We start from the raw sequence: 288,358 nt of genomic DNA on the forward strand, positions 1-288,358 counted from the left end.
TTAGTGCCCCCAGTGCTTCCTTCCCATGTCTTTAGTGCCCCCAGTGCCTCCTTCCCATGTCCTTAGTGCCCCTTCCTGTCTTTAGTGCCCCCAGTGCCTCCTTCCCATGTCCTTAGTGCCCCTTCCTGTCTTTAGTGCCCCCAGTGCCTCCTTCCCATGTCTTTAGTGCCCCCAGTGCCACAGATCCTGTAGTGTATTCCCATTTATCAATCAATTTTGATTCCAATATATTTATGTCTTGTTCCAAATTGGAAAATTGTTTTTTAATTTTTTCTTTAATATATGCCGAAAAAGAAATACAGTGGTGCCTCGCATAACGGACGCCTCGCACAGCGAACGCTGCGCACAACGAACTTTATGTCTTGATTCGTACAACGAACTTCGTTTCACACAACGAAGTCGCCCGAGCTGCATCCTTCCGCGCAGGCACTGCGCTTAACTGCCCTCTCTCCGCCTGGCTCCCTCTTGCCCCCCCGACTCCCCGACACGATCGGGGCAAGAGGGAGCCCAAGCCCTCTTGCCCCCCCGACTCCCCGACACGATCGGGGCAAGAGGGAGCTCAAGCCCTCTTGCCCCCCCCCGACTCCCCGACACGATCGGGGCAAGAGGGAGCCCAAGCCCTCTTGCCCCCCCGACTCCCCGACACGATCGGGCCAGGAGGGAGCCCAAGTCCTCCTGGCCACGGCGACCCCCTAACCCCACCCTGCACTACATTACGGGCAGGAGGGATCCCAGGCCCTCCTGCCCTCGACGCAAACCCCCCCTCCCCCCAACGACCGCCCCCCCCAAGAACCTCCGACCGCCCCCCAGCCGACCCGCGCCCCCCCTGGCCGACCCCCACGACACCCCCAACCCCCTTCCCCGTACCTTTCTGTAGTTGGCCGGACAGACAGGAGCCAAACCCGCCTGTCCGGCAGGCAGCCAACGACGGAATGAGGCCGGATTGGCCCATCCGTCCCAAAGCTCCGCCTACTGGTGGGGCCTAAGGCGCCTGGGCCAATCAGAATAGGCCCGGGAGCCTTAGGTCCCTCCTGGGGGCGGGGCCTGAGGCACATGGGCCCAACCCGACCATGTGCCTCAGGCCCTGCCCCCAGGAGGGACCTAAGGCTCCCGGGCCTATTCTGATTGGCCCAGGCGCCTTAGGCCCCACCAGTAGGCGGAGCTTTGGGACGGATGGGCCAATCCGGCCTCATTCCGTCGTTGGCTGCCTGCCGGACAGGCGGGTTTGGCTCCCGTCTGTCCGGCCAACTACAGAAAGGTACGGGGAAGGGGGTTGGGGGTGTCGTGGGGGTCGGCCAGGGGGGTCGCGGGTCGGCTGGGGGGGCGGTCGGAGGTTCTTGGGGGGGGGCGGTCGTTGGGGGGAGGGGGGGTTTGCGTCGAGGGCAGGAGGGCCTGGGATCCCTCCTGCCCGTAATGTAGTGCAGGGTGGGGTTAGGGGGTCGCCGTGGCCAGGAGGACTTGGGCTCCCTCCTGGCCCGATCGTGTCGGGGAGTTGGGGAATCGGCGGGGCAAGAGGGCTTGGGCTCCCTCTTGCCCCGATCGTGTCGGGGAGTCGGGGGGGGCAAGAGGGCTTGGGCTCCCTCTTGCCCCGATCGTGTCGGGGAGTCGGGGGGGCAAGAGGGCTTGGGCTCCCTCTTGCCCCGATCGTGTCGGGGAGTCGGGGGGGCAAGAGGGCTTGGGCTCCCTCTTGCCCCGATCGTGTCAGGGAGTCGGGGGGCAAGAGGGCTTGGGCTCCCTCTTGCCCCGATCGTGTCGGGGAGTCGGGGGGCAAGAGGGCTTGGGCTCCCTCTTGCCCCGATCGTGTCGGGGAGTCGGGGGGAGCAAGAGGGCTTGAGCTCCCTCTTGCCCCGATCGTGTCGGGGGTGCCAGGGACCACACGGAGTCACCCACCGTACCACCCGATTCGGGTAAGCGCAGGTATCGGTGGGTGGCTTATTTGCGGGGGGTGCCTTCTTTTACATTTTTTTCTAAAAAGGGGGGGCTGTCTTATTTGATGGCCCTGCCTTATCATCGGGGAAACACGGTAGAAAAAAAAAAAAAAATGAACAGTTAAGTCCCAGTTTTTGCCGCTGAGACTCTGCCCTCTCTCACTGTAAAATTAGACTCTACTTAGTCTGTCTTTAAATTTAAAAAATGTGTGTTGTTTTAAAAAACAATTATGTTTTTAGATGTATCTAAATAAAAATAATAACCAAAAATTTATCTTTTTTTATGTCATCTTAGCATATTTTATGCTGCAGAACGAATTATTTTTTTTTACATGTATTCTTATGGGAAAACGCGTTTCACATAACGAACGTTTCGCATAACAAACTTGCTCCTGGAACCAATTAAGTTCGTTGTGTGAGGCACCACTGTAATTTGACATCTCATGGTTGCCTTAAAAGCATCCCACAATGTTTCCATGGAGATATCTTCCGTATTATTAATTTGAAAATAATCATTTATTTTTAACTGAACTTCCTCAATGAAATTTGGTTCTATAAGCAATGTATTATCAAATCTCCATACAGATCTACTATCATCTTGGTCAATTATTTTAATTTTAATCCAAACCCTACTATGATCAGACAAAATAATTGGATCTATGGAGGCTTGTGTAACTTGAACTAATGTATTTGAAACAAATATATAGTCTATTCTTGAAAACGATTTGTGAACATGGGAGCAAAACAAAAATTCCCGATCATTAAAATGAAATATTTGCCATATATCTTTCAAATCACAATTTTGTATCAAATTATCTAATCGTAATGATTTCATAATTCTGCTAGGTTTTTTATCCATTAAAGGATCTATAACAGCATTAAAATCCCCTGCCACAACTAAATTAGAAGCAGCCAGTTGTAGAGATTTAAAAAAATTTAATTTGATTTGAATTAGGTGCATATACATTGAAAAGCGTCATTGCAGTATTTCCCAGGTTCATGTCTATATGTAACCTTCCTGAAGGATCGGCAGCTATCAATTTGAACATAGCAGTGCATCTTTTATTCACTAAAATTGCTACACGCAGGGAGTAGTATATTGTATAGTGTGCCCTTGTGGGATGTATTACATAGGTCATACTAGACGAGTGGTCAAAGTACGTATAGCGGAACATTTGAGCAATATTTGTTGCAGATGGGAATCTGCTCCCCTTGTCAGTCACTGGCTTGAAAAGCACAAGGCTGAAGATATTAGATAGACTGTGCTGCTTCATGCCTATAAAGACACAGGGAATGTTTCCCAGTACCTGTTGTGTCGTGAACTTTGGTTTATATTTCAGTGGCACACTTTGGCTCCAGTCGGATTAAACAGTGAAATTGACTGGTTTCAAATTTAGCTGTCAGCTGTGTGAGCTTATATGGAATGACATTATGTAGAACGTTTGTAACAGGGAGAGTATTTAGGGGGTGTGGCCTGCTGGGGTGCAACACGATGCCAGAGTGCTCTGTGTGCTGGATGAAGGAAGTTGTTCTTCCCGGTAAGCCTGCAGTGAGATTTGTAATAAGTATAAATTGAAGTTGAGTGTGCTTTTCTACTATATTGTATGATTTAGTGCGTTTGGTAAACTTTGTTTGGTGTGGTGAGATGAGTGAGTGACTGGATGTAATTTTATTTTATAGTATCCCTCCTGATGAAGCCAACTGGTGAAACCTGGGTTGGGGGGTCGGTGAACATGCATTTTGTGCAACTGTAGTAATGAAGGATGTACCCGGAGTAGCTGTTAAGACCACAGTACCATCTTACTAAGATAAGTAGTCTTTGTTCCTACTTTAGGAGCTGTGGATGTTGTTAAGCATTAATTTTATTTAGAAATGGTGGGAGAGACTGTGAACTAGCAATGATGGTTTCTTTACACAGCTTCTCCGTGATATTTCACTGGGATATAGTTGTAGGTGTGAGCGTTCACTATTAAGCACATATACTGTGTGGTCATTTTTTTATATATAAAGAGATTTGTAGATTGTGGATGGGTGACTAAGTAAAGCAGTGTTATCATTATCACCCCTTTTGCTAGTATAATTCCCTTTCATAAGTTTAATAAAAATATTAAAGTAATTCTGTAATTCTCAAAAATTTTCCAGATCAATGTAAATAAAAAGTAGTAAAAATGAAATATCTTTTCCATCAATATAATAATCTTTAGTTCGTAGGTGTTTCCCGATATAAATTCCTTAAGTTTATCTGGATTTTCAAACTGATGAAACTTTTCTTTGTATGTGACTCTCATTAGCGCTGGGTAGTATAATCCATACTTAGCTCTGATGTCTTTCAGAGGTTGTCTGAGTTGTAAAAATTTCTTTTAATATGTTATGATCTTCTTTGTAGTTTTGTTGTATATGTTCAATTTCTTCAATTCTGTTTTCCAACTTGTCCATTCTGTTATTTAATATATCAAACTAAACTAAATTAAACCTTAGGTTTGTATACCGCATCATCTCTACATTTACAAAGCTCAAATGTAGAGATGATGCTGTTCATAAGATTCATCTCTTTCTTCATTTCAATTAAATTGAAATTAATGTTCCTTAATTCTTCCATTACTTCTATTATATCTAAGGCATCCATAGGCAAAGGAAACCCGATGGGAGTCTGTGAATCTTCTTTTAATCTTTTAGTCTTTCCTGCAGATTTAGCAGGAGTTTCTTGTAGCTTCTGTTTAGTTGATGTCATTTCTAAGGATTTCAAATTGAAATACAGTGGAACCTTGATTTACGAGTATAATTCGTTCCAGAAGCATGCTCGTAAACCAAAATACCCGTATATCAAATCGAGTTTCCCCATAGGAAATAATGGAAACTCGCTTTGATACTTTCCCCCCCACCCGAGGCCAGCAGCGCTGCTCCCCCCGCTCGCAAAGGCCCCCCTACGCGCAAACCACCAAGCACCAGCATGAGAACCGGCATCACTCCCTCCGCTTGCAAAGGGCCCCCCAGCTCGAATCGGCACCCCCCCATGAAAACAGGCACCCCCACCCGACCAACTTTAACTCACCTTCCCATCTGGCACCGGCACGCAGCCCACAGGATGAGCTGGTGCCGCTTGAAGATCTTCTTCCTGCCTCTGCCGGCTTTGAGCATGAATCTGCACATGCTCAAGCCCTTCTAATTCTCCCTCTCGATGAGAATCCCCAATCCCATCACATGGAGATTTGCCATGGCTAGTGTCAAAGAAGTTCCACTGAGCAGTAATTTGAAAGTCAGTATCATGGCTGCAGAGGTTAATGAAATTCTTGTTTTTATATTGCGCAGCAGAACCATCACTAAAGTAGTGAATATGGCTTAAGACAGGCAAGACTTCCTTCAGATGCAGAATAAGCTTCCTCAAAAATGCATGAACAGCAATAATATCGTGATGCAAGTAGTCACTGATCATGCATATGCATAGGCTTTGGATATCAGGATTACAGAAGTAGACAACCAAGAGGTGTAATGTTGCTTGGCTATTTTCCCAGTGAAACCCCTGTACTGCATCCTGAATGATAAAGGAATAATTTTCAGCGAAGTCCATCAAAACAATAGCATGCCCCTCCTTTATATTTGCTTTCAGTTCCTTCAGATAAGCACTGTGGTACTTGGAAATAAAATGGTGGCTGGCCAAATTAGAAATTTTTCCAATTAATTCGGAAGTGAAGTCCTCTATGGATAACTATCGAATTTCCAGTGTATCCCGATCAGTGTGCTTAAAATCAATGATATTATCTGGATCATATTCACCAAAGAACTCAGTAAAATATTCCTCCAGAGGGATCTACCCATAACATATTTCACACCGTGCAAAATACAGGTTTTTTTAAGTTCATATAACAGACAGTTTTATTCAGAAGCACCTTGTAGTGATCTGGAACTGCAATTGCTGAAAGCATAAGTTTCACATTCTGGTGGATTGTGCAGACACAGACTGAGTCCCTGATGAACTGACTGTGACACACCACTTTGGCCAAAGCACACACAACTTTGAGAACCCAGCCCGTGCTGACTGCGAAAGTTGGTGTACAGTTCCTTCAGATTGCATAATAGCAATCTTTTCTGCTTTTGTACTTTTTCACCACTGATCCGAACAGAGACATAATCTTTTTTGCCTGGGTATATTCTAGAGATTTCATTGTCTTCATATAAATCCAGGACTTTCTGTGTAATCTGCTGAGCAAGCACTTTTCCTCTCTTTGTTGCTGGAACAGCAAGAATGTCACCCTGCTGTTTCAGCTTCCTGGCAGTTTTCTCAATAGTGCAGCATGAGTGAGAATTTGTATTTTCTCCTTATTACTATCGTTCCAACTTCTGCTTCAGTTCAGTCAATAGAAGGTCATAGTCAGAACACCTTTTACATTGGCCACTTTCTGGTTCTGCATTGATATCAGCTGGAGTTAATTCACCAATAACTGCAATTTGGGCTTCAGAGAGTGCGTTTAGCATAACTTAGAAATTTTGCTTGCTAAACCGTTGAATCTTTAGAGGAGAGATTCCTAGTGGTGAAAAGCTGGCATTGAGGTTTTCAGATGCATTGGTAGGGTCATCACTGTCAGAATCAGACTTAATAATAATAATATAACAGTTTATATTCTGCAGGACCGTGAAGTTATATGCAGTTTACAATAATTAAAAGATGTTACAAATTGAATGGATTTAACAATGTTCTGCTGGTTAACATTGATTGAAAGATGCTACAAATTGAGTGGATTTAACAAAGGTAGGTTCAAACAATTTTTATCGATGCAAACACAGCAAATACAAGATGCACAGTACAAATAATAATGCATCATATACAATAATAGAACAAGCATATACAATAAAAGAGTAACATCAACCAAACTCCCTCCCCTTCCTTCTCCACATAGTGAGATTAATGAGGGTGGAAAGGTACTCCAAAGCCCTCTCTTATGAACCCCAAAAAATGTCACACCACCCCTTTCCCCGCACCTGAACCACTTATCCTATCTTTGACTAATTGCCAGAACCTTCAATACACCTCATTTCCCCTCCTCAACCCCCCTCTCCTTCCCCCCAATGATACTCTCCACCCCGCCCCACCAGTACTCACCATTACTCTCCCAACCCAACTGCTCCCCATCATCCCCCAAAATATGTTCTAAACTTGTAACTCCTTTTGCTCTCCAGGACAGATATTCTCTCGATTCCTTTCCCGGAGGACAAGAGGGCAAGAGATCAGTAACCATCGGATCTTCTCCCAAGACATGCACAAGCCAACACCAAGCCGCTTGCAATGCATTAAATAATACACTGGATCTGATAGAAGGGGGCAGCACCCTCCGAGAACTATGCAGTAATGCAAACACATCATAGGGAGCAAAAAACTCACGTTCCATCAGAAGAGGGGTATAATTGCTAGTCATATTCACCCAATCTCCCAAATGACGAAGCGGACACGCATAATTATAAATCCGCACATCTGGTAATCCTAATCCTCCCCTAAGCCAATTCCCCAACAACTGAGACACCTTCAATTTAGGTTTCTTAGCCGCCCAACAAAAACAAGTAACCCCTTTATACGGAATGCGTAAATCTTTCTTTAGCAAGCACAACGGCAGAATCTGCAAAACATACAGCCATTTGGGAAAGATGAACATCTTAACCAAACAAATGCGCCCCATCAGAGAAAGGGGCAATGCCTTCCATGTCTCCAGCAAAAGCTCCGTCTATTGCTGAAGCTTATCCACATTAAGATGATACAAACGTGGAACCTGCATAGTCATCAATGTCCCCAAATACACAAACTGCCCAGGCGCCCATGTCAATGGAAATCCATTCCCCCATAGGGCCTGAACCGCCGCAGAGGATGCTAACGCCTCCGAATTATCCACATTTAAACGAAACCCTGCATATTCACCATATTCTTTTATCAAGTCCAGTAAGGCTGTCAAAGAAGGCAAAGGATCTGTAAGATGTACTAAAATATCATCTGCAAAGGCGGATAACTTAAAAAAGAGGTAGCTCCAATGTCAATTCCCTTTATAGATGGCATCGCATAAATATCCTGAATTAGGAGGTCCAATGTAAGCTCAAACAACAATGGCGATAAGCGGCAACCCTGTCTCGTCCCCCTAGAAATCAGGAACCTGTCCGTTTTGAAATCTTTCAACACTATTCTAGCCTGTGGAAAAGCATACAATGTTTGCACCGCCGATACAAAAACAAAACATCAAAAAAAACAAAACATCAAAACCATAGGTCGCTAAAGTATCATAAAGAAAATCCCACCTCACCCTGTCAAATGCCTTTTCGGCATCAAAACTAACCAGCACAGATGAGAAATTGCTCGCCGCCCGCTGTTCCAAAGACAGCAACAATTTTCTTACATTTTTAGCTATAGTTCGTCCTTTCACAAATCCCACCTGAGCTTCGTGTATAAGGGAGGGAAGCACAGCAGCCATCCACTTTGCCATGATTTTCGCTAACAATTTAACTTCCATATTCAATAAGGAAATAGGTTAATAGGAACCTGCTTGTTTAGAGTCTTTATGCGGTTTAGGCAACAGCAAGATGCGTGCTGTGTTCATACCCTCCGGTAAAGCCTCTGCCCCAACCCTGACAGTAAACATCTGAGCAAGTGGCTGAATGATCTCTTCACCTAAGAGCTTATAAAATTCAATGCGCATGCCATCTTCGCCCGGTGCCTTCAACAAAGGACTATTCCCTATTGCCCAATACACTTCCTCTGGCATTATTGGTGCATTCAAACGCTCCCTGTCTCAGAGATACAAGGCAACTCTATCCCATCCAAATAGGGCCCCGCCATTACACCTGCCTCCGACGGGGAGGCATAAAGATTCTTAAAATAGCGAAAAAATATATCTCTGATCTCCGGGTCAGTTGTAACTCTCTTCCCCTGCTCATTCCCCTGCTGAACCCTACGTGTACCCGTCCTGGTAGAAACCAGTCCGGCCAGTAGTTTCCCCCCCTTATTCCCGTATCTATAAAGCTTGTACTTATAATAAGCAAGAGATTTACTCGCCCGCTGATGTAGTAGGGAATTAAGGACCACTTGATATTCCAACAACTCTTGTTTGTGCATGAGATCACCAGTCTGGCCATACCGTCTCCAGGCCTTAGCAACATCTTTCTCCTTCGCCGCTTCCCAAAATAAGATGGGGTCCCCTTCTGCGTGAGCAGTATGTCATTTGTATTCATTCCATGTTTTCAACAACCGTTCCCTAGAGTTTGAATCTCTATACAATGCAAGCGGAAATACCCAGCTTTCTTGAACCCAGACATGATCAGAAATTGTATAAGGACCTATCTCAGCCTGTTTCAGCTTTCGAAACACCTGTTCCGTCACCCAAATATAATCTATGCGAGACTGTGTACCATGCGCCCGGGACATATGAGTATAATCCCTCTCAGTGCCATGCAATACCCTCCAGGAGTCAATTAATTCCAGGTTATCACAAAATTTTTGGAGCTCCCTTTCCCCTGCTCGACGCAGGGCACCCCCCGGTCCTGTGCAATCCAAACTAGAATTACAAACAGCATTTAAGTCTCCCCCTACGATCAGGGAGACCTGGACATAGGGCAACAACAAACTGGTCAATTTAGCATAAAATGCCAAATCATTTTCATTAGGAGTATAGACACAGCAAAATACCATATCCTCCTGCGCGATTACCCCTCGAAATAGCACATATCTGCCCTCCTCATATTTAGCCAAAATTTGTAAGTTATCTAGGATACCCTTAAGGAATAGAATCGCTACCCCCCCTTTGTTTCCCCAATGCAGAAGCCGCAACACACTCCTCCACCCACCATTGCTTCAATTTCATATGTTCAAGATCAGACAAATGAGTCTCCTGGAGAAAGGCCACATCCACCTTATGACACTGTAAGTGTTGTAAAATTTTTGAACGCTTAATGGGAGAATTTATACCCCCCCCACATTCCAAGTTGCAAAGTTAACCAGTATCCACTATTACTAACCACTCCACATATTTCACCATCAATATCCACAGGACCCAGTCACCCCAGCCCCTGACCAGGCCCCACCAGAGCATCAGTCAACCATCCATTACCAAAGCAGGGCAGAGAGTACCATATCCCCTTCCCCTCATCCCAGCTCCCAACCCATCCCCCACCCCCATCTTACTCCTACCCCCTCCAACACCCCCTCCCCCATCCCCAATCCAAAACTACATCTCAAGACCATTCAAACAGATCTCAAGATCCCTTGAGGAAGAAGCAACTCCACCACCCCAATGCACACCCCACCATCCCAATATGGACACCAAATATATGCCATACACTCCACCCGGAAACCCCACAAACAACCCTCTCCAACAGAATCTCCGTCCCTCCCCTCAGCACTTACCCAGCCACATCACAGCACAGCCCCCCATAATAGAACCTCCAACCAAACAGCAACAGACCAACCAGACCACCTGACCCTCCTCCCAAATCCCCTCAGTACACAAACTCCCCGACCAATCCTCCTACCCTCCCAAAACACATTCACCCAACACACACACACCGCCCACTTCCCATTAAAAACCCTACAGCCTCCGAATAACAAAAGCATCCAATCCAACAGATTAGTCCAGTGGAGTCAGCAACCCACTCACATGGATTATCTCTGAGGCTCATAGTTCACAGCACTCCGCACTGTCACTCCTCTGGTCTGTCTCCGCCATCCGGAAGGTCTAGCTCTCTCCTCTCTCTCTTCAGCAGATCCCCTCTCAAGAAGGTTAGGAGCACCTAGTTCTTGTAGCATCGACCAAGCCTCCACCACTGTACGAACTCGTCTTGTCACGCTCCCCACTGTCAGCGCCAAGGAAAAAGCCATCGATATCAAAATCCTCTCAGCGTAAATAGGCGGTCACTGCTTGCAAACCCCTGGAAAGGGGGTCAGTGTTGGACCGCTGCTGTTCATAAATGACCTGGAAACAGGGACGAAGTGCGAAGTTATAAAATTTGCGGATGACACAAAACTCTCCAGTAGGGTCAGAACTGTTGAGAAATGCAAAGATCTACAAAGAGACCTGAACAAACTGAGCGAGTGGGCAGAAAGATGGCAGATGAGCTTCAATGTAGAGAAATGTAAAGTCTTGCATTTAGGGAAAGGGAACCCGATGTACAGCTATACAATGGGAGGGAGGGTACTGGGGGAAGACAACCTAGAAAAAGACTTGGGGGTACTGGTGGATAAAACAATGAAGCCGGCGGCGCAATGTGCAGTGGCCTCAAAGAAAGCGAACAGAATGTTGGGCATTATCAAAAAGGGTATCACTACTAGAACGAAGGAAGTCATCCTACCACTGTATCGAGTGATGGTGCGCCCGCATCTGGAGTACTGCGTCCAATACTGGTCGCCGTACCTTAAGAAGGATATGGCGATACTCGAGAGGGTCCAGAGAAGAGCGACTAGGATGATAAAGGGTATGGAAAACCTTTCGTATGCTGAAAGGCTGGAGAAGCTGAGGCTCTTTACCCTGGAAAAGCGGAGACTTGGAGGGGACATGATAGAGACTTATAAAATCATGAAAGGTATAGAGAAGGTGGAGAGGGACAGATTCTTCAGACTAATGGGGACAACAAAAACAAGAGGGCATTCAGAAAAATTGAAAGGAGACAGCTTCAAAACGAATGCTAGGAAGTTCTTCTTCACTCAGAGGGTGGTGGACACCTGGAATGCGCTCCCAGAAGAGGTGATAGGACAGAGTACAATATTGGGTTTCAAAAAGGGATTGGATGACTTCCTGAAGGTGAAGGGGATTGAAGGATACAGATAGAGGGTAACTATACAGGACACTAAATGAATAAGGATTACACGATTTAGGTAAAGGATCACTTACAGGTCATGGACCTGGGGGGCTGCCGCGGGAGCGGACTGCTGGGCACGATGGACCTCTGGTCTGACCCAGCGGAGGCAATGCTTATGTTCTTATAGCCGCCACATCTTGATAAATGTCCACCCGCAAATTATTCCATTTATAATCCTTCTGCTTCCGCGCTGCATGAAATATTTTCTCCTTCACCCGAAAGCTGCTCAGATACAAAACAATGTAACGGGACAAGTTAGATTTAGGGCGCCCCAAAGCCCGATGCACTCGTTCTATTTCTATTTCCGGCACCCGTCCCCCACCCGCTACAGCACCAGCGAGAATGTCCGCACAGATGTCCAAAGCTGTCTTGCGAGCATCCTGATAAGCACTTTCTTCCGGCAATCCCTGGATCCAAAGATTACACCTCTGGGATCTGTTCTCCAGATCTTCCAACTTGTCCAACAACGCTAACTCCTCCGCACGCAGTCCAGCCACTGCCTGCTGCACTTCTATAATGTCCTCAGTTATGGTGTTAACATGTGCTTCCACTTCATCCTGTCTTTTCATAAGCTCCTCCAGGTCTTGTTTTAAATCTGTTACTACCTTGGTAACATCATGGCATAAGGACTGCATTTCTTTACGAATGTCCAGCAGCAAATCTCTTAGGGAGTCCGGGGCCTCTATGGTGCTCCCCTGCCCACCACCACCTGACCGATCCTGGAGATCCACGCCGCCCCCCAAAGTGGCCTCCAACACCACCATCTTGGCCACCTGCGGCGAGCTTGCTCCCAGTTCTTTCGAAACCCCTGCTTCTTTCCTACAAACCCATAGCTGTCCAACTTTCTTCTCGTAGATATCCTTTGCATCCGTCAGCCAAGCACGGCAATGGCCTCAAGTGCCTCTATTGAGGAGGAAAAGGCAAAGAATTTCTCAGCCCGCCGGTTCTCCCGTCAGGATCCTCCGTAGCAGCAATGGAACGCTCCAGCAACAGAGGAAGTCAATCAGGCCACCACAAAGCAAAGTATCTCGACAAATACGAATTAAAGCAAACATCGTGTTGTAATCCATTTGAAAAGAAAAATCACATTTTTCAAAGTTGATTGTTAAAAGTCGATCTTGCCATGTCTAATGATTTTAGAAAAGTGGCAAAAATAAATATCAAGCCAGGTCAGAAACTTTGCAGTAGGTGCAAAGTTTCAATGAGTGAAGCTACAGCAGCATCTTCATCTTCAGACGATTTTGATATCAGCATCTCCGATGCAGTTGATCAAAGCTTGACTGCTTTAGGAACCTCTCCATTGAAAATTCGAAGGTTAGCTAGTAGAGATAAAGCCGGCTATGTGATACGAAAAATTGAACGTGTGCAGAATGTGATAGCCAAGAAGATTACATCTGCTGCTGGAGTTTCAGCTGAAGAAGTTGGGCCGTCTCGTCAGTCTGTAGAATGCAAGTTATGTGAAGATTACACTGACCTCATTGAAGAAATGAAAACGAAAATTGCAATATCCAACAGGTCAATGAAAGTTCAATTATTGACGATGGCCCCAAAAAGTTGGTCAATAAAGGAAACAGCAATGAAGTTTGGCGTTTCAGAGCGCATGGTCAGAACAGCCCAAAAAGTAAAGAAAGAGAAAGGCATTTGTTCTATACCTGATGCAAAAATTGGCAAGTCCCTTCCAAAAGAAATTGCAAATAGAGTTCAAGATTTTTACGAAGACGATGAATTCAGCAGAATATGTCCTGTCAAAAAAGATTGCATTTCAGTCCGCCTCAATGGTTTAAAAGTACAAAAGCAAAAGCGGCTGCTGTTGTGTAATTTAAAAGAGCTGTACGTGGCGTACTGTAACAAATACGGAACTGAAATTGGTTTTTCCAAATTCTGTGAGCTCAGGCCAAAGTGGTGTGTAACCGTTGGTGCATCAGGTGCACACTCCGTGTGTGTCTACACGATACATCAAAATGTAAAGCTCATGCTACAAGGCGCCAATGTCAAAGAGAACTACAAAGTTCTTATGGAAAAAACTGTGTGCTACAACGATGTCAAAACTGCCCTGGTGAAGAAGCACTAACAACATACCTGGAAGAAATATTCAAGGATTTAGATCCAGAAGAATCAATAGAATTTAAGCAATGGGTTCACGCTGACCGTGAAACATTAGAAACAAGCGTACTAACCATGGACAACTTTATTGAAAGACTTGTAAGTAAGATTTGAAAGTTGACAAGCCACCATTTCATTTCAAAACATCAAAGTGAATATTTGAAGATGTTGAAGACAGGCTTAAAAGAAACGGAAATGATCGTTTTGATGGATTTCGCTGAAAATTACTCATTTGTTGTACAGGATGCCGCCCAAGGCTTTCACTGGGAAAATTCACATCCTTTTGTTGCATATTACCTCAATGAAGTGGGCACATTGCAAGTTGTAAACTGTTGCATTATTTCTGATCATATGCAACATGATACGATATCTGTACACGTGTTTATTCAAAAGTTGATCGAATTTTTGGTAACTCAAACAAACATTACCAAAATATACTACTTCAGTGACGGCTCAGCTGCACAATATAAAAACTACAAGAACTTTGTGAATTTGTGCAATCACAGAAATGATTTCAACATTGAGGCTGAATGGAATTTTTTTGGAACTAGACACGGAAAATCACCCTGCGATGGAGTTGGTGGAACAACTAAACGACTGGCTGCCCGGGCTAGCCTCCAAAGACCATCAACAGATCAAATATTGACGCCAAAGGATCTATTTAACTTTTGTGACCAAAATATACACGGAGTTAAATACATTTATGTTCCAAAAGAAGAAATTGAAGAAAGCAAAAAGTTTCAAGAAGAAAGATGGCATGAAAGCAGCACAGTAGCCGGTACCAGAGAGCACCACCAATTTATGCCAGTCGACTCAAACTCGGTTCGTGTCAGCAAAGTTTCAAATGACACAATAAATTTTGTTGCCAAAATTTCTGATACTGCCATTCCAAATTTTAAAGTGTCCGAAATCTTTCCTGGTTGCTACATTGCCTGTACTTACGATAATCAATGGTGGATAGGCAACGTTGTTGAAGTCTCAATTGAACAAAATGATGCATTGATAAAATTTATGCATCCTCACGGTCCAGCTCTTTCGTTTTATTGGCCAGAAAGGCAAGACGTTTGCTGGGTTCCAGAGCAACACCTCATCTGCATGCTTTGTGCCCCTTCAGTTACATCATCCGGCCGCCAATATCAATTTCCAGAAACTGCATTGAAGAAAGTGGCTCAAAAATTTAACAGAATGTTATAAAGATTGCTGGCAGTTAAAATCAAAGTGGACTTCACTTCAGCTTGGGAACCATATAAGATACCCAATTTAGGCTTGGGAACTTAGGATAAGACACCCTAATCATTGGCTTTGGAACCAGAAAGATACCAACAAAAGGCTTTGGAACCTTGACAAAGAAACCAAATGCGAGGCTTAGGAACCTGGACGAAGTGGCCCACCCGTGGCTGGTATTGCACAGCTATCGGGCATGACCCCTATGGCGATGGGGTTGCCAGTTCAAACTCTTGAACTGGTAGTGACAATGTCACCATGGACCAACGCAATAGAGTAGTAGTAATACTACGTCAATACAAAACTGTAACTTTAAAAAATGACAGAACTATGTTGAAATAGAGGTTGTTGCCGTGGCAACGTCTCCCAACTTTGTCCCCCTTTTTCAGCCATTGTTAACCTGTGTTGAAAAATGAAGTCCACTTTTCTAGGGGGTTTGAAATATGCTCTTTCTAATGAGACTGATTTGAAAGAGTTTCTAAAAGGTATTTTTCTGTAAAAGCAGGCTGAAAATACCCTATTTTTGGCCTTTTTACACAAATTAGCAACTTTACACTTAATTTGTAAACTAATGGAAAGAGCTTGGAGGTTGAAATTGTACTTTTGAAAACAACGTTGTACTGAGACATTATGCGCCAAATTTCGCATTTATTACTCAATTATTGTGGGAGCTAAGTAATGTCAAACTTTGACTTTTTTTGGAGCACTAATTTTTTCGGCCAAGTTTACTGTAATTCAGGCATTTAATCAGTGCTCGGCAAAAATTGTTATTGGTAGCAATGAACAGAGCTCAAAAAGTTGTGCAGGGTAGCTAAGTTTCAGTTTTTTGGGAAACACAGCTCGGGAGATATTGTGTCTCAAAGTTGTCAGAATGTCATTGTCATACTGTATTTCATTGTGGTATGGGGTCAAACAAATGGCTATATCTCCACAAATATTCCACAGGCGAAACTAAAACTTTACCAAAGTTCATTTGAGACATGGTGGACTCTGCATATGAAGTTTCATCAAAATCCGTGATGGTCATGCAGGGCACTTTCCAAGAATCTGATCACTTGACATGAAATGACCCAAAGCACAAAAGAAGACATGAATGGTGAAAACAATAGGAATGGGGAATAAATAAATTAAAGGCGTCTTTAAAAAGGAAGCTCTTCAGATTGCCTTTAAAATGGTTTAGGTCATTTTTTTTCTCTTACATGCTGCGGTAAGATGTTCCATAATTGTGGGGCCATTACAGAGAAGATATCATGACGACGAGTTCCGATAACTTGAAAGTTATCAGTGATGGAATTGTTAAGAGTTTTTGATTAATGGATCTTAAAGAACGTGATATACTATGGGGAATAAGTAGCTATTAATGAATTGGGGTTCGTTCAAAGATAGTGTTTTAAAAACTAAAAGTAGGATTTTAAAGGTAATGCGATGAGCAACAGGAATCCTAACCACTACGCAACACTCTCCTACGCTTTGAGATCTCTAAGCCTTGGGAAATCCTGCATTATCAGGGCCAGCTACCCACCTGGGGACCGCATCTGTCCACTTCTCATGGAAGAAGGGGTCGTGGGTTTCATAGGGGGCAGGCCCCTGCCTCCGATCGAGGTGGTAATAATCCATTCAGAAGTACTGGATGTTTTAATTGCAGAGACCCTGGTCACTGGCTTAATCAATGCCCATCTGGCCGGTGCCCAAAGTCGCCCTTCGGACAGACTTTGGTGCAAAGAAGGGAAACCCTGTATACCAGCTGCCCTTGTTATTGTTGACATGTTCTTCCGATAACCTGAAGTTTTTTCCCCACTACAAATGAAACTATGGTGAACATTTTACTTCGTGAAATCATCCCTAGGTGGGGATGTCCCACACACATCAACTCAGATAATGGTCCTGCTTTCACTGCCAAAGTATGCAAAGATTTAGCTATCGCACTCCGCGTTGAGTGGAAATTTCATCTCCCATATCACCCACAGAGTTCCGGTATTGTCGAACACATGAACAGGACTATTAAAGACAAAATCTGGAAAGCCACAGCTGGCACATTTGTGAATTGGAAAAAATTCCTTCCTATTGTTTTAGCTGAAATTAGGATGTTGCAAAATTAAAATGTGTTTTTCTTTTCTTTTTCTTAGCAGCAGTTTGGATATATACATAGCCATCCCAGTTTTGGCACAAGGATATTTCTGGTGTTTTCCAGGGATCCTCTTTGTCACTGTAGAGATAAAGACGATCCAAAGAGACATTAGCGTTTCTAAATATGAGATGGTTATGCTATGCATTATTTGCATATAGTAATGTAGCTTAGTTAGGGATTATATTTTAAGAAAAGGTTTTACTCTATATCTATACAGTGTTTATTCTATGGTGCTCACTTGATATGAACCATTCAGTACACATTTCTGACATCATTTTTTTATATACATTCAGTACAGAATTATGGTCTCTCTGAATTGCCATAATGGTTATATGCAGCACACAAAAACATATCTTTTTGGAATGTCTGATTAAGAACCTTAAGTACCTAAATGTTGTCTCTCTTTTGCCATAACTATAACAAATAAATGCATTAATATTGTCACATGTTGCCACATTCAGTACAGGCAACCTGATGTCTCTCTCTCTCTACATTCAGTACAGGCAACATGGTTTCTCTCCCGTTTTCTATCTCTTATTTGGATCACACTGGAGTACAGCTGCTGAATGTCAAGCCGGTGTATCCATCCCTGTATACAGACATCATTTCATCCCAAGCGTGCATCTCACCAGTTTAAAGAGACTGTAATTCATCTTCCTGAACCCTGACTGCAAAGACACTTATCTATGGAATCATGATAGCCTCTTTCCTAAGAACACTTTGCTGTACATTTCAAATTATTTACTGCTATGGACATTCCAGACTTTATTTCATATGCTGAATGTCTACTACCTTTTGGTATGGGCAATGAGACATTTCATAAGCTGCTGAACTTTATTGAACAACTTAAGAAAACCTCCAAAGAAGTGAATCATACTATCACTTTTGAAAATGGACAGATTGCACAAAATTTGCTCCGAGATGCTCATGTCTCAAGTTTGGGAACTTTTCTTTGCGTATTCGCCCACTGCAAACCACGTATTTAATGTTTTAATTCACCCTTTTATCTTAATTATTGTACAAATTTTGCTATGTATTATTATGATTTTCCTTTGCTGTAAAGTGAAACACGTGTACATTTCTTTACAACGCATATCATACAAAGTTCCTTCTAGCTTTTAAGGCAGTTATACATGAATTTCCAGTATCTTCTCTGGCATTTGGCTAATTTGGTTCTAATTTGGCATGGCTTATTGCATTACCATTACCAGGGTCAGAGATAATATTATCCCATACTTGCATGCTCTCTCATGACATCTTTGTACCTTTTTGCCTGGGCCTCCTGAGAAAGTTTCCTGCATCCCTTATGCACCGTTCATTCGCTCAACGACGGGTAAGATATAAGCATACTGGGATCCCTGCCCAGATGATGGCCTATACCACCTAAGACAGAGGTTTGAACTCATAATGGGAACTGTTTATCTTCATAGCTTGGAGATTCTGCAGGACAGGGGACATGCTGATATACTGTTAGAGATTGGCAAGGCATATGCGAAATGCAGACTGGCTAAGGGTACCACAAGCTTGCTTTCATTTCAAAGAATATGGGAGATGTCAGCATAGCTGTTGCAGGCGTTCAGCATTTTCGGTTTGCATAGCTGGTGTCAGCCAAGGCCTATGGGAAATTATATCAATCTGACTCTGGCATGGGAATGCAGATAGACCCTGAGGGCAGGAAGACGGTTTCAAGTAGTCCTGATTAAATCATGATTAGCTAAAAGGTGTTAATGTCTCATTAAGAGGGTGCTTAGGACAATGGGTCCAGGTGCACAGATAACTTAAGATTAATCAGAAACTATTGTCAGAGGCATACTGGAAATTACATAAAGATCTTGTTGCAGATATCCATACACTAGATAAGAAAGCAGAGGTGCTGTTGCTTGGTGATTTGCATCCTAACTTCAGCCACTCTCGTCTCCAGGGATTTATTGAAGAAATCTTTTAAGTGGAGCCACCAGAACCTCTCTGAGTTGCAGCATCAGATTTTGCTTTAGGTGATATTTACTGGCTCTGTGGAGACCTTCGGCTCCGTGTTAAACTACCCAGCCAGTAGATAGGCCAGTGCGCTTTAGCTATACATAGATGAGATAGGGGTCCCAAGAGGGGTCCCAGATGAATTCAAGGCCCGAGACCAGGTTAAGGCTAGGTTTGAGTCCCTTATTCCCCTTATTACTATCAATAAGAATGTTGATTGGATTAATTACATTTATTATAATCAGCAACGCTTTGTGAATTACTCTTGGGACGCCTTGCAAGGTATTGGAGAGGCAGCAGAGGAGAGGCAGCGTGGGAGCCCTGCTCCGCCCCTCTCCCCGACCTGCGAGGGACCCGACTTCACTTCCCAGCAGCGCGGACTTCTGTTTTAGAGCCCCTCACCTCTACTGACGGCCCGCAGAGCCCAGAGCCCAGCAGAGGAGAGGCAGCGTGGGAGCCCTGCTCCGCCCCTCTCCCCAACCGCGAGGGACCAGACTCCTCTTACGCCACCACAAGCCAGAGTCTAAACACATAGGCGATTACCTTCATCGGAGAGGAGAGCGAACAGAAACTCTCTCCATCCTCCTCCGTGTCAGATTACTATTAAATAAAAACAAAAACAAACAAAATAAAATCCTCTCAAAACCACCAACACCACTGCCACAACTCTAACCAAAGAGATACTAGATCCAAAGAATCTTCCACCCCACAAACAAAATGGAAAATCATGCATACAAAATCATACTTGCCCTCCTAATACTCTCATTTCAAACTGGCAAACCACAGGATATCACCTATCACCCATCCCAATTCTGACAGCAACCTACAGACAACCACATCCACCCAGAAAAATCCACACCACCAGAACCCTATTATCCTGCCCACTGACCAGCCAAGACCACATTCCCACCGTCTGGGGAAAACGACATCCATCAAAGCACAAGACCACCACACAAAAACAACAAACACCACCAAAAAATATCCTCTACCTCAATTGCAACCTTAACTCCAACACAAAACACACCTTGTTAGCCTGTGCCTACATGAATATAAGATCAATTAGCCCAAAAGCAAATCTAATCAAAGACTGGATAATCAAAGAACAACTAAGCTGTCTCTTCCTAGCCGAAACCTGGCTAACATCCAACTCGGACCCATGCATAACCAAATTCTGCCCCAAAGGTTACAAATTAGAGCTGGTATGTCGAGAAAACAAACGAGGGGGAGGACTAGCGATTCTAGTAAAAAACAACCTCAACCTAAAAGTGCTACACAAACAATCAACCCCTCACTTAGACCTTCTTGCATGCCAACTCTCCGACAACACACTCACAGGCACCTTGAACTGTCTACTATGCTACATCACTCCAGGAAAATGGAACACCTCAAAACTTGAACTCGAAGAATTCTTATTCCAGAACTCTCTAACCTCCACATACAGCTTGCTCCTAGGAGACATCAATCTCCACCTCGAAGACCACACATCCAAACAAGCAAATGAAATACTCTCATACCTCGACGCCCTATCCTACCAGATCCTCAATCCTGAACCCACGCATGAAAAAGGCCACCAACTTGATATAGCAGCATTCACGTCTCACAACCTCCACACCCCAAATATTCACATCACCAATGGTACCTGGCATCCCTCTCTTTTGTCAGACCACCACAAATACACTTTCACAATCAACTGGCCTCAAAATAACATAAAACCTAAGCCCCAAAAAACAACCTTCAAATCTAGACAGAAAATTGAACCAGCCATATTCTGGGACAAAGTGGACCCTGCAATCGTCCTCACTGACCCTACAGACTTCGTAAAACACTGGCACACCCTAAGTGAAACAACCTTGAACGAGCTAGCCCCAGAAAAAAACAAACACAGAACCTGCAGACCCTCAGACAAGTGGTTCGACTCCGAACTCCTCCTACTAAAAAGGCATTGCAGACAACTTGAAAAATCTTGGAGAAAAAAGAGAAATGACCAAACCAAATTCGCTTGGAGAACCCAAATCAAACTATATAACATCAAACTTAAGGAAAAGCGCAAAACATACTACACTAAACTAATTGGCACAAACACCTCTGACACAAAAACACTCTTCAACTTAGTAAAAAAACTTATGGACACAAACCCATTCCTTGCCTCTCAAGGCAATCAAACACCAACAGCTTCCCAACTAGCAGACCATTTCAAACACAAGATCATCAAAATCAGAACTACCTTCAACAACTCAACTATCACGCTCGAGGAGTTAATAACAACCCCCACAACGGAAGAAGCCATAACTGCAGACAGAACATGGACCACCTTCCCAACTCTACAATGGCCTGATTTGAACCGACTATACAAAAAATACAGCCACACTTCATGCGACTTGAACTACTGCCCATCGTATCTACTTACAAATGCCTCCCCTAAATTCAAAACCAGCCTCACGCAATGGATACAAAGCACTCTCATAGAAGGCCAATTCCCACAAGATCTTGGAGAGATTATAATCACACCCCTACTGAAAGACCAAAAAGGTCCTATAGACACACCTACCAACTATAGACCTATCGCTTCGATCCCATTATATGTCAAGCTGATTGAAGGACTTGTGGCTCAATACCTCACCAACTACCTAGCTGATCACAATATCACTCATCTCAATCAGGATTTAGATCTTACCACAGCACGGAAACACTACTAGCAACACTGCTGGACATAGCCCGACAATACCTCAGTAAAGGACACAGGATCCTAATTATCCAACTAGATCTTTCCGCCGCCTTCGATCTAGTTGATCATACCATACTACTCCAGATACTCGATGCAATAGGGATCTCAGGGGTGGTTTACAACTGGTTCCAAGGATTTCTTAAAACAAGAATGTACAGAGTTTAGATAAATGATACGAAATCTAACCCATGGTCAAATCCATGCGGAGTCCCGCAGGGATCTCCACTTTCACCCATCCTATTCAATCTCTACATCTCCTCCCTTGGTACCACTCTAGACAACCTAAATGTAACATCATTCAGCTGCGCAGACGACATAACTATTCTCCTCCCCTTCAAAACCCAAGACCACACCTCAACAGGACACCTGGAAACAATACTGGATGAAGTAGAAAAATGGATGACAAACCACAAATTAAAATTAAACTCGGACAAAACCAAATTCTTAATACTTGAAACGGACAAAAACCCATCTATAACAGACCTGGAAATTAAAACAATCAAATACCCAATCCAAACCTCCCTCAAAATCCTGGGAGTGTTGATAGACAGATGCTGCACTATGCAGACTCAAATCAACAAAACTACCCAAAAAGCATTCTTCACAATGCGCAACTTAAGAAAAATAAGGAAATTCTTTGACAAAGAACACTACAGGATCATTGTACAATCCCTGGTACTAGGTCTTGTGGACTACTGCAATATCCTATATCTACCATGCCCTACAAACATGATCAAAAAACTACAGACCGTTCAGAACACAGCTCTCAGACTAATCTACTCCCTCGGAAAATTTGACCACATCACCAATGCCTACCTAGACTCACATTGGCTACCGATTCGAGCCAGAATTCAATTCAAACTATACTGTCTAATCTTCAAAGTAATCAACGGTACAGCACCTAAACGATCGCCTAAACCGTAACCTTCCACCCAAAACAAGAACACTGACACCATTCTCATACCCACCACTCAATGGCACTCATCGTAAAAAGCTTTATGATAACCTCATAGCAACGCATGCAGCAAAACTCGAACCCTCCATCACCAGATTGTTAACCTCAACATCTGACTTCAAAGCATTCCATAAAGAAATCAAAACGCTGCTATTCAAAAAGTATATACAATCTATCTAATCTCCCTCTCCTCTTCCCCTAGAAATCAAAACACTACTGTTCAATACCATTACAATCTTCCTATTCTCCCTCTCCTCTTCCACTTACACCGACCAGGTTCTGCACACTCCCTGGCACCATACCCTCAATCGACCAAAAAAAAAAAAAAAAGACAACAAAGCCACCTGGAACCTAAATCATCCTACCGAAACCGATTACCTACCAATGTATGGAAACAGACAATTTGCTATGTAATGTAATGTAACCTGATTTATCTTCCAATGTTATTATGTCTATACACTCATTCTGTTATTAAGTCTATACCCTCAATCTGTATTCTCCAATGTCATGTACCCTCCTGGAAATGTCCAGTTCTCTTCTTATGTAATCCGCTTTGAACCGCAAGGTACAAGTGGAATAAAAATCACTATATTGCTGATCAGTTAAGCCCACTTCTCAGATGGCTTTCCAAAATCGCATGACCCTGGATATGATCCTTGCAGAGAAGGGGGGTGTCTGTAAAATTCTCCCCAGTACTTTATCTTGTTGCACCTTTATTCCTGACAATGCAGGTCCCATGGGTAAGGTTACTATGGCCATTAAAAAATTAGAAGACCTCTCTGCTGAACTTAAACGTAATTCTGGTTTATCTAATCCTTGGGATCTGTATTTTAGTTGGATGCAGGGGTGGGTGAAAGACCTTCTTATTGTTATAATCTTTATTATTATCTGCACTCTTGTTGCTTATGTAATTTTTAGACTGTTCCTGCGCTGTTTGACTCATATTACAGCCCCTAAAACCCCTCCTCAAGAGACATATCTAGAATATCTCTCCCTCCATGCTCATGCTATGCATTTATGATGTCATTTTCATGACGTAAGAGGGGATTGAAAGGACACATTTGAAAGGATAAGTTTTCTGTCTCTGTCTATGCTGGAGGTAATCAAAAACTTGATGTTTGGGAAGAGGTCATTTAATCATGTTAACGAAGTTAGCAGTCTGAGACAATGAAGGCTCAACCCCCCACTGCCATGTACCGGTTGAGAGTGATAAGGGAAGCTTTTTACACCTTTTGATTTAAACAATGAAGTACATATCCTGCTCATTCACCCACCCCCCTTTTTTAGTGTTGATTACTTCTTTGAAGCCTATGTATCCTGTCACCAGATACGGTTTGTACTTACGTCATCTGCTAATACCACTGACCCATGTAAAAGATATATAAATGAATGTACACTGATAATAAAACAGGCAATCTCTTTGGAACACTGTCTACGTGTTCTCTCTAAGGAGAATGCCTCCGGATATCCGTACCCAGATGGCAGGACGATTTTGGGACCAAGAAACGGATCTTGTTCGCTTCAATACTCTTGGCAGAATTCTGCGCTACTGCGCAATGCAGAATTTACACAGAATTCTCCAGGGACATATAATTACCTGCTGTGCAGAATTTTGTGTCAGGTTGGCCAGCACTCCCTCGCTGTAGTCCAAATCGCTGCCGGAAACATCTTCAAGCAGCCTGCAGGGGGCTCTGTATGCTTCCCTCAACCGTGGTTCCACCCTTGTGATGATGTCACTTCCTCTTTCTTCGGCGGGACTGCGGCAGAAGAAGCTTGCAGAGATGGCAGCAGGCTGCCATTAACTAGAATCGGCATTACAGAGGTAGTGGAGGAATGCTGGATTGGGGACAATGGGGAGACAGTGAGAGATGTTGGCTGTGGGGGACAGGGGTGATAGAGATCTTGCTGGGAGAGTCAGATGTCAGAGAGATGCTTTGCCTCCAACCTGTCAAGGGTCTTCATCAGTCTCACCTTGTGCTTTTCTAAGAGAGTCATAACTCTGTCTTCTCCATGGTTCTTCCACCTCAGCCCAGCTCTGTTCCGCTGCCAGCCTCACCCTATTCTGCTCCTGCCCCCGCCCCATCCTGCCCCCAGTCTCACTTCCACATGGACCTCGTGTTTCCTTCCCTGAGCTCCAGCCCGTGTTTAGAGGGCCTCTGCAGGTGAGTGGACATCAAAGCAATGCCATCACACACATACGCGTATGTGTGATGTCATCACATCAACATCTGCATGTGCGCAGAGATCCTTCAGATAAAGGCCCTTAGCTCAGGGCCTTCCAAAAACTGAACAAACTGTTGAAAAATAACTTTGTAATTGAGGCCATGACACCAATTAATGCTTCATGACATTCATTCCTACCAGAACATCTGGCCTTGGTCACATGTGCAGAACACAGAAAAACCCTATGCAAATACAGAACCACAAACTAAAAATCCTAATACACACAAACAAAACTCTAACATCCCAGATTCTGCATGAACAGAAAACCATTTCTTCCTGAACAGTGCAAAATATAAACAGCAGATGTAAATTCTGAAAACAGACACATTTCAATCACTAAATTGAAAATAAAATCACTTTTTCTACCTTTCTTGTCCAGTGATTTTATTTTTCTACTTATCTTTTTCCCAGTCTCTGGTTGAACTTCCCTCTGTCTGTGCTTTTAGCTCTGTTTCCTAGGCCTTCTTATCCATTTGCTATTTTTCTCCTTCACTTTCTGCCCTACATCCATCTTTGGCATTAACTTTTAATATTCAACTTTCTTCCATTTTTCCGCTTCCTCCTCAGATCTATCTACTTTTCCATGTTTTTCCTTCCTATTTACCCATGTGCAATATCTCCTCCCTCTCTCTGCCCTTCCCACCGTCAGTGTATGCCATTTCCTCCCTGTTTCGTCTCCCCTATTCCCATCTAAACATAAATAGCATTTCTTCCATCTCTTCCCTTCCCTACCCGTTTCATCCCTGTGCACCATGTCTTTCCTCTCTAACCCTGTGTACCATCTCCTCCCTCCCTCTGCTATGGTCTGGGATTTTTATCTTCTCCTTCCCACAATCTGGCCTCTTTCTCTCTCTCCTCTTCCGCCCTTTGTGGTCTGTCTTTCCCTTCCCCTTTCTTAGTCTGGCATCCCTCCCTTCTCCTTCCTTTCCCTGGTCTGACATCTTTCTCATCTTTCCCCCCCCTTCCCCATCCGGTGATTTAACATCTTTCTCTTTTCCTTTCCTCCCTCCCATGGTCAAGTATCTTTATCTTGTGACAAATCTAGCTTTCTCCCTAGCTTTGACACAGGGTTGGAGAAGATTGGTAGTCCCCGAGGCAGGAGAGCTGACTAGGTTGGTCCTGCAGAGTATGAAATGCTGACTTCCCTTGGGCTATTTCTGCTGAGCCAGATAGTATCTGCCAAAGAGCTGTTAGGGGTTAAGAAACTACAGCTCTAAGAAGGCCAGGCTCAGAGCAGGAAGTGGTCACAGAAGCAAGCTTAGCTGCAGAGATTTTCCTCCTTTCCCCCTCAGGGCAAGGAGGGGCGAGTCAGAGGGAGTTAAAACAGAGCAGCTGAGACAGAGGAGGGGGAGGAGGAGCGAGGAGGCTTCAGGGTGAGCTGGAGAGGCAGCACACTCCTCCTGAACTAAAGCCTGAGGAAATAAGCCAAGATTGGGACATGGTGGACATGTCAAAGGGGCTGGAGACTGAAGCTGAGACACAGCTACAAAGCTGTGAACCCATGGACATTGGAGTATCTAGTCTGCCTAGTGAATGCTTGGAAGCAATGGATACAAACTAAGCAGAGGTTTGAAAGTGTTTTGCTGTTTGTTTCTTACCTTTGTTTTTTTTTTTTCTGCTTGATAGTTTTGAGATTGAAGTGGCTTGTGTGTCAATCTCTGTAAGCTTGTCAGCTAATCTTCAAAGCACTGCTATAAGTGAACTGTGACATTTAACTATGCTACCGTTTGTCTGTTCCCTCTCAGCCCAGCTGGAGGCCAATTAAGGGAGATAAGGCTCCGCTGAACGGCAAGCATAGGGAAGCTCCTCTTAGAGGAATTCTCTATCTACATTCACTCTGAAGCAGGGCTGCATCGGCAGCAGCTTGGTGTTCTGTTTTTTTTTTTTTGTAAACTTTATTTTGCCTGGACTTCAGGAGTATAATTTTTGTTTAACCTTCTGCCTTTGCCTGGAGAGGGAATTTTGCTGAGGCCATCCTTGACACACCAAAGGCTGGTGAAGAGGACTATGATACAAAGACTAGAGTCCAGTCTAAAAATGTTTATTTTTGAGTTGGTATTTTGGATGGTTTTTCTACAACTTGTATGGAAAATGTTGCAATGTGCTAGGAATACCTGGACAAAGTAAACCAGGAGTATAAAAATAAAATACAGCTTTATTTTTCTGACATTCTGGGAAGTGTGTGGTTTTCTTTTTCCTTTTGCCTAATTTACCTGAGAACCTTGAATCTACTGTTTTACCTTAGGCGGTTGCCTAAGAAGGCCTGAAGGATACCCTGGTTAAAGGGTACACATTTGGACAGTTACGGTCACGGGGTCCACAGCTCGCTGCCGTGAACAGGAGCTTGTGGGGTGTGACAATCTACACCTTCCATTCCCTCCCCTGGAGGTCTGGCATCTTTCCTTTTCTCCCAATCCCCACGGTTTAGCATCTCTCTCACCCTCCTCATGCTATTTCCCTCCTCCCACCCCGGGATCCGGTGCTTGCTCACCCGGCGCTGCTGTAAGTCTTCGGGCTGATGGCAGCATGACTGAAGTAATCATGCTAGCAGAGAAGGAACTTCCAGTTCGCCGAAGGCAGCGTGTCTACTCAGTCATGCTGCTAACGGCCCAAAGAGTTATAGCAGCGGATCCTGCGGTTTGGGGGGGGAGGGGGGGAGGAAGACTCCAGATAGGTGTGGTGTGTGAGCTGCTTAGGGGGGGTACCAGATGTCCGGTTTCGTCAGACAAAAGTTATAAAATTAAAAAGCCTTGGTAGCAATACCATTACTAAGCAATAATATATCGATTATAGAGGAGGTCTGTCGATCGTTTATGTATCTGTGTGACAACTCATCTTGATGTTACCAAACACTTTAAAATAAAAGCAAGGAATGAAGGTAACATTAACTCTTTGATATCACAGTTCTGGCAGGAAGATAGTATGAATTGTGTCTTATTTGTGCAGCTGGTGAGTGATACGTCCTGAAGATGTTTAAGGATATAAAGTGACGGTTCAATATAAATATACTTTAACAATGAAATACTAAACAAATAAATACCGAAGATTTTGGATGTCTGGTATGAGATTTTGCTATATTTGATGATATGGCAGTGTTTTCCTTCGAAGTTCAACTACTGGCTGTTGCACATTGGAGCTCTGAGGATTTTGATTGACTTGCTTTTGACAGCGATATATAATTGCGTAGTGTTTCTGCAGGACTAGTGTGTGAAGCATCCCTTGGAAACAGTTCTATTGAATGACAGTGGGATATGGTTTGAAAAAGGGGGGCTGCCGAGCGGCTCATCTTGATGTTATTTTATGAATTTCGATATGCGCTTTATAGAGAATGGAGGATTAAATATAGCATTGGATCCTGGTTGTCTCACAATCTGCAGAAGGATAATAATAATTGCTTCTCATCTCATGCAGCTGATGAATAACACATCCCGAATAAGTATAAGGACACAAAATGCTGGTTTAATATGAATATCCGTTAACAATGTAATACAACTTCATAGAAAAATGAGCATATTTATAAGTTTACGATGAATATTGCTTATTTGTTTAAAATGGATTTTAGCAATATTTATTATTTTAGACTAAGTTCTAGTAATAGGTTAAGATGAAGGTTTCTAATAGTACCGAGACCCATAGCAAATTATAAAGTAACTAGTCTTTAAGCCCGTTACATTAACGGGTGCTAGAATAGATGTGTCTGTCTGTCTATGTTTCTTTATCTCTCTCTCCTTGGCAGCTGTCTGTATCCTTCTGTCTCCCCCTCCCCCCAGAGCAAAGCTGTCTGCCCCCAGCACACCTCCCCCCAAAGCAGCCCCCTTTCCCTATCTCTCCATGGCCCCTTCTGTCTCCCCCCAGCACACCCCTCCCCCCAAAGCAGCCCCCTTTCCCTCTCCCTGTCTCTCCATGGCCCCTTCTGTCTTCCCCTCCAGAGCAAAGCTGTTTGCCCCAAGCAAACCCCTCCCCCCAAAGCAGCCCCCTTTCCCTCTCCCGCTGACTCTCTCTCTGGCCCCCTTTCTCTGTCTGTGTTTCTGTCCCTCTCCCTGCCCTGTGTCTTTCTTTCTTTCTTTCTGTCTCCCTCCCTCCCGCTGTCTGTCATTTTTCCCCATTTCCCTGTGCAGCAGCATTTCTATCTCACTTCCCTATGCAGCAGCAACAGCATTTCCCTCCTATCCCCCCCTTTCCTGTGCAGAAGCAGTAGCATTTTTTCCCCATCCCCCTTTCCCTTCTCTTCCCTGCTCCGTTCGGCCCCTCCCTCTTCTTTTACTGCCGTTGTCCTGCTCGATCTGGCCTGCTCCTGACCCTCCCACCACCGACAAACCTCAGGGCTCCAGCTGCGTAGGCAGCACTTTAAACACGCTGCTTCACGGCCTTCTACTGCCGATTTCCTCTGCCGCATCTGTCTCCGATGATGTCATCAGAGACGAGGCAGAGGAAATCGGCAGAAGGGCGCGAAGCAGCGTGTTTATAGTGCTGCCTACGCCGCTGGAGCCGGGAGGTTTGTGAGGGGTCAACGGCCGGAGCGGGGCTGCTGTCCACTACTCGGTTGCTGCCACTGGTGCTGCCTACGCCGCTGGAGCCGGGAGGTTTGGAGAGAGCACAGTCGCACGCACGCACCTCCAGCCCCTGCAAGCGCCGTGAGGTGTCAATTAGAATGTTGCCACAGAAGCACACCTCACAGCGCCAGACCTCACGAATTTTTGAGAGCGCATGTGCGCTCTAGCGTTTTATTATTATTGATGAGGTTGTTAACGAAAATTGGATGATGAAGCAAATTGTATTAAGGATATATAATAGTTTCAAATATACTTAGTCTTATAAATTGGTCATTAGATATTTTGGGACAATGAAAATTAGTTTGAACTACTAAGAAAGGTTGTAATTTAGAGACTTCAGTGGATTAATTTCATATTTAAGTAAGCACATAAATGAAACAAATTATAAAAAAGCATTCAATTAATTCATTTTAAATTTTGATTTTAGGCTGCATTGAAAATATGGTGTTATATAGGGATTCTACATTGTGTTTTAATATTATGATAAGTTACTTTTATTTAAACAATAAGTCTGGTGGGGGCCTCTATAAATACAGATGTAATGATTTTTTCTTGAGGATTTAGTAAATGAATTTTCCATAATACTATAAATTGAATAATTAGTCATTGTAATTTAGTTTTAAATACTTAAATAGTCACAATGTCTGGATTCAGAGTTACAATGGAAAGAAGGGTGTTTTTTTTCTAAACAAGTATATAATTTCTTTATGTCACTTGATTCAATTTTTATTATAAATAACTATAGTTTATTGATGTTGATGCAATTCACTTTATGGATATTCCTTTAAACGATTAATTAGAATAGTTGAATAATTTGAATTGAGTGACATATTTTGAGTTAAGGGGGTTTTACAGTAATAATATAGGAATCTTTGAATACAAATGTTTCATATAATATTGCTGTCCTTCTGTAGATTACAAAAATCTGAACATTCTTCGAAAAGAAGCAATTCCTACTATTGGTACAATCTCTTATTCTTGGGATGTTAGACTACTGCAACATACTATACCTACCATGTCCCGCGACCATGATGAAGCAATTGCAGACAGTACAGAATACAGCCCTAAGACTTGTCTATTCACTAAAAAAATATGACCATATCACAGAGGCATACCATGACTTGCACTGGCTTCCAATAGAAGTGAGAGTGCACTTCAAATTCTACTGCTTACTTTACAAGGCTATCAACGGTGAAAGCCCAACTTACTGGAATAACCGACTAAATCAATCCTCCTCAACCAGACACAGAAGAACCCACTCACTATTCTCCAACCCATCATCCAAAAATGTCAAACGAAAAAAACTTTATAACAACCTTATAGCCTCCAAAGCAGCTAAACTGGACAGACAAATCACCACTCTGTTATCTTCAACTACAAACTACAAAACCTTCAAGAGAGATACCAAAACCATACTCTTCACAAAATACATAAAACCTATCCAGCACAACCAATCCCATTCCAACATCTAACACTCTCTATACCCTTAATACTCTATAATTCTCTTCTATTTACCAAACGTTATCTAAAACACTTAATTCACCCTATTCCTATCTCCTAAAAACTTCTACTTCCAGTTGATAACTATTTTTACCCGACATTGTTATTACCTTAAAATTTTATCTCATCGCTTATTCTATTCCTTCAAATTTTGAAGGTAATTCTTGTTTTAGTTTGGATGTAATCTGCCTTGAACCGCAAGGTAATGGCGGAATAGAAATCACTAATGTAATGTAATTAGTTAAACAATTTTGGTTAAAGTCACAATGAACATATAGAGGGGCATAATTGAAAGGGATGTCTAAGTCCGTTTATGTCCATCTCGCAAGTCTTCCAAAGTTAAAAAGAGCCTAAGAAACATTTTCGAAAGATACGTCTAACTTTTTTTTACTTTCGAAAATCGTCTAATTATACGTCCTGCCGATCTGATCGTCCATCTTTATACCATATTTCCGTCCAACTTTCTGTCTAAGTCCAAAATGCCTAGTACGCCCTGTTGGACGTGGGAGGGGTCTGCAAAGTGATGGACTGCACACCTAGACATGCCACCTAAATAGTGGGGTACCTTACAGGGCACTGCTGTGAACATCACAAAAAGGGTGCCATGGCTTCTCCTCCCTACAGCTCCCTTATAGGTGACAGTGAGCCTCCCAAACCACCTCCAGAATCCCCTAGACCCACTTATCTACCATCCCAATAGTCCTTATGACTGCAGGAGCCACTTATATGTCAGTACAAAAGGGTTTTGGGGGTGTTTAGGGGAGTGTACATGTTTAAGTATCAATGCAGTGATTACAGGGGCTTATGGGCATGGGTCCTCCTCTCTATGGGTCCCTAACCTACCCCCAAGACGACTTAAGCTGCCTCTGTGTTAGACGACTAGGCTTTCCTATGTTAGGTGGCCAGGTGATGATGGTCTGGAGGCTGAAGTTTAAAGTTGTGAACATAAGAACATAAGAAGTTGCCCCCGCTGAGGCAGACCAGAGGTCCATCTCGCCCAGCGGTCCGCTCCCGCGGCGGCCCTTCAGGCCCATTGCCTGATCAGTGGTCCCTGGTTATTCCTATACTTGCCTCTCACTCCTATCCCTGTACCTAACTCTACTCTTATCTGTACCCCTCAATCCCTTTGTCCTCTAGGAACCTATCTAAACCTTCTTTGAAGCCCTGCAACGTGCTCCTGCCTATCACAGCCTCCGGAAGCGCGTTCCATGTATCCACCACTCTCTGAGTGAAAAAGAACTTCCTAGCGTTTGTTCTAAACCTGTCCTCTTTCAACTTCTCCGAGTGCCCCCTTGTACTTGTAGTTCCCCATAATTTGAAAAATCTGTCCCTGTCTACGTTTTCTATGCCCTTCATGATCTTGAAGGTTTCTATCATGTCTCCTCTAAGTCTCCGCTTCTCCAGGGAGAACAGCCCCAGCTCTTTCAGCCTGTCAGTGAATAAAATCTTTATGGGGTGGTGAGGTTGGTGATCACTGGGGTAGTGTGTGGTGGTCTGTTTTATGTGTATTCAGTGCTTATCTGGTGAGTTTAGGTGGTTTTTTGTGACTTAGACCATGTTTTACATGGTCTAAGTCACAACGTCCAAGTTCCGTTTAGGTTCTGTTGTTAAATATTCAGTTATACATGATGTACGACTAAGTCTAAGCCGGCCTACGTCTCGCCCAACTCCCACCCTCAACACGCCTCCCGAAACGCCTTGTTTAGCTTTAGATATTGAGCGGCACTATGAAGGTCTAGGTCGTTTATAAATACGTCCAAAACCCGGTTTTATTATCGGCAGTTGGACGTTTTTGAGAAATGTTCATCCAAGTGCCGACTTAGGCCGGTTTTTGGACGTTTTTCTCTTTCGATTATGAGCCCCATATTGTATTAGAATAAGATACAACTTATTAAATTAAGCTAATTTGTTCGGGATGATATATTTTATTTATATTATATATATATATATATATATATATATAATATTTGGTTAGTATATTTTAATCTAATTGAATATAGAATTATTTAAGAGGATATATTATACTATAATATATTCAATTGATATAGTATATTTAAGTTAATTAATATAAGTTATTATAATATATCTGTTTTAATATGAAGAAGATATTTAATGAATAAAATTAAATTTATCAATTGATCTAACAGGCTTTCTGATAGAATATAACATCGATGCTTATATTGTTATATTATTGATATGATTACTATTAATTTTATTAAGGGAAATCAAATAGAGATTAAAATGATAAGTTGCCTGGGTGAGTTTTTGATTACTAATCTTAATTGCGTTATCAAGCAATCATATATGTAGGTGGTGGGAAGGTGGGTGGGGGTTAGAGTTTATAAATGGGGGGAAATAGATGTGTATTAGGTATAATAATTTAGGCTGGATGTGGTTTATTTTAGGTTTCTTATGTTGGTACCTTATTAAAAATATATTGTAATGTCTTTGAAAATAAATTCACTAAATGTCAATGTGCTCAATCACCCTATAAAGAGAAAATAAACATTATCTTTCCTGAAACGGCAGGGGGGCGGATATATATTTTATTCAAGAGACCCATTTATCTGCAGTAGAATCAAAAAAATTAGAAGGGGATTGGGTTAAACAATGTTTTTATGCCCCTGCTGTAGGGAAAAAAGCTGGAGTTGCTATCTTAGTGCATAAAGTGTTTAGCAACATTTAACATGATATCTATGGATCTGTTGGGAAGGTGGATTCAAGTGGAAATGAGCTCAGGGAATGAAACCTTGTTGCTGTTTAATATATATGCACCTAATACGAACCAGGTTGAATTTTTAAAGAATCTTCAAAAATTGATTTTTATCATCATCAGCCTCCAATATAATACTGGCAGGGGACTTTAATGTAGTAATAGATCTGATATTGGATTAAAAAAAAAAACTAGTAAAATATTAAAATCGTTAGGATTAGATAATTTGGTGAATTCTTGTGGTTTAAAAGATATATGGCAGATTCTTCATTTCAATGATCGGAAATTTTCATTTTGCTCTCATGTACATAAATCATTTTCAAGAATTGATTATATATTTGTATCAGATAATTTAGTTCAATAGACAAAAAGGGCAACCATAGATCCAATTATTCTGTCGGATCATGGGGGTGTCTGGATTGAATGTGATATGGATGGACAAAAAAATAATAGACCTGTATGGAGATTCAATAATGCATTGCTAGCAGATACCAACTTTAAAGAAGATCTTCAGTCAAAAATAAATGAATTTTTTCAGATCAATGCATCGGAAGAAATATCTATAGAAACATTATGGGATGCCTTTAAGGCTACCATGATAGGATATATAGTTTCGTATTCATCATATATCAGAAAACAATTAAAGATTTTATTCTCTTAGAGCAAAATATTAAAGATTTAGAGAGGCAATTGAAATTAAGATGGGAGCCTAATACTTATCAGGCCCTTTTAAAAGCAAAATATAGGCAGTGTTCTCTCTCGAGCCTTTTAGCCGGGCGCTCCGCCCAGCTAATTTAGATGACCGCCTGGCTGTCATCTCAGTCGCAAATCCTGCTGCTCAAATACCGTATTTGCCGGCGTATAAGACGACTGGGCGTATATAAGACGACCCCCCAACTTTTACAGTTAAAATATAGAGTTTGTTATATACTCGCCATATAAGACTACCCCTTCTTCCGCACACCTTCTGCACAACAAATAAAACTTAAAAGAACATCAGAATTTATTTCAACAATTTTAATTAATTCACTAAAGCTGAATAGAACAATAAACCCATGGGAGCTGCCATGCTATTTGTTTTCTAAACTGTTAACCAAACTGAAACTGTCAATGATAGAAGGAAGATAACACATAGAGGGAGAGAGCAAGTGCCGGGCAAGTCCCTAGCAAGTTTGCTGGCATGACAGTTTCCCTTTAAAAGCCTTCAAAAGCCTCCTGTTCGCCCCCGCAACTTCCTTAAGGGCTAGACTCCACACACGGCCGCATGTGCGAGAGACGTAGTAAAGAGAAAAGGGGTGGGGCCAGAGCGCCGCTGCTTCCCGCTGCGCAGGATGAAGGAGCTGGCACCCTTGTCACACTGATGTCCCGGCAGGTTTACTAGTACCGTAAGCACCGTAAGGAGGTAAGGAAGGAGATGTTAGGGCATGTAAAGTAGAGAGTTGCGCGGGGACAGAAATCCCACCCGTCCCCACCCGTCCCTGCCAAAGTCCCACCCGTCCCCGTGAGGAATCCCTCCGTCCCCACGAGGAATCCCCTCCGTCCCCACCCGTCCCCGCAAGGAATCCCCTCCGTCCCCGCCCGTCCCTATAAACTTCAGAAATAGTTATTTCATTTAATTATGCTACTGAATTAAAGGCTCTGGTAGAAACCCATTTACAAATAAGCAAAAAGACTTTATTAATTTGAAAATATTAATTGGGAAGAATACATACTTTGTAAACGGGTTTCTACCAAAGCCTCTAATGTTTATAAATTTTTATCAACACAACTAATATACTACTTTATCCTGAAGCAAAAAAAAAAAAAAAAGAAATAGAATTCTTTTCCTACCTTTGTTGCCTGGTTTCTGCTTTCCTCATGTTCTCATTCAATTCCTTCCATCCACTATCTCTCTTCCTTCTGCATCTTCCATTTGCTCTGTTACTGTGCCTCTCCCTTTCTTCCCCCTTCCAAATTGGTCTGGCACCCATCTTCTTCTCTCCGCTCCCCCCATAGTCTGGCATCTGTCTTCTTCCCTGCCAGCGTCTTCTCCCTACTCTCTCTTCCTCATTTCCTTTGTGTCCTTCTCCCCCCATCTTCCCCATGGCCTTTCAGCGTCCTTCTCCACCCCTTTGTCTTCCCCATGTGCTTTCAGCATCCTTCTCCCCCCTCTGTCTTCCACAAGTGCTTTCAGAGTCCTTCCCCCCCCGCCCTTCCCATGGCCTTTCAGCGTCCTTCTCCACCCCTTTGTATTCCCCCATGTGCTTTCAGCGTCCTTCTCCCTCCTCTGTCTTCAAGTGCTTTCAGAGTCCTTCCCCCCCCTCCTGTCTTCACCATGGCCTTTCAGCGTCCTTCTCCCCCCCTCCTTCTCTACCGCCCCGGGTGCAGCACAGCCGGCCAGGTCCCCTTACTTTTGTGGCACTTCCCCGACCGACCGACAACAGCCCCGGTCCGACAAACCTCCCTGCCCTTAACCGCGAATCTAAATTACCTTCTTACAGCTGCTGTAAGAAGGTAATTTAGATTCGCGGCTACAGGGCAGGGAGGATTGTCGGACCCGGGCTGTTATCGGTCGGTCGGGGAAGTGCCACAAAAGTAAGGGAACCTGGCCGGCTGTGCTGCAACCGGGGCGGGGCGGGCCGCCCCTCTCCCTTGGTAGCCACTCGAACCGCGAGGCTACTCTCCTTCTCCTTATCTGCCCTGCCTGCAGCACAGAGCCGAACGGAAGTCTTCCCGACGTCAGCGCTGACGTCGGAGGGAGGGAGGGCTTTGTTTAAGCCCTCCCTCCCCTCCGACGTCAGCGCTGACGTCGGGAAGACTTCCGTTCGGCTCTGTGCTGCAAGCAGAGAAGGTAGGGAGAAGAAGAGCCGCGTACATCCAGAAGACTGAGTACATCCAGCCCCGCAGGAGCCCCGCGACCCTCGGAGGCGTCCCCATGGGATCCCCGCGACCCTAGGGGGCGTCCCCACGGGATCCCCGTGACCCTAGGGGCGTCCCCGTGCAGCTCTCTAATGTAAAGTAAGGGCATGTAAACAGTACCCGGCGTATAAGACGACCCCCGACTTTGGGGAGGATTTTAAGGTACTGAAAAGTCGTCTTATACGCCGGCAAATACGGTATTTTTTTTTTTTAAACACCCTCTCACCGGCTTGGGGATTCCCCAGGCACAGTCTGAAGAGCCGGAAGTTCAACATTTGACTCCCGCCTCAACCTGACTTTTTTTCTACTGCAGAGCAGCGCACAGACAGTGTACTGTGGTTTTGAACCCACAGCTGCCTCCTTACACGTGGGCCACTTGCCAGCTAACTAGCGTTCCTGTACTTTCAGCGCCATAACCCTATAGGAAGGCTATTCTTTATGTTATGTTCTGCTGAACCAAACTCCCCTGCAGATTTACTTTGTAAAGTTCCCATTGCTGAAGCCCAGTCTGTCTACCTGTAATTACTTCTCCCCCTCTCATAAATATTAAGAAGTGAATGGGCGCTTCCATTAACACTCTCTCCCCGGGTCTGCCTGGCAAGAAAGTCCGAGACTTAGCGGCTTGACTAGGCCCAAGCCCACTCTGTACCGTTAGCGATGAGCTTGGCCGAAAGCTGCTTGACGAGCTCGGAGATCCGTTCCCACTGGCACTCAGAGAGGCAGCGCTTGATCTCTGTCTCCAGCCGGGATTCTGACCTCTTGGTGGCCATGGTGGCCGCGATCTGCGCCGGGCCGGTGAGCCGCCGGGCTCTGGAGCCACTACGGCAGTGCAGCTCAACGCAGGGAGGGCGCGGCGGGGGTCAGAGACCGTCGACCAGGTAGCAGCCTTTAGGCTCTCTTAGAAGAGAGTCCAAGAGGGGCGAGTCGGGGGATCGAAAGAAGCAGCGAGCCATGTACAAAGCCAAGCTGCGAATCTAAATGTAATTACGTTGAAAAACTGCTACTATGATTAACTATGTCTTTAGCGCTACCAGACATACGCAGCGCTGTACAGAGTCACAAACACAGTACCTTCTCAAAGAACTTACAATCTAGACACAAACAGGATATCGTGGATATGTAGGGATATTTCCGTATTCACACCTGAGGTTAGGCCTCCATGATGTCATCAAGCCTGAACCATTGTTTCAAGAATCTCTCTGCAAGCAACTTTCCAGCATGAATTTTGCAAGAAGTAAGAAGAATGATGCATTATGGGGATGTACCCGAATGTTGCTATTCAAGGGCATTCATCTGTGCTTTAATAATGGGACAGTGTGAATCTTGAAGAAATTATTCTGTTCTTATCTGTCTAACGGCCCTGGGTCTTCCAGCATATATGATACTTTATACAGAAAGGCTATTCATCAAGTTCTGTTTCTGGATTGGTCCGAGGAAGTCATCTGATGAGATTCAAGAAAAGAAAGGTGCTAATTAATTAATAATTAGTTAGTCTGTGATAAGGTCCGGGGAAGCTCAGATCTGCTCACAGATGTTCTAATTGTAAACTTTTTCTTTCAATAATTAGACCTGTAAGTTACCTCGTGTGATTCTCTGCCTAAGAGATAGAAATTCGGACATTTAAAAACTGTTCTGAACTTAGCACAGATAAACGGAACTTATTGCTGATGATTTATAGCCTCATCAAGGATTTTCAACACGTGTAACTTTTACAACGGTATTCCTGACGTCTTCCAGCTGACACAAAGTTTTCTTCCACCTACTTGTGCCGGAGAGGCTAATTAAGGGTGAGCATACGGAAATTACTTTTATTAGCTTGGGAATTAGATAGGAATCAATTATAAAGGTAAAGGGTTGAAAAGTTACCTGGGTGATAATATAATCATTTGCTAATCAGGGATTATTATTATAAGGAATAGTGTGTGTTTAACAAGAAGTTTTACTTATTGTCTAACCATTAGATTGTGATAATCATGTACTGAGTTTCATTTGTGTAATTAGATATTTTGAACAATATTTAGATTCTGCAGCTGGCTTGTGAATTATATTTTTCTATTTTCATAATAAAGATATTTCTCATTAGCCTGGGTTTGTGTCGTATAATTAGACCATGATATTTGAACTTGAATAAAAGGTTATGGTTTTCTCTAGACCACTTAACAGAAACGTAACGTGTTTATAATACTGCTAAGTGAACCATAAATCCTTCTACAGATTTTGGGGGCTCGTTTGCCGGGATATCTAGGTTTCTAATTTACGACCTTAGCCATGTCTGTTGACACTGAAACTCAGATTTCGTGGCATGCTCTTGAAAAGGATGTTTTTCAGAAATTAGCTGTGCAAGTTTTAAAACAGACAGATTCTGATGTGTATTTTTCTGACCTTGTACGTTTATTACATGCAGATATAGAGGACTCTAATCAGGCGTACTGTTCAGTATTGCAGCGTCTCCTACATGCTCGTACTAAACCTACAGGAGAAAATTATTCAGAGCTTATCTGTGCGTTGTTTGCTTTTAAAACTTCTGTTTCTGGTTTATCTCACCAACGTCAGCTTCAGAGTGATTTATATGAGCAATTAGAGGATTGTAAAAATTCTTTGCAAGCAGAACGGACTCGTAATGATTCTCTTGAATTGTTAGCTTCTAATTGTGAAGATCAACATTCCGACTTTGATCAGAGGATGTCGGAGTTACGACATCAATGTTCTGAGTTGAATGCTGAACTTGAAAGTCAGAAAAAAAGTACAGTGGATATTTCTTGTGTTAAGTGTACATCTTTAGTGACGCAACTTAATACTGTCCGGGCTCAGAAGGCAGATTTACAGCTTTCTTTAACTAATTGTCATAAAGATCATGATAAGAGTGAAAGCAAACATGCTGAGATTTTGTCCAGGTTGCAGATGGAACTAGCGGACGTAACTTCTGCTTATGTTTGTCTGGGTGAAAAGTTAGATGCTACCGAACGTCTGTCTAATGAAAAGGCTGCCCGTGCTGACAGGCAACTATGTGCTTTACAAGCGGACTTTGTGGAGTCTCAGAAACAACTTTCAGAAAGTAAGTTACTTGTCAATCAGCTAACTGACTTGTTATGTCAGGCAGATGCCGATAATTTGGCTCTGCGCCAGAATGTTCAAGATATATCTTTCCAAAGAACTGCGTTAGCTTCTGATGTGAAAGTTTTGCAAGACAAGGTTGCTACTTTTTGTAGTGAGAGGGATATTCCAGCTCCCTTACTCCCTGTGTCACCTCCTCATTCTCCTAAACCGGCTCCTAGGACCGTCTTTCGTTCTTTTTACAGCTAGGGAGGAAGGTGGGTACAGGAATTCGCAGGAGTGTTCTGATTCTACTGCAGATGACTTGTTGCCTAGTAACAAACCCTGCCCTGAGAAATTAGTGACACTAGCTGACCGCCCAGTGCAGCAACCACGCCCTGTAAGGTCTATCTCAAATTCCTGTGACATCACTGAACCTTCTGACTCTAAACCACGCCCAGTAAGGTCAGTTTACAGTGAGCCTAAACAACCACCAGATGGCACCAAAGCACCAGACATTTCACAACATACTCCACAAAGGTCACAGCACAATAATGAAACAGGGAAAGAAACTCAAAAGAAAGGAGGTAGTTATACTATACCACCCTATCACGTACAGATAATGAAGATGTTTAAACAAATGATAGAACCTTTTAGAGAGGGAACTAAGCTAACTATTGAAGCACATTTGGCCTCAATACATGAGTTCTTTGAGACTTATGCAGTGACAGAGGACAGTGATAAGCTTCGTTTACTCCGTTGGTCCTTTGCTTCTGAGTGTTCTGAGACGTTGCGATCCATCATCACTGGTACTTCGGATGTGTTAGAGGTGGAACAACAACTCAAAAGACGTTATGGTACATACGCTGATTCCATTGAATCTCGCAAAGCTGCATTCCATTTGCGTTGTGGACTCCAAGAAAATCCCCGTGAATTTGCTTTCCGTCTGAAACGACATTTCTTTCCAGACAGGACTCCTTCTGAGGACGAACTGGAGTATGGAGAATTCCGATCTCTCTTTGCAAAAGCCTTGCCTGAATATATGAGTGTGGTTGTGGCTGGTATGAAAAAGGCCTCTTACTCATCAATCTTAGCCGTAGCCGAGGATTTCTATGATCATAAAGTCAGGGTTCCTGCAGGCCCATCTGAGAAACCGGTGCCCAAAGCACGATCTAAGGAACCTAAGCTGAGTGTATGCGCAGTTCAGAATTCACTTGCTTTGGAACCTAGTAGCTCTGTAGTTTCCACTCCAGGACCTGTTTCATCTCGTCCAGCAGACCAGACTTCCTCTTCTGATGCACCACCCAATAGGGATGGACCCAAGACACAGAAGAAGAGACGGCCCAATAAGCAACAGAAGCAGAGTGACCTCAGTGTGATAATGGAACAATTGGCTCAGGTGGTAAATCGTATTTCTACCCTGGAATTGACTTCTAAACAATTGGCAGCATCTGTCCCCGCGAGAAAGGAACAGACCTCAAGGAGAATGGATAACAATATCAGTTACAGGCCTTCCGGAACTCGAGTGGTCAAGTCTGTAATAACTGATACCCATGCTTCCTCAGTAGACGACCTGGATGACACACCCGAATTGTTAGAGAATGATAACGCATGACTAGTCCGAGAACCAATTTCTCCACCCACTATTGTATCTTCTGTCCAAACAACATCTCCTGATGCTACACAAGACATAGATCTGGTACAATCCAATGAATTATCTGAGAACACAGAGTGGCTTCCTTCATGGGATTCCATTAAGTCACACAAGTATTTCTTGGGTAGGTTAACGCCTATGGGTCAACGGTACACTTTACCTTTGTTTCTACAACAGGTTTTGTCTTGTCCCGGTTTACTTGATACGGCTTCCGAAGTGACTTTGATCACTCAGGGACTATTCCAACGTTTGCAGACTACCCTGGGTACCCAGAATACACTGTTGATTATTCCCAGTGATTTGTCTTTGGTTGCATATGGACATCAGAACATTGAGACAGTTGGTCAAACTTGGCTGACCTTGCAGTTAGGCAAAATGAATGTTAAACACCCAGTGATTATTACCACTAGTCCAGGAGAGGAGTTTTTGATTGGAAACGATCTTTTGAAGAGATTGCGGCCTATTTTGGATTACGTCCAAGAAGTGGTCTGGGCTCAGGTGACTCGTCCCCTTCCTTTTGGAAAGGTACCGACTACACGCCTTCCCCAGGTTACCAGTACTGTGGAACGAAACGATACTTCAATTCGAATAAATTTCCTGCGTTCAGCGGATCCACACATTTTGGAGCTACGGTATGCCAATGTTCCAGAAGGGGGTCCCACAGACCGTGAGATTGTCAGCGTTCCCAAGGAACAAATATCTGACATTGTTCTCCAGGCTGACCATTTGGAGATTGTTCTGAAGTCTACGTTCCCCGTGCCAGATCCACCTCAAGAGACTGTCCAAGACCCGACCTCATCTGTTTCCAGTTCTTTGACCTCTCATCCTCGTCTACTGGCTGTACTTCACCAGGATGATACTGACTTGTCTGTTGATGTTCACCTGCACGGTTCTGTCCCAGTTCAAGCTCAATTGATACTCCAGAGTGACATCTCCATGATTAGTGAATCTTTTTACTGTCAACTTCAGCGAACCACATCAGTTCCGTTTGTTCGGCGCCACTCTACTCACCTACCTATACCAGGTCAGGGGGTCAAGCCTCTTGTTGGGGTTTGTAGCCTTTCGCTGACCCTGGGTTCTAAGACTTTCACTCATCACTTTTCTGTGGTGAAAGGCCTATACACATCCTTGTGTTTAGGATCAGAATGTCTTGTTCGTCTAGGAGTCTACGTTGATTTGGTGAACGGTGTGCTTTGGAGCAGATTGCAAGGTACCCCGGTAGAAAATGTGGACCTGATGGATGGTCTGAAGGCTGGACAACTTCTTCCTCAAGTTTGTGAAGTGGTTTGTGCTGAAGACGTCAAGATTCCTGGCCTTGTGCATGATTTTGCTCTGCCTCTTCGTTTGGCCCATGGTCAACGCATGCTCGATGATATTGGCTTTTTCAACCCGAATTCCTCTTTTCTCGAGCATGGTCTTTCTCTAGGTGCTTTACCATGTCTTGAAGTACCTACCTCTTCTTTCCATGTATTGCTTGTCAATGCTCAACCTACGGAAGTCTTTCTCTCCGCTGGAGAACATTTGGGTTTTCTAGTGGGTGAATCTTTTCCTGATGTTGAGGTAACATTGCCTATCATTGGCAGCTTGTCTTCCATTGTTGACCCCTGCCAAGGGGGGGATATACTGGACCATATTTTTACCTCACCTAAAGGACTCATTTCACTGGACTTCCTTTGGCCATATGATGCAACGACTTCCCATGTAACAGTGGAGAATGATTTTTTGATTTTATCCAGGAAGTTAGCTCTGTCTGACCAATCTAAAGCGGTGAATGCCATTGAGTCTTCATCTTTGCAAGAACAGATTGAAGACCAAGTGGAAATCTCTTCCAACCAACCTTTTTCTAAGTTTGATGCTATGGTAAAGGAACAAGTGGACCTAGCTGATGCGTGCTCTTCTGATGAAGAAAAGGCTCAGTTCACACAGTTGTTGTACAAGTATCGAGACCTTTTTGCAGTGGATTCTTATGACACTGGACTGACCGATCTACATGTGACCAAGATTCCTACGGATCTCCACAGTAAGCCCGTCTTCGTACGTCAGTATAAGATTCCTTTGGCCTCGTATGAGTCCGTGCAAGAGATACTTGATACCCTGGAAACTAGGGGTATCATTAGGCTTTGCAACAGTACATACAACTCACCCTTGTGGCCAATCCTGAAGAAGAATAACAGTTGGAGAATTGCCTTGGACTACCGACAGCTAAACAAGCGGGTACCCTTGTCTAGGTGGCCTATGGCCCATCTTGACCAGAGCTTGACTACCATCAAAGGAGCTAAGTATTTTACCAGTTTGGATTTAGCTTCTGGATTTTGGACAGTTCCTGTACATCCACCGGATCAATACAAACTAGCATTTACCTTTGGGAAGAAACAGTACACATGGAATAGAACACCTTTTGGTTTTCTGAACTCTCCAGCTGAGTTCAACATATTTCTCCATAAAGCCCTTCCAGATGCGGAAGCTCGAGGAACTCTAGTCTATGTGGATGACATCCTGATCAAGAGTCCCACCTTTCAGAAACACCTGGAAGAGGTAGAACATGTGTTCCAACAATTGCAAAATGCAGGAGCTAAATTGACCCTTGCCAAAGGTCAATGGTGCCGAACATCTCTGAATTATTTAGGGTATGACATTTCCTCTGAAGGTCTTCGACCACAGAAGAAAAGGATACAGGCCCTACAACAGTTAAGGAAACCTACCAATTTGACGGAACTTCGTTCATTTTTGGGGATATGCAATTATTCTCGACAGTTCATAGATCAGTATGCAGAGATCTCTAGACCCTTGGTTGCCTTACTAAAGAAGGATGTACCTTGGACGTGGGGTCCTGAACAGGAAGATGCTATGCAAGAGATGAAAGATCAGCTTAGTAGCTTTCCTTGCTTGGCCTACCCTGAGAGTGGTCGTGAATTCTTCATCGACCTAGGATTCTTCAAACACTCTATGAGTGCTGTCCTGTACCAGAAATACGACTCTGACAAGCGTGTGGTGGCCTATGCAAGCAAAGGCTTCACCGATGTAGAGAAGAAGTATTCTGAATGTGAGAAAGCTCTACTGTCAACTGTTTGGGCTCTTCAACATTTTCGGAGTTACATCCAAGGAGAAAAACTCATTGTAGAGACTTGTCATCAACCCATTAGTTTCTTGGGCAGTGACAAGATCAAAACTGGTCGTGTCTCCAATAGCCGAATAGTCTCATGGACTTTGGCTCTCCAAGGATGGCCTTTACAGGTAAAGTATGCACTGAAACATCGTAACACAGTAGCCCAAGGGATAGCAGAATTGCATGATTGTACAGAACAAGATTCTCTTACAGGTATACCGGAACCTGATGTTCCACCAGAAGAGGAGGAACCCCATCGTCATCATCTTTACGATGAACACCTATGTGCCAATATACCTCAAGTCTACGTAGATGGCTGTGCCTTCCACCAGACCTCGACCCATACTCTGGTCGCAGGAGTAGGTGTAGTGTGGAATGCCGACACACCTATGGAAACCTTGAAGTATAGATTTGGTGCTAAAACCAACCAATACGCAGAGATTGTAGCAGCCTTGGTCGCTGTACAGTCTGCGGTACAGAAGGGGATCCCAGAACTGATTATCTGTACAGATTCTGATTATGTGCGTCAAAACTTTGTGTCTCACTTACCCGTGTGGAAAAAGAAGGACATGTTAAATTCCAAAGGAAAGCCTGTCCATCATGGCGACTTGATTCTAGCCTTAGATCAATTGGTACGAGACAATGACATGACCATCTACTGGAAGAAAGTGAAAGGTCATGCTAAGGTTAATAGTTCTGACAAGATCGGAAATGACCTTGCGGATCAACTGGCCAAAGAAGGTGCTTTGTCAGGTGAACTATGGCAATGCCCTGAAGAGTTGTTTTCAATGGTACATGCTATTACTCGACGCCAAGCTAAACAGGTAGCTGAAACACCTGTAGTGCAGTGGGGTAATGATATTCCTTCCTTTGATCTTGTAACCGCTCAGAAGACCGATCTTATCCTGGGAAAGTTCTATAACTTCATACAGAATCCACAGGATCATCCATTGTCTGAAGACGATCAGAAGGATGAAGAACTGAGGATACTCTACACCTCCAGAGAGAAATTTTCGATTCATCAGAACCTGCTCACTCGGACGAGTAAGCATGGTATTGTGCAGTGGGTTGTACCCCGTGCATATCGAGGAATCATGTTGCAACATGCCCATGATGAACCTTGTGCAGGACATAGAGGTGAAGAAGTTACCTATGAGACACTGAAGCAAGTGGCCTACTGGCCTCATATGCGGCAAGATGTACAGTTATATACGAGAGGTTGCTTGACTTGTTGTCAATTTCAACCCTCTACACCACTTCACCGAGCACCCTTGAGAAAGAAGGGTTTGGTCATGCCCTGGTCCGACATCCAGATTGATTGGATTGGCCCAGTGGTCCGTTCCTCCCGAGGTAATAAGTATATGTTGACTGTCACTTGTTTGTTTACAAAGTGGATTGAGTGCTTGCCTGCACCCAATTGTACGGCAGAGACTACCGCTACCTTGTTACTGAATCATGTGTTCAGTAGGTGGGGTTTGCCCATGAGAGTGGACTCAGACCAAGGATCACATTTCACTGCGGAGGTGATGCGACATATGTGGAAGATACTCGGAGTGAAAAGTAAATTGCACATAGCTTACCACCCTCAATCATCGGGACAAGTGGAAAGAGCGAATCGTACCATCATCACGATCCTGAAGAAGTACGTGTCTACCTCTGGTAAGAATTGGGACATGAAGTTACCTTTGGTACTGATGGCTATTCGTGCCACGCCTCACCGTTCTACGGGGGTGACGCCTTTTGAAATGATGACAGGTAGAGAAATGACATTACCAATTCATTTGTTGTATAGAACTAATGATGTAAATCTTTCTAGTGCTACTACTGCTCATGAATATGTCACCCATTTACGTAACCATTTACAGGGTGCATTTTCTTTTGCCCAGAAATATCTGGAAATTGCTGCTAAAGGTAGAAAAGCCTATTATGATCATAGGACTACCACAAAGGAATACCAAATTGGCGACAAGGTATTCTATTACAATTTTGGCAAAACCAAGGCCAAAGAAAGTAAATTTTTGCCAAGTTGGCATGGTCCATTCCCTATAGTGGAAAAAGCTTCACCTGTGGCCTATCAAATTCGCATCAAATCAAATTCTCCAGGTGCAGATGTCCTTAAATGGGTCCACATTAATCAACTGAGACCATGTCATCCCAGTAAATTTGCCCAGGATGAAACCATTGTTGTGATGAAGACATTAACCTAGCAACAGCCTAGGCTGTTCTCTCTCTTTTCTGTTTTTCAGATGGCGAAACGAGTTCTGCCGATGCTGTTCCTGGTTGTCCTGCTGATTGGCGTTGGTACCAAAGTAATCGATCCTGGTCCGCAGTCCCGTGTTGTCCTTCAAGATTCTCCTGGTTTCTTCTTCTTTCCGTTCCAGATCATCTTATTTCGATGTTTCTCTTTTCCATTTGGACTCTACTCCTACTGAAACTGAATTGGAAATCCTGGATGTTTTCCGTGGACATCCCATCAACTTTACCCTTGAAGTGGAACAATATTTGATGACAAAGCCTTCCCACACCATTGAACTGAAAGTTGATAATGATAAGCTTCATATTGAGGACTTTCATATTGGCTCCTCCAATGTACATGAAGTTGTTGATACCCGCAGTATTGATTTTTTTTATCACTGTTGTTATTCCAATTTTTGCCATCCTGTGGGTTCTCTTATTTGGGTTCTCTGTTTTTGCACTCTATGAGACCATCCGTATTAGACGTCTTATTCAACAGAAACCATCACATACAGACTTAAGAATGCATGATTTCATTGCGGCTATGAAAGAGTAATTTTGCTAGCCGTATTTTTGATTATGATCTTTCTGTCTTAACTTTTGCTTTGGCATACCTTTTGTGCCTTGCTAAGTAGTTATGATTTTTGATTTTATCATATATTGCCATTATTCAGTGATTTTATTATCATTTATTTGGCTGGGTTCATATATTTTACCCTTGCCTTTATGATTATTATCCATTGATTATTGATATCTTTGATTTATTGCTGATTTATATGGTATTGCTTATGTTTATGCATTTTTATATCACCTTGGGTCTTGTCGATCCTTTCCTACTTAGTTAGGTTGAAGGTGAAATAGACTCCATTGAAGTTATTTCTCCTCCAAAAGGGGGGACTGTAGGGATATTTCCGTATTCACACCTGAGGTTAGGCCTCCATGATGTCATCAAGCCTGAACCATTGTTTCAAGAATCTCTCTGCAAGCAACTTTCCAGCATGAATTTTGCAAGAAGTAAGAAGAATGATGCATTATGGGGATGTACCCGAATGTTGCTATTCAAGGGCATTCATCTGTGCTTTAATAATGGGACAGTGTGAATCTTGAAGAAATTATTCTGTTCTTATCTGTCTAACGGCCCTGGGTCTTCCAGCATATATGATACTTTATACAGAAAGGCTATTCATCAAGTTCTGTTTCTGGATTGGTCCGAGGAAGTCATCTGATGAGATTCAAGAAAAGAAAGGTGCTAATTAATTAATAATTAGTTAGTCTGTGATAAGGTCCGGGGAAGCTCAGATCTGCTCACAGATGTTCTAATTGTAAACTTTTTCTTTCAATAATTAGACCTGTAAGTTACCTCGTGTGATTCTCTGCCTAAGAGATAGAAATTCGGACATTTAAAAACTGTTCTGAACTTAGCACAGATAAACGGAACTTATTGCTGATGATTTATAGCCTCATCAAGGATTTTCAACACGTGTAACTTTTACAACGGTATTCCTGACGTCTTCCAGCTGACACAAAGTTTTCTTCCACCTACTTGTGCCGGAGAGGCTAATTAAGGGTGAGCATACGGAAATTACTTTTATTAGCTTGGGAATTAGATAGGAATCAATTATAAAGGTAAAGGGTTGAAAAGTTACCTGGGTGATAATATAATCATTTGCTAATCAGGGATTATTATTATAAGGAATAGTGTGTGTTTAACAAGAAGTTTTACTTATTGTCTAACCATTAGATTGTGATAATCATGTACTGAGTTTCATTTGTGTAATTAGATATTTTGAACAATATTTAGATTCTGCAGCTGGCTTGTGAATTATATTTTTCTATTTTCATAATAAAGATATTTCTCATTAGCCTGGGTTTGTGTCGTATAATTAGACCATGATATTTGAACTTGAATAAAAGGTTATGGTTTTCTCTAGACCACTTAACAGAAACGTAACGTGTTTATAATACTGCTAAGTGAACCATAAATCCTTCTACAGATACTGTTAAGGGGAACTATTGCTGGCTGGGTTGGAGGGCAGAGGGAAAAGGTGTGAGGCAGCCTGAGTATCCTGAACTCCACCTGGTATGAGGAACGTAGAGCCGTTGAGTTTCTGGCCTTGATGGGTTGCCATTTTCGCATGGGCACGCTGCTGAGCTGGCATAGTGTGCAGTCTCACCTACAGAGCCCAGAGGGCATGAGCCTAGTTGAATTTGTCTATCAGATGTTCCAGGCCTATGACTTCTACTTCTTGCATCAGCACTATGACTGCCGGATCCAGATTGGTGGCTCCGACTAGCTGGGCAACATAATAACAGGCTATGAGTTCATCCAGAGGGTAACAAGACAAGATGTCTACGAGTTCTTTGTCCGACAACAGGACTCCTGTGTAGAAAAACTTTTGAAACTTTTCACTTTTTTGCCTTTTCCGGAGATTGTGCACATCCTGGACATACACAAGAAAGAGCCAGAGAAGCTAGGGCCTCAGAAACACCTTGCAGCAGATGTAACCAAGCTTGTTCATGGCAAAGAGGGGCTGGCATATGCCAAGAAATGCACAACTGCACTCTACCACAGCAGTATGGATAAACTGGAGGCCATGAGTGATCAGGAGCTGCAGGAGCTCTTCAGAGAAGCTCCATTCATAGAATTAATGCTTGAACCTGGAATGATAGTACTGCAGTGTTCTCCCAAGCGTGTTTTAGCCAGGCGCTCTGCATCGAAGCCACATGCCAATCCTCTTCCCTGCCCCTACTCCAGGGGTGTCCAACCCACAGCCGAACAAGGAGTTTTGTGCGGCCCAGCTTCTTCCACCCGTGGGTAGTTTTCTGGCCGGCTCCCTTGCTACAGTTGTCCGCGGGTGTCGTCGGCTCCTCGTGCGTGATCTGTAGCTGTGTCAGAAGCGTTCCCTCTGATATCACAACGTCAGAGAGAAGGCTTCCGAATCAGCCATGAATCGTGCGCGAGGAGCCAACGACACCCGCAAACAACTGCAGCAAGGGAGCCAGCCAGAAAAATACCCGCCAGAGGGTGGCACAGAAGGGAGGGAATGTTTCCAGCACAGGCGCGGATCGCCAATGGCCATAAAATAAATGCTTCCAGCACAGCCACGGATCGTGTGAGGAGCCAGCCATCACCGCCCGCAGCTTTCACCAGAAAAACGATTGCAGCATGGGAGCCGACCAGAAGATAAATACCTGCCGGAGGGAGGCAGAAGGTCATGTTGGGACTCTAGAGGGAGGGAGCACTTTGGACAAATGATGAAGGAGAGGGAGGGCACATGAACCAGAGGATTGAAGAATGGAGGGAGGGAGGGAGGGAACAGTGTTGGGAGAATTGGGTGTCAGAGAGGGAAAGATGGTTCACATGGAGAGATGAAGAAAGAGGAGAACTAGAGAGAGAGAGAATTATTGGACACGGTGGTGGGAGAGGAGTGAGGTAGAGATGCATGGGCTTGGAGAGAAGGGGAAGAACATGCTGGGCCAAGGAAGCCTCCTGGACTGGGTTTTTTTAAAAGTACAGAGGGGGAGGGTATTAAAAGAAGTGCCAGATTGGGCGTGGGGAGGGGGGAGACCTTATGGGGCCAGAAACAGAGGACAGAGAGAGAGAGATGGTGGGCAATGGTCTGAAGGGAGAGAAATTGGACCTGGGGTGGTGTGGAGGAAGAAGGAAAGAGATACTTGAAGGGAGAACTGTTGGGAAGAGAGAGGGAGAAATGGTGGACCAGGGGGATGGAGGCAGGCAAGCATGGGGAGCGATGGGTGGGGGGCAGTTGGGAAGAGAAAGGGAGAGAAGTTGGATCTGGAGATGGAGAAATTTTAGGCCTGTGGATGGAAGGCAGAGTTACAGCATTCTCTTTTTTTCCCTCCATTTCACTGTTCAGCATCAAAAGAGGAGCGAAGAAGAAAAACAGAAAAGAGAGGGATCAAAATGTTGGACCATGGGGATAGAGGAGGAGAGATGGACCCATAGGAGGGCAGGAGGGATGAGATCTGGGATAAGAAAGGGGATGAAAAGAAAGGGACAGAGAGTTATAGCCTGACCAGAGGAAAGAAGGAGGGGATTCTAAAAGTGGTGAGCCATGTGGATGATGTCAAAATGGAGATGACAAGATGAGTGAGGAGTAGATAGAAAGAAATAGAAGGCTGGGAAAGGAGTGAGATGGGAAATGGGAGAGCTAGGGACTGAGAGAAGATGGAAAACAGCAGGCACTGGAAAGAGAATTAGTTGAAGAGACAAAAAGCAGAAAGAGAAACCGGGACCAAAATGATGGAAAAACAAAATATCCAGACAACAAGGTAAAAAAAATTGTTTTATTCTGAATTTATTAACTGGAATATGTTAGCTTTGGGATATGTGCATCACAATTATTTTTGCATTCAGTAGCGTAGTCATATACAGCTGATTTAAGGGAGGGACTGGAGCCCAAAATTAGTGGATGGGCACCAAAGTTTCTCCCCGCCTGAGTACAATTTACAAATACTAGAGCTATTGGGGAACCCCAAGCCCTGCCACCTGAAGACATCTTCCTCCAGTCTGACAACCCAAAATCTCCAAGCTTTGCAGCCAATGGCAATATCCTCAAGCTGCCACTGCTTTCATGAAAGCCAAGATGGGAGGGGGGCAGGGAGGAGGGAAGGACTCTGTAATATTGCTGCCAGCTCCAGAACTTGAGAAGTTGGAGGGGAGGAGGTGGCCGTCAGTTGGTGAAACTTGGGTATCCCTACTAGCTACAGCAGGGGAGATGTTCATTTTGAAGGAGCCTAAGTTCAAAGTGAGAGGCCCAAAAAAGCAGTAATATTTACCCTGATTGAACGATCCTCCACGTGCGCTGCTGATAGCTGATTCAGCATCCCCACTCTGATGAGGCTCACCTCTGAAGAGGCTCACTATAGCTGTAATAGATGTGAATGGGAAAACCAGGAGTGCGCATCCCTGCTCATCAGAATGGGGATGCGGAAGCCTGTGGGTGCTCCCACTGTCAGCAGTGTACGTAGAGGATCACTCAGTCACGGTAAGCATTACTGCTTTTTTTGTTCCTCTCCAGTGTCCCTTTAATGAAGGTTTACTAGACTCTAAGACGGTAGTAAATCTCTTCATTCACGTCTGCCCTCTTCAAAGCAGCCTGCTGAGGATCGCCAGCTGGCTGTAGCGAACCTCGCAGGCCGCTCTCCACCTCGGTAGCACGTTCCCTCTGACGTGATCAGAGGAGGGGCGGGATTGTATCAGAGGGAATGTGTTACCGAGTTGGAGAGCGGCTTGCGAGGTTCGCTACAGCCGGCTGGCAATCCTCAGCAGGCTGCTTTGAAGAGAAGGGCAGATGTGAATGAATAGATTTATTACCGTGTTAGAGTGAGTGAGGGTGGGAGGGGGGAGTTGCCGGCGTGTTCTCTGCCTCCTTGCGTCTGTGGTCACAAACTCCGACGCCACAGGCTCGTTCTATTGGCATGGATCTATGGATCACGGATGCAGGGATCACGAAGTTTGAAGTGCTTAGGGTTTTATTATAGTAGATAAGTACATCTTCTATATTAGTGATTGCAAATTTGGGACCTGCTCATCCTTTTTTTTTTTTTTGCTCATCAACTAGTGTTAGTGTTTGGGTGGCCCCAGAAATTTTTTTCATCTAATGCGGCCCAGGGAAACCAAAAGGTTGGACAACCCTGCCCTACTCCTTCACCGTGAGCAGGGAGGGGTAATTTTCATAGAGTTCCAGGCTGTGTGCCAACCCTCTTCCCAGTCCCTACTTCTTCACCATAAGCAGGGAGAGGTAATTTGCATAGCACCAAATTTGCACCACCAAATTTCCCCATCCCGCCCCTCCCGGCTATTTTTTTGTGCCACCCTGGCTAGAAAACAGTTGTTATCCCATAAGGCTTTGTATTATGGAACTTCGAATAAAGCAGGAAGATTACTGGCTAATTATCTTAAAAAAAAAAAAAAAAAAAGAGAAAAGTAAACATTATGGCTATTATAGATGAAAAAAAGTTATTCATTCTCAAACTGATAACATATTAAAACAGTTTTTGAAATTTTATACAAGCTGAGGAAGAAGGGTTAGAATTTTTAAAGTTGATTGAGGGACCTAAAATTCCCGATCATGTGAAAGGAAATCTTGAGGCTCCTATTTCACAAAAAGAAATACATTCTGCACTGAAGTCCCTTAGAGTAGGATCCGCTCCAGGTGGTGATGAATATACGGTAGAATTTTATGCATCATTTCAAAATATACTGTTACCTCATCTACTAAATTTATATCAGGATCAACTGAATAATGGTTGTATAACACAGTGTTTTTCAACCTTTTTACACCCGTGGACCAGCAGAAATAAAAGAATTATTTTATGGACCAGCAAACTATTAAGATTGAAATTAAAAAAACACAATTCCGCCCCGTCTTCACAAGCTCGGTCCCCGCAAACCATCTGATCCCATCCGCACAAGCCTCAGTTATGATTTTATATTGACCAGTACCTAATCTAATCCTTAGTTTTGTATACCGCATCATCTCCACGTTCGTAGAGCTCGACGCGGTTTAGAGTAGGAGAAATAGGAAGAAACTACAACAGAGGGTGAAGAAAATTTAGAGGACTTGGGATGCCAAGATATAAGAGTTTCCTTGATTGCTAAGTTGGAGGGAGACTTACATTTTTTGAGAAAAGCCAGGTTTTCAGATGTTTGCGGAAAACTTGGAGAGAGCTCAAGTTCCGAAGAGGGGAGGTAAGGTTGTTCCAGAGCTCAGTGATTTTGAAGTGGAGGGAGGTCCCTAGCTTTCCTGTGTGGGAAATGCCTTTTAGCGAGGGGAAGGATAGTTTCAATTTGTGGGAGGATCTGGTGGTATTAGGGTTTGAGGAATTCCAAGAAAGAGGGATAAAGGGAGGGAGGATACCATATAGGATTTTGAAAGTTAAACAGGCGCATTTATAGTGGACCCTGGCGATTATCGGAAGCCAGTGGAGCTTGGCCAGGAGCGGGGAGACATGGTCAAATTTACTTTTAGCGAAGATGAGCTTGGCTGCGGCATTCTGAATCCGTTGGAGTCTGTGGAGGTTTTTCTTAGTTAGGCTTAAGTAGATAGAGTTGCAATAGTCCAATCTGGAGAGGATGATGGATTGGACAAGGAGGGTAAAATGTTTTTGACGGAAGCAGGATCTAACTTTCCTCAGTATGTGAAGGCTGAAAAAGCATTTTTTTACCAAGGATTAGAGGTGGTCATTTTCCCCATCTTAATCCAGCAGATACCTTCCATCACTCCACTCCTTCCATTCCTTATTCAGCATCTTCTCCTTGTCTCCCTATTCCCCCTTCACCATGTCCAGCATATGCCCTCTGTCTCCCTACTCCTTCTACCCATGTCCAACATCTTACTTCTGTCTTCATACTCCACCCTCCTGTTCAGCATTTTCCATGTCTCTCTACCCCCTGCAAGGTCTAGCATCTGTCTTTGTGTCCCTATTCTTCCAACTTCCACCTAGTTCCAATAACTATCCTCCCCCAAGGGGATCCACCATCTCCCTTCTGTCACACCAATCCCCCCTCCTGGGTCTACCATCCCCTTCCCACAATACCTATATCAAATTTTTCCCTCTCCTCATAATCCAGCATCTCTTATTTCCTCCCTTGGTTGCTGGCCCCGATCCACTCTTCCAGCAATCGATTGCTATCAGCCCTGCCTTCGACTCTGATCCTGCTAAACTTGGCAGCAATAACAAAGACAAAATCTACCCTACCTTCAATTGTGGTCCCGCTAAATCAGATGGCTAGAATGAAGACAGAAGCCGCGGGACCTTTCCTCTTGCCTGCATTGTTATTCGCTACAAGTTCTGCCGGTCTCAATCCTGCCCCTCAAAAATAGGAAGTCACTTCAGAGGGGGGCGGGATCAAGATCGGCAGAGCCTTATAGCGATGCAGGCAAGAGGAAAAGTCCTGTGGCTTGTCTTTCTTTTTGCCGTCCGTTTGTAGCCGTACCGCAGCCGATCCTAACGCCGGCCCTGGAAGGGAAAGGGGAACAGATGCCTGACAAGAAATTTAATTTTCTACGGACCAGCACCGGTCTGCGGACCGGCGGTTGAAGAACAGTGGTATAACAGGTACTATGGCTGAATCTTTAACTATTGTTTTGCCAAAGCCAAATAAAGATCCCTTGTTGGTTTCTAATTATAGGCCGATTTCTTTGATTAATGTAGATGGAAAATTATTAGCTAAGTTATTAGCTTTACGTTTGGCCAAGGCTCTCCCTTATATTATTGGTATACACCAAACAGGGTTCGTTGCTCATAGACATTCTTCAAATAATACTAGATTGGCCTTTCATATGCTAAATTTGACAAAAGGATTGGATGATCTGGCCTTTTCTGTAGCCTTAGATGCAGAGAAGGCTTTTGATCGAGTGGAATGGCTCTTTATGTTCAGGCTATAGAAAGGTTTGGTTTTGATTCTGGATTTATACAAATGATTCAAACCTTGTATAGCTCCTCTTCTGCTAGATTATATATCAATAATACTTTTTCAGAACGGTTTTGCTTGAAAAGGGGAGTTAGACAGGGATGTCCGTTATCTCCTTTACTGTTTGATATTGTTTTGGAACCTTTGTTGTTGGCTATTAAACAAGCAGAGGAGATTCGTGGTATTCCTTATTGCAGATCGGGAATATAAAGTTTCTGCATATGCAGATGATATTTTGTTTCATTTGAGGAATCCAGAAACTACCATTCTACTTTTACTGGATCTGATTAACAGATTTGGAAAATTCTCTGGTTACAAAATAAACTGGAGTAAATCAGAGGTTCTTCCATTGAATGTACATTGTGCAAAAGGATTATTTGAAGAGTTTCCTTTTATCTGGAAGGAAGATGGTATTAAATATTTAGGTAAATGGATTAAAAATACATTGGAAGAAACGATGAAAATAAATGAAAAATCTTTATTATTAAAGGTCATGGAAATGTGTGAGCAATGGAACCCTTTACACTTGTCTTGGTGGGGAAGAGTTCAAACGGTCAAAATGATGATTTTGCCGGTAATTTGTTATCAAATGGGTATGTTGCCAGTTTATTTTCAAGGGTCCTTTTACAAAAAGTTAAATGGTATTCTGACAAAATTTATTTGGCTTGGGAAAAAAAGCAAGAATTGCTTTAGTATCTCTACAAAAAACAATTGCGGAGGGTGGGGTAAATTTTCCCAATTTTTATAGGTATCAAGCCTATATAAGAACATAAGCAGCGCCATCTCCGGATCAGACCTTCGGTCCATCTAGTCCGGCGATCCGCACACGTGGAGGCCCTGCGGCGATCCGCACACTTGGCGTAACTTTTACTCATCCATATCCTTCTTTGCCTCGCGTAAGGAGATGTGCATCTAGTTTGCTTTTGAATCCTAGGATGGTCGATTCCGCAATAACCTCCTCTGGGAGAGCATTCCAGGTGTCAACCACTCTCTGAGTGAATATGTCAAAGTATGTATTGGATCCTCCCTGAGCTCTTGGAATCAGCCAGATTGGTTATATCTTGAATGGAAAATTAGGTCCCCAATAGGTCTCTAAACTAAACTAAACTAAACCTTAGGTTTGTATACCGCGCCATCTCTACAAGCGTAGAGCTCGGCACGGTTTACAGGGTTAGGTTGAAAAGGAGCTACAATGAAGAGTTATAGGAAAGGAGCTAGGAAGATAAAGAGGGACAGGGTACCAAAGAGCGGGAGGTGTTAGATTTTTGAAAAGATCCAAGTTTTCAGGTGTTTGCGGGAGGATTGGAGGGAGCTTGAAATTCTGAGCGGGGATGTGAGGTTGTTCCAGAGTTCTGTGGTTCTAAAGGGGAGGGATGTTCCTAGTTTTCCTAGCGGGATATACCTTTTGCAGAGGGGAATGATAGTTTCAGTTTTTGGGAAGATCTAGTGGAATTAGGGTTAGAGGAGTTCCAGAAGAGTGGGATAACGGGAGGGAGGATGCCATGTAGGATCTTGAAAGCTAAACAGGCACATTTAAAGAGGACTCTGGAGTGAACTGGGAGCCAGTGAAATTTGGACAGGAGTGGGGAGACGTGGTCGAATTTGCCTTTAGCGAAAATAAGCTTGGCCTCGGCGTTCTGGATTAGCTGAAGTCTATGGAGTTTTTTTTTTAGTTAGGCTTAAATAGATGGAGTTGCAATAATCCAGTCTAGAGAGGATGGTAGATTGAAGAAGGACGACGAAGTGAGAATGATGAAAGTACGATCTCACTTTCCTCAGCATATGAAGACTAAAGAAGCATTTTTTTACCAAGAAGTTGAGGTGGTCATTGAAGGAGAGAGAGGAGTCTATGATGATGCCAATGACTTTGCTTGAAAACTCAAGCTGAAGAGTGGAGCCGGAAGATAATGGGATGGAGGTGGGTAAATGACCTATTATTGGGCCGAGCCAAAGTAGTTTTGTTTTGGACTTGTTCAATTTCATTTGTACAGAATGTGCCCAGGATTGAAGGTTCATTTTACATGCGGATATGTTCTCAGCGAGGTTAGTGAGGTTCGAGTCGGTCTCAAGGAGGATGAGGATATCGTCAGCATAGGTGTAGAGAGTTTCTAGGGGGGATAGATGAAGGAGTTTCAAAGAGGACATGTAAATATTGAAAAGGATAGGAGAGAGGGGGGATCCTTGCGGGATTCCACATGTTGGCTTCCAGGGAGGGGATGAGGTACCGTTTATGTTAATGGTGTAGGAGCGTAAGCGTAGGAATTTCGAGAACCAGTCTAGGACTGTGGAACTTATGCCTATTTTAGAGAGTTGGAAGATTAGGATATCATGATGGACGACGTCGAAAGCTGCGGAGAGGTCGAATTGTAGAAGTACAGCAAATTTGTTGCGAGAATGAAGTTGTTGTACCTTAGAGATTAGTGAGACTAATAGGGATTCGGTGCTGAAGTTGGGTCTGAAGCCGAATTGGTGGGGTAGGAGAATAGAGAATCTTTCTAGGTAGGATGAGAGTTGAGTGGATATGATGGATTCTAACATCTTGGTTAGGAGAGGGATATTTGCTATTGGACGGTAATTGGAGGGAATAGAGGGGTCAAGGTCGGTCTTTTTCAGTAGAGGGGTTAGTGCAATATGTCCCATTTCGGAGGAGAAAAGGCCCGATGTTAGAGCAGCGTTTGTAAGTTTGGTGAGGGAAGCGATGGCCTGTGTAGAGATATTCTCGAATAGTTAGGAGGGGAAAGGATCCAAGGTACATTTGCAAGTTTTTAGTTTGAGGCAGAGTTTGGAGACTTGCAATTCGGAAACAAGCTCAAAAACGGTCCAGGATCTGTTGGCTGGAATGGGATTGGAGACAGGTAGGGAAGGGTTGAGGTCAGTAGAGATTAGGGAGTTGTAGGAGACTGTAGGCGGGAAGGAGCATCTTAGGGTGGTAATCTTTTCATTGAAGAATTTTGCAAGGGCATCTGCTGATAGAGACGAGGGGAGCAAGGATGGGTCCTTCGCTAAATGTTAAACAATGCACTGATCTGGTTGTTGGATCTGGAGATTTTATCTCCGAAGAAATTCTTCCTGGCTTTTTTCAGTAATGAATTGTAAAGTTTAATATTGACCCTCCAGGTCTGTCTTTCTGAGGGGGATTTAGATTTTTTCCATTTGCGCTCCAAAGTGTGACATTTCTGTTTCAGCTCTCTATGGAGCGGTAGACACCAAGGGGCCTTTCGGGGGTAGGAGATGGTTTTTGTGGATATTGGAGCAAGGGAGTGATAGATGGATTCGGATAGGGAGATCCAATTGCACCAGCAGGATTCAGAGTCTGTAGGCTTAGGATTGGAGGAGAGTTGGTTGAGAAATTTGGACCAGAAAAGATTACTCGAAATTTTCTTGCGGAAGGTTATTGAATGGGAGGAATGGGATGGGGGTTCAAGGTGTGACATGAAAATGGGGAGGCAAGTAGCCCCTAAGAAGTGGTCAGACTAAGTGACTTGTTCCCAATGGGTGTCATCGGTTGAAGTTTTGAAGGTAGTAAGGTCGAAGAAAGTGGTGAAGTCTAGTGTATGTCCTTTTTCGTGGGTTGGAGAAGAGGTAGGTGAGGGGAAACCTAGAGAGGTAAGGAAGTTGTTAAATTCGATCGTGTCCTTGCTGTTGGTGTCATCAAGGTGGAGATTAATATCACCAACAATCAGTAGTCTTTGAAATTTAAGAAAGGCGTTTGTTATAGCCTCAAACATGAGATTGGAGGAGTTGTTCCAAGGGGTGGGTGGGCGGTATAGTAATAAGATGCCCAATGGGTGAGTGCGGAGTTCATCATTGACAGAGACAAGCATATATTCTAGAGAGGCGTGAGTGCCCTTCTCGAGGAGCTGCACGTCAAAGAAAGATTTGTAGAGCAGTGCCAATCCGCCTCCTTTTCGGTTGGATCTGGGGGAGAAGAGGCCTTGATAACCATGGGGGAGGAGTTCGTTTTGTGTAAAAAGATCATATTTGGCGATCCATGATTCCATGATGCACAGGAATCCAGGGTCAAACTCATCTAGAAGGTCCTTCAAGATTTGGGTCTTATTGCATGCTGATCTGGCATTGCAATAAAGAGTCGGGCCACAAAGTTCGAGCTATGGTGGCGTCTGTAGCTTTCCTCAGATCAACTCCTATATTAAATAGCAGAATACCTAATTATGCTAAGGATAATATGATTTTATTGGACACATGGAGAACAATTAAATTTATTGATAAATTAACAGATGTTTCTATAATGAAATCTACTTTGCAGTCCTTATGGTTAAACTCCAAGATTCAAATAGGCAGTGCTGGGATTGCTTGGAAGAATTGGATGTAGGCAGGTATTCAGACATTAGATGATGTAATATCTAATGGAAATCTGATTGATTTTTCACAACTGCAACAATTATTTGAAATTTCAAAATCTCAACAATATAGGTGGTTGCTATTCAGAGTGGGTTCCCTGAAAGCACAGTTACTTACCGTAACAGTTGTTATCCAGGGACAGCAGGCAGATATTCTCACACATGGGCGACGTCACCGACGGAGCCCCGCAGCGGACAGCCTCGAAAGCAAACTTGCTTGAAGATCTCGAGCTTTCGAGTGCTGCACCGCGCATGCACGTGTGCCTTCCCGCCCGAACTAGGGGGCGCATCTCCTGTGAGGATCCTCAGTTCAGATACCTAGCCAAGAAGCCAACCAGGGGAGGTGGGAGCGTTGTGAGAATATCTGCCTGCTGTCCCTGGATAACAACTGTTACGGTAAGTAACTGTGCTTTATCCCAGGATAAGCAGGCAGCATATTCTCACACATGGGTGACCTCCAAGCTAAGCAAAAAGGGATGGAGGGAAGTTGGCAGTTAAGAAAAAAGATTTTGCAAAACAGATTGGCCAAAATGGCCATCCCTCCTGGATAAAGTATCCAGATAGTAATGAGAGGTGAATGTATGAACCGAGGACCAAGTGGCAGCCTTGCAGATTTCCTCAATAGGAGTTGATCTGAGGAAAGCTACAGATGCCGCCATAGCTCGAACTTTGTGGCCCGTCACTCGACCTTGTAGAGGAAGACCAGGCTGAGCATAGCAGAAAGAGATGCAAGCAGCCATCCAGTTGGAGTTGGTACGCTTCGAGATAGGACGTCCCAACCTATTCGGATCAAAAGAGATGAAGAGTTGAGGAGATGTTCTGTGAGGTTGAGTGTGTTGGAGGTAGAAAGCCAAGGCACATTTGCAATCCAAAGTATGAAGGCCGCCTCTCCAGATTGAGAATGCGGCTTTGGAAAAAAGACTGGCAGAACAATAGATTGGTTGATGTGAAATTCAGAAACAACTTTAGGCAAGAATTTAGGATGTGTACGAAGGACTACCTTATCATGGTGAAAGACCGTGAAAGGTGGGTCCGCAATCAATGCTTGCAACTCACTGACTCGGCGAGCCGAAGTGAGGGCAATCAAGAAAACAGCTTTCCAAGTGAGATACTTGAGATGAGCCTGGTCAAGAGGTTCAAAAGGAGGTTTCATCAGTTGAGCCAAAACAACATTAAGATCCCAAACCACAGGAGGCGGTTTAAAAGGTGAATGAAGATTAAAAAGTCCCTTCATAAATCGGGAAACCAAGGGATGCGCAGAGAGAGGTTTCCCATCCAGAGGCTGATGAAAAGCAGCAATAGCACTGAGATGGACTCGAATAGATGTAGATTGAAGGCCCGATTGGAACAAGTGAAGCAAATAGTCCAACACTGATGCTAAGGAGGAAGATCGTGGAAGAAGCTGACGAGTGGAACACCAAGAAGAAAACCTAGTCCACTTCTGGCCATAACATTGACGGGTGGATGGCTTCCTGGAAGCAAGAAAAACATCTTGAACAGACTGAGAGAATTGAGAAGAGTCTGTTACGCAGAAAGGTACCAAGCTGTCAAGTGTAGAGACTGCAGATTGGGATGAAGCAAGGACCCTTGACTCTGAATGAGTAAAGAAGGAAAAACAGGTAAAAGTAGAGGCTCCCTGATACTGAGTTGAAGTAGAAGGGAGTACCATGGTTGTCTGGGCCACCGAGAAGCTATCAGAATCATAGTGGCATGCTCCGACTTCAGCTTGACAAGAGTCTTGAGAATCAGAAGAAATGGAGGGAAGGCATAGAGAAACTGATTCCTCCAGTCCAGAAGAAAGGCATCCGGCTCGAGACGACGAGGCGAGAAAATGCGGGAGCAAAACAGAGGGAGTTTGAAGTTGCTGGGCGACGCAAACAGGTCTATCTGAAAGGTACCCCAGCGAACAAACACCTGACAAAGCGTGGGGGAATTGAGTGCCCATTCGTGAGGCTGCAGCAGACGACTCAATTTGTCTGCCAGACAGTTCTGTTGACCCTGTATGTAGACAGCTCTGAGAAAGATGTTGTGAGAAATCGCCCACTGCCACAACCGGAGTGCTTCCTGACAAAGGGAGTGAGATCCCGTCCCTCCCTGTTTGTTGACATAATACATGGTCACTTGATTGTCTGTCCGAACAAGTACCACCTGGTCGTGAAGAAGATGAAGAAAAGCTTTGAGAGCAAGGAAAATCGCTCTGAGTTCCAACAGATTGATATGACACCGACAATCTGTCGACGTCCACAACCCTTGCGTACGGAGACCATCTATGTGGGCTCCCCACGCGTAGGTGGACGAATCTGTCATGAGCACTTTCTGATGAGGAAGATTGTGGAACTGCAAACCTCTGGAAAGACTGGAAGAGAGCATCCACCAGCGGAGAGACTTCTTTAACAAAGGAGTCAACGTTATATGGCGAGAAGGCGGGTCCAGTGCTTGTTGCCATTGAGACGCCAGGGTCCACTGAGGAATGCGAAGGTGAAGTCTGGCAAGGGGAGTCACATGAACCGTAGATGCCATGTGACCGAGCAGAACCATCATCTGACGGGCAGAGAGGGACAAAAGGGAAGACACTCACCGGCAGAATGTTTCTTGACGATTTAATGGTAGGAACGCTCTCAGGCTGACAGTCCAGAGTTGCGTCAATAAACTGAAGGGACTGGGCTGGAACTAACTGAGATTTGGGAAAGTTGACATGGAATCCCAGACTTTGAAGAAAATAAATAGTCTGATGGGTCGCTGCCGTAACCCCTTGACGAGAAGGAGCTTTGAGAAGCCAATCGTCGAGGTAAGGAAACACCTGAAGCCCTCGAGAGTACAGGGCTGAAGCCACCATGACTAGACACTTGGTGAATACTCTGGGAGAGGCTGCAAGGCCGAAGGGAAGAACCCTGTATTGAAGATGGAGGTTCCCCTCCTTGAACCTGAGATATTTGCGAAAGTTTGGATGAACAGGGATACGAGTATAAGCCTCTTTGAGATCCAGTGAGCACATCCAATCCCCCTGATCCATGAGGGAATACAAGATTGGTAGCGAGAGCATGCAAAGCTTCTCTTTGACTAGAAATTTGTTGAGGGCTCGAAGATCCAGAATGGGTCTCAAATCCCTCGTATTCTTGGGCACCAGGAAATACCTGGAGTAGAACCCAAGATTGTGTTGGGAAGGAGGAATCTCCTTCACCGCTCGAAGGCGAAGAAGCGCTCAAGCCTCTTGAAGAAGAAGGGGGAGTTGTGAGGAACTGGAATGACACTCTCTTGGTGGGTGATCTGGGGGTACCTGAATCAGGCGCAGAGAGTATCCCTCGCGGATAATTGTCAGCACCCAGAGGTCCGATGTGATACTTTCCAAACATGATGAAAACAGGGAAAGGCGACCTCCAATGGGCAGAGGAGAATTTTGCAGGGAGGATGGAATGCTCAAGACCGGAACGTCAAAAAGACGGAGCCGGTTTTGTGGTAGCAGGCGTTTGAGGTTTCTGAGGACGTTGATGTTGTTGAGGACATCGAGGAGGAGGCCTAGAAAAGGCTGGAGTCGTCTTCATCGGATAACGTCGAGCCGGCGGTTTATACGCCCGAGCAGAAGATGGTTTGGGCTTTGACCTGAGCAGGGAAGCAAAAGAGCGTTCATGCTCCGATAGTCTCTTAGTGGCAGCTTCAATTGAGTCATCGAACAACTCATTCCCCTGGCAAGGTAAGTTGGCCAGTCGATCCTGCAAATTAGGGTCCATGTCGACTATGCGGAGCCATGCAACCGCAAAAGCGGACACCCTCGAAGAAAGCTCAAAAGCATCATAAAAAGGCTCAACTGGGAAAGAGTTTGAAGGATCTGTTTAAATTCAGACAGACGGTGCTTGGACAAGTCTGGATAAAAGGATGGCAACAACCTCAAAAAAATGGTTAAAGTAGGATGTAAAGACATAGTTGTAATTTAATATCCTGTTCGCCATCATAGAATTTTGATATAATCGACGACCAAATTTGTCCATAGTACGTCCTTCACGACCCGGCGGGACAGTTGCAGAAACCTTAGATGGATGAGCCTTCTTGAGGGAGGATTCCACCACCAAAGATTGGTGGGAGAGTTGTGACTTTTCAAAACCCCTACAGGGGATATCGTGACTCCAGCTTTGATGGAATAGCCATGACCGAGTAAGGTGTTTCCATATTGCGGATGAAGGTCTGCTCGGGAACCGGTGTCATTAGGAGGATGTGGAAGCTCAATGTCTGCCAAGTATTCCGGGGTATATTTGGAATTTGAGTGCAAGTCTAAATGAAGAGCTTGTCCCATGTCATAGACAAACTTAGCAAAGGAGGACGATTTGGAAGAAGAAGCTTCCTTAGGCCTGGAACGAGGGGCTACAGAATAAGAGGGCGAAGCCTCAAGGGAATATTGCGACACCGGCTCCGACTCCACCCGCACTGTCACTGAAGAAGCCCCACTGCCAGTTTACAGCGGAGTAAATGAATGTTTCCTTTTCAGACTCCTCGACGGAGATGTTCTCGGGCTCCGAGGAGTAGAATGCCTCGAAGCTGGAGAAGGATCCAGAAGCAAAGATCTCGAGGGAGGGGTCCTCGACCTCGAATGCCTCGAAGACAAAGAAGATGCGATCTTCGACTCAGAGCGAGGGAGGTGCCTCGAAGAAACCTCTGAATGCCTCGAGCTCTTCGAAGTGAGGTGTTTCGACGGCCTCGCCTGATGCTTCGGACGAGGCAAAGAGGTTCTCGAGGTAAGATCCGGCGAGGAATCAGAGGAAGAAATTCTTTTGCGAGACCTGTCCCGTGGATGCTGTATCAGGGTTTCAGGCTGCTGCTCAGGCTGGTCCACCCGAGGCAAGGTCGAAGAAGGGACCAACTGAGCCACAATGGAAGAAATTTGTGTAGTCAAGATGGACTTGAGCATATCTTCAAACATCGGCACCGAGACCAAAGGATTCTGTGGTACAGGTGTTTCCGTGCGCTCCAAGGAGGGCGACCTCGATTTAGAGTATTCCCGAGACTTGGAGGCACGTTTCGCAGAAGGTCTTGAGGATAGAGTGGCACTCGGAGCCCCGGTTAGCGTGGAGAGAGACTCTGGTGGCTTCTTGGACATGGTACCTGGAAAGGAAGCAGGAGACTTACCCCCAGATGCAGGCTTCGAGGACGAGACCAAGGAGGCCTTCGAGGCTGAGGACCCTGAGGTCTTCGAGGCCAAGGCCAAAGCAGGTGTCGAGGGCGAGAGCTTCGCGCCCGAGGATGTCCCCGATGACGAGGCCTTTGGTCCCGAAGGCGTCGAGACAGTCGGGGCCAAGGCTTTTTCAGACTCCATGTTGAAGAGTTGAATAAACCTGTCGCAGTGGCGGCGAAAAGCATGAGGCTGAAGGGTCAGACAGCGAACACAATCCTTTGGACGATGACAGTCACCCAAACAGACCATACACCGACTATGAGGGTCGGTGATAAAAATCGTCCTGCCGCACTGGTAGCAATGTTTAAACCTGGTCACAGGCCGGGACATAGAAAAAATAAAGTCCATACCGGAAAAGAGTAGAGGACCTAGGCCTAAGCCCTCTGACCGGACGAAACAAAAAGAAACAAAAGAAAAAAAGAAAAGGAAACGAACCCGGAGCACAGCGACCAAAGAAATTCAGCCTCGGTGAAGAGAAGGCAAATGCTGCAGAGCCAGGAGAACAAGTCTTCTCAGCTCCGCGGAAAACGAATAACTGAGGATCCTCACAGGAGATGCGCCCTCTAGTTCGGGCGGGAAGGCACACGCGCATGTGTGGTGCAGCACTCGAAAGCTCGAGATCTTCAAGCAAGTTTGCTTTCGACCGTCTTTTGATGATTATGACAGGCATAGCGATTTAATTGATCACAAGTAACTGGAAAAACCATGACAGAATAAATTACATTTTTTGATGGGTGAATCTGTGTACTATGTATAGATACAAAAGAATTAACACAGAATGTAGAGGATTTAGTAGTACATTTAATAAAGTTTGGAGCCCATTGACTAAATTTGTGAAATCATAATAATAATGATTTTTATTTATCTTTTCTTTATTCTGTTCATTTACCTTTACACATTCAGGAGGGGGAGGGGGGTTGGAGGGAGGGAAATAAATATTGATGGTTACACTTGGGTAACTTAATTTTTTCATTACATACTATACCACACGTGATATGTTACTAATAATAGTAAGAAAAAGAAAAATTTTTGAATAATAATAACAACTTTATTTTTTCTATACCGCCACAATCTTGCAACTTCTAAGTGGTTTACAGTGAAGAGAGCTGTACAATCAGCGAATTACAGTGAGTACAGAGTACAATTAGTGAGAAACATAATTTTAGCATGTTACAGTGAAGAGTGCTGGACAGCCAGCAAATTTCAGAATACAAATGGCAAAAGTCACTGAAGAGTCAGTGAAAAAAACAGAATACAATTTGTGAGAATACGCAATATCAATATGTTGGACAATAGGTTTTTTGTTTTTTTTTTTAAAAGGAAGGGGGTATCTGTCTAGGAGATAAATCTATCAAGCAAAGCTATCTTCATTTTTTTACGAAAAGCGCCGTAGGTCAACCGGGCTCTTTTGATGAAATTGCCTAGTCAGGTTTGCTGTTTGCTAGCTTGAAACTTAAAGGTTCTGTCCATAAAGGATCTGTATTTGCAGTGATCTTTGGATAGGCAAAGAGATTGCGATTTCTGGTTGTCCTCGTGGGGATGCATAGTACGAAGTGTGGTAGGAGATAGGTGGGGGCCATTCCCCACATTAGTTTGTAGCAAAAGCAAGAAAATTTGAATAATATTTGTGCCTCCATTGGCAACCAGTGTAGCAGTTTATAGTGGGGACTACTAATGTGTTCGTTTTTCTTTAGTCCGAATATTAAGTGGACGGCCGTGTTTTGCAGTATTCTTAATTTTCTCACAGTTTTTTTGCATATACCCACATAAATGATGTTGCAGTAGTCCAGGGTGGATAGAATCATTGACTGTACCAGTAGTCTGAAAGAAAGAGGGTCAAAATATTTTTTGATGGTTTTTAAATTTCCAAAGTGTAAAGAAGCACTTTTTTGTCACCAAGTTTGTGTGTTCGATCAAGGTCAAGTGGGTGTCTACGGTGACTCCTAATATTTTTATAGTTTTTGATATTGGGTGATCGTGACCATTTAGGTGTATAGATGTTGTGGTGATTTTGTCCTTTGGGCTTGTCAAGAAAATTTTTGTCTTTTCTGAGTTTAATTTCAATTTAAAGCTGATAGTCCATTGTTCAATTTCAGTCATGATATGGGAGGTGTGTTTTATAGTTTCGTTGGTCAGGTTAGTCAGAGGAATTAAAATGGAGATATCATCAACATATATGCAGTATTTTAGGTTTAGCTTTTGTAATAGGTGTCCTACAGATGTAGATGTTAAATAAGGTGGGAGAAAGAAGGGAACCTTGGGGTACTTCCGAAGGATATATATGTTACCTGTTCAGATAATAGTGCAATGTATGTAATAATTATTGTTCTTTTATTTGTATTGCATTGTTGTAGCTTGAAAATCAATAAAGAATTTCAAAAAAAAAAAAAAAGCCGCCCAAACTCCTACCAGAGTCCTCAAAAAGAGTACATGTCCAGGGGAACCCTAACCAATGTGCTCCAAAATGGTTAGAGTGGAGTGCAACAAAATATACCAAAAGTTAAACAAAACTCTTTGGAATAGGTCCTTGTAGTTCAGACACCATTTGTGTAACTCCTGGTCTCCTATGACTGGTGAAGTGCACAGGAGGCAGGCCAGAAGGATAATCAGTTCTGGGCCACTGGTCCAAGAGCAACCTGTATAGAGGTAGCTAGCTGCTTATAGAAGTTTTCTGCCAGCTTCCATCAAACTATTAACCAGAGATAGACTGTTTCTCCTTACTTCAATTGCTTTCTGTTTCTCTCTACACCAGTGTCTTGCAAACTTTGCGAAGCCATGGCACACTAAACTGATGGCTGCGGCTTGAGGGTATTCGGAAGTGCACAGAAGTTGATGCGAATATGTCACACATATGTGTGACATTATCACATCAACGTCTATGCACACGCAAAGGACCTCCAGATGGGACCCTGAGCCACCTGTGGGGATACTGAAAGAGAAGAGGTGCAGGGAGATGCCGGGGAGGAGGAGAGGTGCTGGAGCTGGCTGTTTGCTTATATAGATGTGCCTTTTGCAGATAGTTTACAATACAGTACACTGTGCTACACTCTTCAGCAGTGTTGCCAAATACTTTTTTATAATCTCACCCAAGTATTTCAAAAAACAGGTGCTGAAAAGTTCTCAGCCCAACCAATAAAGTTGGGGCAGTCTCAATCGAGGGCTATACATTTAGAGCAAGATTCTCAAAAGCTTAACGCCATCGCTAAACTGTTTTCCAGCAGTTTAGCGGTGGATTATCAAAAGGGATTATCTCTGTCTTTAGTGAGGTTTCTAGCAGTCTCCAACACTGACATGCAAATGGGCTCTTCGACATTGAAATGAGCCCTCCAGTGGATTCTTAAAAAAATACCAAGCCATTTTTAAAAAGCGGCATCGGCTTTTGGAGACAAAAAATAAGCTACTGGTCCAGAGGTGCCAGTCAATGTCAGAGACAGCTAGAAAATCATGTTGTGATGCAGTGGGAGAAATGCCCATTCTCTCCACTACATCACAACACCTCTTCCCTGCACCAGCGGCGAACACAACACCCACCCACCCCTGCAGCAGGAGAGATGCGCACTCTCTCCTTCTGCCCTAAATTCCCCCCTCCCCCAAGCAGGAGAGATGCCCACTCTACACTGCTTTCAAGTTACTCCCCTTCCCCTTACCTCAAAAAAGATGACCCAGAGGGACGTGGACATCTTCCTCCCAGCTGCTGCATCATCTAAAATAGGTCTTCCCCTTCCCGGTGTATCTTGGCTTTGATTGGCCCGAACGCAGACCATCACTTTTTAATGTGGGTTTTTAAGAATCCTGGCCTTAGTCCAGCAAGTTTCCACTTTTTTCGTTCAGTACTTTTCCAACAGAATGAAAAAATGGAAACTCGCTCAATGGCATAGTAAGGGGGAGGGGAGTGGCGGTCCACCCCAGGCACCATTTTGGTAGGGGCGCTGGCACCCATCTTCCACTCCTTCCCCCTGCTGCAAGCGTGCCTTCGATTCCCCCCCACCGTGCTTCTAGCTCTTTGCTGGCACGAGTACCAACTCCAATCTGCTGCTCACATCAGCTTTGGCTCTTCCTTTGACGTCACTTCCGGGACCCATGCCTAGGAAGTGATATCAGAGGGAGAGTTGATGCGTGCAGCAAGTTGGTGTTGCTGCTCACAACAGGAAAGTTAAAGAGGTTCAGGAGAAGGGAAGGGGGCCAGGAAAGGAGCAGAGAAGAGGGCAGGGGAAGAGCACCACCACCCCGGGCACCTCTCACTCCCTCTACACCACTGAACTTGTTGGACAAAATGTATAGCCCTCAATGGAGACTGCCCCAATTTTGTTGGTGGGCTAAGAACACTGACATTATTTCCCCTGGTGGAAAAGGAAGTACTTGGGTCTCATCTCCGCTGCTTAGCATTACTTTGCGATCACAAGGAACCTGAGCCATATTGACTGCCAAGAAAAATCACCCATAGTCCCAAGAAAGAGAGACTGAAACCAGACAGATCCAGAATCCACCCAACAGTGAGCCTAAATGGAACTCTGGGTAGGGAATCATTTTTAGACTGGTTGTTCTAATTTTTTTCCACTTACACTTCTCCCTCCGTATTTGCTGTGATAGGGAATTAACAGCCCCGCGAATACAGAAAAAACACGAATAACGTTTTCACATGTTATTCGCTGTTTCTATTAAAAACCATCGTGAATATGGTGAAACTGCGAATAACATAGTGGGAAACCTGGCCTGTTACTGAAGGAGAGGCAAAACACAGTGAACAAAGTGTTGGGAATCAGCGATTTCTCTATGCAAGCTGATGTAATTTGGGGGGTGGAGCCAGCAAGCTAAAAATCGTGAATAATTGAAACTGCAATTGCTGAAACCACAAATATAGAGGGAGAAGTGTATTTCGCTTTTGCTGTTTTCTAGGAGATAGGAGCCGGCTTCCCAAAACCTGAATCCAGGAAGCATTCATCTTACAGGAAGGCTGTTTGGCAGCAGATAAAAGAAAGACTTACCCCCTCTTCTACAAAACTGCGCTAGCAGTTTTTAGCGCAGAGAGCCATGCTGATTGGCCCACGCTGCTCCCGATGCTCATAGTGAAAGAGTCTGGGACTGGTTTTCCTAAGTGTTGAACTAAGTTTTCTCTTTAATAAAATGCTGAATTATGTTTAGCTGCAGACCTAACTTATCTCATGTTCTAGCCTGCCTGCACTGGGTGTTTTAGCTTGGGCATTCTAGCTTCTTATGGCTATCTCAGCATACATGATATTGTATTCCGTCTTCCTGTACATGTAAACAGAAAGACTGCAGGGCTTAGATAAGTGACCTGCTAGTGTGAGCTTAGGACCAATGATTGTTAAGAAAAGTAACACGTGAAAAGTTTTTTCTAGAATTCAGTTGTATAGCCAGAAGAATGTATAAATATCTCTGTAACTTCCTGGTTTCGGGACTTCTGAAGCCAGCTTGGGCTCAGGGGTCCGCATATCTGTTTTGTGGTTGCCCAAAGTGACTTATCAATAGGAACTCAATGAGGTCAGAAGCAGCGCGGCTCTCTGCGCTCAAAACCGCTAGCGCGGTTTCCTAGAAGAGGGTTTTAAGCACACTGGTTATAGAACAGGCTGGGGAAACGTTTAACCTGCCTTGGTCTGGGAGTGGAGTCTATAAAGAGCAAGCCTAAGACCGGGAGGCAGAACCGCAGACCTGGCAACTATGCTTCTCAGGCTGAAAAACAACTCTGAATCTTTCAAAATAGCCAACAGTAAATCTCTGCTCTTATCAATAGGAGTCTATATAATGTATGGACAATTTCCCTGTTGTTATGACATCAGAGGCCTGTTTGCTGAATTTCTGCACTTTGAAAAAGATTCAGTGAACACACACCTAAAATAGCTAATAGCAGTACAGGACAGCTGCACATCAGGTAAATTACCTAAGAAAAACGAAGGTCTAGACTTAGCACCGGACCCCTTCACAATACCTACTCACCATTAAAATTCTTCTCTACTGCTCTTAAATTTCTATGGCGGCGTTTCACTGCTGACGCAAACTTTCACACGTATAGCGAACCTTGCGTGTTTTTTTTTTCTTTGCACAAACTTTATTGATGTCTAGAACATTCTACTGCACATGCGCATTTCTTTCGTGCGTGCAGTGAGTGGAGGTTGCTGTTGAGATTAGAAGAGAAGAATAATGGTGGAAGGGATTTTTTTTCCTTTTAGGAGCGTGAAATTTGGACTGCTCCTTAGCAGTATTAGTAGAAGAAGCAGTAATTGTTTTAGCGGTATCACGCTTAATTCTTTGCCTCTTGCTGGATGCGAGTGGAGGTACTTCGGAGCTGCAGTCCGGAAGAATTCGGGTGCGCCGGTATCGGAGAGCGGAGAAAAAGTGACGCATACCGGTCAGGTAATCGTAGCAAGAGCTGGAACTGAATGAAGTTGGAAAAGAACGAGCATTGCTGAACCTGTCTACTGCCCAGCCGGCTTGTGCTGCGTTTTGGTTGTGACAGGCCGGGCAGAGGTTGCTGTGAGTTTGGAAGGGAAGGGGAAGGGGGCTTAAAGGAAATCTATAAAAAGGTCAAAGCGCCCATGTTGCGACTGTCATACTGGATATGGAGGGTAGTTTTAAGAAAGGCAGGTAGATACAACAACCCAGTTTTTGGCCGTAAGAGTTTAGCTGGCACCCTATATACAAAGTCATACAGAAAGTGTGTGGTGTGAAACTAATTCAGAATTAAAGAAAAAAAAAAAAGGCCAAAAATATCCCTGTGTATTGGTTGCATAATATTCTTTGCACAGTTCTGTAATTATCCCGACTATGGGGTGGGGACTAGGCAGTGGAAGGGCATTTAGTATGTCCAGGAGGAAGAAGTTGCAACGCCAGGCATTTGGTGGAAAGATGGGGGGATGCTCAAGAAAACTGGCCTATCTAGCAGGAAGGAAAAAGTACAGTTATTGCATAGGTTTGAAGAAGGCTATTGTACCTGTGGCGACATTGGTATTCGATGACTTAAGCTGCATCTAAATCCATGATGAAGGGGGACTACAGGGACAGGATGGAGGGAGAGGATGTTCCTAGGAAGACCTGAGAGTTTGCAAATGGGAGCTAGGAGTCCTGCTGGGTGGACTAGATTAATACTGTACTACGTTGGGACTTAGCCAAACAAATGGAGCAGTAAGGGGGGGGGCGGTCCACCCCTGGCGCAATATTGGTGGGTGGGGGCACCAGCATTCCTCCTCCACCCTGCTTCCTCCCACTCCTCCCCTCACCATGTGCACAACCTCCTTCCCCGTACCTCTAGTTGTTCATCGCCATGAGCAACAACTTTAACGGTGCTCCTCGCAACCACATCATCTCTCCCGCTGATGTCACTTCTGGGTCAGCAGGAGAGACGGGGTCGCGAGTAGCACGTTTAAGTTCTTTTGCTCCTATCTTTTCCTCCCTCCCCCTCCTCTACCCACTCCCCCATGCCCCAGACTGACATCACACTTATAGTCCCAATGCTCCGGAAGCCTACACCGATGCTCTGTGTTGGGCTGAAGGACCTTGAGCATCTACGCATGCTCAAGGCTTGCTGGACTCCATTCGAGAATTCCGGAGAGAGCAGGAGCCAGCAGGCCTTGAGCGTACACAGACACTCAAGGTCCCTCAGCCCAACACAGATCGTCGGTGTAGGTTTCCGGAGCATCAGGACTTAAGTGTGATGTTGGTCTGGGGCAGGGGGGAGTGAGTAGTGGAGTATAGGAGTGCCAATCAACGAGGGGGATGGAGGAGATAGCAGTGGTCATCAGTGGGGATAGCAGTGCTGGTCATTGGGAGGGAGGTACAGAGATCTGTGCCGATCATGGGAAGGGGGTGGAGGATAGCAATGCCGGGCATCTGGAGGGGTAGAAAATAGCTTGTTGGTCATCAGGTGGGAAGGGGAGGAAAAAAAGCGCCATCATCTAAAGGAGGCTCGAATATAAACTGAGAACCCCATTTTTGGCCTATTATTTTGGCCCCAAAATCTCGGTTTATATTAGAGTATATACGGTACTTTGAATAGAGTCTCACAGGGATCACCTCTGTCCCCTATTCTTTTCAACATCTACTGTATATATCTACTTTAAAACTTTTCCATCTATCTCCCTTTGAAACTTTATATATATATATGCAAATGACATTTTTGTCCTTGAGATAGATTCGAATCTCACAAACCTCACTGAGAATATAATAGCATGCAATATAAAACTTCAATCTTGGGCCTTTACTGTGCAAATGAAGTTGAATGAGTTCAAAACCAAACTACTGTGGCTTGGCCCAAAACTAGATTAACTACCTTTGTCCATTTCATTGCCATCTGGATCTTCACTGCAGATTGAATTCTCATATAAAGTTCTGTGTGTCATTATAGACTCAACACTTCATTCAATGACCATCTTAATTCTCTGGTTAAAAAAAAAATGCTTCTTTAGTATCCATATACAGTGGTACCTCGGTTTATGAGTGCACCGGTTTGCGAGTGTTTTGCAAGACGAGCAAAACATTTGCAAACTTGGTGCCTCGTAAACTGAGCGCGCCTTGATTTGCGAGCGCCCCCCGTGAACCGGCACCCCCCCCGCGATCGCCCCCCCCGCCACGACCTGAGGTCCCCCCAACCCACCTGAATCCTCTTCTTACTTTGATGTAGCCTCCGCACCGGCACCAGCATGTCCTGTGCTGGTGCCGGTGCCCGAAGATCTGCCTCCTGTGCTGGGCCTTGAGCATGTGCGCATGCTCAAGGCCTGAGAGTTCACGTCGAACGTGAACTTTCACGTCGAATGTGAACTCTCAGGCCTTGAGCATGCACACATGCTCAAGGCCCAGCACAGGAGGCAGATCTTCGGGCACCAACACAGGACATGCTGGTGCCGGTGCGGAGGCTACATCAAAGTAAGAAGAGGGTTCGGGTGCGGGGGGGGGGGGTGCCAGTTCGCGGGGGGGGGGAGGGTGCCAGTTCGCGGGGGGGGGGGCCTTCGGGGGGAGCAATGCCGGTTCTATTGGAGGGGGGGAGCAGCGTTGCTGGCCTGGGGGTGGTGGAGGGTGGGAACCTATCAAAGCGAGTTTCCATTATTTCCTATGGGGAAACTCGCTTTGATAAACGAGCATTTTGGATTACGAGCATGCTCCTGGAACGGATTATGCTCGTAATCCAAGGTACCACTGTACTGAGGAAAGTGAGATCCTGCTTCCACCAACAACATTTTGCTGTCCTTGTTCAATCAATCATTCTTTCGAGGTTGGACTATTGTAATTCGGTCTATCTAAATCTAACCAAGAAAAGTTTTCAAAGACTTCAACAGATCCAGAATACTGCAGCTAGGTTGATCTTTGCAAAAAGCAAATATGATCATGTTTCCCCGTTTTGTTAAACTTTCACTGGCTCCCAGTAATCTCTAGGATTTACTTTAAATCAGTGGTCGCAAATTCATGGCCCAGGGGCCACATGCAGCCTATCAGGTACTATTTTGAGGCCCCAGTATGTTTATCATAATCACAAAAGTAAAATAATACAGTTTCTTGATCATATGTCTCTTTAGCTATAAATCACAATATTATTATTAAGACTTAGCCAAAAGGAAAGATTTATAAACTATAAAGAGTTTTACCTCATGCAAAATTGTCATTTCTTTAATAAGACATTAACTATTTTTTCTGATGCCCTCCAAGTACCAACAAATCCAAAATGTGGCCCTGCAAAGGGTATGAGTTTGAGACCATTGCTTTAAATGTTCCTGCCTCATTTAAGTTCATGCATGGCACTCTTCCTCCTTTAATTCCTCTATCCTGGAACTCTGTGAGTCCTGATATTACCAGATCTATCCAAAAGCTTAAATTATCTTTCCCCTCGTTAAAAGGCGTAATCTCTTTACTTTAAAATTACTGAGCTTTGGAATAACTTCTTCCAGCTGTGTAACTTGGGCTCTTTCCAATTATTTTGAAAACATCTGAAAACGTGGCTTTTCAAAAATGTAAATTCCGCTACTTTCTATACAATCACTAATTCTTATTATATTCTCTTCAAAACTCTTGTAAACCGTGCCGCGCTCTATCCATATAGAGAAGCTGCAGTATATGAGCTCAAGTTTTAGTTTAGTTTAGTAATAGAGTATCTCGATGGCTAGAACTGGAGTTCTGCCCAGTTACTTAGTTCCAGATGAGGGATTTTATGCTAGTCATGGATTTCTGACAGTCTGCATAGTGGGTCATGTACTATTCATTATCCCAGGACAAGCAGGCAGCATATTCTTGACTGATGGGGTGACAGCACCGACGGAGCCCCGGTACGGACAATTTTAGAGTGATTGCACTCTAAGAACTTTGAAAGTTCTAGTAGGCCACACCGCGCACGCGCGAGTGCCTTCCCGCCCGACAGAAGCGCGCGGTCCCCAGTTTCTTAGTTTCCGCGGAGCTAAGAAGACGCGTGTTCCAACTGCTGTTGGAAAATTTTTTCAAATTTTTCTCGCCTTCCCGCTCGCGCGTTATTTTCTTGTCGTGATTTATTCACCTTATCGTTTCTTTCTTTTATTTAAAAAAAAAAAGTCAATTTTTTTCGACTTTTTTCCGGTCAGCCCCGGCGGGGCCTGTTGGCACCATCGAAGCCTCGGGCTTCGATTTTGCTACGGCCGTTTTTCCCTTCATGCCCCCTTCACCGGGTTTTAAGAAGTGTCAGCGGTGTGCACGTCCTATTTCCCTTTCCGACCCGCACAAGTGGTGCCTTCAGTGTCTGGGTCCGGACCACAGGGCAGAAACGTGCACCCGCTGCAGTTCTCTCCAAAAGAGAACTCTAAAGAATCGCCAAATTCAACAGCAAATTCTTTTCGGTGCCGCCATGCAAGTTCCCCCGGCATCGACACCATCATCTTCCTCCAAATCGGCACCGGTGACTTCGACACCGCAAGATCCATCCTCGGTGTCGCACCCTGTAGGTAAGCCGGCTAAGAAGCCATCCCCTACTGTCCTTAGCCCGCCAGTCGAACAAGCAGTGAGCCAAGTCCTTCAGACTGCGCGCCGGCCTCGCAAACGCTCCGCTCCTATTGAAGTCACTGCCTCTTCATCGGCATCGACTTCGCCTGAGCGTCGAGCTGCACCGCAGGTACCAAGCAAGAAAAAAGCGGTACCGGTGCCATCGGGACCGTCTTTGGATGAGAGAATAGCATCCATCCTTCAGGTCCAGCTTAAGGAGCAGTTACAACACTTGCTCCCGGCTCTGCTGACTCCGAGCCTTCCAGTGTCGGTACCTACTGAGCATTCGGTGCCGATCGTCGAACAGCCTGTTTTGTCGGCATCGACGTTGTCGGCACCGCAAAAATCTGTTTCTATGCCTGTTCTCTCAGCGGAACCGAAGTCTCTTTGACGCACGGCTTACTCGACTTCGGAGCCGGTGCCGTTCTCTGACACCCGTACTGCTGTACAGTCACCCGGTACGGTGTCCATGAGGTCTGGTAAATCGGTATGCAAAACCAAGCATACCGAACCTTCTACCCCACTTTTTCAGGGCCGTCTGTCATCGGTACGGGACCCTGATTTGTGGGATGATTCTGATGACCCCCTCGGTACCAAGGCAGATTATTCCTCGGAGGAGGATGTTACATCGGTGCAGGATCCTGCTGGTAAGCCAGAGCACTCGTCCTTCACCAAGTTTCTTAAGGAGATGTCGGACACCCTTTCCATCCATCTAGAGTCTGACTCTAAAAAATCCAAAAAAGTAAACAAAGGTTGGTATATTCAAAAGTGAATGGTTTTTCTGAAATACCTCAGCCCCACCACTCCACCGCTGTGTTTGCTTCAAAACCGCGGGAGATTTACGTGGCAACTCATCATAGGTATTAAATTTATCTAAATGCTGTGGCAATTTTTCAATATTATTATCATTTTTGTAAACTAAAATAATGTATTTTTAATATAGTGTATATACTTAAAGCTTTTAACCACACAGCTGGACCCGGGAGTCTGACCCGACATGTTTCGCACAAACAGTGCTGTTTCAAGGGTCTCCCGAGGCCGCCGTTGTCATCCGACCCACAAGTACAACTTCTGTGAAAGAACTTGTACTTGTGGGTCGGATGACAACGGCGGCCTCGGGAGACCCTTGAAACAGCACTGTTTGTGCGAAACATGTCGGGTCAGACTCCCAGGTCCAGCTTTGTGGTTAAAAGCTAAGTATATACACTATATTAAAAATACATTATTTTAGTTTACAAAAATGATAATAATATTGAAAAATTGCCACAGCATTTAGAAAAATTTAATACCTATGATGAGTTGCCACGTAAATCTCCCGCGGTTTTGAAGCAAACACAGCGGTGGAGTGGTGGGGCTGAGGTATTTCAGAAAAACCATTCACTTTTGAATATACCAACCTTTGTTTACTTTTTTGCTAACATTGAAGAAGGGTTGGTTTTAGAAATAATAACTAATATACTGGTATTGGACTAAAGCTAGTCTAAAAAATCCAAAGCATTTCTTGATGCTTTGGATTTTGACCAGCCTCCGAAAGAATTTTTAAAGTTACCCCTCCATGACATCTTGAGGGAAACTTTTTACAAAAATTTAGAAACTCCTCTCACCGTTCCAGGAGCCCCTAGGAAGCTAGAATCGCTTTACAAGGTGATTCCTATTCCAGGGTTTGACAAACCCCAGCTGCCCCATGAATCTCTGCTGGTGGAGTCCACCCTCAAAAAATTGGCAGGCTCTAGTGTATATGCCTCTGTCCCTCCTGGCAGAGAGGGCAAGGCCATGGATAAATTTGGTAAAAGACTTTACCAAAATGCAATGCTGGCCAGCCGTTCAGGTAATTATGCGTTTCACTTCTCTTTTTACCTGAAACATTTGATTCAGCAAGTCTCTTCTTTTCAAAAGTATCTTCCTGACCGTAAGCTTCCTGCATTCCAACAATGCACTTCCAGTCTCCTACAACTCAGGAAGTTCATGGTCCGGTCCATCTATGATACTTTTGAACTCACATCCCGAGCCACGGCTATGTCTGTAGCGATGAGACGATTGGCATGGCTCCGAGTCTCCGACCTTGATGTGAACCACCAGGACCGCCTTGCCAATGCTCCCTGCCTGGGTGATGAGCTCTTTGGAGAATCTATGGATACCACCACTCAAAAGCTCTCTGCCCATGAGACGAGATGGGATACTTTGCTGAAAAATAAAAAGAAGCCTCCTCTTCCTCCTCGTCCATTTAGACAGCAGCCATCATATCAGAGGCGGTTTTCTGCTCGGCCAGTTCAGCCTCAACCTCTACAACCTCGGAGGCAGCGGCAACAGCACCAACAAGCACGTCAGCAACAGCCGCCTACCATAAAGCCTGTCACTCAGACAAAGCCGACTCAGCCCTTTTGACTCCCTTCTCCTGGGCATTGCCAGTCTCCCTCCCTCCTGTCCTCTTCCACAGCCCATAGGAGGTTGATTAACCATTTTTCATTCTCATAGTAACATAGTAACATAGTAGATGACGGCAGATAAAGACCTGAATGGTCCATCCAGTCTGCCCAACCTGATTCAATTTAAATTTTTTTTTTTTTTTCTTCTTAGCTATTTCTGGGCGAGAATCCAAAGCTTTACCCGGTACTGTGCTTGGGTTCCAACTGCCGAAATCTCTGTTAAGACTTACTCCAGCCCATCTACACCCTCCCAGCCATTGAAGCTCTCCCCTGCCCATCCTCCTCCAAACCGCCATACATAGACGCAGACCGTACAAATCTGCCCAGTAACTGGCCTAGTTCAATCTTTAATATTATTTTCTGATTCTAAATCTTCTGTGTTCATCCCACGCTTCTTTGAACTCAGTCACAGTCACTTTATCTCCACCACCTCTCTCGGGAGCGCATTCCAGGCATCCACCACCCTCTCCGTAAAGTAGAATTTCCTAACATTGCCCCTGAATCTACCACCCCTCAACCTCAAATTATGTCCTCTGGTTTTACCATTTTCCTTTCTCTGGAAAAGATTTTGTTCTATGTTAATACCCTTTAAGTATTTGAACGTCTGAATCATATCTCCCCTGTCTCTCCTTTCCTCTAGGGTATACATATTCAGGGCTTCCAGTCTCTCCTCATACGTCTTCTGGCGCAAGCCTCCTATCATTTTCGTCGCTCTCCTCTGGACCGACTCAAGTCTTCTTACGTCTTTCGCCAGATATGGTCTCCAAAACTGAACACAATACTCCAAGTGGGGCCTCACCAATGACCTGTACAGGGGCATCAACACCTTCTTCCTTCTACTGACTACGCCTCTCTTTATACAGCCCAGAATCCTTCTGGCAGCAGCCACTGCCTTGTCACACTGTTTTTTCACCTTTAGATCTTCGGACACTATCACCCCAAGGTCCCTCTCCCCGTCCGTGCATATCAGCTTCTCTCCTCCCAGCATATACGGTTCCTTCCTATTATTAATCCCCAAATGCATTACTCTGCATTTCTTTGCATTGAATTTTAGTTGCCAGGCATTAGACCATTCCTCTAACTTTTGCAGATCCTTTTTCATATTTTCCACTCCCTCTTCGGTGTCTACTCTATTACAAATCTTGGTATCATCTGCAAAAAGGCACACTTTTCCTTCTAACCCTTCAGCAATGTCACTTACATACATATTGAACAGGATTGGCCCCAGCACCGAACCCTGAGGGACTCCACTAGTCACCTTTCCTTCCTTCGAGGGACTTCCATTAACCACCACCCTCTGGCGTCTGTCCGACAGCCAGTTTCTGACCCAGTTCACCACTTTGGGTCCTAACTTCAGCCCTTCAAGTTTGTTCAACAGCCTCCTATGAGGAACTGTATCAAAGGCTCTCGATGGGAGGTAATCACCACCGACTAGTGGGTGCTCTCAATCATAGCCCATGGCTACTCCCTCAATTTTCAGACTCCCCCGCCGTTAGGCCTGCCAAAAGAGTCTGCTTCCAACAAGTCTCAGTCCCTCCTTCTCGCTCAAGAGGTTCAATCCCTCCTTCTTCTCAATGCCATCGAAGAAGTTCCTCAAGATCAGCGAGGTCAGGATTTTTACTCCCGGTACTTTCTAGTTCCCAAAAAGACCGGAGACCTCAGACCCATCTTAGATCTCAGAGATCTCAACAAATGTTTGGTCAAGGAGAAGTTCAAAATGCTCTCTCTTGCCACCCTCTACCCTCTTCTCGCTCAGGGCGACTGGCTATGCTCCCTCGATCTCAAAGAGGCTTACACACATATTCCTATCCATCTGACGTCCAGGCAATATCTGCGCTTTCTCATCATTATCAATACAAAGTGCTACCCTTCGGCCTGGCCTCCTCTCCCAGGGTATTCACCAAATGTCTGATTGTGGTAGCGGCCTATCTCCGCTCTCACAACTTTCAAGTCTTCCCTTATCTGGACGACTGGTTGATCAAAGCTCATTCCCCTCAGGCGGTTCTGCTTGCCACCAATCAGACCATTCACTTCCTTCGACTATTAGGGTTCGAAATCAATCTACCCAAGTCTCACCTCATTCCGACCCAGCGACTTCAATTTATTGGAGCCGTCCTGGACACTGTTCTGATGAGGGCGTTTCTTCCATCCAACCGCCTTCACGCCATCCTCCATCTCTGTCAGCAGGTGTTTCAACAGATTACCATTTCTGCGAATCACATGATGGTGCTATTGGGGCACATGGCTTTGACAGTACATGTCACACCCTTCGCACGTCTCCACCTGCGTACTCCTCAATGGACCTTAACGAACCAATGGTCCCAAGCGACGGATCCTTGTTCACAACACATATCTGTGACCTCGTCTCTTCGACAGTCGCTTCTTTGGTGGTTGACATCTTCAAATCTATCTAGAGGTCTGCTGTTCCATCTACCTCCTCATCAACTAGTCATCACCACAGATTCCTCCCCCTACGCCTGGGGAGTTCACTTGAACGAATTCCAAACTCAGGGATTTTGGACTGCCCAGGAAAAGAAACACCACATCAATTTCCTGGAACTCCGAGCGATGTTCTATGCCCTCAAGGCGTTTCAACATCTTCTCTTTCCTCAAGTACTACTCATTTGCACAGACAATCAAGTTGCAATGTACTACATCAACAAACAGGGAGGAACGGGCTCTCGCCTGTTATGTCAGGAAGCACAACGGATTTGGTCTTGGGCGACAGCTCGTCACTTATTCCTGAAGGCTGTTTACATTCAAGGGGAACAGAATTCCTTAGCGGACAATCTCAGCAGAATTCTCCAACCTCACGAATGGACTCTCGATCCCTCGACTCTTCAGTCCGTTTTCGCTCAATGGGGCACTCCTCAAGTGGACCTTTTTGCAGCTCCCCACAACCATCAGCTGCCCCTGTTTTGCTCCAGACTCTACTCTCCTCACCGTCTGGCGTCCGATGCATTTCTCCTGGATTGGACCAGTCTCTTCCTATATGCTTTTCCCCCTCTACCGCTCATGCTGCGAACACTGTTCAAGCTCAAGAGGGAACAAGCCACCATGATTCTCATCGCTCCACGGTGGCCCAGGCAACATTGGTTCTCCCTTCTACTTCAACTCAATTCCAGGGAACCCATACCTCTTCCACTGTTTCCTTCTCTGCTTTCTCAGCATCAGCAGACCCTACTGCATCCCAACCTACAGTCTCTGCACCTGACAGCTTGGTATCTCTCGGGCTGACTTCGGCTCACTCACTTCTTTCTCAGCCTGTCCGCTCTATCATTGATGCTTCCAGGAAACCGGCCACGCTCCAATGTCATCAACAGAAGTGGTCTCGGTTTTCTTCCTGGTGCCTCTTACATCACCATGATCCCCTGTCTCTAGCAGTGGGACTGGTGTTGGACTATCTTCTTTCCTTGTCTGACTCTGGTCTCAAATCTACTTCTATCAGAGTTCATCTCAGTGCCATTGCTGCCTTTCATGAGCCAATTCATGGAAAACCCCTTTCTGCTCATCCTTTGGTTTCCAGATTCATGAGGGGCCTTTTCAATGTGAAACCACCTCTCAAAGCCCCTCCTGTTATCTGGGATCTCAATGTGGTTCTTTCCGCTTTAATGAAGCCTCCTTTTGAACCTTTGGCCACAGCGCATTTCAAATTTCTTACCTGGAAAGTGGTCTTCCTTATAGCTCTCACTTCTGCCAGGAGGGTCAGTGAACTGCATGCACTAGTGGCCGATCCACCTTTCACTGTTTTTCACCATGATAAGGTGGTTCTCCGTACACACCCCAAATTTCTTCCTAAGGTTGTGTCTGACTTTCATCTTAACCAGTCCATAGTCCTGCCTGTATTTTTTCCAAAGCCTCATTCTCATCCAGGTGAACAGGCTTTGCATACCTTGGACTGTAAACGTGCTCTGGCTTACTATCTTGAACGTACTAAGCCCCACAGATCATCTCCTCAACTATTTTTGTTCTTTGATCCTAACAAGTTGGGTCATCCTGTATCTAAACGCACTCTCTCCAATTGGCTTGCTGCTTGCGTTTCTTTCTGTTATGCTCAGTCGGGCCTGACACTGGAAGGTTCTGTCACGGGCCACAAAGTTAGAGCTATGGCAGCGTCTGTAGTTTTCCTCCGATCTACTTCCATTGAGGAAATCTGCAAGGCTGCTACTTGGTCCTCAGTTCACACTTTTACATCACATTATTGTCTGGATGCATTCTCCAGACGGGATGGACACTTCGGCCAATCTGTTTTACATAATTTATTTTCCTAATGGCCAACCTTCCCTCCATCCCTCTTTTTGTTAGCTTGGAGGTCACCCATCAGTCAAGAATATGCTGCCTGCTTGTCCTGGGATAAAGCACAGTTACTTACCGTAACAGGTGTTATCCAGGGACAGCAGGCAGATATTCTTGCGTCCCTCCCACCTCCCCGGGTTGGCTTCTTAGCTGGCTTATCATAACTGGGGACCGCGCGCCTCTGTCGGGCGGGAAGGCACTCGCGCGTGCGCGGTGCGGCCTACTAGAACTTTCAAAGTTCTTAGAGTGCAATCACTCTAAAATTGTCCGTACCGGGGCTCCGTCGGTGCCGTCACCCCATCAGTCAAGAATATCTGCCTGCTGTCCCTGGATAACACCTGTTACGGTAAGTAACTGTGCTTTTCAGTGGGTAAAAATCAGGTGCAACAAATAGCATATTGAATTGGGATGTAAGTTCAAAATAGGGCCGATATTAAGACTATGGGAGAGAGACTGGCTACGTTCCACGATTGGTGCTGAGTCCAGATGTAGTTTATTATATATAATCAGCTTTATCCCAGGACTAGTGTTTTATAGCCCATTACATTCGTTACAGTAACGGGTGCTAGAATAGCCCCACCTATACCCTGACTCTGACCCCACCCATGCCCCGCCTCTATATTTAAGCAGCATAAATTTGTTCTACTCTTTGTCCTCCCTATCTCTCCTCTTTCCCTCCATCCCTGTGTACCGTCTCCTCCCTCTCTTTACCCCTCCTATGGTCTGGTATCTTTATTCTCTTTCCCAGTCTCGCATCTCTCTCCCCTCTTTCTCTTCCCTCCCTTTTTGTTCTGGTATCTCTGTCTTTCCCTTCCCCTCTCCCTGCCTTAGTCTTGAACCTCTTCCCCTTCCTTCCTTTCCCTGGTCTGACATCACTCTGTCCCCCACTCCCACCCCCTTTCCCATCCAATAATCTTAATATCCCCTTTCCTTCCTCTTCCTCCCATGGTCTGGCATTTCTATCTGCCCCTTCCCTTTCTTCCCTAGCAGGTCTGGTGGGTCCTTTACTTTTCTCCCCATCTCTGAGGTCCAGCATCTCTTACCCTCACCATGCTATTCTTCCCCATCCCTCACTGTGTGATCCATCCCCATCCCTCACTGCTTGCTCACCGATCTCCTTGTGGTGCTGCTCTAACTCTTTGGTCGTAGGCAGCATAAGTGAAGTAAACACGCTGCCTCTGGTGACCTGGAAGCTTTCTCTGCTACTGTTTTCCGCCTTTGTGGGGGCAGGAAGCAGTAGCAGAGGTTACTTCACTCATGCTGCCTATGACCGAAGAGTTAAAGCAGCAGCACTGCGAGAACGGTGAGCAAGCACCGGATTTTGTGAGGGGGGGTCGGCAGCAGGAGACTCCAGATAGGTGTGTTGGCCTTGCAGTGGGGTGGGTGGGCCAACGCACCTATCTGGAGTGGGGTGGGTGGACCTATCGCTGCCGGCAGCCTGCAGCCACCAACAGCTGCGGCGGCGAACACCTTCATCTCGGTTGTCTCGCGCAGGAGCAGCGTCTGACCCTCCACCTGGCCCTGCTTGCTGTTCCGAGCTCGGGGCAGTTGTAGGCGCGCATGCGCGCTTCTTCCGGCCACAGACATATGGAACACGCAAGTAGAAGTGCGCATGCGCGGCTTAGGGTTTTATTATAGAGATAAGCAGGCAGCATATTCTCACATGTGACATCATCCATGGAGCCCTGGTATGGACAGCTTCAAAAGTGCATCGCCACTTTAAGAACTTGAGAGAGTTTGCGAACTGCCCACAGCACACATGCGTGAGTTCCTTCCCACTCGACACCGCTCACGGCTCCTCAGTTCTTAGTTTTCGACGGAGCTAAGTTGTATTTTTGGAACTTGCATTCATATTTTGCCTTTGCATTCCCACTCGCATGTATATTTTAGTCGTATTTTTTCTTTGTCTTTTACATATGTGTTTTATTTGAGTTAAAAAAAAACCTAAACAAACGAGGACATTTCTTTCCTTGCTGTTCTCACCTTGCGGGCTTCCCCCATCGAGGCCTCGTCATTTTCCTCAGCCATTTAATTCAATTTGGCTGAGGCGGTTTTTCCATTGATGTCCTGGCCGCCAACTGGTTTTAAAAAGTGTTGCCAACGGCAAATTTCTATCACTGACCCACATAGTTGGTGCTTATAGTGCCTTGGCCCGGAACACCATGTTGAATCCTGCGTGCGGTGTTCTACCTTGCAAAAATGTACCATTAAGAATTGAAAGTTCCAACAAGAAAAGTTCATTCAGCGCCAGTATGGATACTAAGAAGACATCGCAGTGTTGGCGTCGTGGAATATTGCTCCATCGGGTAAGCCAGCTAAAAAGCCGCCAGCTTCCCAAAAGGTCTTGCAGGTCAGCATTGCATCGAGTTCCTTGATGCAGATCAAGCGACAACCGCTCTTACGTCTGGCCTCTCCTACATCGAGGTGTGCATTCTCTTCACGGTCACCCTCGCCGAGGCCAGACAAAGCACCGATGGTACCGGTAGAACGCCAAATGGTACCGGTACTCTTGTACCGTTAGAAGCTCGAAGCGCTTTTCCAAATCAGTGACATGTTGAAGCTTCTTGCTCCGACACTGTCTCCATCGGTACTGGTCCAGCCTGAGCATAAGGTCACCAGGTCCTGCGGTACCAATACTGGATCTCCGGTACCACGCCGATGTTCCATGCATAAAAACAGCATGTCTCATCGCAGATCCCGTTCTCCATCACGATGTCGATCCAGTTCTTCAAGGCATCAGTATTCTTCTTCATCCTCTTGATGATTCAAGTCCACTCAGCATCATTCATCCTTAGCTACTTCAAAGCGTAAATACCGCTCTCCTTCCCACTCTTCTAAGCGTAAAAGGAAGTTGCATCATACATCTTCATCGGATTGGCACCGGACTTGACATCATCGATCCCTACACACTCCTTTGCCAAAAGAATTTTTTGACTCGGACTTACAGTCTGACCCAGCAGATGATGTCCCTGAGTCTACTACAGAGGCTTATGATACTACTTCTGAGGTCTCCTCAAAAGTCTAAGTCTCCAACCGAAAGACTTTCTTTCACAAAATTAATTGGGCAATTGGGCAAAGAGCTCCCAGTCAAATTAGAAGCTGATTCTGCTCATAGTGTAGAATATTTAGAGGCTTTGGACTATGATGAGCTTCCTAAAGAACTTCTGTGACTACCATTCTCAAAGAAACTCTTCATAAGAACTGGGAGATCCTCCTTACCATTACTGTAGCTCCCAGAAAATTGGACTCTTTATACAAAATTATCTTTTTTCCTGGTTTTGACAAGCCACAACTTCAGCATCAGTCCTTGGTGGTAGAGTTGACTTTGAAAAAATCTATTCCATCCAGAATTTATGTCTCAGTGCCCCTAGGACATGAAAGGTGCACTATGGACAAGTTTGGCCGTCGCCTATACCAAAATTCCATGTTGGCTAACAGAGTCCTAAACTACAATTTCTATATTTCCTGCTATGTCAAGAATCTAGTTAAGAAATTGTCTTCTTTTGATAGGTGGTACATCCTTTCACAGCAATACAAGATTTTCATCACTCTTGTACCCTTACCTTGGCTACAAGGTACCGTATTTTTCGCTCCATAAGACACACTTTTTTCCCACCCAAAAGTGGGTGGAAATGTTGGTGCGTCTTATGCAGCGAAGATACCTTTTTTTAAACACCTCGTTCTGCCATGTATTTATCTAACAAGAGTATATAGAAGTCATTTCCACCAAAGCTTCAGAGTAATATGGTTTTTATTGCATAAACATAAAATAATACCAAATAATGCAAATAAACATCAGAGCATATACAAGATAAAAGCAGAAAACATCTATATACACCAGGGGTAGGGAACTCCGGTCCTCGATAGCCGTATTCCAGTCGGGTTTTCAGGATTTCCCCAATGAATATGCATTGAAAGCAGTGCATGCAAATAGATCTCATGCATATTCATTGGGGAAATCCTGAAAACCCGACTGGAATACGGCTCTCGAGGACTGGAGTTCCCTACCCCTGATATACACCAAATAGAATACTACACCATGCCTGAAAGGTCCCTCTCCAATACTGATGGGGGAATCTAGGGCGATCAAGGGAATGGTGCAGATACAGCTCCCACGGCTGCAGCAAGATCCATTTTGGAACCATCCCACTACCTTTGCCCTGTCTAACACACTGCTGTTCCTGCAGATAACAGCACATGTCCCTCTTATCTTCCAGCTGGAAGGTTCCTTGTGCCAGTACACACACCAAGAAGCTTAAGTTGTTACACACAGATGGGCTTCAGGGTCGGTAACAAGGTTAGAAGCTTAAGTTGTTACACACAGGTGGGCTCTTATCACAGTACACCACACCAAGATGCTGAAGTAAGTTGTCTCAGGGTAAACAAGGTTGAGGACAGCAGTCTGGCAGATGAGTTTTGCAAGGTCCAAGACAATGAAACAGCACCCACAGTGTGCTCTTGGTAACAAAGTTCACATTGGTCAGGATGATAGCAAATAAGCAGACTTGAGGAGACATGTCACATAGTATGTTGAGTTTCTGTTACCCCCTGGCCATAGGCATAACACCTGTCGTACATTTTTAAATGTCCCTTACAGCCTGGTGGTCCAGTGGTGTATCAGCCGTTGGGAGCGAGCTTTCCGCGCTCCTGCCTGGGCCTGCGCCACTTTCTCACAGGACTTGTAAGAACTGACGGCAACCATTCAGAAAGCTCGCTCCTAACGGCCGATACACTGCTGGACCACCAGGCTATAAAGGACTTTTAAAAAGGTACGACAGTGTGGGGGGTCTTTTAAAAAGTTACAGAGGGGATTTAAAAAGGTACTGGGAGCACACATACTGTTTTGCTGATCTTTGTTTTCTTGCTGATTGCTGGATCTTAATTGTAGTTTTGGGAGGTGGGGTTTTAGACGTATCTAAAACCAGCTTAGGCCTTTCCCCTGCCTCTAAATGCATAGAGCGAAAAGAGGCGTTTTTAGAGGAGGGGAAAGGGCGGAAAGTGGGTTGGAGGTAAGCTGACCTACACTTAGTCGTACAACAGGTATAACCAAAACTTTTGACAAGTTGTCTAGTTGGCACTTATATGTTTTGACTTAGACCAAGTCAAAACAGGTATAAGTGCCGAAAAAGGGGCCGCTGAGCTGATCGCGGCTGCCGCGATAAGCTCAACAGCCCCGGCAATCTTACTACCCCCCCCAGCAACGATCGCAGCAGGAGAGATGGCTCATCTCCCCTGCCGCGATAATGATCCTGAACGTCGAATGTGAACTCTCAGGCCTTAGGGCCTGATTGGCCCAGGCGGCTCAAGCCCTGCCCACAGGTGGGGCCTTAGGCGCCTGGGCCAACCGGAATTGCAGCTTCGATCTGCAGCTTTGATCTATATCTTCACATGGCATTGCCCGTTTTCGAGGCATAGGATGCAGTCTCCTCGACGTTGCACGAGACCTGCTTCCAGGCAGCACTCTCATCGCCGGTCGAGGCCCTCATCGAGACATTCATCGAGGTGCAGATCCTCCTCCAGGGAGAAGCCTTCCTCGTCCAGACCTTCCAGTTCTTCGAGGCCTCAAACCCCTCGGTCAGGGACACCAATAGCAGAACCTGAAGGCTCCACTGCTTCCAGTGCCTCGCCCCCAGTCTGTCTATTCGCTGGGATATTAGTACTCCAGGGAGGCTTCACCTTCATTTTCCACTCTAGGCGCCTCGAGGTCATTGAGTCCCTCTCGAGGCCATCCTCTGGCAGATCAATTGTCCTTTTCCTCCTTCCTCCATCAAATGACTGAGGACCTGGATCTTAAATTGGACGTTGGTTCTAAGTACTCTAAGGAGTAGAGGAAATGAGTTTGCCTCGGCCTCCTGCAGAGTCTCTCAAACTTCCTTTTAACAGGCTTCTTTCTCAAACTTTCAAGCGAAATCTGGAGACTCCTTGTGCCATTCCTGCTGTTCCAGGCAAGTTGGAATCGAGGTATAGAACTGTACATTGCAAGGGCTTTGAGAACTCCCAACTATCTTATTAGTCTCTTCTTGTGAAATCTTCCTTAAAGAGGAGTCATCCTTCCAGGGTCTATGCTACCCTACCTCCTAGCAGACAGGGCAGGACCATGGACAAGTTTGGCTGTCGTCTTTATCATAATTTGATGATGGCCTCCAGGGTTTTAAATTATAATTTTATCTTTACTACTTATTTTAAGTATTTTATTGATATACTCCCTGGTTTCTCTAAGGACCTTGGTCAACACAGGCTTTTAGAGTTCCAACATAAGAACTGCCATCTCCGGATCAGACCTTAGGTCCATCAAGTTCGGCGATCTGCACACGCGGAGGCCCAGCCAGGTGTACCCTGTCGTAACCTTAGTCACCCGTATCTCTCTATGTGCCTTGCAAGGAGATGTGCATCTAGCTTGCCTTTAAATCCTAGAACGGTGGATTCCGCAGCAACCTCCTCCAGGAGAGCATTCCAGGTGTTCACCACGCGCTGCGTGAAGCAGAACTTTCTGATATTTGTCCTGGACTTGTCCCCCCTCAGCTTCAGTCCATGACCTCTTGTCCGAGTCACATTGGACATCGTAAATAACTTTTTTTCCTGCTCTATTTTGTTGATTCCTTTCAATATTTTGAAAGTCTCGATTATATCCCCTCGCAGTCTCCTCTTCTCAAGGGAGAACAATCCCAGTTTCCTAAGTCGTTTTTCGTAATCCAAGTTCTCCATACCTTTTACTAGCTTCTTTGCTCGCCTCTGCACCCTCTCCAGCAGTCATTGCTACTTTGGCACAACTCGGGTTACACTTTCTTCAGTCCTCTTATGATGCCTTTGAACTTTCCTCCAGGGTCACTGCTTTCTCAGTAGTGATGTGCCGCCTGGCCTGACTTTGCACAATTGATATGGATACCAACATTCAGGATTGTCTGGCCAATATTCCTTGTGAGGGCAATGACCTCTTTGATGAATCAATAGACACCGACACCAAGAAGTTGTCTGAGCATGAGAAATCCTTTGCTTCCATCGTCGGACCAAAGCCTAAGCCAGCTCCTTCCAAGCCTTTTCGACCTCCTCCATCCTATCAGAGGCGTTATCCTCTGAGGGCAGTTCCTTACACTCGAGTACCTCCCAAGAAACAACAGCAGCAAAAGCAACAGAAACCTCAGCCTTCTGCTACACCAAAGGCTTCTCAGCCTTTTTGACTGTCTCAAACAGAGCATAACCTTCATCGTTCTGCCTCTGTCTTCTCCTTTTCCATCGGAGGTCGTCTCCATCATTTTTACCATTGATGGGAGACCATTACATCCGACCTCTGGATGCTGTCAATAATCAGGGAAGGATTCTCTCTTCATTTCCCTCAGATTCCACCAGAGCTTCCATCCCAGACCGCCCTTCTTCTTTAGAAATTTCAAGCTCTGCTTCGCCTATGTGCCATCGAGGAAGTTCCATTGGAACAGCAGAGCAGGGGTTTTTACTCCCGTTACTTCCTAGTTCCGAAGAAGACGAGCTATCAAAAAACTTTTGGTCAAAGAAAAATTTTTCAGGATGTCCCTGGCATCCCTTTATCCCCCTCTAGATCAGAGCGATTGGTTATGTTCTCTAGATCTCAAGGAGGCGTACACTCGCATCCCCATTCATCCAGCTTCATAGAAACATAGAAAAAGCGGCAGAAAAGGGCTATAGCCCACCAAGTCTGCCCATTCCAAGTATCCCCCCCCTGAATTTACTCCCTTAAAGATCCCACGTGAGTATCCCATTTTTTCTTTAAATCCGTTACGCTGCTGGCCTTTATCACCTTTATCAGTCTGTTCCAATGATCCACCACTCTTTCGGTGAAGAAGTACTTCCTGGGATCGTCATGAAACTTCCCTCCCCTGATTTTCAGCGGATGCCCTCTGGTGGTCGAGGGTTTCAAGTTCAAGTTTCAAGTTTATTAGATTTTAATATACCGACCATCAAGCAAATATCTGGACGGTTTACATTAGATTTAAAAATGACAGATAGGAGTAGGAACAATTGAAGAAATATTAAGTAATTTAAATAATATATAGTGAACATTAAAGACATTAACAAGACGGACTTGACAGTGAGGAGAGAGGGAATGGATGGGTACAGTTACATTGTAGGTAGAAAAAGGAGAAAGAGGGGTTGGGAAAAAAACATGTTGGATGGGAATAGAATATATGGAATGTTTGTAAAAGAGAGAAATTAGATAGAAGAGAAATTAAGAAGTGAGAAATTAAATAGAAGAGAATGCATCACGAAATAAAAAAGTTTTTAAGGTCCCATCTTCTGACTCGATACGTCGATGATATCATCTTCTGACTCGATGCGTCCCGTGATGTACTTATACGTTTCAATCATATTATTATTATTATTATTATTATTAGGTTCTTATATCCCGCCATACCCAGAGAGTTCTAGGCGGTTTACATTCGTTACATTAGGATCCGGTCTGAACCCGGATTTACAAAAATTTTATCGGAATTGCAGGTAGCGCGGAAGGAGTCACAGGTTTATCGTAGTTGGGTTAGAGGATAAAATGGAGGGAGTGGGAAATCCTCAAGTGAATACAGCCGCAACTTCTTTAGTCTTTCTTCATACGTGAGATCCTTGAGCCCCATGACCATCCTGGTGGCCGTTCGCTGAACCGACTCGATCCTCAGCACGTCCTTTTGGTAGTGTGGGCTCCAAAACTGAACACAGTACTCTAAGTGAGGCCTCACCATGGCTCTGTACAACGGCATCATAACTTCAGGTCTCCTGCTGACGAAACCTTTACGGATACACCCCATCATTTGTCTTGCCCTGGAGAAAGCCTTCTCCACTTGATTGGCAACCATCATGTCCTCGCTAATGATCACTCCTAGATCGCGTTCCGCCGTGGTCCTAACCAAGGTCTCACCATTTAGTACATAAGTTCTACGTGGGTTTCTCCTGCCCAAGTGCATTATCTTGCATTTTTTAGCATTGAAGCCTAGCTGCCAAGTTTTTGATCATTGTTCCAGCAGCAGTAGGTCGTGTGTCATATTATCAGGTGATAAGCCACTGCCTACTATGTTGCAAAGTTTGGCGTCGTCGGCGAACAGTGATACCCTTCCTCTAAGTCCTTACGTCATATCTCTTATGAATAAGTTGAATAGAATTGGGCCCAGGACCGATCCCTGTGGCACTCCACTGATCAAGTCCGATGCTTCGGATGGGGTACCGTTTACCACCACCTTCTGAAGTCTACCACTCGGCCATTCCCCAACCCATGTAGTTAGAATGTCTCCTAATCCCATCGATTTCAGCTTGTTCAGTAATCTTCGATGAGGGACGCTATCAAATGCTTTACTGAAGTCCAAATATACCACGTCCAGTGACTCTCCAGCGTCCAGTTGTCTAGTAACCCAGTCAAAAAAGCTAATCAGATTAGATTGGCAGGATCTACCCCGGGTGAACCCGTGTTGGTGTGGATCACGCAGTTTTTCTTTGTCCCGTCAGTACCTTATATTTCGGGTGGGGAATCTGCATTTTCAGTACAGAGTGCTACCCTTCGGCCTGGAATCATCTCCAAGAGTGTTCACCAAGTGCCTTGTGGTGGTGGCAGCAGCTCTGCGGAACCATGGTTTCTAGGTGTCCCCCTACCTGGACGACTGGCTCATCAAAGACTCAACATTTCAGGGGGTTATTGTTGTGATCCAATGGACTACATGGTTCCTACAAAGCTTGTGATTCAAAATCAACTTTCCCAAATCCCATCTTCAGCCCTCTCAACCTACAGTTCATCGGAGCTGTTCTGGACACTATCCAACTCGGAGCATTCCTTCCTCAGCAGCGTCTGGATGCTCTGCATCAGCTTTGTTGCAACGTATCTTCCCTTTCTTCACTCTCAGCGAGACACATGATGGTACTACTCTGTCACATAGTCTCGACCGTTCACATGACTCCTTTTGTCAGACTTCTCAGAATTCCTCAGTGGACCTTGGCATCTCAGTGGGTGCAGCCTTGCGATCCACTTTCTCAACACATTACAGTCACTCCTTCGTTGAGACAGTCTCTCCACTGGTGGATGCTCTCTTCCAATCTCACCAGAGGCTTACTGTTCCAGACACCCTCTCATCAGAAGGTCCTCATGACAAGATTCCTTGACCTACGCTTGGGGGGCTCATATCGACAATCTCCGTAATCAAGGCCACTGGTCCAGCACGGATCGTCAGTGTTACATCAATCTGTTGGAACTCAGAGCGATCTTCAGTGCTCTCAAAGCTTTTCAGCATCTTCACGACCAGGTAGTCCTCATTCGGACAGACAACCAAGTAGCCATGTATTACGTCAACAAGCAGGGAGGAACAGGATCTCTCCCCCTTTGCTAGGAAGCTCTGAAGGTTTGGAATTGGGCAATTCTTCACAACACCTTCCTGAAAGCAGTCTACATTCAAGGGGAGAAAAATTGTCTGGCAGATAAGTTGAGTTGTCTTCTGCAACCTCACGAATGGACACTCAATTCCTCACCTCTTCATCACACTTTTTTCTCAGTGGGGAACTCCTCAGATAGATCTCTTTGTGTCACCCCAGAACCACAAACTGCCTCAGTTCTGCTCCGGGATATACTCTCCTCATTGCCTTGAGGCAGATGCTTTCCTTCTGGAATGGATGAATCTGTTCCTGTATGCCAGGGATCTCAAAAACCCTCCTTGAGGGCCGCAATCCAGTTGGGTTTTCAGGATTTCCCCAATGAATATGCATTGAAAGCAGTGCATAGATTGTGGCCCTCAAGGAGGGACTTTGAGACCCCTGCTGTATGCGTTCCCTCCATTCCCTCTCATTCTCAAGACTCTTGTCAAGTTCAAGAATGATCATGCCACCATGATTCTGATAGCTCCTCGGTGGTCCAGGCAACCTTGGTTCTCCCTTCTACTTCAACTTAGCAGCAGGGAGCTGTACCTTCTACCAGTTTTTCCATCTCTGCTTACACAGAGTCAAGGATCTCTTCTTCAACCCAACCTGCTGTCTCTATGCCTGACTGCTTGGTACCTCTCAACATAACTCCTCTTCAGTTTTTGCAACCTGTTCGGGACGCTTTAGAGGCTTCCAGAAAGCCTGCCACTAGACAATGCTACCACCAAAAATGGAATAGATTTTCTAAGTGGTGCATCTCTCATGACAAGGAGCCTCAAGAAACCTCCTTTTCTTCCGTGTTGGATTATCTTCTGCACTTATCTACCTCTGGCCTCAAGTATACATTATTATTAGAAATTTTTCTTATGTGTTTCTTAGAAATATTCTTAACTCACTTATCATGGAAGTGCTGTATAAGCTTATGCAAGCCTGGGTGGTTAGCTAGTTTAACAATGTCTAAGGGTAACATGATAAAAACAATTAATATAGCTGGCTAAAGACCTGCTACTAACACAAACAGTAGCTTGAACAAAACAAAAATGTGCGCCCTTCTTATGTAAGAATCAATAATTTCGCTGTTACCGCGCCTACCCCATGGAATTCATTGCCTCATCATTTATGAATGGAATCTTCAATAAAGCAATTTAAGGCAAACCTCAAAACTTTTTTATTTAAGGATGCCTTTGGATTAAAAAAAAAATTGTTCTTTTCAGGACTAAACTATGCTAGTCTCCCTACCTACCTTGTGTCTTTACCTTTAATGTTCTCTTTACTTAGATTATTGTAGTTCTTCCCCCTTTCCTACTTGTGTGTAGTCAACTTACGTGCTCCCTGTTTAACCCTTATTAGTCTATGTCTTATTAAACACTGTCTTGTTTTTATTATTTTAATACTAAATGTTTGTTTTATAAACTTTACTTTTTATTGCTGTACACTGCTTAGAAATTTGAATAAGCGGTATAACAAATAATTTAATAAACTTGAATTCCTGACTAACTGAGGAAGATAATGAAAGAAATACTTACAGTACACAGCTGGCTGCTATCTACCATTCAAAAAGCTGGTGTTTGCTCGGATTCGCTGGCTATACCAGCAAATCAGATGTCAAATATCCGATGTCCGATCTGATGTCAGATATGGTCGGAGGTCACTCCTTAATGTACAGAAATAATGATGGTTTAAATCCGTCTATGCCTAAATTTATTCTCCAAATTACTCTAATTCACTCGTTGGCACTGGATCAAAGCCGGGAAAGGCTTTATTGTATGGAGGAATGCTCTCGTTTATGTATAAGAGAGGCTTAGAAAGATAGCTTTGAGGACATATATTTCTTGAGTGTTCAGTAGAGATTTTACTGGTATAGAGACCACCCTCAAAATTATGCCTGAACACAAAGGTATGAAGTTTCAGGAGGAAAATATAGGTTAAGGAAAAAAAGGAAGTCAGGCATCAGTTCCCATATACTTTCAAAATATGTTCACTAAGATGCATGCTGACAGAAACGTATATAAACAGTTAACAGTGACAGATTAGATTAGAGCGTTGTTACCAGGGAATGATGTGTACGTGACTGTTTCACATGGTACCAACAGTGAAAATACATAAAAACAAAATGCAATTGCAATAACTTTGAATTACTTCCTAGAAGCAGCAATTTTATTTTCTGAAAACCACAAAAGAGAACAGAAGACAAGCTCAGTGCCCCTGAGCTGAGCGATAAATCAGTATCAAAACAATATAGAAACCACGGACACAAAACTTGCTGTTTTAAGCTTTCACGATTAGGGTTACCAAATGAAAAGACAGGCTGCAGATCTTTTCATAAACTGACCTCGCAACGACCCAATTGCTGTATATAATATCGGCTTATTAGCAATAAACAAAAGGCAGCTTACATGAAAAAACAAAGTACAGCACAACTTATATACTTTAGTTCAGTAGCCTAGGTTATCACCTAGTTACAGATTACATACTCACTTTTCATTGGTTTGTCACATGCTATTGGCTATATGGTCTATACACTTATCATGGAGCCATATTGAAGCATGAAGTCACCTAGTGTCAAAACTGACCTTTCTATTTCTCTGACACTGCATTCCTAATACTAAGGTCAATAATTTCGGAGAGAAGGCCCCCCCTCTGTCCTGAGCTTGATTGTAGTTCTGTCAATAGTTCTGATAATTCTTTGGTAGGACATTTTATCCTGTACTGTTGCTTGGGTTTATCCAATGATGTCATAGTAAGCAGATTTCGGCCAGTTACTAGAGCAAAGGTGAATCTCTCATAGAGCATATTGTCTCCTGCTGACAGCACAATGTCTCTCTTAGAAATATAACTTATTATTTTGGGGGGTCTCAGGGGTCTTTGTCTACATTTTCATGCAGGTCTTATTCGTGATTCTTCCTCACCCCTCGCAACTCCCGACGCTAAAAACCACTATCGCGGTTTAGTAAAAGGGAGGCCATAGTGCAAAATATAGACAGCAGATATAAATTCTAAAACGGATACATTTTGATCACTAAATTAAAAATGAAATCATTTTTACTATCTTTTTGTCTGGTGATTTCATGAGTCTCTAGTTGCACTTCCTTCTTCTGTAAATCCAGTATTTCTTTCTTTCTGCCCCCTCCCCTTTTCTTTCTGTCTTTCTTTCTCTCCCCCCTGCCTCCTCTTTATTTCTGTCTTTCTTTCTCTCTCCCCCTGCCTGCCTTTCTGTATCTCTCCCCCTCCCCCAAGCCATCATGCCGTTTTCTCCCCGATTCTTTTTCTCTCCCTGCCGCTCCCTTCCAACTCCCCCCAAGCTACCACGCTGATTTCTCCCTGCTTTTCCGAGCCAGGCCTAGCACGTACGAGCACCGGGCCCAGAAACCTTCACCTCCGACGTCAATTCAGATGTCGGAGAGGAAGTTCCAGTCCAGCTATGCAGCGATTGGCTGGCCCAGAACTTCCTCTCTGATGTCGGAGGTGAAGTCTTGTGGGTCTGGCACTTGTATGTGCCTGGCCTGTTTCGGGGAGGAAGGAAGAACAATATCGCAACAAATCATCCACATATCTCCTGCCTTCCCAGAACAATTCCTTCAGTCTCAGTGTTCGAATCCAACTCCCGTAACAAAGGATCCAAAGTCAGTACGAACAAAAGAGGTGACAGAGGGCAGTCTTAATTAGGTACCCCTGCCAATTCCAAAAACCGAAGAAGCACACCCATTCACCAACATTTGAGCAGTAGGCTGAACATACAGTGTTTGCACCACTGCCATAAACCAGCCTCCAAACCATATTTAAGCAACACTGCATACAAAAACTCCATTTAACCTTGTCAAAAGCCTTCTCTGCATCAAAACTATAGTATTTTTTTGACAAGACGCACCCACCTGTAGAGGAGGAAAAACCAAGAAAAAAAAATTTGGTTCAGAATTTTTTTTCTTCTTGGGTTTTCCTCCTCTATACATAGGTGCTTCTGGTGCTGAGAAGCCCACAGCTGCCCGAAGCCTGCAACCCCCCCCCCCCCCCAGGTACCTTTTCTAGTGGTGGTGGTCCAGTTCGGTTTCCTGGACAGCTGCCTTGGTTTTTAGAAGAGCGACGCACAATCCAGGAGCGCGACCTATGCGCTTCCTGCCTGGTCCCGTGCCGCTCTGTGATTGGCTGCAGTAAACCCCTCAGACAGCCTGCAGGTCAGATCGGGTCTCCGAGAACAAGAGCCACCTCACCCTAGGTTTGTTTGCTAAAGGGCAGAGCGCAGGCTGCACAGTTCCTTGGAGGTATGCCGGGATCGGAACCGGACCGTGGGTCTTTCCTAATTTTCTGGTAAGGTACTGAAAGTCCCTGCCTGAGGTGACTGGGAAGATGAGGCGGCCAGAAGATTTGAAATGCAGTTTTTTTTATCAGCTCCTGAGGTATGATCTCTCTGCTTGCTTTGTGTTAGCTGGCTTCCATTGATTTCTATTGCAGCACATGTCTGTGTGTGTGTGTGTCTGTGTACCCACGAGTTTGACGATTTTGGGGGGTCCTGGAAAGGGTTTTTGGGTGGTTTTCCTGCATAACCTAGCCCCCCCCCCCCGCCGTAAAATAAAAAAATTGCCATTTTTCCAAATTCCCTGTGATTTTCCTGGGCCATTTTAGGGCAAAATTGGCACTCGCGGCGGCCATCTTGGATTTTCTTTAAAACTTATAAAAGTATATTGTTTGCCCTTAAAAGCTTCGTTTTTGCTCCAAACTTCACAGATGGCCATCTAAGGACAGGATGGCATGGATTCATGCCTCAATTATGGTGGATGGCTGGCGGAATCGTGGCCGCAATTCACATATGCTATTGCCCGCGATTTCTTCCTTCATTGAGTACCCTTTTGCCTCTACTTTTACCAGAGACGCTTTTGGCGCATCTGGTCCCCCTCAAACGGGTGCAACACATGCTGGAGCGAAACACAAGCATAGCTTCGGGGGAGACGGTCTCATTCTTTAGCTAAGAGCACTAATACTGCAGCACACAGCGTGGCTTTTCGCCGCCGGAGCCTATTTCCCACCTTCAAGTGTCAGATAATGTGTCAGGCTTTTCTGGTTGAAAAAAGCTGTGCCTGGTTCTTCCCCATTGAATCTAGTGCTGCAGATGGGATCTACTCTCCCTCTGGATTCCAGCATGTCTTTGTGTTTCCTTTCAGTGACACTGGAGAACAGACTGGCAGTTTCCGCCAGCGCTTCTGCTCCGGTCTCTGTCCCTTTGCTGTCGCAGGTTTTTTTCTACAGCGTCCGCCTATAGAGTTTTTTTGGCGGATCTTTGGGATCCCACGGTGGGTCTCCAGTACTTGGGGTTGTCCCGGCTGTGTGCAGGTTCTTCCGGTCTGACCATTGTCCTGAACCTGATTTCAGACAACCAGCTGCTGGCAGAATGTTTCTCCATGAGTGATCAGTGACTGCTGTCCACTTCCTTTCCAGACATTGCGGACTGGGATGGGATTCCTTTAGTAACTTGTGAGTCCCAGGAAGGTCCCCTTAAATGTGCCGGGATCATGGTGTGCTTGCATCCCATGGACCTGAAATTCTCCAAGCGTATAACTTGCCGAATGTGGTTTTGGCTGTTTCACAAGTCAGTAACCGCACTTTCTTACCCTCTGTTGGAGGGGTTGTCCTGACAGAGGTTCAGGACAGTCGGCTGGATTTTGTCCTCAAATGCCTTTTAGATTCCGCAACGGCGGGAGTTGAGCTACAGTGGCCTCCTCCTTGTTGCCCGTACATGGCGCTCCAGGCTCTGCCCTGATCCTGAGAGGGTTGTTCTTCAGGACTTTGATTTCCTAGTCTCCATGGTGACTTGTTTGCGGATACCCTCCTTGTCATGGTTAAGGTTTTTGCTAAACTTGGAGCTTCTTCGGTCTCTGCCCGGTGGCTGATGTGGATTTGCCGGTAGTCCGGTGTTTCTTCTTCTACAGCTGCACTGTGCCAGTTTCCTTTTAGAGGTTTGCTCTTGTTTGGCTCAGGTTGGGCTGACCTGGCCAGTGTGCAGGGCCATAGGCTTATGGTGATTCCTGGGTCGAAGCCTTGACTTGCCCGGGGGATCTGGATGGGCAAGATTTATTTATTTATTTTTTTGTCCCTGCAGAAGACCCCTTATAACAGGGTCCAGTTCGGAGTACTTCCCAGATCTCGTTTTGGAGATCAGGCACAATATCGGCCTTCCAACACCCGTTCTCCTACCCATCCCAAGAGGGAGTTCTGACGCCAGGCTTCTGGCTCTTCTTCCTTGGATTGGGGGATGCCTCTCGGCCTGCCAAACAAAGTGGCAGAGTGTGATTTCGGACCAGTGGGTTTTCGGACCAAGCTCAGACAGGGTTTCCTCTTTAAGTTTTTTTTTCCGTTGAATTTCTCCCTATTCTTGCCCATGGGGCGGGCAGGCCACGGTTCAGGTATTGCTGGATCTGGCAACGATTGAACCAGTTCCACATGAAGACTTGGTCTCAGAGAGATACTCGATATTCTTCATCATTCCAAAGAAAGGCTCTGAAGATTGGAGGCCTGTTTGGACCTCGAGTCCATGAATACCTTTCTGCACGTACCCCGTTTCTGGATGGCAATGGTGCATTCAGTTTTAGCGGCGGTGGCGCCTTGGGAATCCTTGGCTTCCCTGGATCTCACGGAAGCTTACCTCCTCATCCTGATTTTTCAGGAGCACAGGAGGTTTCTGCGGTTTCCTGTACTCGGTCAGCTTTGTTAATTTGCAGCTCTGCTCTTCGGGTTGACAACAGAGCCATGTTCTTTCCCGAAGACCATGGTGGTGGTGGCTGCTCACCTAGGTGTGCTAGGCCATCCGTCCCCAGCTGTGTGGCTGTTCAGGGCCCCCTCAATGGAGGAGGTCCGCTGGGTGGTTCACCAGGTGGTGCACTTGTTGGAGCTTCTAAAGTGTTCAACTTGAAGAAGATTTATCGAGTACCACCGCAGGCATTGGACTATCTGGGAGTTTAGTTTTACAAGGGCACGAACCAGGTGTTTCTTCCGGACTCCAGGATGCTCAAGCTACGGAGTGCCATTTGGGTCCCATTACAGGTTCTGGCGCCAATGGCCTGGCTGGTCCTGCAAGTCTTGGGTCTCATGTGTTTCTGTGGGCTAGAGCGTGACTTCGACCTCTTCAGCTGTCTCTCCTGAATCGATGAAACTCCTGGCAGGCTTCACTGGGTTGGCGGCAGCCTGCTTCTTATGATGATAGGCAGTGGGTTTCCCCTGAGGGTCCTGGACTGGGTGACCCTGACGTCAGACACGAGACTGTCCGGTTAGGGGGCAGTTTGCAAAACTGTCCCAGTGCAAGGCCGGTGGATGGCGCTGGAACTTCGAATGCTCCGGCTGACCATATTGCAAGTTCAACTCGTGTTTCCATCGGAAGGCGGTTCAGTGTTCTCCGACAACACAATAGTGGTAGCTTATGTCAACCATCTGAGGGGACACACATTGTCCCCTGCTGAATCTGGTGGCTCGGATGCTCTTTTCCTGGGGGAAAAGCATCGGGTGACCTTGTCCGCAGCCCACGTGGCCGACGTAGACACCGTTCAGGCAGACTTTCTCAGTTGTCTGATTCTGGATCCGAGAGATGGGTTCTTTTCTGGGATGGCGTTCGAGGCCATCGTTCGGTGGCGGGGCTGTCTGGCCTTCGATCTGATGGCGTCTGCCTGGTACTGGAAGATGACCAGATTCTCCAGCCGACATAGACAGGTTGGCAGCAAGCGGCTGAACACTCTTGTCCCGCCTTGACCCCAGGGGGGGACCTTCTGTATGTTTTCTTCTCTGTGGCCCATGATCAGAGCTGGATTAAAGGTTAGGTCCAGTAGGCACGTGCCTAGGGCCCGAAATGGTCAGGGGGGCCCACCGGTGCGATGCTTTAGGGCCATTTGAGCATCTCCCTCACCTCCCTCGCTGGCATTGACGTGGCAGAGGGAATCACCAGCAGAAGGCCGCGAACTGCGAAGCAGCCTGTTTAGAGTGCTGCAGCTGCCGACGAGTGCTGGAGGGAGGTTTGTCGGTCTTTTCGCAGTGGGAGGGTCGGCGGGGTTCGCATGGGAGGGAGAGCTAAATGTTCCTTTTCAGAGGGGCCCCAGCTGCAGTGTCAGGGGCCTCTCTGAAAAGGAACATCTTGGCTAAGGGGGAGAAGCAGTCTGCCCTGGGTGCTCCAAGGCCTGACATCTTTAACTTCTTCGGGCAGCAACAGCGTTTACAATTAGCTGCTGTTGCCAGCTTCAGGCCTTCCTCTCTGCTGAGTCCTGCCTACTTCCTGTTTCCATGAAGGCAGGATCCGACAGAGAAGAAGGGCCGAAGCTGGCAACAGCAGCAAATTGTAAATGCTGCTTCTGCTCAAAGAAGTTCATGACGCCTGGCCTCTGAGCACCCGCTTAGGGGCTTCACTGCCGACCAGTTTCAGGGTGACAGAAGGAGGAAAGGGAGCAGATGGGGAGAGAATTGCTGCACTCAACTGAAGGGAAAGGAAGGAATGAAAGGAGATGCCAGGGCTTGGAGGGAAAGGAGTAAGGAAGAAATGCCAGGTCATGGAGGGAAGTGAGAGAGGGAGGAAGAGATGCCAGGGCATTGGAAGGAGGAAGGTATGCAGACCAAGGGAAAAGGAAGGAGGAGATATCAGAGCATGGAAGGGGAGAGAGAGATGGAAGGAAAGGAGAGAGATACGAGGGAATCAAGGAAGGGAAGGAGACAGCGATGCCAGACCGTGGGTGGGAAGGAAAGAAAGGAGAAGAGAGAGATACCAGGGCATAGGGGAAGGAGTGATGACAGAGAGAGAAAAATGGAGAGGTGGCAGAGCTGAAAGCAATCATGTACAAAGGATAGACAGTTTATGGAAGGAGCATAGAAAGAGGGAAGTTGCCATATGGAATGGGGAGAGGGCGGACAGAGGATGGAAGGGGCTGATGCTGCATGGAAGACAGAAAGAGGACAGATGCTGGCTAAAAGAAGAGAGTGAAGACAAGATGATTAAAGCAGAAATGACAAAGGTAGAAGAAATATTTTTTTTGTTGCTTTAGAATAAAATAGTATTGTATTTATATTGATAAAACTTTTATTAACAGAAAATAAGGTAATCTTTTTTTATTGGACTAATTTTAATACATTTTTTAAACTAACTTATATCGACCAAAACCCCCTTTCTCAGGTCAGGACAGTATAATGTAACAGCAGTATACTATAATGACCTGAAGGAGGCTATGGCCTCTGAAAGTGAATTGAAAAATGGATTAGTCCAATGAAATGGTATATTCTTATTTTTATTTTTTATTTTTTGTTTTATTTCTATTTGTTAATTTGTAAAGTGGTGATTGTCAGTTTCTTCAAATTTACATCTGCTATATTTATATTTTGCAGAGTATTAGGAGGCTATGTGTCATTGTTTCTCAGGTGTTTCACTGTATGCAGTTTGGCTTCTTGGCGGTTCAGTTTAACCTTTATCTACATATTTCTGTTTTTAGTTTGAGATTAAGAACATAAGAATTGCCGCTGCTGGGTCAGACCAATGGCCCATCGTGCCCAGCAGTCCGCTTATGTGGCGGCCCCTAGGTCAAAGATAAGGTTGTATCTGTGTGTATGAAAGACATGGTTTTCTGTTAGTGTTGACTAGCCTTATTTGGTGAAATGCTTTGGGCATGGTTCTTGGGAGCACCTTGAATAAACTTGATTTGAATCTCCTTATTTTCTGCTGATCTTTTGTTTCATGCTTGCCTTGTTGTTTCGTTACAAATTAACATACATGGAGTGGAATGTACTAGAGGAGTTACAGGTTTGGTTGTTTATACATGCATCTGGGTTACAGTTGGTTGACTTAGAGTGAGGCAGTTGAGAGGCATTGTAAACTTGGTTATTAATATAAACTTATATTTCGGATAGTACAATATATTTGAACACATATATGTATGGAAAGGTTTAGAGTTAAAGTCCTGGGTAAGTAGGTGGGAAGAGAAGGAAGGGGGATTTGTTCAGAGATGTTTGGGGGTTGCATAGCAGAAAAACTGTGCAGTGGTATGCTAATATTTGTTTTGAATTTAAAAAATAAAAAAAATACAAGGGGAAATAAAGAAGTAAATAAAAAAACAAACAGATAAATGGGGGTGTGGGTGGGGCAGGGGTTGGGACAGGGCCAGAGGTGCCCAGTGTACTTGTATGCCTAGGGGCCCTTGAAGAATTAATCCTGCCCTGCGTGTTCGGTGCCGAGTGTCTGCTCAAGTGGGCCTGGTGCTCCGGGTGGCCCCCAGCTGGCCCCGGAGAACGTGGTACACAGCTCTGATATGGTTGCACAGGGACCAGGGGGCTGTGGCTTCCCTGTCCCTGGAAGTTGCTTCCACATGTCCCTATAGCGCTCCAAGTTTCAGACCACTTTGGTCTTACAGCTTGGCTCTTTAGCGCGTGGCTTTGCCAACTCGGGGCTATTCTTCTGTGGTCATCACTAGGCTGCTTCGGAATGACCAGTACTCTGCTGTGTCTCTGCCAAGGCCTGGAGATGTTTCCAGGTTTGCTGTTTGAGGGCTCAGGTGGATCCCTTGAGCTTCTCTGTGGCTCATGACCTCGACTCAGCAGGCTGGGCTCCAGGACAGTCTGGCAGTGTCTTCGCTCCATGTCCAGTTGTGGGACTTTCGTGTTTGTGTCCTGCTGCTCTCAGGGGTTCTCTGGTGTCTCTTCCGCTTCTTGCGTGGGGCGTGGAGGCTGCGGCCTCCTTTCAGGAAGCCTTGTCCCAGGTGGGATTTGAACATGGTTCTGCATTCTCTGGCTAGTCCGCCCTCTGAACCCCTAGATCGATCTCTCTGACAAATCTTACCATCAGGACCGTGTTTCTTGTAGCAGTCCCGTCCGCATGTAGAGTGTCTGCGTTTCAGGCTTTTTCGTGCCAAAATCCTTTCTCCGCATCTCAGTTTCTGCGGTTTTCTGGTGGTCAAATGTCTTCCTTTCTCCCGAAGGTGGTTTCTCTGTTCCTTGTCAGTCAAGAAGTTCGGTTGCCCGCCTTCGTTCCATCGGGCTCCAAGTCCAAGGCCCGGGTGTTCCAGTCTCTGGATGTCCGGCGTCTCCTTCTGAGATACCTGGAGCCCTCCAATGACTTCCGTGCTTAAGCAGCACAATAATTTGAGCCATGGTCAAAGAAGATGACAACATACCCTGGCATATGGACTCATTAAAAATAAGAGCTAAGGTAGAGACAATCTCCCCTTGGAGAACCTTATAAAATATGGCTCTAAACCCGTCAGAGTCTTGGGCTTTACCCAAAGAACTCTGCGACATTGCTCAACTAACTTCCTCTTCAGAAATTTCCGCATTCAATCTCTGTAGAGCCTCCGAGCCAATAACCGGTAGATCCATACTCTCAATAAACAGATCCTGCCAAACCCTCCTCTTGTAGGCCAGCATAAAGATTTTCATAACAAGAACAAAAAATATCACAAATTTTGGCATCTTCACTAGTTTCCATACCATTCAAGTCTCTAATCTGCGCCACTCTGTTTCCCTTCCCAAATATGCAAAAGCCGAGCCATAGCCCCTTGTCCCCATATTTATATAAATGGTACCGATAATACATATTAGACTTCAAGGCTCTTTGATGAATTAACTCATTTAAAGAGGTCTGGAGCTTCAAACGTCAAGCCTAATGGAAAGCCATAGGCAATGACCCATACTTGATAGGGCTATTTTGAGGTTGGAACGACAGGTTGGACAAGCGCGTTGCATATATATGCAGCACGCTTGTCCAACCTGTCGTTCCAACCTCAAAATAGCCCTATCAAGCATTTTTTTGTGATGACTAGCATAACTAATTATGCTACCCCTAAGCACTGCTTTTGCTGCCTCCCAGAATAAAGTAGGGTTAGGTCTACGAGCCTCATTGTTAGTGGCATAATCCTTCCATTGAGCTAAAATAAATGCATGAAATTTAGAGTCCTTGTATAAAGCTATAGGAAATTGCCAAACATAGGAAGCAGAAGGTACAACATCTATGGTCCACTCCACCCAGAGCATCGCATATTCGGAAATTTCATAAGGGCCGATAAGCGCTCCCTGAACCAACTTTATCAATTCATGGGACAGCAAGATATAATCAATACGAGCCTGGGAAGAATGGGCCCTAGAGAGGTAAGTATAGTCCCGCTCACCAGTGGCAGAGGACCCAGAGACAAAATCTTAGAGAGAAATGTAGCATAAAAGGCTTTATCAAATGAATTTGGGGCATAGACTTTGCACAACAACATAGGGCGTTTGTGAAGAGTAACAGAAGCTATCAAATACTGACCCAAAGGATCTTGTATGAATAAGAATTGAAACTCCGGCTTTCTTTTTCACTGCAGCCCCTTCCAGTACCTGACCCACTCACCAGTTTACTATGCTCCATAGAGTCCAGGTGAGTCTCCTAAAGAAAAGCAATTGAAGCTTTATGACACTTCAAAAGCCCTGAGAATTTTGGATCATTTAATCGGAGAAGAAATTCCTCCCACATTCCATGAAATCAAGCACCCCATTAACCTGTCCTATATCCTCAGAACCCTGTCAGACCAAAAAACCATCAATGCAACTCCACAAAAGGGAAGGCTACCCCAGCCCATGACCTCCCCCCAAACAACACCACATCCAAGCATACACTACCTACCAGAGTATAAACCCTTCCCACACTAAACCTATACATACTCCGCTCCACCCCCAACCCAAATATTGAGTTGACTCCCTCCCTACTTTTCCCCCAAAATTGGAACATCTTACAATATGCCAGAAAGAGCCAATGTTCCTACTCAGTCCCCCACCCACCCATAACCTCTCAGAAACAACCCAGTCCCTATGTAGCAAACACATGAACCCCTTAAGAAACAAAAACCCATTCAATATAAACCTTGCCAAAAAGAAAAATAAGCAAATAAGGTAATTGCAAGCCATGCAAAATAGATTCCAATCCAATTTGGGATAGTGAAAACTTTGTCCCCTTCAGTTCCTCTGTTAATAATCAGTTGTCTTCTGTTCGGTAAAATCAAATCAAACTCAAAGCCTCCACCAACATACCCACAGAGGCACCCCAGGCCAGGTGAGGTCCACTTAACCACTAAAGCTCCCCTGATATAATTATCCAAACAAAGAGGGCCACCAAGAGCCATCCTGTAACCAATTAAACCCAGTCCAGTCAAGGCGATTGCCGCATCCACCATGTCAAAGAACCGGGGCTGTCCCTCAATGACAATCCTCAACCTCGCAGGGTATAAGAGTGCACATGAGATTTTCCAGGCATGCAGTTCCGAACACAAAGGTACAAATACCTTCCATTGAGCAGCAGCCAGAGTGGAATAATCTTGAAAACAAAAAAATTTGTGATTCTTATATTCCAATATTCTGCCTTTTTGTAATGCTTGCAGTACTGCTTGCTTGTGAAGAAATTTAAACACTCGAACAATCACCACTCTTGGACAAGCCTGGCCATCTTTCTGCGGGCCCAACTTATGTGCCCATTCCAGCTTCACTGGTCCCAAATTAGCTTCCGGTGGCAAAATTTGGTCAAACCAAGCTTCCACAAGCTTCTGGAGTTCCAAGTCGCAAACTGACTCCGGGATGCAAATCAAACACAGATTATTTCTGCGAGATCTATTCTCTACAGTGTTCTCCCCAGGGCCTTTCAGCTGGGCGCTCCGCCCAGCTAATTTAGATGAGCGCCCGGCTGTAATCTCGATGGCAATCCTGCTGCTGCTGCCGCCTTCTGCTCAACATTAAAAAAAAAAAAAGAAATAAATCCCTTCTCACCGGCTTGGAGATTTACCGAGCTGACTCGGCACAACCTGAATCGCAGGAGCCTGACTTTTTTTTTTTTTTTTTTTTTTTTTTTTTAGTTTTTAACGCCAGCAAGCGACTTGAACCCATGCTCCGGGGCTCTAACATGTGCATGCCGCTTCTCTCCGAAACCGGAAGTCACGTCCTGAGGGAGGAAGAGAAGGGAAGTCGGCATGCACACGCCCCGGAGCATAGGTTCGCTATAGGAGACAGGTCAGCTTACAACTTGCTCTTGCTTGTTTCGGGCTTTCTTCGCTGTCGGATCCTGCCTACTTTCTGTTTCCGAAAGTAGGCAGGACCCGGCAACGAGGAAGGCCCGAAGCAAGCAAGAGCAGTGAGTTGTAAGCTTCTTTCGTTGCTGACTTATGGAAGATAGGTCAGCGATGGAAGGAAGCTTACAACTTGCCTTAGTCCAGCCCTGCACAACATGCGGCCCAAAACGGATCTCACTGCCGATATGGCTCTCACTCCGCTCTCCTTTGAGAGCTCAGGAGGCAAGATTTAGCCCGAGATCAGACGAATATTAAAGGGCATTTGAAGGCATCTGAGCAGATTGAGGAGAACATGTCCTGTTTTTCCATGCCTAAAAATACCACCTTGTCTAATGTAATTTCTGATCAGATCCTTAAGAGTGATGCAACTATGTATGCTGGACAGTCTCCTCCAGTAAACAGAGCTTTAAAGCCTGCAACCATACAGAACCAGATGGTCAAAGGGCTCCGAAGTGTAGTATTGCCAAGGGATCTGTCTCACAAGTTTCTGACGCTGGCAGATGTAAGCACAACACAAGAAATAGAGACTTGTGGCATTCTGTGTAGAAAGCTGATGCATAATGAATTTACTATTACCCATGTAATAGTGCCAAAGCAGTCTGCTGGACCAGACTACAGTACAGTGATATGGAGAATGTGGAAAAATTATTCAGTGTTCAAGATCAACATGATCTCCTCGCAGAAGAAAGACGGAGAGAAAGAGAGAGGCCTAGACCAAAGGGGAAAGACAGGAGGCAGATACTGGAGAGGGGGGGGAGAAGGGAAGGAGATAGAGATGTCAGACCATGGGGTGGAGTGGGAAGGAAGGAAAGGAGAAGAGAGAGATGCCAGAGCATAGGGGTGGAGTGTAGGGATATTTCCGTATTCACACCTGAGGTTAGGCCTCCATGATGTCATCAAGCCTGAACCATTGTTTCAAGAATCTCTCTCTGCAAGCAACTTTCCAGCATGTATTTTGCAAGAAGAAAGAAGTACACTGCTTTACAGTTTCTGCCTGATGCATTATGGGGATGTACCCGAATGTTGCTATTCAAGGACATTCATCTGTGCTTTAATAATGGGACAGTGTGAATCTTGAAGAAATTATTCTGTTCTTATCTGTCTAACGGCCCTGGGTCTTCCAGCATATATGATACTTTATACAGAAAGGCTATTCATCAAGTTCTGTTTCTGGATTGGTCCGAGGAAGTCATCTGATGAGATTCAAGAAAAGAAAGGTGCTAATTAATTAATAATTAGTTAGTCTGTGATAAGGTCCGGGGAAGCTCAGATCTGCTCACAGATGTTCTAATTGTAAACTTTTTCTTTCAATAATTAGACCTGTAAGTTACCTTGTGTGATTCTCTGCCTAAGAGATAGAAATTCGGACATTTAAAAACTGTTCTGAACTTAGCACAGATAAACGGAACTTATTGCTGATGATTTATAGCCTCATCAAGGATTTTCAACACGTGTAACTTTTACAACGGTATTCCTGACGTCTTCCAGCTGACAAGAAAATTTTCTCTTCCACCTAATTGTGCCGGAGAGGCTAATTAAGGGTGAGCATACGGAAATTACTTTTATTAGCTTGGGAATTAGATAGGAATCATTGATAAAGGTAAAGGGTTGAAAAGTTACCTGGGTGATAATATAATCATTTGCTAATCAGGGATTATTATTATAAGGAATAGTGTGTGTTTAACAAGAAGTTTTACTTAATTGTCTAACCATTAGATTGTGATAATCATGTACTGAGTTTCATTTGTGTAATTAGATATTTTGAACAATATTTAGATCTGCAGCTGGCTTGTGAATTATATTTTTCTATTTTCATAATAAAGATATTTCTCATTAGCCTGGGTTTTGTGTCGTATAATTAGACCATGATATTTGAACTTGAATAAGGTTATGGTTTTCTCTAGACCACTTAACAGAAACGTAACGTGTTTATAATACTGCTAAGTGAACCATAAATCCTTCTACAGATTTTGGGGGCTCGTTGGCCGGGATATCTAGGTTTCTAATTTACGACTGTAGCTATGTCTGTGGACACTGAGACTCAGATTTCGTGGCATGCTCTTGAAAAAGATGTTTTTCAGAAATTAGCTGTGCAAGTTTTAAAACAGACAGATTCTGATGTGTATTTTTCTGACCTTGTACGTTTATTACATGCAGATATAGAGGACTCTAATCAGGCGTACTGTTCAGTATTGCAGCGTCTCCTACATGCTCGTACTAAACCTACAGGAGAAAGTTATTCAGAGGTCATCTGTGCATTGTTTGCTTTTAAAACTTCTATCTCTGCTAGTTTATCTCAACAACGTCAGCTTCAGAGTGATTTATATGAGCAATTAGAGGATTGTAAAAATTCTTTGCAGGCAGAACGGACTCGTACTGATTCTCTTGAATTGTTAGTTTCTAATTGTGAAGATCAACATTCCGACTTTGATCAGGTGATGTCTGAGTTACGACATCAATGTTCTGAGTTGAATGCTGAACTTGAAAGTCAGAAAAAAAGTACAGTGGATATTTCTTGTGTTAAGTGTACATCTTTAGTGACGCAACTTAATACTGTCCGGGCTCAGAAGGCAGATTTACAGCTTTCTTTATCTACTTGTCAGAAAAATCATGCTGAGGTTGTTTCCAAATTGCAGAATGAACTTGCAGACGTAACTTCTGCTTATGTTTGTTTGGGTGAAAAGTTAGACGCTACCGAACGTCTGTCTAATGATAAGGCAGCCCGTGCTGACAGGCAATTATGTGCCTTACAAGCGGACTTTGTTGAGTCTCAGAAACGACTTTCCGAAAGCAAGTTACAGGTTATAAAGTTAACTGACTCGTTATGTCAGGCAGATGCCGATAATTTGGCTCTGCGCCAGAATGTTCAAGATATATCTTTTCAAAGAACTACGTTAGCTTCTGATGTGAAAGTTTTACAAGACAAAGTTGCTGCTATTTGTAGTGAGAGGGATATTAAAACTGTCTCTTCCCCTGTGTCACCTCTTCATTCTCCTAAACCGGCTCCTAGAACCGTCTTTCGTTCTTTTCACAGCTCTAGTGGGGAAGGGGGGAACAGGAATGCGCAGGAGTGTTCTGATTCTACTGCAGATGACTTGTTGCCTAGTAACAAACCCTGCCCTGAGAAATTAGTGACACTAGCTGACTGCCCAGTGCAGCAACCACGCCCTGTAAGGTCTATCTCAAATTCCTGTGACGTCACTGAATCTTCTGACTCTAAACCACGCCCGGTAAGGTCAGTTTACAGTGAGCCTAAACAACCACCAGATGGCACCAAAGCACCAGACATTTCACAACATACTCCACAAAGGTCACAGCACAATAATGAAACAGGGAAAGAAACTCAAAAGAAAGGAGGTGGTTATACTACACCACCCTATCACGTACAGATAATGAAGATGTTTAAACAAATGATAGAACCTTTTAGAGAGGGAACTAAGCTAACTATTGAAGCACATTTGGCCTCAATACATGAGTTTTTCGAGACTTATGCAGTGACAGAGGACAGTGATAAGCTTTGTTTACTCCGTTGGTCCTTTGCTTCTGAGTGTTCTGAGACGTTGCGATCCATCATCACTGGTACTTCGGATGTGTTAGAGGTGGAACAACAACTCAAAAGACGTTATGGTACATACGCTGATTCCATTGAATCTCGCAAAGCTGCATTCCATTTGCGTTGTGGACTCCAAGAAAATCCCCGTGAATTTGCTTTCCGTCTGAAACGACATTTCTTTCCAGACAGGACTCCTTCTGAGGACGAACTGGAGTATGGAGAATTCCGATCTCTCTTTGCAAAAGCCTTGCCTGAATATATGAGTGTGGTTGTGGCTGGTATGAAAAAGGCCTCTTACTCATCGATCTTAGCCGTAGCCGAGGATTTCTATGATCATAAAGTCAGGGTTCCTGCAGGCCCATCTGAGAAACCAGTGCCCAAAGCACGATCTAAGGAATCTAAGCTGAGTGTATGCGCAGTTCAGAATTCACTTGCTTTGGAACCTAGTAGCTCTGTAGTTTCCACTCCAGGACCTGTTTCATCTCGTCCAGCAGACCAGACTTCCTCTTCTGATGCACCACCCAATAGGGATGGACCCAAGACACAGAAGAAGAGACGGCCCAATAAGCAACAGAAGCAGAATGACCTCAGTGTGATAATGGAACAATTGGCTCAGGTGGTGGATCGTATTTCTGCCCTGGAATTGACTTCTAAACAATTGGCAGCATCTGTCCCCGCGAGAAAGGAACAGATCTCAAGGAGAAAGGATAACAATATCAGTTACAGGCCTTCCGGAACTCGAGTGGTCAAGTCTGTAGTAACTGATACCCATGCTTCCTCAGTAGACGAACTGGATGACACACCCGAATTGTTAGAGAATGATACCGCATGACTAGTCCGAGAACCAATTTCTCCACCCACTATTGTATCTTCTGTCCAAACAACATCTCCTGATGCTACACAAGACATAGATCTGGTACAATCCAGTGAATTATCTGAGAACACAGAGTGGCTTCCTTTGTGGGATTCCATTAAGTCACACAAGTATTTCTTGGGTAGGCTAACGCCTATGGGTCAACGGTACACTATACCTTTGCTTCTCCAACAGGTTTTGTCTTGTCCCGGTTTACTTGATACGGCTTCAGAAGTGACTTTGATCACTCAGGGACTATTCCAACGTTTGCAGACTACCCTGGGTACCCAGAATCCACTGTCGATTATTCCCAGTGATTTGTCTTTGGTTGCATATGGACATCAGAACATTGAGACAGTTGGTCAAACTTGGCTGACCTTGCAGTTAGGCAAAATGAATGTTAAACACCCAGTGATTATTACCACTAGTCCAGGAGAGGAGTTTTTGATTGGAAACGATCTTTTGAAGAGATTGCGGCCTATTTTGGATTACGTCCAAGAAGTGGTCTGGGCTCAGGTGACTCGTCCCCTTCCTTTTGGAAAGGTATCGACTACACGCCTTCCCCAGGTTACCAGTACTGTGGAACGAAATGATACTTCAATTCGAATAAATTTCCTGCGTTCAGCGGATCCACACATTTTGGAGCTACGGTATGCCAATGTTCCAGAAGGGGGTCCCACAGACCGTGAGATTGTCAGCGTTCCCAAGGAACAAATATCTGACATTGTTCTCCAGGCTGACCATTTGGAGATTGTTCTGAAGTCTACGTTCCCCGTGCCAGATCCACCTCAAGAGACTGTCCAAGACCCGACCTCATCTGTTTCCAGTTCTTTGACCTCTCATCCTCGTCTACTGGCTGTACTTCACCAGGATGATACTGACGTGTTTGTTGATGTTCACCTGCACGGTTCTGTTCCAGTTCAAGCTCAACTGCTACTCCAGAGTGACATCTCCATGATTAGTGAATCTTTTTACTGTCAACTTCAGCGAACCACATCAGTTCCGTTTGTTCGGCGCCACTCTACTCACCTACCTATATCAGGTCAGGGGGTCAAGCCTCTTGTTGGGGTTTGTAGCCTTCCGCTGACCCTGGGTTCTAAGACTTTCACTCATCACTTTTCTGTGGTGAAAGGCCTATACACATCCTTGTGTTTGGGATCCGAATGTCTTGTTCGTCTAGGAGTCTACGTTGATTTGGTGAACGGTGTGCTTTGGAGCAGATTGCAAGGCACCCCGGTAGAAAATGTGGACCTGATGGATGGTCTGAAGGCTGGACAACTTCTTCCTCAAGTTTGTGAAGTGGTTTGTGCTGAAGACGTCAAGATTCCTGGCCTTGTGCATGATTTTGCTCTGCCTCTTCGTTTGGCCCTTGGTCAACGCATGCTCGATGATATTGGCTTTTTCAACCCGAATACCTCTTTTCTCGAGCATGGTCTTTCTCTAGGTGCTTTACCATGTCTTGAAGTACCTACCTCTTCTTTCCATGTATTGATTGTCAATGCTCAACCTACGGAAGTCTTTCTCTCCGCTGGAGAACATTTGGGTTTTCTAGTGGGTGAATCTTTTCCTGATGTTGAGGTAACATTGCCTATCATTGGCAGCTTGTCTTCCATTGTTGATCCCTGCCAAGGGGGGGATATACTGGACCATATTTTTACCTCACCTAAAGGACTCATTTCACTGGACTTCCTTTGGCCATATGATGCATCGACTTCCCATGTAACAGTGGAGAATGATTTTTTTATTTTATCCAGGAAGTTAGCTCTGTCTGACCAATCTAAAGCGGTGAATGCCATTGATTCTTCATTTTTGCTAGAACAGATTGAAGACCAAGTGGAAATCTCTTCCAACCTATCTTTTTCTAAGTTTGATGCTATGGTAAAGGAACAAGTGGACCTAGCTGATGCGTGTTCTTCTGATGAAGAAAAGGCTCAGTTCACACAGTTGTTGTACAAGTATCGAGACCTTTTTGCAGTGGATTCTTATGACACTGGTCTGACCAATCTACATGTGACCAAGATTCCTACGGATCTCCACAGTAAGCCCGTCTTCGTACGTCAGTATAAGATTCCTTTGGCCTCGTATGAGTCCGTGCAAGAGATACTTGATACCCTGGAAACTAGGGGTATCATTAGGCTTTGCAACAGTACATACAACTCACCCTTGTGGCCAATCCTGAAGAAGAATAACAGTTGGAGAATTGCCTTGGACTACCGACAGCTAAACAAGCGGGTACCCTTGTCTAGGTGGCCTATGGCCCATCTTGACCAGAGCTTGACTACCATCAAAGGAGCTAAGTATTTTACCAGTTTGGATTTAGCTTCTGGATTTTGGACAGTTCCTGTACATCCACCGGATCAATACAAACTAGCATTTACCTTTGGGAAGAAACAGTACACATGGAATAGAACACCGTTTGGTTTTCTGAACTCTCCAGCTGAGTTCAACATATTTCTCCATAAAGCCCTTCCAGATGCGGAAGCTCGAGGAACTCTAGTCTATGTGGATGACATCCTGATCAAGAGTCCCACCTTTCAGAAACACCTGGAAGAGGTAGAACATGTGTTCCAACAATTGCAAAATGCAGGAGCTAAATTGACCCTTGCCAAAGGTCAATGGTGCCGAACATCTCTGAATTATTTAGGGTATGACATTTCCTCTGAAGGTCTTCGACCACAGAAGAAAAGGATACAGGCCCTACAACAGTTGAGGAAACCTACCAATTTGACGGAACTTCGTTCATTTTTAGGAATATGCAACTATTCTCGACAGTTCATAGATCAGTATGCAGAGATCTCTAGACCCTTGGTTGCCTTACTAAAGAAGGATGTACCTTGGACGTGGGGTCCTGAACAGGAAGATGCTATGCAAGAGATGAAAGATCAGCTTAGTAGCTTTCCTTGCTTGGCCTACCCCGAGAGTGGTCGTGAATTCTTCATCGACCTAGGATTCTCCAAACACTCTATGAGTGCTGTCCTGTACCAGAAATACGACTCTGACAAGCGTGTGGTGGCCTATGCAAGCAAAGGCTTCACCGATGTAGAGAAGAAGTATTCTGAATGTGAGAAAGCTCTACTGTCAACTGTTTGGGCTCTTCAACATTTTCGGAGTTATATCCAAGGAGAAAAACTCATTGTAGAGACTTGTCATCAACCCATTAGTTTCTTGGGCAGTGACAAGATCAAAACTGGTCGTGTCTCCAATAGCCGAATAGTTTCATGGACTTTGGCTCTCCAAGGATGGCCTTTACAGGTAAAGTATGCACTGAAACATCGAAATACAGTAGCACAAGGGATAGCAGAATTACATGATTGTACAGAACAAGATTCTCTTACAGGTATACCGGAACCTGATGTTCCACCAGAAGAGGAGGAACCCCATCGTCATCATCTTTACGATGAACAGCTATGTGCCAATATACCTCAAATCTACGTAGATGGCTGTGCCTTTCACCATACCTCGACCCATAATTTGGTCGCAGGAGTAGGTGTAGTGTGGAATGCCGACACACCTATGGAAACCTTGAAGTATAGATTGGGTGCTAAAACCAACCAATACGCAGAGATTGTAGCAGCCTTGGTCGCTGTACAGTCTGCGGTACAGAAGGGGATCCCAGAACTGATTATCTGTACAGATTCTGATTATGTGCGTCAAAACTTTGTGTCTCACTTACCCGTGTGGAAAAAGAAGGACATGTTAAATTCCAAAGGAAAGCCTGTCCATCATGGCGACTTGATTCTAGCCTTAGATCAATTGGTACGAGACAATGACATGACCATCTACTGGAAGAAAGTGAAAGGTCATGCTAAGGTTAATAGTTCTGACAAGATCGGAAATGACCTTGCGGATCAACTGGCCAAAGAAGGTGCTTTGTCAGGTGAACTATGGCAATGCCCTGAAGAGTTGTTTTCAATGGTACATGCTATTACTCGACGCCAAGCTAAACAGGTAGCTGAAACACCTGTAGTGCAGTGGGGTAATGATATTCCTTCCTTTGATCTTGTAACCGCTCAGAAGACCGATCTTATCCTGGGAAAGTTCTATAACTTCATACAGAATCCACAGGATCATCCATTGTCTGAAGACGATCAGAAGGATGAAGAACTTAGGATACTCTACACCTCCAGAGAGAAATTTTCAATTCATCAGAACCTGCTCACTCGGACGAGTAAGCATGGTATTGTGCAGTGGGTTGTACCCCGTGCATATCGAGGAATCATGTTGCAACATGCCCATGATGAACCTTGTGCAGGACATAGAGGTGAAGAAGTTACCTATGAGACACTGAAGCAAGTGGCCTACTGGCCTCATATGCGGCAAGATGTACAGTTATATACGAGAGGTTGCTTGACTTGTTGTCAATTTCAACTCTCTACACCACTTCACCGAGCACCCTTGAGAAAGAAGGGTTTGGTCATGCCCTGGTCCGACATCCAGATTGACTGGATTGGCCCAGTGGTCCGTTCCTCCCGAGGTAATAAGTATATGTTGACTGTCACTTGTTTGTTTACAAAGTGGATTGAGTGCTTGCCTGCACCCAATTGTACGGCAGAGACTACCGCTACCTTGTTACTGAATCATGTGTTCAGTAGGTGGGGTTTGCCCATGAGAGTGGACTCAGACCAAGGATCACATTTCACTGCAGAGGTGATGCGACATATGTGGAAGATGCTCGGAGTGAAAAGTAAATTGCACATAGCTTACCACCCTCAATCATCGGGACAAGTGGAAAGAGCGAATCGTACTATCATCACGATCCTAAAGAAGTACGTGTCTACCTCTGGTAAGAATTGGGACATGAAGTTACCTTTGGTACTGATGGCTATTCGTGCCACGCCTCACCGTTCTACGGGGGTGACGCCTTTTGAAATGATGACAGGTAGAGAAATGACATTACCAATTCATTTGTTGTATAGAACTAATGATGTAAATCTTTCTAGTGCTACTACTGCTCATGAATATGTCACCCATTTACGTAAACATTTACAGGGTGCATTTTCTTTTGCCCAGAAAAATCTGGAAATTGCTGCTAAAGGTAGAAAAGCCTATTATGATCATAGGACTACCACAAAGGAATACCAAATTGGCGACAAGGTATTCTATTACAATTTTGGCAAAACCAAGACCAAAGAAAGTAAATTTTTGCCAAGTTGGCATGGTCCATTCCCTATAGTGGAAAAAGCTTCACCTGTGGCCTATCAAATTCGCATCAAATCAAATTCTCCAGGTGCAGATGTCCTTAAATGGGTCCACATTAATCAACTGAGACCATGTCATCCCAGTAAATTTGCCCAGGATGAAACCATTGTTGTGATGAAGACATTAACCTAGCAACAGCCTAGGCTGTTCTCTCTCTTTTCTGTTTTTCAGATGGCGAAACGAGTTCTGCCGATGCTGTTCCTGGTTGTCCTGCTGATTGGCGTTGGTACCAAAGTAATCGATCCTGGTCCGCAGTCCCGTGTTGTCCTTCAAGATTCTCCTGGTTTCTTGTTCTTCCCATTCCAGATCCTGCTCCAGCATATCTTCTTTCGATGTTTCTCTTTTCCATTTGGACTCTACTCCTACTGAAACTGAATTGGAAATCCTGGATGTTTTCCGTAGACATTCCATCAACTTTACCCTTGAAGTGGAACAATATTTGATGACAAAACCTTCCCACACCTTTGAACTGAAAGTTGATAATGATAAGCTTCATATTGAGGACTTTCATATTGGCTCCTCCAATGTACATGAAGTTGTTGATACCCGCAGTATTGATCTTTTTATCACTGTTGTTATTCCAATTTTTGCCATCCTGTGGGTTCTCTTATTTGGGTTCTCTGTTTTTGCAATCTATGAGACCATCCGGATTAGACGTCTTATTCAACAGAAACCATCACATACTGACTTAAGAATGCATGATTTCATTGCGGCTATGAAAGAGTAATTTTGCTAGCCGTATTTTTGATTATGATCTTCCTGTCTTAACTTTTGCTTTGGCATACCTTTTGTGCCTTGCTAAGTAGTTATGATTTTTGATTTTATCATATATTGCCATTATTCAGTGATTTTATTATCATTTATTTGGCTGGGTTCATATATTTTACCCTTGCCTTTATGATTATTATCCATTGATTATTGATATCTTTGATTTATTGCTGATTTATATGGTATTGCTTATGTTTATGCATTTTTATATCACCTTGGGTCTTGTCGATCCTTTCCTACTTAGTTAGGTTGAAGGTGAAATAGACTCCATTGAAGTTATTTCTCCTCCAAAAGGGGGGACTGTAGGGATATTTCCGTATTCACACCTGAGGTTAGGCCTCCATGATGTCATCAAGCCTGAACCATTGTTTCAAGAATCTCTCTCTGCAAGCAACTTTCCAGCATGTATTTTGCAAGAAGAAAGAAGTACACTGCTTTACAGTTTCTGCCTGATGCATTATGGGGATGTACCCGAATGTTGCTATTCAAGGACATTCATCTGTGCTTTAATAATGGGACAGTGTGAATCTTGAAGAAATTATTCTGTTCTTATCTGTCTAACGGCCCTGGGTCTTCCAGCATATATGATACTTTATACAGAAAGGCTATTCATCAAGTTCTGTTTCTGGATTGGTCCGAGGAAGTCATCTGATGAGATTCAAGAAAAGAAAGGTGCTAATTAATTAATAATTAGTTAGTCTGTGATAAGGTCCGGGGAAGCTCAGATCTGCTCACAGATGTTCTAATTGTAAACTTTTTCTTTCAATAATTAGACCTGTAAGTTACCTTGTGTGATTCTCTGCCTAAGAGATAGAAATTCGGACATTTAAAAACTGTTCTGAACTTAGCACAGATAAACGGAACTTATTGCTGATGATTTATAGCCTCATCAAGGATTTTCAACACGTGTAACTTTTACAACGGTATTCCTGACGTCTTCCAGCTGACAAGAAAATTTTCTCTTCCACCTAATTGTGCCGGAGAGGCTAATTAAGGGTGAGCATACGGAAATTACTTTTATTAGCTTGGGAATTAGATAGGAATCATTGATAAAGGTAAAGGGTTGAAAAGTTACCTGGGTGATAATATAATCATTTGCTAATCAGGGATTATTATTATAAGGAATAGTGTGTGTTTAACAAGAAGTTTTACTTAATTGTCTAACCATTAGATTGTGATAATCATGTACTGAGTTTCATTTGTGTAATTAGATATTTTGAACAATATTTAGATCTGCAGCTGGCTTGTGAATTATATTTTTCTATTTTCATAATAAAGATATTTCTCATTAGCCTGGGTTTTGTGTCGTATAATTAGACCATGATATTTGAACTTGAATAAGGTTATGGTTTTCTCTAGACCACTTAACAGAAACGTAACGTGTTTATAATACTGCTAAGTGAACCATAAATCCTTCTACAGGAGACAAAAAATGGAGAGGGGTTGAAGCTGAAATAAATCATGTACAAAGGAGAGAAAGGGCACAGGATATAGAGTTTATTGAAGGGACATAGAAAGAAGGAAGATACCATATGGAACAGAGAGAGGGCAGACACTGGATGGAAAAGGCAGAAAGGGTGGACAGTGGATGCAAGGGGCAGAGATAGGGTGGACAGTAGATGGAAGGGGTAGAGAGAGGGTAGAGGCTGGGTGGAAGGGGCAAAGAGAGAGGACAGATGTTGCATGGAAGGGAGCGAGGACAAATGCTGAATAGAAAGAAGAGAGTGAAGAGAAGATGACTAAAGAAGAAACGACAAAAGGTAGAAAAAAATATTTTTGTTGCTTTACATAGAATCAAGTAGTATTGTAACTGTATTGATTAAAATTTAGCAATAGGAAATGGAAATAAGGCAATTTTGGGAGGGAATAAACCCCTTTCCTCAGGTCAGGACAGGATACCATAACAGCTGTGTACTGTACTGTCTTGAAGAAAGATTTGGCCTCTGAAAGCTAATTGAAAAATGGATTAGTCCAATAAAATTGTATTTTCATATTTCTCATTATTTTATTTCTATTTGTTAATTTATAAAGTGGTGACTTATGTAGAAGTTTTTTTCAAATTTACATCTACTGTCTTTATATTTTGCACAGTATTAGGGGACATGTGTCACTGTTTCTGTGGTGTTGCATTGTATGCAGAGTCTGGTTTCTTGGTTCAGTTTAACTTTTGACTACATATTTCTATTTTTAATTTGTGATTATTTCATATTGGGCGAGGGTGTATCTGTGTTCTGTGTGTATGAAAAGGACATGGCTTTCTGTTAGCATCAGGATCAATTGACTGTGTAGGATCTGGTTTGTTTAGTTTTACAATGCGTGTGTTGGTGTTCTAGTGCTCACTGCAGTGTTTAAGATGCTGCCTTTTCCTAGATGCACCCTTATTGTGTGACTCATGGATTATTACTAAAAATATATTTTTTTATATAGAGGAGGGGGTTGTTAAAAAAAATGATTAGCACTGGCTGTCATATATACTAGGTACACCACTGGATTTAATGACTCTATTCTAACTTTACTGTTGACATAGGTGTTGTCCCCCCCCCCCCAACACACAGATACACATTATAAATAATTAAATTAAAGTTGTATTATCATCAAGTAGCTTTCAAATGACATTATAAGCAAATAAAAATAAAATATTTTTAATACATTGCTAATTATTACCTGCATCTTTACCTATACTGTTTTGCCCTAACTCTTACTTTGCAGTATAGCAAAATAAAAAAGAAGCAGATAAAGATCAATCACACAGGTGCCCTTCAAGGCTCAGTAACACCTCTCCATAAATTATGTGGAAGAGGTCTGGAAGTGGGGATAGCATCTATTTCATATCCTCAGTGAGACCTCAGGAAGGAACCTAGTGATCAAAACATTATTAGAGGTGTTGTACAGCCATTTCTTGTATGACTGGATGAGCTATATTTATCTTTTTTTTTTAGTTGTTTAAATTCATGCAGAAATAAATGGTTAGATTGAACCTAATGACTTCATTAACGCATTTCCCTTTTTTAAACCTCTATACTATTTGAAAGAGGGTGAATATCTAATTATTCACTTCTAGAATTGGATACTTCTTAAATTTAGTAAAAATATTCTGGCACAAGTGTCAAACCTTAAAAAAGGAAGTCATATCGAGCATTGGAAAATAATAATAATTAACTAATAAAAATAGTATACATTTAATTTTCCCCACTACCAAATTTCCCCGCCCCGCCCCACCCCACCCAGCTACTTTTTCATGCCACCCGGCTGGAAAAAATTTCTGGGGAGAACACTGCTCTAGGTCATTCAATTTCTGTTCCATAACCGTGACTCATTGTTGAAGGTTCGGCTGGCCAGATACTGTAGAATCCATAGTGGTTTCCAGACTCTCCTTGCGTGCCAACTGAGTGTCCATTTCCAACCCTATCTAGTCCAAACGCTCATGGGCAGAGTCGATTTTATCCTGCATCTGCTGCAATTTCTTATCTAGGGCATCCTTCACTGCCGCCCAAACTTCCGATACAATTTCTAAAGTCCAAACTGAACTGACTGAGGGGCTGGGTGGCGACACCTGCTCCACCATCTTTGCGTCTCCTCCATATGGCTGCTCTTTCTCTCGCTTTGCTGCCTTAGATGCTAGAGAATGACATGGTGGCTGGTAGCCGTGGGTAAACCGCCGAAATGGGGGAGAGAAAAGAGATGGTTGCCGCGGGTACGGGGAGAAGGCCATTCACCGCCTCGTGGAGCGGTGAATGGCCTTGTTTCCGCAGTGAAGGGAGGGAACGCACACGGTCACCAATCACACTCCCTCCATACTGATAGCTACCGACGCCGCCAGATCGCCAATGCCGCCTAAGCATCTCCCTCCCTCCATATCGCTGCCACATGAGCCCGATTGCCACCGTTGCCGCATGATCTATCTCCCTCCCTGCTCTTTACCTTCACGGCAGGCAATTTCTAAATGTGATTCCTACCAGCAGCTGGAGCGTTGAAGTAGCGTGCGGCTGCCGTAAAGGTCATCTATGACGCAGCCGGAAGTTGCATCAGAGACGACCTTTCCTGCATTCAGACGCGATTTCAACGCTCCGGCTGCTGGTTGGAAACACATTTAGAAATTGCTTGTCGTGAAGATAAGGGGCAGGGAGGGAGAAAGGGAAGAAAGGTGGGGTGGAGAGGAACAGATGTTGAAGGGAACTGGGCTAGAAAGGAACAGACACTTAAGGGAACTGGGAAAAGTGGGCTAGAGAGGAACAGATGCTGAAGGGAACTGTGGAAGTGAGCTAGAGAGGAACAGATGCTGAAGGGAACTGGGGAAGGTGGGGTGGAGAGGAACAGACGCTGAAGGGAACTGGGAAAGGTGGGGTGGAGAGGAACAGACGTTGAAGGGAACTGGGGAAGAGAGAGATTCCAGACTATGGGGGAAGCGGAGGGAAGAAGATGAGTGCCAGGCAATTGGGGTGGAGGGTGAGGACAAAGGGAGAGGCACAGTAACAGAGCAAATGGAAGACGCAGAGAGAAAACAGGAATTGAATGAGAAGATGAAAGCAGAAACCACACAACAAAGAAATAAATAGAAAATTTTTTTTATACATTTCCTTTTTTTTTTTTTTTTGCTTTAGTATAAAGTAGTATATTAGTTGTGTTGATAAAAGTTTATAAACAAAGCCCCGCCAGCTGAACATCTCTTTCTCTAGTTCATCAGCCAGAATTTTGATTTATAAGGAATGAATAAGTTAAATATTGCAGTACTGAGGCTTGTATGGATGCTGCGGGGACGGGGTGGTGATAGGGACATGGTCGCGGGGACGGGGCAGTCACGGGGACAAATTTTTTCCCCGTGTCATTCTCTATTAGATGCTATCGTCAGCTGTTGAAGAACTGAAAATGTCCGCAAACCGGCAAACAGCACGATCGGCAGCCAAGCCGCATGTCGGGAAAACTTGTTCCAGACTGCCTCGAGTTGTGTACGTGTCCGGCGACAGTCAGCACCAAACTTTAAAAACTCCAGTCCCTGTGTCTTCAGGAGCTCTGTTGCCGAACTCAGAAAAATACCGACTACTATAAAACAATAAAATTAAGCCAAATCCCGAATCCAAAACTGCAAAAATCTGGCTCAAACAGAGGAGCTGAGTAGATCAGCCTCCGCTCCTGCTCATAGCAATATGTGACTCTAATTCAAATTCATTTGAATATACCGCATATATTGCCACAGAAAAACTGGAGCCTGAGATGTTATTGCTTGTGTTTCCTGTCCTATAAAGAAATTTGTATTTGTCAGAAAAATATAGTATGCTTTATAGAATCGGTGCTTAACCAGTGTGCCCAATAAAATAATTTTTATAATTTTGTGGAAAAAAGTTTAATTTTTTTTTAATTTGCAGAATACAAGTACACATAAGAGACAGTAAAATATTAATAAATTTTTTTAAATTCTTTTCAGGTTTTTGATAGAAATGACTACAGGAAGGTTAGATTTGTTGCTCGACAGAAAGAGGTAAGATATAGTCTGTCAAATTGATTTCTGAGAGATGAATTGTCTTGAGGTAATACTAAGAACAATTATTTTACAATAGTTCAGTGTTCTCCCCAGCGCTTTTCAGCCGGGCGCTCCGCCCAGCAAATTTACATTACCGCCCGGCTGTCATGTGCCGAATCCTGCCGCCACCACTGCTTAACGCGCAGCCTGAAGAGCCGCCAAAAGACTCCCGCCTGACTTTAAACAAAACAAAACCCAGCAAGCGATTCAAACCCGGCTTCCCTCCGAAACCGGAAGTTACGTCGGGGGGCGGGGGGGGAGTAGGGAAGAGAAGCCGGCACGGACCATTAGAGCCCCAGAGTATGCGGGAGATAGGCCAGCCACGGAGGGAAGCTTACTTGCTCTTGCTTACTTCGGGCCTTTATCGCTGCCGGGTCCTGCCTACTTGGCAGGACCCGGCAACGAGAAAGGCCCAAAGTAAGCAAGAGCAGCAAGTTGTAAGCTTCCCTCTGTTACTGACCTTTAGGAGATAGGTCAGTGACAAAGGGAAACTTGCAACTTGCCTTTGTCTGTAGCGAATCTGCCGGGTGTGTGAGACCGGGGGGGGGGGGTGAATGGGAGGAGAAATGCTGCTGTACCCAATTAGAGGGGACGGGGGAAGAGAAATGCTGGTTCTTCTGCTGTACCCAATTGGGGGGGTTAAGAGAAATGCTGATGCTGCTGCTGCTGTACCCAATAGGGGGAGGGGGAATAGTCATGCTGCTGCACCCAATTAGGGGGAAGGGTGAAGAGAAATGCTGCTTCTGCTGTACCAAATTGGTGGGAAGAAAGCGAAATGCTGATGATACTGCTGTACCCAATGGGGGGAGGGGAAGAGAAATGCTGCTGCACCCAATTGGGGAAAGAGAGGGAAGGAGGAAGAAGGAAGATCAGGAAAAGTAGGAAAGAGATGCAAAGACCATGGGAGGGAGGGAAAGGAGATACCATAACATGGAGTGGAAAGGAGAGATGTCAGGGCATATGGGGGGGGAGCAGGGCCAGATTAAAGGATGGGCACAGGCCTAGGGCCTGAAATGGTCAGGGGGGCCCGTCAGTGCTGTGCTTTGGGGCCTCACCCTTGCTGGATTCACTGGCAGCAGCAGCAGCCTCATCATCATCCCAGGTGCCTCCCCAAACCCAATCCGACCCTCCTATCTCTCCCTCCTTCCCTCATCAGTGACATGCCAGAGGGAATCACGGCAGGAGAAAGCCCTGAAGCAGCCTGCTTAGAGTAGAGCAGTGCTGTTTAAAGTCTCATGATGGGAGGGAGGGAGAGATAGGAGGGTTGTGGGGGGGGGAGAGTAGCAGTGCCCCGGGTGCTCGGCCTGGCGTCATGAACTTCTTCGGCTAGCAACAGAATTTACAATTCATTGCTATTGCCAGCTTCAGGCCTTCCTCTCTGCCGGGTCCTGCCTACTTCTGTTTCTATGAAGGCAGGACCTGACAGAGAAGAAGGCCCGAAGCTGGCAACAGCATCGAATTGTGAATGCTGCTGCCTGAAGAAGTTCATGATGCTAGGCCTTGGGTAACAGAAGGAGCAAAGGGAGCAGAGGGGGAGAGACTTGCTGCACCCAACTGGAGGGAGAAAGAAGATGAGGGAGGGAATGAAACGAGATGCCAGGGAAGGGAGGGAGGAAGAGATGCCAGGGCATGGAGGGAAGGAGGAAAATATGCCAGACCAAGGGAAAAGGAAGGGGGAAAGGAAGGAGAAGATGTCAGAGCATGGAGGGGGAGGGAGAGGGAGAGATGGAAGAAAAGGAAAGAAGTGAGATGCCAGAGAATCAGGGAAGGAAAGATACCAGACTGTGGGGTGTGAAGGAAAGAAAGGAGAAGAGAGAGTTGCCAGAGCATAGGGGACGGGGTGTTGACAGAGAGAGAAAAATGGAGAGGTGGCAGAACTTAAATCAATCATGTACAAAGGAGAAGAGAAGGGGCATAGGATAGACAGTTTATTGAAGGAGCATAAAAAGAGGGAAGATGCCATATGGAACGGGGAGAGAGCGGACAGTGGATGGAAGGGGCTGATGCTGCATGGAAGACAGAGCGGACAGATGCTGCCTAGAAAGAAGAGTGAAGACAAGATGATTAAAGCAGAAACGACAAAAGGTAGAAAAAATTTTTTTTGTTGCTTTACGTAGAATCAAGTAGTATTGTATCTATTGATTAAAGTTTATAAATAGGAAATGGAAATAAGGCAGTTTTTTGGGGACTAAACCCCTTTCCTCAGGTCAGGACAGGATACCATAACAGCAGGGGTGTCCAAATGGTCGAGCGCGATTGACCAGTAGATCGCAAAGGCAATGGGAGTCGATCGCTTTGCCTTGGCAATCTTTTTCTTCCTGCCTCCCTGAGCCAGGCCAGACGCATACAAGCGCCGGACTCACAAGACTTCACCTCCGACGTCAATTCTGACATCAGAGAGGAAGTCCTGGGCCAGCCAATCGCTGCCTGGCTGGCCTGGAACTTCCTCTCCGACGTAAGAATTGACATCAGAGGTGAAGTCTTGCGAGTCCGTAAGAATTGACATCAGAGGTGAAGTCTTGTGAGTCCGGCGCTTTTACATTCCTGGCCTGGCTCGTGGAAGCAGGGAGAAATCAGCATGATGGCTTAGGGGGTAGGGAAAGAATCGGGGAAGTGGAGAAATTGGCGCGATGGCTTGAGGGGGCAGGGGGAGAGAGACAGAAAGAAAAGGGGAGGGGCAGAAAGAAAAAAATATTGGATTTATAGTCAGAAGAAGGAAGTGCAAACAGAGACTCATGAAATCACCAGACAAAAAGGTAGGAAAAATGATTTTATTTTCAGTTTAGTGATCAAAATGTGTCTGTTTTAAGAATTTATATCTGCTGTCTATATTTTGCACTATGGCCCCCTTTTACTTAACCGTAATAGCGGTTTTTAGTGCAGGGAGCCTATGAGCATCGAGAGCAGCGCAGGGCATTCAGTGCATCTCCCTGCTCTAAAAACCAGTATTGCGATTTAGTAAAAAGGGAGGGGGTATACTTGTCTATTTTTGTATAGTTGTTCCTCAGGTGACATTGCATAGAATCATCTGCCTTGACCTCTTTGAAAACCCGCGGAATATAAATGATAATTAACATTTTCTCTGCGTACAGTGTGCTTTGTGTTTTTAAAAAAATTTTATTGTTGGTAGATCATTTTGACTTGGTCATTTTAAAAGTAGCTCGCAAGCCCAAAAAGTGTGGGCACCCCTGCTGTAGAGCCATTTCTTGTATGACTGGATGAGCTATATTTATCTTTTTTTTTTTTTTTAGTTGTTTAAATTCATGCAGAAATAAATGGCTAGATTGAACCTAATGACTTCATTGATGCCTTTCCCTTTTTTAAACCTCTATATCATTTGAAAGAGGGCAAATACTTCTTAAATTTAGTAAAAATATTCTGGCACAAGTGTCAAACCTTAAAAAAGGAAGTCATATTGAGCATTGGAAAATATTAATAATAATTAACTAATAAAAATAGTATACATTTAGGGCTCCTTTTACTAAGTTACGATAGTTGTTTTAGTGTGCGCTTAGCGTGCGGAGGAATTGCCATGAGCGCTAGATGCTAACGCCAGCATTGAGTTGGCGCTAGCTTTCCCACGTAGCGCAGGGGTTTGCGTGCGCTAAAAATGCTAGCGCACCTTAGTAAAAGAGGGGGTTAATTTTCCCCACCACCAAATTTCCCCATCCCGCCCCACCCGGCTACTTTTTCATGCCACCCGGCTGGAAAAAATTTCTGGGGAGAACACTGTAGTTGACAAAACTTCATCTCCTATTTTTATATTTTATTATGTTATTGATTGTGATTAAAGCAGGTCTCAATTCTGTATATTAAATACAAGCAGACTTTTTCTGGTACTGTAAATGGGATAAAGCAGGGTCCAGGTCACTATGAAGAGATCTTATTGCCACTGTGGTTCATTTAACCATAGGAGAAAGAGGTTGCTGTTGAGGCCTGAGCTTTTTCTAGGCTAATCCAGAAACAAATTTATGCTACTGTGCAGGAGAGTGCAAGGTGGAAGGGTGGGGGTGCGAGATAAAAGCTGCTGGCAATGCATGGAAGAAGGCTGTAGAGTAGAGAGCTGCAAGGGAATGGGGACGACAGGAATCCCGCGGGTTCCCTCTTCGGGTCGCTGGGATCCTGTGGGGACATCCCCTAGGGTCGCGGGGTTCCTGCAGGGTTGGATGTACTCGCGAGGCTCATCTTCTCCCTACCTGCCCTGCCGCAGCACACAGCTGATCGGAAGTCTTCCACGATGTCAGCGCTGACGTCGGAGGGAGGTCTTAAGCAAAGCCCTCCCTTCCTCCGACATCAGCGCTGACATCGGGAAGACTTCCGGTCGGCTGTGTGCTGCGGCAGGGCAGGTAGGGAAAGGCAGTGGCGTACCAAGGGGGGGCGGGGAGGAAGGTCCACCCCGGGTGCAGCCTTAGGGGGGTGCACAGACGGCCAGGTCCCCTTACCTTTGTGGTGCTTCCCCCAACTGACCAACAACAGGCCCGGTCCGATAAACCTCCCTGCCCTGTAACCGCGAATCTAAATTACCTTCTTACAGCAGCTTCAATACTCCAGCTTCTGTAAGAAGGTAATTTAGATTATCCCAGGACAAGCAGGCAGCATATTCTTGACTGATGGGGTAACGGCACTGACGGAGCCCCGGTACGGACAATTTTAGAGTGATTGCACTCTAAGAACTTAGAAAGTTCTAGCTAGGCCGCACCGGTGTGCGCGAGTGCCTACCCGCCCGACGAAGGTGCGCGGTCCCCAGTTTCTTAGTTTCCGCGGAGCTAAGAAGACGCGTGTTTTCCAACGGCTGTTGGATAATCCTTTTTCGCCTTCCCGCTCGCGTATTTTTCCTCGTGAAACTCTTCACGTTCCCTTTTTTTATTCTTTTCTTGTTTAAAATTTTTTTTTTAAAAAAAGTCTATTTTTTTTCGACTTTTTTCGGTCGGCCCTGGCGGGGCCTGTGGGCACCATCGAAGCCTCAGGCTTCGATTTTGCTACTGCCGTTTTTCACTTCATGCCCCCTTCACCGGGTTTTAAAAAGTGTCAGCGGTGTGCACGCCCTATTTCTTTATCCGATCCGCACAAGTGGTGCTTTTAGTGCTTGGGTCCGGACCTTGTGCTTGGGCTGCGACGTGCACCCGCTGTGCTTCTCTTCAAAAGAGAACTTTGAAGTATCGACAGATTCAACAGCAACTCCTTTTTGGTGCCGCTATGGAAGTTCCACCAGCATCGACCCCGCCATCGGCAACTTCCTCCAAGTCGGCACCGGTCGTTTCGACACCGCAAGATGTATCTTCGGGTGTCGCACCCCACAGGTAAGCCGGCTAAGAAGCCATCCCCTACAGTTCTCGGCCCGCCAGTCGAACATGCAGTGAGCCAAGTCCTGCAGACTGCGCGCCGGCCCCGTAAACGCTCCACTCCCATAGAAGTGACTGCCTCTTCATCGGCATCGACTTCGCCTGAGCGTCGAGCTGCACCGCAGGTACCGAGCAAGAAAAAAGCGGTACCGGTGCCATCGGGACTGTCTCTGGATGAGCGCATAGCATCCATCCTCCAGGTCCAGCTTAAGGAGCAATTACAACACCTGCTCCCGGTTCTGCTAACTCCGAACCTTCCAGTGTCGGTACCTACTGAGCCTACGGTGATCATCGACCAGCCTATTTTGTCGGCATCGACGTTATCGGCACCGCTTAAATCTGCCTCTTCTATGTCTATGCCTATTTTGTCAGCAGAGCCAAAGTCTCTTCGTCGAGCTATTCACTCTGTTTCTGATCCGGTACCGCTCTCTGACACCCGTACTGCTTTACATTCACCAGATACGGTGTCGATGCGTTCCGGCAAATCGGTACGCAAAACCAGGCATACCGAATCCTCTACTCCTCTATCTCAGGGCCGTCTTCCATCGGTACGTGACCCTGATTAATGGGATGATTCCGAGGATCCCCTCGGTACTGAGGAGGATTTTTCATCGGATGAGGCTGACCCATCAGTGCAGGATCCTGCTAGTAAGCCAGAGCACTCTTCCTTCACTAAATTTCTCAGGGAGATGTCAGACACCCTTTCTCTCCCATTGGAGTCTGATTCTAAAAAGTCCAAGGCATTCCTGGATGCTTTGGACTTTGACCAACCTCCTAAAGAATTTTTGAAATTACCCCTTCACGATATCTTAAGGGAAACCTTTTATAAAAATCTGGAGACTCCTTTCACCATCCCAGGAGCTCCAAGGAAATTGGAATCACTTTATAAAGTTATTCCCATTCCAGGGTTTGACAAACCTCAGCTTCCACACACGAATCTTTGCTGGTGGAGTCAACCCTGAAGAAAGCTGCAGGCTCAAGTGTGTATGCTTCTGTCCCTCCTGGCAGAGAGGGCAAGGCTATGGACAAATTTGGTAAACGACTTTACCAGAATGCTATGTTGGCCAACCGTTCAGGTAACTAAGCATTCCATTTCTCGTTTTACCTGAAACATCTTATACAGCAGATGGCCACTTTTCAGAAATATATTCCAGACCGCAAACTTTCTGCAAAAGAAACCCCCTCCTACTCGTCCTTTTAGGCAGCAGACGTCGTATCAGCGCCGTTTCTCTGCTCGGCCAATTCAGCCTCGGAGACAACGACAGCAACAGCACCAACAGACTCGTCAATAACAGCCGCCTGCAATAAAACCTGTTGCTCAGCCTAAACCAACTCAGCCCTTTTGACTCTCTTCTCCAGGGCGTTGCCAGTCTTCCTCCCTCATGTCCTCTTCCACAACCTATCGGAGGTCGCCTCCAAATTTTTCTGGCTCGATGGGAGGTAATTGCCACCGATCAATGGGTGCTCTCTATCATCGCCCACGGCTACTCCCTCAATTTTCAGACTCCTCCGCCGTTAGGCCTCCCAAAAGAGTCTGCTTCCAACAAGTCTTAATCCCTCCTTCTCTCTCAAGAGGTTCAATCCCTCCTTCTTCTCAAGGCCATCGAAGAAGTTCCTCCGGATCAGCGAGGTCAGGGATTTTATTCCAGGTACTTTCTAGTTCCCAAAAAGACCGGAGACCTCAGACCTATATTAGATCTCAGAGATCTCAACAAATGTTTGGTCAAGGAGAAGTTCAAAATGCTCTCTCTTGCCACCCTCTACCCTCTTCTCACTCAGGGCGACTGGCTATGCTCCCTCGATCTCAAAGAGGCCTACACACATATTCCTATCCATCCGACGTCCAGACAATATCTACGCTTTCTCATCAATCACACTCATTACCAGTACCTACCCTTCGGTCTAGCCTCCTCTCCCAGGGTATTCACCAAGTGTCTGATTGTGATAGCAGCCGCTCTCACAATTTTCAAATCTTCCCTTATCTGGACGACTGGCTGATCAAGGCTCATTCTCCTCAGGCGGTTCTGCTTGCTACCAACCAGACCATTCACTTCCTTCAACTGTTGGGTTTCGAAATCAATCTACCCAAGTCGCACCTCATTCCAACCCAGCGACTTCAATTCATTGGCACCATTCTGGACACTGTTCTCATGAGGGCGTTTCTTCCATCCAACCGCCTTCAGACCATCCTTCATCTCTGTCAGCAGGTGTTTCAACAGATTACCATCTCTGTAAATCACATGATGGTGCTCTTGGGGCACATGGCTTCGACAGTGCATGTCACCCCCTTCGCACGTCTCCACCTGCGCACTCCTCAATGGACCCTAGCAACCCAGTGGTCTCAAGCGACGGATCCTTGCTCACAACACATATCTGTGACATCGTCTCTTCGAAAGTCGCTTCTTTGGTGGTTGACATTAGAGAATGACACGGGGAGCGATCCCCGCAGGGAGCCGCGGCTTGGGTGCAGTTTGGCTGCGGGTTATGGTGTCTCCATAGCCAAATCGCCGCAGACACGGGGACAAAAGTTTTCACCGCCCGCAAAAACGGTGAAAAGATTTGTCCCCGCAGGCAAATGTACCCCCTTCTATGTACCGCTATTTACCTCGTCTTCACCGTGTGTCTTTGGTTCGGGACCGGGTGTCAGATTTTTTCCGGCGGCCATGTTTGTCTCCGCCATGTGGTCTGTCTCCTCCAACTCTCTCTACCCGACTTGCACGTTGCCGCATTGACTCCGCCCCCTAATATACAGGCTCTTCATTGGTCAGTTCTTTTTGCTGGATTGGATTCACTTTTCACTCATTTCACTGGGAGGAGCTGAAAGCCTGAAAACTTCGTCAGGTACAAGTAAGTGTTCTCCCCGGCTGATTTAGATGACCGCCCAGCTAATCCTGCTCCTTCCCGGGCTGACTCGCGCCGAAAATTTTGTTTGACGCCTGCCTATGTTTTTTTTTTTTGCCAGCATGCTTTTACTTGCTTCGGGCCTTCCTCGTTGCCGGGACCTGCCTACTTTCTGTTTCCGCGAAGGCAGGACCTGGCAGCGAGGAAGGCCCGAAGCAAGTAAAAGCAGCAAGTTGTAAGCTTCCCTCCGGGGCTCTATCGTGTGCGTGCCGGCTTCCCTTCTCTTTCCCCCGGGACGCTACTTCTGGTTTCGGAGGGAAGAGAAGGGAAACCAGCACGCACACAATAGAGCCCCGGAGGGAAGCTTACAACTTGCAGCTTTTACTTGCTTCGGGCCTTCCTCGCTGCCGGGTCCTGCCTTCGCGGAAACAGAAAGTAGGCAGGTCCCGGCAACGAGGAAGGCCCGAAGCAAGTAAAAGCAGCAAGTGTAGTGGTATACCATTTGAGAAAAAAAAAAAAACGCACGGACGTCGGACCTGATTCTGCTTGCTCTCGCCACGGACACGGACCGACACGGACCTCAGATTTTTAAGGCGGTACAGGTTTAGATCCGCGAGGTCCGTGAGGTCCGCGTTTTACCCCTTCCCCAACCTTGGTGCTTATTGTGGTCAGCCAGGAAGAATGAAATCAAAAAAGTTCGAGTTTAGTCAAGCTGTGATTTGAACTTTATAGGCTTTTTTTTTTCATCCTTTAACTGGCAGGCAGAAGAATGCTCCATTTATTAATCTTGCAAAGTCTGATACAGGAAAAGCTAGAAGTGCATCAAGATTTAAGGAGCTTGGGGTGTGCAAATCTACTTAATGCAGAAATTACAGTAAAACAAAATCACTTTTCTATTTCACTGCAGCTCTATGAGGTTCTTTTGCCCTTAGCTATAGTCAAATGATGGATAGGAATATGTTTATTTCATTTAAGTTAAGGGAAAACAATATTTTTTCTGAGTATCCTTTAAATAATGGTTCACAAATTAATTCAGCCTGTTTTAAGGTTGGATTTTGTTTTTCATATTATTGCTTCTGTTTTTATAATCCTTAAAAAAAATAAGGGGCAATTCTCCAAGTGGGTTCTTCCTCGTAGGCGCCCTGAGACTGTACAGGGAACGCCTATTCTATAGCAGTGAATGGGCTCCCAGGTTCCATTACAGAATGGTAGCATATAGCCTTAGATTCAGGCACCTTACAGTTAAAGCAGCCATAGAGCTGACGTAACTAAGCATGTCCACTTGTGGGAGAAATGATTTTATTTTCAGTTTAGTGATCAAAATGTGTCTGTTTTGAGAATTTATATCTGCTGTCTATATTTTGCACGATGGCCCCCTTTTACTAAATTGCAATAGCGGTTTTTAGCACAGGGAGCCTATGAGCATCGAAAGCAGTGCAGGGCATTCAGCGCATCTCCCTGTGCTAAAAACCGCTATTGCGATTTAGTAAAAGGGGAGGGGGTATATTTGTCTATTTTTGTATAGTTGTTCCTGGGGACATTGCATAAAATCATCTGTCTTGACCTCTTTGAAAAATGAAACAAATATTAATTAATATTTTCTCTGCATACAGTGTGCTTTGTGTTTCTTTTAATTTTGTGGTTACCATAATGAATTAATATTATATACAGTAGTGTACATGAAAAATGAATGGAAGAAATTGCATTACAATTAGTACTATTTACTATTATAATGGGGATGGGGGTCAGGGGTGTGCATTCCAGCTACCAGCACATCTTTAGAGAGGGCATTCCCTATTGCAGGAAGGACTGTGGAAGAAAGGAGAACTAGACTGAATCCAAAGATTGTAGATGATTTGTTGTTCATCCACGGGTTAAAAAATAAGGACAATTAAAAGTACAGGTTGTGTTTTGTTTTTGTATAGTTAACTAAGTTGTAAAGAATGTTTCCTTTATACGTTAATAAAGATAAGTATATAAAATCATACCTGTTTGAGGCTTTTATGCTGCTGCGGTGACGGTGACGGGGCGGTGAATGGGATGGCAGTGGCGGTGACGGGGCGGTGAAAGGGATGGCGGTGACGGTGACGGGGCGGTGAAGGGAATGGCGGTGACGGGGCGGTGCAGAGGATAGTCGGTCGGGGACGGGGCGGTGACGGGGACAAATTTTTTCCCCGTGTCATTCTCTAGTTGACATCTTCAAATCTATCCAGAGGTCTACTGTTCCATCTACCTCCTCGTCATCTCGTGATCACCACAGATGCATCCCCCTATGCCTGGGAAGCTCACTTGAACGAATTCCACACTCAGGGTTTTTGGACTGCCCAGGAAAAGATGCATCACATCAATTTCCTGAAACTCCGAGCAATGTTTTATGCCCTCAAGGCATTTCAACATCTTCTCTTTCCTCAAGTACTACTCCTTTGCACAGACAATCAAGTTGCAATGTACTACATCAACAAACAGGGAGGGACGGGCTCTCGCCTGTTGTGTCAGGAAGCCCAACGGATTTGGTCTTGGGCGACAGCTCGTCATTTATTCCTGAAAGCTGTCTACATTCAAGGGGAGCAGAATTCCTTAGCAGACAATCTCAGCAGAATTCTCCAACCTCACGAATGGACTCTCGACCCCTTGACTCTCCACTCCATTTTCACTCAATGGGGCACTCCTCAAGTGGACCTTTTTGCAGCTCCTCACAATCATCAACTGCCCCTGTTTTGCTCCAGACTCTACTCCCCTCACCGTCTGGCACCCGATGCATTTCTCCTGGATTGGACCAATCTCTTCCTATATGCATTTCCTCCTCTACTGCTCATGCTGCGGACATTGTTCAAGCTCAAGAAGGAACAAGCCACCATGATTCTCATCGCTCCACGGTGGCCCAGGCAACACTGGTTCTCCCTTCTACTTCAACTCAGTTCCAGGGAACCAATACTTCTTCCACTGTTTCCTTCTCTGCTTACTCAGCATCAACAGTCCCTACTGCATCCCATCTTACAGTCTCTGCACCTGACAGCTTGGTATCTCTCGGGCTAACTTGGGCTCATTCATTCCTATCTCAGCCTGTCCGTTCTATCATTGATGCTTCCAGGAAACCGGCCACCCTTCATTGTTATCAACAGAAATGGTCTCGGTTTTCCTCCTGGTGCCTCTTACATCACCATAATTCCACGTCTCTACCAGTGGGACTGGTGTTGGACTATCTTCTTTCCTTGTCTGACTCTGGTCTCAAATCTACTTCTATCAGAGTTCATCTCAGTGCCATTGCTGCCTTTCATGAGCCAATTCATGGAAAACCCCTTTCTGCTCATCCTTTGGTTTCCAGATTCATGAGGGGCCTTTTCAATGTGAAACCACCTCTCAAAGACCTCCTGTTATCTGGGATCTCAATGTGGTTCTTTCCGCTTTAATGAAGCCTCCTTTTGAACCTTTGGCCACAGCACATTTCAAATTTCTCACTTGGAAAGTGGTCTTCCTTATTGCTCTCACCTCTGCCAGGAGGGTCAGTGAATTACATGCGCTGGTGGCCGATCCACCTTTCACTGTTTTTCACCATGATAAGGTGGTTCTACGTACACACCCAAAGTTTCTCCCTAAGGTTATGTCTGACTTTCACCTTAACCAGTCCATTGTCCTTCCTGTTTTTTTCCTGAAGCCTCATTCTCATCCAGGCGAACAGGCTTTGCATACCTTGGACTGTAAACGTGCTTTGGCTTACTATCTCGAACGCACTAAGCCTCACAGATCATCTCCTCAACTTTTTTTGTCCTTTGATCCTAACAAGATGGGTCATCCTGTATCTAAACGCACTTTATCCAATTGGCTTGCTGCTTGCGTTTCATTCTGTTATGCTCAGTCGGGCCTGACACTGGAAGGTTCTGTCACGGGCCACAAAGTTAGAGCTATGGCAGCGTCTGTAGCTTTCCTCCGCTCCACTTCCATTGAGGAAATCTGCAAGGCTGCTACTTGGTCCTCAGATCATACTTTTACATCTCACTATTGTCTGGATGCATTCTCCAGACGGGATGGACACTTCGGCCAATCTGTTTTACAAAATCTTTTTTCCTAATGGCCAACCTTCCCTCCATCCCTCTTTTTGTTAGCTTGGAGGTCACCCATCAGTCAAGAATATGCTGCCTGCTTGTCCTGGGATAAAGCACAGTTACTTACCTTAACAGGTGTTATCCAGGGACAGCAGGCAGATATTCTTACGTCCCACCCACCTCCCCGGGTTGGCTTCTTAGCTGGCTTATCCTAACTGGGGACCGCGTGCCTTCATCGGGTGGGAAGGCACTCGCGCACGCGCGGTGCAGCCTAGCTAGAACTTTCTAAGTTCTTAGAGTGCAATCACTCTAAAATTGTCCGTACCGGGGCTCCGTCGGTGCCATTACCCCATCAGTCAAGAATATCTGCCTGCTGTCCCTGGATAACACCTGTTACGGTAAGTAATTGTGCTTTCGTGGCTACAGGGCAGGGAGGTTTGTCGGACCGGGCCTGTTCTGTTGTCGGTCGGGCGGGGAAGCGCCACGAAGGTAAGGAGCAGGGAGAGAGAAAGGGAGGAAAGGTGGAGTGGAGAGGAAAAGACGCTTAAGGGAAATGGGTAAAACTGAGGGGGGAGAAGGACGCTGAAAGCACTGGGGAAGACGGGGTGGTGGAGAAGGACGCTGAAAGGACATGGGGAAGACAAAGGGGTGGAGAAAGATGCTGAAAGCACATGGGGAAGATAGAGGGGGGAGAAGGACACTGAAAGCACATGTGGAAGACAGAGGGGGGAGAAGGACGCTGACAGGACATGGGAAGGATGGGGGGGAGAAGGAAATGGGGAAGAGAGAGTGGGGAGAAGACGCTGGCAGGGAAGAAGACAGATATGCCAAACTATGGGGGGAGTGAAGGGAAGAAGATGGGTGCCAGACCAATTTGGAAGGGGGGAGAAAGGGAGATGCACAGTAACAGAGCAAATGGAAGACGCAGAGAGAAGAGAGATAGTGGATGGAAGGAATTGAATGAGAACATGAGGAAAGCAGAAACCAGGCAACATAGGTAGGAAAATTCTATTTCTTTTTTTTTTGCTTCAGGATAAAGTAGTATATTAGTTGTGTGGATAAAAATTTATAAACATTAGAGGCTCTGGTAGAAACCCGTTTACAAAGTGTGTATTCTTCCCAATTAATATTTCCAAATTAATAAAGTCTTTTTGCTTATTTGTAAATGGGTTTCTACCAGAGCCTTTAATTCAGTAGCATAATTAAATGAAATAACTATTTCTGAAGTTTATAGGGACGGGCGGGGACGAAGGGGATTCCTCGCGGGGATGGGTGGGGATGGAGGGATTCCTCGCTGGGATGGGTGGGGACGGGTGGGATTCCTCACGGGGACAGGTGGGGACAGGTAGGATTTCTGTCCCCGCGCAACTCTCTATTGTAGAGTAAGGAGTTAGGAGGGGAGAAAAGTAAAGAGACGTGAGAGGGAAGTGATTTTGGGAGATTATAGAGGGGAGGAGAAAGCAGAGTGAGGGTAGGAGAAATAAAAGTTTAGTGGTTAGAGCAACAGGTTGAGAACTAGGGAAGACAAAATTCAAATCCTGTTTCTCCTTTGAGCTTTCTTTTGCCCTTGAACAAGCCACTCCACCCTTCATTGCCTCAGGCACAATTTAGACTGGAAGTCTGACAAAGAAATAACTTGTGTACCTGTTTGTAACTTGGCTTGAACTAGGATTTATAAAGGCAAATACAGCTCCCCCTCCCGATTCGTGGTTTCCCCAATTGTGAATTTGGTTATTTGTGATTTTTTTGCTCCTTGATTTTAAATTGAGAAACGCTGCCCTGGACATCCCCCAGACCTTACCTGGTGGTCTAGTGACAATGCGGGGCAGGAGCGATCTTCCTATGCTCCTACCCTGTGCAGAGCTGTCATCAAAATGGCTATCATGAGTTCCTGTTGTAGTCTTGCGACTACAACGGGAACTCGCTGCAGCCATTTTGATGACTGCATGTCGCTGCTAGACCACCAGGTAAGGTCGAGGAGGCAGGGGTGGGTCAGAGCCGGCCCAAAAAATTATTTGTGATTTTCTCTATTCATGGGCCAGCTCTGCCCCTAACCTCTGCGAATATTGAGGGTCTGCTGTAATTTAAATCTAAAATTCACATCTTCCCTTCACATACATATAACCACTCCCCAGTGGTAACAATTTTTGCCTCCATAAGGAGGATTGAATTGGGCATAAGTGGGTGATATTCCTGCACATTGTCAGAATGGAACAGCTCTTCCAGAGCTCAGAACTTCTGTGCACAGTGGTCTCCTCAGATCCACAGATTATTTTATTTTTTTATGTAGAGATTTGTAGCTCTGCATCTGTTACAACATTCTTTGTCATGCTCTTCCTGTTATTTACTTTAAAAAAAGTCATGTCGGGAGCAAGTGCTGGTTGAAGGCGTCCAATACCGGAGAGCGGTGGCTCTTGTCTTGCTAACCTAGTGCCCTGTTTTCCTATTGCATTGGTGGTTTCCTTGCTTTAAAGTGCTGTTATTCCATCTGGCACTGAAAAGGACAGCTAGTGACATCACCAGAGTCCTGATCATTGGTGAAAAAGCTAATGCTCTTGTGGTGCATGGTCACAGGCATAACCAAAGGGTCGTGCTCTAAGGGGCACGAGGAATATTGGAAAGATAAATAATCCCCTTTCTTTATTTCCTTTTATTAAGGTACATTATTTTTTTCGAATATGGGGAAACAAAGTTGACGAAAGTGTGACTTCTTTTGTAATGGCATCTTCTCAAATTGTTAGACCAGAATTAACTTTAGGAGCCTCACTTAGCTCTCCTAATCATACTCCTCTCCCTCCGGCTCTTCCCAGTGGATTAGGATCCGAAGTTGCTCCTAAATTAGCTTCTTTGGAAGCTTCTGAACCTCGTTCTACTTCTAAAGTCTCTTTTTTGAAAATACCTCAAGAACTTACTAATTGTGCAAGTATGTCTGAAGGTACAGTAGCAATACCACAGGAAGTTTCTTTTAAAGATTTGCGACAACTCAATTCAATGTTGGGGAGAATGTTGAAATCAGTTATTACTCAATCACATTTTCTGTGAAGGAATGCCCTCCCAAGGGAAGCGGTGGAGAGGAAAACGGTGTTGGAATTCAAAAAAGCGTGGGATAAATATAGAGGATCTCTAATTAGAAAACGAAGGATGTAAATTAAAGAACTAAGGCCGGTATTGGACAGACTTGCATGTCCCATATGTGGTGATTTGGTATAGGATGGGCTGGGGAGGGCATCAATGGGAACATGAGGATGTTACTGGCCAGACTTTATGGTAGATATCCTACAAATAGGATGGTTGGATAGGCTGGAGTGAGCTTGGATGGCAACTTCAGCATTTGGAACCTAAGACAATTCCAAGTGAACTTTACAGTCTATGACCTAGAAATATCATAGAAGAGACAAGTTAATTTAATCATTTATTTGTTATGGGTATAACTAATGGGTGGACTGAAAGGACTGTCATTCATTTACTATAAGTAGTTGAGAAATTAGAAAATGTGGATTCCAGTATTCAGATTCTTGATAAATGAATGTTGGTGGTTTCTAATTTGCAGTCATTCTCCACTTCTGCTTTTAAAGATTCTTTTCCCTAGCAACAGCAGCAGATGAATCCAGAGACCAATGGGATAGCCCACATCTACCAGCAGGCGGAGATAGAGAAACTGATTAACAGGTGGTCCTATTGGCTGGCACTCCTCCTGTTTATCCAGTATTCTCTATCTCCCAGCAGGAAAAGGTCGCTATTCAACTAGCTCCTGAATTCTGGCTGTGACTGGAACTTTATTTTCTCCTGTTGGGGTTTCTCTTCAGTGAGACTGCAATTCTGTTTCTCCTGTTGGGGTTTCTCTTCAGTGAGACTGCAATTCTGTTTCTCTTGTTGAGGTTTCTCTTCAGTGAGTTGGCAATGCTATTTCTCCTGTTGAGATTTTCTCTTCAGTGAGACAGGGGTGTCCGGCTGAACGGTGCGGCTTTAGGAGTTACACCTGGGCCCCCCCAGGTCCCTGTCTCACCCTCCCTCCATTGCTAGAGGGTCTGACTGGGTCTCAATTTTTTTCTTCTTTCCCTTCTCTGTTTAAAAAAAAAAAAAAAAAAAAGACCACAGTTGCTGCATTCTGCTGTTACTGCTGATCAACCAGCTTTAACTGGCTTCAACCGGCCCTAACAACAAGCTTGTGAGTATGTCTGGTTGAACTTCAGGTTCTGTTTGGGAGTCTTAGCAATGTGGGTTCGGTCAACGTATGTTTTAAGGAATGGATATTTTATTGAGGCTAAGTTTTATGACTAGAAATCCGTGGAGGGAGCCGGGACTTCCCGCCCTTTGCATGCACACGCTTGGTTTCCTTGTTGGTTACAGCGCGGCAGTAGTGGTGCGATTTCATGCTCGCACTTGTTCTCATTGTTGGGTTTCAGTGTAGCAGTAGTAGTTCTATTTATTCTGAGGCTCTCTTTCATCGGTGTTTGTCATGGCCATGTGCAGCTGATTGTGCAGGTGCCAGTTTATAGCAGCGCGCATGAGATGGGACGTGTATTTTAACGGCACTTTGGGCCGTTCTTCTGGTTATTCCCTGAGTCTGATTATCTTTCTATACAAGCCGCGGCAGAGTAAATTTTGCGGGGCTTGAATCCGACTATGTTTCTAGGAGCGTTGATGCAGCGGTTACGTGTCAGCAAGAATCAGGCGTGCGCTTGGGTCTCCGGCGATGGCGGGAGAGCTGCAGCGTTCTGGTAGTTTGTTTCCAGCTGACTTTGGTCAGGGTATGCCGGGGCTTCTCTCCTTTCCGGTTCAGACAAGTTGTATGTGTTTCACCAGCTTTGGGACAAGCTTGGGCAGATTTATATGTCTATGTCTGTGTTCCTGCTGTACTCCCTTGAAGGAAGCTGCTTGTTTAATCGGACTCTGGGCACTCAAGGGGTTTACCAGAGAGACTCTGACCTGTGCTAGGTCACCCGGTCTCGGTTTGTCTCCGGACTGGGGAGACATACGGCAACTCACGGCACGGTGAGATCAGCAGTAAGATAGTGCCCTGTACTTCACACAGGTATCTCATTGTCTCTCTTGGGGTCCCTGCAGATTGATCCTTTGTCTGTTGGTAGCTGTCCTTATTTGGGCCTCTTTACTGAGCTGCATGTGTCTAGTAGTGGCACAGGATATATATGCATAAAGGTAGTACAAACAGTTTCCAAGTTCGGGCTGTCTCTATGGGCATAATGACACTGCGCATCTTCCTGCGGCCAGGACTCTTTCTCTATTTCTGAGGGGGCCTGGACTTCAGGTTTCCATGCTTATCACGCTGGTTTCTCCTGTCGCCATTTTCTCATGGCACATGCTAGTCGGGCCCCCCCGACCAGACAGGAAGGGCTGTACAGCTCCGTTTAACCAGGAGCCAGTTACCTATTCTATCAAACCCGCGGAGGATCACGCGCTATGTGGCTGTTAGCCTCATCGCTGAAGCTCTCATTAGCGATATGAGCTTTGTCTGATACCTGTAAGGATGCTGTTGTTTTCCACGGGGCGGTAGATGCAGCCTTGATTGAGTCTAGTACGTATTCACTTTTAAGGACATACGTATTTCGCTCATGTTGCATGGGGTTAGTACTGTTTTCATAATTCCAGTATACTCCTCTTTACATTGTGAAACTTGATTTTTCCTAGGAGAATCTTCTTGCAGATCCTATAGTCTCATCCTGCCATTCCCTGACCTTCTGCACTTCATTCTGAGGGGATCTTGACTTCTTCCAATGACTCTTCAGGCTTTCTCATGAGGGAGAAGACGCTATAATGTCAGGACAGGGGGCTGTGAAGATTTTTCAGGATGCTTGCATCTTTGCAGGTTTCCAGTTCTTCTTGGAATCTCTATGTTTTGTGATTCCCTTTTCAGTGTTACTGGTCCTCAGGACAGTTCTTCAGGAACTAAGGGACGTTGTTCCACTTACTGCATGGTGCCCGAGACGGGGGCATTGGGCAGGCTGGATCCCATTCTGCTGAATTAGTTTCTTGGGGTTACACATTTCTGCAGACAACCTGGGAGTATATTTACATTTTCTCTATGGACTCCGAATCGGCACTTGGTTTGCCTGCCTCTCTTGGAGCAGCGCTTTCGGTTTTGGCACATGCCATTTCGCCTACCCAAGGTTTCACAAACATTTTAGGTGATGTGGGCGGTGGTACCGTTTTGGCGCTACCAGGCGATTCACCTAATTTCTTCTTGATGCCTGCTTGATTCAGACGACTTCCAGTCGGGCCATTTGACTGACACGAAAAGGGTGGAATCTTTTCCTCAGTTCTTTATACGTGCATCTTCGAATTTGCACAGCGCTCTTTTCTCCTGTACTATTTATAGGTATATCGGGGTGATGTTTTTATTCATATAGGAGAGACATGTGTTTCTTTCCGGAGACTTGGGCGTGGGGTCTCGGTCTCAGATTGGTATTCTTCTTCGCTTACCATGACCAAGAGTATGGGATTCTGTACAGTTTCTGGGATCCATATTGCTGACTCCACTGTGAACTTCGGCTTGCTTTTCCCTTCTTATGCTACAGCAGTCGCTTTTGTTCCAGTGGTTCCCGGTATCTCAGGACTCCAATTTTTTGGTATGCTCCTCCTGCATCGCTCTGTATGATTTGGTGGCTCAGCGCGATTTCTCTTTTCAAGGCATGCCTCAGTCTTTGCTGGACTAGCTCATGACCACCGACCATCCCGGGCTGTCGGGTTGGGGGGCTCGGTGGCTTCCATCCTCAGCTCCAAGAGTCTGGTCTTCAGAGTCGACTCAGTACTTGTTCATTCTTCTACTCTTGAGCAGGGTCAGGCTACCTTTCTGGAGCTTCAGATCATTCTTCCGGATTGCCGCTGAGGGTCCTTTTGGTCAGTATTAGGATGGGGGTATTTCTCTACAGCTTGGGCAGTAGGTGTTGTACTCAGTTGGCAGGTGAAGTTGTTCTGCTTCAATGGGTGGACTCTCATCTTCGTCTTCTGTTGGCAGATCCTTTTATGGATCAGGATAAGAGTTTGGATAGACTTTCTCTCCGCGGAATCTGAGCATGGCCCATTTCTTGTAAGTTACAGTGTACAGCGCTGTGTACGCTTTGGAAAGTGTGCATGTTAGTAATAGTGTAATCTTTTGCATCCTGGATATTAAGATTTGTGGCTCAGGTGTTCTAGCTCTTTTTATGGACGTGAGATCTCCTTGACCTAGACCTCATGGCCTCGTCTCTCAATTCTAAGCTTCCTAGCTTCTTCGGCGGGCCCAGGGAGTGGGAGTTAGAGGGGGTAGCTGCGTGGCTTCTTTCTCACCTCTGCCTTCTCTTTTTCAATGTTTTCCGCTGGCTGATTATGGCTTGCATTTGCCATCTTGAGCTCGCTTTCCGGGCACAGTATTTGTAGAATCTCTGAATTGGCGGCGCCATCCTTACTATGCGGATTTGATGAGTCTTTCAACAGCCGGACTAAGAAGTTTCCTGGTATCTCCGGCTTTGCTCACCTAGGGTCCGATCAACATGGATATTTGTACTACTTTAGTATTACGACCTAGTTTTTTGAAAAATCATGGCTGACGTGTAAGGGTTATGCGAAGCAGGTTGTTTCTTCTCTTATCCAGGTGCTACGGTCGTCTTCTCCTGTGGCTTCTGCTTCCTTTTATAGGTTTTTCCTTTCTTGGGTGCTTCTTAACATTTGAACCACTCCAGAGTTCCTTTTTGGCACAAGTGTATTGCCGAGGGCTTAGCGTTCAATTCCCTTCAGCTTCTAGTGCCATTCTTGGCTTGTTACAAGGGCTAGGTATATTGCTCTTCGCTTATTTCTCAGCTTCATGTAGTTCAGTTCCTAAACAGAGTGCGGTATATTAATGCACCTCTTAGAAAGCCCGGTTTGGAGTACAATCTTCACCTACTTCTTCTCAGTTTACCGAAGGCTTCATTTCATCCTTGTTTTTTGGGACTCTAAAGGGCTGTGCCGTTGAACATGGGGTTTCTTGTGACCATGGCTTCAGCTCTGCAGTTTTCTATGTTGCAGTTCTTGTTCAGCGGAGATTCCCATTTCTGATTTCCGAAATATGGGGTATCAGTTCGGATGGTACCATTATTTCTTTCTAGGGGGGTGTCATCCTTTCTTTTATGTCATGCTCGCTTTTCCTTCCTTCTTCCTGGGAGGAGAAATTGAGAGCAGTGCTTTTATTCACTGCATTTTTTGGTACGTACGTAGCGTTCTCCGTGAGCTCGGTTGCTAACTACTTAGTTGTTTATATCACCTTTTTGTATTCTTCAAGGGACGCCTCAAACGTATGGTGGCGTCCGAAGCCTCCATCACTCGATGGGTCCAGGAGGACATTCTTTATGCTTGCTTGCTGGCAGGGAAGCGGTTGGCGAAAGAACTTCATGACCATTCCGCCGGAGTGATGGCTACTTCTTGGGCTCGGCCCAGAGGTTTTTTCCTTGGAGGAGATTTGTCTCGCGGCTAATTGGTCTTCTAAAACGGTTTCAAGATTTAGAAGACACTTTGTTCCAGCAGCATTTTCTTCAGCTGCGCATGAAAGTAATGGAACCTGTTTAGAGAATCAGCAATCGGGTCCCCTGAAGCAGGGATCGAAACGGGGCCGCGTTGGGACCCCTTCAAACCTGCTTATAAGTTAAGTAAACCTGTTAGAACTTGCCACAGGTGCAGTGACAATTGCAAGTTTAAAACCTGTGCCTTGATTGGACATTTTTTGAAGTTTCTTGAAGTGTTTTTTTGCATAATACCTTTGAAGGAGTGATTAAACATTTTTCATAAAAGGACTATGACTGGAAGGTAAACTCTTTACCTAAGGGAGGCCTCAAAACCTTCCCTTCAGAGTTTCAAATCTCTGAGCTTTCCTATAATTTTGTTTGATCACCCTTCACTGGTTTACTATTTATAAGGCCAGTTTTTTGGTGTGTATCATAGCTGTTACAAATCTTGGCATCATCTGCAAAAAGGCACACTTTTCCTTCTAACCCTTCAGCAATGTCACTCACAAACATATTGAACAGGATTGGCCCCAGCACCGAACCCTGAGAGATTCCGCTACTCACCTTTCCTTCCTTCGAGCGACTTCCATTAACCACCACCCTCTGGCGTCTGTCCGACAGCCAGTTCACCACTTTGGGTCCTAACTTCAGCCCTTCAAGTTTGTTCAACAACCTCCTATGAGGAACCGTATCAAAGGCTTTGCTGAAATCCAAGTAAATTACATCTAGCATATGTCCTCGATCCAGCTCTCTGGTCACCCAGTCAAAAAATTCAATCAGGTTTGTTTGGCATGATTTACCTTTTGTAAAGCCATGTTGCCTCGGATCCTGTAACCCATTAGATTCAAGGAAGTACACTATCCTTTCTTTCAGCAACACTTCTATTATTTTTCCAACAATCGAAGTGAGGCTCACCGGCATGTAGTTTTCTGCTTCATCCCTGTGACCACTTTTGTGAATAGGGACCACATCCGCTCTCCTTCAATCCCCAGGAAGCACTCCCGTCTCCAGAGATTTGTTGAACAAGTCTTTAATAGGACTCGCCAGAACCTCTCTGAGCTCCCTTAGTATCCTGAGATGGATTCCGTCTGGTCCCATCGCTTTGTCCACCTTCATTTTTCAAGTTGCTCATAAATACCCTCTTCTGTAAACGGCTCAGAATCTACTCCATTTTCTCGTGTAACTTTGCCAGACAATCTTGGTCCTTTTCCAAGATTTTCTTCTGTGAACACAGAACAGAAGTATTTGTTTAGCACATTTGCTTTCTCCTCATCACTCTCCACATATTGGTTCCCAACAACTTTTAGCCTAGCAATTCCATTTTCATCTTCCTCCTTTCACTAATATATCTGAAAAAATTTTTGTCTACCTTTTTTACATTTTTAGCCATTTGTTCTTCCGCCTGTGCTTTCGCCAGACGTATCTCTCTCTTGGCTTCTTTCAGTTTCACCCTGTAGTCCTTTCTGCTCTCCTCTTCTTGGGTTTTTTTATATTTCACGAACGCCAACTCTTTCGCCTTTATTTTCTCAGCCACTAGGTTGGAGAACCATATTGGCTTCTTTTTTCTCTTGTTTTTATTGATTTTCTTCACATAAAGGTCCGTAGCCATTTTTATCGCTCCTTTCAGCTTAGACCACTGTCTTTCCACTTCTCTTATGTCCTCCCATCCTAATAGCTCTTTCTTCAGGTACTCTCCCATTGCATTAAAGTCCGTACGTTTGAAATCTAGGACTTTAAGTATCGTGCAGTCGCTCTCCACTATAGCCGTTATATCAAATCAAACCGTTTGATGATCGCTACTTCCCAGGTGAGCACCCACTCGAACATTAGAGATACTCTCTCCATTTGTTAGGACCAGATCCGATATCGCTTTTTCCCTTCTGGGTTCCATCACCATTTGTCTGAGCAGAGCCTCTTGAAAGGCATCCACAAATCTCCCTACTTCTTTCTGATTCCGCAGACGTAATATTCCAGTCCGCATCCGGCAGGTTGAAATCTCCTAACAGCAGAACCTCCTCTTTCCTTCCAAACTTTTGGATATCCACAATCAGATCCTTATCAATTTGCTGCGATTGAGTCGGAGGTCTGTAGTCTACACCCACGTAGATAGAAGTACCATCTTCTCTTTTCAGAGCAATCCATATCGCTTCTTCCTCTCCTCAGGAAGGAATCACCCCTACATATTCTCGAGTTCGATTGACCCCTGCCAAATCTTTTCCTCTCCTCCCTTTGTCGGTCTCTGTGGAAGACATGACCTTTTCATCAAACTCTAAGGAGGTTACTCGATCTCAGGGCAGTAATTCCCCCTCAGGAGATCCACACCAGACGATATTACATTTACTTTGTAGTGCCCAAGAAAGAGGGATTCTTTCTCCCCATCTTGGACCTCAAAGGGGTGAACCGGGTTTTGGGTCCCTTCTTTTTGCACGGAGACCCTAAAGTCTGTGATCCTTGCTGTTTAACCTGGGAAGTTTCTCACTTCTCTTGACCTGACGGAGGCGTATGTCCACATTCCCATTTGGGAGTTTCATTAGCGGGATGACACTTTCAGTTTTGTGTGCTTCTGTTGGTGTGGCCATGATCCCCGTACCTTCTCTAAGATTATGGTAGTGGTGGCAGCAGCCTTAAGCAAAGAAGGTATTTTGGTTCACCCGTACTTGGATGACTGACTGATTCAAGCAGAGTCCTTCCAGGAGAGCATGCGCGTCATGGCCCACGTAGTGGAGTTGCTGCAGTCGTTAGGCTGGGTAGTCAACCTCGCCAAGAGACAGTTGAATACTTGGAGTATCTCGGAGTTCTTTTCGACATCTGTCTGGGGAGGGTGTTCCTTCCTGAAGGATGGTACAGAAGCTGCAGTCACAATTTCAATCTCTAATGGGCTCTCACAGTCCCCAGGCGCAGGAATTTCTTGAGGTCTTGGGCTCTATGGCAGCCTCCTTGGAAGTGGTTCAGTGGGCGTACGCTCACATGCATCCCCTTCAGTATGCTTCTTCTGATGTGGTCTCTGCAGTCCCACAATTTGGACACGCTGGTTCCTCTTCAAGCACGGTCTAGCTCGCCAAAGTCTGCATTGGTGGCTCTAGGCCCACAGTCTAATCCTGGTAGTCTGGATCAGCTCCAGTGGACAGTTCTTCTCACGGATGCCAGATTTCTCAGCTGGGGAGCCAGTATTTCGGTCGTTCAGCTCAAGGTAGCTGGTCGCTGGAGGAGGCCTCATGATTGATCAACATTCTGGAGACCAGAGCCATTCGGTTGGTTCTTTCGGCATTCCATCTTTCCTGGCGGGCAAAGAAGTTCTCTCTGACAATGCCATGGCAGTGGCCTATGTCACAGTTCTTCAACCGCCGGTCCGCAAAAAAATCTTGCCAGTCCGCAAAGGATTCAGATTCCCGCCGCAACGAAAGGTGCTGGCGTCAGCTGATTTGCAACTTCCTGTTGCTGTCGCTGTGCCGGGACTCCTGCCTTCGCCGGGACTCCTGCAGCATATGCTTCCTGCCTTGGCTCCGCACCTCCCGACCAGCAGCGGCAGCTCTTGTGCTTTTAACTTCGGCACAGAGCTGCCCCTAAGCAGTAGTTTAGCATGGTTTCATGAGGCAGCCTTTGCTAGGGCGGCCCGCTTCGATGATGCGATGTGGGCCGGCTTAGCAAAGGCCCCGAGGCTGCCTCATGAAACCACGCTAAACTACTGCTTAGGGGCAGCTCTGTGCCGAAGTTAAAAGCACATAGAGCTGCCGCTTGCCTAAAGACTCTTGGGCCACTGAAGGAGGGCAAAGAGCAGCTGTCCTGGAGGTTTCCCTTCCTCTCAACTTTGCAGGTCCCTTTTTTCCACCTTTTTTTTTTTTTTTTTCTTCAAATGGCAACGGGCCCCAGCATCGACATCAAGTAAGTTCCACTGTTCCTTGCAAGCGGTTCTGCTCGGCCAAAGCTTCCCCTCTGACATGAGCCACCCTCAGGGGAAAGAAAGTGACCCGCAAAGGTGAGGGGAAGGGGGGCAGATGATGGAAGTTGGGGGGAGAGAGAAGGGGACAGATGATGGAAGTGAGAAGAAGAGAGAGAGAGAGCAGAAGGCAGATGGATGTCAGTTAAGAGAAGAGAGCAGATGCTGAATGGAAGTGGGGAAAGAACACATACTGGATGGAAAGAGGAGATAAAAAAGGGGGAAGAAAATAGTAAGATAATGGAGGGGTGAGGGAAAGGGGTGACAAGCTGTGGGTAAACACAGTGAAAAGAGGGAAACAGGACTAAATAGTAAGAAAGAAAGAATTTAATTTAGATGAAGGCAGAAAATAGAGAAGGAAGACCAGAGAAGAAAAGGGAAGAGAGAGCAGAGAACGATATCAGATCTGAGTGGTGGAAATGAGAAGAGAGAGATGCTAAAAACCACAGGGGGGAGGGAAGGACAGAGATGCCAGACCATGAGGGGAACAGAAGGAAGATGATGGATGCTAGACCAAATTGGGGGGGGGGGGTGGCAGGAGGAGAGATGGCAGGGAAAGATAGATAGTGAATGGAAGGGGCAGATGCTGGACTGAAGAGACAGAGAAGGTTATCATGCCGCTGTACTGGGCCATGGTATTCCCTCACCTGGAGTACTACATCCAGCACTGGTCACCGTAGATGAAGAAGGACACGGTACTACTTGAAAGGGTCCAGAGAAGAGCGACTAAGATGGTTAAGGGGTTGGAGGAGCTGGCGTACAGCGAAAGATTAGAGAAACTGGGCCTCTTCTCCCTCGAACAGAGGAAATTAAGAGGGGACATAATCGAAACATTCAAGATACTGAAGGGAATAGACTTAGTAGAGAAAGACACTATTCACCCTCTCCAAGGTAGGGAGAACGAGAGGGCACTCTCTAAAGTTGAAAGGGGATAGATTCCGTACAAACGTAAGGAAGTTCTTCTTCACCCAGAGAGTGGTAGAAAGCTGGAACGCTCTTCCAGAGGCTGTTATAGGGGAAAACACCCTCCAAGGATTCAAGACAAAGTTAGACAAGTTCCTGCTGAACATGCGCTGGTAGGGCTAGTCTCAGTTAGGGTGCTGGTCTTAGACCAGAGGGCCGCCACGTGAGCGGACTGCTGGGCATGATGGACCACTGGTCTGACCCAGCAGTGGCAAATCTTATGTTCTTAGGGCAGACGTTGGATGGAAGAGAGTGAAAAGGCAATGAAAGCAGAAACCAGAGACGACAAAAGGTAGAAAAAATTAATTTTATTTCTATCTTGTGATTCAAATATATCAGATTTGAAATATGTATCTTGCTAGACATAACTGGGGAGTGCAAAGCCCAGGCAGTGCCTCTTTAGCTTCCAGCTGGCTTAGGGATCTCTCTGAATAGGGGTCAGTTGCCCTAGTTCCACTTCCCTAACACCATTCCTGCCATATGTGACTGTGGTATTCTGTTACATGATATTTGTGTAGCATTCTGTAATAATTTGGCTTATTCAGTTTTCTTGATAGTAGAGGGGATATATGTGAAGGGGAGGGGAGACAGGGGTTTTGTTGATCTTTGCCCTGTATTATTTGTATTTATAAAATGACAATTGTATAGAATATTGTTTCTTTTTATACTTTAATAAAATATGTTCAATATAAAATCATAACTATTTGAGGCTTGTGCGGATGGGATCAGATGGTTTGTGGGACCGAGCTCGCGGGGACGGGGCGGCGATGGTTTTTAAAAAAAATTTCAGTCTTAGTAGTTTGCCGGTCCACGAAATAATTATTTTATTTCCGCCGGTCCATAGGTGTAAAAAGGTTGAAGAACACTGGCCTATGTCGATTGACAGGGGGGAAACAAGAGTCATCTGGTGGCACAGGAGGCTGCGCTTCTCATAGAGTGGGTGGAGACTCGACATCTCGGCATCCCACAATGTCCAGGTGGTTTTCCTAAGTCATGTGTTGGATCCCAGCAAATGGTGTTTGAGGATGAAGGCCTTTGTTTTGATAGTTTGATCATGGCCCGTGGGCTGGATGCTCTGTTGGCCGATGGATGGGCTACTATATGTCTTTCCTCTATGGCCTCTTGTGGTCAGAGTTCTTCTTCGCAGTGCGTGTCATGCAGGCTGCATGATTCTGGTGGCTCCGGATTGGCTGTGGTGCCTGTGGTACAGGGTCTGGTTTATCTCTTTGTTGTGGAGCCCCTTCCTCTGCCCCTGTGTGATACCCTTCTAACTCAGGGTCCCATTTCCATGTTCAATCTGGGCCCCTTTTGTCTTACAGCATGGCTCTTGAGAGGGAGCGTTTAAGCAAGAAAGGTTATTCAGATAGGGTGGGCTCTACTCTTTTAGGTTCTTGACTTCCTGTGGGTATGTGTGCAACTGGCATGTCTTTGAGGACTGGTGTTCTGTGAGGGCAGAGGTTCCCCTTTGCGCATCTGTACCTCGCATCTTGGATTTTTTTGAAGGGTGGGCTTGAGAGGGTCCTGCTTGGTCCTCTTTTTAGGATCAGGTGGTGGCCTTGTCGTCCTTTAGAGGCCTGGTGCATGGACGGCAGGTGTCTTTTCATTCTAATGTGATTCGTTTTTTGAGGCCTGCAAAATTGTTGCATCATCTGGTTCGTCCTTCAGTTCAATTGGGATCTCAATCAGGTCTTGTTAATGTTTGGTTCGTCTGAAGTTCTTGCACATTGAAAGACCTTACCTTGAAGGTGGTGTTATTTGTGGCCATTACTTCAGCGAGACGTGTTACAGTTATTGGCCTTCTCTTGTCGAGCTCCCTTGAAGTTTTCAAGGGAGCATGTTATTCTATAAAAATCTTGTTTTTTTCTGGGTTCAGTTTTAATTTGAATTGTGTAGTCCATTGTTCTACATTGTGTAATCCATTGTTAGTGAGGACAGATGAGGTGAATTGTTCTGTCTCTTGTGTCAGTGAGGTTAAGGGAATGATAATTGTGATGTCATCTGCGTATATATACAATTTCAATTTTAAGTCAGGTAACATATGTCCCAATGATGCCATATAGACTTTGAATAGAGAAGGGGAGAGAGGGGAGCCCTGTGGAACTCCGCAGGGATTACACCAAGATTGGGAGAGGGTTCCGTCACAGTGAACCTGGTATGCGTGGTTTTTTAAGAAGCCTATAAACGAGTTTAGTACCTGGCCAGAAATGCCAATAGAATCGTGGCATCTAAGCAGAATGTCATGGTCAACAAGGTCAAAGGCACTGCTCAAGTCAAACTGGAGTACCAGTGCGCTTTTTCCCAGGGAAAACAAATGGAAGAGGTGATCAGTCAGCGAAGCTATGACTGTTTCCGTACTGTAATTTGTGCGAAAACCAGACTGAGAGTCATGTAGAATGTTGAACTTCTCTAAGTATTTCGTGAGATCAAGGTTAACTAGACCTTCCATTAGCTTGAGGAAAAGTGGTATGTTGGCAATGGATCTGTGGTTACATAGTAACATAGTAGATGACGGCAGATAAAGACCCGAATGGTCCATCCAGTCTGCCCAACCTGATTCAATTTAAATTTTTAAATTTTTTCTTCTTAGCTATTTCTGGGCAAGAATCCAAAGCTTTACCCTGTACTGTGCTTGGGTTCCAACTGCCGAAATCTCTGTTACTCTACCCATCTACACCCTCCCAGCCATTGAAGCCCTCCCCAGCCCATCCTCCACCAAACGGCCATATACAGACACAGACCGTGCAAGTCTGCCCAGTACTGGCCTTAGTTCAATATTTAATCTTATTTTCTGATTCTAGATCCTTTGTGTTCATCCCACGCTTCTTTGAACTCAGTCACAGTTTTACTCTCCACCACCTCTCTCGGGAGCGCATTCCAGGCATCCACCACCCTCTCCGTAAAGTAGAATTTCCTAACATTGCCTTTGAATCTACCACCCCTCAACCTCAAATTATGTCCCCTGGTTTTACCATTTTCCTTTCTCTGAAAAAGATTTTGTTCTACGTTAATACCCTTCAAGTATTTGAACGTCTGAATCATATCTCCCCTGTCTCTCCTTTCCTCTAGGGTATACATATTCAGGGCTTCCAGTCTCTCCTCATTCGTCTTCTGGCGCAAGCCTCCTATCATTTTTGTCGCCCTCCTCTGGACCGCCTCAAGTCTTCTTACGTCCTTCGCCAGATACGGTCTCCAAAATTGAATACAATACTCCAAGAGGGGCCTGTACAGGGGCATCAACACCTTCTTCCTTCTACTGACTACGCCTCTCTTTATACAGCCCAGCATCCTTCTGGCAGCAGCCACTGCCTTGTCACACTGTTTTTTCACCTTTAGATCTTCGGACACTATCACCCCAAGGTCCCTCTCCCCGTCCGTGCATATCAGCTTCTCTCCTCCCAGCATATACGGTTCCTTCCTATTATTAATCCCCAAATGCATTACTCTTCATTTCTTTGCATTGAATTTTAGTTGCCAGGCATTAGACCATTCCTCTAACTCAGGGGTGCCCAACACGTCGATCGCGATCGACCGGTCGATCGGGAAGGCAACGCCAGTCGATCTCGTGTTGCCGTTCCAATCGGCCGGCCGATCAGCCTTCCTCTCCCCAAGGTTCCCCACCGGAATCTCCCCAAGGTTCCCCATTCTTGCTGCGCCCTTCCTGCCCGACTGCCAGAACCTGTCTTCCGACTGGGGGGTGATATCACTTCCTTCGGGAGAAGGCGGGAGGGAGGTCTAGGGAAGTCACGACCCTTGAGAGCTGAGCGCCGCCTGCCTCTGGCGGAATTGACAAGCCAGACTGGAGAAAGGCGGTCGGGAGCAGGAGGTGCTCTGCACAAAAATGCCGGAGCTGCTGCTGCTGCTCTGACGTCTTGAGCCTGAAAATGGGAAGTTGAGTGTCGTGCTAAAAAGAGACTGGAACGGCTCTCATGGAAGACTGGCTTTTTTTCTTTTCTTTTCCCCGGCCCTGGGGATCCAGAGATTTGGGCCTGCAGAAGCCTAACGCTGACCAGCATTGCTCTCCCCGACATCAATTCTTACATCGGAGAGGAATTTCTGGGCCAGCCAATCGCTGCCTGGCTGGCCCGGAACTTCCTCTCCGACATCAGAATTGAAGGGGAGCAGAATGCTGGTCAGTGCAAGGCTTCTGCATGCAGAGCTTGGGGGGCGGTTGCTTGGAGGCCTGTTCCCCGGTGGCGACGGCAAACCTAGTGGCTTGGGGGAGGGCAGGGAGAAAGAAACAAAGGGGGCAAGCAGGGAGAAAGAAAATGGGCATGGAGAGAGAGAGAGAGAAAGAAAGAATAGGAGGCAGGGAGAAAGAAAGAAAAAGTTGGGGGAGAGAATGAGGTATGGAAGAGAGAAAGCATATAGGAGGCTGAAAGGAGGAGTGGGCTGAAATCAGAAGATGTCAGAAGAAGTGCAGCCAGAGTGAAGTGAGAAGAAGTCAGAAGAAGAAAGTGCAACCAGAGACTCATGAAATCATCAAACAAAAGTAGGAAAAATGATTTTATTTTCAATTTAGTGATCAAAATGTGTCTGTTTTGAGAATTTATATCTGCTGTCTATATTTTGCACTATGACTCCCTTTTACTAAACCACAATAGCGGTTTTTAGCGCAGGGAGCCTATGAGCGTCGAGAGCAGCGCAGGGACATTCAGCGCAACTCCCTGCGCTAAAAACTGCTATGTGGTTTAGTAAAAAGGGAGGGGCTATATTTGTCTATTTTTGTATGGTTGTTATTGAGATGACATTGCATAGAGTCATCTGCCTTGACCTCTTTGAAAAAAACCCGGAATATGAATGATAATTAACATTTTCTCTGCCTTTCAGTGTGCTTTGTGGGGGTTTTAAAAATTTTTTATTGTTGGTAGATCATTTTGACTTGGTCATTTTAAAAGTAGCTCGCAAGCCCAAAAAGTGTGGGCACCCCTGCTCTAACTGTTGCAGAACCTTTTTCATATTTTCCACTCCCTCTTCGGTGTCTACTCTGTTACAAATCTTGGTATCATCTGCAAAAAGGCACACTTTTCCTTCTAACCTTAAGCAATGTCACTCACAAACATATTGAACAGGATTGGCCCCAGCACTGATCCCTGAGGGACTCCACTACTCATCTTTCCTTCATTCGAGCAACTTCCATTAACCACTGGCGTCTGTCCGGCAGCCAGTTTCTGACCCAGTTCACCACTTTGGGTCCTAACTTCAGCACTTCAAGTTTGTTCAACAGCCTCCTATGAGGAACTGTATCAAAGGCTTTGCTGAAATCCAAGTTAATTACATCTAGCATATGTCCTCGATCCAGCTCTCTGGTCACCCAATCAAAAAATTCAATCAGGTTCGTTTGGCACGATTTACCTTTTGTAAAGCCATGTTGCCTCGGATCCTGTAATCCATTAGATTCAAGGAAGTACACTATCCTTTCTTTCAACAAAACTTCCATTATTTTTCCAACAACTGAAGTTGGCAGCAGAAGAGACTGGCTCCTTGGAGTTTTTAATACCGTATTTTCACGTAGATAACGCGCACCCGTGTAAAACGTGCACACGGGTATAGCGCACGAAAAACACAAATTTATGTACAGAGATTTTTATATACCGCGCACACCCGTATACCGCGCATGCTGCCCGACTCTCCTTTCGCCCGCCCCGACTCTCCTCTGGCCACCCCGACTCTCCTTTCGCCCGCCCCGACTCTCCTCTCCCCCTTGAAGTCCTGTCCCCACCCTGAAAGCCTGATGCCCCCCCCCCGACGTCCGATTCACCCCCCCCCCGCAGGACCGCTCACACCCCCACCCGAAGGACCGCTCGCACGCACCCCCACCCCGAAGGACCGCTCGCACGCACTCCCACCCGCACCCCCACCCTGAAGGACCGCTCGCACCCCCACAGCCTCCCGATCCCCCCATCATGTAGAAGCTCCTACCGGTGTCCTGCTGCTTCCTCTTGGCGGTCCCGACTCCCCGACACGATCGGGGCAAGAGGGAGCTCAAGCCCTCTTGCCCCGCCGACTCCCCAACTCCCCAACAATATCGGGCCAGGAGGGAGCCCAAGTCCTCCTGTTCCTAGCAACCCCCCCCCCCCGCTAGTTGTTCAGGTCAGGAGGGAGCCCAAACCCTCCTGGCCACGGCGACCCCCCACCCCCTTACGGGCAGGAGGGATCCCAGGCCCTCCTGCCCTCGACGCAAATCCCCCTCCCCCCAACGACCGCCCCCCCAGCTGACCCGCGACCCCCCTGGCCGACCCCCCACGACACCCCCACTCTCCTTCCCCATACCTTTGTGTAGTTGGCCGGACAGACGGGAGCCAAACCCGCCTGTCCGGTAGGCAGCCAACGACGGAATGAGGCCGGATTGGCCCATCCGTCCCAAAGCTCCGCCTACTTGTGGGGCCTAAGGCGCCTGGGCCAATCAGAATAGGCCCGGGAGCCTTAGGTTCCTCCTGGGGGCGGGGCCTTGGACACATGGTCGGGTTGGGCCCATGTGCCTCAGGCCCCGCCCCCAGGAGGGACATAAGGCTCCCGGGCCTATTCTGATTGTCCCAGGCGCCTTAGGCCCCACCAGTAGGCGGAGCTTTGGGACGGATGGGCCAATCCGGCCTCATTCCGTTGTTGGCTGCCTGCCGGACAGGCGAGTTTGACTCCCATCTGTCCGGCCAACTACACAAAGGTACGGGGAAGGGTGGTGGGGGTGTCGTGGGGGTCCGCCAGGGGGGTCGCGGGTCAGCTGGGGGGGCGGTCGGAGGTTCTTGGGGGGGCGGTCGTTGGGGGGAGGGCGATTTGCGTCGAGGGCAGGAGGGCCTGGGATCCCTCCTGCCCGTAATGTAGTGCGGGGTGGGGGTAGGGGGTCGCCGTGGCCAGGAGGGTTTGGGCTCCCTCCTGGCCCGAACAACTAGCGGGGGGGGGGGGTTCGCCAGGGCCAGGAGGACTTGGGCTCCCTCCTGGCCCGATATTGTCGGGGAGTTGGGGAATCTGCGGGGCAAGAGGGCTTGGGCTCCCTTTTGCCCCGATCGTGTCGGGGAGTCGGGGGGGGCAAGAGGGCTTGAGCTCCCTCTTGCCCCGATCGTGTCGGATGTCGGGACCGCCAAGAGGAAGAAGCAGGACACCGGTAGGAGCTTCTACATGATGGGGGGGGTCGGGAGGCTGTGGAGGTGCGAGCGGTCCTTCAGGATGGGGGTGCGGGTGGGACTGCGTGCGAGCGGTCCTTCGGGGTGGGGGTGCGAGCGGTCCTGCGGGGGGAGGATGAATTGGACATCGGGGGGGAACTATGTAAAAAAAAATTTGTACAACGCGCTCACGCGTATAACACGCAAGGGTATGCGCGGTACGTAAAAACCACGTATAACGCACGCGTTATATGCGAGAAAATACGGTAATAGGAGTCACAAGGATATGGCCAAGTTCCACCGGAAAGTAGCCAGTGGACAAACATAGAGAAACCCAGTTGAAGAGTTCAGCTTTGAATGGGAAGGGGGCTGATTTCATGATAGACTGTGGGCAGTTGTCTAATAGGCAATTGGATTTTGCATATTTAGAGTAGAGCTTGAGAAATTGGTTCCAATCTGGATTTTCGAAATGATTCCAGGTCATGTCAGCAATTGAACCTTCGTTTTCTAAAGCAGGTTGGTTGATTATTAGGTCTATGCTAGTAGTTACAAGAGACGATTTCAAATTCTGAATTTTAGTGGTGAAGTAGTCAGCTAGGTTTGCAGCAGAGGGTGGGAGATCTGGGTTAGAACGTTTATGTAGATCAGTATCAAACAGAGAATTGACTTTTCTGAAAAGTTCTTTGCTATTCAGCGAAGGATAATTAACTGTTTGGGAATAATGTTTACAACGCTTTTCTTTAATCATTCTTTTATACTCTTTAACTTTTAGTCGCCAGGTGAATCTGTCCTTATCTTTCCCTGATTTACACCATGTTCTTTCCAATTTATTTACTTCTCATTTTAAAGCTAATAAATTAGCATCATACCAGCTGTCGAATAAACTAGTACCTGACCAAAACCCAAGGTGTAGCAATATTTCATGCTACTGATTCAGGGCAAGCAGTGGCTTCCCCTCCATGTCTTTCTCAATAACAGACTATGGACTTTTTTCTCCAGGAACTTGTCCAAACCTTTTTTAAAACCAGCTATGCAATCCGCTCTTACCACATCCTCTGGCAACGCGTTCCAGAGCTTAACTATTCTCTGAGTGAAAATATTCCTCCAATTGGTTTTAAAAGTATTTCCCCGTAACTTCATCGAATGTCCCCTAGTCTTTGTAATTTTTGAGAGAGTGAAAAATCAATCCACTTGTACCCATTCTACTCCACTCAGGATTTTGTAGACTTCAATCATATCTCCCCTCAGCCAAATCATTTATAAATAAGTTAAATATCACCGTCCCAGAACAGATCCCTGATGTACTACACTATTTACCCTCCTTCATTGAGAAAAATGGCCATTTAACCCTACCCTCTTTGCTTTCTATCCAATAACCAATTCCTAATCCAGAACTGAACATTGCCTATCTCATGACTATAATTTTCTCAGGAGCCTCTCATGAGAAACTTAGTGAAAATCTTTCTGAAAATCTAGATACACTATATCAACCAGCTCACCTTTATCCATATATTTATTCAAACCTTCAAAGAAGTCAAATTGATGAAGCAAGATCTCCCTTGACTGAACCCATGCTGACTCTAGTATGCAGAGGCTACTTGGTTGCAGTAGTTGCTACTATCTTACTCAGCAAGAAGAAGTTGACCTTTGCAGCGTACGCAAAGGCCTGGAAGTGTTTACAATCCTGATGCACTGGAACGAGCAAAGCCCAAGCTTGGAGTTTATCCCTGTGGTGCTGTTTCTCCAGGTTGGCCTGAATCAGGGCCTAAGCATCAGATCTCTGAGAGGTCAGTTAGCCGGTCTTTCTTGCTTCAGTCCTAAGCCCTGTGGATGCACTCTTGTGGCTCCAGATGTGATTCAGTTTATAAAGGACACAGTGTAGCTCCACCTTCCATTGTGTCAGCTGTTTCTGACTTGGAATCTTAACCTGGATCACAAGGTGCTTGCGAGTCTGCCCTATAAGCCGCTGGGTCCAGCTTCTCAGATGGATCTCTCTGTCAAGGTGGTGTCTTTGGTGCCTATTACCTCCACCGATAGTATTCGAGCTTTAGGCTTTATCCTGGAGAGATCCTCTTCTGATTACATATTCAAGCGGGACCATACTTTCAATTCCCTCTTTCTTGCTGGAAGTGATTTTTGAATTCCACATCAATCAGGAGGTATGTTGGTCAGCCTAGACCAGACATGGACAACTCCGGTCCTCGAGGGCCGGAATCCAATCGGGTTTTAAGGATTTCCCCAATGAATATGCATTGAAAGCAATGCATGCAAATAGATCTCATGCATATTCATTAGGGAAATCCTGAAAACCCAGTTGGATTCCAGCCCTCAAGAACCAGAGTTGCCCATGTCTGGCCTAGACACCCTCAAGTTCGAGTCAACATGACAGAATGTTAAAATCTCTGTATGTGCGTAGGCTTTTGTTACACTGCTTGAATGTCACGAACAGATTTCATTTATCAATTTATCTAATCTAATCTAATCTAAACCTTAAGTTTATATACTGCATCATCTCCATGAGTATGGAGCTCGACACGGTTTACAAGAACTTAAATAGTAGGTAGAGAAGAAGAAAAAGGATTACATGAACTTATGTGTAGAAGGGAGGAGAAAAAGGGGGGGAGGATAGAGTTACAATTTGATGAAAAGCCAGGTTTTCAGTTGTTTGCGGAATAATTGAAGGGAGTCCAGGTTCCGCAGCGGGATGGTGAGGTCATTCCAAAGAGCTGTGATTTTGGAGAGAAGGGATTTTCCCAGTTTGCCTGCATAGTAGATGCCGCGTAGAGAGGGGAAGGCTAGTTTATACCTTTGGGCAGTTCTGGAGGAGTCGGGACTGGAGGAGTTGAAGGATAGTGGGATAAGAGGAGGGAGGATGCCGTGAATGATCTTGAAAGCCAGGCAGGAACATTTGAAATGGATTCTGGAGATTATTGGGAGCCAGTGAAGTTTGGCAAGGAGTGGGGAGGCATGGTCAGATTTGCGTTTTGAGAAGATCAGTTTGGTTGCAGTATTCTGGAATAGTTGGAGTCTTAGAATACTTTTTTTAGATAGATTTAAGTAGATGGCGTTGCAGTAATCTAGTTTGGAGAGGATGATGGATTGGACAAGGATGGCAAAGTGTTGTTGGCTGAAGTAGGATCTAACTTTCCTCTGCATGTGAAGGCTGAAAAAGCATGATTTTGCCAAGGAATTGAGGTGGTCATTGAGGGAGAGAGAGGAATCGATAATGATGCCAAGGACCTTGGATGAGAATTCGAGTTGTAGTGTATCGCCTGTGGGTAGTGCGAAAAGGGTGGGCAGGTGTTCGAATTTTGGGCCGAGCCAGAGTAATTTTGTTTTTGATTCGTTTAGTTTCATCTGCACCGAGAGGGACCAGGCATGGAGTCTCCTTATGCAAGCTGTAATGTTTTCGTGGAAGATGGTGAGGTTCTGGTCAGTGTCAAGGAGGATAAGGATGTCATCTGCGTAAGTATAGATTGTTTCAAGGGGGGATAGTTGAAGGAGTTCCAGGGAGGACATGTAGATGTTAAAGAGAATAGGGGAAAGAGGTGATCCTTGAAGGACACCGCAAGATGGAGTCCAAGGAGTGGACATGGTGCCATTTGTGTTGACGGTGTAGGAGCAGGAGCATAGGAAGTTTGAGAACCACATTAGGACGGTGGAGTCAATTCCAATCTCGGAAAGTTGGTAAAGTAGTATGTCGTGGTGGACGACATCAAAAGCAGCAGAAAGATCGAATTGTAATAGGACAGCGAATTTGTTGCGTGAATGTAGTTGTTGTATCTTTGAAATTAGGGAGACTAGGAAGGATTCGGTGCTGAAGCTGGGTCTGAAGCCATGTTGGTAGGGGTGAAGAATGGAGAATCTCTCGAGATAGGAAGAGAGCTGGGTAGCAACTATGGGGGGAAAGAACTCCTTATGGTGGAAATCTTTTCATTGAAAAATTTGGCTAAGTCGTTTGCAGATGGAGGGGAGAGGGGAAAGATAGAGTCGTTTTTTGAGGTTAAATTTCGCCAGATGTTGAACAGAGTACTATTTTGATTTTTTGATCTGGCGATTTTATCTCCATAGAAATTCTTTCTTGCTTTTTTTAGTACTGTGTTATAGTACTTGATGTTGTCTCGCCAGGATTGTCTGTCTGAGGGGGATTTCGATTTTTTCCATTTCCGTTCCAGGGCTCGACATTTCTGTTTTAGTTCCCTGTGGTATGGAAGGTACCAGGGGGCTTTGTGGGAGTAGGAGGTAGATTTTGTGGTTAAATGGGGCCAGAGCGAGGTAGGTAGTCCTGGAAAGGGTAACCCAATTATGCCAGTTGGATTCTGGGTCTGCGTGTTTAGGAGAAGGGGGAAATTGATTAAGAAATTGAGTCCAGAACAGTTCACTCGTGATTTTTTTACGGTAGGTGATAGATTTTGTGGGCCGGGGTGGAGTACCTAGGTGAGACATGAAGATAGGGAGGCAGAAAGAGCCTAGAAGGTGGTCAGACCATGGGACATGGTCCCAGCGGGCCTCTTCGGTAGAAGTTTTGTGCTCAGTCAGGTCGAGGAAGCTGATAATGTCTAGTGTATGTCCTTTATCATGGGTAAGTGTGGGCGAAGGAGTGGTGAAGCCTAGGGAGGTGAGGAAGTCTTTGAATTCAGTTGTGTCTTTGCTGGTGTTATCGTGGAGGTTGATATCTCCTATGATCAGTAGTCTCTGGAATTTTAGGAAGGCTCTTGTTATAGTCTCTAGGACAAGTTCTGAGGATTTATTCCAGGGGATAGGAGGGCGGTAAAGAAGCAGGATGCCTAGTGGGTGGGGGTGGAGTTCGTCGTTAACTGAAGTTAGTATGAATTCTAGTGAGGTGTGGCTGCCCTTTTCAAGGAGTTGAACATTGAAGAATAATTTGTAAAGCAGAGCCAGGCCTCCTCCTTTCCGGTTGATTCTGGGTGAGAAGAGGCCATGGTAGCCAGGGGGGCAGAGTTCGTTTTGTGTGAAAGAGTCATCTTTTTCAATCCATGATTCTGTGATGCACACGAAACCCGGATCAGAGTCACCGAGTAGGTCTTTTATTATTTGTGTCTTGTTGCGGACTGATCTGGCATTACAGTAGAGAGTGGGGACAGGGGTGAGAGAGACAGAGGTGAGGTTGGGTAGGTTGGCTTGGGGGACAGGCTTTAAGGAGGTGTGATTTCTTCCTCTGTGTTTTTTGAAGTGGTGAGTTCTAGTGTGTACTAGTGTGGGGAGTCTGAGGCCTGGGCAGGTGTTGTTTGGGATTGTGGAGTCGGGGAGGTTGGAGGGGAGAGATTTTTGGCAATGGGAAGTATTGGTGAAAGAGCAGAGAAGTAGAAGGAGGAGCCAGGAGGGTGGCTTCATGGTGGGAGCGAGAAGAGATAGTGAGAGAGGGTTTGGGCAGAGCTTGTCAGGCAGGAGGTGGGAGAGATTAGTGCTACTAGTAGGATGCAGGCTGAGGGGGGGCTAGGCTGTATAAGAGGTAGTAGTGATGGGCAGAGCAGGCTAAGTAAGAGGAGGCAGAACTAGACATGTGATGACATGCAATAACAGTAGAAGAGTGGCACAGGAAATATATACAGTGGCAGGCTAATTATGCAGTAGCTGGTTTTACATGCGGTTATACTTGTAACAAGTGTTCCCTCTAAGCTGAGCAGGTGTCCTCCAGCTGCATTGCTACCACTAGGGGGTGGAATATTTTCAGTCGCTAAGGACAGGTATGTTCCCTGGAGTCCTGCAGAACTTGCCTGTCCCTCACAATTGAAAAATGTGACAGTAAAACAGCACCCTCTATTGGTGAGACTGTGGGTGGAGGACTCCTGCTCAGCTTAGAGGGAACAGTGGAGGTTGTGGTAACAAGTAACATGCGGTGGTAGGTTAAAATTAAGTAGTAGCAGGATTGTAAATGCAGTTATACAGGTAACATGTAGTAGCAGGTTATACATGCGGTGGATGGAATAGAAGCAGTCAGTGTTTGTTTTAGCAGGCTATAGGTGCAGAAAAATAACAGATGCAGTTTGTAACAGAAAAAGGTCTATACAGGAACTATGAGAGAAAAAGCTCTGTGGAGGAGCCGGATGGCAGGACTCTGAGCACTGCCGACTGCAGTTTCACTCGAGGAGTCCTTTCTCTTTGGAGGAGTTATCTCTTCGTTCTTTTGGAGCAGCCCATAAAGGCTGACCAGCGTCGCAGGCTACCATTTCCAGGTGGATCCTGATGGCCATTTCATCCGCCTGTATCACAGCTGGAAAGTGGCCTCCTATTTCGGTGGAGGCTTCAGTATTTTCCTAAGAAGAGATTTGTAGTAACATAGAAACATAGAAAATGACAGCAGAAAAGGGCCACGGCCCATCTAGTCTGCCCACACTAATGGCCCACCCCCTAACTACCTCCATGAACAGATCCCACATGCCAATCCCATCTTTTCTTAAAATCTGGCACGCTGCTGGCCTCAATTACCTGTTGTGGAAGATTATTCCAGCAGTCAACCACCCTTTTGGTGAAGAAATATTTTCTGGTGTCGCCATGAAATTTCCCACCCCTGATTTTCAAAGGATGCCTTCTTGTTGCCGTGGATCCTTTAAGGAAAAAGAGATCCTCTTCCACCTAGATATGGCCCGTGACATATTTGAACGTCTTAATCATATCTCCCCTCTCTCTGTGTTCCTCGAGCGAGTACAGCTGCAACTTACCCAGTCGTTCCTCATACGGGAGATCCTTGAGTCCTGAGACCATCTTGGTGGCCATTCGCTGAACCGACTCAACTCTCCGCACATCTTTTTGATAATGCGGCCTCCAAAATTGTACACAGTATTCCAGATGGGGTCTCACCATGGCTCTGTACAACGGCATTATGATCTCGGGCTTACGGCTGACGAAACTTCTACGGATACAGCCCATGATTTGTCCAGCCCTGGATGAAGCTTTCTCCACTTGATTGGCAGTCTTCATGTCTTCGCTAATAATCACCCCCAAGTCATGTACTGCTACAGTCCTTGCTAGGATCTCCACTTGGTCTTCTCTGCACTCATTCACAAATTTTACAGGATGGATGTGGTGGCCAAGGAGGATTCTGCATTTGGATTATATATCCTGGTAGCTGGATTACCATATTTTCACGTAGATAACGCGCACCCGTGTAAAACGCACACATGGGTATAGCGCGCGGAAAACACAAATTTATGTACAGAAATTTTTATATACCGCACACACCTGTATACCGCGCATGCTGCCCGACTCTCCTTTCGCCCGCCCCGACTCTCCTCTGGAGACCCCGACTCTCTTTTCGCCCGCCCCGACTCTCCTTTCCCCCTTGAAGTCCTGTCCCTACCCTGAAAGCCTGATGCCCCCCCCCCCCCCGACGTCCGATTCACCCCCCCGCAGGACCGCTCGCACCCCCATCCTGAAGGACCGCTCGCACGCACCCGCACCCCCACCCCGAAGGACCGCTCGCACCCCCACCCCGAAGGACCGCTCGCACCCCCACCCCGAAGGACCGCTCGCACTCCCACCCCGAAGGACCGCTCACACCCCCACCCGAAGGACCGCTCACACCCCCACCCGAAGGACCGCTCGCACCCTCACAGCCTCCCCCCCTCCCCCATAGAGAAGCTGTCTACCTTGTTTCCGGATGCCAGCGAGCCCAGCTGTTTCCTCTGCCGGCGGTCCCGCCCCTTCTCTGAGCTCTGTTGCGCTGCTTCCTCTTCCAGCGGTCCCGCCCTTTCTCTGATGTCAGAGAAAGGGCGGGACCGCCAGAAGAGGAAGCAGCGCAGCACAGGGCTCTGAGAAGGGGCAGGACCGCCGGCAGAGGAAGCAGCTGGGCTGGCATCCGGAAACAAGGTAGACAGCTTCTCTATGGGGGAGGGGAGGAGGCTGTGGGGGTGCGAGCGGTCCTTCGGGTGGAGGTGCGAGCGGTCCTTCGGGGTGGGAGTGCGAGTGCTCCTTCCGGGTGATGAATCAGGTGTCGGGGGGGGGGGGAACTATGTAAAAAAAATTTTGTACAACGCGCTCACGCGTATAATGCGCAAGGTTATGCGCGGTCTGTAAAAACCACGTATAACGCGCGCGTTATCTACGTGAAAATACGGTATATATTCTAGTAGCTGGCTCAGCCCCAAACCTAAGTCAGGAATAGAGTGGGGTTGTACAAGAAGGAAAAATCAGGTTCTTTCTTTGGTAATCTTCTTTCTTGTAAACCCTCACTCTATTTCTGAAACCTGCCCTGGAATTCTGATTTGCCGGTTGTCTGCCTTGATATGTACTGGTAAGGTGGACTTGTTTATTTGGCCAGCCTTACCGAGATTTGCGTATGTAAATATTGCATCCTTTACTCCAGGCTGGGTCTCATTGATTTATTGTTTGTTCTATTGTCTGAAAAAAAAAAATCTGATTGGTTGTTGGTGATGTTTATTGATATAAGCACATTAAACTTGTTTCTCAGAGAGTTTCACCGTATCCCTCCCTCTTTTGTGTCCTCTGCAGCAGTGTCTTGCAAACTTTGTCGAGCCATGGTACACTAAGCATAGTGGCCGTAGCTTGAGGTATCTGGAAGTTGACGTCGACATGATAACATCACATTCATGCATGATATCATCACGTCGACGTCCAAGCATGCGTGAAGGCCCTCCAGATGGGCCCTGAGCTGCCAGTGGGGGGTGCCAGTAGGGAAGACACGTGGAGAAACACTCACTGATTACCTGCAAGATATGCCTCTCGGCACGAGAGGCACGTCCTGTAGGCAGTCAGCCAACACCGGCACCTCTCCTCTTCCCCAGTGTTTTGCAGCACACCTGAAATCTCAGGAGGTACACTAGTGTGCCATAGCATACAGATTGCGATGCACTGCTCTACAGGAATGAGACTCTGCTTTGTCAACCAAATTGTGCCCTGTATGTTTTCCTAGTTATGGCATACTCGTTATGTCAGTTTTGGGTGGGTTGATTTCCCTTTTCCCCTGGTTTTTCTTTTTTAACTGTAAGCCGCTTTGGTTTAACTTGTTTTGTTAATTAATTGAGGTATATTAAATAAATGTAACTATAAGTTGTAGGGCAGTCCAGGGGTAAGAGAGGAGGAGCAAAACTATGCAAATGAAGCTTCCTAAGAGAGATCTCATGAGATGGGATTGATTACCCGTTTGTTCAGGAACAGAGTGAGGGTTTACAAAAAAGATCAAGTTTCAAGTTGTATTAAAATTTTTATTCAATCGTGATTTGATTACCAAGGTAAGAACCTAATTTTTCCTTGGAGGACAGACCAGCTTTACCTTCTGTATTATAAGGTTCAGGTAAGGGAGTTTTGGACTCCAAATCTTGGTTGGTCCTTGGTTGGCCTGGTGGATTAAGGAAGTTATTAGTTCTGCATACCCATTGCATAATAAGGAGATACCCTCTATCTGAGCACATTCAAAGGTTCAATTGATGTCTGGGTAAGGCCAAGACATTGTAAACCAGTAGACGTCTGCTGAGCAGCGACTTGAGGCCCTCAGCATTATAAAGAATGATTCTTTATGGAAAACTTGTGCCTTAAGTGTCCGGTAGTCGCGTCCATAACCGTCTCAGCTCTTACCTCGTCCAGCACTGGACACACGCACAAGCTGCACTGCCTCCAGTGGTTCCTTACATTCTGGAATGTTGCCTGCCTCACTACTGTAACCTCATGCAAGCGCTTTCTTGTTTCTGTACATGATTGTGAGGTGGAGTGGAAAGGACAATCGTGTACAGACGCAGGAAAGCGCTTGCATGAGGTTACAGCAGTGAGGCAGGCAATGTTTCAGAACGCGACCGCTGGACACTTAAGGCACAAGTTTTCCTTAAAGAATCATTCTTTATAATACCGAGGGCCTCAAAATAGTAACTGGCAGGCCACATTTGGCCCCTGGGCCACGAGTTTGAGACCACTGTCTTAAGGTGAGCTGCAATAGGGATGATGAGAGAGGTCCAGGGAAGTCTAAAACTCCCCTGGCTACATTTCTTTTGTAAAGTTCTTAAGCTGCTACTGCAACTTTAGACTTATTCCCTTAAACAGGAAATAAGGCTACCTAGGCCAAAATGTAGGGGAGCCTGGGGAATCTACACTCCAAAAGGATGTATGGGCAAAAGGGATAGGAGAATGTGAACCCACACTCCTTGGGCAAAGTTCTGTGGGACTAAGCCGAAGCCTCACCTTGTGGCACTAAAAAATGTGACCAGTTGCTGCAGAGCCAAGCTCAACCTGGGTTTTGTCAAGAAGCCCCAGAACCATTACTTGCACTAACTCCGGAGACTGTGAACCTGGGAATGACCATTAGGCTCAACCTTGCTGTGCAGCTGCAGCCAGCAGTGTGTCGTACTAGACCAGGGATAGGAGAAAACTACTGGCTTGTCCCAGGGAGCACTACAGCTTCAGTGTTCTCCCCAGAAATTTTTTCCATCGGGGTGGCACAAAAAAGTAGCTGGGTGGGGCAGGATGGGGAAATTTGGTGGTGAGGAAAATTAAATGTACACTATTTTTATTAGTTAATTGTTATTAATTATTTTCCAATGCTCAGTATGATTTTCTTTTTTAAGGTTTGACACTTAGGCAGTGTTCCAGTAGCATTTAAGCCATCCTTGGAAAAAAAGTAATACAGATCCTCTTATTCCGAATAACTACTGGCCAGTATCAAACCTTCCATTTCTTTCAAAACTACTGTACATGAGAGAATGGTATTCAACCAACTTCAAACTCATGTTGAATCAGTTAATGTTTTACATCCCCGGCAATCTGGTTTTTGTTTGACATAGCACAGAGACAGTAGTTCCTGCCTTGGGACTCCTTATACAAAGTTGCGATAGCAATTCTGCCACAGTAAATGCACTCAAGCCCATAGGAATTGAATGAACTTTGGTGCATTTGCCATGGGAGAATCACTACTGTGGCTTTGTAAAAGGGGCCCTTACTGAGTGAACTACATAGTCACCTAGAACAGAGTTTCTCAACTTCTTCAAGCCAATTACCCCCTAAGTCTAACAAATACCAACCGAGTACCCCCAGCCCAAGTTCCACCCCTGACCCCACTAATTGTAGTGCAATTTCTTCCATTAATTTTTCATGTACACACAATATAATCTTACTAATTCATAATGGTAACCATAAAATTTTTTTAAAAACCCACAAAGCACACTGTATGCAGAGAAAATGTTAATTATCATTTATATTTATTTTATTTTTCAATGTCACCTCAATAACAACTATAGAAAAATTGACAAATATATTGTAAAATATAGACAGCAGATTATAAATTCTCAAAACTGACATATTTCGATCACTAAATTGAAAATAAAATCATTTTTCCTACTTTTGTTGTCTGTTGATTTAATTAGTTTCTGGTTGGACTTCCTTCTGAATGTGCATCCAACATTTTTTTCTTTCTGTCTCCGGTATGCTTCCTTTCCTCCAGACCTCATTCCCTTCCCCAACCAACATCTCTCTCTGTCCCTCCATGAGTCCAACTTTTCTTCCTCTCTCCTCCACCCCTATTGGTAACATGTCTCCCTCTCTCTCCTATGATCTCGCATCTCTCTGTTCTTCCTCAGGGTCTATCCCCCTCTGTCTCTTTTGTCTGCACCTCCCAAAGTTCAGCATCTGTCTCCTGTCTTTCCCCTTTGGTCCAGGCCTCTCTCTCTTTCATCTGCTTTTGAAAAAAATGCCTGGATATGAGGGGAGAACATCAGGGAAGTGGAACCAGAAGAACATAAGAATTGCCGCTGCTGGGTCAGACCGGTGGTCCATCCTGCCCAGCAGCCCGCTCATGCGGCGGCCCTCAGGTCAAAGACCAGTGCTCTAAATAAGTCCAGCCTCACCTGCATACGTTCCAGTTTAGCAGGAACTTGTCCAATTTTGTCTTGAATTCCTGGAGGGTGTTTCCCCCTATAACAGACTCCGAAAGAGCGTTCTAGTTGTCTACCACTCTATGGGTGAAGAAGAACTTCCTCACGTTTGTACAGAATCTATCTCCTTTCGTTCTTCCTACCTTGGAGAGGGTGAACAACCTGTCTTTATCTACTAAGTCTATTTCCTTCAGTATCTTGAACATTTTGATCATGTCCCCTCTCAGTTTCCTCTTTTCAAGGGAGAAGAGGCCCAATTTCTCCAATCTCTCACTGTAAGGCAACTCCTCCAGCCCTTTAACCGTTTTAGTCGCTCTTCTCTGGACCCTTTCGAGTAGTACCGTGTCCTTCTTCAAGTACGGCGACCAGTGCTGGACTCAGTACTCCAGGTGAGGGCGCCCCATGGCTCGGTACAGCGGCATGATAACCTTCTCCAATCTGTTCGTAATCCCCTTCTTTATCATTCCTAGCATTCTATTCGCCCTTTTCGCCGCCACCGCACATTGCACAGACGGCTTCATTGACTTGTTGATCAGAACTCCCAAGTCTCTTTCCTGGGAGGTCTCTCCAAGTACCGCCCCGAACATTCTATATTCGTGCATGAGATTTTTGTTACCGACATGCATCACTTTACACTTATCTACGTTGAACTTCATTTGCCATGTCGATTCCCATTTCTCGAGTTTGGTTATGTCACGTTGCAGATCTTCGCAATCCCCTCGCGTCCTCACTACTCTGAATAACTTTGTATTGTCCGCAAATTTAATCACCCCACTCTTCATACCAATGTCCAGGTCGTTTATAAAGATGTGGAAGAGCACTGAGCCCTGCGGCACCCCACTGGTGACGCTCTTCCAGTCCGAATATTGTCCATTTATCCCTACTCTTTGTTTCCTATGCTCCAGCCAGTTTTTAATCCACTTATTTCACCCTCGATTCCATGGCTCACAATTTTCCGAAGTAGTTCATGCGGAACCTTGTCAAAACGCCTTCTGAAAATACAGATATACAATGTTGACCGGTTCGCCCTTGTCTGTCTTTCTGTTTACTCCCTCAAAGAAGTGCAGCAAATTCGTCAAACATGATCTGTCTTTGCTGAAACCGTGCTGACTGGTACTCATCAGCCCATGTCCGTCAAGGTGATCAATGATGCTGTCCTTTATCAGCGCTTCTATCATCTTTCCCGGTACCGAGGTAAGACTTGCCGGTCTTTAGTTACCCGGATCTCCCCTCGAACCTTTCTTGAAAATCGGCATAACATTCGCCACCTTCCAGTCTTCCGGAATCTTTCCCGATTTGATCGACAGATCTGCTATAAGTTGAAGCAGTTCAGCTATGGTCCCTTTCAGTTCCTTTATAACCCTCTAATTCAGGGGTGTCCAACCTGCGGCCCCGTGAAGTATTTTATGTGACCCCGGTCGAGGGCAATGCACTGTTTTCCTCTGCTGCCTCCGGATGTTTATCGTCTTGCCGGCACTCTCCTCTATCTTGCTGCAGCGTTTACGCTTTTGTACGGCCCCAGAAACATTTTTTTCGGCCAATGCGGCCCAGGGAAGCCAAAAGGTTGGACACCCCTGCTCTAATTAAATATGAAATTGTAGCAATTTTCATTGCACTAAGAGTGTTTTGGAGAGTTTACAGCACATTTTTATTTTTGTGTATTTTTGCACTTTATGTTAAACACAATTGCACATAAAGGTCTTGGGATGTTACACGCTTAAATAACCCCTTTGGGTTCACACAGCTCTCAACTCAACAATCCAGGGTTTATCCCGACAATTTAGTTGTGCTAACTGAGGACCTTGCACACAATTGATTAATAATTTTTCATAAATTTAATTGCCTTATTAGGTTTAATGTACAGATCTCCCAATATACCCAGCTGCATATGAAGAATTCTTCATCAGCTTCATATTTAGATATTCTTTTTTATTGGGTTTTGGATTTCTTCTGCTTACAAAAACCCCCCTCACCCCCCCATCTAGTATTTGTTCTCTTTTCTTCCAGGTCTTTCTCTATCTCTCGCTCTCTCTCACCTTCCTTCCTCCCTGGGCCAGATTCTTTCCACTTCTCTGCAGTCTCTTTCTCTCTCTTCCCTCTATACACCTCCAAATCCAACATCTGCCCCCTCTCTTCCTCCTCCCCTTTGTTTCAGGTTTCTCCCTCTCTCTAGCTTCTTTCTGTTAACAGTTTGAGTCTTCCCACCTTTGTTCCATTTCTTTCTGTCTCTCTCTCTGTCTTCCCCCTCCCCTCTTCCCTGGGTTCAGGGTATTTTCCCTATTTACCCCCTCTAGCCCAGAATCTGCCCTGTCTTCCCCCTCCCTTTTGGTTCAAGTCTGCTTTCCTGCTCCTCAAGGTTCTTTTCTGTCTCTCTTCCCCCCCCCCTGTTGTCCAGATCCAATACAAGGAGCTTGCTCAATATTGGGGATCATCAGCACCCATTGGCACCTGTGAGCTGGCTCCTATGAAAATGGCAACTCATGTGAGAATTTTGCTTTCAGTACCTTCAAAACGCGTAGACCTAACTAGCCCCTGAATACCCGACTGGCTAAGAGTGTGCCAAGGACTGTGCTGAGAACCATTATGTTCTGTTATAACATTTTCCAGGCACAGCCCAGGAGAATACCTATTACAACACTAAAGAGGCATGAGTCAAAAATAAAATGCACAAAACCTGGAGTCACTGCACATTTCGTCCCTCGCCGGCTCCCCAGTCAGTCAGGTCACTCATCTCACCTTGCAATGAACCTCACCGCCATCCAGCACCACCTGCCTCTCACTAGGAATTTGAAACCACGCGCACTGTGGAGCTTCGCCCTTCCCCTACCTTTTTTGAGTCACTCTCAAAGTCTTATCTCACAAGACCAGCTCAAGAGCTGCGGGCCGCTTGAAAAAGCGACAGACAAGGGGAAAACTACGACTCCCATGATGACTCAAAGTTTGAGCAACCGCTTGCGTCCTGAAGCCGACAGTGGTGAGTAAAGATGAACGCTGGGGGGCAGCGGTATCCGGGCTAGTTGCAAGCCTGGGGGTACTCTGCTCTTCTGTGCTTTGTTTCCGAACTTCGGCTGCCTCCCTCCTTCCTCACCTGCCCCCAGCTTGAGCCATTAACCAGCGAGAGGGCGGCTGTCATGACGGAGCAGGACGTGGGCATCAAGCGGATCAAGTCTAATGAGAAAAGACCCCCCCCACCCACACACGCAGACGATCAACTTAACCCTGGTGCTCAAAACAATTGTGACTCGGATTTGTTTTGTATCAATAATAGCCACTAAGATGCTTGATCACAGACTTACACCATAATCTGACATCTTATTAACAGCAATATTAGTGTTTGGTCAGATATTATTACGCACATAATAATACAATTCCAGGGGTGGGACCGCAGCAGAGGAAACAGCCGGGCGGTCACCTAAATTAGCTGGGCAGAGCTCCCGGCTAAAAGGCGCTGGGGAGAACACTGGGCTTATACCAGTGATGTCGCTAGCAAAATTGAGTTTTCTCCACTAAATCTGCAAGTAGGAAGGGATAGCACCCAACTGTGCAGAATAGTGGATGGAGGTGACACAAAGTAATTGTTTCACTGTGTAATTGCTACTGTGTGGTACTGATTGTGTAAAGCACATGTGTCAAACTCAAGGCCCGTGGGGCAAATCCAGCCCGCCTGGTCGTTTTATACGGCTCGTGGTCCGATGCCCCCAGTTTTACCTTATGGCCGGCTCCCTCCTCCTCACAGCCATAGTGTGCACAGAGCCGCGTGCAGTGGCTCCTTGTGTGTCCCACACCTCATCCAGAAGCATTCCCTCTGATGTTGCGACGTCAAAGAGAAGGCTTCCAGTTCAGGTGCAGGACGCATGAGGAGCCGTCTCACGTGGCTCTGTTCACACTACGGCTGTGAGGAGGAGGGAGCCGGCCACAAAATGACACTGAGGGGCATTGGACCACGGGCCGCATAAAACGGCCAGATTAGAGCCAGCCAGAGGGAGGGAGACAACAAAGGTAGGGGGAATGGTTTTATTTTCCAGTTAGTGTTTGAATTGTTTCAATTTTGAGCATTTTAATCTGCTGTCTATCTTTTGCACTGCTCAGGAAGAAATACATTTGTTTCTTTTTCTCTGGGGGTTGTACTGCATGCAGAATCTTGAATCTTAGGGTATTTAAAAAATATATATATTAGTACTTTTAGGGCTCCTTTTATCAAGCCGCACTAGCAGGGTTAACGCACGTGACTTTTCATCACGCATTAACCCCTGCGCTGGCCAAAAACTCCACCTGCTCAAGAGGAGGCGGTAGTAGCTAGCGCATCCTGCGGTTTAGCGTGCACTATTATGCGCGTTAAACCGCTAGCGCGGCTTAGTAAAAGGAGCCCTTAGCCTGTGTTTTGGATTTTGGCCCCTTAATGTGATTGTTGACACCTCTGGTGTAAAGTCACTGTGGTAACTGATTTGAATATTCTTAGCATTTTCCCATACAGTTTGCCCCATATTAAGTGCATTGCAACAGAGATAGACTTACTGCCTTACATTATGGAGGTGGTAAATCTATAACACTTCTCATTAAGTTTCCATGTACTTATCTAAAGGCACAATCCACACTCAGAGCTTGCCCATGATCTGCCCACTTCCTCCTGCCTTATTCCATTATATGCAATTACTGCGTGCTAATTTATAACATAACATAACTTTATTCTTCTATACCGCCATAACCGAATAATTTCTAGGCGGTTTACACCAAAGAAAACTGGACAATTGGCGAAATACAAGATGGTAAGAAGGTACAAAATATTTCTTAAAAATACAAATATTATTTAGGAAAATACAATACAATCTTTTGCTTAGAATAACAGGTCATAATGATGAAACCACCCTAGGAAATAAATTTTTCAAATGTCGTCTTGATCACTTTCCGAAAAGTACTGTAGGACGACATGGCTTGACAAATACATTTACCCAACCAAGACTGCTGTTTACCTGCTTGGAACGCAAGGGTCTTATCCAGAAAAGTCTTGTATTTACAACCATTAATTTTCAGGTAACCAAATAAATGTTGACTTCTAGTTTTCCTCATCGAACTATAGTACTTCCCCGATATTCACGGGGATTCTGTTCCAGGAACCCCCGCGAATGTTGAAAAACCGTGAATATGTTTTTTAGCAGGGGAGACAGGAGAGGGCAACCGGGGCGCCAGCAAGTGAAGGAAATCACTCACGGTATGCTCACCAATCAGGAGCTGCGTGTCAATCTTTTTGACCATTAACACAGAGCATATCTTCAATCGTTCTGCCTCTGTCCTTTCCTTTATCCATTGGAGATCATCTCCATCATTTTTACCAACGATGGGAGCTAATCACATCTGACCTCTGGTTCTCTCAATCATCAGGAAAGGATATTCTCTTCATTTCATTCAGATTCCTTCAGATCTACCTCTAAGAGAGTATCCTTCAAATCTATCGTCCATCTCCGTACCATCGAGAAGGTTCCTCTGGAACAGCAGAGCAGGGGGGGGAGGGTTGACTCCCGTTACTTCCTAGTGCCGAAGAAGACGGGCGATCTGCGACTGATCTTGGACCTCAGAGCATTCAACAAATTTCTTGTCGGAGAGAAATTTTGCATGTTGTCTCTGGCATCCCTTTATCCCCTTCTAGATTAGAATGATTGGTTATGTTCTCTAGAATTGAGAGAGGCTTACACTCACATTCCCATTCATCCAGCCTCTCGCAAGTTCCTCAGATTTTGGGTGGGAAATCTTCATTTTCAATACAGAGTGCTACCATTCGGCCTGGCATCATCTCCCAGAGTGTCCACCAGGTGCCTCGTTGTGGTAGCAGCAGCTCTGCACAACCATGGGCTCCAGGTGTTTCCGTACTTGGACTACTGGCTTATCAAAGATTCAGCATCTCAGGGGGTTATTGTAGCAACCCAATGGACTACGTAGTTCCTCCAAATTTGGGCTTCAAAATCAACTTTCCCAAATCCCAGCTACAACCTTCTCAGATTTTGTAGTTCATTGGAGCTGTACTGGATACTGTACAACTCAGAGCATTCCTTCCTCAACAGCATCAAGATGCTCTCATTCAATTCTGCCGGAAAGTGTCTTCCCTATCTTCAATATCAGCCAGATACATAGCCTCTACAGTTCACGTGACTCCTTTTGCCAGACTTAACCTCAGAATTCCTCAGTGGACCTTGGCATGTCAGTGGACTCAAGCTTTCGATCTACTCTCTCAGCACATTACAACGACTCCTACGTTTAGACAGTCTCCACTGGTGGATGCTCTCCTTCTAATCTCTCCAGAGGTTTACTGCTCATCAGAAGCTCCTCATGACACAATCAAGTCATCCTCATTCGGACAGACAATCGAGTCTCATGTACTATGTCAACAAGCAGGGACGTATAGGATCTCTCCCTCTTTGTCAGGAAGCTCAAAAGGTATGCAACTGGGCAATCAATAACAACACCTTTCTGAAAGCAGTCTACATTCAAGGGGAGAAAAACTGTTTGGCAGACAAATTGAGTCGCCTTGTCCAACCTCACAAATGGATACTCAATTTCTCGCCTCTTCGTCACATTTTTTCTCAGTGGGGAACCCCTCAGATAGACCTCTTTGCATCTCCCCACTGCCTTGAGGCAGATGCTTTTCTTCTAGGAATGGACGAATCAGCTCCTGTATGCGTTTCCCACATTCCCTCTCATTCTCAAGATTCTTGTCAAACTCAAACAAGACCATGCCACCATGATTCTGATAGCTCCTCGATGGCCCATTCAACCTTGGTTCTCCCTTCTACTTCAACTCAGCAGCAGGGAGCCACTTCTACCAGTTTTTCCGTCTCTGCTTACATAGAGTCAGGGGTCTCTGCTTCATCCGGGGCGGTACTTGGAGAGACCTCCCAGGAAAGGGACTTGGGAGTTCTGATCGATAAGTCGATGAAGCCGTCCACGCAATGTGTGGAGACAAAAAGGGTGAACAGAATGCTAGGAATGATAAAGAAGGGGATCACAAACAGATTGGAGAAGGTTATCATGCCGCTGTACCGGGCCATAGTGCACCCTCATCTGGAGTACTGTGTACAGCACTGGTCGCCGTACATGAAGAAGGACCCAGTACTATTCGAAAGGGTCCAGAGAAGAGCGACTAAGATGGTTAAGGGGTTGGAGGAGCTGCCGTATAGCAAAAGATTAGAGAAACTGGGCCTCTTCTCCCTCAAACAGAGGAGATTGAGAGGGAACATGATCAAAACATTCAAGGTACTGAAGGGGATAGACTTAGTAGATAAGGACAGGTTGTTCACCCTCTCCAAGATAAGGAAAACGAGAGGGCACTCTCTAAAGTTGATAGGGGATAGATTCCATACAAACGTAAGGAAGTTCTTCTTCACCCAGAGAGTGGTAGAAAACTGGAACGCTCTTCCGGAATCTGTCATAGGGGAAAATACTCTCCAGGGATTCAAAACAAAGTTAGACAAGTTCCTGCTGAACAAGAACGTGCGCAGGTAGGGCTAGTCTCAGTTAGGGCGCTGGTCTTTGACCAGAGGGCTGCCGCGTGAGTGGACTTCTGGGCATGATGAACCACTGGTCTGACCCAGCAGCGGCAATTCTTATATTCTTATCCCAACCTGCAGTCTCTATACCTGACAGCTTGGTATCTCTCAACCTAACTGCCACTCTACAGTTTTCTCAATCTGTACAGGACATTCTAGAAGCTTCTAGGAAGCCTACTAAGCAATGTTACAACCAGAAATGGACTAGATTTTCTGCTTGGTGCACCATTCATCACAAGGAGCCTCAATCTACCTTCTTTTCTTCAGTATAATTACTAAACTAAACTAAACCTTAAGTTTGTATACCGCATCATCTCCATAAAGATAGAGCTTGGCACGGTTTATAAGTAAATTCAATAAATGAGAGAAGGACATAATAAGAAATAAGAGGTTATGAAGAGGATAGCTAGCTTTACATTTTAAATAGATAGCTTTACGTTTTGGAGAAAAGCCAGGTTTTCAGATGCTTTCGGAATAATTGGAATGAGCCTAAGTTCAGAAACGGAGCATGGAGGTTATTCCAAATCTCAGTGAATTTGAAGAAAAGGGATTTCCCCAATTTACCTGCATACATGACGTCTTTTAACGAGGGGAAAGATAGTTTGACTTTGTGGGCGAATCTGGTAGTGTCAGGTCTTGAAGAATTTCAGGATAGTGGAATTAGGGGAGGAGGAATGCCATGTAGGATCTTGAATATTAGGCAGGTACATTTAAAGTGAATCCTAGAAATCACCAGAAGCCAGTGAAGTTTTGACAGAAGTGGAGAAACTTGGTCAAATTAGCTTTTTGTGAAGATCAACCTAGCCGCAGTGTTCTGGATCCGCTGAAGTCTTTGAAGATTTTTATTGGTTAGACTTAGATAGATGGAATTACAATAGTCCAGTGTGGAAAGAATAATTGATTGTACAAGGACAGCAAAATGTTGAGATGATCATTAAAGGAAAGTGTAGAGTCAATAATGATGCCCAAAACTTTGCTTGAGAATTCGATCTGCAGTGTGGGATCAGAAGGTAATGGAATGAGCGTGGGTAACTGATCTAATTTTGGGCCAAGCCAGAGTAGTTTTGTTTTGGACTCATTCATCTTCATTTGTACAGAGAAGGCCCAGGATTGGAGTTTCGTTATGCAAGCTGTTATATTTTCAGTGAGGTTAGTGAGGTTCGAATCTATCTCGAGAAGGACATGGATGTCATCTGCATATGAATTACCTGTTGCATTTGTCTCAGTCTGGTCTCAAATCCACATTAATTCGAGTCCATCTCAGTGTAATAGCTGCTTTTCATAGGCCTATCGAAGGGAAACCCCTCTCTGCTCATCCTGTGGTTTCCAGATTTTATGAAAGGACTTTTCAATGTCAAACCACCTCCGGTGGTTTGGGATCTCAATGTTATTCTTGCTCAATTGATGAAGCCTCCTTTTGAACGAATGGCTTTGGCTCATCTCATCTCATCTTGTTAGATGTGGCTCGTCCCGCACCTATCAAGTACGCTTTAACTACAATCTCTCTGAAACCTGGAGCAACCCATCCAGCGTTCCGCAGAGGTCTCCATTGTCTCTACTGCTTTTCAATGTTTACATGTCATCACTAGGTGTGCAATTGTCCCAACTGGGGATAAAATTATTCAGTTACACAGATGACTTCACGATCATTATCCCAATCACAACCTCTCCTATGGCAACAGAAGTACTAAATGTGATGGAACAATGGATGACTGAATTTAGACTGAAACTAAACTTGGAAAAAACAAAATTCTTTGTAGCCTCGCCATACCCATTTGATACTAAAACATTGCTGCGCATCAGCAAACTCAGTTACCCTATCCAATCTACTATGAAGGTATTGGGTGTAATACTAGACCAGGGTCTAACCATGAAAGACCAGGTGGACTCTTTGGTCAGAAAGGGGTTTTTTACTCTCTGGAAGCTTCGGTCCATTAGAGCATATTTTGATGTTTCATCATTCAGAATTCTGGTATAATCCCTTATATTGAGCCAACTTCCCTAAGCACGGAAAGAGTCCCCCTGGACTGGAAAACAGCTAACATTATTCCACTCCACAAAAAGGGCTGCAGGACAGAGACGGCGAATTACAGACCGGTGAGTCTCACATCCATAGTATGCAAACTCATGGAAACACTGATCAAACAGAAACTTGATACAATCCTGGATGAAGAAGATCTACATGGATTTACCAAGGGCAGGTCCTGCCAATCAAATCTGATTAGCTTCTTCGACTGGGTAACAAGACAACTAGATGCCGGGGAGTCCCTAGACGTAGTGTATTTGGACTTCAGCAAAGCTTTTGATAGCGTCCCACATCGCAGGTTATTGAACAAGCTGAAATCGCTGGGATTAGGGGAAACACTAGCTGCATGGGTTAAGGATTGGCTGAGCGGTAGACTTCAGAGGGTGATGGTAAATGGTACCCCATCCAAAACATTAGATGTGACCAGTGGAGTGCCACAGGGCTCGGTCTTGGGTCCAATCCTATTCAACATATTCATCAGTGATATGACCCAAGGGCTCAGAGGAAAAATATCATTGTTCGCTGACGCAGCCAAACTGCAACATAGTAGGTAAAAGCACTATGCCTGACAGTATGACACAGGACCTACTACTATTGGAACAATGATCATTGACTTGGCAGCTCAACTTCAATGCTAAAAAATGTAAAGTGATGCACCTGGGTAAAAGAAATCTATGCAGGACTTACACGTTAAATGGTGAGACCTTAGCTAGGACCACGGAAAAACGGGATTTAGGAGTAATCATTAGTGATGACATGAAAACTGCCAATCAAGTGAAAAAGGCTTCCTCCAAGGCAAGGCAAATGATGGGTTGCATCCGTAGAGGTTTTATCAGCAGGATGCCAGAAGTCATAATGCCACTGTACAGATCCATGGTGAGACCTCATTTGGAATATTGTGTTCAATTCTGGAGACCACATTACCGGAAAGATGTGCTGAGAATAGAGTCAGTTCAGCGGATGGCCACCAGGATGGTCTCGGGGCTCAAGGATCTCCCGTATGAAGTAAGGCTGAATAAATTGCAGCTGTACTCACTTGAGGAACGAAGAGAGAGAGGGGACATGATTGAGACATTTAAATATATCACGGGCCGTATCAAGGTGGAAGAGGAAATCTTCCGTCTTATAGGACTTTCGTCCACCAGAGGGCATCCGCTGAAAATTAGGGGAGGAAAATTTCATGGTGACTTCAGAAAGTATTTCTTCACTGAGAGGGTGGTCGATCATTGGAATGAACTCCCACTGCAGGTGATTGAGGCCAACAGTGTGGCAGATTTTAAAAATAAATGGGATATTCACGTGGGATCTCTAATGATGTAAAGGCAGGGGGTGGTGAACAAATTCAAGGTGAAGGGTCACTACAGTGGGCAGACTTGATGGGCTTTGGCCCTTTTCTGCTGTCATTTTTCTATGTTTCTAACTTGACTACTGTAATATCGCCTATCTGGCCCCAGAAGAACCTGCAGAGGCACGTGTGAAGTTTAAGTTTGGATGTTTCTGCTTTAAGGTACTTTTTGTCCTAGCCCCCAGATATATAACTGACCCTTTCTCTTTCTCAACCAATCGACTTAAAAGAAGCTCAGACTTTAATTTTGTTTCTCTACCGGTTAAAGGACGTAAATTTAAAAGACATCATCATCTCTTCTTATATCAGGCAGCATTATGGGGTAAAGATCTGAAACAATTACTCATGCTTGCGAATACTTATGGGGAATTTAGGAAACACCTAAAAACATATCGGTTCCTAAAGTACTTAGGCAGCTGCACTGCACAATCTTCCCCCACAACAACTGACCGCTAAACCTTAACTCTGTTAGTACTACTCAAACATTTTTTAATCATTGTAAACCGCATAGAACTTCATGGTCCTGCGATATATAAACTATTATTATTATTATCTCAAATATCTTACTTGGAAAGTGGTTTTTCTCATTGCTCTCACTTCTGCTCACAGAGTCAGTGAGCTTCAAGCTTTAGTAGCGGACCCACCTTTCACAGTATCATAATGCCCTCTCTGCAGCGCACATGGCCAAGTTTCCAAGTTTATTTATCGTTTGATATACCGACAACATGTATACCGACAACATGGTTGGTTTACAATATTAAAAATATATAATTTAAAGATAAATGGGAAAGGAGGTAATAGTAAATTGTGATGTAGACATTGACCTGACTAGATACATGAGGATTTGGGATGTAGGAGGTTGATAAATACATTGTATAAATAAAAGTAAAAGGAGGTACGAAGGAAAAAACAACAAGGTAAGGGAGGTCGCGTCATTGAAGCAGTTCTCATGAAAAGTAAGCTGCAATTGGACAGAGAAGGAATTTTATCTTGTGCTTTGGTATGCGTCTTGGAACAGAAACATTTGGAGATTGGTTTGAATTTTTCGAGGGAGTTTTCATGGCGGAGATGGCATGATATTCCAAAGTTCGGGGGGTCATGGCGGAGAAGATTGTGTTTCTGGTATAATAAAGTTCTTTGATTGGAGGGACGGAGTGGAAAATGTGCAAGTCCTGAATCTAGGAGAGTGGCCTCTCTTGCTGAGAGCATTTCATTTCATTGTACGATGTTTGGGCAGGCCATCACTTTACTGGATGACTTCAGCCTAGAATTCAAAAGCCTAGCGCTTCCTCAGTTGAAGAATAAAGCCGGGAAGCTTAGGACTAGATGCATTGGTTCAGCCCTGGCCAACTCAGGAACTCCTTTAAGTCTTTCTGCCTTGGTCCTTGGCGGGCCAGGTTATCTGCAGGATAATGACTCATTTGGTTCAAGTAAACTTAGTGGCTCCGGACTGGTCTTGCCGTCAGTGGTATGCACGGACCTAGTCTGTCTCAAGTGAGACAAAAAGCGCAAGCTTTCTCTTCATTGTTGCCTGCTCAATCAGGGACTGGTTCACATGGAGAACCCCCAGCACGTTGGTCTTACAACATGGCTCTTGAGTGCAGGGCCTTGCTTCAGAGGGGCTATAAACATTCTACCATATTGGCTTAAGCCAAGGCTTGGTAGACTTTCCAGTAATGGTGTGCCAGAGACCAGGTGTGTCCCATTCCTATAGTCCTAGCTTCCGCTTGGCTGGTGTGGAGAAATGCCTGGCGGTAATCTCCCTCAAAGTTCAGATGGCAGGCCTTTTCTGTTTTAGAGTGCATAGCAGTTCCAGTTTGCTTACATCTCATACAGATGTAACTGGATTTCTCGGGGGCGCTTCACTTGTGGCCATCCCTGTGACAGCCTTTTCCTATGTGAAATCTTAAAGTTGTGCTGAAAGGTAAGCAGTCGCCATTTTTTTCTCAAAGCTCACTCGACAAGAGGTGTCACATCTTTGTAGGCAGAGTCTTGAGCAGTTCATCCAGTTGAAATTTGTAGAACGGCTGCTTGGTCTTCTCTTCATACCTTTACAAGATTTTACAGAGTAGGTGTGGCGGCTCGGTCTGCAAGTATTGCCTCGGTGTTGCAGGCAGGCTCTTTTGTCCCACCTTAGACGTTGCCATTGCTTTGGTATTGACTTCGGAGGGGATGTATCAGAAAGGAAGATTAGGTTCTTACCTTTGATAATCTTTCTGTTAATCCCTGACGACCAGTACGACCCACCCTCTATCTACTCTGTCTTTCTCTGTATTGCCTGTTATTTTACTGGCTTAGATGTTTCTCATTTCAGGCCTGAATATCATCCAACCAGCAGACGGGCCCTATGGGGAATCCTTCTATATATATGAGTACATATCTACTGCTTTGTTTTAGAACTCGTTACATGCTCGTTCTATGTTGCTGCCATGTTTATGCCTTTCTTTTTATGTTGCCTGTTTATTAATTGTTTTATTATACGTATATTGCAGAGCAGAATTCTGTTGTGTGGCGGGGAAATTGTGTGTATACTTTTTCTAGCTTTTGGACTCAACTGTAGGGGACTCTGTTCCTCAGCTAAGTGGGAGGAACAAAGGAAAAAAATGAGTGGATTTCTGCAAGACCTGGTTCACGGGTTGAGATAAAACACCTATCATATTGACTCCATCGGGGATTAACAGAAAGATTACTAAAAGGTAAGAACCTTATGTTCCACTGCATTTTAGTAGAAGGGCCCCTTTATTCTTAATTTTTTGAATATCTCTAATTGTTCATTCATATTTAAAGTGAAGAGTATATTGTATAGTTCAGTTAAATAAACTGTGATGTACTTTGGATTGCATTTTTTAAACAGTAGAATGTGAATGTATAAAAGTGTACATTTTTCTGAACAGTATTTCCTTTTGTTCCAGATTAATGAACAGTTTGCAATCAATTTAATTGCTGAACAGCCTGTGACTGAAGTTAGTAGCAGAGTGATATCATGTGATGGAGGTGGAGGAGCTCTTGGGCATCCTAAAGTCTACATTAATTTGGTATGACTGTTCACAAAATATATCAAAATGTGTAATTCTTTTGAATAACTGTTTATAGAATACTCCTGGCAGAATTCTGCGTGACTATGCAACACAGAATTTGCACAGAATTGCACAGTCATGCAGAATTCCCCCTTTTTCCTGCAGAATCTTGGACAGTGTCAGCTATTGGATCATAGTATTGGCACCGATTCTCACATGCTGCTAACCAGGCAGTCTCTCTGCGGCAAAGGGGAGGCTTGTGTAATCTTTTGTGTTTAAATGTGTGGTTTTGGCTATTTTTTGCTGAGAAGTCCTGGGTTTAATTTTCTCATAGGTGCAGCGGGAAGTAAAGTAATGACAATAATAACTAAGAGTGGTTGCATAAAAAGATTTATTTTATATATTCTGTATACCATATTTTTCGCTCTATAAAACGTACCTGCCCATAAGATGCACCCTAGATTTAGAGGAGGAAAACAAGAAAAAAAAAATATTCTGAACCCAGGCTCTGCATCCTGTCCCCCCTCCCTGCCAGGTTCTGCACCCTGTCACCCCCCCCCCCCCCAGTACCTATTTAAATCCCCCCTGTACCTTTTAAAAACACCCCCCGTCCCCCATACCTTTTATGTATAAATCATTTTTATTGATGAGAGTGAATACAACAAGAGGTAACAAACAGCAATTGAACAAAGAAATGAGCAATAGCTGTGAACAAAGAAAATTGTCCTCATCATCAAAAATTACATTATACCCCCCCTTTGGTGCCCTTCCTCCCAATAATCCCAAATAGTACCAGCAGAAAGAACTAACCAATAGCCCAAGGCCCTTGTGTCTAATAGGCCCGGAAAGAAAAGGGAATAAAGCACAACCACTTAGTATCTTCCTACTGTCAACCTAGCAAGGAAACTGCAGCTAATAAACCATACCAACCACTCACCCAAAACCAAACCCTAAAAGAAGAGGAGAAAGAGAAGAAGAGAGAGAGAAAAAATGTTTTGTTTGAACTAGAGGGAAGCAACCAGACTGTCGAAGAACCCCTCCCAGCTCACCATGGAGGAAAACCCCAAACCAGGGGGAAGTTAGACCCCCGTTTCTTTTAAAAACACCCCCCACACACCTGGCTCCGTCATACCTTTTAAAAATACTCCCCCGCCCGCCGTACCTTTCAAAAACACTCATAGCGTGGTCCAGCGTGTATCGGCATGGGCAGGAACCAGCTTTCTGCATTGCTGCCTGGGCCTGCCCTGCTTCCTGAATGGCTGCTGTCAGTTCTCGCAAGTCCTGCATCTTCAGTTCTCGCACGCCTCCTGCATCTTCAGTATGCTCTATCTCCCAGCAGGTGATGGTTGTTATTCAACTATCTCCTGGATTCTGGCTGTGACTGGATAGTTATTTTCCCGTTGAGGCTTCTCTTCACTGAGATGGCAATTCTATTTCTCCTGTTGAGGTTTCTCTTCAGTGAGACAGGGGTGTCTGGCTGAACAGGGCTGGCTTTAAGGGTTACACCTGGGCCCCCCCAGGTCCCTGCCTCACCCTCCCTCCAATGATAGAGGGTCTGACTGGGTCTTGATTTTTTCTTCTTTCCCTTCACTTTAAACAAAAGAAAAATATATTTGACGATAAACAAAAGAAAAAAAAAAAAAGAGAGACCACAGTGACTATTAAACATTTCTGCCCTCATAGTGCTGAGCAACCGGCATCTGCCAGCACTATCAACACAGTTGTGAGTATATGTTTTATTTGAACTTCTTTTCTGGTTTCTGGTTGTGGTGGAGCTGCGGGTTCGGTGTGAATATACAGAAGGAATATGTTTTTTATCAAACGCTATATTTTATAGAGTTGTGGAAATGGTTTAGTGACTGACAAGTAAATTTGCATTTGTATGAAGTTTATTCAGTAAAGGGCTTTGGATGTATGGGTAGAGCTCCGTTGATGGAACTGGTGCCTTCCTGCATGTTGTAGGTGCGTGCTTGTTTTCATACCTGGCAGCAGCGCCACAGTGGTAGTGGGATTCTCCCCGAGGCAGACTCTGCTTGGCGGTTCCCGTGGCCGGGTAGAGGTGAATATTTGGACGGCTCCGGGTGTGTTCTTCACAAAATCGGTTCCTGTCTGAGTGCAAGAGGCGCGTGCTTATTTTCCTTAGTTGAGGAGAACGAAGCAGCATTTATTTATTTCTCTCCAATGTTCATTTTAAGCATTTTATGCCATGACAGTGGGAAAAATATTTTAATGGTTGGCTCCAGGTAGGTTTTTAATGCACTTTTGATAGAGCCGGCCAATTTCGGCATGAAACAGTTGGGTTTCCGGCGCTAGCAGGAGCACCGCAGTGTTCACGGGGTTTATTTTGCAGCTGACTTAGGTCACTGTATCCCATGGCTTCCCTGTTTTCAGGGTTCTATGCGCCGGGACTGTTTCAACAGCTTTTGCCACTGTTGTGGTGATATACCTTGTGTGTGTGTTTCCCCACTCTCTCCACTTGAAAAGACTTAACTACTTTAATCGGGACTGTACTTACTTACTCACGGTGCTTAAGAAAGAGATTCTACCCTGTGCTCAGCCGCCCAATTTCGTTTTTTTGCCTTTATGGGTCAGTAGAAGGCAGATTGCTGCACAGTGATGTCAGCGGCATGAGAGTACCCTGTGTTTCATACAGGTATCTTCTTGTCTCGGGGTCCTTGAAGGGTGAGTCTATGGAGGTTTAGAGGCTTTCTTATTCTTTGTGCCTCTGTATGAATAGATTACGAATTGGGGGAGTCTCTAGTGTCATAATGGCACTTCACATCTTTCTGTGGGCAGAACTGTCTTTTCTTTTTCTAGGGTGCCAGGGACTGCAAGTTTCAAATCTTCTCGCACAGATTTCTCAGGTCACCATCTTCTCATGGCACCTGCTAGACAGCCCCTCAAACTGGCAAGAAGAGCTGTGTGGCTCCTTCTAACCAGGGACAAGTTACCTATTCTCCCAAACCCACAGAGTAGCAAACACTATGTGGCTGTTGGAATCATTCCTAAAGCTCACTTTAGGGATGTGAGCTTTTGTCTGATAATAATTAGGGTGCAGATTGTTTCCCATGGGGCAGTCAATGCAGCTTCTAGATTATGTCTAGTACGTCTTCACTTTTAAGGCAGTAAGTTTTTGGCTAACATTGCATGGAGTTGGTACTGTATTCAGAATTCCAACATACTCCATCTTACATCGCAAAGCTGGATTTTTTTGTGGGAAAGTTCCTTTCTTCTTCCAGAATTTACTGCTCTCATCCAGCTGTTCCCTGACTGTCTGCTGTTCATTGTGAAGAGGTCTTCACTTCCTTTAGTAGCTCTTTATGCTTTCTTGTGAGGGGTGAGACACTATGATGTCAGGTCAGGGGGCTTTGGGCATTTTTCAGGATGTTTGCAACTTTGAATCTCCCTCCCATTCGGATTCTTTTTTGGAGTCACCATATATTGAGCTTCTAAAGGTTACGTTCTTGTGAGACCCCTTTTAAGTGTTACTGGTACTCAGGGCAATAGTTTTAGTTCTTCCGGAACTAAGGGAAGTTACTCCATTTACTTCATAGTGCCTAAGACGGGGGAATAGGTCAGACGGGGGCTGGATCTCATTCTGGTAAATTAGTTTCTCAGAGTTAGATATTTCCAGAGAAAAACTGAGAATATTTACAATTTCCCTATGGACACCAAATTAGCACTACCTTTGCTTGGCTCTCATCGAGCAGCACTATCAGTTTTGGCAGATGCCATTTGGCCTAGCCACAACTCCACGAACATTTTAGAAAAAGAGGCAGTAGTGGTGTTTTGCCGCAAACAGGAGATTTCTTTTATTTGAACTCTTTTCTTCAATTCTTTGGATGTGAATCTTCAAATTTCCAAACAGCTCTTTTCTCCTGTACTAATTATTGGAATATTGGGGGATGTTCAAGTAGGAGAGGAATGTGTTTCTTCCCAGAGACTTGGGTGACAGGTTACAGTCTCAGGTTTGCCTTCTTCTTCAGTCAAGTCTGTGAACAAGTCTGCCCTGTGAACTTCTAAAAGCTAAGTTACTCAGCATTTCATATTCTGCTCTTTTCACTGTTTTTCAGCATTATATCTGCTTAATTTCTCTTCTCCTCCTCCCTGTTTCTTACTTAAAAAACATAAAAAATAAACCCTTCTCTTCCTATTCTTAGGAATAAGGGTAAGACTTATAGTCCCACCCACCCCAGGGACCACTGTTTAGATACAGAGACCCAAATAATCGGGACTACTCAAATCAAGTCACTTCATAACCAATCAAGATGACCTTTATTCTATGCAATCACTGTGGTGCTTTAATGTTTGGAGGCTTAAGGCTTGCCCCATCTGTCTTCAACTTGCTAGTATTAAGGAGGAGCTCTGCAAACTTAAACAGGAATTGAATACAATTAAAGCAGCTTTCATCACTCCACAAAATCATACCAACTTACCACCTCTACCTCAAAGAATAAAATAGCCCAGGACTAAATGGGTCACAGTAGGCTCAGGAAGACTGCGACATGTAACACAGAAACAAATCCACCTTCACAAATATTACTTCTACAGAATTCCTTCGCCCCACTAGTGCACTGTAATACTCAAGAAAACAGAAGGGAGGTGGGACTGGAACCAATGAAGGTAACTCAAGAGAACAAGCGCACCCTAAGCACAAATAAAAAAGCCAAAAACAGAAAACTATTACTGTTGGGGGATTCCATCATCAGAGGCATTAACCTTGGAACACATGCAAGGAGACCAAAATAGTGAAATGTCTTCCAGGATCCTCAGCTACCAGGAGTTCCAGGTAAATACAGACTATAATTAAGGAAGAAACAAAGGATTTTAACACTGATGTTGTTATCCATCTGGGAACAAATGACCTGGCTAACAACTCCACACTTGCAGCACAGAAAGCTTTTCGGGAGCTTGGTGAGGGCTTGAAACCTTTTATAAAGACTTTAGCCTTTTCTGAATACTGCCTGCATATGGAAAGGGAGAACAAAGAGTGAAAAACACAGAGGACTTTAATAGATGGCTCAAAGCCTGGTGTCATCAAGAAGGCTTCAGGTACATAGGAGGATGGGGAAATACATGGAAGGACAAGAAGCTATATTGCACTGATGGGCTACATATTACTACAGCAGGAAAAAGAAACCTTGCAGAGAAATTTAGACAATATGTTTCTAGGCATTTAAACTAGAAGGTGGGGGTGGTGTATGTGTGAAGGACAATTATAGAGACCACCCCCGGCAAAAGAAAAGATGTGATAGTAGTAAAGATTGCAACATAAACAATATCAGCAACTCATTTCTTAGCATTACAATGGAAAGTGAAACAAAACAAAAATCTATACGAAAAAGGAGATTACCGCTGGAAAGCGATGACCACAAATGCTCAGTCTAAGCAACAAAGTTCATGATCTGCAAACCCTGATGTTAGAGGCAGATCTAGATATTGTCGCTATCACAGAGACATGTTTCAGTGAATCACATGGATGGGATGCAAACATACCGGGATATAATCTTTTTAGGAAGGACAGAGATGGTCAAAAAGGTGGAGGAGTAGCTCTCTATGTAAAGATCAATATCCAAGCCACCGAAATGCAAGGGACCTGGAGAGAGGAATATGGATCGCTCTGAAAAGAGAAGATGGAAATGCAATCTATGTGGGGGTAGTCTACAGACCTCCGACTCAATCGCAGCAAATTGATAAGGATCTGATTGTGGATATCCAAAAGTTTGGAAGGAAAGAGGAGGTGCTGCTGTTGGGAGATTTCAGCCTGTCAGATGCGGACTGGAATATTTAATCTGCGGAATCGGGAGATTGTGGATGCCTTTCAAGAGGCTCTGCTCAAACAGATGGTGACGGAACCCACGAGGGAAAAGGTGATATTGGATTTGGTCTTCACAAATGGAGAGAGTATCTCTAATGTTCGAGTGGGTGCTCACCTGGGAAGTAGCGATCATCAAATGGTTTGGTTTGATATAACGGCTAAAGTGGAGAGCGGCTGCACGATACTTAAAAGTCCTAGATTTCAAATGTACGGACTTTAATGCAATGGGAGAGTATCTGAAGAAAGAGCTGTTAGGATGGGAGGACATAAGAGAAGTGGAAAGACAGTGGCCTAAGCTGAAAGGAGCGATAAAAATGGCTACAGACCTTTATGTGAAGAAAATAAATAAAAACAAGAGAAAAAAGAAGCCAATATGGTTCTCCAAACTAGTGGCGGAGAAGATAAAGGCGAAAGAGATGGCGTTCGTGAAATATTAAAAAAAACCAAGAAGAGGAGAGCAGAAAGGACTACAGGGTGAAATTGAAAGAAGCCAAGAGAGAGATACGTCTGGCGAAATCACAGGTGGAAGAACAAATGGATAAAAATGTAAAAAAGGGAGACAAAATTTTTTTCAGATATATTAGTGAAAGGAGGAAGATGAAAAATGGAATTGCTAGGCTAAAAGATGCTGGGAACCGATATGTGGAGAGTGATGAGGAAAAAGCAAATGTGCTAAACAAATACTTCTGTTCTGTGTTCACAGAAGAATATCCTGGAGAGGGATCAAGATTGTATGGCAAAATTACACGAGAAAATGGAGTAGATTCTGCGCCATTCATGGAGGAGAGTGTTTATGAGCATCTTGAAAAACTGAAGGTGGATAAAGCGATGGGACCAGACGGGATCCATCCCAGGATACTAAGGGAGCTCAGAAAGATTCTGGCGAGTCCTATTAAAACTTGTTCAACAAATCTCTGGAGACGGGAGTGGTTCCTGGGGATTGAAGGAGAGCGGATGTGGTCCCTATTCACAAAAGTGGTCACAGGGATGAAGCAGAAAACTACAGGCCGGTGAGCCTCACTTCGGTTGTTGGAAAAATAATAGAAGTGTAGCTGAAAGAAAGGATAGTGTACTTCCTTGAATCTAATGGGTTACAGCAGGGGTGCCCAACACGTCGATCGCGATCGACCAGTAGCTCAGGAAGGCAAAGCTAGTCGATCGCGGAGCCCAACCCGATCTCCGTGATAGACTCGTGTTGCCGTCCTGATCTACCGGGCCGATCAGCCTTCCTCTCCAGTGTTCTCTCTAGGACCTTTTAGCTGGGCGGTCCGCCCAGCTGTCATCTGCTGCTGCCGCCGCTGCTGAACATTAAAAAAACACAAAAAAACCCGGCTTGGAGATTTCAGCCCGTAGCGAACTTATGCTCCGTGGCTCTAACGTGTGCGTGCCGGCTTCCCTCCGAAACCGGAAGTTATGTCCGGGGGTGGGGGAGAAGGGAAGCTGGCACGCGCATGTTGAGAGCCCTGAAGCAAGCGTTCGCTACGGGCTAAGGCGGGAGAAATGTTAGTGAAGCATTTCCTCTTCTTGCTGCTGGGTCCTGCCTACTTTCTGTTTCCGCGAAGGCAAGACCCGGCAGCATTTCCCCCAACAGCTCCTCGCGATGCTGGTCGGCCGAAGCAGGGAGAGGTTGGGGCGTCGTTGGCTTTTGGGCGTGTTATTGGCGTCGGCTTTCGGGCCTGTTATTGGTGGCGGTTTGGGTCCTGGTCCCCGATGGCAGTGGCAGTGTCTTGGGGGAGGGCAGGGAGAAAGAAAGAAAAAGGGCAGGGGAGAAACAGAAAAAAAGGAAAGGGAGGCAGAGAGAAATAAAGGGCAGGGAGAGAGGAAGGAAAAGCTGGGGGAGAGAATGAGGTGTGGAGGAGAGGAAGCATACAGGCTAAAAGGGAAGAAAGATTGGATGCACAGTCAGAAGAAGAAAGTGCAACCAGAGACTCATGAAATCACCAGACAAGGTAGGAAAAATTATTTTATTTTAAATTTAGTGATCAAAATGTGTCTGAATTTATATCTGCTGTCTATATTTTACACTAAGGTCCCCTTTTACTAAACCGCAATAGAGTTTTTTAGTGCAGGGAGCCTATGAGCGTCGAGAGCAGCGCTGGGCATTCAGCGCAGCTCCCTGCACTCTAAAAACTGCTATCGTGGTTTAGTAAAAAGGGAGGGGGGTATATTTGTCTATTTTTGTATGGTTGTTACTGAGGTGATAGTGTATAGAGTCATCTGCTTTGACCTCTTTGAAAAACCCTGGAGTAGGAATGATAATTAACATTTTCTATGCGTAGTGTGCGTTGTGTTTTTTAAAAATTTTATTGTTGGTAGATCATTTTGACTTGGTCATTTTAAAAGTAGCTCGCAAGCCTAAAAAGTGTGGGCATCCGAGACAAAATGGCTTTACAAAAGGTAAATCGTGCCAAACAAATCTGATTGAATTTTCTGATTGGGTGACCAGAGAGCTGGATCGAGGACATATGCTAGATGTAATTTACTTAGATTTCAGCAAAGCCTTTGATACGGTTCCTCAAAGGAGGCTGTTGAACAAACTTGAAGGGATGAAGTTAGGCATCAAAGTGGTGAATTGGGTTAGAAACTGGCTGTCGGACAGACGCCAGAGGGTGGTGGTTAATGGAAGTCGCTCGGAGGAAAGAAAGGTGAGTAGTGGGGTCCCTCAGTGTTTGGTGCTGGGGCCGATCCTGTTCAATATGTTTGTGAGTGACATTGCTGAAGGGTTAGAAGAAAAAGTGTGCCTTTTTGCAGTTGATACCAAGATTTGTAACAGAGTAGACACCGAAGAGGGAGTGGAAAATATGAAAAAGGATCTGCAAAAGTTAGAGGAATGGTCTAATGCCTGGCAACTAAAATTCAATGCAAAGAAATGCAGAGTAATGCATTTGGGGATTAATAATCGGAAGGAACCGTATATGCTGGGAGGTGAGAAGCTGATATGCACGGATGGGGAGAGAGACCTTCGGGAGATAGTATCAGAAGATCTAAAGGCGAAAAAACAGTGTGATATGGCGGTGGCTGCTGCCAGAAGGATGCTGGGCTGAATAAAGAGAGGCGTAGCCAGTAGAAGGAAGAAGGTGTTGATGCCCCTGTACAGGTCATTGGTAAGGCCGCACTTGGAGTATTATGTTCAGTTTTGGAGACCATATCTGGTGAAGGACATAAGAAGACTTGAGGCGGTCCAGAGGAGGGCGACGAAAATGATAGGAGGCTTGTGCCAGAAGACATATGAGGAGAGACTGGAAGCCCTGAATATGTATACCCTAGAGGAAAGGAGAGACAGGGGAGATATGATTTAGACATACAAATACTTGAAGGGTATTAACGTAGAACAAAATCTTTTCCAGAGAAAGGAAAATAGTAAAACCAGAGGACATAATTTGAGGTTGAGGGGTGGTAGATTCAAGAGCAATGTTAGGAAGTTCTACTTTATGGAGAGGGTGGTGGATGCCTGAATGCGCTCCTAAGAGGGGTAGTGGAGAGGAAAATGGTGACTGAGTTCAAAGAAGCGTGTGATGAACACAGACGATCTAGAATGAGAAAATAATATTAAATATTGAACTAAGGCCAGTACTGGGCAGACTTGCACGGTCTGTGTCTGTATATGGCCGTTTGGGGGAGGATGGGCTGGAGAGGGCTTCAATGGCTGGGAGAGTTTAGATGGGCTGGAGTAAGTTTTAATGGAGATTGTGGCAGTTGGAACCCAAGCACAGTACCAGGTAGAGCTTTGGATTCTAAGAAGAAAAAATTTAAATTGAATCAGTTGGGCAGCCTGGATGGACCATTCGGGTCTTTATCTGCCGTCATCTACTATGTTACTATATGTTACTATGTACAAGTTCTAGGATCTATGGTGGTGACTCCACTGGGAACTTCGGCTCGCTTTCAGGTTAGAACGTTACAGCAATCGCTTTTGTTCCAGTGTTTCCCAGTATCTCAAGGCTCCAATTATAGTATCTGGTAGGCTCCTCAAGCATCGCTCAATATAATTTGGTGGCTCAGCGAGATTAGTCTTTTCATAGGCATGCCTCGGTCTTTGCTGGACTGGATCATAGTCACTGAACATCCCAGGCTGTTGGGTTGGAGGGCTTCAATCCTCAGTGCAAGAAGTCTGGTATTAAGAGGAGACTCACTACTCGTTCATTCTTCTGGACTGAAGCATGGTCAGGCTACTGTTTCAGGAGTTTCAGACCATTCTTCCGGAATGACGATAAAGGTCTTTTAGGAAAGTATTATGATGGTGGTATTTCTCTACAGCCAGGAAAGTACGTAATAATAATAATAACTTTATTTTGTATACTGCCATACCCAGGGAGTTCTAGGCTCTTCACATCAGTTAATCAAGATTACAAACAATGAAGTCATTGAAGTTAACAGGAATATACAAGAGTGTGCGAATAGGAAGGTCATATACAGGAAAACAGGAGTGTATAACAAGAAGGTCAAAATACTGGAAAATACAGGCCGTTGAGGTTTTGTGCAAAAAGGATTAGGTCAAGGGGCTGAAGGGGGTGAGGAGGGAGAAATTAAGGGTTCAGTTCGTGGAATAAGTGTGTTGGCGAGTAAAGTAATGGTTCTACTTCAATGGGTGGAATCTCATCTTTCCTCTTCTGTCAGCACATCATTTTACAGGACAGGAAAAGAGTTTAGATAGACTTTCTCACTACAGAATCTGAGCAGGGACTGTTAAAATGTACAGTGCTGCATATGCCTGGAAATTGGGAACTATTCGTTCAGGCGTTCCAGCTCTTTGTATAAAGGTGAGATCTCCTAGAACTAGACCTCATGGCCTCGTCTCGAAATTCAAAGCTTCCTAGCTTCTTCAGCAGATGCAGGGAGTGGCACAGGGGGTAGCAATCAGGGGGGTAACACTTTCTCGCCTCTTGTTTCACTTTTTTAAGTGTTTTCCCCTGGCTGATGATTGGATGAATTTGCCATCTCAAATTCGCTTTCAGGGCAAAGTAATCCGAGAATCTCCGGATTAGCTGCGCCATCCTTGCTATGCAGATCTGATGAGTCTTTCGATGGCCGAACTGTTGAGATTCCCGGTATCTCCGGATTTACTCATTTAGGGTCTGATCAACATACTTTGGTTTTATGACCTAGCTTTTGAAAAGTCATGGCTGACGTGAAAGGGTTATGCGAAGCAGGTTATTTCTTCTCTTCTCCAGACGATACGGACGTCTTCACTTGTGGCTTATTCTACCGTGTGGAGGCTTTTCCTTTCTTGGGTACTTCTCAACATTGGAACCCTACCAGACTATGTTTTATATTATTTCTTTTTTGGCACAAGCGTATTGCCAAGGGCTTAGAGTTCAATTCCCTTCAGCTTCAAGTGGCAATCTTAGCTTGTTACAAGTGCTAGGTATCTTGCTCTTCGCTTACTTCTCAGATTCATGTAGTTCAGTTCCTAAAAGGAGTACAGTATATTCGTACACCTCTTAAGAAGCCCTGTCCAGAGTACAGTCTTAATGTACTTCTTCGCAGTTTACAGAAGGCTCTGTTTCAACCTTGTCTTTTGAGACTCTAAATGGCTGTGACATTGAACACGGTATTTCTTGTGGCCTTGGCTTCAGCTCGATGGTTTTTTGAGTTACAGGCCTTGTATGGCGGGGATTCTTATTTCTGATTTACAAATTCTGGGGTGTCAGTTCAGACAATACCACAATTTCTTTATAAGGTGGTGTCATCCTTTCTTTTATGCCGCTCTCACTTTTCCTTCCTTCTTCCTGGGAGGAGGAATGGGGAAGTGAGCTTTTCTTCACTGTGTTTCTTACAAGTGCGTACCATTCTCCGCAATCTGTAGGTTTCTAATGACTTTTAGTCATTTAGATCACCTCTTTATATTCTTCAAGGGATGTGACAAACGTATGGCAGCATCCAAAGCCTCCATCGCTCGAAGGATCCAGGAGGAATTCTTTATGTTTACTTGATAAGAACATAAGAATTGCCACTGATGGATCAGACCAGTTCGTTCAGTTCAGCAGGAACTTGTCCAACCTTGTTTTGAATCCCTGGAGCATGTTTTCCCTTATAACAGATTCCAGAAGAGCATTCCAGTTCTCCACCACTCTCTGGGTGAAGAAGAACTTCCTTACTTCCTTAACTTCAGAGAGTACCCTCTCGTTCTCTCTACCTCGGAGAGGGTGAACAACCTATCTTTATCTACTAAGTCTATTCCCTTCATTATATTGAATGTTTCGATCATGTCCCCTCTCAGTCTCCTCTTTTCAAGGGAGAAGAGGCCCAGCTTCCCTAATCTCTCACAGTACGGCAACTCCTCCAACCCCTTAACCATTTTAATTGCTCTTCTCTGGACCTTTTTGAGTAGTACCATGTCCTTCTTCATGTATGGCAACCAGTGCTGGACACAGTATTCCAAGTGAGGGCGTACCATAGCCCGGTACAGCGGCATAATAACCTTCTCTGATCTGTTCGTGATCCCCTTCTTGATCATTCCTAGCATTCTGTTCGCTCTTTTTGCCGCCACCACGCATTGCCAGACGGCTTCAATGACTTGTCGACCAGTACTCCCAGGTCTCCTGGGGGGGGGGGGTCTCTCCAAGTACCGCCCCGGACATCTTGTATTTGTGTGGTATTTTTGATACCAACATGCATCACCTTACACTTATCCACGTTGAACCTCATTTGCCATGTCGCTGCCCATTTCTTGAGCGTGGTTATGTCACGTTGCAGATCTTCACAATCCCCCTGCATCTTCACTACTCTGAATAACTTCGTATCGTCTGCAAATTTAATCACCTCACTCGTCGTACCCATTTCCAGATCATTTATGAATATGTTGAAGAGCACAGGTCCAAGCACCGAGCCCTGCAGCAAACCACTGGTGACGTTCTTCCAGTCTGAGTATGGTCCATTTATTCCCACTCTCTGTTTCCTATCCGCTAGCCAGTTTTTAATCCACGTATTTCACCCTCTATTCCATGGCTCTTAATTTTTCGAAGTAGTCATTCATACGGAACCATGTTGAATGCCTTCTGAAAATCCAGATATACAAAGTCGACCGGGTCACCCTTGTCTATCTGCCTGTTTACCTCCTCAAAGAAGTGCTGCAAGTTCGTCAAGCAAGAAGAGGACCATAAGAACATAAGAAGTTGCCTCCACTGGGTCAGACCAGAGGTCCATCGCGCCCAGCGGTCCGCTCCCGCGGTGGCCCATCAAGTCCATGACCTGTGAAGTGGTTCCTGACCATTTCTATAACCTACCTCTGCTTCTATCTGTACCCCTCAATCCCCTTATCTTTTAGGAACCTATCTAAACCTTCCTTGAACCCCTGTACTGTGCTCTGGCCTATCGCAGCCTCCGGAAGCGCGTTCCATGTATCCACCACCCTCTGGGTAAAAAAGAACTTCCTAGCATTTGTTCTAAACCTGTCCCCTTTCAATTTCTCCGAGTGACCCCTAGTACTTGTGGTTCCCCACAGTATGAAAAATCTGTCCCTTTCTACCTTCTCTATGCCCTTCAGGATTTTGAAGGTTTCTATCATGTCTTCTCTAAGTCTCCTCTTCTCTAGGGAGAACAGCCCCAGCATTTTCAACCTGTCAGCGTATGAAAAGTTTTCCATACCTTTTATCAGTTTAGTCGCTCTTCTCTGGACCCCCTCAAGTACTGCCATGTCCTTCTTGAGGTACGGCGACCAGTACTGGACACAGTACTCCAGGTGCGGGCGCACCATTGCACGATACAGTGGCATGATGACTTCCTTCGTCCTGGTTGCGATACCCTTTTTAATGATACCCAACATTCTGTTCGCTTTCTTTGAGGCTATCGCACACTGTGCCAATGCTTTCAATGTTGTGTCCACCATCACCCCCAGGTCTCTTTCAAGGTTGCTCACCCCTAGCAATGATCCCCCCATTTTGTAGCTGAACATTGGGTTCTTTTTCCCTACATGCATGACCTTGCATTTCTCTATGTTAAAACTCATTTGCCAGTTTTTTGCCCACTCTTCCAGTCTTGTTAGGTCCCTTTGTAGGTCTTTGCAGTCTTCCGTGGTTTTAACCCTGCCGCAGAGTTTGGTGTCATCAGCAAATTTAATAACCTCACATTTCGTCCCCGTCTCCAGGTCATTAATAAATATATTGAACAGGAGTGGACCCAGCACCGATCCCTGTGGAACTCCGCTCGTGACCCATTGCCAGTCTGAGTAATGGCCAACCCTCTGTTTCCTGCCTGCCAGCCAGTGTTTGATCCATTGGTGGATATCCCCTTGCACCCCGTGTTTCCACAGATTCTTGAGTAGTCGTTCGTGAGGTACCTTGTCAAAGGCATTTTGGAAGTCAAGGTAAATGATGTCTATGGATTCCCCTTTATCCATCTGGCTGTTTATTCCCTCAAAGAAGTACAGTAGGTTCGTGAAGCATGACCTTCCCTTGCAAAAGCCGTGCTGGCTCGCCTTCAGTTGTCCATTGTTTTCTATGTGTTCGCAGATTGTGTCCTTAACCAGTGCTTCCATCATCTTTCCCGGGACCGAGGTCAAGCTCACCGGCCTGTAGTTTTCCGGGTCGCCTCTTGATCCCTTCTTAAAGATGGGTGTGACATTAGCTATTTTCCAGTCCTCTGGGATCTCCCCAGTTTTTAAGGATAGGTTACATATTTGGCGAAGTGTTTCCGCTATTTCGTTTCTCAGTTCTTTTAGTACCCTTGGGTGGATGCCGTCTGGACCAGTTGATTTGTCGCTCTTCAGTCTGTCCATCTGTTGGAGGACATCCTCTCGGCTTACCTCTAGTTGGACCAGCTTTTCATCATGGTCTCCGTTTATGATCTCCTCGGGTTCTGGGATATTAGATGAGTCCTCTCTCGTGAAGACTGACGAGAAGAACTTGTTTAACCTGTCAGCTATCTCTTTTTCCTCCTTTACCACTCCCTTCCTGTCTCCATTGTCCAATGGTCCCACTTCCTCCCTGGCTGGTTGTTTCCCCTTCACATACCTGAAGAATGGTTTAAAGTTTCTTGCTTCCCCCGCCAGTCTCTCCTCGTATTCTCTTTTTGCTTTCCTAACCACTCTGTGACAGTCTTTTTGTTGCCTTTTGTGCTCCTTCTGGTTGTCCTTTGTTGGGTCCTTTTTCCATTTTCTGAAAGATGTTTTCTTGTCCCTTATTGCCTTTTTCACTGCATTTGTTTCCACGCCAGGTTTTTTGTTCGATTCTTTTTGCACCCTTTCCTAAACCTGGGGATGTTCAGGTTTTGTGCTTCGTGCACCATGCCCTTGAGTAGGGCCCAGGCTTCCTTTATGGTCCCCATCTTCCCTGAGCTGTTGCTGAGCTTCTTTCCCACCATTTTCCTCATGGCCTCGTAATTTTCTCTTCTGAAATTGAGTGCTGTCGTGGTTCTTTTCATCTTGGATGTTCCTATTTTTAGCTTGCACTGGATCATGTTGTGATCGCTGTTTCCTAGTGGCACTAGTACTCCTTTGCAGGTCCCCCTAGCCCGTTGAGGATTAGGTCAAGAGAGGCATCTCCTCGTGTTGGTTCTGGTGCCAGCTGTTCCATGAAACAGTCCCTCACTGCCTCCAGGAATTTTGTTTCTCTCGTGCAATGCTCCAGTTTATTCCAGGGTAGTTGAAATCCCCCATTGCCACCACACTTCCGCTTTTGCATACCTGCCTCAGTTCAGCCTCCAGGTCCTGGTCGTTTGCTTCCGGTTGTCCTGGTGGGTGATAGTATAGTCCCAATTTTATGTCTGCTGCATTTCCTCCTGTCAGCTTAACCCATAGTGATTCCAAGCCGTCCGCCCTTACTGTTGTTTCCATCCTGGTTGAAGGGATGGAGTCCTTTATATATAGCGCTATTCCTCCACCCTTCTTGTGTGTCCTGTCCCTCCTATAGAGTTTGTACCCTGGTAGGACCACATCCCATTTGTTGTCTTCGGACCACCATGTTTCTGTGACTCCAATTATGTCTAGATCCTCCTTACTAGCTATACATTCTAGCTCTCCCATTTTGGTTCTTAGGCTCCTAGCATTTGTGTATAGGCAAATTAAGTCCCGGCTGTTTACCTTCTCTGTTGGTTTTCCTCGTGGTTTGGTGCTCCTACTGACCCCCTCATGGGCTGCCAGTCCCCGAGCCTCGTTCCGTTCATCCCCCTCCTGTGGTGTGCCTATCTCATCCTCTACCTGCTTCCCCATTTTTGGATGTCCCTCTGGCTCGGCTGTTTCCTCCTTTTCCCGCTCATTAGTTTCATTAGTTCCTTGGGCCCCTGCATTGCGTCTATGGGGTTTTTTTCCAAAAAGTGTCCACTCAGTCTCAAGCCCTCTATCGCCTTTTCCCGGTTCAGCATCCTTGTTTGATACTGTAGTCCGATGTGTCGATGTCAGATCGACTATTGGCTTTCCCCTTGTCCTCAGTTTAAAGCCATGTCTATGCCGGTCTGGATGTTGCGTGTCAGCATCCTCATCCCAGCCGCGCTCAGGTGCAGTCCATCCCTCCTGTAAAGCTTGTTTTTTCCCAGGAAGGTTGTCCAGTTCCCTCCTCATCGCACCATCTCCTCAGCCAACCATTTATTGCTTGCAGCTTGGTCTGCCTCCTTGCATCTGCCCTCGGTACTGGCAGGATCTCTGAGAAGGCTATCCTCCTTGTCCTCAGCATCAGTTTCCTCCCCAGGATCTTAAATTGCTCAGTCAGTGTAGTTCTGTTGTAGTTCCTTCTGCTGACGTTGTTGGTTCCAATGTGGATTATCACTGCTGTCTCCTCCGTGTCAGCTCCTTTCAGGATTCTCTCGATTCTGTCGGAGATGTCCTTTGTCCTCGCCCCTGGGAGACATGTCACTAGTCGGTCTTCTCTGCCTCCTGCTATGTGACTGTCCACCTCTCTCAGGATTGAGCCTCCCACCACAATTGCAGATTTCCCTTTTCTCAGCTTCCTCTTGGGTCTCATGTCCGTATCAGTGGCTCGATCCTCTAATCCATCCTCCTGGTTCTGATGGGTCTCTGCCTCCTCTGTCTGCTCAGTTCCTCCGCCAGGTTCTTCCCCCCTGGCGTCTGGTGGGTTCTGTCCTCCATCTGTTGGTTCCCTTCTGAATTGCTGGTGATCCTGTGCCTCTACCATCTTGCAGGCCTCCTCGATGAATCTCTCGAGCTCTCTAACCTGCTCATTGATGTGGCTCTCTCTGGTAGTATCCTCAGTTGCCTCAGTTGCCCACGGTTCCTCTACGGTGCGGAGTCCCTCCAGCTCCTGGATCTTGACCTGCAGTCTCCCTACCTCCTTTTTTAAGGAAACGAAAGCCGGTTTGGTTAAAAGGTGAAGTGAAAGAGGTTATTAGTAGTGCTGCCCGATTCGCGATTCGAATCGATTTACCGATTTACTTTGGGTGAATCGATTCATTTTTATAAAAAAACGAACTCACCGATTCAAGTCGGCTCCCTTGCTAAAGGGGTTTCCCTCTGCCACTGGAGTCCGTACATCTAATGTAACTTCTGGTTTTGCGAAATCAGAAGTTGCATCAGAAGCATGGATTTCGGGAAAGGGAGGCTAAAAAGTAGTAGTAAATTTTTTAAAAATAGTAATAATGAAAGGTCCCATCCTTAATGCATGCTAGCGAGAGAAAGCACTGACTGTTCCCCCTGCGTGCGCGATCCCAGACGCAGCGAACGTGACTCTCCCTCCCCCTGGTTCTGACCTGCAGCCGCCAGTTTTCTCGCAGCCCAGGCCAACCGCACAGTTTTCAACCAGACGCAGCACTGATTCGGTGCCAGTAAAACGAAGGTGATCTAGGCTGCCGATGCTTCTTTTCAGTGTGCTTCGCTCTCGTCTCTCTTCCTGTTGGAGTTGGCTACAACATGCAGGAGCTGCTCCTCCCTCCAGCTCCAGCCAAGCCTAAGCAAAGGTCTTGGGGTCCTCGGGGTTAGGAATCTTCAGTTGAACCATCCTCACCACCCTTCGAGATTTTGATAATTAAATTGAAAAAACAAAACTGCATGAGGCTGCCACAAATCCCAGATTGGTCTGAAGGATCCACCCTGGAACTGGATAATTTGCTAGGTCTCATGCTGTTTCTTCACTAGAGTGGAGGGGGAAGATGGATGGTAGAGGGGGGATGGACTTGGGTGAGATTATGGAGAGGGGAGATGGACTTGGGGAAGTTCATGGAGAGATGAACTTGGGGGAGGTCTTGGAGAGGAGAGATGGGGGGGAGAGGGGGGATAAGGGGAAGGATGGAAGAAATAATGGATCTAAAAACAGGAGAGGGAGAGAGATGGGATTTAGACAATGGGATTTAGGGAGGGAAGGAACAGAAGGAGAGAAGTTGGACACAAGGGAAGGAGTAGAGGGGGGGATAGAGATACTGGATAGGAGGGTAGTTGGGAAGAGAATGGGAGAGATGGTGAACCCTGGAGTGGTGGGGAAGGAGGGAGAGATGCAGGATGAAAGGGTAGTTAAGAAAAGGAGATGATGAATCTGGGGATGGTGGGGTCCATCGCTGCAGCTACAGGGATGGAGACAAAAAAGGAAAGATGCCAAACCTCCAGGGGAGGGAAGGAAAATGGAAGGGGAGGACAGAGATGGTAGATGGATGGTTAGCATGGAGAAAGGAAACCCTGGCAAGCGCGTTATCAGAAGACAGCCAGAGCATGGGATCAACCGGATTTAAATAATAACCAGGCAACAAAAGGTAGAAAAAATAATTTTATTTTCTGTTTTGTGATTACAATATGTCAGATTTGAAATGTGTATCCTGCCAGAGCTGGTGTTAGACTGCAAATGTAAACTAGGATTTAACAGAGAAAGGAAAAGTATTATATGTTTACATCACAGCGCCAGTGTGGGTAGGAGAGGGCAAAGGGGTGGAAGAGGCTATAAAAGGGGTGAAGAGGCTATAAAATCCACTAGAATGTTTGGGGAAAAAAACACCCAATTGGGCAGGAAAATCGAAATTGATTCAATAGGCTGAATCGAATCAAAATATTTTTTCCTGAATCGGGCAGCACTAGCTAGTAGGGCCAAAAAACATTGTTTAAAGAATGGAAAAAGGATCCGAATGAAGAAAATAAGAAGAAACACAAGCACTGGCAAGTTAGATGCAAAGCATTGATAAAGACAGCTAAGAAAGAATAAGAAGAGAAACTTGCAAAAGAGGCAAAAACTCATAGCAACTTTTTTAGGTTCATCAGAAGCAGGGAATCTGTGGGACCGTTGGATGATCAAGGAGCGAAAAGGGTGTTCAGGAAGAATAAGGTCATAGCGGAAAGACTGAATGAATTCATTGCTTCGGTCTTTACGGAAGAAAATGTAAGAGATCTACCTGAACCGGAAATGGTTTTCAAGGGTGATGTTGTGAAGGAACTGAAAGAAATCTCTGAATCTGGAAGATATACTTAGCCAAATCGACAAGTTAAAGTGATAAATCACCTGGACTGAATGGTATACATTCCAGAGTACTAAAAGAACTCAAATATGAAATTGCTGTCCTGCTGTTAGTGATCTGTAACTTGTCGCTAAAATTGTCTGTAGTACCTAAAGATTGGAGGGTGGCCAATGCTGCACTGGTAAGCCTCACTTTTAGTGCCGGGCAAAATGGTAGAAACGATTATAAAAAATAAAATTGTGGAACACGTAGACAAACATGGTTAAATGAGATGGAGTCAGCATGGGTTCAGCTGAGGGAGATCTTGCCTCACAAATTTGCTTGACTTCATTGAACATGTGAATAAATATGTGAATAAAGGTGAGCTGGTTGATATAGAATATCTAGATTTTCAGAAAGCTTTTGATAGAGTTCCTCACGAGAAGCTCCTGAGAAAATTAAAGTGTCATGTGGCAAAATTCAGTTGTGGATTAGGAATTGGTTATCGGATAGAAAACTGAGGGTAGGGTTAAATGGTCATTTTTCTCAATGGATAAGAGTAAACAGTGAAGTCCCACAGGGGTCTGTACTGGGATGGTGCTATTTAACTTATTTATAAATGTTCTAGAAATTGGAACGACGAGTGAGGTGATTAAATTTGCAGATGACACTAAACTGTTCAAAGTTGTTAAAACGCATGCACTTTCTGAGATAGTTTCTATAGTCAGATTAGTCTCAATATATCTGTAGATGTAACCTGTTATAAATCAGCAAGCATTCCAATGGAAGGCCAAAAAAGAGAAGTCTATCTGGGGTTTGCTAAGCAGCAATTTTTTATGTAGTAACAATAGAGTGATTGGTTCCCTAGATGACACAGTCAGTAACTGGAAATTTAGCATCCACATCTAAACTCAGATGAAACATACAGGGATTGAATATAGTGAGATAACTGTTGAAAAGCAAAATTATCTGTCAAATCAGGGTTTGACTTTAAATAAATTGGAGTACTGCATGATCCCACTGGGAAGTAAAAAATTGAGTAAGAGAAGACCCTGATCTATCCATCTAGTTACTTGAGGTTATCTAGTCCTGGTGAAAAAACTGCATTCCCAAATGGTGGCAATACATAGCTGAAGCTTAAGTCAAAGGCCCACTGTCTATCCTTCCACAAATTTCTAAGTAGCTGTGTTAAAGCACTATGTAAATAATTTATTTATATACCAATTATATTCTAAGTAGTTTACATTCAGGTACTTTATCATATTTCCCTATCTATCCCGGTGGGCTATCTAGTGTACCTGGTGCAATGAGGGGATTAAGTGTCTTGCCCAGGGTCACAAGGAGCAGCAAAGGATTTGATCCCACAACCTCAAGGTGCTAAGGCTGTAGATCTAACCATTGTGCCACACACTCCCACTTAAGCTGAGAATCACTTGAAACAAGCATGTAATATATAATTCAAGTGTCAAGAGGAATAGAAAATCTTTTTTAATCCAGGTGGGAGAATATTTATATTATATAATTTAACATCTGGAGCATAAGAATAGCTTTACTGGGTCAGACCAATGGTCCATCAAGCCCAGTAGCCCGTTCTCACGGTGGTCAATCCAGGTCCTTAGTACCAGGCCAAAACCCAAGGAGTAGCAACATTCCATGCTACCACTCCAGGGCAAGCAGTGGCTTCTTCCATGTCTTTCTCAATAACAGATTGTGGACTTTTCCACCAGGAAATTGTCCAAACCTTTCTTAAAACTAGCTACGCTATCTGCTCTTTCCACAACCTCTGGCAATGCGTTCCAGAGCTTAAATATTCTCTTGAGTGAAAAAAGTATTTCCCTGTAACTTCAAGTGTCTCCTAGTCTTTGTAATTTTTGATGGAGTGAAAAAGTGATCCACTTGTACTCCACTCAGGATATCTCCCTTCAGCTTGTCTTTTTTCCAAGCTGAAGAGCCCTAATCTTTTTAGGCTTTCCTCATACCTTCTGCTAGAGATAGTTTCTGGCAGGCAGAGCAGGGTCTGGCTTAGTCTCCATTCCCTCCTCTCTCCTGAACACCCTAGTTCAGTGGTCTCAAACCCACGGCCTGGGGACTACATGCGGCTCGCCAAGTACTATTTTGAGGCCCTCGGTATGTTTATCATAATCACAAAAGTTTTAAAAAAAAAACAGTTTATCCCAGGACAAGCAGGCAGGTATTGTCACTAATGGGTGACGTGATCCAACAGAGCCCCGATGCGGACGCCTCAAGCATTTTTGCTTGATGAAACTCGAAGTTTTGAGTCGCCCGCACCGCGCGAGTGCCTTCCCGTCCAGACCAGGGCGCGTCTCCTCAGTTCTTACTTTTCCGCGGAGCTGAGAAGTCCGTCTTCGACTCTCCACGTGAAGATTTTTCACTTGTGCCTTCTAAAGTCCGCGGTTTTGGGTTCTTTTTCTCTCAATCGCTGATTTTCGTCGTTCTTTCTTGTTTTCAAAAAAATATATATATATTTCTTCCATCCGTCCGACCGGGCAGGCCACGTGGCCGCAGCCCCGCAGCTTCGATCTTGCGGCGGAGCTCTTCCGGCCTATGCCCTGGCCTATCACTGGTTTTAAAAAGTGTGCCAAGTGCCAGCGCGCGATTTCGCTCATGGACCCTCATCGACGCTGTGTTCGGTGTCTCGGGCCTTCCAAAATCGTGCCGGCTTTGCTCCACACTCACCGCAGGTGCTTTCAAGCGCCGTTGTGTCTTGTGGGAGTCGCTGTTCAGCATGGAGTCCTCGATGGAGCAATCGTCATCGAAAGGCCCCTCACCTTCGACTTCATCTGCTGCTCCTCAGCCTTCCACCTCTGCGGCGCCAAGTCTCATCAAGCCTGCATCATTCGTGCCGGCCCCGACTCCAGCGCCTGCTGTGATGCCTTCCTCAGTCTCTTCAGATCAGGTAGCACAGCAGCCAATTCCACCGGTAGTGCTAAAAGTGCCCAAGGCTTCTAGGCCCAAGCACTCACACACTACCCCCAAAGAACGCGAGGCCCGTGCAGGCGGTCCCATTGCAGATGCGGATCCGTCCTTGCCGGCCTTGTTCCAGACCTTGTTAGAGAAGCAATTCATCGAGCTCTTCACCACCATTGGGCCTAAGCTTCTCTCACAAATCCAGCCTGGGTACGGGGAGGCCTCCCGCGAGGTTGAGCCGCCTCCAGTGCCTCAATGATACACACACTCTCTACAGAGAGCAGAGTCTCTGCGAGTGTCTGGTCTGGCTTCGGTGCATGCATCGCAAGGAGCAGAGTCTTTGCCCATGCCTCCATTGGAACCAATTCACTCGATGGAAGGAGCAGAGTCTTTGCGAGTGCCTCCATTGGAACCCATCCACTCGATGCAAGGAGCAGAGTCTTTGCGAGTGCCTCCATTGGAACCCATCCACTCGATGCAAGGAGCAGAGTCTTTGCGAGTGCCTTCATTGGAGCCGATCCACCCGATGCAGGGGTTCGAGTCCCTATGAGTACCCCGGGGTGATTCCTGCCATCCACCTGTGCTTCGATCAACTGCTCCCAGCCCCATCCACTACCTGTGGGCCTCAGCGAAGACCCATTCGCCTCGTTCATCGAGGCCGATATCCAAGCACGGTGCACATCGGTCGAGGCATTCATCGAGGCATTCGTCTAGGCATGCCTCGCCTCATCAGAAGCAGCCTTTCCTCGAGTATTCTCCACCAGCTACTTCACCTCCTCCAATGCCGGAGCTCGAGGACACGATGGGGTCTTTATCACCACCACGATCCCCGTCCTCATTGGATCCCGAGGCCTCAACGTCCTCGAGCCCGTCTCGAGGTCCTGCTTCAGCCGACCTTCTGTCGTTCTCCTCCTTCCTTCGACAGATGGCAGACGACCTGGACATCCAGCTGGACACAGGTTCCAAATTCTCCAAGGAATACCTGGAGACTATGCACCTCCCTCAACCACCTGCTGAATCCCTCAAACTTCCTCTTCATAAGTTGCTGGATCAGACCTTCATGCTGTGCCTTGAAACACCTTATTCCATCCCTGCCGTGCCGGGCAAATTGGATACCAGGTACCGCACGGTGCACCACAAGGGGTTCGATGGTTCCCAACTCTCCCATCAATCCATCTTGGTGGAGTCCTCACTGAAGCTCTCTCACCCCTCCCAGGTCTACGCTGCAGTCCCACCTGGTAGAGAGGGCAAGACCATGGACCGCTTTGGCAGGAGGATCTATCAGAACTCCATGATGACATCCAGGGTTCTGAACTATAACTTCCATTTCGTCACATATTTCGAGTTCTTCCTGTCGGTACTCCAGAAGTTCTCGCCCTATGTGGACCCTAGGGCACAATCCGAGTACCAGGAGGTTCTGGCCTCGCTGTCCCAGCTCCGGTTACAGCTGATGGAATCATCCTATGATGCCTTTGAGCTCTCGGCTCGGGCTACAGCGTGTGCAGTGGCTAAGCGCCGGCTGGCATGGCTCAGGACCATCGATATGGACCCTAATCTCCAAGACAGGCTTGCCAATGTTCCATGCGCTGGTACCGACCTCTTTGATGAATCCATCGAGGCCGCGACCAAGAAGCTCTCGGACCATGAGAAATCCTTCCAATCCATCCTGCGCCCGAAGCATAAGCCTGCTCCTCCTCGCCCATCATGCCCACCGTTAGTATACCAGCGGCGTTATCCACCTAAGCAGGCTCCCCCCATCCGACAGCCTGTGAAGCGTCAGCATTCCCAAAAACAGCAGCAAAAGCCTCAGCCTTCCTCCGTCCCTAAGGCTTCTTAGCCCTTTTGACTGTCTCATAGAGTATGTAACTTCAGTCGTCCTGCCATTCTCAGCTGCTCCACCAATTGGAGGTAGTCTCCATCACTTTTACCACCGACCTCTGGGTCCTTTCCATCATCAGGGAGGGATACTCTCTCCAGTTCGATCGAGTACCCCCAGAACATCCTCCAAGAGAGTATCCTTCCAACTTGACCCAGACCGCCCTTCTTCAGGAAGCCCAGACTCTATTACAGCTCGGAGCCGTCGAGCCGGTTCCTGCGTCTAAACAGAACAAGGGTTTTAACTCCCGGTACTTCCTTGATCCGAAGAAGACGGGCGATCTGCGACCCATTTTGGACCTCAGGGTGCTCAACAAGTTTCTGGTCAAAGAGAAGTTTCGCATGTTGACCCTGACATCCATGTACCCCCTCCTCGAGCAGAACGACTGGTTATGCTCTCTGGATCTCAAGGAGGCCTACACTCACATTCCCATTCATCCGGCCTCACACCAATACCTCAGATTCAGGATGGGACATCTTCATCTCCAATACCGAGTGCTTCCTTTTGGCCTGACCTCATCACCCAAAGTCTTCACCAAGTGCCTGGTAGTAGTGGCCGCAGCACTCAGGAACCACGGCCTCCAGGTATTCCCCTACCTGGACGACTGGCTCATCAAGGATTCCACGTCCCAGGGAGTTGTTCTCGCGACCCAGAAGACGATTTGGTTGCTGCAACATCTGGGGTTCGAGATAAACTTCCCGAAATCCCATCTACAACCTTCCCCGACTCTTCCCTTCATCGGAGCTGTTCTGGACACTACCCAACTCAGAACGTTCCTCCCTCCCGAACGGCAGGAAGCTCTCCTCCATCTTTGCCACTTGGTGTCCTCTCGCCCGTCCATCTCGGCGAGACACATGATGGTTCTCCTAGGCCACATGGCCTCTACAGTTCACTTGACTCCTTTTGCCAGACTTCACCTCGGGATTCCCTAGTAGACCCTGGCATCTCAGTGGACGCAGATATCCGACCCTCTGTCCCGACACATCCGGGTCACTCCTGCTCTGAAACAGTCTCTTCGCTGGTGGATGCTATCCTCCAATCTATCTAGAGGTTTGCTGTTCCAAACTCCCCCCCCCCCCATCGGAAAGTCCTCACGACCGACTCGTCCACCTATGCTTGGGGAGCTCATCTGGACGGCCTACACACTCAGGGTCACTAGATCAGCACAAACCGCCAGTGCCACATTAATCTCCTGGAACTCAGGGCGATTTTCAATGCTCTCAATACCTTCTAGCACCTGCTTCAAGACAAGGTGGTCCTCATTCGCACGGACAACCAAGTTGCCATGTATTATATCAACAAGCAGGGAGGCACGGGATCGGCCTCCCTCTGTCAGGAAGCTCTGAAAGTTTGGGATTGGGCGATTCACTACAACACCTTCCTCAAAGCCGTCTACATTCAGGGGGCGGACAATGCCTTGGCGGACAACTTGAGTCGTCTGCTGCAACCTCACGAGTGGACCCTCCACTCAACGCCCCTCCATCACATCTTTTCTCAGTTGGGAACTCTTCAGATCGACCTCTTTGCAACCTCCCACAACTTCAAACTGCCTCAGTTCTGCTCCTCACCGCCTCGAGGCAGATGCTTTTCTTCTGGATTGGACGAATCTCTTTCTATATGCGTTTCCTCCATTCCCTCTCATCCAGAAGACTAGTCAAACTCAAGTCAGACCATGCCACCATGATCCTGATCGCTCCACAGTGGCCCAGACAATCTTGGTACTCCCTTCTACTTCAACTCAGCAGCAGGGAGCCCTTCCCTCTACCAGTGTTTCCATCACTGCTTACACAGCAGCAGGGATCTCTACTTCATCCCAACCTGCAGTCTCTACACCTGACAGCTTGGTTCCTCTCAACGTAACCTCTCTTCAGTTTTCTCAACCTGTGAGAGAGGTCCTGAAAGCTTAAAGGAAGCCTGCTACTAGACAATGAGACCACCAGAAGTGGACCAGATTCTCTGCTTGGTGTGTTTCTCATCATCATGAGCCACAACACTCCTCCTTGTCCTCAGTTTTGGATTATCTTTTGCATCTTTCTCATTCTGGTCTCAAGTCTTCATCGATACGAGTCCATCTTAGTGCAATTGCTGCTTTCCATCAGCCTCTCCAAGGGAAACCTTTCTCTGCTCATCCGGTGGTTTCCAGATTCATGAAAGGACTCTTCTATGTTAATCCTCCCCTCAAACCGCCTCTAGTGGTTTGGGACCTCAATGTTGTTCTTTCTCAGCTTATGAAACCTCCATTTGAACCTCTTCACAAGGCTCATCTGAAGTATCTCACTTGGAAAGTGGTGTACCTTATTGGTCTCACCTCTGCTCGTCGAGTTAGTGAGCTTCAAGCATTGGTGGCGGATCCACCTTTCACAGTATTCCACCACGACAAGGTGGTCCTTCGCACTCATCCAAAATTCCTACCCAAAGTGGTCTCGGAATTTCAACTGAATCAATCCATTGTTCTCCCTGTGTTTTTTCCAAAGCCTCATTCTCATCCTGGAGAATCAGCCCTTCATACTCTGGACTGTAAACGTGCTTTGGCTTTCTACCTGGAACGCACCAAGCCTCACAGATCTGCTCCCCAACTTTTCATCTCCTTTAATCCGAACAAGTTGGGACATCCCATCTCTAAGCGCACCATCTCCAACTGGATGGTGGCTTGTATCTCCTTCTGCTATGCCCAGGTTGGATTACCCCTTCACAGCCCACAAGGTCAGAGCAATCGCAGCCCCTGTAGCCTTCCTCAGATCGACACCGATTGAGGAGATTTGTAAGGCTGCCACTTGGTCCTCGGTTCACACCTTCACTTCTCAGTATTGTCTGGATACTTTCTCCAGATGGGATGGACAGTTTGGCCAAACAGTATTACAAAATTTATTCTCCTAAGTTGCCAACTCTCCCACCATCCCATTGTGGTTAGCTTGGTGAGAATACCTGCCTGCTTGTTCTGGGATAAAGCAGTGTTACTTACCGTAACAGTTGTTATCCAGGAACAGCAGGAGCTATTCTCATGTCCCACCCACCTCCCCTGGGTTGGCTTCTCTGCTAGCTATCTGAACTGAGGAGACGCGCCCTGGTCTGGGCGGGAAGACACTCGCACATGCGCGGTGCAGGCGACTCGAAACCTCGAGTTTCATCAAGCAAAAATGCTTGTGAGGCGTCCGCATCGGGGCTCCATTGGATCACGTCACCCATTAGTGAGAATAGCTGCCTGCTGTCCCTGGATAACAACTATTACGGTAAGTAACATTGCTTTCTTGATCATATGTCTCTTTAGCTATAAATTACAATATTATTATTAAGACTTAGACAAAAGGAAAGATTTGTAAACTCTAAAGATTTACTTCATACATTAACTATTTTTTCTGAGGCCCTCCAAGTACCTACAAATCCAAAATCTGGCCCTGCAAAGGGTTTGAGTTTGAGACCACTGCCCTAACTCATTTCTTTACTTATAGTCTTAATTTATTCTCAAATATTCTAATTAGGACAACTGGAGAACTCTTTATATTTCATTACCTGCTAAGAATCAAACACTAAATAAGCATACCATATAATCCTAAAATTATCTAAAAAGAAATACTAAGGCCCCAATTCACTATCCTGCCTGATAGTGTCTGATCCAATTTTTTTTTTTTTTTAATACAGAGCTGGAAACTTTTGCGAGCCTGTGTTTTTAACCTGCAGGTTGAAAGTGGGGCTGCATCGTGGGTTAAAACCACGGAGTTGGAGCAGAGAACAGGGTTTTTGCACAAGCGACTGGTCCTCAGCAGTCGCTTGTTTTTGGATCGACCAGCCCAGTCGCTGTTCCTGATTTTGGTTAGTGAATTGCTGCCTTCCTACTTTGCATGCCGTTTCCCCTCATTTGCATGCGCAGATCAGATCAGAGGATGATCGGCACAGAATTTAGTGAATTGGGTCGGTACACGATCGCAAACACAATCGTTGGACTTCGTGAATCTAGCCCTTAATAAAGCATATAATATAATCCTAAGTCTCTCTATAGAAACATGATGACAGATAAAGGCCAAATGGCCCATCCAGTCTGCCCATCCACAGTAACCATTATCTCTTCCTCTCTCTAAGAGATCCCACTTGCCTATCCCAGGCTTTCTTGAATTCAGACACAGTCTCTGTCTCCACCACCTCTTCCAGGAGACTGTTCCACGCATCTACCACCCTTTCTGTAAAAAAGTATTTCCTTAGATTACTCCTGAACCTTATCACCTCTTAACTTCAACCTATACCCTCTCATTCCAGAGCTTCCTTTCAAATGAAAGACTCGACTCATGCGCATTTACATCATGTTTAAGTCCATCATATCTCCCCTCTCCTGCTTTTCTTCCAAAGTATACAGATTGAGATCTTTAAGTCTGTCCTCATACGTCTTATATTCCTAGTACATTAATAAGGTTTAATTAATTAATCAGCTCAATAAGATGCAGACAGTAGTCCAGCAGTAAGAGAGTGTCACCGTGCATCACCAGGCCGTGCCGTGCCCCGCCCCAAGCGGGTATGACCAAGAGAGCCCAGAGCATATGGCGCTGACTGAGCCATTTTATCAATTCCCTCTGAAGTGGCAGATCAAATGATAAGAACACCTGATTATGGATTAGTTCAAACTCAAACAATTTTATTTCTTCATGGACATAATCATTGGAACAGTTCAGAATAAGCACTATATGGATTCTTTACTTTCCAACCATAAAGACAAAATTTAATACTTTTGCACAGGTTCCACTTTGTCACAACAGGCTTTTATAGTTCATCAGTGCTTAACTCAAAACTTAAAAAAAGGTTCCAAAAAAAAAACAAACAAACATAGTTTCAAAATGATTTCAAGTAAGGCCTCTCTTAGGCCTGTGCCTACCCAAAGGCAATTCTACTCCCTTAGATAAAAATGCCTCTTACAACAGGAAATTCAACCAGCTTAGAACTACAATTTCCTTTTTTCAAACATTCAAAACATTTCACACTTCAAAAAACTTACTGACGGTGTCAAGCTGGATTTGCCACTGAGCTCTTCTGACAGCGGAGCCCAGGGCAGAAAGGGACCTCCTCCCACATCAACCATTGATTGTGGCCCTTCCCCAATAGGGGAATAGAAAGAAAAATACAAAATGGACCACTGCCAGTGCTGTAAAGTGCAAACTGCCACAGCCTAGAAAAACACAGATTCTTTCAAAAGTGATATGCAAAACCTTCTCCCCGTTGGCGAGAAGTTATATGTGTGTGCTCGCTGCAAAGAGCTCCTAGCTCTCAGAGAACGAGGCTAAAGTAGCAAACTTGGAGGAGCTGAGGGAGACAGAGAAGTATATAGAGGAGACCTACAGGGATGTTGTAGAGAAGTCCCACCTCCAGTCTGGTAGCCCCTGTGCTGCCTTGGAGTAGAGAGGTCTCCTAGAAGGAGAGCATCACCCTGGTGAAGTAGGAAATAATGCTGTAGCTAGGGCCTGCCCACCAGGGGATGCAATATCCTCTTGCACCAAGGATATGTCTCCAGGGGCTTCTGTCAAGGAGGGAAAAGTTAGGACAGTGGTTGTAGTTTGTGATTCGATTATTAGGCATGTAGACAGCAGGGTGGCTGGTGGGCGTGAGGATCGCCTGGTCACTTGCTGCCTGGTGCGAAGGTAGTGGACTTCACGCATCACATAGATAGGATTTTAGATAGTGCTAGGGAGGAGCCAGCTGTTTTGGTACATGTAGGAACCGATGACATAGGAAAATATGGGAGGGAGGTTCTGGAAGCCAAATTTAGGCTCGGGTTGAAAGCTGATATCCAGGTCCTCCAGGGTAGCATTTTCAGAAATGCTTCCATTTCCATTCGCAGGACCCAAGAGACAGACAGAACTCCGAAGTCTCAATATGTGGTTGAGACAATGGTGCCAGGGATGAGGGATTTAGATTTGTTAGGAACTGGGCAACTTTCTGGGAGAGAGGGAGCTTGTTCTGAAAGGATGGACTCCACCTTAACCGGAATGAAACCAGGCTGTTGTTGCTAACGTTTAAAAAGGAGATAGAGCAGCTTTTAAACTGAGATGCGGGGAAAAGCCGGCAGTCTTCCAGGAGCTGATGGTTCGCTGTGAGGTATCCTTGAAGGATACTATTGAAACAGGATATTTAAGGAGTTCCAGTAGAGAGGTTCTAATAATGGTGAAAGAAAGCCAGGAGGGTTTAAGAGGAAGGCAGAGTAAAAGACTCAAATTTTCCCTTTCTTCTCAGCAACCTGTAGTTACAAGGAAAAAAATAATTTGAAGCGTCTATACAAGTTTTCTTGCATATGCTTCAAGCTAGTCTGAGGACTAGCTCCTACATACTTGCTATCTCACTTCATATTATACAGTCCCATAAGACAAACGGGTCATTCCATGTCAAGTGATCAGATTCTTGGAAAGTGCCCTGCATGACCATCACGGATTTTGATGAAACTTCATATGCAGAGTACACCATGTCTCAAACGAACTTTGGTAAAGTTTTAGTTTCGCCTGTGGAATATTTGTGGAGATATAGCCATTTGTTTGACCCCATACCACAATGAAATACAGTACGACAATGACATTCTGACAACTTTGAGACACAATATCTCCCGAGCTGTGTTTCCAAAAAAACTGAAACTTAGCTACCCTGCACAACTTTTTGAGCTCTGTTCATTGCTACCAGTAACAATTTTTGCCGAGCACTGAATGAATGCCTGAATTACAGTAAACTTGGCCGAAAAAATTAGTGCTCCAAAAAAAGTTAAAGTTTGACATTACTTAGCTCCCACAATAATTGAGTAATAAATGCGAAATTTGGCGCATAATGTCTCAGTACAACGTTGTTTTCAAAAGTACAATTTCAACCTCCAAGCTCTTTCCATTAGTTTACAAATTAAGTGTAAAGTTGCTAATTTGTATAAAAAGGCCAAAAATAGGGTATTTTCAGCCTGCTTTTACAGAAAAATACCTTTTAGAAACTCTTTCAAATCAGTCTCATTAGAAAGAGCATATTTCAAACCCCCTAGAAAAGTGGACTTCATTTTTCAATGCAGGTTAACAATGGCTGAAAAAGGGGGACAAAGTTGGGAGACGTTGCCACGGCAACAACCTCTATTTCAACATAGTTCTGTCATTTTTAAAGTTACAGTTTTGTATTGACGTAGTATTACTACTACTCTATTGCGTTGGTCCATGGTGACATTGTCACTACCAGTTCAAGAGTTTGAACTGGCAACCCCATCGCCATAGGGGTCACGCCCGATAGCTGTGCAATACCAGCCACGGGTGGGCCACTTCGTCCAGGTTCCCAAGCCTCGCATTTGGTTTCTTTGTCAAGGTTCCAAAGCCTTTTGTTGGTATCTTTCTGGTTCCAAAGCCAATGATTAGGGTGTCTTATCCTAGGTTCCCAAGCCTAAATTGGGTATCTTATATGGTTCCCAAGCCGAAGTGAAGTCCACTTTGATTTTAACTGCCAGCAATCTTTATAACATTCTGTTAAATTTTTGAGCCACTTTCTTCAATGCAGTTTCTGGAAATTGATATTGGCGGACGGATGATGTAACTGAAGGGGCACAAAGCATACAGATGAGGTGTTGCTCTGGAACCCAACAAACGTCTTGCCTTTCTGGCCAATAAAACGAATGAGCTGGACCGTGAGGATGCATAAATTTTATCAGTGCATCATTTTGTTCAATTGAGACTTCAACAACGTTGCCTATCCACCATTGATTATCGTAAGTACAGGCAACGTAGCAACCAGGAAAGATTTCGGACACTTTCAAATTTGGAATGGCAGTATCAGAAATTTTGGCAACAAAATTTATTGTGTCATTTGAAACTTTGCTGACACGAACCGAGTTTGAGTCGACTGGTACAAATTGGTGGTGCTCTCTGGTACCGGCTACTGTGCTGCTTTCATGCCATCTTTCTTCTTGAAGCTTTTTGCTTTCTTCAATTTCTTCTTTTGGAACATATATGTATTTAACTCCGTGTATATTTTGGTCACAAAAGTTAAATAGATCCTTTGGCGTCAATATTTGATCCGTTGATGGTCTTTGGAGGCTAGCCCGGGCAGCCAGTCGTTTAGTTGTTCCACCAACTCCATCGCAGGGTGATTTTCCGTGGCTAGTTCCAAAAAAATTCCATTCAGCCTCAATGTTGAAATCATTTCTGTGATTGCACAAATTCACAAAGTTCTTGTAGTTTTTATATTGTGCTGCTGAGCCATCACTGAAGTAGTATATTTTGGTAATGTTTGTTTGAGTTACCAAAAATTCGATCAACTTTTGAATAAACACGTGTACAGATATCGTATCATGTTACATATGATCAGAAATAATGCAACAGTTTACAACTTGCAATGTGCCCACTTCATTGAGGTAATATGCAACAAAAGGATGTACCGTAGCTTGTGAATTTTCCCAGTGAAAGCCTTGGGCGGCATCCTGTACAACAAATGAGTAATTTTCAGCGAAATCCATCAAAACGATCATTTCCGTTTCTTTTAATCTAATCTAATCTAAACCTTAAGTTTATATACCGCATCATCTCCATGAGAATGGAACTCGACACGGTTTACAAGAACTTAAAATAGTGGGTAGAGAAGAAGAAAAAGGATTACATGAACTTATGTGTAGAAGGGGGGAGAGAAAGGGGGGAAGCTACAATTTGCTGAAAAGCCAGGTTTTCAGTTGTTTGCGGAATAATTGAAGGGAGCTCAGGTTCCGCAGCGGGGTGGTGAGATCGTTCCAAAGACCTGTGATTTTGAAGAGAAGGGATTTTCCCAGTTTGCCTGAATAGTGGATGCCGCGTGGAGAGGGGAAGGCTAGTTTAAGCCTTTGGGCAGTTCTGGAGGAGTCGGGACTGGAGGAGTTGAAAGACAGTGGGATAAGAGGAGGCAGGATTCCGTGAATGATCTTGAAAGCCAGGCAGGAATATTTGAAATGGATTCTGGAGATTATTGGAAGCCAGTGAAGTTTGGCAAGGAGTGGGGAGGCATGGTCAGACTTGCGTTTTGAGAAGATCAGTTTGGCTGCAGTATTCTGGATTAGCTGGAGTCTTAGAATACTTTTTTTTGATAGATTTAAGTAGATGGCGTTGCAGTAATCTAGTTTGGAGAGGATGATGGATTGGACAAGGATGGCAAAGTGTTGTTGGCTAAAGTAGAATCTAGCTTTCCTCAGCATGTGAAGGCTGAAAAAGCATGATTTTGCCAAGGAGTTGAGGTGGTCATTGAGGGAGAGAGAGGAATCGATAGTGATACCAAGGACCTTGCATGAGAACTCGAGCTGTAGTGTATCGCCTGTGGGTAGTGCGAAAAGTGTGGGCAGGTGTTCGAATTTTGGGCCGAGCCAGAGTAGTTTTGTTTTAGATTTGTTTAGTTTCATCTGTACCGAGAGGGACCAGGCACGGAGTCTCATTATGCAAGCTGTAATGTTTTCGTGGAGGTTGGTGAGATTCTGGTCAGTCTCAAGGAGGACAAGGATGTCATCTGCATAAGTGTAGATTGTTTCCAGGGGGGATAGTTGAAAGAGTTTCAGGGAGGACATGTAGATGTTAAAGAGAATAGGGGAAAGGGGTGATCCTTGAGGGACACCGCAAGATGGAGTCCAAGGAGTGGACATGGTGCCATTTGTGTTGACGGTGTAGGAACGGAAGCGTAAGAAGTTTGAGAACCACATTAGGACGGTGGAGTCGATTCCAATCTCGGAAAGTTGGTAAAGTAGTATGTCGTGATGGACGACATCAAAAGCAGCAGAAAGATCGAATTGTAGTAGGACAGCGAATTTGTTATGTGAGTGTAGTTGTACCTTTGAAATTAGGGAAACTAGGAGGGATTCAGTGCTAAAGCAGGGTCTGAAGCCATGTTGGTATGAGTGAAGAATGGAGAATCTCTCGAGATAGGAGGAGAGCTGGGTAGCAACTATGGTTTCTAGAAGTTTGGTAAGTAGAGGGATATTTGCTATGTCTTCAACATCTTCAAATATTCACTTTGATGTTTTGAAATGAAATGGTGGCTTGTCAACTTCCAAATCTTGCTTGCAAGTCTTTCAATAAAGTTGTCCATGGTTAGTACGCTTGTTTCTAATGTTTCACGGTCAGCATGAACCCATTGCTTAAATTCTATTGATTCTTCTGGATCTAAATCCTTGAATATTTCTTCCAGGTACGCTGTTAGTGCTTCTTCACCAGGGCAGTTTTGACATCGTTGTAGCATACAGTCCTTGTCATTTAGGTCACACACAGTTTTTTCCATAAGAACTTTTTAGTTCTCTTTGACATCGGCGCCTTGTAGCATGAGCTTTACATTTTGATGTATCGTACAGACACACACGGAGTGTGCACCTGATGCACCAACGGTTACACACCACTTTGGCCTGAGCTCACAGAATTTGGAAAAACCAATTTCAGTTCCGTATTTGTTACAGTACGCCACGTACAGCTCTTTTAAATTACACAACAGCAGCCGCTTTTGCTTTTGTACTTTTAAACCATTGAGGCGGACTGAAATGCAATCTTTTTTGCCAGGACATATTCTGCTGAATTCATCGTCTTCGTAAAAATCTTGAACTCTATTTGCAATTTTTTTTGGAAGGGACTTGCCAATTTTTGCATCAGGTATAGAACAAATGCCTTTCTCTTTCTTTACTTTTTGGGCTGTTCTGACCATGTGCTCTGAAACGCCAAACTTCATTGCTGTTTCCTTTATTGACCAACTTTTTGGGGCCATCGTCAATAATTGAACTTTCATTGACCTGTTGGATATTGCAATTTTCGTTTTCATTTCTTCAATGAGGTCAGTGTAATCTTCACATAACTTGCATTCTACAGACTGACGAGACGGCCCAACTTCTTCAGCTGAAACTCCAGCAGCAGATGTAATCTTCTTGGCTATCACATTCTGCACACGTTCAATTTTTCGTATCACATAGCCGGCTTTATCTCTACTAGCTAACCTTCGAATTTTCAATGGAGAGGTTCCTAAAGCAGTCAAGCTTCGATCAACTGCATCGGAGATGCTGATATCAAAATCGTCTGAAGATGAAGATGCTGCAGTAGTAGCTTCACTCATTGAAACGTATTGGGCTTTGCACCTACTGCAAAGTTTCTGACCTGGCTTGATATTTATTTTTGCCACTTTTCTAAAATCATTAGACATGGCAAGATCGACTTTTAACAATCCACTTTGAACAATGTGATTTTTCTTTTCAAATGGATTACAACACAATGTTTGCTTTAATTCATATTTGTCGAGATACTTTGCTTTGTGGTGGAGGCAGATTTGGTCTTTATCGATCAGTTCAACTTCAGAGCGCCGAGTGATAAGCAATTTTTCATCGGTTGACAAATTATGTAAAAAAATGAGCCCACATTTTTTAGAATAAAATGTGCCGTCATGACACTTTGAGAACAATTTTTGCCCAATGGCACAGTCTGGCAGAAAAGGATTATTATTAGTCGATTCGTTGGCATCCATTTTAAACTGAATTAATAATAATGTGGATCTGAAAAAGAAAACAAGTTGTAATTTGTGATCTGCATGCAACAAAATTATCACCTCAATTTCTAGTTAGGAATAATCATTAATTAAGAACACTATAATTGTACCCAAAGCTTGAGTAAAAATAAACAGGGAAAAACAGTGTGAAAAGTGACATAATTGTAAGTTGAAACGTAGGCCGTTGCCATAGTGACATCTCCCAACTTTGTCCCCCTTTTTCGGGCATTGATAACCTGCGTTGAAAAATGAAGCCCACTTTTCTAGGGGGTTTGAAATATGCTCTTTCTAATGAGACTGATTTGAAAGAGTTTCTGAAAGGTATTTTTCTGTAAAAGCAGGCTGAAAATACCCTATTTTTGGCCTTTTTATACAAATTAGCAACTTTACACTTAATTTGTAAACTAATGGAAAGAGCTTGGAGGTTGAAATTGTACTTTTGAAAACTACATTATGCGCCAAAAATTTCGCATTTATTACTCAATTATTGTGGGAGCTAAGTAATGTCAAACTTTGACTTTTTTTGGAGCACTAATTTTTTCGGCCAAGTTTACTGTAATTCAACCATTCACTCAGTGCTCGACAAAAATTATTATTGGTAGCACTGAATAGAGCTCCAAAAGTTGTGCAGGGTAGCTAAGTTTCAGTTTTTTTGGAAACATAGCTCGTGAGATATTGTGTCTCAAAGTTGTCAGAATGTCACTGTCGTACTGTATGTCATTGCAGTATGGGGTCAAACAAATGGCTATATCTCCAAGAATATTCCACAGGCGAAACTAAAACTTTACCAAAGTTCGTTTGATACATGTGGGACTTTGTGCATAAAGTTTTATCAAAATCCGTGATGGTCATGCAGGGAGCCCTTGATCACTTGACATGGAATAACCCAAACCAGAAACTGCAAACTATTTACATATCCAAACATTACTGGCTGTAAATACAAACCCTTTCTGGACAGAACTTTTATGTACCAAGCAAACAAACAACAACACTGGCTAGACAACTACATTAATAGAGCTAGACTGACCTACGTCGCTTTTAGAAAAGTCATAAAAACTGCCCTTTTCGACAGACATATCAACTAAACTCCATCTCCATTTCTTTTTCCTACTATGCTCCCTCTGAAAATTCTTAACAAATTGTATTCTGTAATTCGCTACTTTTTCTAAAAGGGCCCCTCTGAAATTCTAAACAAACTGTATATTGTAATACGTTGCATTTTTAAGATTCTGTATACTGTAAATTCACTGTCTATCTACATGTTGTAACTCACTGATTGTCCAGCTCTCTTTGTTGTGAACCGCCTAGAAGTCGCACGATTGTGGCGGTATGGAAGAATAAAGTTATTAATATTATTATTATTATTACAAATGCTAGAAGCCTAAAAATTAAAATAGGAGAGTTAGAGTACTGAATGATGAGGTAGATAGGCATCTCGAAGACCTGGTGGAAGGAGGACAGTCAATGGGACACTGAATTAGCTAGGTAAAATTATATCGCAAGGATAGAGTGGATGAAACTGGAAGGGGAGGTTGCCTACCTTGACAGATGGGGAAAATGCTTGAGTACCTGAGTGTAAACTACTTAATACACCTTGTTCTAGCAGTATATCAAATCCCTAGTCCATTTCCTTGGATATAATGTATATTGAGAGGACTTCTGCATAGGATGAGAATTAATTATCAAGATTTTAATGGGAATTTTGGTTGAGAATGCTGAGTGATCTCTTGCTGAAGACCCCTTAGAATTTTGCAAATGCTAAGAGGGCTCACTGCAGATTAGGGAAATATTAACAGAAACAGGATCCAAAAAGAAATTGTACAAGTTCTAAGAGAACCTAAGGATTAGATTAGATTAGAACCAAAATTTGAAGGCCAAATCCATGCCTTAAAAAGCACCTAAAGGAGCATGACCTGATCTGTACATGGCACTGGTGCCATTGTAAATGATAATACAAATGATAACTATGTTAAAAGCCATGCTATGTAATCCAAACCCTGAAACTATCTAATCCTGCCTCTAGCTTCAGATATATATATTCTAGGCTACTGCAACTTGTGTCTTATTGGTGTAATTTCCATAGTTCTGATATCAAGTTATTTTTTTTATCCAGTCATTTGGAACTTTTTCTTTCCTGCATTATAATTCAGGTGTTAAAACTTTGAGGGGTAATTTACTACTATTTAGCATGTGCTATCTGCTGTAGGTCCCTAGGAATAAAACAGACCTGCAGCAAGTAGTGCTTATTGACTGGTAATTTATTACTTCCTTAATACTGTGGAATAAAAAACATTTTTTAAACCAAATGTTAAAAAATTTCCTTTAAAGCCTATTCAGTTTCTTTGATCAGGCCTTTTCTTTTGCAGGACAAAGATTCAAAAACTGGAACATGTGGTTACTGTGGACTTCGGTTTAAACAGAAGCACCATCACTGATACATCACTGATACATATTTAAAGATTACAAATAAAAATATTTAACCTTTTTTTGTTAGTTTTATTTAAGTCTAATGAGGTTTCTCCCTCCCTCATCCCCATTTATAAACTCAGTAAATTATTTTAATGCCTTATATTGAGCATAATTAAAGATAAGTCATATATCTCACTCAAGAGCTGAGTATTGTCATGTGAACTCAGTCTGAATTGTGGTAACAGCCAGGAAGAATTAATAATAAACTTATATAATGATGCTGGATTTTTTTTTTGCCATTGAAAAACAGAATAAAATCAGCTGCACAAGTAGGGTAGCATCATATACTGGCAAGGAACAACTCAGGCTGGAAAACTGAGGTGGTTTTTCTGAGCACTTAGGGGAATTCTTACATAGCTATTATTACCCACTGAAAATACCCTTAATCACTCTTTATCCATGCTATTAGGGGAAAGGGGATAGGATTTGATATATTACCTTGCTATGATTACAGTGGTTAGAGCCACAGCCTCAGCACTCTGAGGTTGTGGGTTCAAATCCCATGCTGCTCTTTGTGACCCTGGGCAAGTCACTTAATCCCCCATTGCCCCAGATACATTAGATAGAGTGTGAGCCCACCAGGACAGATAGGGAATGTAAACCACTTAGGCTATAAGTAGTATATAAATAGGGTACTTATTTTGTACCTGGGGCAATGGTGGGTTACAAGGAGCTGCAGTGGGAATTGAACCCAGTTCCCCAGATTCTCTGGCCACTATGCTAATCACTAGGCTACCCCCCTCCATTCTAGCACTTCCTCAGTTTTCTCACGATCATCAAAAGTTTCCCCCTGTTTTTCCCAATTTATTTGCTTTCTTTTCCTTCAAGGTCCCTTAGGATGAATTTTTTTTCTATTAACAAGCAGGATTAAGGCCCTATTTACTAAGCTGCAGAAGACCCTGATCTATCCAGAAGAGGTTTGTACCACGGCCCAGAGTGCTAAATACTCCAATGCTTATAGGAATTCTATGAGCATTGAAGTAGAGAATGACACGGTGACTGTTACCATGAAAAAGGTCATCCTTTAGATGTGGTAGCTATGGCTAAAAAGGAGATTTCAGACCCTTCTATCTCTCTATCTGATGGTACCTGGTGTCACGATATCTGGTCCGATCATTTTACTTATTATTTCAATTTAACTTGGACCTATTTAAAATCCAAAACACATCCAAAGATAAATAGAGAACATCTCACAAGGGGTCGTATCAATCCAGAGGAATATTGGTCATAATATGAACTACAAGCGGAGATAGAAGAAGGAGTTGATTTTTAGGACCACTGGATGAAAACTAGCACATCCATTTTAGATAAAATTGCCCCTAAACGAAATAGCAAAAACTGTTCAAATAAATATAACAAATAGTTTGACACGGAACTTCTAAAAATGAAACAGTTAGCAAGACGATTGGAAAGAACTTGGAAAAAAAACGGGAAACTTGTCAGACCGGAACAACTGGAGATCCAACATAAAAATCTATAAACACCTGATAAAAAGAAAAACGTAAAGCTTTTTACTCAGCCAAAATCAACACATCTAATACTAGCTCAAATGGAATAAATACAAAAGAGCTGTTCAACTTGGTTACGAATTTATTTGACACCACACGCTGCAATCAACTCATGCATAACATTAAACTACCCTCAGCAAACAATTTAGGACAGCATTTCGATTCAAAAATTAAAAACCTAAGAAATAACTGTTTAACAAATGACATACGAACATCAAATAACTAACAAGATTTAGAATTATATCAAATTATGTAACAAGTACTCTAAATCAGTGTTCTTCAACCTTTTTACACCCATGGACCGGCAGAAATAAAAGAATAATTTTGTGGACCGGCAAACTACTAGGACTAAAATTTAAAAACCCCGTTTACGCCCCATCTCCGCGAGCTCGGTCCCCGCAAACCATCTGATCCCATCTGCACAAGCCGCAATTATGATTTTATATTGAACGTATTTTATTAAAGTATAAAAAGAAACAATATTCTGAACAATTGTGATTTTATAAATACAAATATACAGAGCACGGACCAACAAAACCCCTGTCTCCCCTCCCCTTCACATATATCCCCTCTACTATCAAGAAAACTGAACAAGCCAAGTTATTATAGAATGCTACATAGAAATATCATGCTAACAGAATACTGCAGTCCCCAGTTATGTCTTTAGCAGGATATATATTTCAAATCTGATATATTCTAATGACAAAATAGAAATAAAATTATTTTTTTCTACCTTTTGTTGTCTCTGGTTTCTGCTTTCATCTTTTTATTCTTTTCCTTCCAGCATCTGCCCGTTCCATCCAATGTCTGCCCTCTCCCCCTTCCATATGTATCTGACTTATTTATATGCCCCTCTTCCCTGTCCATCCAGCCTGTTCCTCCTCTCCTTTTTGACATCATTCATTCCAGCTTCACTGCCTTCTTCATTTTTATCTCTCCTACACCAGATCTAGCATCTTTATCCCTCTCTCATTTCTCTGCTGACCCCCTTTCCAGCATCAATGTCTCTCTGTTTTCTCATTCCTCTCTCTCCCCTTTCCCTCATCTGATCTCTCCATTCCACCCTGACCCCCTTCCCTTCCTGTAATCTCCCTGCCAGCTGTTTCCTTCCTTTTTTCTTTCTCCCTTCCCTCCTTCCTTTTTTCCCTTCTCCCTTCCCTTCTCCCTCTATCCAACATTAACTCTCTTCCCATCCCTTTCCCTCCTCCCCTTCCAGCAGCATCTCTCCTTCTTCTCCCTTCCCTACTCCCTCTATTCAACATTAGCTCTCTTATCCCAGGACAAGCAGGCATGATATTCTCACATGTGGGTGACGTCATCTACGGAGCCCCGATGCGGAAGCATTTTCAAGCAAACTTGATTGAAGATTTAAGTTTGCTCTGCTGCTCCACACATGCGTGCCTTCCTGCTCCACTAGGGGGTGCATCCCCTCGTGGTCTCCAGTTCAAAATTTTCCGCTGAGCCTAGAAGTCGTGTTTTTTCAGGCTCTGCCCCAACTGCCTTCTAGCACCGCAATTTCTTGTTTATTCATCGTTTAAGTCGCTGTGCGCAAAAGTTTTACCTTCTTCAACTTGATTCCTGCTTCGTTTGATCGACCCGGAGGCTTCCGGATCCCCGTGGCCGCGTGGCTACTCGAGCCGCGGCCACTTTCGATTCTATGTCCCGGCCTTTGACCGGCTTTAAAAAGTGCACCCGGTGCGAGCGGCTTCTTTCCATCACAGACCCGCATCGCCGGTGCATCCTCTGCCTGGGGGCCGCTCATCCAACCGACTCCTGCCCCCAGTGCGCTACTTTCCAGAACCGGGCCCTCCGTCGAAGGAAAGCCCACATGGCGGATCTTTTCGCCTCAGACCAACCCTCTACATCGGCCTCGAGGTCGGCCCCGGCCTTGACCTCGGCCCCGAATACCTCGGCATCGCCTCGAGACTCGACTCCGAAGTCCTCGGGACAACAGAAAGCCTCGGCTCCGGGTAAGTCCCCTCTTCCCTCTTCAGGTTCTGTACCAGTGAAGAAACCAACCTCGGGGACACCGGCGACGCATGGCGGAAGTCCCATGCTTACAAAGCCCTCCAAGCCTTCGGGCCGTGCCTCCACCACACGGGAATACTCTGATACGAGGTCGCCCCCGGTGGAGTGCACCGAGGCAGGGGACATGCCCTCGATGCTGTCCGTGCCCGTCTTCCAGGACCTACTCCGAGCAATGATCTCGTCGGAGCTGTCCGCTGCAATGGCCCATCTACAACCGGCCTCGACCTCGACCCCGCATGTGCCAGACCAGCCTGAGCCTCACGTCGAGCCACCCCGGGGGAAAGTGCGCAAGCTTCGCCGCATCTCATCCTCCTCGGACTCCTCGCCGAGGCGCTCTCCCTCCACAGACTGCCACAGGGCAAAACGTCGGGCCAAACCGACAGAAACCTCGAACCGCCGTACCTCTAAGAAGGCCCGGGGTTCTCCCACTCTACGAGGACGTTCACCTACACCTCGTACGGGACCACTGAGGGTGGCGGAGTTATCACTCTCCAACCCACGCATCCTCCGAACTCCGAAGGAGTCCGGGTCGAGGTCACCGATCCGACATCGATCGGTACCCCGAACCCCGGCATCGTCTCTGAGGGGCTCCTCGAGACGTCGGAGATCCACGACCCCGGAACACTTTCACAGTGCTTCCCCGGCTTCGGAGCTTGGATCGGAACAGGAACCTCGCTACTCGAGGGAAGCCTCCCCTTCCTTCTCCACCCGACGATGGTCTCGTTCACCAACCCCGCACGGGGCCTCGGGAACATCCCGACCATCCTTCTCGCGCTTTGTCCAGGACATGGGCCACGCTTTGAATTTAGACCTCCAGTCCGACTCCAGATACTCTAAAGAATACCTAGCGGAACTGGATATGCCATCACTGCCCAGAGAGTCCCTTCGCTTACCGCCTAACCCAATACTCCAACAGGCTCTCTTCAGGAACCTGGAGACCCCCTATATGGTCACAGCCGTGCCCTCCAAAATGGAGGCCAAGTAACATAGTAACATAGTAGATGATGGCAGATAAAGACCCGAATGGTCCATCCAGTCTGCCCAACCTGATTCAATTTAAAAAATTTTTTTTTTTTTTTCTTCTTAGCTATTTCTGGGCGAGAATCCAAAGCTTTACCCGGTACTGTGCTTGGGTTCCAACTGCCGAAATCTCTGTTAAGACTTACTCCAGCCCATCTACACCCTCCCAGCCATTGAAGCCCTCCCCTGCCCATCCTCCTCCAAACGGCCATACACAGACACAGACCGTACAAGTCTGCCCTGTAACTGGCCTAGTTCAATCTTTAATATTATTTTCTGATTCTAAATCTTCTGTGTTCATCCCACGCTTCTTTGAACTCAGTCACAGTTTTACTCTCCACCACCTCTCTCGGGAGCGCATTCCAGGCATCCACCACCCTCTCCGTAAAGTAGAATTTCCTAACATTGCCCCTGAATCTACCACCCCTCAACCTCAAATTATGTCCTCTGGTTTTACCATTTTCCTTTCTCTGGAAAAGATTTTGTTCTACGTTAATACCCTTTAAGTATTTGAACGTCTGAATCATATCTCCCCTGTCTTTCCTTTCCTCTAGGGTATACATATTCAGGGCTTCCAGTCTCTCCTCATATGTCTTCTGGTGCAAGCCTCCTATCATTTTCGTCGCCCTCCTCTGGACCGCCTCAAGTCTTCTTACGTCTTTCGCCAGATACGGTCTCCAAAACTGAACACAATACTCCAAGTGGGGCCTCACCAATGACCTGTACAGGGGCATCAACACCTTCTTTCTTCTACTGACTACGCCTCTCTTTATACAGCCCAGAATCCTTCTGGCAGCAGCCACTGCCTTGTCACACTGTTTTTTCGCCTTTAGATCTTCGGACACTATCACCCCAAGGTCCCTCTCCCCGTCCGTGCATATCAGCTTCTCTCCTCCCAGCATATATGGTTCCTTCCTATTATTAATCCCCAAATGCATTACTCTGCATTTCTTTGCATTGAATTTTAGTTGCCAGGCATTAGACCATTCCTCTAACTTTTGCAGATCCTTTTTTATATTTTCCACTCCCTCTTCGGTGTCTACTCTGTTACAAATCTTGGTATCATCTGCAAAAAGGCACACTTTTCCTTCTAACCCTTCAGCAATGTCACTTACATACATATTGAACAGGATTGGCCCCAGCACCGAACCCTGAGGGACTCCACTAGTCACCTTTCCTTCCTTCGAGCGACTTCCTTTAACCACCACCCTCTGGCGTCTGTCCGACAGCCAGTTTCTGACCCAGTTCACCACTTTGGGTCCTAACTTCAGCCCTTCAAGTTTGTTCAACAGCCTCCTATGAGGAACTGTATCAAAGGCTTTGCTGAAATCCAAATAAATTACATCTAGCATATGTCCTCGATCCAGCTCTCTGGTCACCCAATCAAAAAATTCAATCAGGTTCGTTTGGCACGATTTACCTTTTGTAAAGCCATGTTGCCTCGGATCCTGTAACCCATTAGATTCAAGGAAATACACTATCCTTTCTTTCAGCAACACTTCCATTATTTTTCCAACAACTGAAGTGAGGCTCACCGGCCTGTAGTTTCCTGCTTCATCCCTGTGACCACTTTTATGAATAGGGACCACATCCGCTCTCCTCCAATCCCCAGGAATCACTCCCGTCTCCAGAGATTTGTTGAACAAGTCTTTAATAGGACTCGCCAGAACCTCTCTGAGTTCCCTTAGTATCCTGGGATGGATCCCGTCTGGTCCCATCGCTTTGTCCACCTTCAGTTTTTCAAGTTGCTCATAAACACCCTCCTCCGTGAACGGCGCAGAATCTACTCCATTTTCTCGTGCAACTTTGCCGGACAATCTCGGTCCTTCTCCAGGATTTTCTTCTGTGAACACAGAACAGAAGTATTTGTTTAGCACATTTGCTTTCTCCTCATCACTCTCCACATATTTGTTCCCAGCATCTTTTAGCCTAGCAATTCCATTTTTTATCTTCCTCCTTTCACTAATATATCTGAAAAAATTTTTATCTCCCTTTTTTACATTTTTAGCCATTTGTTCTTCCGCCTGTGCCTTCGCCAAACGTATCTCTCTCTTGGCTTCTTTCAGTTTCACCCTGTAGTCCTTTCTGCACAGTACCCTTTCCGGGATTTGAACAATCGCAGCTCTCCCACCAGTCGCTGTTAGTAGAATCCTACCTAAAAAAGGCCCACCCCTCCCGCGTCTCAGCGGCGGTCCCCCCCAGGCCGAGAAGGCCGAACCCTAGACAAGTTCGGCAGGAGACTATACCAAAATGCGATGATGGCCTCTAGGGTGCAAAGCTACACTTTCACCTTCACATCCTACCTCAAACACCTCATTGGACTACTGAGAGCCTTTGAGACTGACCTACCGGCCTCCCGCCAAGGAGCGTTTAGCCTGGTCTTGGAATCCATCTCCAACCTACGCCTCCATCTATTCCACGCGGCCTACGATGGCTTCGAACTCTCCTCCAGAGAGGCAGCCTTTGCTATCGCCATGCGCCGACTAGCTTGGCTACGCCTGGTCGACATGGACCCCAACTTACAGGACCGGTTGGCTAACCTCCCCTGCGTGGGAAAAGAACTGTTCGATGACACTATCGAGGCGGCTACAAAACGCCTCTCCGAACATGAACGCTCGTTTGCCTCCCTTGTCCGACAAAAGCCCAAACCGCCCGCGTCCAGGCCGTATAGGGCCCCTCCGCGCCGCTACCCACAAAAATCCACCCCTGCCTTCTCGCGGCCCCCACCCAGGCGTCCGCAAGCCCACCACCGGGCCATGCCCAAGTCCCAACCGCCTGCGATTACCAAACCATCCCCGTCCTTTTGACGGGATACGCGGAAGGGGGCAGGCCCCCTCCGCCATAGTCCCAGGCCTCCTTCCCATCGGGGGTCGGCTCAAAGCCTTTTACCCTCGCTGGGAACAAGTCACATCGGACGCATGGGTCCTTGGCGTGATCTCATCAGGGTACTCTCTCAACTTTCGGGCCATTCCTCCGGACAACCCCCCAAGGAATTGCCCTCCCAATCGGACTCAGCTACCCGTACTCCTCTCCGAAGCTCGAGACCTGCTTCGCCTGAGAGCAGTGGAGGAGGTTCCCCCCGACCAACGGGGGAAGGGCTTCTACTCCCGTTACTTCCTGGTACCGAAAAAAACGGGAGACCTACGCCCAATACTAGACATGAGACGCCTCAACAAATTTCTGGTACGGGAAAAATTTCGGATGCTCTCCCTACCGACACTCTACCCCCTGATCGACGAGGGCGACTGCTCTGCTCCCTCGATCTCAAGGAGGCGTACACACATGTCCCAGTGCACCCCGCTCACCGCAAGTTCTTGCGTTTTCAGGTAGGGGACTGGCACCTACAATACCGTGTCCTCCCCTTTGGCCTAGCATCGTCACCTCGGGTTTTCACCAAGTGCCTCGTAGTAGTCGCAGCAACCTTACGCTCCCAGGGCCTCCAGGTATTCCCCTACCTGGACCACTGGCTGATCAAAGCCCCGTCCAGGGAAGCGGTTATCTCAGCGACCCAACAGACTATTACCTACCTACAAAGTCTGGGGTTCGAGATAAACTTCCCAAAATCCCAACTACGCCCCTCCCAGTCCCTACAGTTCATCGGGGCCACGCTGGACACGGTTCGCCTCCGTTCCTTCCTCCCCCCTCCGCGTCTAGAGGCGTTAGTAAGTCTGAGTCGAAGGTTTTCCCTGCTGACCTCAGTATCAGCTCGGCAGATGATGACTCTTCTGGGCCACATGGCCTCCACCGTCCACGTCCCTTCGCCCGCCTCCATCTGAGAATTCCTCAATGGACCCTGGCCTCTCAATGGCGTCAAGATCGGGACCCGATCGACCGCCCCGTGACAGTGACGCCTTCTTTGCAACGATCGCTCCGCTGGTGGGCCGACTCTTCAAATCTCTCCAAAGGTTTGCTCTTCCTCACCCCACCCCACAGCAAGATACTCACCACGGACTCGTCGGAGTACGCTTGGGGAGCCCATCTAGATGGCCTACGCACCCAAGGGATGTGGTCAGCAGAAGACCGTCGCTGCCACATCAACGTGCTAGAGCTTCGGGCCATCTATCTCGCAGCTGTAGCCTTTCAACATCTGCTCCACGACCGAGTGGTTCTCATCCGAACCGACAACCAGGTAGCAATGTACTACGTAAACAAACAAGGGGGAACAGGGTCCTGGCCCCTTTGCCGGGAAGCCCTGCGCCTCTGGAAATGGGCAATCTCCAACAACACCTTCCTTCGAGCGGTTGTACATACAAGGAGAACAGAACTGTCTGGCGGACAGACTCAGCCGCCTTCTCCAGCCACACGAGTGGTCATTACACTCTCAGACCCTACGACAGGTGTTCGAAAAGTGGGGGACGCCTCAAATAGATCTATTCGCATCCCCCCACAACCACAAGCTGCCTCTCTTCTGCTCCCAGATGTACTCCCCGGACCGGCTCGAGGCCGACGCCTTCCTCCTCGACTGGGACGGAAGGTTCCTGTACGCGTTCCCGCCGTTTCCTCTGATACTGCGGACGCTTGTCCACCTGAAAACAGTACAAGCCACCCTGATCCTGATTGCCCCTCGCTGGCCACGCCAGCCATGGTTCTCCCTTCTACTTCAACTCAGTGTCAGAGATCCACTGCCTCTGCCTCTGTTTCCCTCTCTACTATCACAGGGTCAGGGTTCGCTGTTACATCCCAATCTTCAATCTCTTCATCTGAATGCTTGGTTTCTCTCCCCCTGACTGCTCTCCCCGTGTCTCAATCAGTCAAGGAGATATTGGAGGCCTCTAGAAAGACCTCGACGAGAACCTGCTATTCCCAAAAATGGACCAGATTCTCAACCTGGTGCTCCTCCCACAGCCAGGACCCGGTGTCGGTCCCCGTCCCTCTGGTCCTGGACTATTTACTTCAATTATCTCATTCCGCGGCCTAAAGACCAACTCCATCCCTTTTCAGTTAGCTTGGAGGTCACCCACATGTGAGAATATCATGCCTGCTTGTCCTGGGATAAAGCACAGTTACTTACCGTAACAGGTGTTATCCAGGGACAGCAGGCATATATTCTCACAACCCGCCCACCTCCCCGAGGTTGGCTTCTTTGCTAGTTAAGTGAACTGGAGACCACGAGGGGATGCACCCCCTAGTGGAGCAGGAAGGCACGCATGCGTGGAGCAGCAGAGCAAACTTAAATCTTCAATTAAGTTTGCTTGAAAATGCTTCCGCATCGGGGCTCCGTAGATGACGTCACCCACATGTGAGAATATATGCCTGCTGTCCCTGGATAACACCTGTTACGGTAAGTAACTGTGCTTTCTCTTCCCATCCTTTTCCCTCCTCCCCTCCCAGCAGCATCTCTCCTTCTAACTCTCTCCAAGTCCAGTAACAGCTCTCCCTTTATCCAGCAGCTTCCCTGCCTCCTACAGTGGCTGTCTCCCCTTCCAGCAGCTCTCAGTACTTGCCTGCAGGAAGTTGCCGGTAAATCACTGCCCTGGCAAGTAGGAGAGCTGGTGGGAGGGGAGGAAGTCACTGTGAAGGCTCCCCAGGATCTTGCTCGCACACGCTGACCATCTCCCTCCACCTGCACCTGAATCTGCAGCTCTCTTCAGCAACTCGGCAGGGGTGGCGATCAAGACAGGCTGCCACGTCGGGACCTTCACTCTCTGAGTCCCGCCTATTTTGTTTCAACTTCCTGTTTCCGAACAGGCGAGACTCAGAGAGGGAAGGCCCCGACGTCGGCAGCCTGTCTTAATCGCCTGAGGCTGGGAGGAACATTAGTGAGCAGGAACCGCAGTCGGCAGGAAATTTAACTGCCGAATTGATCTCGCCGGCCCTGTGCGGACTGGCAGAAATTTTCTGCGGACCGACACCGGTCCGCGGACCGGCGGTTGAAGAACTGTGCTCTAAATCGTACTGTGTTTTGGACCCATGTCCCCCAGAAATTATGAAAGCAACTCCATTAGACTTTAAACTCTTTGCTGAATTATTTAACCGATAACTTAAAAAATGGAAAATTCCTCACTAATAACGGTCATATTATAATAACCCCAATTCCAAATAATTGTAAAGAATCATCAGCATTAGTAACCAACTACAGACCAGTAGCATCCATCCCTTTTATTGTAAAAATCATGGAAGGCTTAGTACATGCTCAATTGATGGAATACCTTGATCAGTTCTCTCTCCTACATGAAACTCAATCTGGTTTCGGACCTTTGTTTAGCACTGAGACAGTAATTGCGGCTATCTTGGATAATTTACAGTTCTTGTTTAGTAAGGGCCTTAATGCCCTAGTCATGCAATTCAATATGAGCTCTGCCTTTGACTTAGTGGACCATGGGAAACTGTTACAATGCTTAGATGTTATTGGTATCGGAGAAGAAGTATTAGATTGGTTTTGAGGGTTCCTTATGTCCTGCACGATCTCCCTGATACCTGGAGCAATCCATCTGGTGTACCGCAAAGGTCACCATTGTCCCCATTGCTTTTCAATGTTTACATGTTGTCATTAGGTGCACAACTAACCCAGCTGGGAATAAAATTATTTAGTTATGCAGATGACTTTACAATCGTTATCCCATTCGCTACCTCTCTCTTGGAAGTCATTCCTAAGGCAACAAGTATTAAACTCGATGGAGCAATGGATGACTGAATTCAAACTGAAGCTTAATTCAGAAAAAACAAAATTTTTTGTTGCTTCGCCACACCCACTTGACACTAAAACATCACTGTGCATCAATAAATGTAATTATCCCATCTAACCCACTATGAAGATATTGGGTGCAACATTGGACCAGAGTCTAACCATGAAAGACCAGGTGGACTCCTTAGTTAGAAAGAGTTTTTTTACTCTCTGGAAGCTTCAGTCCATTAAAGCATATTTTGATGTCTCATCATTTAAACTAAACCTTAGGTTTGTATACCGCGCCATCTCCATGGTGATAGAGCTCGGCACGGTTTACAGGGATTGTAATGAGAAAGGAACTCCAGGGAAAGGGTTAGATGAAGATCGGAGGAAAGAAGAATGTTAAAGAGCTAGGATGTCAGATGAGGAGGGAGTGATTAAGTTTTTGAGAAAAGCCAGGTTTTCAGATGTTTACAGAAGGGTTGGAGAACCTCAGGTTCCGAAGAGGAGAGGTAAGGTTATTCCAGAGCTCGATGAATCTGAAGAGGAGGAAAGTCCCCAGTTTTCCTGGGTGGGAAATGCCTTTTAATGAGGGGAAGGATAGTTTCGATTTTTGGGTAGGTCTGGTGGTACTAAGATTCGAGGAATTCCAGGACAGTGGGATTAATGGAGGAAGGATGCCGTGGAGGATCTTGAAAGTTAGGCAGATGCATTTGAAGTGGACTCTGGAAATTATCGGGAGCCAGTGAAGCTTGGAAAGGAGTGGTGAGACGTGATCGAATTTACTTTCTGCAAAGATAATCCCTTATACTGAGACAATTAGATTATTGCAATATTGCCTTCCTGGCAATTTCCCAGAAGAATATGTGGCGATTACAATTGGTGCAAAATGCGGCAGTCAAGCAAATTTTTGGGTTGAAGAAGTTCGATCATGTAACACCTTCCTACCAACTTCTGCATTGGCTACCGATGGAGGCACGCATGAAGTTTAAGTTTGGATGCTTTTGCTTTAAGGCACTATTCGGTTTAACCCCTAAATATATAATTGACCTCTTCTCTTTCTCAAACAGACATAAGAGAAGCTCACACTCAAATTTTGTTTCCCCACCGGTTAAAGAATGTAAATTTAAAAAACACCATCAACATCTTCTCTCGCATCAAGCGGCATTATGGGGCAAAGATCTGGAACAATTGCTCACACATACAACTTATGGGGAATTTAGGAAACAGCTAAAAACATACCTGTTCCTGAAGTATTTAGGCAACTAACCTGTACAATCCTACCCCACAATAACTGATCTCTAGCGCTGTTAATAACTAGCTTTTAACTTTGTTAATTCTAATTAATTTGTAACATCTTTTAACCACAAAACGTGGAGAGAAAAAACTGGTCACAGCAGGTATGGGGACAAGGCCATTCACCACCCCGTAGAGCGGTGAATGGCCTTGTCCCCGCACTAAAGTATCTGCCGCGTTGCTTCCCTTTCTAGCCCTCCTCACGATCGCACACTCGCTCTCTCCTGTTGGCAGCAAAGAAAAAATGAATCCATCCGGGCATCTCTTCCCTTCGTCTAGCCACCTCCCTCCCTTTTCCTCACCTTCACAGGCGCTCTTCAGACTTTTTTCTTTCTGGGTGTCCGGACGCAGCAACGTTCTTGCAAGTCCTGCGCTTGACTGCCCCAAAGCTTCTCCTCTGACGCACTTCCTGTTTGCATCAGAGAAACAGCTTTGGGGCAGTCAAGTTCAGGACTTGCGAGAACGTTGCCCAGAAAAAAAATATCTGAAGATCGCCCATGAAGGTGAGGGAAAGGGAGGTAGGTGGCCCAACGAAGGGAAGAGATTGAGTGGCAGGAGAGGGTGGAGCAGATGTGGCTTGGACGGGGGAAGAGGGGAACAGATGCTGAATGTGGACAGATGGAGCAGATGCTATAATGAAGTGGGGAGGAGAGAAAGAGGAGCAGACGCTGGACGGGAGGGGAGAGGGGAACAGACACTGGATGGGAGAAGATAGAGGAGAAGCAGAATCTGGAAGGAAGTGGAGAGAGTGAGCATATACTAGATGGAAGAAGGGGATTTAAAAAAGCACATGCTGGATTGGGCGAAGAGGATAGATTTAGTGAGATACTGGAAGGGGTTAAGGAAAGATGGCAAGCTGTAGGTAGACACAATGAAAGAATTTGAGGACTGGAAAGTAAGTAGACAAGAGGTAGAAAACAAATTGAGAAGGAAGTTTTATTAAAATTTTGATTGTCACATTATCAAATTTTCTAAGTGATTTACAAATAAAAGTAGGAGTCCATACTGTTTAAAATACATTGAGGACCAAGACACTACAAACTTACAGAACAGAAAAGGAAGGGAAAGGGAGAGGAGACAAATAGAGCATTTTGGGAGGGGGAGGAGACAGATACCAGAGCTGAAGGGAGGAGAAAGATGCTAAAAACCACCTGAAGAGGGAGTGAGATGGAAGGGAAGAAGACAAAGATGCCAGACCATGGGGGAAGCAGAGGGAAGAAGATGGGTGCCAGACCAATGGAGGGGGGGGGGAGCAGGAGAGATGGAAGGGAGAGACAGTTTCTGGTAGAGGCATAGAAATAGAGCAGATGCCATAAGGAAGAGACAGTGGATGGAAGGAAGAGAATGATGAGGAAAGCAGAAACCAGACAACAAAGGTAGAAAACAATTTCTATTTCTTTTCTTCTTTTGCTTTAGGATAAAGTAGCATTGTAGCTGTGTTCAGTATAAAACTATTCGAGGAGTGTGTGCATGTGATGGTTTACGGGGACCGAGCTCACAGGGACAAGGACCGAGTTTGTAGGGATGGGGCGGAGACGGGGACATATTTTTCCCCCAATGTCATTCTCTACATTGAAGCAATTAACACTCTGGACCATGGTAGAAACTTCTACTGCAGCTTAGTAAAATGTGTGTGTGGGGGGGGGGGGGGAGGGGGGGAAGTTAGATACAAAAATTGGTAATGACATAGAATGTTAGGACAGAATGAATAGCTCACCCAGCGCTCAGAATTTAATATAAAACCAGGAGTATACATAGCCCTTCCTGCATGTAGCAGTGTTTTTATCTCTGTTTGCCTAATGCGTGTGAAAAACAAGCTTTCAAAAAAAAAAAAAAAATATCTCTATAAATATGGGGCTCATAATTAAAACTTAAACACATCTAAAAACCTGCCCAAATCAGCACTTGGTTGACCTAAAAGACAGGTCATCCAAATGCCCATAATCAAACTGATTTTCTGGACATATTGCAGGACTTCTTAGACCTCTGAATCCCACTTTGCACCCAGAGCTAAAATGGGCATATCTGGAGGAGTGGTGTGGGTGGGATAAGGGTGGACCTAAACTTAGTCATCCTGCAGGGATAATCAAAGGTTTTACTAGACATCCTGGACAAAACTTAAACGTGAGTCTTGTTCTGGGCATTTGGGACTTGAATAAAATTTTGGTCGAAAATGTGGTATAAAGATAGATGTACTGGCAGTCTGGACTAACAATAGTCTGGATGTCCAGATAGACCATTTTCGGAAAAAAATTATTCTAGACATATTTTTCGAGAGTGAGCATTTTCCCGATGCCGAGTTTAGGTGTCCAGCACGATATGACCAAATCGGGCTTTTATGTATGTTTTGATTATGTCCCTCTATTTGTTTTCATGTTTTAAGTAGAGAATGACACGGTGGATGTTACCCGCAGCTATCTGCAAGTAACCATGGGTAACCCACCAAAACGGTGGAGGGTGGAAAGGTGCTCACCGCAGGTACGGGGACAAGGCCATCCACCGCCCCGTGGAGTGGTGAATGGCATTGTCCCTACAGTTAAGGGAGGGAATGCACGTGGTCACCTCCCTCCTTCCTACCTACCCGAATCTATCTCCCTCCCTCCCCTTACCTTTGCAGCGCGTTTTAAGGTGCCGCAAAGATAAGGAGTTTTATCACACCACTGGTAGCGACCACGGAAATCATAGCAGATTTGGTCACTGCCAGTGGTGTGATAAAATTATTGAAAGGAATATATGGACTCCTCTTAACAGGGATATGGCTATTAGATCGAGCAATCAAACCACATGTAGATCTCAGAATGTGGTCTATGCAATAACATGCCCCTGTGGCTTAATTTACATAGGAGTAGTCATCTGGTTCACATTAGCTTAAACAAACACAAGTCCCTTAACACCACTGAAAATACCCAGGCTCCATTAGTCCAGCATTGGCTGGACAAATCTCATACGATAGATGATATCCAGTGGCAGATCATTGACTATAAAAGAAGGGTGGGGGGGGGGTCATTATGAAAGGAGATTAAATTTCAGTGAACAATGTTGTATTTCACTCTAAACACCTTTTGGATTGAAATTGGAAATTGAGTGGATGACATTGGTATAAACTCCTGTTTCCACTGTCGTAATCAGTGACGTATTTGATGACTCATTGATTTAATGAACCTAAAAAAATGCCGCAGCCATATTTTGACTAAAGATACCTTGTCAGGATGCAGCAGAGCAAAATAGAAAGGGCAGAGCTTGGATGCACTGCAGGAAAGACGTGTGATTGATGGCTCTCTCCCTACCAGCACTTTAAAAGTATTTATCAGAATTTTTTTGATGCTTTCCCTTTCAACTAGCTAACTAAAGGAGCATATTTAAAGCTTAATGATGACAACTACTAGACAAACTAGACTGAATTCAGCGTTTGCAGCTGCAAGAGGAGCAAAACGATTTAAGCTTGATCCTCCTACTCCATCGAAAGTACCACTCCTGAAAGATTTAACAGAAATACTGGACCAGATAATGACAGAACTGCAGACAATTAAATCTTAATCCAAGATAACACTGATAAACTCTCTAAGGTACAGTCAGATGTTTCAAACCTATCTCAGCAAATGGCAGTTTCTAATGTATGAATGGAGCAGTTGGAGCACAGAATGTCAAGGGCAGAAGATACTTTATTACAATGCCAGTCTGATTATAAAATTATAATTAGACTCACTAAAGAGTTAGAAGATGCAAATAACAGGAGTAGGAGGAACAATATCCGCTTTCTGGGACTGCCAGAAGGAGTTGAGGGATCTAATCCAGTAAACTTTCTGGAGGAATTTCTACCTAAACTGCTTTCCCTTAAATTCAAGCAGCCAATTAACCAAAAAGGTCCCAGACCTTTAATTTTTAAGCTTCTCAGATTCAGTCAAGCTATGGAAATCCTTACATCAGTCAAACAAATTAAAAACTTAAAGTGGCAAGAAACAAGGATCCTCTTACTGCCAGATTTTGCTAAACACACTGCAGCCCTGAGACGACATCTCTCACTCAAACCACAACTTCAACAGCTGGGAGCAAAATATGGTCTGTTATACCCGGCAACGATGTGGGTTATGTTTAACAATAAACTACTCGCTACGATTCCCCAGAGGCTCTGCTTGATTTTGTCAATCAACAATAAAATGCGATGACCTGAAACCCTTTTTATAGATTTGGTAATGAATTTGATTTTTAAGATCCTTTGATAAATAAACTAGTTGGTTTTAAAATTTATTATCTCAATCAATTAATTATTATAAGATGAAAATTATATTGAGATATGACTGTTTTTATATTGGTTACACTTGTTAATCGTATGAGGAGGGAGTTGAATGGAATGGAATTGATTTTTAAATTAAACAGATGGAATGACAAAAAATTATTTGCCCATCAAGAAAATAATGTTGGAGTTCTTCAGTTTGGTGAGATTCACTGCTGTAGCCTGGTCCTAGTCCTGGAAAAGGCTATTGAAAATATCTCTGTGGTGCTTTTTAATTCATACCACATAGCTATCTTAAGTGTCAATGAATCTTAGCAATATTCCGATTCTGACATCCTGGTGCTCACATTGTTACTGCCAATGTCATCAGTCCACAGCAGATGCAGTGATGGAAAGCGTTGTGAAAGGAGAGATTATGGCTAGTGGTTCATCAGGAGCATCAGCTGAGCGGATCCAGGCTCTGAGGGAATGATATTACTGGGACAGGCTGAGACTGTCATCTCATGTGTAGGAGAAATGAACTTCAATATGCATCTTTTTAGACAAGTAGGGAGGTCTGGAAAATGAAAAAGTGCTTGATTTGACACAAATTGAACAAACAAGATTTGTGCTCATGTTCTCACACAGCCTCTGGGTGAGAAGAAGCTTTTTCACGCCTTCCTTAAAAGGTGTGTTTTTCTAAAGATAAACTAGTGAGAGTAGATTGTAAATGAGACAGAGGGAAAAAGAGTTTGGAAGGGAGTACATTAGTTTAATAATATGTGTAAACATTTATAAATTAAGTTATATAGGTACAATTAATTGATTAATGATGTCAACTGTAACTTAAAGTCTCTTATCAGTTGGAATGAATTGTGAAGGTATGCCTCTAGGATATCCCATTGTCCTATTTTGTATTTATATCTGTATCAGCAAAATTATCCGAGATTCCCAAACATGATTAATAAGATAGGGGAAATTACAAAGGCATTCATTTTATTCCACTAGTTGTAAGACTATGCTAATTTACTAATAAGCTATGGGGGTAATAATCAAAACAGAAAAACGTCTAAAAAAAGCGCACAAGTCGGGGTTTAGATGTATTACCCGGCAAAATGTACAAGTAAACATAATCAAAGGTTGGCCAGCTGCACGTCCCACGCCACAAAACGTCGAACTTAAGTCGTCCAAATTGGGGGCGTTCCGGGGGCGGTCCGACGGTGGATATAGGCCCCAAATGTACAAATACGATAACCAAAGCCACATCAGTTTCCTCAGTACGTTCAAAGTAGCGTTTTGACTTATACCTGCTTTCACAACGTCTAAGCTATTCCAGCGTGTGTCGTGCAGTCTACAGGTAAGGGAAGAGTGTGTAATATCGTGTCTGTATACCCCCTCACTCACACCATCTCTATCTCAACCTCTCCACGTATGTTCTCACTGCTATGTGTCACCCCACGTTTCATCAACCTCTGGAAACACCCCTCTCATCCTACCTCCTATCACGCCAGGCACCGTCTAATACAGACCCACTTCGTGTGACATGGATGGTGTACCCTAGCCACCTGACACTATATCAGTCCAGTGCCAAAACCAAGTCAGCTTCAGTGTACAGAAACTGAAGCTGGAAAACAGCACTGACAATAGTCAGCCTCAGTGTACAGAAACTGAAGCTGGAAAACAAGCACAGACAATAGGTTCCTCTCCAAAAACACTTTTATTATCCCACATAATGTGCAAAACACCACCCCTCACCAAACACCATATCCTCACCAAACCCACCCCCACCCCATACACAAACAACTGCAGCCCCCACCTACTTCCCCTTCCCTCGCCCACGTGGTCTCCCACAGCCCCTGACAGCCCTCCCAGCTCCCCCTCTAGGTAGAGATGTGGCCTCGGGAACAACTGGCACCACATCAGTGTCTGAGCTTGCACTCACTGCTGGAGGTTGTGTTGTGGTCAAATGCTGGCCATCTTAAGGGAGCCGAGGAAGGCAAGCGTAGAACAGGCCCCAACACCCGGGGGTGCTTGGTTTTCTATGTGGCTTTGCGGCCGGTTGGCACTGAGCCAGTGCTGGAGGGTGGTGCAGGCACCTCATCAGTGTGGTGGCTTGTGGAGGGAGTACGGTGTGCAGCTCACTGCGGAGGCATTCCAGCGATGGCAGTGTTGGTATGCAAAAGCTGGCGCAGGTCATTCGTCTCCCGTTGGGCCTCCACTCCCTGCAGTTTCGCCTCCACTCCCTGCTGTTTCGCCTCCACAGCCTCTCTCAGCAGCTGGAGCTTCTGCTGGCGATACCCCTCCAGGGTCAGATTCTGGCCCAGTAGCTTCTGGGCTAATCGAACCAGGTGTCGACCCTGGCGACTGGGTGCCCTCCAGCGGCCAGCCTGGCCTCCCTCACTGCCGTCTTCAGTCTCGCCAACCACAGTGGCAAACTGCTCAGGTGGTGGGAGAATTGGAAGGTCCTCAACTCCACTCGCAGGCTCCTATGTGAGGGTGTGCTGGGACCCCTGAAGCTCCTGCTGGCTGACTGTTGCTGGCTCATCCTGCGGAGTTGATGTGTTCATGCCACTACCGCAGGGTTGCTCCTCATCAGAGCTGGTGGCATCTACATAGGGGAAAAGCACATATAGATGTCACCGCATAGCACAGGTGCGCGACCTGTGTGTAGGTGAGATGAGTTGCCAGTAACATGCATCCCAAAGGTGTAGTACCACATAGCCAGCAACCATAGGGCGGTGTGTTGGTGACAGTATGAAGGGGATGAACGCAGTGTATGTGCAGACACCTTTCGTGACCACACCTGCTGATCATAGCAAATGCTCCAATTTGTGAGTATAAGGGTGGTGGACTCTAATTCCATGCTGTGGCATCAGCAGTACCAAACAGGTGTTATGTGAAGGACTGAACAGCAGGTGTACTCACTTGCCCATTAGAGGGATAGAGGAAGGCGGATGAAAGAGAGGGCTCTCAGAATATGGGACATAACTGTGAGACTGGGGATGAGGACAGGTACTTACCAGAAGACTGTGCAGGTGGGGCAGCTGAGATGTCCTGGGTGCCCACACCATAGGTTGAGGATAGTGATACAAAGCTCAGCACCAGCTGCTCCATGGGGCTGAGGTCTAACATGTCTCCATCCGGAGGCCGGTTCCCCACATTTGCTCGCACTTCCCTTTTAATGGCTCGCCATTTCTTTTTGCAGTCCTCCACATCCCACTTATGGTGGTGGACTGCATTGAGGCGGTGAGCAATTTCGGTCCACAGCTTGCTCTTGGAGTATGCCCCGAGTCTTTCTCCCTGGGGCGAGAAGAGGCGCTGGTGGTGAGTGTGGACCTCCTGCACTAGCAGTTCGGTCTCAGCCTGGGTGAAGTTGGGTTTTCTCGCCATAGGTTTCTGTGCTTTGGGAGCCATGGTGTCAAAGTATCCACACTTATGATAATATGAAGTTAGACATATTTATATACAATTAAGCACATGCAACAAGCCGTACGTTAGACGACCTGACGTAATACGTTCATCTGGTCAGTTATGGACAAATCCAAAAGACGTCTAGCCCACGTTCCTTGGTACGTTTAAATTCTGAGGGCTGTGATACGTCTACATCACTACGAACTTCCGTCTCCTGTCTGTTTGGAGACACCTTCCTATCTACTGTTGCAATCCGCACTCATTTGCTGGATGTTACACATTACATGGGCTGCCTTTTCAAGCCTGTGGCTGTACTCAGGTAAGCAAGTATTCCTGCTTCATCTATGATGTTTGGAATGCTCATAGTAATGTCTGGGGCTCATGTTGCTGGTCACCCTCTGGAAAGGCTGTGTGAAACAGCGTATAGAAGAAGAGTGGGGGGGGGAGAGGCACTCTTTATTGGGGGGACACACCTCGTCCCTGTTCTCCATCCCTGCCTGTGGGGGGCTTCCTTATCCCACAATGCCACCTCCTCCCTCCAATGATTGCTTCACCTCACCCCCCTCCCCTCCCCTGGGATACCTGCCTTACACACCCCTGATCCTGGCCACAGGTGTATGTTTGGCCGTGTTTGTGGGTATGCTTTTACAGCTTTTAGGTGTCATTGGGGGGATACCTTCTCATTTTTCACAGCTCTGCTTCCTAGTGCCTCACCTTGCACATGTGATGCTCTTATGGCATCTACCTGATTGCATATGATTCCCAGCATTGCAAAGCAGTCACCAGCTCTCCTGTACATGACTCAGGCCTAGGATGTCCCGTCAGTCTAGGGTTAGCACAGGCCTCTAGAATGAGGGGGAGCTATTTGCGCTGTCAGGTGGTACATGCATTGCAAATCATGGAACCCACAGGTCTATGTCTCTCCCCTCATTCTAGACCTCTTACTAACACAACCTCTGTCTCAGGTCCTGCATGTCTCAGGTCCTGCAGGTCTCATCCACTTCTCACTTACAAGATGGGCACCTTCCCACTTTCAGTAGCCTGCCTGACCTTTTGTTAGGTGCAGGTCAGTGACATGACATCAGGGATCACACAGTTTAGAGGTAGATATCTGTTATTTATTTTATTCTGCTTTTGTTTTGTCATGATTCATATATAAATGCATACACCATTGCTGAGGTAGACATGAATGCTAGACCACCTGGTCACAAAAGACTGTCATAGAACAATCACCATACATATATGTACGCTTTATGATAAAACACAATATCATACTTATGGTAACAACATGGCACATGCCAGGCTGATTGACCCAACATGCCTGAAACAGCTCCGACCTGTGCAAAGTAAGCCAGCAGTTTTCATCCTCACATATGGTTTCATTTGTAAGGGACAGCAAATATCTGTGAGGGCTGTCTTGCTGCAACAGCCTCTGTCTCCAGAGGTTGTGGCCTCTAATCTCACTGCTGCTCCCTGTACCCCTGGCCTGATTACATCATCATCATCCATTGGCCCATAGGTTAGGCAAGCTATCTGTCACCTCAAATATGCTGCCTACCATTCCCATGTTGTCAGTGTCAATCGTTAGGGCCTCCTCACCACATGTCATCTGATGGCAGGGTTTTTCCATTTCACTGCATACCTGTGTACCACTGATATGGGGATGGTACCCTCTATTGCATATACCACGGTCCCACCATATGCATGACTTCCTACCCTAGGCATGGGATTAGAACACACCTTCAGTGCACACCTTAACCATCACTGTACAGTTTGCATCTGTACATCACATCTCAACACTTGCAATCATTGGCAGAGAATACGGTGACAGCATTGTAGCCCACACCCAGTAACATCAAGTAGGTTAACATCCAAGTATGTCCAAATTAGATAAGTAGGTAAAGTCTCCTGAATATGCGAAGGAGAGGCCATGTGATGTCCTTTCAGTCATTGGATATCTGCCAGCTACCTGTGAGCTGTTAGGGACACTGTTGGTAACATGATTGGGGCCTCAATGGTCTATTGCCAGCATGGCCTTCAGCCCCTTTGGCTCCTCAACAGGCTCCTGAAATATGCCAACCAGCTGGCGCATAAGGCTCACGATTTCAGACAATGTCTGTCTTGTTTCTCTCCTCCCCTCCTGCAGTTCGCTGCACATTGCAGACACCATGTTCAGCAGCTCTCCATATGCCTCAGGAGGGGGAGGAGGTATTGGGGCCGCTGGCTGGCATACATGGGGTGGGGCCGGGGCTGCTGCCTCCATAACCACCTCTTCGTCCCCTTCAAGCGGGGGCATATCCTCATAGAGGTCAGGGACCTCCCTTGCCCCCTGCTCCTCCACCACATGCTGCTGCTGCTCCACCTCTGCCATCGCCTTTGCCTACACCTGGGCCTGGTCCTCCCCATTGGACACCTCCATCACATTTTCTAGTGGCAGACTCTCCTCAGAGGCAGAGTAGCCTTCCTCCTCCTGCTCTGCCTCTGCCTCCGCCACTGCCTCCCTGCACATATCCACCACCACCTCCTGGGCTATGCCCTCAGCAGCATGCTGTGCACGACCTGTGTGCAGTAAGAATATGAAGTCAGGGTTACCCTATCGTGCATTGGTTGCATTCTACATACACTATTACCTATCAACACCCCCCCCCCACCCAACCCAGTGACACTAAGTGGGAGACAGGTCAGGCCAGTGTGTGAACACATATGTCAACTACTTTCTGTGTACAGTTACACCGGTATACATCTAAACAAAAGGTGGCCAGGCTTATGCAGGTGACACTGAGTGGCCTTGATGTATATGTTGACACAGTGGACTGACCGGTATCTCATCACCCACATTTTGGGTGGCAATAGGTTGCATACCAGAACATCTGCCAAAGAAGAGCACATTGACAAGAAGGTGAGCGTTGAGAGGTAGCAGACATGAGATGACATAGAATAGAGGGTGACAGGTGCAACTATGAAGCACACATGATGCTTAGATTCTGATCGTGTCTCTCTGAAGCCCCTCACCGCAATCATCTGCATTGTCAGGGAGGCATACCTGACCAAGGGATATATGCCTCCACAACAGCAGGCCTGACATTGGTCTGGAGGTATGAGGGTGACCTCCAGAGCAACATGTGGCCGGCAGCCTCTGAGGCCTATATCCCTTTTTCGGGTATGCCTCCTTGACAATGCAGATGATTGCGGTAAGGGGCTTCAGAGAATGAGCACTCAGTATGCTATCAGCGCCGATATCCAACTGCAGAGATATTCATTGAGCTGACCATTAGCTCCCGTTCCTCCATTATAGCTTTTTAGCATCTGAGAGTCACCTCCACGTTTCAGGATTTCTGGTATTTATTACAAGGCAGCTGTCATAGCTGTGCTACTGACTTTATTGTTTTTTTGTTTTGGGGGGGGGCTGCTACTTACGTCCAGCTCTGAGGCAGTGTCTGGTGCGCCAGATGAGGGCTGGGTTCTCCCAGTGGACTCTGTGCCTCAAGGACTCGAGGTCCCGGTACACACCATAATGCCTGGAAGAAAGATATGGTGGAGAATACGGTCAGGTGACAATCCTTTTCAAACATATGCAGCATTATGATGGCACTGAGCACATCAAATCTGTCATGTAGATTCTGATGAGGTAGGGACCTATCCAGGTATTAAACATCTGCCTGCCAAAATATTGTTATCCTTCATTATCTATCTATGTTTCCTTTATATATATATATATATATATATATAATATATATATATATATATATATATATATATATATATATATATATATATATATTTTTTTTTTTTTTATGCAACACAGAATAAGCAAGCAGGTCCTTGACAAATGGGGGTGGGAGCAATAGGTGACAGGTTAAGTGACTAGGACACACTGGCTACATAGTGATGGGTACTGGGGTGGTTCTCACCTATGCAGGGTGTCCCATATTCTGGCCCAGGCCCTCATGGTGACGTTACGGGGTGGTCTCCTGCCATTGTGGCCAAACACCCGTGCCTCATACTGGAGACAGAGCTCCACTAATGACTCTGTCTCCGCTAGGGAGTAGTTGGACTCCCTACGCTCCATCACACCCACACGCACTCACAGAAGCTCTCACACACACTCCCACACCCATCCTGGTGGCCAAACGAAGAGGCAGAGCAAAATCCTGCACAAGGCCAGGAATCTTGACGTCTTCAGCACAGACCACTTCACAAACTTGAGGAAGAGGTTGTCCAGCCTTCAGACCATCCATCAGGTCCACATCTTCTACCAGGGTGCAATCTGCTCCAAAGCACACCGTTCACCAAATCAACGTAGACTCCTAGACGAACAAGACATTCGGATCCCAAACACAAGGATGTGTGTAGGCCTTTCACCACAGAAAAGTGATGAGTGAAAGTCTTAGAACCCAGGGTCAGCAGTAGGCTACAAACCCCAACAAGAGGCTTGACCCCCTGACCTGGTATAGGTAGGTGAGTAGAGTGGCGCCTAACAAACGGAACGGGTGTGGTTCGCTGAAGTTGACAGTAAAAGGATTCACTGATCATGGAGATGTCACTCTGGAGTAGCAGTTGAGCTTGAACTGGAACAGAACCATGCAGGAGGACATCAACAGACAAGTCAGTATCATCCTGGTGAAGTACAGCCAGTAGACGAGGATGAGAAGTCAAAGAGTGGGAAACAGATGAGGCGGGGTCTTGGACAGTCTCTTGAGGTGGGTCCGGCATGGGGAACGTAGACTTCAGAACAATCTCCAAATGGTCAGCCTGGAGAACAATGTCAGATATTTGTTCCTTGGGAACGCTGACAATCTGTGTCCTCAGATAATTCACTGGATTGTACCGGATCAGTGTCTTGTGTAGCATCAGGAGATGTTGTTTGGACAGAAGATACAATAGTGGGTGGAGACATCGGTTCTCGGACTAGTCATGCGTTATCGTCCTCCAACAATTCGGGTGTGTCTTCCTGGTCGTCTCCTGAGGGAGCCTGGGTGTCAGTAGCTATAGACTGGACCACTCGAGTGCCGGAAGGCTTGTAACTGACATTGTTATCCTTTCTCCTCAGGGTCTGTTCTCTTCTCGCTGGGACAGGTACTGTCAGTTGTTTGGAAGACAGTTCCAGGGCAGAAATACGATCTATCAGCTGCGCCAATTGTTCCGCTATCATGCGTCTGTCCTCATCATCATGCTGCCGTGGCTTATTTGGCCGACTCTTCTTCTGTGTCTTAGGTCCATCCCTTTTGGGTGGTGCAGCAGAAGAGGAAGGCAGGTCCGCTGGATGAAATGAAACAGGTCCTGGAGTGGAAGCTACAGGGCTACTAGGTTCCAAAGCAAGTGAAGTCTGAACAGCACATACACTTAGCTTCTGTTCCTTAGATCGTGCTTTGGGCACCGGTTTCTCAGATTGGCCTGCAGGAACCCTGACTTTATGATAATAGAAATCCTCGGCTATGGCCAGGATCGATGAGTAAGAGGCCTTTTTCATACCAGCCACAACCACACTCATATATTCAGGCAAGGCTTTTGCAAAGAGATCGGAATTCTCCATACTCCAGTTCGTCCTCCGAAGGAGTCCTGTCTGGAAAATAATGTTGTTTCAGACGGAAAGCAAATTCACGGGGATTTTACTGGAGCCCACAGCGCAAATGGAATGCAGCTTTGCGAGACTCAATGGAATCAGCGTATGTACCATAACGTCTCTTGAGTTGTTGTTCCACCTCTAACACAACCGAAGTACCAGTGATGATGGATCGCAACGTCTCAGAACACTCGGAAGCAAAGGACCAACGGAGTAAACGGAGTTTATCACTTTCCTATGTAACTGCATAAGTCTCATAGAACTCATGTATTGAGGCCAGATGTGCTTCAATAGTTAGCTTAGTTCCCTCTCTAAAGGGTTCTATTATCTGTTTAAACATCTTCATTAACTGGGCGTGATAGGGTGGTATGGAATAACCACCTCCTCGCTTTTGAGTATCCTTCACAGTTTCAGTATTGTGATGTGACCTCTGTGGAGCATGTTGTGAAATGTTTGGTGCTTTGGCGCCATCTGGTGGTTGTTTAAGCTCACCGTAAACTAACCTTACCGAATGTGGTTTAGAATCAGCAGGTTCAGTGATGTCACAGGAATTTGAGATAGACCTTACAGGGCGTGGTTGCTGCACTGGGCGGTCAACTAGTGACACCAATTTCTCAGGGCAGGGTTTGTTACTAGGTAACAAGTCCTCTGCAGTAGAATCAGAACACTCCTGCGAATTCCTGTACCCACCCCCCCTAGAGCTGTAAAAAGAACGAAAGACAGTTCTAGGAGCTGGTGTAGGGGAATGTGGAGGCGAGACAGGGGGAGAGGGAGGGGGAGTGGCAGCCTGAATATCCCTCTCACTAAAAAAGCAGCAACCTTGTCTTGCAAAACTTTCACATCAGCAGCTAATGCAGTCCTTTGGGAGGATATAGCTTGCACATCCTGGCGCAGAGCCAGATTATCGGCATCTGCTTGATATAGAGAGTCAGTCAGCTGTGTAACATGTGACTCACACTCGGAAAGTCTATTCTGAGATTCAATAAAGTCAGCTTTTAATGCACACAATTGTCTGTCAGCACGGGCAGCCTTCTCATTAGATAAACGCTCAGTAGAATCTAAATTTTCACCCAGACAAACATAAGCAGCAGTTACGTCCACTAATTCAGTCTGCAGCTTAAACAAAACCGCAGCGTGATTTTTTACAGCCTTGTCATGATCTTTCTGACAAGTAGATAAAGATAGCTGTAAATCTGCCTTCTGAGCTCGGACACCGTTAAGCTGAGTCACTAGAGACAAGCACTTCATACACGGGACATGAACCAATCTTTCTTTATGACTTTCAAATTCAGCATTTAACTCAGAACATTGCTGTTGTAAATCACACATCACCTGATCAAAATCGGAATGTTGATCTTGACAAGTAGAAGCTAACATTTCAAGAGAGTCATTACAAGTCCATTCCGTCTGCAAAGATTTTTTTACAATCCTCTAATTGCTCATACAAATCACTCTGAAGCTGACGTTGTTGAGATAAACTAGCAGAGACAGAAGTTTTAAAAGCAAACAACGCACAGATGAGCTCTGAATAGTGTTCTCCTGTAGGTTTAGTACGAGCTTGCAGGAGACGCTGTAACACAGCACAATAAGCCTGATTAGATTCCTCTATTTCTGCATGTAATAAACGAACTAGGTCAGAAAAATACATTTCAGAGTCTGGCTGTTTTAACACTGTCACAGCTAATTTCTGAAAAACATCTTTTTCAAGAGCATGCCACGAAATTTGAGCCTCAGTGTCAATAGACATGGCTACGGTTGTAAAATAGAGACCTAGATATCCCGGACGACGCCCCCAAATCTGTAGGAAGATTTATGGTACACTCAGCAGTTTCATAAACACGTTACGTCTCTGTTAAGCTTGTCTAGGGAAAACCATAAACTCTGATCCAGGTCCAAATATCTTGGTCTATTTATACGACACAAAACCCAGGCTAATGAGAAATATCTTTATTATGAAAATAGATAAATATAATTCACAAGCCAGCTGCAATATTTAAAAATATCTGATTACACAAATGAAACTCAGTACATAATTATCACAATCTAATCGTTAGACAATTAAGTAATTCTACTTGTTACACACACTAAACAATTCCTTATAATAATAATCCCTGATTAGCAAATGATTATATTATCACCAATGGAGCTTTTCAACCCTTGTCCTATCACAATTGGATCCTTATCTAATTCCCAAGCTAATAAGACAGTAATTTCCGTATGCTCACCCTTAATCAGGCCTCTTGCACAAATTAGGTGAAATGGAAACTTTTCTTGTCAGCCGTGGTAGATGGAAGAAGTTCTTTGTTAAAGGTACGTGTTGGTCAGTCCTGGGTAAGGCAATAAATCATCAGCAAACAAGTCCGTGCTGAATTCAGAGCTGTTTAAAAAGTCCGAATTTCTCTCTCTTAGGCAGAGAGTCACACAAGGTAACTTACAGGTCTAATTATTAAAAGAAAAAGGTTACATATAGAACACCTGTGTGAAGATGTGAGTTCCCCCGCACCTTAACACAGACTAACTAATTAATTAGCACCTTCTTTCTTGGATCTCATCAGATGACTTCCTCGGACCAATCCAGAAACAGAACTGGGATGAATAGCCTTTCTGTGGAAAGTATCATATAGGCTGGTAGACCCAGGGCCGTTAGACAGATAAGAACAGGATAATTTTCCCCATATTCACACAGTCCTATAATGAAGGCACAGATGAATGTCCTTGAGTAGAATAACATTCTGGTACATACCCATAATGCATCAGGCAGAAACAGCAAAGCTGTGTACTTCTTTCTTCTTGCAATTCATGCTGGAAAAATCTCATGTTCAGCAGAAAGATTTCTTGAGACAATGGTTCAGGCTTTGATGACATCATAGAGGCCTAACCTGCAGGTGTGAATACAGAAATACCCCTACAGTCCTTTCAGCTCTCCTCTTCTTGGGGTTTTTTTTATATTTCACGAACGCCAACTCTTTCGCCTTTATTTTCTCAGCCACTAGGTTGGAGAACCATATCGGCTTCCTTTTTCTCTTGTTTTTATTGATTTTCTTCACATAAAGGTCCGTAGCCATTTTTATCGCTCCTTTCAGCTTAGACCACTGTCTTTCCACTTCTCTTATGTCCTTCCATCCTAACAGCTCTTTCTTCAGGTACTCTCCCATTGCATTAAAGTCTGTATGTTTCAAATCTAGGACTTTAAGTATCGTGCGGCAGCTCTCCACTTTAGCCGTTATATCAAACCAAACCGTTTGATGATCGCTACTTCCCAGGTGAGCACCCACTCGAACATTAGAGATACTCTCTCCATTTGTGAGGACCAGATCCAATATCGCTTTTTCCCTTGTGAGTTCCGTCACCATTTGTCTGAACAGAGCCTCTTGAAAGACATCCACAATCTCCCTACTTCTTTCCGATTCCGCAGACGTAACATTCCAGTCCGCATCCGGCAGGTTGAAATCTCCCAACAGCAGAACCTCCTCTTTCCTTCCAAACTTTTGGATATCCACAATCAGATCCTCATCAATTTGCTGCGAATGAATCGGAGGTCTGTAGACTACACCCACGTAGATAGAAGTTCCATCTTCTCTTTTCAGAGCGATTCATATCGCTTCTTCCTCTCCCCAGGTCCCTTGCATTTCGGTCGCTTGGATATTGATCTTTACATAGAGAGCTACTCCTCCACCTTTTTGACCATCTCTGTCCTTCCTAAAAAGATTATATCCCGGTATGTTTGCATCCCATCCATGTGATTCACTGAACCATGTCTCTGTGGTAGCGACAATATCTAGATCTGCCTCTAACATCAGGGCTTGCAGATCATGAACTTTGTTGCTTAGACTGCGAGCATTTGTGGTCATCGCTTTCCAGCTATTTTTCAGCGATAATCTCCTTTTTCGTATGGATTTTTGTTTCGTTTCACTTTCCGTTGAAATAATAAGAAATGAGTTGCTGATATTGTTTATGTTGCAGTCTTTACTACTATCACATCTTTTCTTTTGCCGGGGGTGGTCTCTATAATTGTCCTTCATACGTACACCACCCCCACCTTCTAGTTTTTTTTTTTTCAAATATATTTTATTGCATTTTGAAAAAGTGAAACATACAGGAATGCAAGGTGTACAACAAAGGAAAGCAAGTACCAAAACACATCTCAACTTCACCTTGTACCTGGTCTGCCCCCCCTCCCCCCAATCCCAAATCCATACAAGAAAAAACACAAATTCCAATCCAGTGCAGTCCCAGCATTACAAACTCAAACATTCAATAAATGGCTTCGTGCCCTAAGCGTTAAAGTTTCCCAAAAAGGTGTCCAGCAAAAGAAAAATAACCTTCCCTGAGCAGAGTCCAATGAAGGAAGAGAGAGCCTCTCCATGGAAGCTTGGTGAATCATCAATGTTCTCCAGCATGAAAGTGTCGGGGAATCTGTTGAAATCCAGCATAGCAAAATCGCTTTCTTCCCCAGTAACACCGCTTTAGACAGAAAGCTGCGAAATCCCTTCGGAGCAGATATGGGAACATGATCCAACGTAAACAGCATCACCGGATCCAGTAGAAAGTTGTAATTCCACATAGTTTGAATATGTACATTGATCTGATGCCAAAAGGCAGTAATCCGAACACAAGACCAGAACTGGTGACCCAAAGTAGATGGTGATTGATAACACTTGAGACATTGGTCAGACGTACACATTTTAGCTCGAAATTGATATGAAGTAGACCTATAGAGCCTGTGTAAAAATTTGTAATTAAGTTCAAACAAAATAACATTATGAGTCACCCGGGCTGTCCGAAAAGTCCCCCTGCGAATCATGGATGCAGTCACCGCACAAGGGAGATCCTGGGTCCATCGTAAAGCAATAGATTCATAAGATGGTTCCCCCAATTGTTACTGAAGGTGGCGATGATGAAATCTCAAGGGAATTTGTACCTGAGCCGTTAAGCTCAACGCTTCAGAGAAGGATTCCATACAGCGATCAGTGAGGGATACTCTCGGCAAAGTGGTCACATATAAAGAGAGTTGGAGGTAAGAAAGCCAGTCAGTAGGCCTCCATCCGTTATCGCGTTGTAGTTCCTCAAACGTTTTTAAAGAACCTGATGAGTGGACCAGTTGAAAGATATATTGATTGGATCGCAAATTCCACACCTCCATAGACCCCGGGTCTAGTTCCGCTGTGAATGCACCATTGCCCCTCAAAGGTAAGTAAGGAGTCACCTGGTACGGGATCCGAAGTTGATGACACAGTAATTTCCAGAGACGTCGCAAAGGCAGTAGGAAAAGATCCCGTGCTGAAGAAGTTTTCCGTGGCAATTGAGGAACATGAAGCAAATAACTAAAGTGGTAAGGGTCACAAAGTAAGTTCGTGATGGGTGGCCGAAAAATGTCCAGTGCCCCTAAACCAGTCATTCAAATGTCTCATCTGACACGCCTGAGACAGCAACTGAAGATTGCAGAGTCCAAAGCCTCCCCGATCCCGAGGGCGTGCCAAATGAGACAAGGATAAACGAGCCCTCTTCCCATTCCACAAAAACTTTTGTAAGCATTTCCCAAGCAATTTATCATGGCGAGCAGAGAGTAAAACTGGTATCATTTGAAATATATAAAGCCACTGAGGCACAAGCACCATGTTATACAATGCTATTTTACCCATTAAAGATAGTGGATAGACCCTCCAATTCTCCAATTTATGAATCGTTGTGAGAAACAGGGGGTCTATATTAATACCCAAATACCCAAATAGATAAGATGACCCGTCGCCCACACTAATGGAAATGTACCCCTCCACTGCAGCTGCACCTCCGGGGTCAGGGGCAATACCATTGATTTTGATTTGTTCAACAGCATATCTGAGTACATACTAAATTCATCTAAAAGTTCTAACGCCCTAGGAACAGAAGTTGTAGGGGATCCTAAAGTTAATAAAAGATCATCTGCATATGCCAATACTCGTAATTGAGAATCCCTCTCAGGCATGCCCTGTAATGCATCATCACGCAGTATTGTACATAGTAAGGGGTCCAGATACAATAAGAAAAGCAGTGGGGAAAGCGGGCTGCCCTGACACGTTCCACGCGCTATCTGAAATACAGGAGAACGGGTACCATTTACCAAAATACAAGTGGTAGGATCATTATAGAGCAAATGAAGCATGTCAATAAACCACCCAGTAAAACCCATGTAAGTCAGCACATTAAACAAGTATTTCCAATTAACCTGGTCAAAAGCCTTAGCTGCATCTAAACCCACCAATATCCCAGGAGTACCAGAATCCCTAGTACGCTGTAATGCAGTAAGCAGTCTGCGAACATTAAGTACTGAGTGACGATTTTGTACAAAACCCACTTGTTCGGGCATTATCAATTTCGGCAACAGGGTAGATAGTCGATTAGCCAATATTTTATCTAATATTTTGATATCCACATTAATTAATGAGATGGGTTGATAGGATTCGATGTCCGTTTCTAGTTTGCCCGGTTTAGGTATTAAAGTAATAAATGCCTGGTTAGCCCCTAAGGGAAAGGATCCATCCTCCAGGGCTGCATTATAGTATGCCTCCAGAGGACCACAAAGGGCAGGAAAAAGAAGTTTATAAAACTCTGGAGAAAAGCCATCCGGGCCAGGTGATGTGCCCCCTTTAAGCTGTTTTACCGCTACCTGCAGCTCCTTACCCTGAATGGGACGATTCAGAAATAATCTATCCGGGGATGACAATCTGGGAACCATCCATCCATCCATCAAATAATCCTCCACCTCAGGTCCTTCCCGGCCGTCCCTAGAGGCATAAAATTTGCTATAATACTGTAGAAATATCCACAATGTCAGGGGTAGTAGTTAATTCCTTGCCTGAACTGAGTAATATACGGGAAATATGACGATTAGAACGGTGTGGTTTGGTCAAATTGGCCCGAATCTATAAAATTTAAATCGACAATAGTGAAAGTAATGTTGGGTGCGTTCATGTAATAAAGTGTTCAAAGCAGTCTGTGCTGATGTCATAGCTTCCTGGGACTGCGGAGAAGGGTGTTCAATATGGGCACGCTTATAACGTTGGTATTCACGCTCTAATTGCAAAACTCCCCTGGAAATACGGTGTCTATGCGCACTGACATAAGAGATAATATCCCCCCTGAGAACTGACTTCGCTGCCTCCCAGAATAGCAAGGGTCTGTCTTGATGTTGAGAGTTAAAGGTCAAATAATCATCCCATTTCTGTGTAAGATATTTCTGAAAATTCAAATTGTTGAATAAGTAAGATATGCACCAAGTTCCCACGAAAGCTCTCTCTTCATCCGTGTGGGCACACGTTTCCTGTTGCCATGCGTCGGCACATGTACGGCACAAAGGAAACATAAGCTTACCGCCCACCCTGACGGGTAACACTGGGAAAAAGAACTTTCTCGGAGGGTATACTTTTGCTTTTACATTACATTACAGATTTCTATTCCGCCATTACCTTTCGCTTCAAAGCGGATTACAAAAAGAGTTATGGAAGAAGGGTTACAACGTTAGATCAGAGGTTTCCAAGAGAGGGAAAAGTAGGATCTGGAGTTAGGGAGGGGATGGTAAGAGGGGGATTAAGCTTTATCATAGTATTAAGCTTTATTAAGGGATTTCTTGAAGAGTATAGTTTTTATTTCCTTTCTGAACATCTTGTAGTCTGGGGTTATTGTTGGAGACTTGTTGGAGGTTGGAGACTTGGTTGTCTATCTTTGCTGCCTAAAAGTAATTTGTGAGTAGACCAAATTTGTCATAAATGATTTGTGGATGGCCTGTTGGATATTCCTTGTTTTACTGACAAAAGGGTATAGACTGGTAAAATCGTAGTAGTGTATTTTTTCCCCAGGTTTTGTTTTGTAGTATAGAGAAACAGCATTTGTTCTACCCCCAAAAAGGGCATCTCTTGGGACCAAGGGTTGCGGTAATGCAGCGCTAGCCAGGAAGTCTGCACAGCCCCTATCATTTTCTTTGACCATCCGCTTCCACTCATGCTCCCACAGACTTACGACCTTGAAGCCCAGGCTTTCTAGCTAGGCTGCCTTTAGCTGCTTTTTGTAATAAAGAAAGCCAGAGGTCGTGGCTGCTACAGGATTTTGGTCTTTATCATTATAACAGACCGGACAGCCATGATAAAAACAATTATTAAATTCAAAAGCTGTTTCTACCCCATCAATAACAGTGTAACTGTCAAGAAAATAAGATCCCACCTTTTTTAACCCCCATTCAGAGCATGCATGATCTGTATATTTTGTGCAGCCTCTTGATACAGCAGCCATTGAATAGAGGGAAATGAATATCTCTTTTTGTGTCTGTGATAGTTATCCAGGGGGATGAACGCCACTGTTTCGGGTTCTAAAAACATAAATCTGAACATGGCCATACATACAGAGGCTAGGGTTATATATTGGAAAGGGTCTAAACAATTCGTTAGAATTTCTGAAGTACCCTCTTGTTCTACAACCACATCTTTCTGTGTCATTTTCATGATTTCAGCTTGGTAGAGAACACATGCCTGTCGCAAAATAGCCACATCCTGTTGACAGTAATAAGCCAGCTCTTTTTGCAAATCAAACGTCTTGTGCTGGTTGTCTTTGTATCATTTTAAAAATTTCTCTTTTTCTTCAGGCATCATGCTTCCCACGCCATAATGATCCATATCCGGCATATGCCCCACATAGTCTTGATTTTCCTGAGTATAAAAAAAATGCAGGAAATAACCCTTACAGCCTGGAAAACCTAAGGCCTTTGGAAGTTTGCTAAGTTTCATAGGTAGGAAATTTAAAGAATCTAAGAAACGAATAGCTAAAGGTTCAACTGTGATTTGTAAAAGCTTGCCACCTTGAACGAATAGACCTGTGTCCAACTTTTCCTTTAACAGCTGGCTAAGAACAAAATACCCGTCATAGCCTTTGGCATTATGGACTATGAAGGTATAGTCTTTAAATTTTTTGTCACAAAAAATCTGTATAAAGGCAAAAATACACTCAAGACCCTTAAATTCCTATTGTCTTGTTTTGTACAAGTCCTCTGCATATATGTAATTAGGAACGTGCCACCCCATTTCCTGCATACATTCACAATCGTAAATAATATACTTTTTAGATGTTTTGAGTTTATTGATAGGGGTCATAAAACATAAGTGTATGTCATCACTGCTTAAGGGTTCACGGCATAGCTTTCACATCCTACCCTTACATTTATGTTTCTCGTTCACATAGGACTCGCATTTCAGTCAAAGTGTTTTAGATAAACACTCCACTTCTTTTTTTCTGCGCCAGCTGCATATGTCTATCTAAACATTCTTTAGAGCAGTGGTCTCAAACTCACGGTCCGGGGGCCACATGCGGCCCACCAGGTACTATTTTGAGGCCCTCGGTATGTTTATCATAATCGCAAAAGTAAAATAAAACAGTTTCTTGATCATATGTCTCTTTAGCTATAAATTACAATATTATTATTAGCCAAAAGGAAAGATTTATAAACTATAAAGAGTTTTATCTCATGCAAAATTGTCATTTCTTTAATGTGACATTAACTACTTTTTTCTGAGGCCCTCCAAGTACTGACAAATCCATAATGTGGCCCTGCAAAGGGTTTGAGTTTGAGACCACTGCTTTAGAGCAACAAACATCTTGCATTTAGGACATCTCTGCTGAACACTGACATTGTTCAAACACGTATGTGTAGAACAAAGATGACACCATAAAGTACAGGAGTGGTCGTGACTATAGGACTTCTGGCAAAAAGTACAGAAATTATGCTCCCAGTAGAATTTTTTTGACATTGGTTATGCCGTAGAAATGATCGTCATGAAGCAATAAGAAAACCGTTTTAGGATACACGGGTTGATCTGATGTTTTAAAGCAACATTATGAGTTTGTATAAAACTCAACTCTTATATTTATCTTTAAATGTTGTTCAATGGTTGCTACATCATCAAGTATGATTTTTTTATGAAATGACCACCCCAAATCATTATGTAGCTTTTCAGCACCTGTTAACAGCTCAGCATCTGTGAGTTTTACTGGGGACATAAGTGCTGCAAGGCTACCGGCAAAACACAGGTTATTGCCTGTGTTATTCAAATCTATTAAATCCATCCTTTTTTCTGCAAAATCTGGCTAAACAGTATAGCCCCACCACCCTTGTTTCTTATTACAAGTACAACAACACAGAATAAATCACAGACCTGTATTTCTCTGACTTTGAAGGAGTTTAGCAACCTGGTCTAAGAAATCATCATCTAGCGATTCAGGATTTAATTTACCAGAAAACAAGGAGTTGTAAAAAAGCGATGAATGTAGATGCACTTATACATAGTCACCGGGCGAACTCTGTTGCTAACATCATCCAGGATATGTTGAATGCCTTGGCGTATGGCATTTTGAGCCTCACATAATGAGGTTATCTTGTCTAAATTAATGAAACTAAATTCTTCTGAATAAAGTACACCATGAAACTTGTCCAGTTTACAATTCCATCTTTTCACAAACTGGACATAGCTGATTGGTTCTAAATCTTCAGAAGGACCTAATGGACCCTTATTTGAACCATCCTCTGACACATTGTTGCTATCAGAATAATTATCAATATAACATTCTCCATCTTCTGTGCAGTCCGGCTTCAAGACACTTTTGCTGTGTCTTTTTCCTGTTAGACTTTTCTGTCGGCTTCACGGTATCTGCTTGCGACTTTCAAACATTTTCTTGATCTACAATTTATAACATAGCATAACCGTTAATACACATTTTCTTTGGGGGATCTGACTGCCTAATATTTTCTTGATCAACCATTATAAAAGTAATGACATTTTCTTTTACACTAGTCTCCTTACAAATTCAGAATACAGTGGTACCTCGGTTTACGAGTGCACCGGTTTGCGAGTGTTTTGCAAGACGAGCAAAACATTTGCAAAATCGGTGCCTCGGAAACCGAGCATGGCTCGATTTACAAGCGCCCCCCCACAATTCGGCACCCTCCCCCCTGCGATCCGGCACCCCCAACGCGATTGGGCACCCCCCGCCACGATCCGGCACCCCTCCGACGCTTCTTACCCTCATCTGGGCATGTCCTGTGCTTGGTGCCGGTGCCTGAAGATCGGCCTCCTCTTCTGCTAGGCATTGAGCATCTGAGCATGCTCAAGGCCTGCGAGTTCACGTGATGAGTTTTTGAACTTTTTTGAGAGGGTTGCTACGGCTGCAGGGTGGCCACAAGAACAATGGGTTTTCAGTTCAAACCTTGTCCGCCTTTCAAACCTTAGGCGCTAAGCAAGCTGGTAACTATCAGGTAGTTAAAACTCACATCCTAGACTACCTAGGTTACACACAAGAGCATTACAAGCAGCAATTTAGAGCCACCCAAATGCTTAGTGCAAAAAGACCTAAAGCTCTATTGCAAAGAATAACTAAGCTTGTTGAAAGATGGTTAAAACCGTTCTTACAAGATCCCATTGCCTTCTTTACTGCGTTAGTTAGAGAGCAATTGTTGGAGGCCGTACCCAAAAATCTTAAGGCTTGGATTAAGAGGCAGAGTTGTAAAACCCTAGCACAGGTGTTAGAAGTAGCAGAGGAATATTTAGATGCCTAAGAGACTCCTGCAGAAGCTAGTGCCCCATTGAAACCTGACTCACCTAGACAGTACCCACGGGAGGAAGGTAAGGGAAGCTTTAAAAAACCTCCTCTGAGGAACCCCAATTCTTCTACCCCCAGGCAGGAGGGGGTACACTGTTCTAGGTGTAGGAAGAGCGGGCACTCTTCAGCGCTTTTGCAGAAAGAGAAGGAAGCAGGAAAAGGAGCTTAGCAGCTGTACTAATGTGAAGGGTGCTCGTCCTGAGGGTGAAAGAAAGGAGGGATATTTAACCTCAGTATCAGTGGTGGGCCAAACCACCATGGCATTGACTGATACCGGGGTGGATCAATCTTTGATGGCAGTTCGCTTTTGGAAGAAAGTGTTCCCAGGTGGGAGGGAACCTACTGAGGGGGGAAAGGTGTCCATCAAGTGCATTCACGGGGATAGTGTACAGTACCCTCTTAGACCCACCACTATTCTTCACCAAGACAAGGTATATAGGGTGTCAGTTGCCCTGATACCTGGAGGCCCTCACGAGTTGATATTGGGACAAGATTGGGCCGGTATGGAGGAGTTTTAAGGTCTAAACAGGGCCATGTTAATACACGCTGTCAGGGTCCTCCTAGGCCAGAGCCCAAAACAGATCTGGGAAAGGTATTTCCCTTTAGTGAAGAGGTTATCCACGAGCATACCCAGAAGCAAACCTGAGCATCAAAGGCCCAGAGGAGGAGACAGCAGCAACAGACCCAGGCTTTAGAACAGGCTAGCCAGGGTAGGGACATCTCATGGCTTCCCCGGGAAGTGATTAACACCTTCCCTACTTTTGCTGTAGAGCAACGGTCTGACCCATCCCTGCAGGAGCTCTGGCAGCAGGCTTCTGAGCCCCAGGTTGGAGAAATCACCTTAAAAGTTAAAAGGGGACAACTGTATAGGGTATCACACCCCACAAGCTCCTGTTCATGGCAGCGAGCTGTGGACCCCGTGACCGTAACTGTCTAAACCGTGTACCCTTTAACCCAGGTATCTTTCAGGCCTTCTTAGGCAACCGTCTAAGGTAAAACAGTAGATTCAAGGTTCTCAGGTAAATTAGGCAAAAGGAAAAAGACAACCAGAATGCCAGAAAAATAAAGCTGTATTTTATTTTTATACTCCTGGTTTACTTTGTCCAGGTACTTGCAATGCATAGCAATATTTTCAATGCAAAGGTTTTAGTGAAACATAAAACTTCAGGCCAATCTGACCCCTCTGGCTTAGCAAACACCAGCTTAGCTCTAATGTCCAAAAACATCAAACCAAATTAAATACACCCTTTAGGCTGGACTCTCTAGTCTTTTATATCACAGTCCTCTTCACCAGCCTTCTGGGTGTTAGCATAACCTCAGCAGAATTCCCTCCAGCAGCACAAAGGTGGAAGGTAGGCACAAAAATAACATTCTTGTAGGCAAAGCAGAAATACAGTTTTCCTCAACAAGACAAAAAAAAAACCTGCTAAGGTTGTAGCCCTGCTACGAAGTGCCCGGAGATAAGGAACTTCTTTTACAAAGGAGCTTTCCTGTGCTTGCCGTTAGACAAAATCTAATCTGCCTCTAATTAGTCTCCTGCTGGGCTGGGAGAGTGAAAAGACAAACGCTACGTGTTTTGCAATGCTAGTCAGTACAATGTCCCGTTTCAAGCATTGCAGTGCTTTAAAGATTAGCTTTGCTAAGCTCCCAGCGTTTTGCATACAAGCACTGTTTCACTCAACTTTTAAGCAAAAAAAAAAAACAGGTAAGAAACAAAACAAAGCCACACATTCCCCACCTTTGCTCAATCAAGGTTCATGGCCTCAAAACCCTCGCTGGGCAGACTTGAAACTCCAAGGTCCATGGGTTCACCACCTTGGACTTGTCCCTCTGCTTCAATCCCCAGCATATCAGACATCTTCACAATTAGGGCTAAGTTCCCCACACCTCCATGGATGATAAAAACAGAGTTCAAACCTATCATATAAACTTGCTTAAACCCTGGAGGGATCGGGAGGTACTGGCCTTAGTGGCACAAAGGTGCCAGGAGGATGACTTGGGTCTTCAAGTAGTGGACTTGAGTCGGAAGGAAGAGGTGGATGTGGGGGCAGAACTAGTGGAGTCTCAGGCCCGTCAAGATCAGACTCTGGTGAAGAACTTTGTGAATGTGTTCTCGCCCGTCCCTTGGCACACGCAGAGGGTGTCCCATGATATAAAAACTAGCCCAGGCAACATAATAAGGCTATCTGAAGAAAAAAGGAAGTTAGTGAACGGGTTGGTACAGGAGATGTTAGCATTAGGGGTGATTGAGCTATCATGGAGCCCCTGGTGTAGGCTGACGGTACCCCTGGTTCTGCATAGACTTCTGCCAGCTGAATAAGGTCTCCCAGTTTGATGCCTTTCCCATGCCCAGGGTAGACAAACTGTTAGACAACCTCGGACAGGCCCAGTATCTCACCACTTTAGATTTAACTAAGGGATATTGGCAAATTCCTTTAACAGCCAGTGCTAGACCCAAGACTGCCTTCAGCACCCCATATGGGCTTTACCAGTTTACCCGCATGCCCTTCGGCTTATTTGGGGCAGCCGCGACATGTGAATGAGGTACTGAGGGGTCATCAGGCCTATGTTGAAGCATATTTGGATGACATTGTGATATACTCGTCCACCTGGTCACAGCATCTTGATCATGTTGTGGCCATTCTGACTGCACTGAGAAAGGCTGGGTTTACCGTTAACCCAAAAAAATGCTTCATAGGTCAGCGGGAGGTCAAATACCTGGGGTATACTGTGGGCAGGGGCCAAATTAGACCCCTGGTGGACAAAGTAAAATGTATCCAGGATTACACTCAAATAGCCATGAAAAAACAGGTAAGGGTTTTTTTAGGGCCTATTGGGTACTACCGAAGATTTATCCCAAATTTTGCCACTAAAGCATCCTCATTACAGACATGTTAAAAAACAGAACCCTAATTCTCTATGGTGGGGACCGGATGAGATAAAGGCTTTTGAGGATCTGAAAAGGAGTTTGTGTAGGCAACCTGTGCTGATGGCCATTGATTTCAGGAAACCTTTCATTTTGCATACTGATGCATCAGGTTGTGGACTGGGGGCGGTCCTCAGTCAGGAGAAAGAAGGGCTGGAATACCCTATGCTGTACTTAAGCTACAAATTGTATGTAAATGAAAGGAATTATGCAGCTGTGGAACTGGAATGTCTGGCGGCTAAATGGGCCATGCAAAAGCTGGAGCATTATCTAGATGAGCAGGAGTTTTCTCTGGTTACCGACCATGCAGCGCTTAAATGGCTTGGTACCATGAGAAACAACACCACCCGGCTGACGAGATGGTACTTGGCTCTCCAGACATTCAGGTACACAGTAGTTCACCACCCAGGGTGTTTAAGCATCAACGTGGACATTCTCTCACATATTCCCGAGAATACGCCATGTGAGCAAGACTCTGGGGGTGGGCAATCTTTGAGCATGGGAGAATGTGACCAGTCAGACTCTGTGCCTGATGTGTTCCCAGCTAGAATCCCCAGGAGATGCAGAGATAGGGCTAGGAAAGTTGTTCCCAAGCCCCGCAGAACCCAACAGCCTAGGTTCACTGTTTACACTAGGGAGGATTTGACTGAAGATAAGTTTCTTTCTGACCATTCAGAAGCTGAGGAGATGGAAACTCAACCTAGCTCTGCAGGGTTTGTCTCCAAACGTGTGAATATTAGGTTTAGGCAAAATGCCCCTGTAAGAAAACCCTGCATTTACCCAACCATCCACAAGGGGAGCCCAAGAGAGCCTCAGAGCAGTGCAGGTATACTGAGAGCAGGGCGTGGCTCTCACAATGAAAAGCCAGCTGATTTCCCTTCAGAATCAGAGAGAACTAGGAGGGGAAAAGGTCCCCTCTCCTGGGCTCAACAGCCAGCCAGACCAAAGCAAGTGGATAGCCTGGAGCCGATGGAAGTAGGGAATGTTGCTCCTTGCCAGGAAGCTGAGGCCACATCTCAAGGGGAAGCAATGGAGGTTTGTGAACAAATACTTCCAGAACCTGAAGCGATGGAAATTGGTATTGCCTGCAAGGCTAGTAACTGAAAAATTGTGTTTTCTTTTTTCTGAAGTTTTCCAAGTAAGCCACTCCTTTAAAGTGAATTGTTTTTGTATGCTGTGTTGAAGTTTTGTATAGACAATTTCCAGGGCTTGTATTACAGCCTGCAGCTTAGTGAGAAAGAGTTTGGGGTATTTTTTCTGCTGCCTGGGCTCACAGCTCTAGTGAGGCTCAATGCAAGGCCCCAGGTGGGGGCAGGACTCTGTGGCTGGAAGGTTATAAAGCACTGTTGCTTTCATGATTTATTCCTCTTAATGTTTTGTTTTTATTTTGTTTGAACTGCATTGATTTTGGGTTTGGATGCAGCAGTATACAGGGACTGAGAGCTGTTTCAATGAGGGAGAAGTTTGTCAAGACCTCGGGTGAGAATATTTGAATATTATTGATGACAAATTTGGCAGTTCTCCTGCCCCAGCTCAGGAGCATAGAGCTGAGGGCCTCTTGAACTTTTCATAAGAACATAAGAAGTTGCCTCCGCTGAGGCAGACCAGAGGTCCATCTCGCCCAGCGGTCCGCTCCCGCGGTGGCCCATCAGGCCCATTTCCTGAGCAATGGTCCCAGACTATCACTATAACCTATCGCTACTCCTATCTGTACCCCTCAATTCCTTTATCCTCTAGGAACCTATCCAAACCTTCTTTGACGCCTTGTAACGTGCTCCGGCCTATCACAGCCTCCGGAAGCGCGTTCCATGTATCCACCACCCTCTGGGTGAAAAAGAACTTTCTGGCATTTGTTCTAAACCTGTCCCCTTTTAATGTCCCCCTGCCCCCCTTTTAATTTTAACCTGCCCCCTTGTACTTGTGGTTCCCCATAATCTGAAAAATCTGTCTCTGTCTACCTTTTCTATACCCTTCAGGATCTTGAAGGTTTCTATCATGTCTCCTCTAAGTCTCCGCTTTTCCAGGGAGAACAGCCCCAGCTTTTTCGGTCTGTCAGTATATGAGAGGTTTTCCATACCCCTTATCAGTTTAGTTGCTCTTCTCTGGACTCCCTCAAGTACCGCCATGTCCTTCTTGAGGTACTGCGACCAGTACTGGACACAGTACTCCAGATACGGTCGCACCATTGCACGATACAGTGGCAGGATGACCTCCTTTGTCCTGGTCGTGATACCCTTCTTAATGATACCCAACATTTTGTTTGCTTTTCTTGAGGCTGTGGCGCACTGTGCCGACGCCTTCAAAGATGTGTCTACCATCACTCCCAGGTCTCTTTCAAGGTTACTTACCCCTAGCAGTGATCCCCCCATTTTGTAGCTGAACATTGGGTTCTTTTTCCCTACATGCATGACCTTGCATTTCCCTACGTTAAAGTTCATTTGCCATTTCTTGGCCCATTCTTCTAGCGTCGTTAGGTCCCTTTGCAGATCTTCGCAGTCTTCCATGGTTTCAACCCTGCAGTAGAGTTTGGTGTCATCCGCAAATTTAATAACTTTGCAATTTGTTCCCGCCTCCAGGTCATTAATAAATATATTGAACAGGAGCGGTCCCAGCACCGACCCCTGCGGAACTCCGCTTGTGACCCAATGCCAGTCTGAGTAATGGCCCTTTACTCCAACTCTCTGCCAGCCAGTTTTTGATCCATCGGTGGACCTCCCCTTGCACCCCGTGTTTCCACAGCTTTTTAAGCAGTCTTTCATGCAGTACCTTGTCGAAGGCTTTTTGAAGGCTTTTCCTTTTTGCATTGGTGTTTTGTGGAAGTAATGCAGTGAAGGTTTTGTTGTTTCACTGTGTTAAGTGAGATTAACTCTCTCCAGAGTAAGGCCTAGGCCCAGGTGAGGCCTAGTTGCAGGAAGCTGTGCTATTCTTGCTATAGCACAGGGTCTGTGTATATCCTGATTTGCTGACCAGGATTTTTGCTTTGAGTTTTTTTCCTTTTTGTTCCTTGTTTGCCATTCTGATTTTGGTTTGTGGAATAAAGAACCCAGGATATAATTTGACTAATTACCTGGTTTCCTTTTGACTGTTTATTTGATATTTTGCCTGAGGGGACTGTCTCCAGTTTGAGCAGCATGCCAGCGCAATTTAACTGTGGTCTACCTGGCATGCTATTCACCTAGTCCAGGGCCGGTGGCCACAGAAGATTTATCATCGGTATGTATACCTTGTCCGCAGGTTTCCGTGATCATGAAGATCCGCCACTCTGCTACAAAAAAAACACATGCAGAAATAAATTTTCCTTTTTAAAACACACGAACACGTCCAGCTTCATAAACCTTTCAACACCGACCCCTGGCAATGTGTCTCTCTCTCTTACCGTGGAAGATCCAGGCTTTTCCAACATGTCTGTCACTTCGGCATCAGCTGCGGCTTCCTAAAATTCGATATCCGAAGTATTATCCTCTGGTAGTTCATAGTCTGCATCTTCATTTTCTGTGTCCAAATCATATAGCTTTTGGGCATCTGGAAACTTGTATTTCAGAACCTGTTAATTCGTGCATATGCTGTCATGACAATTGATTTTTCAGCCGGTGGGCAACCCTCTTTCTCTGCATTACAGTCTTTAAGAAAGTTACGATACCTCTTGGTAGGTCTTTTTTCAGTTACCTGTGTGTTAAAGGGGTCCATGTTTTCTTTGTCTGATTCGTACAATTTTTTTGTCATTGGGTAACCCTCTTTTTCTACATCACAGTCTTTAAGAAAGTAGCTCAATCTGTGTGCCTTCGTGGCAGTCATTTTGTTTGACGGTTTGAGAACCTTTATTTCTGTTGCTAACAGCTGTCAGAACTTTTATTTCTGATGTTAACAGATATTTGTGAAAAATCTAAGGCATACATCACTATGACAACACCAGGGGGCCGGGACATGTTCAAACAGGTTTAAACACACCTCCCCCCTCTCCCCCTTGACTTTATCAGGGGCTGCAAGAAGGATGAACCAATGAGCTGTGAAATAGTGCCACATTTTGGATTTTAAAGTCCTGTTAAATCTTTCTACTACAGCTGCTTTATCATTATGGGTCACAAAATGGCAAACATCTTTTTATTTTAATAAATTCTTCAGAGACTTATTTAAAAATTCTTTACCCTTGTCTGTTTGAAGTTTTTCAGGTGTACACCCTAAATTAAATATTGTTTCAAAGGCTTTGGTAACTTTGTGACTGGTTTTTGTTTTTAAACTCACGGCCCATGCATATTTTGACAGGATATCTATTACCGTTAAGATGTATTTGTAACCGTTGTTATAATGGGCAAAGGCTGACATACCGACTAAGTCACTTTGCCATTGGCTGTCAACTTCTGACATCATTGTTTTATTTCTTTTAAAATGGATTCTAGAAACATAGAAACATAGAAAATGATGGCAGAAAAGGGCCACGGCCCATCTAGTCTGCCCACTAATGACCCACCTCCTAACTACCTCTATGAAGAAATCCCACATGCCAATTCCATCTTTTCTTAAAATCTGGCATGCTGCTGGCCTCAATTACCTGTTGTGGAAGATTATTCCAGCGATCAACCACCCTTTTGGTGAAGAAATATTTTCTGGTGTCGCCATGAAATTTCCCACCCCTGATTTTCAACAGATGCCCTCTTGTTGCCGTGGGTCCTTTAAGAAAAAAGAGATCTTCTTCCACCTTGATACGGCCCGTGACATATTTGAATGTCTCGATCATGTCTCCCCTCTCTCTGCGTTCCTTGAGTGAGTATAGCTGCAACTTACCCAGCCGTTCCTCATACGGGAGATCCTTGAGATCTGAGACCATCCTGGTGGCCATTTGCTGAACTGACTCAACTCTCCGCACATCTTTTTGATAATGCAGCCTCCAGAATTGTACACAGTATTCCAGATGGGGTCTCACCATGGATCTGTACAACGGCATTATGACCTCGGGCTTACGGCTGACAAAACTTCTATGGAGACAGCCCATGATTTGTCTAGCCCTGGATGAAGCTTTCTCCATTTGATTGACAGTCTTCATGTCTTCGTTAATGATCACCCCCAAGTCATGTTCTGCTACAGTCCTTGCTAGGATCTCACCATTTAGGGTGCAAGTCCTGCATGGGTTTTTGCTGCCAAGATGCATGACCTTGCGTTTATTGGCATTGAAACTTAGTTTCCAAGTCTTTGACCAATGTTCCAGCAGGAGTAGGTCCTGCGTCATACTGTCGTGCTTTCATCTGTTGTGCTTTTGCCTACTATGTTGCATAGTTTGGCGTCATCGGCAAATAATGTAATTTTACCTTGAAGCCCCTCAGCCAAGACTCTTACGAAGATGTTAAATAGGATCGGGCCCAAGACCAAGCCCTGGGGCACTCTGCTGATCACCTCCGTTGTATCGGAGAGGGTACCATTTACCACTACCCTCTGAAGTCTACCTCTAAGCCAGTCCCTAACCCATGCGGTTAATGTTTTACCCAGTCCCATCGAACCCATCTTGCTCAATAACCTGCGGTGTGGGACGCTATCAAACGCTTTGCTGAAATCTAAGTACATGACATCCAGGGACTCCCCTATATCCAGCTTTCTTGTTACCCAGTCAAAGAAGCTGATCAGATTTGATTGGCAGGACCTTCCCTTTGTAAAACCATGTTGATGGGGATCTCGCAGATACTCGTCGTTCAGGATCGTATCCAATTGGCATTTGATTAGTGTTTCCATAAGTTTACTCACTATCGATGTGAGACTCACCGGTCTATAATTTGCAGCCTCTGTCCTGCATCGCTTTTTGTGGAGTGGAATGACATTAGCCATCTTCCAATCCAACGGGACTCTTCCTGTACTTAGGGAAAGATTGAAGAGCGCAGATAACGGTTCCCCCAGGACGTCACTCAACTCCCTGAGCACCCTGGGGTGTAGTTTGTCCGGTCCCATAGCTTTGTTCATCTTGAGTCTTGATAGCTCATCGTAGACACTGCTGGGCGTAAACTCGAAATTTCAAAATGGGTCTTCCGAGCTTTCCCTTGTTGGCAGCTGAGGGACGGATCCCGGCGCCTCACAAGTGAAGACCGAGCAGAAATATTCATTTAAAAGTTTGGCTTTATCGGAGTCCGATTCTACATAGTTCCTGTCGGGTTTCCTAAGGCGTACTATCCCATCTGTGTTTCTTTTTCTGTCACTAATGTACCTGAAGAAGGATTTATCGCCCTTCTTGATGTTCTTCGCAAGGTTCTCCTCCATTCGGAGTTTGGCCTCCCTGACTGCCGTTTTGACTGCTTTTGACTTGGCCAGATAGTCTTCCTTGGATTCTTGCTTCCCTGATTGGCACTGAGCGGCTTTATGACTGGCTCTCGCAAATTATCATGAATCACAAGAATTCACGGGAGCCAGTCAAAAAACCACTCAGCGTTCAGGAGCGCCAAATCGGGTTCCTGTTATTTGACGATGAGCATCCTGCGACTTCCGCCACCCACTGGGTTAGTTGTGAGGTAGGAAAAATGCAAGCCCTGTGTAAGAGGTTTGGAAAGGCTAAGCCTCCCCAGTCCAATTGAGACCCTTCCCTTCCTCTCACTTGTTCGCTTGGGGCCACTGCTTCTCCTCCCTGCTGTCTGTCTGCTGTACCTGCTGTCTCCTCAATTTGGTTGCTGTCAATAAGGATAAACTCTGCATAGAGCCATAGAACTCTGCTTGCTGCTGACAGCTCTGCCAGTCCCGCCTCCTATGATAACAGCATGCAGGCCCCATGCACAGTTTCTCTGTATTGAAAACCACTGAATCAGGGAGACAGAAAGTACAGTGGACAGGCGACAGGGAGAGGAAGCGCCCAGGTTTTTTTGTTTTTTGGGGGGACTGGGGAAGAAAAAAGATAGAGAGCAGGGCAGGAGGGGATCTGGGTGCAGAGTAGAGAGTTGTGTGGGGACAGAAATCCCACCCATCACTGCCAGACTCCCACCTATCCCCATGAGGAATCCCCTCCGTCCCCGCCCGTCCCCGCCTAAAAAGTGCATCATAGAATATGAGCACTTTAAATAATAAATATCAATCTAAAATGAACAAATTAGAACAACAGAAAAAGATATATAGAAGGCTAAACTAAATTAAACTAAACCTTAAGTTTATATACCGCATCATCCCCACGGAAGTAGAGCTCGGCACGGTTTACAAGAACTTAAAATGAGAAAGGGTAGGAAAAGGTTTACATAAGTTTGTAAATCGAGTGGAGAAGTAAGGGAAAAGAAATTACATGTTAGAGAAGAGCCAGGTTTTTAGTTGCTTGCGGAATAAATGGATGGAGCTCAGGTTCCGCAGCGGGATAGTAAGGTTATTCCAGAGACCTGTGATTTTGAAAAGAAGTGATTTTCCTAGTTTACCTGCATGGAGAATACCATGAAGGGAGGGGAAGGATAGTTTTAATTTATGGGCAGTCCTGGTGGAGTAAGGGCACGAGGAGTTAAAAGAAAGTGGGATTAGGGAAGGAAGGATGCCGTGAATAATCTTAAAAGCCAGGCAAGAGCATTTGAATTGGACTCTGGAGATCACTGGGAGCCAGTGAAGATTGGCCAGGAGTGGGGAGACGTGGTCAGATTTACGTTTTGCAAAAATCAGCTTGGCTGCCTTGTTCTGAATAAGCTGGAGTCTATGGAGGCTTTTTTTTTGTTAAGCAAAGGTAAATGGCATTACAATAGTCAAGTTTGGAGATGATGATGGATTGGACAAGGATGGCGAAATGTTTTTGGAGGAAGAAGGGTCTTGCTTTCCTTAGCATGTGGAGGCTGAAAAAGCATGATTTTGTCAAGGAGTTGAGGTGGTCTTTGAAAGAGAGAGAGGAATCGATAATGATGCCGAGGACCTTGCTTGAGAACTCAAGGTGTAAGGCAGAGCCTGAGGGCAGTGTGAAGAGGGTGGGCAGGTGTTCTAACTTTGGGCCGAGCCAGAGTAATTTTGTTTTTGATTCATTTAGTTTCATCTGTACCGAGAGGGACCAGGAGTGGAGTCTCCTTATGCAGGATGTTATGTTATCATGGAGGTTGGTGAGGTTCTGGTCTGTTTCAAGAAGGACAAGGATATCATCGGCGTATGTGTATATTGTTTCAAAGGGGGAAAGCTGGAAGAGCTTCAATGAGTACTTATAGATATTAAAAAGGATAGTGGAAAGGGGTGATCCCTGAGGGACTCCGCAAGAAGGAGACCAAGGGGTGGACATGGTGCCATTAGAGTTGACAGTGTAGGAGCAAGAGCGAATGAAGTTTGAAAACCAGTTAAGAACGGTGGAATCAATTCCTAGCTCGGAAAGTTGATAAAGTAGTATGTCGTGGTGGACGACATCGAAAGCAGCGGAAAGGTCGAATTGTAACAGAACAGCGAATTTGTTTCGAGAATGTAATTGTTGCACCTTTGATATTAGGGAGACAAGGAGGGACTCGGTGCTGAAGCTGGGTCTAAAGCCATATTGATAGGGTAAGAGAATGGAGAATCTCTCTAGATAAGAAGATAGCTGGGTAGCGACTATGGACTCAAGCAGTTTGGTTAGGAGGGGGATATTTGCTATGGGGTGGTAGTTCGATGGTGAGGAGGGGTCGAGATCAGCTTTTTTCAAAAGAGGGGATAAGGCAATGTGTCCCATTTCTGTAGAGAACAGGCCAGATAGTAGGGCAGTGTTTACAAGACCAACATATCTACGTATCTACCAGACATATCTACCAGACCAACATATCTACCAAAATATATACAAAATATTTCATCGGGAACCTTAATGTGTTACACAATAAATTTTAAAACTTAATTAAACATAATGATAACAAATATTAATCAGATGAAAGGTAATAAGCATGATGATAACAGATTTTGGTACAATTCATATATAAAACAACCATGAAATCAATATGAAATAAGCTCAAATTTGAATTAATCAGACAGAATGATAACTAATATCAAAAATGATTATGCTAATGATTACTTTAAAAAGATCTAAAGACATGGTGTGACAAAATATAATGCAAAATAGGAACTTAATACAAAAGACCATCAAAAGAATAAAAGCTTAATAAATATAATAAACCATCTCATCAAGAAGTATAAAGTAGCAGGGGTGCATGAAGGGGCAGGGGTGCATGAAGGGGCAAAGAGAAAGACAAAACAGTACTATGAAAACACGTTTGTATAGAGCAGTGTTTTTCAACCTTTTTTGGGCAAAGGCACACTTGTTTCATGAAAAAAATCACGAGGCACACCACCATTAGAAAATGTTAAAAAATTTAACTCTGTGCCTATATTGATTATATATAAAGTAATTCTCTTGAATAGGAATCAAATAAACACAAAGAAAGTATTTTATAATTACTTTATTATGAAATATTAAGTAAACAGAATAGTGAAAAATTATAAAATACTTTATTATGTGCGAAACCTGGGCCTGTTTGGCTGAACACAAAGCTGATATTCTGGCTGGAATCGAAGAAAGACACACACGTAGCTCTTCGTCAACAGCCGTTCCCTTCACCGCCCCGTCACCGTCACCGCCATCCCTTTCACCGCCCCGTCACCGCCACTGCCATCCCATTCACCGCCCCGTCACCGTCCCCGCTGCATCCATATAAGCCTTAGTACTGTAATATTTAGCTTATTCCTTTCTTATAAATCAAAGTTCCTGCTGCTGAACTAGAGAAAGAGATGTTCAGCTGGCAGGGCTTTGTTTATAAATTTTTATCAACACAACTAATATACTATTTTATCCTAAAGCAAAAAATAAATAAATAAATATAATTTTTTTTTCTACCTTTGTTGTCTGGTTTCTGCTTTCCACATCTTCTCATTCAATTCCTTCCATCCACTGTGTGTCTTCTCTCTACGTCTTCCATTTGCTGTTACTGTGCCTCTCCCTTCACCCCCCCCCCAATTGGTCTAGCACCCATCTTCTTCCCTCCGCTCCCCCATAGTCTGGCATCTGTCTTCTTCCCACTCTGTCTTCCACATTTCCCTTCGGGGTCTGTTCCTCTCCACCCTCCTTCAATGTCTGTCCTATTCCTTTCCACCACCACCCTTCCCTCCCTCCTTTACCATCTGTTCCTTTCTACTACCCTTCAGCTCCTCTCACGTGGCTTATCTATCTACCTTCCTCCCTCTTATTTTCATGGCACGTTACAATGTAATTTGTGCAAGCCACTGGAGCCTGTGAGCTCGGTCCCTGTCCCATCCCCACAAACCATCTCGTTTCTGTGCTCCTATTTTCTCCATTTCTAATATCTCCCCTATGTATCTGTCATTGCCCCCCCCCCCTGTGTCCATATACCATCCCCATGGCATGTCCCCTTTATGTCTCTGTCCCTATGCCCCATGCACATAATTTCCCCTCTTTCTGTTACTTTCCTGTGTCCAGATTTCCCCTATCTTCCTCTTCCATACCAGTGTGTCTCTTCTTTTCAACCCCATCTAGATTTTTTCCCTCTTTCTTCCCCCCCCCCTGCTTCTAGCATCTGGCTCACCTGCCTGTCCTTCCCTTTCTTTCCTGCTGTGGGTTTTTCTTTCCGTCTTCATCCCCTTGGCCCAGAATCCTTTTCCCTTTCACTCCCTCCTTCCAATTTGAGCCGGGAACACGAGCGATCGCACGGTCCCCGCAGCCACCACTCGCCTGCCCAATCGATCCTACTGTTTAGCCAGCTCTCTCCCTTCGCCTCACCTTAGTTTGTAGGTTTTGTTTTTCAGCGACATGCACGCTTTCCCAAAGAGCCGCGCACGCGCGGCTGCTCAGTGTTCAATCTTCTGCTCTGCTGCAACTTCCTGTTTCCGGTTGCGTCAGAGCAGAAGATCGAAACTGAACAGCAGCGGGGACCGGGGGAGTCTCATGGGAGCGCGTGCGGGACCCGGCCTGAGGCCTAATCAGTGTCTGCACCGTACGGCACACCAGGCAACATCTCGCGGCACACTAGTGTGCCGCGGAACAGCGGTTGAAAAACACTGGTATAGAGAACATTATGACATTAGAGGAACATGATGCAGAAGAGAAGAAAAGGCTGAGTGAAGTGGGCTAAAAAATGAATAGAATATAGAAAACCAAAACAAAATAAATAAATAACGTGAGACCATAGGACTGGCTAAAAATAAAACCAAAAGAAGTGGCGAATGTAAGGCCATGGGACTAACGAGTTCTAAGTGAGAATGTAGCTGCTTAAAAAACACTGAAAAAACACTTGAAATAAAAATCTGAATTAAAGCGTTGAATATCCGTAAAAGACTATTAAGCCCAGTGTAACATGCTGATTATAAACTGTCTTTGATAGTGATGGAAAGTCCCACACATCTGTAATCAAAACCGGCTATAATAGCAAAAGCCACATGATGAACCACCTGACAAATCTGGGGATATGTAGGTTCTAAAGTAACAAAAAATATAGAAAAAATGTAAAGGATAACGATGTTATAAGTACACAATGTAATTGAGCTAAAGAGGAACAGATGGCCTTAATAATTGAAAAGAGAAAAAGGAAGAAAAGAAGAAAAGAGAAGGAAGACTCGCCGAATAGCAGAGATGGAAACACCCAGAATAGCCAACATAGAAACCGCCATATAAAAGACCCGAACTAAAAATATAGTTGTTATGCATCAAAATAATCTTGAAATTTTTTTCTCTACCTTTGTTGTCTGCTTTCTACTTTCCTCATCTTCTCCTCATTCACTTAACATAAGAACATAAGAATTGCCGCTGCTGGGTCAGACCAGTGGTCCATCATGCCCAGCAGTCCACTCACACGGCAGCCCTTAGGTCAAAGACCAGTGCTCTAAATGAGCCCAGCCTCACCTGCGTACTTTCCAATTGAGCAGGAACTTGTCCGACTTTGTCTTGAATCCCTGGAGGGTGTGTTCCCCTATGACAGACTCCGGAAGAGTGTTCCAGTTTTCTACCACTCTCTGGGTGAAGAAGAACTTCCTTATGTTCGTACGGAACTATCCCCTTTCAACTTTAGAGAGTGCCCTCTTGTTCTCCCTTTCTTGGAGAGGGTGAACAACCTGTCTTTATCTACTAAGTATCTTGAATGTTTTGATCATGTCCCTTCTCAATCTCCTCTTTTCAAGGGAGAAGAGTCCCAGTTTTGTGAATTGGTCGGGCCTGCACGGATCGGACACGGAGAGTCAGGTAAGTGAATCTAGCCCATAATTGTTTATCAAGCAATTAACACCTCATAAATGATGCTAATTGGTGTAAATTAAAAGTTATGTGCACAATTTGGTCAGCATATTCTATAAAATATGCACTAGTTCTAGAGCACTTTCTTCCATCCACAGTTTGCCTTCTCTTTGCCTCTTCCATTTGCTCTATTACTGTGCTTCTCCCTTCCATCTCTCCCCTCCACCCAATTGGTCTGACACCCATCTTCTTCCCTCCGCTCCCCCCATAGTATGGCATATCTGTCTTCCTCCCTTCCAGCATCTTCTTCCCACTCTCTGTTCCCCATTTCCCTTCAGCGTCTTCTCCCCACTCTCTGTTCCCCATTTCCCTTCAGCATTTTCTCCCCACTCACTGTTCCCCATGGTCTGGCATCTTTCTCCTCTCCTTTCCATTTTTCCTTTCCCCATATACATCATCTCTTTCCCTCTCATGCCACACATGAGAGGGAAAGAGATGATGTATATGGGGAAAGGAAAAATTGTTGGACATGATAGTGGTGGAGGGGAGGGAGAAATTTTACATTGGGAGGGAAGAGAGATGATCCAAAGAAAGGAGAGATGTCAGCCCACTGGAATGGGAAGGAGAGAGAGACCATGGGAGAGGAGAGAAATTCCAGGCTATGGGAAGGAGAGGAAAAAGATGCCAGACCATATGAGGGGGGAAGGGGGTAGACAGAGATGTCTGACCATGGGAGAGGGATGAGATGGTGCAAAGCAATGAGTGCGGCAGGGAAGAGATAAGAAATGCTTCTTATGGATAGGTGGGAGGAGGGGAGAAGAAAGAGGGAGAAGATGGTACACATAGGTAGATGGGGAGGGAAGGCATGGAAAAGTAGATGCTAAAGATGGATGTACCGTGTTTCCTCGATGATAAGGCAGGGCCATCAAATAAGACAGCCCCCTTTTTAGAAAAAATTGTAAAATAAGGCACCCCCCCGCAAATAAGCCACCCACCGATACCTGCGCTTACCCGAATCGGGTGGTACGGTGGGTGACTCCGTGTGGTCCCTCCGTCTACCGCGGGGGTCGGCAACCCGCGGCTCCAGAGCCGCATGCGGCTCTTTTCCACCTTTGCCGTGGCTCCGGTAGTGTGTCACGCAGGCATGCAACTTACAAGTCCGGCATCGCGGCGGGAAATAGCCATGCTGAGCAGTGAGCTCAGCACGTACACAGATGAAAGCCTTGCTTGCTGATTGGTCCGGCGGCACGGCCGCCGGACCAATCAGCAAGCAAGGCTTTCATCTGTGTAGTGCTGAGCTCACTGCTCAGCATGGCTATTTCCCGCCGCGACGCCGGACTTGTAAGATGCACGCCTGAAAAAGAAATCATCCTGGCCGGGGTCGGTGTCATGCTCCGGAGATCTACAGCCTTCCTATCTCCCTCTCCCTTCTACCTGCTTCCGGCCACATCCCCTGCTCCGCGGCTCTCTTCGGCAACTCAGCAGCAGCGATCGACACAAGCTTCTGACGTCGGGGCCTACCCTATGCGAGTCCCGCTTGTTTCAACTTCCTTTTTCCACAAAGGCGGGACTCGTAGAGGGAAGGCCTCGATGTCGGCAGCTTGTCTTGATCACTGCTGCTGACGAGTTGCTGAAGAGAGCCGCGGAGCAGGGGGGTGTTGCCAGGTGCAGGTAGAAGGGAGAGGGCCAGATGCAGGACTCGTGGGTGAGGGAGCAGAAGAGAGAGAGAAAGAGAGAGGGGAGGGAAACAAAAGGAAATATTTCATACTGGGCTGGGCCGGAGTGGAGGGAGGGTGGAAAGATTCTAGCTACAGGGTGCAGTAACAAAGGAAAAGGGGGGGAAAGCTGAAAATGGAGATAGTGACACAAAGAAGAGAAAGGGTAAGCAGGACCTACTGAATAAGGATAGAGATACAGAGGGGACATGAAAGGGTAAATAAGGCATCCCCCCGAAAATAAGCCCTAGAGCATATTTTGGCCTTCCAAAAAAAATAAGACAGTGTCTTACCATCGGGGAAACACGGTATGAATTACGTTTTTCAAAAGCACTTTGTTAATTGGAATAGAAGTCAATCAACAATTCAGCTATAACATTGGTCTAATTAGAGGGTTATGCTCAGAGACATGGTGGAAAAAGGGGAACTTGTTCCCCAAAAAACCTCACCACCCAATCATTGCTTTACTCTCAAAATTTACTGAAATACTATTGTGCAAAGCATCAAAATATCGATGTTCTTTGGCTTCGACGTGCCACGTTTCAATATTTCATCAGAAGCCAAATAGCCAAAAGATGGGTGTATGACAGAAAGTGAAGGAGAGAATTTACATCTTCCTGAACAGTGCAAAGTCACTCAAAGGAATGATTAAGGTAAATGATTTGTGTATATATACTGTACTAGTCTTTAAGCCTGTTGTCAGCCTAGCATTGCTAGCAATTAGCATTTTGGTTGCCCTAACCAATGTCAGCAAAGGCCTATGGGACATTATATCAATCTGACTCTGGAATGTTGATGCAGTTAGACCCTAAATACTCCTGCACTGAATTCACATACACTAAGCATCCAGCCAGATTGGACTGTTTATCAAGAAGATAGGCTGCTTGAATGGGACAAAGAAGCCCATCTACCATGCCTTCCTTATCAATTAAACTAACCATTGTTTCAAACAGTTTACAAATTGTAAACAGAAAGATACTGGGAAATACAATAATTTTCTATATTCAGAATAAGATTCCAAGCTATAAAAGCCTCCTCTCTGCAACACACCCAGCTCTATCTCTCTACCACTGGAACCCGAAGCTTAGACCATCACCCTCCCCCCTTTCTCTCTCTCTCTTGCTCTCCCTGGAACATCACCTTCTCTGTCTCTCTTTTCCTCTGCACTCTGTAAGGCAGGGAAATTGCTTTGCTCACTCCTTAATTGTAATGCTTAATTGTAATCTTTATGAATATTGCTTTTCTTTAAGCCTATTTCTATAATATATTCTTTATGCAATCACTTCTGGCTGTGCTTGTTATTGGATTCTACTTTCTAATGAAACCTCTGTGAAGGAATTGAACCCGGGACCTGCGTAAGGCTGCTTAAATATAACCCCTCTAACCTTACACCTGTTACATTAACAGGTTCTAGAATAGATGTGTTTGTCTGTCTTTCTTTCTCTGACTCTACTTGGCTGCTTTCTGTCTGTTTGTCTGTGTCTCTTCCTGGCCCCTTGTCTGTCTGTCTTTCTTTCTGTCTGTCTCTCTCCCTGGCGCCCCTGCCTGTCTATCTCTCTCTGTTGCGCCATGCCTGCCTGTCTCTTTCTGGCCCCCTTCTGTCTCCCCCCCAAGCAAACCAAGATTGCTGCCTGCCCCCAGCACACCCCTCCCCCAAAGCAGCCCCCTTTCCCTCTCCCCCTCCACTTCTTTTTGTCTGTCTCTCTGTCTCTCTCCCTGGCCCTTGCCTGCCTATCTCTCTCTGTTGTGTCATGCCTTCCTGTCTCTCCATGGCCCCCTTCTGTTTCCCCTGCCCTTAAAAAAGCATGATTGCTGTCTGCCCCCAGCACACCCCTCCCCCCAAAGCAGCCCTCTTTCCTTCTCCCCCTCCACTTCTTACCAGCATGGGACACCTCGCAGTTGTTGCTGAGAGAAACCACCGCTCAATGCACTGCACGCGCCCCAAGCTGCATGCGCCGCAAGCCACCCCAAGCCGCCCCAGGTGCCGCAAGCCACCTCATGCACCGCAAATGGAATGTGGCCACGGAAGCACACAGCACGGCAGCAGGGATCATGGCCTCCTAAGTGCCCATTGTCACAATCCTACCCCTGTAGCTCCGCTTGGACCAGATATGCCTGTGACTAAACCCTGTCCAGCCATTCAGCGAGCTAACCACGGGGATAGGATTGTGACCAGCCATAGGGAGAAATATATATTCCCCTTTAACTCAGACCTGTCTGATCTGCAGGGAGTAGAGGAGGGGGAGCAGAACAGCTCAGAACAGCCCCAGAGGGACCTCCCTCCCTCTGCATACTCCCAGCTGAAACAAATAACTAGGAAGCCAAGACAAGCTAGGCAAACTTTGCAAGCAACTCCTCCCCCTCAGAAAGCAGGGCGTGGTCGTTGGAATACTTTTGAGGCTGCCCTGAGGAGAAGGAGTTCAGTTTGTCCTGGGCCAGATCAGGAAAGGGTCTTCCCTGATTGTGCTCCTGGGTGTGAGGATATCGAAATGCAGGAAGCAGACGCTGACCCTTTTGCCAACCAGCTAGCACTGCCAGAACCCATGGACTGTGTGGAGACTCCTAGCCTGCCTGAAGATATTCCAATGGAGTGAAGCTAAGTGGCAGGGCTGGGAAGTTTGGGGTTCGTTAGCATACTCGGTGTGATAGTGTATTGCTAAGAAGATGTGCTGTCTATTGAAAGTTGAATGGGACTTGTGCTGCCTTAACTAGGAAAAAAAAAAAACACGTTTTTTTCCCCTTTTCTTTTTCTCTTTGTTTGCAGTTAAGTTAAACTGGCTTTGATTGTGACTCACTTAAATGTGAGTGAGGGAAGTAAACCTGTGGGGAGAATTCACTGACCATCCAGGTTGGGTTAGTGGGGCCATTAGTGGCATTCTGAGAATCAGAAAATTAAATAGTGGATTCGTTTACTCCCCTCCCCCCACCAACAACTTCTGAGTTGGTTGGAGCCAAGCCATAATAACTGCAGGGCTTGTGCCTAGAACTAGTGAGAGCAGTGGCGTACCTAGGGTATGTGGCACCCGGGGCCCATCATTTTTTGACACACCCCCCCCCCCTCATGGAAAATTTTTTTTTTTTTTTTTTTGCAATAACCATGAAATGGAATAAATGGTCAGAATAGAAACAGGCAGTGAAAATTTTCTTTTATTGAACCTCATTTATGTAACCATTATTCCAAACATAACATAACATAAATTATGTCTGAATTGTCATGACATCAGAAGTACATATGGAGTAGTTGCAGGTGATGCTTGGGACAGTTCTGATTATGTTAGTTTGGTTTTATGTGTTTTTTGAATAGAAGGGTTTTTATTTCTTTTTTTAAGGTTTTGTAGTTTGTGGTCGAGGTCAATAGGTTGTAGAGTTGGGGGTCAAGTGTTGCAGCTCGAATGGCTAGGAGGTTGTCGAACAGTTTTTTTCTTTTGACGTTTTTGGTTGGAGGGTGTGTGAATGGTGCGTGAGTTCTCCTATGTCTGTTTGAAGTGGATTGAATTATTTAGCTGAAGAAATTAGTTACCCCCCCATTCCACACACATTAATTCTCTTCCATTTTTGTTCCCATTATAAAAAAAACACTGATAAGTTCCCAGGAAAAAAATACATTAAAATAAGAAGTGAAAACAAAGGCCCCTACAGATGAGAACATAACATAAGAATAGCCTAACTGGGTCACACCAATGGTCCATCATGCCCAGTAGCCCATTCTCATGGTAGCCAATAGTGCTGCCCGATTCAGAGAAAAATATTTCATTCGATTCGATTCACCCTGTTGAATCGATTTTTCGATTAGATTCACTGTTAATGACACCGCTTTTTAAGTTTAAACAAAGTATAACAATAAATTTCACAACAACAATAAATTTCACAAAGTACTTAAAAAAAAAAAAATCACATTTTTCCATTAAAGCAGTTCTGGAGACATTTGCTTGAACAGTCTTTTTTCCCAGTCCATAAGCAAGCAATATGAAAAAGATTTCCTTAATTATCTACTCAAACATTTTTGCTATTTACTTTCATTGTACCTAGACTATTATTCAGTAGAAAAAATTTAGTTTGTTCAATCAAGCAGAACATTCACTCATAGAAGTCCAATGTCCACACAGGATTTGATTGAACAAACCAAATTTTTTCTACTGAATAATAGTTTAGGTATACTGAATAGCAAAAATGTTAAAGCCACACAGAAAAGCAGTAAAAGTCAATAGGTTCTCCAAGTGGGAACAACCTGATGTCTCAGCACTTGAGGAAAAGACCACGTAATAATGTTTATAAGATAAATCATATAAATGATTATACTGAAGCAGGGTGTCCTCAGCGTGAGAGGTAAGCGAGAGGAGAGAATTCTCCAGTGCTTTACACAATAAGGCTCCTCTGCCTGCAGTGCACACCATCATAGGACACCTCAGGTGTGCTCAAATTAATCAATGTGATAAATTAAACAGTGATAAACAATTGGTCAATCACAAGAGTGCAAGATCAAACAGGTTGTTCCCACTCAGAGAACCTATTGACTTTACTGCTTTTCTGTGTGAGTAGATAATTAAGCAAATTTCTGATAACCTACAGAACTGATTCTCACCTTCCATCCCCAGCCCCCAAGACTTACCAGACCCCCCCTGCCGATGCATTTACTTACTGCCTGAACTGGATATTAAATTGTGGGGAAGAGAGGAGAAATGCGGGGAAAGAGCCAGCCAAAACTAGTATTTGTTGCTGCTGAGTGCACCAATCCAGGGCAAGCAGACGCTTCCCCCATGTCTTAATAACAGACAATGGACTTTTCCTCCAGGAATTTGTCCAAACCTTTCTTAAAACCAGCTACGCTATCTACTTTTAACATAACTTCTGGCCACTTCATTTTTAAGCTTAGATCTTTCCTTCCAAACAGAGACCTTGCTAGATGTCAAATACAGCACAAGGTAACTTCACATGGACTTAACTGTGCAGGAAATGAATCTCCTCATACACCCACCATATAGTGCAAAAATGTGCAAAGGTCTGTTTTTTTCTTTCGATCACTACATAGCCTAATGCCACACAAGCAGCGCTGTTACAAACATATTCTGAAGGTCAATGCTAAGGTTGACAAAGTTTCCTTCCTTGGACCAGAAGGAGATACTGACAAACCACTGGAAGAGATTCTAAAACAACTACCCAGAAATAACACCCAAAGACCCACTCAGTGTGTGAACCAGTTGAGTGGAGTGGACTAACTGGGGGTGGAAATGGGCCCAGAGTTTGCTCAGCAGAATTTCCCAGACTACCTCTTCCTCTCAACACACTGACATGCTACCACCACCACCAACACTAGGAACACCTCACCGAGTATGCCAGCAATGCTTATAAACTTTATAAAACACATTATTATATTTTCTTATAAAGCATATATTTTAACTGAACTCAGCCTTGCCATTCACAAAAATAGAAAAGTTCCCATTTCAGGCTGTCTCATGTACACTTTTCAAATCTAACATATTGTAATCACAAAACAGAAAATAAAATTATTTTTTCTACCTTTTGTTCTCTGATCAATATTCAAATCTTGTTGGTCCCAGGCTCTTGTTGTCTTGCTTGCCAGGGTCTCCTTTCTCCGTGCTAACCATCCGTCTGCCATCTCTGTTCTCCCCTTCCGTTTCCCTTCCCTCTCCCGGAGATCTGGCATCTTTCCTTTTTTTTGTCTCCATCCACAGATTCACCTTTTCTCAACTCCCCACCACCCCAGGATCCACCATCTCTCCCTTTCTGTTCCCAACTATCCTCCTATCCAGTATCTCTATCCCCCCTCCACACCATCCCCTGTTTCCAAGTTCTCTCCCTTTCTGTTCCTTCCCTCCCTAAATCCCATTATGCACCATCTCTCTCCCACTCCTCTGTTTTTAGACCCATTATTTCTAACCCCCAAAGTCTGGCATATGCACGTATCTTTGAACCCCCCCTTCCCTCTCTCCCTCTGTGTACTTTTACACCAGGACCCCCCCCCCCCGAAGGTCTGTCCCCCCCCCGAAGGGCTACACCCCACCCCTGAAGACCTGCACCCCCCCGAAGGACTTTACCTCCCACCCGAAGGTCTGTCCCCCTCTGAAGGCCTAAACCCCACCCCTGAAGGCCTGCACCCTCCCCGAAGGATTGTACCCCCCACCCGAAGGTCTGTCCCCCGCCTGAAGGCTTGCACCCATCCCGAAGGCCTGCACCCACCCCGAAGGCCTGCACCCACCCCGAAGGCCTGCACCCCCGAAGGCCTGTCCCCCCCTTGAAGGCCTGACCCCCCCTTGAAGGCCTGCCTGCTTGTCCCCCCTTGAAGGCCTATCCCCCCTTAAAGGTCTGCCTGTCCCACCCCCTTGTAGGCCTGTCCCCCCTTAAAGGTCTGCCTGTCCCACCCCCTTGTAGGCCTGTCCCCCCCTTGAAGGCCTGACCCCCCCTTGAAGGCCTGCCTGCTTGTCCCCCCTTGAAGGCCTGTCCCCCCCCTTGAAGGTTGGCACCCCCCCAAAGGCCTGCACCCCCTTGAAGGCCTGTCCCACCCCCTTGTAGGCCTGTCCCCCCCTTGAAGGCCTGCCTGCTTGTCCCCCCTTGAAGGCCTGCACCCCCCCTTGAAGGTTGGCACCCCCCCAAAGGCCTGCACCCCCTTGAAGGCCTGTCCCCCCCCCTTGTAGGCCTGTCCCCCCCCTTGAAGGCCTGCCTGCCTGTCCCCCCCTTGAAGGCCTGTCCCCCCCTTGAAGGCCTGTCCCCCCCTTGAAGGCCTGCCTGCCTGTCCCCCCCTTGAAGGCCTGTCCCCTCCCTTGAAGGCCTGCACCCCCTTGAAGGTCTGCACCCCCCCCGAAGGCCTGCACCCCCCCGAAGGCCTGTCCCCCCACTTGAAGGCCTGCCTGCCTGTCCCCCCCTTGAAGGCCTGCACCCCCTTGAAGGTCGGCACCCCCCCCTGAAGGCATGCACCCCCCCTGAAGGCCTGTCCCCCCTTGAAGGCCTGTCCCCCCCCTTGTAGGCCTGCACCCCCTTGTAGGCCTGTCCCCCCCCTTGTAGGCCTGTCCCCCCCTTGAAGGCCTGCCTGCCTGTCCCCCCCTTGAAGGCCTGCACCCCCTTGAAGGTCTGCACCCCCCCCCGAAGACCTGCACCCCCCCTTGAAGGCCTGCCTGCCTGCCTGTCACCCCCCCTCCCCCTTGAAAGTCTGCCTGCCCGCCCCACCCTGAAGGCCTGATGCCCCGACCCACCCCGAAGGACCATTCGCCCCCCTGGCCTCCCCACACTACCTATGAAGCAGCCGCAGCAGGATCGCGACGTCAGCTATCTTTGCGCTGCTTAGGAGCTGCTTCCTGCGCCGCGGTCCCGCCCCCTCCTCTGACGTCCGAGGAGGGACGGGACCGCGGCGCAGGAAGCAGCGCCCAAGCAGCTGAGGGATTGCTGACGTCGCGATCCTGCTGCGGGCTGCTTCATAGGTGTGCTGGAAGGTCAGTGGAGCGAGCGGTCCTTCGGGCGTGGGGGGGGGACTGAGCGGCAAGGCCGGGAACACCCCCTCAGGGCTGGTACCCGGGGCGGCCCGCCCCCCCCGCCCCCCCCTAGGTACGCCACTGAGTGAGAGTGCTAATAGGTTTCTTTACCTAACTAAAGGTAAAGGCAGTTGCACTTTAGTTCTGTTTGGTGTTTATTATTACTTACCTGAATTGCCTGACTGAAGGTAGGAGTTGGAACCCAATCTTGTGGGACCAACTCTATTTCTAGTTTTTTTTCCTTCTCTGTTTACTTTGAAGAGATTGATTTTTGGTTGCTCAAAGTTTGGACTAAGCGTGGAGCTACTCCCACCAACATACCACTGAATAAAGTGGATATTGTATGAACAGTAAAATTGACTCTTTTTGCCTTTTTGATTGCATGCCTGGAATGTGAATGTGAGCCAGCAGGACTTCCTTCCTTCACAGGAAGCACGCCGGAGTTGCGCTAAAGTAAACAGAGACCGGACCTCCGGAAGCCACAGGTACCGGCTCTGTCACACCATGCAGGTTTTATTATAGAGGATGTATATTGGAGATCGCAGAAACAATTTAATTCTATATGTTATATCATTTCTAGGCTTTTTCTTTTTTTTTTTTAATCTTTATTTATAATTTTCAAACATTTGACAACAGTATCGGTCAAAAAGACAAAATACAGTGAACTGAAACAATTTCATCGTAAAGGGTCAAAAACACATGATCCCTACTTTTAGGATAATATCAATTTATCAAAGTATGGTTAGTCCACAATTACAGAGAATGGAGCTTAAAGAATTGACTGAGAAAATATCATAAAGGTAACTATAGAGAAAAGGAAAATAAAGATTTGGCTTGATAGTTCCAAAACCATTTATCGTTGAGCAGAATTATTGGATTCAATCCTCACGGTGATGATGTTATCTGACCTTTAGAAACAATAAGCTTAGATAATTGCTGCGGCTCGTAAAAAACATACCTCTTCTGCTGATAAACTAATACACGTTTGCAAGGGTAGCGCAGAACAAAAGTTGCTCCTAACTGCAAAGCCTGCGATCTTAAAAGCAAAAACTGTTTTCTCCTTTTCTGGGTGGCCCTAGATACATCTGGGTACATTCTCACCTTATAAGTCATAAAGGAAACCTCTCTGTATCTGAAAAAAAGTTTTAGCAACCATTCCCTGTCAGAATCAATAGCAAAAGAAACAAGTAATGTTGCTGGTACGTGGACAGTAAATTAGTCAAGTCCAAAATGTCAGTAGAAAGATTCTGGAATTTTGCCTTATTAGGTTGTAATAGATTTTGGATATAGGCAGATATGATGTCTCAGGTATGTTCAAAATTTCTTTTAAATACCTTTTAAACATATCCAATGCAGAAATAGACACTACTTTGGGGAAATTTATAACCCTAAGGTTACACCTTCTAACTGCATTTTCTAACATTTCATACTTGAAATGCAAATTTCCACTGTCTTTAATCCAGACTAGGGATTGCGCCTCCAAAGATTTCAGCCTGGTATCACAATATGACAACTTGCTTGAGATTTTGTTCTTTAATTCCAAGTATTCAGATAGGACTGATGTACCTCGGTACGATAATTGCTGCATTTGATTGCCCAAAGAAAACTGAAGATTTGATATAGCTTCCCATATAGTTTCTATAGTAAAGACTTTAGGTCTCTGCAGAGGAGCAACTTCCATCCTGAGCTCCCCCGCAATCAATGTCGTTGGAAAGGTGGAAGGGTTCTTTTGGGGTGTTTTTGTTTTTTTTGCAGCCTCTGTTTGGTGCCATTCCCCAGGGTGTCTTTTTTCAACATCAATTGTGTAGACCAAAGCCTTTACATGTTATATGAAGATACTATTTGAGAAACTTGCCCAGTTTTGATGAGAGGGTTTTTTTGTGTTTTGTTCTATTTTGAATCCATTTTTGGCATTAACTTAACATTCAGTTTTTCCATTTTTCTGCTTTCTTTTCAAAATCTACTTTTCCATGTCTTCCCTTCCATTCTTATCTCTCTCTCCTTCCCTCCCTATTTCCATAGTCTGAAATCTCTTTCCTTTCTCTCCTTCCCTCCTTTCCCCTGGTCTAGAATCTGTCTCATTCCCTCCCCCATGTCCTGGCATCTCTTCCTCCCCCTCCATGGTCTGGTATCTTCTTTCCTTTCCCTCCCTCCTTGGCCATCTCTTCTTCCCTCCCCCTTGGCATCTCTCGTTCCTCTTCTCTCCCCTCTCTCTCTCCAATTGTGTGCAGCAGCAGCATTTCTTTTCCCCCTTCCCTCCCTCTTCCTTGTGCAGCAGCAGAAGCATTTCCCTCCCACTTCCCTGTGCAGCAGCAGCATTTTCCTCCCATCCTTCCTTGTGCAGCAGCGGCAGCAGCATTTCCCTTCTCTATGCAGCAGCATTTCTCTTCCTCATTTCTGGCCAGTTCCCTTGCCAATGTCATTTTTCAGTTCAAAGCCATGGGTGGCGGCTCACGCGCATGGATCATGTGAGGAGCTGCCACTGCCATGGCTTTGAACTGAAAAATGACTTCGGCAAGGGAGTCAGCCTTCAGAGAGGCTTCCGACGCAGGAGCAGATCATGTGAGGAGGAGCTGCCGCCCACAGCTTTGAACTAAAGAATGACTTCAGTAAGGGAGCTGGCCAGACCGCGGGCCACAAAATAGTACCTGGGAGGCCGCGAGTTTGAGACCGCTGGCTTAGACCATGAAATACATAACTCAAAAATGACAAGGCAGCAGGGCCAGATCAGGTTTGTGTGAAAGTCTTAAAAGGCAGTGTTGTTGTTGACTACCTACACAGACTATTCTCTGCTGCAAGGACTGAAGACTATGTTCCCACTTTTTGGAAACTTGTTGGCAAGGAGGGGCATTTTTGAAAGGATGTTCAAGTCAGAATAGGGTCATCCAAGTCAGAATATCCCAATTGGACAACCATCTAACATGTATTTTTGAACAGGATACAGCCTATTTGAAAATACATGAGATGGATGTTGTGTCCCTTGTTGTATAGAGTTGCATGGGATTAGTAATGGTCTGGGCATGGAGCAGAAGCTATATTGACAGAGGCAATATTTAGCTGCATTCTGTCTAACTCAGAGGTGGGCAAACTTTTTGACTAATGGGCCATTATGGGTTCTTAAATTTGACAGAGGGGCCGGGTGACCCGGGGGGAGGGGGAGCACGGAGGAAACAATAACAATTAACAACAAAGAAGGAACTTCCTCCTAAAGGGCAGACAAAGCAACGCTCGTTACAAGGTGCCTCCTGCAGCAATCACCCCAACATAGAAACATAGAAACATAGAAAAAAGCAGCAGAAAAGGGCTATAGCCCACCAAGTCTGCCCATTCCAAGTATCCCCTCCCCTGAATTTACTCCCTTAAAGATCCCATGTGAGTATCCCATTTTCTCTTAAAATCCGTCACGCTGCTGGCCTTTATCACCTGGAGTGGGAGTCTGTTCCAATGATCCACTACTCTTTCAGTGAAGAAGTACTTCCTGGAGTCGCCATGAAACTTCCCTCCCCTGATTTTCAGCGGATGCCCTCTGGTGGTCAAGGGTCCCATGAGCCAGAAGATATCATCTTCTGACTCGATGTGTCCCGTGATGTTTCAATCATATCTCCCCGTTCTCTTCTTTCCTCAAGTGAGTACAGCCGCAATTTTTTAAATCTTTCTTCATCCGTGAGATCCTTGAGCCCCAAGACCATCCTGGTGGCCGTTCGCTGAACCGACTCGATCCTCAGCACGTCCTTTCGGTAGTGTGGTCTCCAAAACTGAACACAGTACTCCAAGTGAGGCCTCACCATGGCTCTGTACAACGGCATCATAACTTCAGGTCTCCTGCTGACGAAACCTCTGCGGATACACCCCATCATTTGTCTTGCCCTGGAGGAAGCCTTCTCCACTTGATTGGCAACCTTCATGTCCTCACTAATGATCACCCCTAGGTCGCGTTCCGCCGTGGTCCTAACCAAGGTCTCACCATTTAGTACATAAGTTTTACGCGGGTTTCTCTTACCCAGATGCATTATCTTGCATTTTTTAGCATTGAAGCCTAGCTGCCAAGTAGTTGACCATTGTTCCAGCAACAGTAGGTCGTGTGTCATATTATCAGATAATAAGCTTTTGCCTACTATGTTGCAAAGTTTGGCATCATCGGCGAACAGTGATACCCTTCCTCTAAGTCCTTGCGTCATATCTCTTATGAATAAGTTAAATAGAATCGGGCCCAGGACCAAGCCCTGCGGCACTCCACTGATCACGTCCGATGCTTCGGATGGGGTACCGTTCACCACCACCTTCTGAAGTCTACCACTCAGCCAATCCCCAACCCATGTAGTTAGAGTGTCTCCTAATCCTATCGATTTCAGCTTGTTCAGTAATCTTCGATGAGGGACACTATCAAATGCTTTACTGAAGTCCAAATATACCACGTCCAGTGACTCTCCGGCGTCCAGTTGTCTAGTAACCCAGTCAAAAAAGCTAATCAGATTAGATTGGCAGGATCTGCCCTGGGTGAACCCGTCTTGGTGTGGATCACGCAGTTTTTCTTCGTCTAGGATTGTGTCAAGATTCTGTTTGATCAGTGTTTCCATGAGTTTACACACTATAGACGTGAGACTCACTGGTCTGTAGTTTGCTGTCTCTGTCCTGCAGCCCTTTTTGTGGAGTGGGATTACGTTGGCGGTTTTCCAGTCCAAGGGGACCCTTCCTGTGCTTAGGGAAAGATTGAAAAGAACAGATAATGGTTCTGCCAGGACTTCCCTTAACTCCCTGAGCATTCTGGGGTGTAGGTTATCCGGTCCCATGGCTTTGTTTACCTTGAGTCTTGATAGTTCGTCATAGACGCTACTGGGCGTAAATTCAAAATCTTGAAACGGGTCTTTCTGGTTATCTCCCGTCTGCAGCTGTGGACCAGCTCCCGGCGCTTCGCGGGTGAACACTGAACAGAAGTATTTGTTTAGTAGTTCTGCCTTCTCAGAATCTGATTCCGCAAAGTTACTGTCCGATTGCTTCAGGCGTACTATCCCATCTTTGTTTCTTTTCCTGTCACTAATATAGCTGAAGAAAGATTTATCCCCTTTCTTAATTTTCCGTGCTAGCTCTTCCTCCATTCGGAGTTTGGCTTCTCTGACTGCTGTTTTGACAGCTTTAGATCTGTCTAGATAGTCCTCTTTCGCCCCATCTCTGCCTAAATGTTTGTAGGTGATAAATGCGTCTTTTTTCTGTTTAACTAGGTCTGAAATTTCTTTACTGAACCATTGGGGTCTTTTGTTTCTCCTGCGTTTACTGACTGTCTTTATGTATCGGTCTGTTGCTTCGTGTAGGATGGACTTCAGAGACGACCACATATCCTCCACATTGTCAGATATTGCTTGTTTATGTAGCTCCTGATGGACAAAATCTCCCATGCGGTTGAAGTCTGTGCCTCTAAAGTTGAGAACCCTTGTTGCTGTGTTTGTCTTAGGGAAACCTTTCTTGAGGTTGAGCCATACCATATTATGGTCGCTAGAGGCCAGTGTGTCTCCTACTGAGACTTCCGTGACGCTATCTCCGTTGGTGAGAACTAGGTCTAGTAACGCCTGGTCCCTGGTGGGCTCCAATACCAATTGCTTGAGACGTGCACCCTTTATGGAGGTTAATATTCTTTTGCTGCTACCCGTAGTCACGGAGAGTGTGTTCCAATCTGCATCTGGCATGTTGAAGTCTCCTAGCATTACTGTGTCCCCGCGCAGTGTGATGTTCTCTATGTCCTCGATTAATTCCATGTCTTTGTCCTCCTGTTGCCTGGGAGGTCTATATATCACCCCAAGGTATAGGCATTTTTCATTCCCTCTGGCCAGGTTCACCCAGAGGGATCTAACATCTGTATCTAACATCTGTGATTCTGGTGGTTTTGATGCTTTCCTTAGTGTATAGCGCTACTCCTCCTCCCAATTTACCCTCTCGGTCGCAACAAAGTAGGTTGTACCCTGGTATAACCATATCCCACCCATGCGATTCCGTGAACCAGGTTTCGGATATCGCTATCACGTCAAGATTGGCGTTTGTTATCTCAGTCTCTAATGCTAGAATTTTATTGCCCAAGCTGTGTGCATTAACATACATAGTCCTCCATATCTGTGAAGAGATTCCTTTACGAGCTAGTGTGGCTCCTAAATTATCAGTGATATTTCTTCCTGAATTATTGTGGATATCATTGGTACTTACCTTAGACTTGGTAGTGTGAGTGCGACTTGCCTCCTCAGGGTGGTTTCTTACTGCTCTAGGATATAAGTATGTACCCTCCCCCAACTTACCTAGTTTAAAGCCCTATGGAGTAGGCGGGCCAATCGATGTCCAAACATGTATTCATCCGTCGCCTCTCTTGCCCAGGTGAATCCGTTCAGCGCCCTGCATTTCTGCAAGAGCACCATTTCACAGCCGCCGCAAAATGGGACCGCCCGGCAATTTGCAGCAGCCACTGTGCATGATGATGGTAAGAGAAAGGGCTAAGGCAGACCAGTGGCATACCAAGGGGGGGCTGGGGGGGGGGACGGTCCGCCCCGGGTGCACGCTCCAAGGGGGTGCACAGCCATCCAGATCCAGAACCTCCTGCGTTGCTCCAAACGGCACCTCAGCGCGCCTGCCATACTTAGAGCAGAGTCAGCAACCGCGCTGAAGTGAACGAAGGTCCCGCGATGACTGCGCTGTGTACCGCCTCTGTTCTGGAAGAGGTAAGTGACGTCGGGGGAGTGGTGGACCAGCAGCCGCAGTCATTGTGGGATCTTGCCGCAACTAACTGCGTCTGCCGGCCCAGCCCCCTCCAACATCACTTAGCTCTTCCATCTGGAGCAGAACCAGTCATCGTGGGACCTTTGGGATGGAGAAAGAAAGGAGCATAGTAAGGTGGTGAAAGGAGGTCAGGGTGGTATGGAATCATGCTGAAGGGTGACAAAGGGGGTCAGGGTGGTATGGAAGGGTGTGGAGGGTGACAAAGGGGGGTCAGGGTGGTATGGAATCATGGTGAAGGGTGAGAAAGGGGGTCAGGGTAGTATGGAATCATGGTGAAGGGTGACAAAGGGGGTCAGGATGGTATGGAAGCTTGGTGGAGGGAGAGAAAGGGGGTCAGGGTGGTATGGAAGCTTGGTGGAGGGAGAGAAAGGGGCAGATGCTGATGGAAGTGGGGAGAAGAAGAGGAGAGATGAAATGCCAGACCATGTGGGTGTGGGTGTGGGAGAGGGAAGGGAAGAAGAGGAGAGGAGAAATGCTAGACCATTGGAGGAGGGAAGGGAGGAAGATGGATGCCAGACTAATGGGGGTGAAAGGGGATGCATAAAGTTTCTAGAATGGGAATAGAAAGAGAGAAGATGTCATATAGAAGGGGAAGAAAGAGGGTAGACAGTGGATAAAAGGAAGAGAGTGACAAAAAGATGAGGAAAACAGAAACCAGAGAAGACAAGGTAGAAAAAAAAAATTATATTTATTTATTTATTTAATTTTTGCTTTAGGTGAGATGCATCGCTGTTTCTGTGATGTTGCATTGTATACAGAGTCCAGCTTTTTGGTGCTTCAGTTTAACCTTTGTCTATGTATTTTTATTCTATCTCCCCATTTACAAAACTGCAGGGCGTTTTTTAGCGTTGGCATCTGAGCTGTTACCATCGTGGCTAAAAAACACACTACAGTTTTATAAAAGGGGGAGGAGTTAGTTTGTGATTACATACTAGGTGAAGGTATTTTCTGTGTTCTGTGTGTTCAAAAAGACATGGTTTTCTGTTAGGATTGACTGTGTAGGATTGATCTGTACTAGTCTGGCTTGTTTAGTTTTACAATGGGTTTATTGATGTATTGCTCACTGCAG

The 288,358-nt window shown here is 45.3% G+C and overlaps 1 protein-coding gene across 3 annotated transcripts; it reads left to right on the top strand.

Annotated features, from left to right (window-relative positions):
- Positions 1-70,825: 70,825 nt before the first annotated feature.
- On the top strand, positions 70,826-219,240 carry NDUFS6 (NADH:ubiquinone oxidoreductase subunit S6). Of its 3 annotated transcripts, none has more exons than XM_033929763.1 (4): positions 70,830-70,907; positions 122,605-122,658; positions 181,059-181,181; positions 218,920-219,240. In XM_033929763.1, exons 1-4 carry the CDS (start codon positions 70,902-70,904, stop codon positions 218,986-218,988), a joined length of 252 nt encoding a protein of 83 aa, XP_033785654.1. In that variant the 5' UTR covers positions 70,830-70,901; the 3' UTR covers positions 218,989-219,240. The 3 variants fall into 3 exon arrangements, with proteins under 3 accessions (XP_033785653.1, XP_033785654.1, XP_033785652.1); XM_033929761.1 differs by having other exon boundaries at positions 70,831-71,114; positions 218,920-219,039; XM_033929762.1 differs by lacking the exon at positions 122,605-122,658 and having other exon boundaries at positions 70,826-71,114.
- The last annotated feature ends 69,118 nt before the right edge of the window (positions 219,241-288,358 follow it).

Source organism: Geotrypetes seraphini, chromosome 2 (genome assembly GCF_902459505.1).
Source record: "Geotrypetes seraphini chromosome 2, aGeoSer1.1, whole genome shotgun sequence".
NCBI lineage: Eukaryota > Metazoa > Chordata > Amphibia > Gymnophiona > Dermophiidae > Geotrypetes > Geotrypetes seraphini.

Excerpts from the sequence above, each read along its gene's own strand:
- NDUFS6 (XM_033929761.1), top strand. The coding sequence starts at position 70,902 with ATGGTGGAAGGGATTTTTTTTCCTTTTAGGAGCGTGAAATTTGGACTG. Across the intron at positions 122,659-181,058 it reads TTGTTGCTCGACAGAAAGAG|ATTAATGAACAGTTTGCAAT; the intron begins GTAAGATATAGT and ends CTTTTGTTCCAG. Across the intron at positions 181,182-218,919 it reads CTAAAGTCTACATTAATTTG|GACAAAGATTCAAAAACTGG; the intron begins GTATGACTGTTC and ends TTTCTTTTGCAG.